The 288,358-nt window shown below is 35.9% G+C and overlaps 1 protein-coding gene across 1 annotated transcript; it reads right to left on the reverse strand.

Moving 5' to 3' along the window:
* Positions 1 to 18,847: 18,847 nt before the first annotated feature.
* Ar (androgen receptor) lies at positions 18,848 to 211,731 on the reverse strand. The gene is made up of 9 exons (XM_063245991.1): positions 211,400 to 211,731; positions 208,956 to 210,695; positions 102,650 to 102,801; positions 57,911 to 58,027; positions 36,159 to 36,446; positions 31,191 to 31,335; positions 27,331 to 27,461; positions 26,339 to 26,496; positions 18,848 to 25,578 (listed from the first exon to the last, which is right to left on the reverse strand). Exons 2-9 carry the CDS (start codon positions 210,572 to 210,574, stop codon positions 25,423 to 25,425), a joined length of 2,766 nt encoding a protein of 921 aa, XP_063102061.1. The 5' UTR covers positions 210,575 to 210,695; positions 211,400 to 211,731; the 3' UTR covers positions 18,848 to 25,422.
* Between the last annotated feature and the right edge of the window lie 76,627 nt (positions 211,732 to 288,358).

Below are 288,358 nucleotides of genomic sequence, written 5' to 3' on the forward strand. Positions count from 1 at the left end.
GCCTTTAACTTAAAATCAGGCACAAGACAAGGATATCCCTTATTACCACTCCTATTCAACATAGTACTGGAGATGCTAGCCAGTACAATTAGACCAGAGAGAGAAATAAAAGGGGTAATGATAGGAAAAGAGGAAGTTAAATTATCATTATTTGCAGATGACACGATACTCTACATAGAAGACCCCAAAACTCCATTGAAAGACCAATAGATTTAATAAGTAGATTCAACAATGTAGCTGGATACAAAGTAAGTACTCAAAAATGAATATCATTTCTATACACTAACAAAAAATTATGGAGAGGAAAATAAGAGAAGTCACACCCTTCACACCAGCTTCCAAAAAAAGAAATACTTAGGAAGTAATCTCATGAAATAACTAAAAGATCTATACAGGGAAAATTATAATACCCTGAGAAAATAAATTGAAGAGGATCTCAGAACATAGAAGGACATTCCTTGTTCATGGATAGGAAGAATAAGCATTGTGAAAGTGACCATTCTCTCAAAACTGTTATAGAGATTCATTGCAATCCCAATGAAAATACCATAAACATACCTCACAGATCTAGAGAAATCACTCCTAAAACTCATCTGGAACCAGCAGAGACCTAGAATAGCAAAGGCAACTCTAAGCAGCAAAGGCAAGCCAGGAGGCATCACAATCCCTCATTTGAAGTTATGCTACAAAGCTTCTGTAATAAAATCAACATGGTATTGAAATAACAACATATCTGAAGATCAATAGAATAGATTAGAAGATACAACCACAACTACCAACACATCCAACCATCTTATCTTTGATAAAGGGGCCAAAAATGTTCACTGGAAGAATGATATTCTCTGTAATAAATCATGTTCAAAAAACTGGCTCTCCATATGAGGAAAACTAAATGTAGACCCACGCTTATCACCATGTACTAAACTAAAATAAAGAAATCTAAGATCTGAATATTAAAACAGAAACACTAAATGTGTTAGAAGACCAATTAAGTAAAAATCTTGAAGACATAGGAGCAGATAGGGAATTCATGAACAGGAATTAAACTGCACAGGAAATACATCCCAGAATGAATAACTGGGATCACATCTGATTAAAAAGTTTGTGAATGTCAAAAGAAATCTCCAGCATAATGAAAATAAAACCCACCACTTGAGAAAAAATCTTAGTGAACTGTCCCTCAGACAAAGGACTTCTATCTAAAACATATAAAGAATTTAAAAAGAGTCATATCCCTGAAATTCAAAGACTCCATCCAAAAATGGGCATCAGAAATGAATACACAGCTCTCAAATGAAGAAATACAAATGGCAAATAAATACATGAAAATATGTTTATTGTCATCGATTGTTAGAGAAATGCAAGTTAAAACAGCACTGAGATTCCATCTCACTCCAGAAAAAATAGGCAGGTTCAAGAGAACTACCAACTACCCTCTGTGGGGAAAAAGGAACTGTCCTGCACTGTTGGTCGGACTGTAGACTGGTGCAACCACTGTGGAGGTCAGTCTGGAGATTCCTCCAAAAACTGGGATTGGAAATTCCATTCAACCCAGCTGTTCCGCTTTTAGGCATATTCCTAGAAGAACTGAAAACATCATACCACAGTGATATATGTGCACCCATGTTTGTAGCAGTACAATTTGTAATAGCCAGATCTTGGAAACAAACTAAGCGTCCATCAACTGAGGAATGGATAAAAAAGTTGTGGTACTTTTATGCAATGGAGTACCACTCATCTATAAAGAATGATCACATTGAGATATTTATATACAAATGGACACAACTTGAGACCATACTCATAAGTGAAATAAATCAAACTCACATGTGTAAATACCATATAGTCTCCCTAGTGTAAGAAGTGGTAATAGTACATAAGAGTTTATGGTAGTCATGATTCCCCATTACATTGCTTTGAAACCTTATAATGTTTTCATTCATTAGTTGGTATGATTTTATCCTGGTTTGTTTGATTTTATTATCTGTGATTATATGAACAGGTATTTTGAAGAAAACAACATATTATAACAGCCAGTGCTGATTTAATATCATCTTACCATGCTTTTGTTCATCTGTTTCCATTGATTCTATCATATTATATCTTATTGGATTTTATTATGTATGATAATATAAACAAATTTTATATGGAAAATGAGATAATACAATAGCCATTGTTCATTCTCTGTTATTTGGTTCTGAATGCCCTGTAACTCTTTCATTCTCTTGAATGGTTTTATAGTATTTTGTTATGTTTGACACTATTATATATGAAGTTATGCTCAACTATTTCAAAGAAAGAGACATTAAGATAGTTACTGTTAATTAAGTGTTGCTGTGGTGAAATACTGTGTTCCTTACATTGTTATATTCTGATCTGCATGGTTATGTCCTCTTTTGCCTTAATCTCTTTAAAATAAAAAAAGTAAAACATTTGCCTTCAAACAGAAGATAGATGGAAATCCCACTTATTTGCTGTATTGCATATGGTCATCCTCCTAGAGATTCTCAGACCTCTGCCACCAGTTCCTGATGATATGGGGAGGGTTGAGATGTTTGATCCTCAGCCCACATTCCAAATAAACTCACAAGAGCCACTGACTGGTTCTGCTCCTGGCTTGTGCCAGGGCACTTACCAAGAGGGCGGGTAAATTTCTTTCTTGGTCAGCCACCTAAGTTCCACCATAGCTGGATCTCAGGAGCCATGGGCACTGCTTTTGCCAATTATCCATGGCAATTGCTGACTTGGAATCTCTGCTTTTGTTTTTTAGATGTCTTAAATGTCTTAAATTAAGACAAAAGACCATATGAAGATTATCCGTGATTACAAATTTTAATGAGATTCATTGTTCCTCTTAAACCAGTGCCAAGATCAAGCCTGGTTGATTTCATTGCTATCTTTTTCTATGGCATGGGTTTAATTCTTTACTATTAGTTTTTTTTTAGAATCAAGCCATAATATGTTATTTTCTCACAATTTCTTTTTGCTATTTTAAAAACAAAAAATCAAATGAAAACATTACTGAATTTCAAAACACAGTAAAAATAAACTAACACTAGTTAAGATACTATGTATTGTTATCTTCACTAGTAATTCAAGAAATGCAAATTGAAACAGGTTTAATTCTTATTTAACCTCATACTGAGACTATGGACAGCTTTATGTGAAAGTCTCCCACAGCCTTCAAATCTTGCACAAGTCATGATCTTATCTCCTGTCCCTCTCATTTCTCACAGTCATCAAAATATAAATTCAGAACTTCCTGGTAAAATTCTCAGGGAAAGATTTGACTTTGACATTTATTTTTCTTTAAAGTTCTTTCTTTCACTTTCTTTTCAGTCTTACTGTAGTCCTTACTATGAGACTAGTTTAGTGATCAATTTTAAAATATTATGTTTACGTTGCAGTAGACATTTTACTTAATTTTTTGGAAGACCTATTTCGGTAACCCACAAGATATATAAAGGAGTGCTACTCTGCCATGAAGAGGGGTTAAGTTTAGTCATATACAGGAAAAGAGATGTACCTTGAGAATACAATGTTAAGTGATGTAAATCAGACACACAAATTTAATATTGCACAGTTTCTTTCGTATTAAAAACTCAATATTTAAAGTATGAAATAAAAGATATTAGGAAACAAGAGACACAAAAAAGCATTGTAATGTATCACAGAGTATCTAAAAGTGTACTTTAGTAAAATTGTCTTATGTGTTTTATATGTCCTTTGACCTGGTTTTCAGGCTGTACATATGAAAATTAACTTTATAAACTCTTACAAATAAATGATGCTGACAAAATAAAAGGGGACAGAGAGAAGAGGGAAAGAGATTTGAAATATGTGCATATTTAAATTCCCTACAGTGAATATAATTGTTATGTACTGCCAACCTGTACTAATAAAAGTTAAAATAAAAGAAAAAAATATATACTGTTAGAAGTCTCCATCTAAATTCCTTAAACAACAGTGGTTTTTCTCTCTTTTTCTCTGTCATTGTATTTAACAGGAATGTTAATTCTAGCCCTGCTTTCCTTACAAGACTGTTGTGAATCTTCAATGACCTTGGGGACAACAAATTGCTACAAGTTATAAAGCATTGTAGAGATGGTAGCACCTTGCTATCATAATGAATAGAAATCCAACAAGTATTGGAGAGAGAGAGAGAGAGAGAGAGAGAGAGAGAGAGAGAGAGATCATTTCCAGTTGCAGAGATTAAAGAAAATACTCTATACCCTGTAGCTGGTTTTGAGATAAGGCTTAATGGACTGGAAGAAGAAGGGATTGCATGGGGAAGAAATGGAGGGGGGCATTTCTTGCAAGAGAACCACATGACAAAGACTGGTGAAGTGTACTGCCACATTCCTAAATGCAAATCATTGATCTGGCTTTGTTTCCTCATTAATATTTATTCAGCAGCATTATCTATATACTACTTCCCGGAGCATCACACCTGCAGCAAGTGTCCAGAGACAGCTACCATTGAACATATTTACTCTAGGTGGAACACTCCTCTGGCAAAATCTTTGGCCCAAATAATTATAACCCAATTAGAGAATGACTCAATGAGCAATGGTAGAAATATAAAACCTATGATGACCCTGTCAGCAGCCAGGAGCCATCATGTGTTGACCAGTTCAACCTGAATGTCTATAAATTGATCCCTACCTAGTTGTGTGGACTTTGCTTAGAACCTGGTAGGGCCTCACCCAGCATATTCAAACAGTTCAGGACCTTTGGGTTATTACTTGGGTCCTGGTAGGGCCTTGTCAAGTGAACCTCAAGTAGCTGGGAGAGACCACATGTTGAGCAGCATGAACTAAAAGCCTTCTGCAGCAAACTGTACCTAACTGTGCAGCATGGAGATCTTTTTCAGAACCTTGTTGGACTCCACCCAGTGACCCCAATAAACCAGGAAGCTTTGGTATGCCAGATGGTGTGAGCTGAAGACCTTCCCAGTTTAGTCCACATACCATTTAGCCTTAGTACACCACTCAAAATCTGGTAGGGCCCATCCCAGTGACCTCAAGCAGCCAAGGATCTTCTGTGAGCCACAAAGTATGTACTGAAGGTCTACCCAACACAACTACCCACATTTGGGGAGTTTTTGAGTGTCACTAAGAAGCCAATAAGGACTGTCTTACATCCCTCACTCTACTGGAGAAACTCCCTGGAGTACAACAGCCATCTTCATTTCAAGGAACAACTGAGGCTTTGCATTCAACTGCCCCAGGAGATTACAGGAAAGTGAAAAAAATTGAAGAAAAAAATGCAATTTCAAACATCCAGCCCATCCCAAACATGCCTTGGAGATGGACATAGAAGAAAATGTAAACCATGCACATTAAAATTTTGAAATGATAACAACTGAAGTAAACAAAAAACTCCATGAAGCTATGAAGGAACTCAGATGAGAAATAATATCCCAGGTAAAAGAAGAAATGATAAACATAATGAAAGAAATGCTGAGCACATCTAAAGAAGACACAGTTTAAAAAAAAGAGGAATATGGCAAAATGATTGAAACTTTGCATGAACAATATAAGAAAATAATAAATGCATGGAACAGATTCAAAGAGACATTCAGGAAATCAAAAATTCCATTGAAAGCTGGAAAACATCCCATTGAAAGCAGAATGTGAAGATAGACTTACAGACCTCAAAGACAAGATTTCAGCTAGTGAAAAGGAAAGGTAAGACCTTTTAAAAATAAGGAATCAGAAAATAACAATCAAGAGTTGCAAAATGGTGCAAAGAAAAACAATATAGGATTAATAGACATAAATTTAAAAGAGTATGACAACACAAATGATATCAAAAGATCATTTACAGAAATAATAGCTAAAAAATTTCCCAACCTGGGAAAGAAAACTGATATACAGATATATGAAGCATATGAATCACCAATTAGCCATAACCAAAAAAACCTATGCACAAACATATTATATATATATATATATATATATATATATATATATGAGCACTTAGCTATGTAAAACAAATAATAATAGAAATGAAAACTCAAATAAGGAACAACATATTTATAATGGGAGACTTTAACAGCCATTTGACAGATCAACTAGACAGAAAGTCAGCAAAGAAATAACTGAACTGAATCAAATGTATGACAATGGACTTAGTAGATATGGACAGAGTATTCCATTCAACAACATCAGAATAGACATTCTTCTCAACTGCATATGAGACAATCTCTAAAATAGAACATATACTAGCTCATAGAACATGCTTAAGTATATGCAAAAGAATTGAAATTATCCCATGCATAATATCTGAAAAGCATTATAAAACTGGAAATTAATGACAAAAGAAACTGCAAAAACTGCATAAACATAAAAATTAAATAATACTCTCCTGAATCATCAATGGGTCATAGAAGAATTTAATAAAAATTAAACAATATCTACAAGTAAATGAATATACCAATATACCTTACATGAATTTTCAGGATACAATAAAAGCAATCATCAGTGGGAAATTTATTGTAGTGAACTCTCAAATCAGGAAAACAGAATGATCACAAATAAACAACCTGATGCTGAACCTCAAACATTTAGAAAAACAAGAGCAAGTCAAGCCCAAAGCTAAGGGAGGAAATTATAAAGATCAGAGTGGAAATCAACATAATAGAGACTAAGAAAACAATACAAATAATTAATGAATCAAAGAGTCTGTTCTTTGAAAGAATAAAATAAAATCCATAAGCCTCTAGCTAAACTTAGTTTAAAAACGAAAGAAAAAAATCTCAAATCCAAACAATAAGTAATGAAAAGGGTGAAATCATTACAAACCACGTGGAAATACAGAAGATCATCATTACCTACTTCACAAACCTTTACTATCATATGTATGATAACACAGAAAAAAAAGACAGGTTCCTAGAAACATATGAATGGCCAAAACATGGCTCAAGAAGATGTACAACAACTGAATAACTCAATTTCAGGTAATTAAAATGAAAATGTAATTAGAACCTTACCAACAAAGAAAAGCCCAGGTCCTGATGGATTCACAGATGAATTCTACAAGAAATTCAAGGAAGGCTTAAATGCCAATAATGAAACTCCCTAACTCATTCCTAGAAGCATGAATTAACCTAATACCAAAACCAGAAAAAGCCTCAACCAAAAAAGAGAACTACAGACGAATCTCTCTAATGAACACTGATGCAAAAATCCTCAGTAAAATACGAGCAAACAGAATGCAGCAAGTCAAGAGAGGACAAGAAGATGGTAGCTTGTTAAGTAGCTGGGTAGAGAACCTCTCTGGGAAAAACAACTCAGACACTGGAATTTGACAACACGGAGAGGGCCAGACGAGTGGAGAGGGATTCTCACAACCCCAGGAGGAAACTGAAGGAAAAAGAAAAATATGAAGATTAAGGAAAAATGCAGGTAGAGGGCTGAAGCTGGACACTCTCACTGAGACCCATACTGTGCTGTGCTGGGAGCACTGTGGAGTCACACCGTCCATGGTGACACTGAAGGTATGGCCACCGATAGTGGGAGTTGGTGAGTCTGAGGCCCTTGATGGGAGGACACAGTGTGGAGTGGAGCCAAGGTGGAGAGCTGCATTAATTCTCGGTGAGTGCTGGAAACTGGGTCCCATTGTGGGTGTGGCTGGCTGGCAGACATCTTGGAGTGGGGCAGGACAAGTGGAGAAGGATTCTCACAACCCCAGGAGGAAACTGAAAGAAAAAGAAAAATAGAAAGAGGAAGGAAAAACATGGGTGGAGGGCAGAAGCCAGACAAGCTTACTGAAACCCATCACACACTTTGCTGGGAGTGTACTGGAGTTGCAAGATCCATGGTCACACTGAAGCTGCTACCTCCAATAACAGGAGGTGGTGACTCCCAGGCCCTTGATGGGAGGACTTGCAGCATGGAGTGGAACCAAGGTGGAGAACTGCATTAATTCTTGGTGAGTGCTGGAAAATGGGTCCTGTGGCTGGCTGGAAGACATCTTGGAGTGGGGCAGAGCCCAGTGCCGTGGTGGCATCAGTCCGCTGCCTGTGGCCCAGAGAGGACTGGTGGGATCAGCTTGGGCTGAGTCATGCCACTGGTTGGGACGCAATAGCCAGGGACAAAACTGTCTTGGCCCTGTGATGTCTGCCACAGCACAGCCTAAGTTGCTGAAAGTATTTGCCAGTTGACTGGATCAGAGGAGAGGGGCCAGCCCACACCATCCCTGCCTGCACCTCAGATAACAGCAAACTGGAGAAGGCAGCAAGCTCCCAGTCAGCACACTTCAGAAAAACTGTAGACAGTATGGAAAGGGCCTGAGACCTCCACAACACACCTGTCTGAAAGAAAGCAGAAACATAACAAGAGAAAAAATTAAGAGAAAAACTCCAACCTCTGATCCTGGGAAAATAAGCACAGGAGAGTTAAATACAGAAGAGGACCAGTGCAGCAAACGTGCAATATTAGCCACAACATCAGCAGACATAAAGAAATACCTTCATGACCTCATAAACAAATTTAAAACTTAAATTCTAATCCAAGTGAGGCAAGATATAAAAACATTAATTAAAGTAATGCTAAGCCCCTCTCAAGAAAACACAGATGGAAGAATGCAGGAACCCATAAAAGGAAGAGAAACCTTTGGTGAACAGTATAAACCAAATCTAAAATACATGAAACAGATCCAAAGAGATTACCAGGAAAATAAAGACTCCATTGAAAGCTGGCAAAATGCCTTAACAGAAACAAAAGTTAGCCTTTCAAAACTTGAAGAGAAATTTACCATGTGTGATCATGAAAGAAAAGACCTATTAAAAATAACAAAGGACCAGGAAGTAACAATTCAAAGGCTAGCAGACAACAAAAGGATCTATAACTTAAGAATAAAAAAAACTGGAGCAAAAAAAACAAGAGTAACCACAAACAAATTACAAAGACTATTCGCAGAAATAATTAAGGAAAACTTCCCAAGCTTAGGAAAAAGAAATGATATCCAGATAAATGAGGCATACAGAACTCCAACCAACAACAACCAAAACAGATCTACACCCAGACTTATATCAACACAAACTATCAAATTGAGAAGTGCCTGGGGGAAAATAGTCCAAGTCCTAAAAGAAAATAACATGAAACCTGGACTGATATACCCTGAAAACCTGTCTCTCAAAATTAATGGAGAAATAAGATATTTTCCAAGACAAGGAGAAACTGTGGGAGTTCATGGCCATCAATCCAACACTACAAAAAATACTACAGGACATTCTAGAGAGAGAGAGAAAAAAAATACAAGGATTCCAGCAACAGTGGCAGAGAGGCCTCAATGAATGGAGCAGACAGTGGAATGAAGGAAAAAAGTGGACAAATAATAGCAGAAAAACAGAAAAGCAGAAATGAGGCAGAGAAAGTAGGCTACAATCCTTAATATAGTTAGCCTTGGTACACTAACAAAAAGAAACACAGGCAGAGTAGATTAGGAGGCAAGATCCATTGAGATGCTCTGAATAGGAAACATACTCAACCTGAAAGAAGGTTAATAAACTGAAAGTCAAAGATGAGAAAACAATGCTCTATGTGACAGGGAACCAGAGAGAAATAGGGACAACTCATCCAGCACCCACAGATAGGTTGAAAAGTTATGACACTTTTGTGCAGTGTAGAACTACACAACTAGAAGGAAAACCTTGTGGCTTTAGTAAGTGATGGATTACAGCTCAATTTCAAGCTCACGGGTAAAAAGGTTCAGTACCACTCAGATAGATAATGGGTTGACCCCCTAATCTAAAAACTAAAGGAACTAGTGGGACCTAAAATATACAAAGCATCCTGAAAAAGGGAAAGGTGAGGAACTGCCTAAAAAAGGAAGGCAGAGGACATTGTTAATAGTGTATCAGGATTTAAAAGCCACAGTAGTCTTATCGCTCTGTTTACTTTGATTTTATTTTGTTCTGGTCTGTTTACTCATACTAGATTCAACAGCACAGACAGCTATCCCCAAAATAGCAGGCTATACCATGGTAACTATCCTTAATTTCCTATTAACTTAAACTGAAGCCCTGTATTACTAACATTGTCTTACTATGACTGATCTTTTTTGAAGCTGGTTTGTTAGACCGTTGTTTTGCCTTGACTGATTTTATAAAGGTTTGGTATGCTTGATAGTATCAAGTCTAAGAGTAGAGGCAACTACTCTGAAGATGACAAGATGTAATGAGATATCCATTCTGGTTTGATTACTAACTGCTTTTGAAGTCCTACAATGTCTCCAAAGTTGTGTTTTTATTAAAATAGCTATTGTAATGCTATGTTCAATTATATTATATCTGATAATGTAGACAATTCTATTGAAAATAACAAGAGAAAGCACAGTAACTACTGTAGATCACCTAATATTGTGGTTTTATATGTCTTTTTCATTTCATGTTTTTCTAGGAATTTGTTTTGTTGTCTTCTTATGATCTGTTTTTCCCTATATTACAGAAAGGATAGATATACATATAGAAATTCACACATGGGGAGAAATTCTAAACAGTTACTGGGAACAGATTATATAATGTATGATGTAATGAACAGATACTCTGAAGAAGAAGAGACACTAAGAAACCCAGTGCTAATTCTGTAGCATTATGATATAAAATCTAGCAATACTATTACTCACTGTTCAGAGTGATATTAGTCTAGTCTCTTACGTCTAATTTCAGCATATGTAAAGATAAGGACAGCTACTTCGAAGAGAATGAGAGACATTATGGCAGTCATTATTGTCTTCCCCAATGTCAGGTCCTGAAGTTCTAAAAAGCCTTCATCATCCTGTTAAGGTCAGATTAGTTCTATACTATTCAGTATGTATTCACTGTGTGTGAAGATGGGGACAACTATTTGGAAGAAAACTAGAGTCAATAAGATAGACAGTGAAGATCTCCAGTGGACTTGCTTTTAAATCCATGTTTCTTAAAATTGTTTCCTTATAATCTGTTCTGTTCTGTTTTATGTTTAATCTTACCCTCTTTAAAATAAAAAAAGAATACAGCAAGTCATCAAGAAGATTATATACCACAACCAAGTGGGATTCATGCCAGGAATGTAGGAATGGTTCAGCATACACAAATCAATAAGCATAATATATCGTATGAATAGACATAATAATCACATGATCATCTCAATAGATGCAGAAACAGCTTTTGATGAAGTCCAACACTCATTCATGATCGAAACCCTACATAAAATTGGAATGGATGATCTTTATCTCAATTTGATAAAAGCCATCTCTGACAAGCCAACAGCCAACATCATATTATATGGTTAAAAACTGAAAGCTTTAACTCTAAAATCACAAACAAGATAAATATATCCATTATCATGACTCCGATTCAATATAGTGCTGGAAATAGTAGCCAGAGCAATTAGACAAGACACAAAGAGAGGGAAATAAAACTAATAAAGACAGCAAAGGTAGAGGTTAAACTATCATTATTTGCAGAAGACATGATACTTTATATAGAAGACCCCCAAAACTCCATTGAAAGACTTCTAGGTGTATTAAGCAAATTCAGCAGTGTAGCTGGATACAAAGTCAACACTCAAAAAATCAATAGCATTCCTCTATACAACAAAAACTCACTGAGAGGGAAATAAGTGAATTCACACCCTTAATAATAGCATCAAAAATTAAATACTTAAGGATCAGTATATAAAAAGAAGTAAAAAACTCTAGTCAGTAAAATTATAGTTCTATGGAAAAAGAAATTGAAGATCTCAGAAAATGGAAAGACATTCCTTGTTTATGGGTAGGAAGAAAAGACATTGTGAAAATGGCCATTCTCCAAAAATTATTATACAGCTTTAATGCAATTTCAATCAAAATACCATTACCATACCTCACAGATCTAGAGAAATCATTCCTAAAATTCATCTGGAAACAGAAGAGACCTAGAACAGCAAAAGCAATTCTGGGCAGTAAAGGCAAAGCAGGAGGCATCACAATCCCTGACTTGAAGTTATACTACAAAACTACTGTGTTAAAATCAGCATGGGTAATGGAATGAAAAGAAGTCTGAAGATTGAGGCAATAGATTAGCAAACACAACCACAACTACAAACATTCTCAGCCACCTTATCTTTGACAAAGGGCCAAACACGTTCACTAGAAGAACTATAGCCTCTTTAATAATATGGTGCTGGAAAATCTGGCTTTCCATACACTGAAAACTAAAACACATGCCTATCACCATGCACTAAAATAAAGTCAAAGTTGGTCAAGTATCTAAACATAAACATAAACATCAAATCTGCTGGAATATAAAGTAGGTAGAAATCTTGAAGACAATAGGTTTGGCAGAGAATTCATGTATAAAAATCAAACTGCACAGAAAACACAGAATCACAAGTGGGATCTTGTCTTATTAAAATATTTTTTGCATCTCAAAGGAAATTTCCAACACAGTGAAAGGAAAACCCAAAATTTGGGAAAAATTTTAGTCAACTGTCCTTCAGACAAAGGACTTTTATCTAGAACATATAAAAAATTAAACAATAATCAAGCCCCCAGCATTCAAAGACCCAATCTAAAAATTGGCATCTGAGATGAAGACACACTGCTCAGAGGAAGAAATTCAAATGGCAAAGAAGTACACGAAAAAAATATTCAGCATCATTAGTTATTAGAGAAATGCAAATTAAAGCCACCTTGAGATTTCACCTCACCCCAGAAAGAATAGCCAGGATCAAGAAGACCACCAATAACAAATGCTGGAGAGGCTGTGGGGAAAAATGAACTCCTCTGCACTGTTGGTAGGAGTGTAGACTGGTTCATCCACTGTGGAAATCAATCTAAAGGTTCCTCCAAAAGTTGGAGTTGGATTTCTCATTTAACTCAGCTCTTCTACTTCTTCCATAAGAACTGGAAACATCATACCATGGTGATATATGTGCACCCATGTTTATAGCAGCACAATTTGTAATAGCTAAATCTTGGAAAGAAGTCAAATGCCCTTTGACTGAAGAATGAATAAAAAAGATGTGATATTTTTTGTTCAGTGGAACACTGCTCACTTGTAAAGAAGGACCAAACTGCTGGTTTTATATGTAAATGGGTACAACTTTGGACCATATTTATAAGTGAAATAAATCAAACTCACAGGTGTAAATATTGCATTGTCTCCCTAGTATAAGAAACTCAAAGAGTAAATAAGATACAAAATCTTCAATAAATGTTGTAAAGGATAAAAAAACTGCTCAAAGGGGCAAAATAACTCAAGAAAAATGAGAAAACAGAAAAGAGAAAAGATATAAATTTGTATATGCACACTTAAAATAGCTAAGATAATTGTGTTACTAATTCTATTAGTTCTTGTAACAAAACAGTTAACATTAGATTTTTAGAATTAGATCAATAATGCATGAATATATCTAGTAATTTGAGTAAGACTTGGAGGATAACTATGCAAACAGCAAAATTAGTTTTTTCCTCCTACTTTGTTTTGAAAAACTACATTGTTGTTTTCAGCTTTTTGTTATACTTATTTGAGCCTTGCCTCTTATTTTTCATATACTTTGTTGTGTTTTGTTTTATTTTTCCCTCTGATACAGAAAGGATAGTTGTATAGTATAGGCTTATATATACCTAGAACTTAACCTAGAGTTTACAAGAATTCATTTATTTGGGATTGCTTTAAATCTGTATAACAGTTTTGGGAGTATGGCTACTTTCACAATATTGGCTCTTCCTAACCAAGAGCAAGGAATATAGCAACACATTTTGTAAAAGCTAAATTTTGGAAACAACCAAAATGCCTATCAACTGCAGAGTAGATGAAGCTGATGTGGTATTTTTATGCAATGGAATATTACTCAGCTACAAAGAGGATAATCTTGAAGCCTTTATAGGTAAATGGAGGCAACTTGAGACTATCCTTATAAATGAAATAAACAAACTTCATGTTTTTAAATATCACAGTCTATCTAGTGTAAAAAATAATAAAAACTAAAAGAATAATTAGATCCAAAATACATAATAGGTATTATAAAAATGAAAGGGATGGCAAGTGCTCTAAAGTATATAACAATATGGATGTTCAAGTGTGTAAGATAGATGACCGTATTACTAAATTTCCATTAGATCACTGAACAGACTGGTTTGCTCTGTCAATGTTTGTGTGTCCACTTTTTATGCTTTGATTTTGTAACTTGAATAACTATTTATAAGAGAACAGTATGTAACTTATCAACTAGTAAAATCTTAGTGTTAATATTTTTCTTTGAAATTCTGTATTCTACCATTTTTCTGTTTTGTTTTGTTTTTCTTTCTTTTTTCTCTAAATAAAAAATTGATTTTAGTACGTGTGATGGTCTGAACACCTATATTGAAGAAAGCAAGACATCATGGTAGCCATTGCTGATTTCCTATAATTTTGTTTGGAAGTCTAATAATGCTTTTCTTCTTGGTTTTGATTGGTTTTAGCTTGCTTTCAATTATTTGATTTCAATATATGTGAAGGTATGGAGAGCTATTTTGAAGTAAACAAAAGACAATACGGTAGGGAGTACTGATTTTCTATTGTCTGGTTTTGAAGACATTCTCATTCTTTTGTTTTGATTGCTTTTATACTATTTTGTTTTGTACTAACTTGTGTGTGAAGGTATGGACAACTATTTTGAAGACAACAAGAGACATTATGCTAGCCACTGTTAACTTCTTGTTTTGTCTTGAAGTTCTCTGTTATTTTTATTGTTTTACTCTGATCTATTTTGCTCTGTTTTGATTTGTTTTATTTTATTTTTTAAATAAAAAAAGAAATATAAACACCTAGACTGATGAGTATGTGTGAGCAGCATGGGGCTGCTTTGGCTGCTTTGTTACAATAAGCAACACACTACTGGCTCACAAAGTGGATGGCTGAACATTTGTAGTAGAGCAATCTGTACCATTAATCTTTTCTAGGATACAATATTTTAAAATTTAGGCATAGATTATAGGTATTTGAATAAGATAAATGAGAAGCTGTCATTTGGCCCTTGGATTTAGCTCAATTGCTCAAGAACTTGCCTCTGAGGCACGAGGTCATGATAAATTTGAGGTGCTGAGTTTGATCCCTGGTACAAAACAAAACAAAAAATACAAGCAAACTAACCCTCCCAAACTCCAACATATTGATAAAATTATGCCCGACAGTTTCACAGAATCTAAGACAGCATGCTAACACTAAAATAACTCTAGTCTTTATCTTCCTTGCTCTACAGATTGAGAGGCTGAGGCTTCAAAATGAGAAGGGACCTACATCAATTTACCTGCTGATTAGTGACAAATGCTGGAAGCCTTTTCCCCGTCCAATGCTTTGTTCTTGCCTGTTTTCATAGATAAATGAAATTATAGATTCTTTGGATACTGAGTCACTTGCTGCACCACAGGTACCTCTAACTAGAAAGGAAGGAGGATCAAGAGTATCAGAAAAAAAGAATCCCTAAAACAAAATCAAACAAACAAACAAAAAACCCCAAACCTTGGAAGACAGTAGGACTTAAAAAAAAAACATTTTTTCCTAGCAAGAGTCATTTGAAGTTTAGAGAAGAGGCTGTGAGAAAATTATGAGCTCTTATTTGATAGATAAAAATATCACTTAAAAAAAAAACTATCAAGGACTAGGGTTCTAGCTCAGCAGCAAAAGGGCTTGCCTGGCAAGAGCGAGGTTGTGAGTTCGATCCTCCATACAAAGAAAAACAAAAACAAAACACAAAAAACCTATTGCTCTTCAAGTGGGTTACTTGTAAAAACAATTCCATTGTCTATAGCCCCTTTTTTGTTCTTGTTTATAACACTATCTGCTTTTGATTTCATTGGGACTATTTGGAAGAACTTTGAGAAAATCAGCCTTTCAAGAAAGATTTAGTGATTAAGATCATATGCATTGTAAATAAATGTAATTGATATTGAGTTCAGATTTTATTACTTGGATGTAATCTTGGGTCTGGGCCAAAAAAATGTTGAGCCATAGCTTCAGTTTCCTTATTTGTATAAATAGAGCAACTGTGCTCAATTTGATCTGAAGCATACATGACATAAAAGGTGTAAAAACTTTAGGATTAGCATTTACTGATATGTAAAGCTATCGATACATTTTTGTTGTCATAATTGTTGATTCTGATCTTGAATAAGTCTCTGTTGTATCTTCTATTACATTCTTACACAATACATTTTGGCATAGCTTCCATCTCTTTCCATGTCCCCAAACTAATTATGCTACAAGTTCATTAAAAAATATTTAGTCATCTTAACTGGTTACTTGTAACCAACTGTGACAGGTGACAAATAATTTTCATAGTATTTTAAATTCTACTATTCATTTATGAGTGTCTTTATAATATGCAAGAGGCTTAAATACATGATAGGAATTCTTTTCATACTGTCAGTCTCATTTGCACTCATTTGTTTTTTGAAGTGGGAAAGAAAGGAGCTGAGTGATAGTTATATATCAGGAATTGTACTTGTTCCTGTGGCTCCCTTGAGAATGTGTCACAAGTATGTGCATTATCTTTCACATGCGGAAGTGAGGATGACTGGCATACAAAAGAATTGTACTTCTTAGCAATACATATGAGCTGTGGATCAGTCTCACTTCCAATTCTTACTACCAGTTTCCATTTGCTTTCATTGTCCCAAAACAGAAGCTATATTCTTTCCTGACTGTCATGCTATTCTCTCTGCTTTGGTTGCCTGCACAACTATGTTCTTGTGTAAAATTTCATCTCACTAAATCAGATCTAGAAAGCTAGCATGCTGTCTTCTCTGACATTTTTCTGATTTTCTGTTTGTTTGGCTAAATGATTGACATCCTTCAACACAACGAATGTTAATTTAACTGGCTTCCCATAGTCTCTTCTATTCCATAAAATGATGTTATTGTTCCTCCCTGAGGTTTTCTTCATGCTGTTTGGGAGTTTCATGCCAATATGTGTCACTCAAGGAAGGATACGGTAGGTGAAAGTAGGGTAGTGGGCACTGTATGTTGTCATCACTGAGACATTTGTATATGCATTCTGAAAACCGCACTTACAGGTCCTGAGGTCTTTTATAGGTTGGTGTACTGTGAGGAGACTGAGGCTAAAAATCAGGAGCCATAGCCCATGAATTGCTCATGAGCAGCCATTGGACAAATCATTCCTTCAGCTAGTTGAACCTCAGTTTCTGTTTCTGCAAAACCACTGATACCCATTTTACATGCTTCCTTGTGGCACTATGAGGTTTAGATGAGACCATGTGTCTGATAGCGTCCTGGAAACTGAAATTCTGGCAAGCATTTGTATGTCTTCCCGGTACCATGTGGAAAAAAGTTGGCTTGTTTGTGCTTCCCTTTTTGCCCTCACCCCTCAATCATATCTCCCTTCAAACTCTTCTCTCACTCTAAACTATTTATGTTTCTCTCACAAAGCTGCTGTCTTTCATCTGAGAAAGAATGTCATTTTCTCCACCTCAAGTCTCACCTTCATTTAACTTGGTTCACAACCTAGTTTTCTGTAAGAAGCTTATCCTTGACTTTCCAAAGAGGGTGAGTAGGCATCATTCTTCTGTTGGACTCAAGTAATCCCGAGTATCTCTTGCTGTAGCACCCATTATACAATATTATAATTTTCTTTAACTTTGTCTACCCCAGTAGACAAAGGAGATCCTAGGAGATCCATCAGGGTAAATAGCATGTCTGTCTTGTTCTTGTACAGGGCATGGAGTTGTTGCATGAAGATATTGTTGAACAAGCAAATGAACAAACGAATGAGGAGAGTACTAGATACTGTTTCCCTGTGAAGTGAGAGGTCTCTACAGTTTGTTGAGACAATAGAATTCTTTTATAGTGATAGTTCAGCACTGACATTAATAAACCTTACCACTTTGTGCATACAGCAAAGACTTGCTTCCTTTGAGGATAAATGTCATTGTCCATGTGGTGGGTGATATGCTTCTCATAGCATCTGCCTGCTCTGTTGTCCTGTTTTCTAGTCTGAGACTCCAGTGGGGGTGTGGGAAGGGCAGCTTGCATAGTCTGACTTAAAGCAACTTGTTCCATATACAGCTTTGCATGCTGGAATCTGCACTAAGCCTCCTAAAAGAAGCTAATGGAAAAGAGAATGTTGTGAGTCAATGTGGGATGTTTCTCAGGGGTTCTGGCATTTTAACAAGGAATGAAGACAAAGCAAATAGCCCACCAGCTGCATTACATATGTTCTCATTGAATTACCAGCTCAGCCCAGGAGGGAAACATTGTAGTAACCCCTTTCAGGTGAGGACACTGAGAATCAGAAAACATTATTTTTTATTCATCATGACACCTCTAACATCTCATTGATGGCCAGTACCTTAGGTCCAGAAATCCAATTTGGGATCTCATAAACATTCACATCAAGAGGCCACAGGAAAGGACATTGTTTGAACTTAAGAACCCAAAAGAAGGCTGGCTTAGATTTTGTCTACATAGTTGAGGATGATATGGCACCTAAAAAACTGAAGATTTGAGTGTGCCCATTTTTTCCCTGGTTCAAACAGGGCAGTGATGCTAACGTATTTTATGATTCTGCAAGTATGATGATATGAGGGTGAGGAGATAAGTTTATGTGGTTTTCCTTGGCTTGATAAGCTTGGAGTTTCTTATGAAAGATTTTGACAAGCTGCTACTATCTATCTGTGTGTTCTAACCTAGGTCCTCGGTTATTTTGGTGTTCCCAAGTTAACCTAATGACAACAAAAGGTAAATGCATTACCTCTGTACCATGATTTTTAAAAATATGTGAGAATAAATGTAACATAGAAGGCCACTGGGCACTGTATTAATAGTTAATTTCAATAAAGACAGAAAATAAAATGGATTAATTAAAAGTACTGATGACATTGATCTGAAATTGCAGATGTTTTATGTGTTAACAAATTAACAATGATAAGAGGACATTAGCAGCTTTTCTTAGGTCTCTGTTAACAATAACTTGAGCCCGCAGCCACAACAGGGGCTGTGGCCAAGTTTTAGTTGGCATATCAGCAAGCCAGTATTTCACACAAAGGATATTTCTGAAAGCAGAGGCAGAGACAAACCCAAATTCACACATGTATTCCAACAAACAAGTTTCTGCCATTTTAATTATATTCAGAGCAACAAAATATTTCAAGATTACAAAAAGAGCACAGAATACTAGTGTTGGGGCTAATCCTGCTGCCCAGTGGAGGCCAAAAGCCACTGTGAGAACTGAAGCCCCATCGAAAGAAGTTTCAAGCAAAATTGTTTCAAAAAGTTTTTGAATAATGGTTTTTCTTTCAACATCAAAATATTTATTCTTATCTCTTTTTACATAATCTTCTCCTGCCCACTGCTAAATTAATCTCAAGGACAGCACAAGAATGTTATATCCAAGGCACTCCCAAATCAATGTCCAGTATAAGGGAAAGCAGAAAGGTGTTATTAAGTGGTGAAGGGACTTTTCGGTACTTATTTTTGGCTGGAATCATCCTAATTGCGACTGCTCTCAGAACCCACCTAAGCACTTCACTGTAGGATAGTTATACTGAGGACTGAGGTTGAGACTGCAAGCCAGTCTTGTTCATTAAGAAGGGTACAGAAACTCAAATTTGTGCGTAAGCAGTCAGACAAGGAGGGTGCCACTGGAGAAGTAGCAATTTCTATCCTTTCGAGTACCCATGTGTGTTCCAGTCTTTGGTAGCCAATGGAAACTGCAGCTACATGATAGTTTTGTTGAATAGCTTATGTGGGAACTTTTGCAGGCCACATGGTTGCCCATTCCACAGATTTTTATTTGATTCCACAAAAGATTAGGAGATAAATGGGGAGAGGGAAGAAAACTGGATCCTTGCTATAATAAATTAGGCCTGGAAAACAAACACATTAGCTACTTTCAGGCCAAATTGAGTGGAATAAAACTAAAGCTGGATCAAAACTTGTTTTATACTGTAAAATTTTACCTGCTAGATTCAAATATTTATCCCTCACTTGAGTGACAGGGGAATTAAGTGATTTGTTATCTTACCATAAGTGTTTGAGGAAAAGTGAGTAGTAATGTGGATTTTTCTGCCTTCACCTAGAAATGGTTGAGATTTGGGAGGCCCTGGGCAATAGACCCCAGTGTCAAACTCTTTACTGAAGAGAAATAATCTCTACCCTTGGGCAGAGGTGGACCTGTACCTACCAAGATACAACTTCTAGTACACTGATAAGTTTTAACAGAGAAAAATACATTTTCAATGTTCAAATCTTTACAAAACATATCCAAAACCAGAAGTAAAGCATATAGACACCCAGTAGCAAGAGCACCTCAATCACAGGGGAAAGAACTGGTGTGAAAGATGGAGCACTTGCTCCAGGTTCCCAAGTGCAGGCAACTACCCTTCTCTCACAAGAATGGTGAAGACCAAAAAATATGCTTTCTTCTCCTAATAGCTCAGGTCCCACTAAAAGGACATTGGCCAATGAGTTGGGTGGGCTTTTGTCCCCAAGTCTGGCTTTTCCTTGTGGTGAATTCCAGCCAGTTAAAGAGTCATCACCCTTTCCACATTCATGTGTCTTAGACTAGTAAAGTGCAATACATCATGTACCCTACCATTTCCCCCCTCCTACCCCTTTGTAAGGCCTTGCATTAGGCCAAAGAGGGTTAGAAATATCTGTTATCTGATCAATCCAGGTGTCTTGTCCATTCTGAGAGAGTTTCCAAAATGTAACTGCAGCCTCTCTTATAAGTACAAGGCATCAGATATGACCTGGAACCAAATATAAAGGTGCAGAGAAAGATAAAGCTTTAGAACACATTATATCTATCTATCTATCATCTATAATTCTGTTTTTAAAACATGGATACAGGTACTCATTTACAATATATTTCAACCTTCTGCCTCAAACTGCAGAGAACTTTCTGTGCTGTCCAAACTGGGCAGAAATAAGAGTTTCTGTCTGTTGTCCTTCTAGTGAAAAATCTAATCCTTTAAATGCCCCTCTTGTCAGCAAAAGTTTCACATCTTTAGATGAGCACTAGGAAACACAGTGGCCAAGACCAGCTCCATTTCCAACCACACAGTGATGGAGCTTCAAAAATTTGTTCAGCAACTACCTAGAGTAAAGAAAATCTAGATCTACTTATAAAATCACTTAGTGAAGGACACATAATCCCATTTTCCAAATTATCTTCAATTCTTTCAAATCTGAATATTGTGAAGTTGGAAAATCCCATAAAACTCTTAAAATTCAGTCACCAGCAAAGTTCTTTAGTCTGCCTTTGGAAAGCTTACCAAACAGGCACTAATGTTTACTCCCTCCCTGCCCTGAAAAATTTTGGTATCTTAGATACAATTTAATCTTTGGTTACATACTGTGATACTTTCATCTCTCTGTCTGTCCTTAAAAAATATTTTCAAAGATTTTCAGAGATCAGTGGTGAGAACAGATCTGCCTACAAAGGCAGTAGCACTAGAAACTTCCTTTTCCAAGAAATTTCACATTGCTAAATGGCTTCTTTTGACTTTAAATCTGGATTTGATCTCCTGCTTTAGCATTCCTGTTTCCTATGACCTCCCACCAAGGGTCAAGCATAAAAATCATGTCCTTGGCCAGCTGCCCTCTCACCTGGGCAGCTAGCATAGGGTAATCAGTAGGCAGCCCCTTGTTTTTCAAGAACTTTGTAGGGGTCATGCAGGGAAGCTATCGAGCTATCTGGAGAGTCTCCTGAATTGCAGTGCTGGTATAGAGCTGGGAAGGGGTAGGGCAGGGTTGCTTGGGCCTTCGTGCCCTCCTTCATATAAAGGCAGAGAAAGGGAAAAGGCCACATATGTGTTTGCCTAATGTAACAAATATTTGGAAGCTATTTGAATCTCAAATGGTGGACAAATTTTAAAATACAAGTCCAATACATTTTCATATATATACCTACATATATTTAGAAATGGAATATGAACAGAGAGGGACTCAGGTATCAGAACATTAATTGTCAACCTGGAAAACTGACCTCTGCAACTACCCAAAGGACAGAGGACGGAGCAAAGCTCTTTTTTTTAATTGCCAGTGAACATACATAAAAATATACATATTATTGATTTTTTCAAAGATATGATAGATTCAAACAATTCCTTTCGCATTTTAAGGTTATTCAAGAAAATGAATTTCCAATAAAAGCAATATTGCCTGTAGCATAGAAAATCTGTAAAACAAAGAATGTAACCCCACCCTAGTTCAGAAGTGAAATGCAGTGAGCTGATCAAGGAATAGAGCTGAAACATATGACTCAACTCTTTGCTTTGACCAGAGTCCATGACTTTTGCAGCTGTCTGCTGCCCAGATAGGATCTTCTTCATGTTGCTCCTTTTTTTCTCTTTCTTACTCTCCATTCCCACTCAGCACTGCAGATCTCTTTGGAGACGGTCCTCTTGACTTGTCCAGTGAGTGATCTTCATCATCCACCTCACCAGGTGAGTCAGTCTGGGTTGTCAGTCTTTCACATCTAAGTATAGTATATTACAAATCAACTCTGTTTGTACAGCAGAGTACAAGCCAAAATGAGACTTCTGTCAAGTGTACTGGCTGAAACATCAATGGCCAAAAGAAAAAAAAAATCACCGTCCTTTCACCTGTGGAAAAAAATCCTTCTTTGCTCAATCAAAATCCTAGGGCAAAAGCAGTAGATCTACAGCCCTATTTAGACTGTTTTTCTCTAGTTCTGCAACTTAGAAATTTGGAGTGATCCAGTTGTTGCTGCTTTTAATTACACTGTTGTTTCACCAATTTTTGGCTTTTGCAAATGAAAAACACACACACACACACACACACACACACACACACATATATATATGTATATATATATATATATATATATATATATATATATATATATAAGGCAAGAATTGCAATTCAGAAATCAATAAAGATAAAAAAAGTTTGATAGCAAAATGAAGAGCCCCTAGTATTTACAAGGAAAGCTATTAGAATGATAATCGAACCCATGTGCCACAAGACGAAAATTGTTTCAAAACAGATATAAACTATTAAAATGCAATTTGTTTAATTGAAATGTGGTGATTTTTTTTCAGTTTAAGGCAGCTAAAGTAATTCTGTAATAAAGCAAGATGATTCCATCACAAAGAAAATCAAACTCTGTCCTGTCCCAGAAAGGAAATAAGAGTTTCCATGAACTTCAGTTTTGTTCAGGAGTCTTGGATTGGCATATCACCCATTTTAGTTTCCCGTCTCCCTTGTTATTTAAAGAAGCTGTTTTGCAAGTTCATTTGGCTATTAATATCAACACAGAAACCAGGGAAGGAAACCCATGTTGATCATATCATGTCACTCAGAAACTATCTTCTCAACAAGCAGAGCAAACCAGCTGAAATGAGCAAGTTGGTGACTGGCTCATGATTTATTGAGTTTAACAAATGGAGTTAAGGACTAAAGGAAGAGGCAGTGCCCAAGATAAGGAAATGCATGAACAGTCTACCTTGCGCCTGGGACTGGGAAACAAAATCCATAGAACATTTGTGTGCGAAAGGATTATATCAAATCAATGACCCAGGGGCATACCCTGAGTTTATGGGTGGTAGCAAATCAGTCACACCAGCCAGTCAGTTCCAAAGGAAGCCATGGTTCTATGGAAAATCCATCACTCCTCTGAGTGACAGGCAGCAACAAGCATGGGAAAGCTATGTGAGAATGGCCAGTGTCAGAGCCCAGAATCAGCAGAAGAGGAGGATGAGTAAATTGGTAACCATCTAGCCAGCTGATGTCCACCTGGCTTTAGGTTTTGCCTCTGATGACTAACAGTTAAACGAGTCTCCTCTTGGTTCTTTCTCTCTTCTCATGACTTCTGCAAGTGGACATGCTGGATGGTAAGGAGAGCATTTCAGGGTTTCTGTTTGTAGGGTCATCATTCTTCCAATCCTGATTACTGAGTTTTCTTTTCCACCCTAATCTGGGTAGCTGCTTTAGCTGCTTTGGAGAAGGGAGTGAGCATTTATCCACTTGATGAGAGGGTTTCATCTTTGAGGGTTAAGGGCCAGATGCCCAGTTTGTCTGATTCCTTTGATGCCCTCTTTCCAGTTTGCCTAAGGGCTCCAGAGATCTGACTATTGAGGAGATACATTTGGAAAGAAAGTTTTGAGACTACTGGAATCTAGAGATAGACGTCAGGACTCCTGGCCTGCTAACCTGCATAGTAGGGGGAATTTTAGCAGAGAGTTTGTGAACATGCCTAAAGAAGTGAACAAGCTTTATCATCATGTCTGAAATGTAGTGTGACCCACAAAACAATGAAGGGAGGGTGGAAGAAGCTGATGGCCAGAGGGAATATATAATTTTTTTAAAAAGATTATAAGAAGGTGGTGGTATTAAGAAATCAATTGTTCATTGTCCTAAGTATGAGAACATCCAAGCCATCATCTCTATCTGTTGAGTATATCTCCAGATCCTCCTGGATTGCATGTGAGAAACTAGACTAGATCTTAATGGAGCCTTCCAAAGTGTCAGATCTCTCTTCTCCTTTGTCTCCCTGATCTGTACCTTCAGTGCAAGTGGCCAAGTTTTGGCTAAAGAGAATATTCAGCTCAGAGGTCTCAGAAAGCTACTGAAAGTAAATTTGAGGATGTAGGCAGAGATTGAGAAAGAACAGGTCTTGAGAGGGGAGGCACTTACATGCAGACAAATTTTCAAACAAGAAACACATTTTCAGCTCAATGAATTGTACTATAGTTGAGCAGTGTAGCTCTCAGGAGCCAAGCCTGTGGGCAAGAACTGGTGATTCATCTGCCATCCTTATCATCTCCTCTTTCAGTCTTCCCATCTCAGCTCTGGGGTTGCCCTGTTATCCAATGGCTATAGTCTTTGCAAAAATAAAGATTCCTAGAAAGTGAGGGGATGAAAAAAAACAGTGACTCCTCATGGGCCTGAAATTTTCATTTTCTTCTAGTCACTGCTGGCTTCTTTGGGGATTTCTATCAGTTATTTGTTTATTTATAAAAAGCCTTAGCAAGCTTTTTACTTTTTTGGTTTTTGTGCCTTTTGTTTGTTTTTGCTTTCCCCAGATACTTTTAGCTCTTTAAACTTCCCATGGCATAAGGTAAGTAAGTAAATGTTAGTGTGGCTGGCACACAGTGGAGTGCTGTAAACAAGCACAACTTGACACTGGGCCACAAGAAGATTATCACAGATTTAAAGAAGTACACCACCGCTCAAAACAGATAGGAGCCACAGCAGAGAGCAGAGTCTGAAGCTGAGTTATGGAGAGAAGTTAGGAAGAGAAGAAGAAAAAGAAAAAAGGAAAAGAGAAAAAAAGTCCAACAAATAGAATTCAGGAACATGTTCATGACAGACTGTACATCAATAGAGGAAATTCCTCAAGGCACTGCAGAGAAGTAGTGCAGAGTTATAATAGGCAGAAGACATCTGAAAAGCAGGAAGGATGGCCTAGGGAAATGAAGACTTCCAAAGCGTTACTGTGTATGGAAATAGATGGGCTTGACTTTCCCAGAAAGGATCTTGGGCACTTGCACAGAGATGATTTCTGCCATCATTTCCGGGAAGTCCACGCTCACCATGTGGGACTTGATTAGCAGGTCAAAAGTGAACTGATGCAGCTCTCTTGCAATCTGTAGGGGACAGTAAAAAAAGAAAGAAAACATAGTTCACAAAGAGATGAATTCTGATAGACTCCTCCCCAGCTCTGATTTCCAGTCCTTTTAGCATTTTGTGCCCATACTTATTCTTAGTTCTGCCTTCTGAGATAAGCACACATGTGTGTGCATGCATATGTGTGTGTACACATATGTGCAGTGGTCTCTAGGAAATCACTGATGTTTCCTAATAGATGTGTTACACCACTGCAAGCTTTCTGACTCCGGACTGGGCGTTTATCTCCACCACTGATGTTCTCTCTCTCTCTCTCTCTCTCTCTCTCTGTCTCTCTCTGTCTCTCTGTCTCTCTCTCTCTGTCTCTTCCCTCTCCTTCCCCCACCACGCAGGCATATACACGCACACACACACAGAGGCAAACTCACACAGGACTCAGAAAATGGAAAACAAAAACACTCAGGTCTGTTTTGTCTGCCTAGAGGACTCATCAGCTTTAAGATTTTCCTGGAGTTCCAATTGCTCTGTTCTCAACTTCTCCACTCCTTTTCACAACAGCCAGCTGGGACACTGTGACCCGTGTTCCTTTCTTTTCCATTGCATTTTCTTTCTGGACTACAGTCAAAGCCAGAAGAGATGGAAACACCTCCCAAAAGGTGGTGTCAGACCATAGAGAATCATTATCATCATTTGGCTCTATCAAGTTGCTCTCCCTGATACAGACAAAGTGAGTGTTTGGTCCTTGTCCCCTAGAGATGAGACTCTCCATCATTTGCTTACAGGTTGCACGGAGTCCAGGAGCTTTGTGAGCTGGTAGAAGCGCCTTGAGCAGGATGTGGGATTTTTTCTTTTGCATGCAATGATACGATCAAGTTCCTTGATGTAGTTCATTCGAAGTTCATCAAAGAATTTTTGATTTTTCAGCCCATCCACTGGAACTGATGTGGGATGAAGACAGAGTGCATAGGGGAAGCATGCCCACAAAGGAGCGTTAGACAAAGCACTACATTTTCTGGCCACAAATTTGATCCCCCACCCCCATAGGGAGGGAAAAATCTACTTGGCTTCCTGACAATTGAAGTCTGTGGACTTGGGCCCTTCAGTTTGCCAGGGAGCTCTCAGGATAAAGCATAGCTGGACCCAGTCTGAAGGACGTGAAATAAAATTTACTGAACCTTTGCTTTATCATGTACTCTTTATCTTAGGAACTAAAGTTTTATGTTATTTGCCATCTAGCTCTGATTTGGACAATTAAAACACACAGATTACAGTATTAAACTCTGCTTTCTTTCTTCCTCACAGAGACTAGGCATTTTGGCTTAGAAGAACATTAAAGAAAGTTAGCTTGGATGCCAAAACAGCTCTAAGAGTTGCTTACATAGAATTCCTCCTCTTGATACAAGAGGAAATGCCTTATACGAGGCAACTCCTCCTGTCTACTACTCTGCATGAAACACAAGTGGTTCATGCCTGTTTCTGGAACAGAGGCTGTGGAAAAATTCAGAGGCTGCCGACAACCAGTCAAAAGGCCTAGTCCCAAAAGAGAGACTTAGAGTTGATGAGAATTTGTTGGAGGCTGAATTCTAGCAATAAGTTGATCTTGGCATGAAATTGGTCTTTGTTAAGAAAAAGCATACAGAGAAAGAGTGGAGGGAGGAAAAAAGAAGGGAAATGTTCAGAGGCTGGCTTCTCTTTGGTAATATTAATAGAAAAAGTATACTCCTCTGAGCCTCTGTGCCCCCGGGGCATTCTCTGTGCCTCTAGGCACTTACTAATGCTGAAGAGTAGCAATGCTTTCATGCACAGGAATTCCTGGGGTGTGATTTGGAGCCATCCAAACTCTTGAGAGAGATGCCTCATTCGGACACACTGGCTGTACATCCGGGACTTGTGCATCCGGTACCTGGGAAAAAGACATGGATGAACAGGAGGAATGAGGGGAAGCTTCTAATAGGCACAGAGGAAATATGTCTTTTTTTCCCTCTTTAAGTTCTTCAAGAAAAGCTCGCTATTTCTCTTGCTGGTGCTTCAGTGGCAAGGAACAAGTTGCTTTTCTCACTCCTATCTCCACTCCAAATTACTGACATCCTGATAACCACTCATCTTCCTTGGTCAGGATATGAGTTAATACACAGATTTTGCAGCTCTCTATGTTCTCTATGTTTCCTAAGACGCAGACAGAAAAGCATTACCAAATAGGTAGGCACATGGTCTCCCTAGCTACAGTTCTGGTATCTTCACTACAGTTAGAGCCAGAATCTGCCCCCAGGGAGACCAGATTGGAGGATATCTAGGAGAGAGGACTCAACAGTCACAACAATCAGTTCAAGACCAAGATTTGTCAGTGACCACAGATGTTTATCCTGTCAACACCCTTGCCCGCCTTTTTGTTTGAAAGCTATTTCTCCCAGCCATGGAGATTCTACATTGTCCTTTCAAAGTAAGTTTCAATGCTTCCAAATGTACTAGGGAGTGTGTTTGAATGTTTGATTTAAATGTCTCCTGTTAAAGGGGAGCCCACTCCCTCAAAGACTAGTTATTCCTTACAACAGATTTGAGAGCTAAAACACATGAGAGTTGCTTTTATTATAGTGACTTGTCAGCAGATAATCACATTACCACAAATAAATTATATGGGGAAGTTGCCAAGGCTTAGGTAACTTTGGTGTAGGAGAGCAGACCCTCTGATCCATGAATGGCCATGGCATCCCTCTAAGAGAAGACACAGATTATTCCCACTAGTTAGACTTCCAGTTTTCATCGCTTCAGAAATCAAGAGTGTGTTTATATAAGACAGTAATTGATTTAGTAATGCATGAAGAAAAGAGAACTAATTTGACACTTGCTCAGAGATGAGAAAAAAGACCTCCCAGATGGAGTCTGAATGTTGTGTTTTGACATTATCTTTCTCAAACCACTAGACTGGTCCACATATTGGTGTGGCACTATCTGGACGGAAGCTCAGCAAGCTACCTCAGGGAGGTCTTGGTTTTTCTGAGGGATGAGAGAAGGAAACAGATGGCATAGAATTTTTCAATTCATGCTGAGTTCCAATAGAAATGGGGAAGTGTTTGTATGGTATCACAAGTCAGTTGATCAGAATAGTGGTACCCTCAGCTCTTTCACTCTATAGAATTTTTGAGTAAGATCTATTGGTTTGCAAAACCTGACCTTACTCTGGTATCCATTGTATTTCCATGCCTCTGATTGTGAAGACACTGCAGTCTTCTTACTACTGAAATCATGATACTGGTATGGAGGATTCCTAGAATATTGTGGCAGATCTCTGAAAGGTAAGGAGTGAAGAGGAGAGGGGAAAATAAGGGTAGGGATTCATAGAATAAGGGACCAAGAAACAAGGAGAAGAGGCAAAACGAATCTTGAAAGAGTTAAAGGAAGAAAAGAGAAAGGAGAATAAAGAGTAAAAAATGAGGAGCAGAAACAATTCAGGAGCAAAACAGAGGTAGATGGAAATGAACTAGAGTGACTAAGAGGAGAAATGAAGATTAGAAAATACTGAGTAAAGTTTCTAGCACATAGTAAGTGCTCAGTAAATGACATGGAGGAAGGTGCTATTATGATATTACTTACTATTATCTATTATTCTAAATGAGAGTTGAGGTTCTGAGAAGTAATTTTCCCAAGGTCACTTAAAATTCAAGCCCATTATCCTCAAAACATGTGTGCTTCACAAAGAGGGCAATAAAAAATACAATTGAGGTGATGTCAGGGTTTGGTGTCAGGAAGAATAGCACATGGGTCAGCCTGGCTTGGACCAGTCTTCCTATTAACACCTTGAAGAGACTATCAACAATTAGTGACTCTTGTTTTGTGAGTACTGCCTCCTCAGTGACTATTAGAAATGTGTGCGTGTGTGTGTGTGTGTGTGTGTGTGTGTGTGTGTGTGTGTGTGGTTTGGGCTGTCAGAGTGACTGGAATTCTACATAGTGGGAAATGCCAGGAATGCTAAACATATTTCAATATGCAAGAATGTCTTATACAATGAAAAAGTCATCTTCCCTAAATGTTGACAGCATTGATAGTTTGAAATACTAGTTTGTATGTTTGCAGGAACTCTGAGAATTCTAATATAGTAGATTCTTGCACGCAGAAAGGTGCTTGTTGTTTAAGGACCCATGAGGCTTGGTGGGACCTGGACACTGTGAGGAATTCTGTGCCACCTTTTGATGAGATCGATAGGACTAATTGAAAAGCTGAGGTAGGGTGCCATATGCTTACTTGGAGCTATAAAAGGAAATAAGGATTTAGAAGATAACAAATTGTCACCTTGCAGAGCTCCAAAGGTCTCAGGTTTCTAGGGAAGATGGAGCAAGTGCTTAGGCAGTTGATCCAATCACTCAAGGTCAGTGAGGGCTTGGAAGGGGGAGATGAAAAGTTAGGGAGGCTTTTCAAGATCTGCCCCAGAAGATGGCATCGTAGGTAAGACTTTGAGGATATGGAAACCATAAAGCAAGCCATGCCACAAGCCCAGCAGCTATTCTTAGCTTTTGGCTATCAAATCTGGCAGGGTTGACAAGGGGCAGCTGGGGACACTGACTCCCTTGCATGGCACAGCCGTAGTTTAAGGAACTACTGACCTGTAGATTTTATTTTAAGGCTCTTCTGGCTTACAGAGCTGAAGGAAAAGGAAGTTTAATTCCTGCCCTGACCAAAAGGATTAACTGTGGTGAAACTAGCTCAAGGTTCTTGAGAAGATTATTTTTGTCAGCTTCACTCATAATTCCATTGAGGGATCTCAGATAGACAATATAGAGAAAATTATCACTATTAGGGAAAACAGGAATCACAAAAGGCTTCTTAAAATTGTTATTTATAGCCTACCATAGACCAGATTCTCCATGTGCACTGATGTCCATTTAGTTACAACCATTTTAGAAACTTCTATTATTATTAACAGATTATATATCATCTTCTCAGTTGATATGGGAAGGAGAACTGGTATTTTAGTACAGAAATGTGTAATTCCAAAGTCTGATCCCTTACACAAACAAATTCATGAAGGATGAATAGGTCTGGTAGCAGTGCAAGTATGAATTAAACCTGTTTAGGAAAGGCAAACAGCAGGGCAAAGATTACTTTATTTTGGTGAGTCTGATTCATAAAAATAAAAAAAATATATATATAAAATGGGAGATTAGATTATTATAAAGACTCCATGAGACAGGATTTAAGAAGTATCTAGCATAGTTCTTGCAAAAAATAATTTCTCAATAAATGTTGACTGATGGCAGCCCTCCATGGCAACAGAGAGACCAAAGGAACTTCAGTCCTCACAACTTGAGTCTTTTTGCTTCTTATATTGTTCAATGAAGAGAAGGGACCTTTATATGACATTTTCAATAAGCTACAAAGCAAGTCAGACATGACCAAAATACTAACATTGACTCGGGTCAGAAAGCAGTAACCTTATCACTACCAACTTCAGACTCCCACCAGTTGGCTTTCCATCCAGGCAAAGCCACCTTAGAATGGACTGATTGGCTAAGGCCTTCAGTGCAAGTATTTCAGTGCAAGGCCAAAAGTACTAATTTCCAAGGTCAATCCCATCACCATCAACCACACTTTCCCCAGCGTCTGTATTTATGTGAGATCTGGTCCCAGGAGCACTTACTCATTGAAAACCAGGTCAGGTGCAAAGTAGAGCATTCTGGAATTGACATTGGTGAAGGACCGCCAACCCATGGCAAACACCATGAGTCCCATCCAGGAGTACTGAATGACTGCCATCTGGTCATCCACATGCAAATTACGGAAGCCTGAAAAAGAGGGGACAGAAGTACCAATCAGTCTGGGCATTGATGGCCTGAGCTAAGACTGGGCCTCTGCTGAGATGAGAATCTGTAGCACTCAGAAGAACCTGAGGAAGCACAAAGACCATTAGTGCTGGTTGCTGAGGGATGGGAAAAAATATCAAATTAGATTGTAGGGTTAATACTCTTTGCCTTCTCTATCTCAATGAGCTGAACAAATGACATACAGGCAAAAAGGTACGCTTAGTTGGATGAAAATGCAAACCAAAGGTAACTGCTTACAATGATAATTTACCTCTTTAAATTTAAACTTATAAGTGGTTTACATATATCATCTAATTTAATCCTCACAACAATAAATAAAACAGGTACTATTTCCATCTCCATTATGTGATCACTAGAAGTGAATTGCAGAGAGTTTGAGAAACACGCTCAAGATCATATGGCTAGTAATTGGCAGACCAAATTCCAAAAACCAATGCAAACTACAGAACTCATGCTCTTTATCACTATACCTCTGAGGATGCAAGATAATAATCAATTCTTCTACACAGACAGCAATTCTTACTACTCCCCTGTAGCCTTAATCTGATCTGACTTTTGTAATAACACATAATTATAAATCAGCATATGGGGAACTGTGCCTTGACAGTTACTGCCTTCTCCACACCACATTCAAGCTCTTTTTTCTCACCTTCTAGTTCTACCCTTCAGCCATCCTCTCCCCTCCCTTCAGACACAAACATGCCCTTTATGCCCTGCCTCCGTACACTAATTTCTTACTGCTTGATTTTTGGTCATTTACATCCCAGACATTTTGAAAAACTTAAAATTTGCTGCACATTTTATGTTTTCCCAAGCCACTTGAGTTTTGCTATCTCTGTACGAACTGTTGCCTTCATCTAGAATGTATTTCCCCTCCCCAGGCTTTCCATCTGATAAACACCTACTTGCCTTTCAAAACTTTACTCAAAGACCACATCCTCTTGTGAAGTCTTTCAAACACAAAGCAGCAGAAGCCTTAATGATTCTTTTACTTTCTCATTACATTATGGAGTCCTAACCAAAAACAGCACTCACTTCACAGCACAAATTTATCTATGTACATGTTTGTCTCCCCCCACAAGACATGGAACTTCTTAAAGACAGAAAACATATTTCCTTATCTTTGCATCCACAGTATATAGCATCATCCAAATACCTGACTGGGCACTTCAGAAATATTAATTAAATGAATGGGATAAGAGCCTTCTTTTTTCCCTCAATTTGTAAAATGGAAATTAGATGATCTCCAAGTGATTTTCCTTTACCTCAGGAAAAAAAAAGCCTCTCAGGCACTACCTCTACAATAACACATGAAGGGAAATATATGGATATATTTTTCTAGAGGTTTCCAAACAGCTGGATGTTTAAAGTTATAAATGTATCACCTCATCACTTCCTCTATCCTTTTCTCAAACTTCAGAATTTTCTGTAACTTTGTCTGCCTATCCTTCATTAAGAATGCATTTAAAAATTTAAGACCCTTATTTTCCTGTTGATGACCTCAATTAACCCTCACAGTAACCTCATAGGGCAAGTGATGTGAAACTTTCTTCATTAACATGGATCCCGAGGGCCATAAAAATTATGTCCAAGATCATATTCTACATGTGGCCACACTGTATCTGGAACCTAGATGCTCTGATTCTCTGCTTCAGTGCTTTTGTTATTTGACTGCTAAAGGTAACAACTCAGGAGCTATCATGACCATCACCTTACTTTAGTGATAGTTTCAGGTCTGAAGTCATCATTATCCAGACAACATTGTCCTTTGATTCTGGCCCATTATGCAGACAACATTGTCCTTTGATTATGGTCTATCCAGTGGTCCTTTTCTTATAGATCTCAAGTCTCCAGCTATCACAGATTCTAGAGTCTTTCATAGCACAGCTTTTGTTTGGGATCTTAGCTCTCAAGCCATTTCCCACAGCCTTCATTGTACTGCCATGCTAACAGACTTGTTGAAGCCTCAGATCCATGCATATCTCCTTCCTGGAACCCTTTACAGTATAAAATGCCTAGGATTGACCCTTCCCAGTAGAAGAAGACAAGAAACATAGAAAACATTCAAGGATCCTTTGGGGGAAATGGCCTGGGAGTTTGAACCTTAAACCTCTTGGATGGGAGACAATGCTCAGCAAAGGAAGAGAAAAGGGGAGAGGGAAAAGGAGAGGGAGAAGAAGAGGGGAGAGAGAGACAGACAGAGAGAGAGGGATAAAGAGAGAAGAGGAGGGCAGAGGAGAGAAGAGGGGAAGAGGAGAGAAGAGAGGAAAGGAGAAGAGAGGAGAGGATGAGAAAGGAGAGGAGAGGAGAGCAGAGGAGAGCAAAGGAGAGAAGAGAGAAGAAAAGAGGGGAAGGAAAGGAGAGGATAGGATAGGAGGGGAGACGAAGAGGAGAGGAGAGGAAGAGGAGGGGGAGAGAGGCGGGCAGACTGGGGAGGTATGTGAATGTCAGGGTGTATGAAGAGGTATGGTATAAGCTGTAAGCTGTAAAGGTATCAAAGAAAGTCAACACCACCTACTATAATTCAGCTGAAGTCTTATGTATCCTTGATATATACATTATATTTTGATAAAAAAACTTTTAAGTTAGCTATTAGTCTACCATCTTCACAAATGAGAAAAGAGGAACACAAAGAAGACATGTGATTTGCTTGAGGTCACACAATCACTGCAAATCTAGGATTCCAAACTAAATAAAACCAATTCTGAATACACTGTGTACAATTTGCTCACCTGCTCTACTTCATGGCAATACATAATTTACTAACATACCAGGTACTCTATTAGACAGTTTCCAGACATTTTCACCATTACAGAAATTTTTACAACAAAATCGTTTGACCGGGTTCTTATTACGGTGTCTCAAACAGGGAAGGAACTCAATCTGTTCAATGAGCAAATTATTTGATCTACTAGGTGACTATTAACAATATGAAAAGAAGTTCTTATGAATGGGGTAATCAGCTTTTTTTAGAAGTTATTCTTCTAAATGCCTGAAAGTCAGAGATCATTTACTTTGGCAAGCTAGATGGTGAACTGATTTTCTCTTGGAGATTTGTTAATTATAAGGAAAGAGTTTCCAACATGAAGATTAGGCTGAGGAAATCCAATGACCTCCAGTTACATAATTTCTGCCACAGTAATTTGCACTAGTTTATTGTCAAGACCACCCAACTGGAAATCAGAAGATCTGAGCTCAAGTTCTGGTTCCACTTTTAAGTGATCAGTCCAACAAATTAGTTAACCTCTTTGAGCTGTGTCATGTGAAATGGAAATAAGTCATTATGATTCATACAATTCTTTTGAGAAATACACACAGACATATATGAAAAGGCTCATATCTTATAAAATCAGATATATGAAGTATTATGATTCATACAACTGTTTTGAGAAACACACACACACACACACACATATATATATATATATGTATGTATATATATATATATATATATATATATATATATATATATATAAAGGCTCTGTATCCTATAAAATCAGACACTTGGAAATTTGAAAGTATTTGGAAATTGCTTGGGAAGAATGAACTTTGAAGCTCTATCAAACATGTGACATCAAGACATCCAGCTGAATAAGTGATAAGAATTAAAGCAGTTTCTCATTTTCTATTTTTTCCCCTCCTTGTATTTTTTCCTCCCCATGTGAACTCTCCGGCTTGGCACAGCGCATAACCAGCCAGAGTCCTTGGACTTTCTTTCCAGTGATCTTATTGGCTAGTCAACTTCAGCTTCTCAAGCTGGAAAAGCGTTAGACAGGGTCTAGTGGCTGCAACTGAGCCATGTGAGTTAGAAATGCAAAAATAGGGGTTTGATGGAGAACATGCAATATCTTCAAGTAGCAGGACGATGATATGACCAAACTGACCTTTGATGAAGCTTTAGTTCTTCACTGTAAAGTCCAGAATTACAGAATGGGTGAGACACCACAGACTACAGGTAGATTACAATGAAGATAAGATTTAGATTAGGGAACCTGGGTCTGCTACTTTCTGGCTGCGTAACTATGTATCTTCTCAGGACCTCTTGTCTTTGCAAAATAAGGGAAATAGCTCCTAATTTATATAATTTTATGAGAATCAATCAGGTAATTAAAAGAAAACTGTCCTTTTCACTAAAAATTTCTATTGACTAGAAATTATTGTTAGAGAAGCAGGTTAATCTTTGACTCCACAGGTTATTGATGTTTCAAAAAAACTTTGAATCACATAATCTCAGGATTATGAGACCCTTTAAAAACTATATGCTTCACTGGTTTTCAAACTGTGCTCCCTAGAGTCACCAAGATTCTGCAAGAATGACCTGGGGTAACACAGGAGAGTCTGAGCTGGTAAAAGGCACAGGTCAAAGACTGACTTTAAATCAACCTGTTAAATTCATATGTGTGGGGACTGGGTATTTAGCTCGGTGGCATAAGTGCCTGCCTTGCAAGCAGGCAGTCGTGAGTTCAATCCCTGGTACCAATAAAAAAAAAAAGATTAAAAAAATGTATATGTGTGTACAATGCTTTTTGAGAAATAATGCATTTGGCTGCTGAAGGAAAGTTTGTGAATCTTTGATAGAGGCTCTATAAATTTCTGTAAGCTGTAATGTTTTCATAATCAGACTGGTTTAAACAATATATTAGAAAGAGAGTAAGTTTCCCACTGACTGACAAAATTTCCCCATAGGGTGATAGAACTGCATGAGTTAATGGGTACCTGTCCCCTAGGAGTGTTCATTAAATATAATCTCCTTTATCCCATGTACTCATTTTCCTTTTCCTTACCAGGCAAGGCTTTGGCCCACTTGACCACATGTACAAGCTGTCTTTCTCCCAGTTCATTGAGGCTCGAGAGCAAGGCTGCAAAGGAGTCAGGTTGATTGTTGTCATGTCCAGCACACACCACACCTGGTTCAATGGCTTCTAGGACATTCAGGAAGATGGGCTGACACTCATAGCCTTCCATGTGAGATACTGTCATTTTCTGGCATGGCTCCTCAGTGGGGCTGCTGGAGCTGGAAGCTTCTCCTTCTTCTTGTAGTTTTAAATTTCCAAGTTTCTTCAGCTTACGGGCTATTGGAAAGGAAGAAAAACTTGAATTTATCATCAGTGGTCAAAATCACATAGCAGAGCTATACTGGTAGGAAAGCTGCCTGATCTAAAAAAAAAAAAATAAAGATTTAGCACCTGGTAATAGGTGCTAAATTCCCTAAGATCAAGTGCTCACTGAGCACTGTTTGAATGAATGATACATCATCCCAAATCTGTTAACTTAGCACACACACATCATTGAATTTAGCTGTGCTTGAATGCAATCTTTAGTATTCAAACCTGGTACCTTCAATTAATTTATATATGAAAATATTCATCATTCATTCGCTCAGTGCATATCCACTGTTAGCCTTGGGTTTCTGAGTGAAAGAAAGGACACAGGTGCTGCCTCTCTGATAGAGCAGAAATAAATTACCACAAAAAATTCTAGAAAATATCAAGATGGTAAATACTGAATTGAGGCATTAAAATTACAAAAACAATAATCTTTCTGAATGGGTAGATTTAGGAAATGCTTTATATCAAAGGTAGCATTTGACCTACAGTTTATAAGACTGATGAGTATTATACCAGGCAGAGATGGGTGGAGAAGGTATAAGCAAAAGTACTGAGGAGTGCTTAGGGGAAAAACTAGAGATCAGTGTTGTTTGCATGTATATTATATATATGGAGGGCTAGCTGTTTATGAGGTTGAAAACAAAATTGGGGCCTAATTTTAAAGGGGCATGTATATCCTATTAAGATGATCAATCTCTGTCTTATGGGTAATATGCAAATATTAAATGTTGTAAATCAAGAAATTAATGTAAACAAGTCTGTGTCTAACATGTGCAGAAGATCACTAGAGGAAAAGACAAAGAGGGTAGGTCCATTAAAGAAGGACTAGAGGACTAGACGATGTATGGATTCTTAGGGGTATCAAAATGAACACTAAATTGGAATTTAATTCTCCCCAGTTCTCTCTCTCTCTCTCTCTCTTTCTCTATCTCTCTCACACACACAGACACACACACACACACACACACACACACACACACACACACACACACATTTTGTTAAAATTTTCTTAACATGGAATGGTTGCCTGGCACTTACATTACTGTGGATGATCAAAGGCTAAATGGCACAATGTTTGACAACGTAAACATCAAATAGAAATGAGGTAAAATTATACATATATCCCTGAAGCTATCAGACCTTCAGGCTACTAAATTCTATCACTATAATTTGGGCACAATGGACAAGAGTTCTCTGGTGTTCTATTTACTACTGAATATTTTAAGAAGTTTTAGGTATCAGAATTATACCGATAGCTGAACACACACCATTACATGCGTATTGATTTTCTCCTTTAGCAAAAGAGAGAGGGGAATGGTAAAGAACTGAAATCCCTAACTGTAGCAAAGAAATGACAAAATGCCTCTGCCTCTATCATCTATCTGTAAAATGAGAATCATGCTAGGAAGTGGCCATTATAAAGGATGTTAGAAATAGAATTATTTACAACCATAATCTTAAACTCAAATCTTAAGAACTATCATTTCCAAATGTGTGCATGCATGCACTAACACATACACACACACACACACATTGTAGAGATCTTTGGCATTCCAAAGTTTATTTTGTTCTATAGTCCCTACAATTTATAGCCACAGAATATAAACAATTTAAAAGGTCATAACTCAGGTATAGTATAAGCACATAATCAGAAGCTGATCACAATCCACTTTTTCTCTAAGTCTTTTGAAATAATGATTAATAATAATAATAAATAGTAAAATAGAGTTTGAGTCTTAATTTAAGTGGATAAATACAATAAAACCTACTGCTCATCTGTTTCTGGCTCCTGTAGAAAGAAATGATGGGGCTGGGGATTTAGTTCAGCGGCATAAGCACATGCCTTGCAAGCAGGCAGTCGTGAGTTCAATCCCCGGTACCGATAAAAATGAAAAAAAAAAAAAAAAAAAAAAAAAAAAAGAAAGAAAAAAAGAAAAAAGAAAGAAAGAAAGAAATGATGCATATCTGGAACTTTCTTTCAGCTCTAATTAAAAAAACAAATCCTTCAGTAGAAACATGAATCAATGTCACTCAATATATGGATGCAAAAATGGGTCACATTTTTTAGCAACAACTAGGGTGGGGAAAGGGAAAATGGTGGGTAGGTGGTACGAGAAGTGAACAGAAAAGAATTGAGGGGGAAAATAACAAAAAAGCCTGGAAAATCAACCCTAAGTGCATGATGACCTTGTCCAAAAATCATTTCTGCACAGATTGGACACAGTCAGTAATAAGAATGTAAAGCTACTTCCAACTCCTACATTCCACCAAGAACACAGACTGTAAGATATGATCTGGGCCAAGCCAATCTTTGTCCAGAGCTAGAAGACTGTCCCCATGATATCTCATCATCTGCTGAGCCCATTATTAACATGGGCTCTTATATACAGCTCTACAGACTGGCAATTCCTACAGGATTTGTTTCCGTGGTGCAGTTCCAATAGGCAAGCTGCTGCCTCTCCATCACTGGCACTTTCTTGCATTGATCTTGAGTTGCCATACCGTGTAGCTGCTGTTCTAGCTTGATGGAAGACAGAAGTATAGTTCAAATTGTACCTGAGGTAACTAAGGGAAATAAGAGTAAGTACTATTTTTTTCAGTGTCTTCTATTATGTCTCAACTCATTAACATCTTATCTCATTAATTTCACAGTGTTCTTAGGGGAATGGATACATTTCTGATTCCTGGTTTGAAAATGAGTAAACTGAATTACCACAGTTATCAAGAAAGATAATAATATAAGCCTACACTGAAACTATAAATTCTGTGTTCAATCCTGTTTCTTTTAAGGAGTCTGAAACCTTAAACTCTATATTTTTAGACTAAAAGCAGAGTTGAGAAATGGGCCTGGGATTGTGCATATACTCCACTTCCTATTTTCAGTCTTGTCTACAAACATCAATAACTAGCATCACAGCCAGGAAGGAAAAGAGTAATACTCCAGTCACCTGTCTAAATGGAAACAAATTTGAGTTAGTATAGGTACTTAAAAACATAAAGAATGACAAACAGGAAGGGTCCTTAGAAATCATCTTATCCAGGATCACAAATTTAAATACGTTTATAGAGTATATACAGAAGTAATATAGTGGGTGGGTATATATAATATGCACATGCATATATAAGAATAGTTGATGCTGTGGTGAAGTAGAATAAATGCACTTACGACTGCCTTCTCACCTCTAGAAAGCACCCATATAACCATGTATTCTAAAGCTGGATTCAGTCCTTAGCCATAATTTGGGACTCCTGATATTAGTCTAACTCAAAGTTAGACTAAAACCAGAGAGGAAAAAGCAACTTAATGGCATAGCTGGAATTAGAATGATGGTTCTTATTCCTATTTTAAAATTTCCTATGCCACAGTGGCTTTCTCTTTGATTAAGTTACTCCTGCCAAGTCTTGATGCGTCTCTTTGAGCTCATTCTAGACCTTCACTGTACAACAAAGTAGCCATGAGTCATGTGCAGCTATTTAAATTAATTAATATTAAAATTAAAATATAGTATTTCACTTTCACTAGACTTTTTGTCAGTGTTCAAAAGTGCTGATAGATACAGAACATTTCCATCATCTCAGAAAATTCTACTGAATAGTGTGAATATAGGCTGCTCTCTGGAGCAGCCATCCCATTTGCCCTCCCCTAATAAAACTATTGCTAAAGCGGAAAATAATCCCAACAAATTATATATAGAAGGCTTTGCCAAAAGGTAGAGAGACATGCAGAATAACTAGTGTTGAGGGAATAAATGAGATATGATTTGTCACTTCTACTGTTCCACCAATGTTTCAGAACTCAGTGGGGTCACGACTGTGGACCTAAGCAAACTCAATACAAGCAAGACCAATATGTGTAGACATTGTGGAGAAGACTCCAACAAGGTTAAATACCCAGCCCCCTTTCTTTGTGCAGTGCCTCTGCTAGATCTATAAGGCATAGCTCGAGGACGGCAGACAGCATTTCCACTTGCTTCCAAGACCCATATAATGTGCTATCCCTGTGGCCACAGTGGCCCAAGCTGCACCAGGTGTTCTAGCCTGTTGATCTAAAAAGGAGGACTGTGCTGAACATAATTGAAATCAGATTCCATTCATTCTACTGAGGGATCCTCTGTTCTTTCTCTGTAGCAAAAGCCAACATGTTTCTTGATGGCTTGGAATGCTGGACAATGACGCTTGCTACTCACAGCTATTATTAAATGCCCAAGGTCTTGTTTTCTTCCATGAAGGCTGCCCCCACACCCCTCCCTTCCCCTGCACCTGAGCCCCAGAGTCAAATCTAACGCTTTTATCTGAAGTACAGACCATCCAGGCAATGTAACAAACCAGAGACTAGCTTAAAGTGAGTGGTGTGAAGTGAGAAGAAAGACCGTTGTAGAAGTTCATAGTTCTAATGGTGTGGAAATTACTTTACATCTCCACCTTGCCTCTTTTAGGTAAGAGCAATGACAAGAAAGGACTGTGGTAAACTTCTTGCTTGACTCTATCTGCTCTTCAGGGGATTGGAGCACCTAGCCTGATATACCTGTATTTCTATGGGAAGATTACTTTTCAACCCTAGCAAACTAAACTCCTGCAGAAGTTATTTCCACAGCACCAGAGAAAGAGTTTTCAAATTCCCTTCTATGACTGAACTTTAAGGGTAGTTATCTTTGATGGGCTTCACCTAATCAGGTGAGATTAAAAGGTATTGGACTTTTCTTAAGACATTCAATGAGCCTTGAGAGGGAATCAACACAAGGAAGACATTCTGTTGCTGGCTTTGAAGGTTTTGGGACTCATTTTATAAAAAAAAAAAAAGGGCATCTTCTGGGAGATAAGAATGGGCCTTAACTAATAATCAGAAAGGCAGCAAAAGAAACCTGCATTACTGCTACTGTAATGAACTGAATTGTGCCATAATTATGCATGTTTGGAAGACTCTGAGTTGCAGCGTTGTGCAGGGAAACTTGCTCAGTACCTTGATTTCATCCTTGTGAGATCCTGAACTGAGAGTCCAGTCATACCATGCTAGACTTCTAACTTGCAGAGCTGTAAACTAAGTAGTGTGTATGGTTTAAAGCTACTAAATTTGTGATTATATTTTATGCAACAGTAGAAAACTAATACATTTTCTTCACAGAAGTGTCTGTACGGCAAAACAGTAATCTTTGGGGTCAAACAGTCTATGATTCAAACCCAAACTCTGTCAATTACTAAGCCTTTTGTTTAGTTTCCAGAGATCCAGTTTCCTCATTTATAAAATGGGGATGCTGTCACCTATGTCTGAGGCCAATTATGAGAACTAAATCAAAGAATGTCTAATATACAGTGAGTTATCCAAAATACTTTCTTCACTCTCCATTTATTCTGAAAGTAAGGACTGAATAGTATGTAGGTGATCTGGCAAGGGGAATACCTACTCCTCAAGGTAATTGCAAACCGCATGTATTACAAACATGTACCAACAAGAATGTTTAGAAAAGAGGAGGAATTGATAGAGGGAACAGATGAACTGATATAATAGGGACAGGAGAGATAATACATTGTGAAGTAAAACAATATGTTTTCTTAGCACATGACTATCTATAAAACTAAATTCAGAACTTAAATGTAATTGTAGGACTGGGACAGTAGCTCAATGTCAGAACACATGCCTGATATGCACAAAACCTTGGGTTTGATTCCCATCACCATAAAAAAATTCCCTAAATATAATTTTAAATGTTGGGTAAACATAAAGGTATGCCTCCGGTAAGATAAGTCCTGACCAAAGTCACAGAGCTATATAAATAGTGGCACAGTAAGAGCTGGAACCAGGTAGGCTGACTTCTCCAGTGGTGCTGTTTATTTTTAATGTAGTCAAATAGCATGTTACTGGAGAGAAGCATCGGTGGTGAGAGCTGGAGTTGAGTAGGGAAGGACTAGAATAAGGACAAAAAGCAGTGAGTGGAGCCAGTCCTTGGCAGGCATAGAGTGAGAGATTAGCAAGGGGTGCAATCAAGAAGGATTAGTAAGCATATGCCAAATTCCCTCAGGCAAGAAGGTTCCTTGGCCCTTCTCCTCACACTCTTATTCTCCATCAGCCTAAATTTTGGGTCAGAGGATTAGCTAGGGCAAAGAATATGAAATTTTATCTTTCAAGGTTTATGTTGGACTATTTAGTCTAATGGTTTTTAGTTCACGGAGGAGTAAATGTAATTAATAATAGAATGATATGCAGTGCTGCACATCCTTGCCAAAGCACAGAATCTGGCAGAAACAGATCCTGTATTTCCAAGTCTCTGTTTTCTGACTACTGAGCCAGAAGAAAGGAGTTGACTATCCAGATGCCATCCTGAGTGAGGGGCACAAGGTCATTACCAAAACCCTACCCATGTGAAATCGCAGAGCTTGGAAGTACTTTTGCATACCAGGTTTTTCCACTGGAAAAAATAACTACATGAGTTTGGAGCATACATGCTTTTACAATTACATTTAAACTGACATTAAAAACAAATGCGAAACAGTCCATGCTGAACAGGTCAGCATGACCTGGAAAGCTAGCGAGAGGAAAAAAGAAAAGGAAAAAAAAAAAAAAAAACAGAACAAAACAAAAAGAAAAGAAAAAATAGGCTCAGCATTAACAGCATTAATTCTGTCAGTTTGTTGTAAATAAGAAAATGCCATTGATATATTAATGGTTTTACTAAAGGAAAATTTCACTAGCAGAAATATGAAACATTCAGATGAATAGAAAGCAGTTAAAAATAAATCATATTATCTTTTCAATCCACATTAGGGAACTTCTTGTTGGCCTGGAGATTAAAATTCTGCCCAAAGGAGGAGGGAGGAAGGTCCCCTCCTGAAGTTTTTCCTTGGCTTTACTCCAGTAAATTGCAAAGTTGGGGTGGAGAAGAGAGAGAGAAGAAGAGAAGAGAAGAGGAGGGGAGGGGAGGGGAGGGGAGAAGAGAGACAGAACAGAGAGTAGAGAAGGAAGAGGGTGAGGAAGGCAGTGTCCAGGCTAAGAAAGACTATTTCTGCCCCTCAGATTTATCTGCCTCTTGCTTCACACACTCCAACTTCACCAAAACCTGGTTTCAGTATGGAAGCTCTGGGGCATAAACAGAGTAAGAAATTAAACTCTAAGTGCCTCTTTTTTTTTACAACAATGCAGTACTGAGGCTGGCTGGGGTGGTGTCATTCCTGATGGGAAGCAAGAATTTGATGTGAGAGTGCTGTGGAAGTGTGGGAGTACTAGGGCTAGAAGTAAGAGGCAGTGTCAGATCCACTTTCCTCCACCATCCCAACTTCAAAAACAAAAAGAAAAAGAGGCACAGCTTCTCTGATTTTCCTTTTTTCTCCTTATAGAAGGTTCAGGGTGTGAGCTCCTGGAAATAAAAGTCAGCTTGACTTTTAGAAAAAGAGAACTGTCTGATTTTAGACTTCTCCTATCTTTTAACAAGTAGACTGCTGGCTTCTCTTCCAGAAGCAGCAATCTAGTCCTTGTTCACTGAATGTCTGTGGATCAACTACTGCTTTCATTTCAGTTATGGGGCCTGGGTTTAAGAGCTAGGTCCTTGGCAAAGGTCTACAAGAGTGAAGGGAAGAAAAAAAAAGCCAACAAATTGCTAATAAACGAGCATAATATGACTGTAGGAGCTTCAGGCACAGTGGTTTCTTGTCCAAAGTAGCATTCTGAGTCCCTTCAGCCAAGTTTCTTCCCAACAGCATGCTGTGCAAAGTAAATGACTGATAAAGAACTTCATGTCATTGTGAATCAGTGCCTGCTGAAGGCTAGAAGTAAGAGGGAATGTCAGATCCACTTTCCTCCACCATCTCCACTTCAGAAGGAAACAAGAAGGTGAGCCAGTGGTGGTCATGAGGCCTGAGAAGAGAATCAAGAAGAAGCCAACCTGTTCCTGTGAGCCAGTATCAGCCATGTGGCCCAGGAATAGAACCAAGAAGCTAACCCTTTCCTGTGAACCGGTGGTGGCCATGCAGCATGGGAACAGAATCTAGAAAACAACCACTTCCTGTGAGCCAGTGGTAGTCATGGCTGGGTTACCCCTTTCCTGTGAGCCAGAAGTGGTCATGGGCCAGGCCAGCCCCTTCCTGCAAGTCAGCCAGCATGTGGGCTGTGATACAAGAAGTGCTGAGCCTCCACTCCCCATAAGCAACTAGCTCATTCAGAGAAACATGGGCTGAGACAATAGCCACTGAAGTAAAAAAAAAAAAAAATAATAATGCCTGTATTGTTTGATTGACTTTGTAGGCCTAAAGCCAATAATCTAAGTATTTATTTAGAGGATAACAATATGCTATATAGGAACTTTGGGGGATTTTCTTCTGAAGGTAGTAGCCATTGTTAATTCCCTATTGTCTTGTTTTAAACTCCTGTATCATTTTCATTGTTTTGTTTTGTTTGATTTTATTGTATCTGCTGGCAAAGGCAGCTACTTTGAAGATAACAAGATATAGTATAGTAGCCATTGTTGATTTCCTATTATCTTGTTTTAAAGTTTCTGCATTGCTCTCACTGTTTTGTTTTGATTGATTTTATTCTGTTCTGTTTTATTTGATTTTATTATGTCTGGTGGTATGGGCAGCTATTTTGAAAATAACAAGAGGCATTATGATAGCCATTGTTGATTTCCTATTACCTTGCTTTGAAGTCCTGTATCACTTTCACTGCTTTGGCTTGATTGATTTTATTCTGTTTTATTTTGCTTGGTTTTATTGTCTTTAAAATAAAACTTAAAAAAGGAAACAAAAATAGGCACTGTTTCTCTGATTTTTCCTTCTTCCTCCTTATGTATGGGAGCTCTTGGAAACAGAGTCAGCCTGACTTTCAGAGAGAACTGTCTGACTTTGGAACTCTATAACTGTCTGATTTGGTCACATATGATCAAATATAATTTAAAAAAAATACCTTTCCAAGGTTAAGCTGGAACGGGTCCTGACCTAGATACCCAATCTCTCAAATGAGTATATGGCAAAAGCTTAAATAAAATGAGACATGTGGTATGATTTTAGGGCTCCAGGAGGGTCAAAACCCTTTAGCTGAGTTCGAGACTCTGAGGGCTAAGACAAAGACTTCTGGGACAACCTATATTTATTAGGTCCAAAACAAAGGGCGGGGAAACTGAGGAAAGCACAGGAAATGAGCAGGACCTTGGGAGTCATGTCAAAGACTTCTCTATGTAGTAATTTATGCCAATTTAGGAGAACTGCCTTATCTCCAAGATGACATTTATGGTAGTAGCGCAACTGCAGGAATGAGATTCCTTCAGCTGCAGTCTCTATTTACTCAATTAGTTTTGGAGCCAAGGTGTATTTGGCTGTGGCCTTATCTTGCCCTTTAAGGTATCTCTGGCCTCATAGGCCACTACAGGACCCAGCCAGGACCAGTGATTCATAGAGGTTCACTTAATATGAATCAGCTTCCATTGCCAGGCAAGGGGCCTAGGCCTAGGACAGACTCATAGAGAAATATAGAAAGTCAATTAGATAATTTTAAATCCTGCTTAGAGCTGCTTCATGGTGGTCTCCAACAAAGCTGCACTATAAGAAGCAACAAGCCTGATATGTGCACAACTATGTAAAATTTAACTATTACAGATTCTAGAACTAGAATCCTCAGAACATCCCCATGAGTTAGGGACACACTATCAGAATCAGCGGGGGAACTTATCATCCAAGAGAAAAGGTGACAGCACCAACAGCAGAGCCTATGTTGTGACACAAAAGCTTAAACTACTAAGCTTCAGACTCAGGCTTTTTTTTTCCAGACCATGCACTAGAACTCTTTAGAGAACCTTCATTTTGAATGAGGCAAGTAAGACTTCCTTCAGGGTCTGGTCATATTGAGATGCTTTCAAATGCCAACCTAGAATTTTTCTAACATGAGAAATCCTCTTGAGTGTAGCAGTGTAGAGATGGGCTTGCACCTATCTGTCTCCATAATCCGAGTCACATCCTGTAATACAGTAGGTAATATGCAAAGTTAGGAATGGGAGTGATTGCCATTTAGAATGGAGGTCTCCATTTCTCTTTCTCATTAAGGCAGAACTGACATAGGAAAATACAAAACTGTTTGCTTGGGAGATTTTTGCTTTCCTGATTTACTGACAAATACACTAAAGAATTTGTGTGTGTGTGTGTGTGTGTGTGTGTGTGTGTGTGTCCGCGTACATGCATGCAGTGGTTAAGTAATTAAGTGGTTAAGTATTTTGCTTTTTCAGGAAAGCAGCATGTGGCAGACAAAGAGGAAGGCAGAATTTCACATTTTTATTACAACCACTCAGAGATTAACAAAGACTCCTTACCGGAGGTGCTCTGAATTTCTTGCAGCAAACAAACAATATCGTAATACTGCCAACATTATTACTTACCCTGGAAATGAAAATGCTTTGAAATTAATTTTGGTGTGCCTAACATTTTACTAGTCAAAGTTTCCATGCTTTATTTTTCATCTTGGGAAACTGTTCTCAGTCTTTGCCAGTTTCATTGTGGCCAGCATGGCACCTCACTGCATAAGACTGGACTGAGGACCTTTTCATCTTGGTTAAGATTCATGTTTTCTTCCACATTCCAGTTCAAGTTTTCTGCAGGTACATCTCAATTATCTGAGAGATAATGTATGTAATATCTCGGATAATGTGATGAGGTAGAATTAAGAGGTGCAATCTGGTATCTACATACACAAGTTCTTTTTGAGCACTACAATTAGAGACTGTGACTGTTAATCATGATTGTCACCTTGACTGCATTCATAAATACTTAGCAGATTAGTAAGGTACACTTTGGGGTATGTTTTGGTGAATCATGGGGGTATGATCTTAAGGACTATATTTGTCTCCTAACCCTTTCCTTTTGGTGCTGTTCCCAATTTTGCTTCTAAGATATCATGAAGTGAGCAATATTCCTCTACCACACCCTTTTATCATGCTATTTATGCTGTAGAGTCAACCAGCCATGGAGTTTAACCTTTAAAACCATGAGGCACCGTAAATTTCTTCTCTTTTAAATTGTGAGTATTGGGTATAATGTACCATTGAAGGAAAAGCTGACTAATACATAAGACTGCTATCAGAGAAGTAAGAGTTGCTGCTGTGACTATTGATCATGTGTTTCAGAAACCTTTGGAACTAGTTTGCAGGAGGAGCTTGGAAATGCTTGGAGACGTATGGTAGAGAAGCCTATAACACCATAAGTAGAGCCTTAGGGGTAGTTCTGGTTGGAGCTCAGAAGACCAGAATGCTGACAGACATGTGAACAGTAAAGACAAGGCTCATGAGGATTCATATAGGAGTAAGGATTATTGAGATTTAGACTAGAGGTCATTCATATTATGGTCCAATAAAGAACTTGTCTGCATTTTGCCCATTTCCTAAGCCTTTTATAAGGTTGTTTTTAAAGGTGTTGAACTAATTAATTTGGCTGAAGAAATATGAAGGCAGCCTAACATTCAAGTTATGGCAAGTATATTCCTGTCTGCTTTTAACTATATTTATAGTAATATTTAGGGCAAAAAGCAGAACACAAAATTTTGAAAACCTTAAATTTTGGCCCCAAAGAAACCATGTGTAAAGTTGGGGCCAAGTCAATGTGACTGGTGAAGAGGTCATCATCATCAAAAAGTACCAATTACTTTGAAATGAGTCATGAAGAAAGATACCTTATAGGCCTTTCAGGAATTGGCAAGATTATATCCATTACTGGCTTAAGAGTACAAAATTGTAAATTTTGATTTGAGAAAAAAACGTCCTTGGACCACCTATATCAAAAGAGCCACTGAGAAAATTGCTTTCCTTGGATTCATTTCCCTGGTTTCAGGATTCAGAAATCCCTATAGCCATGGTCCAAATGTGCTGGGCTACTCTCCATGTTGGCATCATCCATGTGATGATATTTGTTCAAGAATGCAGAATGAAATAGTTGTGAGTTCATGGAGATTTTAATCTAGATTTCAAATAAAGGCCTGGGAAGTTAGATGGTATGCCTACAGGTGGAGATCCCAGGAAGTCAAGATTGCCAGAAGCATGGAAAGTTTGCTGAGAAAAACTACAGGCCATAAGTGCAGCCAGAAAGACAACAGTGAATTGCAACCAGCAAGTCATGGAGGTAGGGCTGCCCAGGCGCTTTGGAATTCACATCTCATCACCACCTGCCTCTGATGCTAAACATAGAGCTACAATACTTAATGTTTGCCCTTCTGGGTTTTGATTTTGGTTTGATCCTATTCTTTTCTAGCCCCCAACCCTCCCTTTAGAATGGGAAATATTTACCTTGCACTATTGTATCTTGGGAATATATACTTTGCTTTTTTAAAAAAAAAATTACTAGGGGTTCACAGCTAAGCGTTTACTTGAATCTTAGAGGAGACTAACTTAGACTTTTCTGTAGTACTGGAACTGTTGAAAATTTGAAGAATGGATTAATGAATGCATTTTCACTTGTACACTGAATAGCTGTATCACATTAGGCAAAATTATTGAATGTGCTATTGTTTTGTCTGTAAATTAAGTGTGGTTTGATGAGATATGCTTGGTTGTTAAAATAACAATGGTCAAATCATGACCATTAATTGTGATTTTCAGCTTGACTAGATTAAGACATGCCCAGTAGATTAGAAAAGCACACTTCTGGGTACATCTGGGTGAGTTATGAGACATGAGCTTGGGGCCCTATATCTGGTTGTTGGCCCTTTCCTCTTAGTGTTCTGCTTCTCAGTTTCCAGGCATAGATTAGGATTCTTCTGCTATGGATTTCTACTATGCCATTTCTGTCTTGGATACAGTCAACAATGGACTAAATCCTCTAAAATCTGAGCCAAGTTAAACCTTTTCTCTTTTACATTATGAGTATTGCATATTATGTACCAGTGATGAGAATGTTGACTAATACTGAAGTATATATATATATATATATATATATATATATTTTTTTTTTTTTCCCTCCAAAGTATCACCAGGTACATATTTGGTGAAATGAAGTGATGGTGCAGGTAAGAGAAAGATTTCAAGGATTTATTCAAAGGTGATTCAGAGAACAAGGAACTAGAGATTAAGAACTACAAGCAATATTGAAACAGTAAAGAAAGAAGAATTCACAGTGGTACTCAGGAACAAAAAGAATGAGTAGTGGGCATGGTGCAATTTATTGTGTGTCTACTATGTACCATTTTAAAGACATCAACAATTCTATAAGACTTTATAGTAAGTATATTATAAAAGTCATCAAGATATGAAAGTGCCACAGTCAGGTCTTCAAAACAAGGTCCATAATTAAGTTCATCACATTATTTTCACTATATCAAAGGCCATTGTGTTTTGAATTTTTTATTTTAAAGAGAATAAAACAAAAGAGAACAGAACAAAGCAAATCAGAACAGAACAGAACAATGCAAGCAACACAGCACTTTGCAACAAGACAACCGGTCATCAACAGTAGCTACCATAATGTTTCTTCGAAATAATTAAGCATACTTTCACACACAATATAAAACATAATAAAATACTATAAAACCATTCAAAAGAATGAAACCATTACAGAACTTCAAAACCAAATAACAGGAAATGAACAATGGTCACTATAATATCTCATTTTCCTCAAAAAATTTCTCTATACATTCACACATGATAAAATCAAACCACAACAGAATAGAACCAATCAAAACAGAAGAACAAAAGCATGGTAGGACTTCAAAGCAAGATGATATTAAATCAGCAATGGCTACCATAATGTCTTATTTTCTTCAAAATAGCTATTCATACCATTAAACATAAAATCAAACAAAACAGAATGAAGCCAATCAAACAATGAATGAAAGCATTATAAGACTTCAAAGTAATATAATAGGAAACCATGATTGCCATAAAAGATCCCACTATAGCTGGGATAGCTGCCCCTACTATCTGACAGCATAGAATCTAAAAAGACAAACCTAACAAAATTGTGTAAACATGCAAGAGTTCAAAATAAGACAATAAGAAACTGACAGTAGTTTGCACCTTTCCCTCCCAGGTATTTCCTCCCCTTTGCTCTTATATTAACTATTTTGTTTTTGGATCCCATTAACTCCTTCTGTTTCTTATGCTAGGGTTCACATGTATGGGTTTGAACTGTTTCAGCCATGAACATGATCTCTATTTGTGTCCATTTACCTACAGGTGGCTTGAGATTATTCTACTTTATAACTGGGTAGCTTTCCACTGCATGAAAATACCATAATTTTCATATCCATTCTGTGGTTGATGGCAAAGTTACTCTTGCTTTTTTTTCTTTTCTTTTCTTTTCTTTTCTTTCTTTCTTTCTTATGGTCTCCTGTCACATGAAACAACTATTTTCTCGCTTTTGATTTTCAATCTATGAATTTCCTTTCCAGTTAAATGTGTTTCTTGTGTACAGTGTATTGATGCATTGATGAATTTCCTTTCCAGTTAAATGTGTTTCTTAATCCACCCTTCCTGTGTTTCTTTTTATTGCTGACCTGAGACCATCTACATTAATGGTTACAACCAGCATACATTGGCTTGTCTCTGTCCTGCTATTCTCCTGTTGTCAGCCCTCCTCTTTCCCCCCTCACTCAATTGCCTGTCTTGTTTGGTGACATTCTGGAACCATGGTCTCTCTAGAATATCCTTTAGCACTCTCTGTAGGGTTGGTTCAGTAGTCATGAATTCCTTCAGTTGTTCTTTATTATGGAAACATCTTATTTTTCCATCAATTTTGAAAGAGTTTTGCAGGGTAGATCAATCTGGGTTGGAAGTTGTTTTTTTTTTTCAGGATTTGAAACACTTCACTCCAAACTCTTCTTGACTTGATGGTTTGTGTTGATAAGTCTGCTTGATTATGATTGGTTTCCCTTTATAAGTGATCTGTCTCTTTTCTCTAACAGCTTTTAATATTTTATTCTTGTGCTGAATTTCTGGGATCTTGATTATTATATGTCTGGGTGTAGATTTACTTTGGTTATGGCAAGTTGGAGTCCTATATACCTCACTTATCTGCATGCCAGATCCATTTCCCATGTCTGGGAAGTTTTCATCTATTACTTCTTTGAATATCCTTTTAATTTCATTTGTGCTGAGCCCTGCTTCGTCACATACACCTGTCACTCTTAAGTTATGCTTCTTTGCATCATCTTGTAGTGGTTGTGTTGTTACTTCCTAATTGTGTTTTATTTTAAAGAGAACTTTCCTTTCATGATCACTAGCTGCAACCCTGTCTTAAAGATTTGAAAGTCTATCTTCAGTCTCTTTCAAACAGTTTTGCCAACTTTTGATTGAATTTTTAATCTCATGCATCTCTCTTTGAATCTATTTCATGAATTATAATTCCTTTCTACATTTATTCAATGTTTTCATCATTTTCCTATGCTCTTCTTTATTGTCTCTGTCTTCTTTAGACCTGTTGAAAAATTCTTTCAGTATGTTTGTGATTTCTTCCTTTACCTGCCATATTATTTCTGATTTGACTGCTTTTATAATCTCATGGAGCTGTTTCCTTCCTTCAGTTGCTCTCAGAGATTTCAAGTGTATAACTTTCATTTTCTTCCATGACTGTATCTTCCCAGACTTATTCTGTGTGGGCTAGACATCTGACTTTGCCTTTTGCTACTTCTTGACATTCTCCTGGGTTCCTCCCAACAAGCTGGTTGTGGGGTCTCAGGCACTTCCCGTTCTGGCTGTCCCTAAGCAGTGTAGGGGGATGGGACAGACATCTGGGTTCCTCTAATTCCAGATTTACAGGGAGGTAGTAAAGTATTGAGTGGGCTTTTCCAGATCTATGTAGCTACACTGGGGGTTTACTGATCATCAGGGGTGGATGGTGGATGTACGTCAGGCTGCTTCTCTCAGCCAGTGTGTCTACACTGGGTGTTTGTTTGATTCTGCTAGTGAATGATGGCTGTCTGAGGGGACCACCAGCTTCAAATGGTGGCTTATGAATGCACAGGGCTTATCTGGCTGTGTGCCCCTGCTCCTGCTGGCTGCCTGCAGGAAGAAGTCTTCCAGTGGCAGCTCCCTGAAGATGAAGGTAAATCTGCTAGTTCTCTTTGCCCTCACTGGCTGTCTGTAAGATGTGGCCTTTGGGTGGCAGCGCACAGTGGGCAGAGGTGGATCTGTCTGTGTCCTTTGGCCTATTCTGGGCATGCAGAGGAAAGGGCCTTCTAGGGGCGGCATCCCGTGGGCAGAGGCGGGCCTTCTCCTGGTTCTCTCTGCGCGCTCTGGGCGTGTGGGGGAAAGGGCTTTCTGGTTGCAGTACCTGGAGGGCAGATGTGGGCCTTCCCCTTGTGTTAAAAACATAAAGAACCTCAGGGATTCTGAGTGCTCAGTCATATATTGTGACATCAAAATTCATATGATAATCTTGCTCTTCTGTGCATGCCTTCATTATGCACATCTGTTAGATACACAATATAGATTGTAAATTTTACCAAGAATGACAATAATATTCAGGTTTCTTTTACTTACTTTACCATAGAAATAATTTTTCAAAGATCGTGTCATGCAAAGAGTTTTCTCAGAACTAACACTGGTAAAATGCTGGTCTAGATCCCTTGCTTTTGACATACAGAGAGGTCTGAGACAATTAATTCCATGGACCAAGCCTAAGAATTTAGCAAATTTGATGATAGGACTTTCTCTTTACATGGCTTATTGTCTCACAAAATTTAAACCTGCAGTAGTACAATATTCATGGTTCTATAAATTCTCTTTTACAAACCAAACATGCAAATAATATGAGACGTGGTTATATCTGTTTTGTGGTCACAAGTCTTCTAATTATTGAAATCCAAGCTTGTGAGCACAATCAGCAAGTCATTCTTAGTGTAGTTATAATTTGCTTTTTCATTTTCCCCACCCCTGGCTACATTAAACTACTTGCTGTTCCTCAAAACTTCAATGAATTTTTTCTTGTTTCTGTGCCTTTATTCAAACTGTTCTCTTTCCTTGAATGCCCTTTCTCTTTCAACGTACTAAACTTCTCAATAATTGCCTGTTTATCCTTTAAGGTAATATGCATATTCATGGTCATTGTTTCCCCTTGTTTAAATTTATAAACAAATATTATGTATTATTTTGCTGTGCTTGCCCCAAAATATTAACATACTGTCTGGCACACAGTTAGCACTCACTAAATATTTGCTAAAATACATCAGTGAATGGATAGAAGGGTTAAAACACTAGTTTTGTGGCTGGCTGCAAGGATGAATGGATAAAAGGAATAAATGTTGCAAATTTCAACATTGGAATTACTCTTTTTCATCCAGGATATGTAATTGAGAAGCAGTAACCTGAGCTTCTATTCAACATGCAGAATGACAAAATAACTAGGATCAGGACTCTCTTCAATACTAGAATCTGTGTGGATGTTCACACCATGCCTGAAAACATCAGACCATGGTCAGAGAGTTCCTCAGACATCTTGAATAGAGTATTCATATAGGTTGTTAAAACCTGCAGATGTGTTAAGTTTTTAGTCTCAGATAGAGAGTCTAGTCTCTTAGTATGAAAGAGAATTCTCAAATAACCTTTGAAGGAAATGTTACACACCTCAGACTCTCATATGCACTGAGGCTCCATATTCCTTCTCTTCTTCTGCAGTTTGGCTACCACCTGCAATTCCTGAAAGGCCTATAAACTTCCATGGTCCATGAGAAGGATTTAAATAGGGACTAATGTTATTTATTAAAAGCTGGGAACTAATAAATAACTAATGTTATTTATAAAAAGCTGTGTTTCAAAACATGAATAGAAATAATGTTTTTTCAGGAATAGGAGAAAAATGGAAAGGAGCAAGGAATTAGTAGAGATGTCATGAAAGGCAATTCTTTCTTATTTTATCTTAGAAATTGGGAGTGTATCCTTCAGAAGTGCAAAAGAAAGTGAGAGATGGTTTTGCATTCATTTAAATTATGGGCTGTCAAAAAGTCACAGCTAATTCACTAAAGGAAGGCCATTACCTGGACAATTATGTTTATAAGTGCTTGGGAATTAAATTTTTGAGCTAGTTAGCAATATGTAGTTTTTAAAACTAATCAGAAATTAATTATATAAAATGAAAGACGTGTCTTTTTCTGAATGGGCAATTGAGAACCTGCACATTTTTAAGAGAAGCATTCTGAGAATCCAACTACCTATATAATCCTTTCAGAAACAATAGTTGCTAAGCAAAGAATCAAGGAACACAGGTAGATAGTACTACAGCAGAAAGAAGTTGCCAAATATATTAAGCATCTTTGAGATGAGTAGCTCCCATCACCCATGAATGGAACACTGTAGAGAAATCCAGATTATGAATCTTGATACCCTGAGACCAAGCAGTCACCAGCTACATAGTGCCGGGTTTTCTAAAATACCAGGACATACATTCTGCCATCCACTTCTCTGATAATCTAGCAATTCAGTCTACTTTTAGATACATAATACACCTTGTGTCAGTGTGAATGTATGTAGTTAAAATATTATGTCAATGAAAACACACATACCTTGAGTATCTATACTTCTGGAAATAAGCAGTTCATGAAAGGACAGATAAACTTAGGATCTTTTATGTGTGGCTTTTCTGTGTAAAGCCATATAAAATCACAAAATGTTAGCAACAGAAAGGTCCTTGGTGAAGTTCACTCTCCCAATTTTATGACAAGAAAATGGAGGTTCAAAATGAGAGAAGGGATTTGCCTAAGGTCACATTCTTATAGTCACCACTTTGGGAGATATATATAATTTGAATGATGAGAAGAAAGTTAAATTCTATGAATTCTCTTTTAAGCTGATCAAAATGTCCAGGCTAAATCCAAATCTTATGAAGATGGAAGTCTATTATTAAAGTATCAAAGGGCATCATATATTAATGCTTTCTTTTCTCCATTGTTTGAGTAAAGGTGGGATATATGCTGAATCATCAAGTTAGCAATAAATTTGAGATGGGACTGCGCAAGAAGGTAGAGAATGTACAGATAGATACTTTGGCAATATACAGCAGTTTGATTTTTAAGCAATGGTTTAAGAGGGCAAACACTGGGCTTTCCTCAACATAGTACTTAAGTATAACAGATACTTTTCTAATTTTTAAAATCATTTTCCAAACAGGATCATGGTGGCAATTTTCAATTAGAGTTGATGAAGAGAAATTTCTGGAAATCCTCTGCTTGGGAGAACTGTTACATATTAGAAAGCATGACAAGTTACTCAGGTTAAAAGGCATTGGAAAGTGGTAAGAATAGCTTTTCCAGTTAAATCATTAGTGATCTCATTGTCATAACATGCTCTTCCCACATTTATCTAACACTTTGTCATTTACCAAATATGTTCATATTAATCATGTCATCTGATCCTCACTGTAACTCTGTAAGGATTATATTTATAAATTGCAGGCAAAGAAACTGAGGCTCAGAGAAGAATACAGTAAATAAAGGAGCTAGCAGAACTTAGGTCTGTCTGACTCCAAAGGCAAGGCCATTTACATCATATCGAGAGTTCTTGTATCTTGTATTTCTTGGAATTTGTCAGCCTAAGCTCTAATTCCTAGCATTGTGTCTTGTACACAGCAAACATTTAATCAATAAACTAATATGAAAGTCAGTCACAGCATTTATCAGCTTGTCTTCACTGTGTTGTTCAAATTCATGCATATCTGACCACTCTACACAATACATTGATTTAAAAACTTACTATACCACTTTTTCCAATAAATTAATTTACAACCTTAAGTCTAAATGCTAGATAATGTAGTGACATCTTCTGTTTTACAGAAGCCTGTCCTTCTGAAAAGGAGTTCATTATAATCATGCCACAAGACTGGTTTATAATAAAAGATACTGAAATAATATTCAGAATCAAATGTTATGAAGACTTTTCTTATCATTAAATTTTACTTACATCAAAATAGGCTTTTAATTCATACCAGAGATGGCAAGGAAAGGAGTTCTCTACCTGGGAGTCCTCATCTCTTACACATAATTCACTGAAAGCTGACATTGAAGAGTCAATTATGTCAGAACCTTGACTTGGATTGTAACATTTTTACAGAGAAAACTCATTTTTGATACTTTTGCTACCTTTCCTGACATTGCTTCTGCGATCCCCACTTTAGAACTGGCCTTCACTACAATTCAGAGAAATTGTAGAATTTCCCTGAAGTATAATAAGAAGCAAATATCAGGCTTAATTTTTTTCAAATATTTGAGTCTCATTTGAGGTAGCTATCTGAAAAGCCATTCATAGGGGATCTTTGAGTATTAGACATTATTTGTGGTCTTTCTGTTAATTTCAACTCAAGCCTTGGTCAATTTGTTTGAAGTACATGAGTCTGCTTATATAGTACTACTGGTCTGTGAAGAGGGGATGATATACTTGTCTGTATGAGACACACATACGGCCTTGCTCCAGAATTATACAATAAGTGGATGTTTTCACATGTGCATATAAGTACACAAGGTATTGAGTATCTCACAAAAAGCCAGAAATGGACAAGTTCTAAATTTGTCTTAAGAGAAGAGAGATAGGGCTAGATTACTTGGATGTTTTAAGCTGTTAATGAATAATCAAGTCAGAAGCTATAGTTTTGGACATGCAAATAGTCTTGTCTGTTTTTCTTTTTCAGTTCCAAATCAAAGTAGACTAATGAGGTTGCTTTTCTTATATAAAATTAATCTGTTTGGAAGCATCAGGCAAAACAGAGGACTCTGGTATTGGAAAGATATAAACATGTAGGGATGACGGAATTTAGAAAGGTAAAGAATAAATGTACATCAACTAGTGGCAAATCATTCTGGAATGGTGACAGTGCTCATGGTAGCCACAGGCTTAAGGAACAAACAGTCTTATAATAGAGGATTACCCTTGATTGTGCTACTTACTACTTAAAAATGATTTCCGGAAGTGACTGATAGATTTGTAAAACAAATAAAAAAAGAAATGATTAAAATGGCTGCTCATCCTTGGGATATGTAGGACAGGTAATTGGCTCTGTTTGGCAGCTTAGTCGTATGCTTCAAACAGAAGCAGCTTCTCATTCCAGGTTCCTGGCTCTACAATATAGGAAGCAGTTTGCTGAGAGATATTCCTAGGTGTTCAGAGCCAGCCTGTGCCTGGGTCATCCTGCACCTGTGACTATTCCAGATTTCTTAGTTTACTTCTCCTAGTTACCACCAAATCGCATCAATACAAGTATGCTCCTGGGGTAACCCTGCCCAGTAAAATCAAACATCAATCACCCTCTGTTGGTTCCTGATCCTTACTTCATATCTCCTACTCCTGTGTTGAACCCCAGGGTCATGGGTGGCATGATTAAGGATGTAATGACAGCTACATTGGACATGAAAAATTCAGCCTGCACTTAGAATATGGCCGGTCTCCTTGTAAGTCTCAAGGAGAAAAATCTTTTTCAAAGAAATTATTGAAGAATAGAGGGAGATAGTAGGAGCAGAACAAGTAGAAAGTCAAAGAAATGTATCATACCTCCCAGAGTCATCCCTGCTTCATAGCATTTCCGGAGACGACAAGATGGACAATTTTTCCTTCGGAATTTATCAATGGTGCAATCATTTCTACTGGCACACAGGTACTTCTGTTTTCCTGGGTAAATAATTGCAAGAAGAGATGACATATTAACAAAACATATTGAGTATTCCTAGGCAAATGAAGGTATGATGATATATATCAGCTGAAGAGAAAAGTAGATAGACAACGGTCCCAAACACTTGACCACATAGACTTTAACTACTAAAGCAAGATGATTTTTGATCAATTTTCCATGCCCATATCTGTAATCTGAGCAACAATTTTGGGAATAACAATATTCAATGTAATAACCATTGTCAATATCCTATCTTGTTTTGCATTCTTATATTGTTCATGTTGCTATTATTTGTTTGCTTTTTATTCTTTCTCTCTCTTTTTTTTTAAACAAGAGGTTTAACTCAGTGTTATACTGTTTGGTTTTTATAGGTATTTTTCAAGGGTAAAAAATTCAGGTCCAACTCCATTATGAGTGATAATTCCATTATTAGGATTACTCACAGGTTTTTAAAACAAGAATGCCCATGAGAAAATGATCACTTACGGAAATTGACCCTCCTTTAGCATGGCACAGCAGAGACCTGGGCTCAGCCAATGTATCCTCCTATTGACACTTGCAATCAGGCATGGAAACATACTTAATAATATGTCTTTTCCAGAACACTAGTGTCTTAGCTACTTTTCTTGTTGCTGAGACAAAATACCCAACACCCAAAGTTAATGGAAGAATAGTTTAATTGGCTCACAGTTTTTAGAGGTTTCAGTCCATAGTTGGCTGGCTCCAAGGCAGGACGGCATGACAGAGAGATTTCACAGAGGAGACAGTTTTATGGAAAAGGAGGGCAGGCAGATGGGAAGTAGCAAGCAAGTTACAAATGGCAATAGTAGTTTCTTCTGCCTTTTTTATATTCTATCTAGGCCATCTAGCTTAGGGTTACTAATTTAGTAATCACAAGCACTTAATGCCAGAATCACACACTCTAGATTCAGCTACCTCTGAAAAAGTTCTACATATGACTACAAGAGGTTTTGAGAGGGCACCTAAACACAACCTGTAATAACCAGTAGTGGTAAAACTTCCATGAAAGAGAAGTTCATGGAATTCTCAACCTTGTTTTAAATTGCTAGCAATCATGTTCCCAAACCTGCATTTTATAAAAATCAAATAAAGATAAGGTCTATTTTGTATAGTCACTCATAGCAAACAAAAGGAAGTCCTTTGCAGCTAGCATAGTAACAAAGATCATTATTGTGCATACCTGAAGTCACCACGGATACACAGAATAACATATATGCAGACACATGAAAAGTGGGCACAAATTATTGAAATCTGTCCATCCACAGCAAGCTTGTAGAGCCAGCACAAAATATGAAAATTGCTTTCAAGAAAGACATGGCATAGATGGTTGGAGCCTGAAGACAAAGCATACTAAGCGAGTCAAAGTTCTCTGTTCTTTGTCTATAAAGTATATGGCCCTGTGAGTACCTTCTATACATTTAGTTGACAGAAAAGTAAGAAGGAAATGGACTGGTTCCAAGGTGATTCTAGAAACATCCTATGCTGTACAGCAGATGACTGAATGATTAACTCAGAAAACACAAACTGTTATCCTAATCCCTTTCATCTCAGAATATAATCATTAAACTCTGCTCTTTGGCACTGTTGACTTTCAACAGCAAAATTTAATCAACAACCAATAATCGAGGTCTCACAAAACTTTATTGTGAAATGACTGATGAAATAGAAAATTCTTCTCATACTGAAGCAGATAAAACTATGTCATAGAGATGCAAACAGATCACTTATTTAAATGTTTTATAGCTGTCTTATAACGAATACAAGCCCTTGACTAGTATGAATGGTCACATAATCGCTGACATGAAATACTCTGCAGGTCAGCTGGTTCTGAAATTCTTGACTGTCTGATAGTATTCTGCATCTTTCTTTATGATCTTATTATTTCAACATAAATTAAGTATGATTCAAAGCTCCAACGGAAACTAATGCTATGACACACTTCATAATTTTTCTCTATTTCTGTTATCTTGTGTCATAGTCATAGTACTCCCATGCAGTATGAGTTTAAGGTCTGATTAAAATTCTTTCAAATTTTTCATTTGAAAACATAGCAATTGGAGTAGAAGCAGTAAGGTAAAGGAGTTACCAATTATTAGTATCATCACATTATACAAATAAAGAAATGACTGAGACCTTGTCTTAGTTATTAACTACAAAGAAGGCTGAAGAATGTATAATTTCTCACACTTTACAGAGTAAGTATTAATGTAAGACTTACATAAAAATATTTTTTAAAAAACTTCATTGGAGTATGCCAGAGCATACTTGAATTAAATGTTAAGGTGCATCATGTTCCCAGATGAGTAGATTAAATATTGCAAGGATTTCAGTTCTCCCCAAATGACAACTGTACATTTGAAACAACATAAAAAATCTACACAAAATAATCCAAAAGCAAATTTGAAGGAATAAAATATATGATAATGCCATGATATTTGTGGAAAAGAAGGGCAATAAAATTTTCTCTACCAAGAATTTAAAGTATTATTAAGCTATAACAATTATATTGGTGTCATAGTGGCTCCAATATAGGTCAACTGGTGGAAGATACCAGAAAAGCCAAAAACAGACACAGTATATGCAATACATCATTCCAATTCAGTGAATAAAGAATGAATTATTCACTAACTGGTGTCAGAACCACTGGTTAAACATTTGGTAATCTGTAGTTAAATTACTAGCTAAAAATCTAAATTGCAGATGGATTATGATAATGAAAAGAAAAACAAGAAGAAATGGAGGTACTGTTAGAAAATATACAATCAAATTATAACTATGAAAGTAGATAAAGGGTTTTTAAGGCATGATAATGAAGAAGACATACATGAACATTTTGACAGAGTACACTAGAAAACATTTCAAATTTATTATGATAAATAAAAATTATTAAAAAATTTGAAGAAAATACACAAACTAAGAAAATTTACTGGCATCAAATATTTAAAATCTATAGTCAGTATTCTTGATATATGAAGATACCATGATAGAAAAATGGGTAACAGATAGGAGCAGCCAACTAAAACAGAAATAGAAATGACAAATATAAAAACTCTTCAATTCCCCTAGAAATCATACAAATATAAATTATATGTTTTTATTTGTGAGACTGGTAAAGATGAAATGCTAAATGTTGGTAAATAGGTTTTGCTGATGGGAGTATAAATTTTTGAGAGAGTAATTTAGGTATATATTTCAAGAGAATTAAAAATATATATAATCTTTTATTGGAAATTTAATTTATAGGGATGTTTATGATAAACACAAAAGTAACTCAATAGAAAATTATTTAAACAAGGAAAATTAGAGCTATTTGAATGCTTAACATTAAGAAATAATTAAATAATTTATTCCATATTCAAGTAAAGGAACATGGCAGTTATTGATGATGAATGAACTCAATCTTTTTTTTAATTTAGAAATATGTTCACAGTACACTTACTTGTTACAATAAAAACAAATTTACCAAATAGTAAATTTGACTGAATTCCATTTTAATGTCTAAGGTCTTATAACTCATCTAGCCCAGTTCTTAAAAATATTTAATTTAGAAATAACTGTACATATTTGTGAAGTATGATGTAATGTTTCAATATACTGTAGAAAGATTAAATCAACCAAATTAGTATATCTATCACTTTACTCAATTATTTTTGTGATGAGAATATTCAAAATCTACTTTTTTGGCAACTTTGAAATATATAATGCATTAATTTTAATTACGTTGCATAATAGATTATTAAAATTTATTCCTCTGTCTATCTAGAATGTTATATTGGTTGACAAACATACCACACCTTACTCCACCAACTGTCCCCTAGTATCTGGTAACTATCATACTACTCTCTATTTCTATGAATGTGAGCTATTTTCAGCATTATTTGCAACAGATATGATATGGAAGGTGCCTAAGTGTTCATCACTGGGTGAATGCAATATTGTACAACCTTCAAAAGGAGGTTTTATCATTTGGGATATTGCAGATGACCACTATGCTAAGTAAAATAATACTGTATGATCTCACTTATGAATGAATTCTAAAAACAACTAATTAGGTTTTTTTCTGTCTCAGTAAACTTTCTTTACAAATAAAACACTACATATAAGCTTTATAGGTAAAAAAAAAAAGTTAAAATTAAACCTGATTTGCTGAAGCAAGTACAGGAAACTTAAATGCTCCCACCAAAAGCCACTCTTTCCCCTTCTCTGTGGGCATAGCACTATGATATGTCTTACAGAAACTCTGTCGGAGATCTGAGATTCATGGGATAGATTAGAGACTTACTGATTCAGTCTATTTTCATACCATCTGTTTCACAAATTCAGAAACTAAGACTCAAAAATATAGATACATGCTTAAGGTTGTACCATGTGTGCACATCAACGCAGGGACAAGAGCCTCCATGTCCTCATTTCCAGTCCAGAAGGCTAGTGCTATTCTCATGTAAGATTATGAATGAGCAAACACCATACAAAGCATAAAGCATTATACAAATTTTATTAAATTATTATTATTAAATAATAATATTATTTATTAACAATATTAAATAATAAACTCTTGCACACCAGAACAGGCAAGAATCTCTACAGAGATAACATACTCCAACTTAGTCATTTTACCGACAGGGAGACTGATATCAAGAAAGCAGAATAGATGTAAGACTGTACAAAGCATGCAACCCACTTTGAATCTACACTGCCAAATGCATTCTGCTTAACCATTATAACTTAGTAGATATTTTAAATGCCTCTCTCTCTTGTATATCCTCAGTCTACCTGCTGCCTCTTCCAAGTGATAGGAGGAGTAATACTTGCTTGAGAAGAAAAATGGAAAGAGGGGAAATTGCTATGTTTTTATTGGTACACTTCAAGTTTCTCTTCAACTACAAATATGTTTGGTTAATTATTGCCTGAACACTTTTAGGTAGCTACTAAATGTATTTTAGAGATGAGACAAATAAGACTCAGAGATGTTGAGTGACTCACCTACAGTCACCAGCTAATAAGTGGTAGATGCAGGATTGGAACCTAAGTCTGTATGACCTATGTGTAAGGTTGATGTCAGTATGATGTCTCCTGTAAAATGGGTCCTGATCTCATGCTTCAAATCCGGAGGCAAAACATAGTAGTATAAAGAGCACAGAACAAGAAGTTGGAGGATCTGAGGACTACCCTTCCTGCATCAATGAATCATTATTTGACCTTACATATCTTTACTTCTCTTTTAACCTTAGTTCCTCTCATCTGTAACAAGGAAAAAAAAAAAACGTTAAGTACACTAAGAGAACAGTGATGGCCCAAAGAAGGTGGGTTGGAGGCTATTATTCATTAGAGAATTGTTTTTTCTGGAAGTCTCAGAGTATATCCAAGTCACTACAGAAGGACAGAAGTCAGTTTGCATTCTTATCCTGCTTTTCCAGTTTCATCCCTCTTGACTCTAAGAGTTTCGCTTCAAAAACTAAGACACAATCCTATGGAAAGGAGTAATGAAGTGCTCCTTCTTTGTTTGATCTTCACCGACAAGAATCAGCCTAGGATCTGTTTAGGATCATGCAACTTAGGGACATAACATTCTTTGGAATAGAGACAGCCTGGATCCTCTGGCCTCATCACTCAAGGGTACTCTTCTTTGAAAAGTTCTCTCATGTGGCCATACCACCCTGAATGCACCCGATTTCATCTGAAAAGCTCTCTCAAGAATTATTAAGTTGTAATTACTTTCCCTCTCCCAGATTACTTCTCTTGGGTTCATGGCAAAATTCTCATCTTCTATGCCTGAGGTGTCAGGGTCTTTGCAACTCCAAGTACTTTTTTTGACTTTCCTGCTTCTCTTATTCATTTAAAAAATAGTTGCCAGTTAATCCATTACCATAGATGGATCCTCAGCTAAGCTTCTCAGTTGATTCTCTACAGAGAGGCTTTTTGGGAGTGGTCATGAAGCCATTACCATTCTTGTTTATTTTGACTTTATGGTTAGCTTAGTAAAAAGGGACAAGAGTAAAATTCAGATTCTTAAGCTTACAGTATATTTGACAATGTGGCCCAAGCACCATACAATGGAACTGTAAAGAGTACTGAACTGGCAGTCAGAAGAGCAGGAGTCAAATCCCAGCTCCACTATATTGCATTTAATTGGAAATCTGGAGCCTGTTTTTTTTATCTAAAAAATATGGATAAAATAATAACATTATCTACTGCATACAGTTGTTCAAAAATAAGTAATACAGAATGAATATTAAAGTGTTATGGAAAAGGAAATCAGAGATATTAGAAGGGTTATGTGTAAAGTTATTGGGTCTATCTTGTACTCTGTCTACCAGCATCCCTCTTGTAACTATATTGTTCCTTTCATTGGCTTACTCTGGTGATGTATTCTGTCCTCTGTTCGCTATCCTCAGCACACATGTACACACACACACACTTTTGCTAAAGCCAATCCTGTGCTATTCACCTCTAAATCACCTTGCCTAGCTACTGTGATTCACACAGATCTTCTTCAAGAAGACAGGAAGTAATAATACATCTGATAAGATAGTCACTAGAACATGAGTACTCTTAAATGCCATGCTCTGCAGTTTAAACCCAACCATTCTGAAGTATTTACATCTGTCAGTAGTAACTAAATCATAGAACATGCTCAATCATTTCCTTTAATGGCTAAATAATTTTTGTGTGTGTATCTACTACACTCTGAGAGAAGTATGGAGGAACCAACAGTTATTATTATAGTTAAAGGCCTTGTCCTCCAGTTAGGTGGTTTTTAGTAGATGAAGACAAACAATAAATGAATGGTAAATAACAAATTAGACCTTTGAAAATGCTGATATATGCAATGAAAGGAACTAAAAACAGGGTGATATATCTGAATAGGGAGCTAATACAGATAAAGTGTTAGGAGGAGATACCCTCAAAATGTAGTAACTGAGATGACACAAGCATGGTATGAGGAGCCAGACATACAAAGTAAGGCAGGAAAAGAACATTCACAATAGAATAAGCAGCAATTGTAGAGGTCAAAATTAAGGAATAAATTTAGTGTGCTTTAGAAATAGCAAGGTGTCCAGTGCTTAGCATATGATGAAGGAGGAGGGGAAGTGGGATTAAAAAATGGTTGGAGAGGGAGTCTCAATATGGCAAACTAGAGGCATGTAGGCACTCTCGAGCCACTCCAGGATATTCATCCAAAGCAACAAATGGCACGGGAGAACAGAAAATCTCCTAATTTTTTTTATATCTTCAGGACACAACAACTCCTTTTTACCAGAGAGGCAGTGGGTCCTTAGGATGCAGGGTCCTAAGAGAATGGAACTGTGACAAAGAGAAACTAAAATCATAAGGTTGGTGGGATATTCCCTAGCACTTGTCTCACAGGAGACTGGGACTCCACACTGGGAAAATCTTGGGGGAACAGCTAGATGTTGTAAAACCCTGCCAGAAGGAAGCTCATTTATCTAGATGGAGAGAAATTCCAAAAAAGAGACAAGAAAAAAAAAAAAAAACAGTAGTTTGAACATTGTTAGCCCCATGAGGAGTTCAGCCAAATGAAGCTCTCCAGTGGGATGGAGTCTGAGTCTGGGAACCCCACTGCAAACAGACCAGCAGAAGGATTGGTGCCTGAGGCTTCTTATCTCAGTGTAGATCTTGTGTGCCTAATTCTTCTGTTCTACTTAGAAGCTTTCAGAGTAATTGTATTAATATTCAGACACTGGTCAGCATGCCTCCAGGAGCAGTTTAGTGAATTCCAGAATTTTGGTCCATAATCTGGACCTGCTCGTGGAATATACCAGTGAGAATTTTAGTGTACAACCAAAAATTTTCTGACACCTTCATTCCTAGGTATAGAAAATAAAGGTGATATTGAACACATTCCAGCGTATTCCTGCCACTGAAAAACTGAGCCTTACTACTCATTTATTAACCGCAGAGAGGTGGAGCTCAACCTACAAACTGCCCTAATTGGTTTCTCCTACTTGGACAGAAGCTGAAAAGGAGAACTATGGACTAAAAATGATTTTCGTATCACTTCTTTTAGCAGGTGTTGTTTGACAGTAAAAATCTGGAGACAGCAATTGTTCCTAGTATAAATACCACCACAAAGAAGTGTGTGTTTACGTGAGTATTGTTGCTTCTGCTTCTTCAGTGTTTACACTGTTTTTTCATGGTCACCAATACCAAACATCATTTCATAAGATTTCCTGTATTTCTGCTAGTTAATTAATTTCTAATCAATCTCCCTAAATGTTTTCTTATTTTTAACTTAGATTCCTTTCTCTCTTCTTTATTCTGTCTCTTCTCGTATCCTCCCAAATGTCTTCTTTACCTTTCTTGTCTTATATACAAATATTATCATTAAAATCTACTTTTCTTGACTCATCTGTGTCTTTTTTTTCTAGCCAATTCTGCATTATCCTCTTCCTTTCATTTCCAGGGTTAGTGAAATAGTAAAAAATTTTAAAAATGAATTTTAAAATATAGTGGCTAGTTGTCCAAATGTTGATATTAGAGTAGTTCTTTTGTATGTGTGGCACTGGAGATTGAGCCCAAGTCCTTTGTACTGAGCTATAAGTTAAGCCCTTTTTTAATTTTGAGACAGGGTCTCATTATGTGACTAAGTTGCTCTGGGTTGAAACTTGCAATCTTCCTGGCTCATATTCCCACAGTGCTGAGATACAAGCATAATCCTCATGTTAGCATATATTAATAGTAGTTACTGTCTCAACCCAAGGCAGCCTTAGGGATTAAACCTAGCACTTTGAGTAGTTTGAGTGGATTACTTAATGCTGAAAGACAGTAGGGCACATCACAATTGATCTGCAAACTTCAACATAATAACACAAGACTCAAGAAAAGAAAGCAGCAAGATGCCTCCCCAAATCCATAACTTCCCAAAACTGAACACACAGATACTGAAGTAGATGAAATACTAAAGAATTTTTAAAACCATTAAAATGATCAATGAGGTTAAAGTAGGTACAAATAAGAAGCTGAATGAATCAATTATTAAAATGATCAATCAGCTCAAAGAATATAAAAGTAAACCCTGAATGTATTAAACAAATTGATACAGGTTCTGAAAGACAATTTCAGTAAAGAGATACAGGTTGTAATATTTCCAGATAGAAATATCAGGGTTTGAAAACAAGGTGCACGCACTAAAATATTCAGACATTAATAAAGAAAAATAATAAGAATTAACCAAAAAGTTATTTATGAATGCTTGAATTTGTGCTAAAAAAAAAAAAAAAAAACAAATTTAAGACTCATTGACCTTAAAGAAGTTGAGGAAGTTCAGGCTAATGGTATAGAAAACTTATTGTGAATGAAATTCAAATATGAAATTATGGCACAAAATTTCCAAAGCTGGGGAATGATATGGACACCAAGGTAAAGGAAACATTTAGAATTCCACAAGAAGATTCATAGATCTTTTTAAAATATGCAAAGTGGAAAGTTATAAAATCAACACCCAAAAATCAATAGTTTTCCAGAACACCAATAATGAACACATAAAGAAATCAGTAAAACAATTCCATTCCCAAACGTCTCAAAAAATATAGGAATAAACCTAACCAAGTAAACGTAGCACCTGCACTTTGAAAATTACAGAACACTGGAGCATGAAACTGAAGAAGGTATTAGAAGATTAAAAGTTCTCCTTTGTTTTTAGATCACAACTGATATTTCTTAAATGGCCATAATACCAAAAATGATCTACATATTCAATGGAATCCCTGTTAAATTACCAAGAACACACTTTGCATAACTAAAACAAACAATCTTAAAATCCGTATGATGCACAAATCTCAGAACAGCCACAGCAGTCTTGAGCAAAAAACAATGCTGGAAGCATCACGATATCCAATGTCAAAATAGTCTACAAAGCCATAGTAACAAAAACAATGGTACTGGCACAAACAGACGTACAGATCAGTGGAATAGAAAGGAAGACACAGAAGTAAACGTACACACCTACAACCATCTAATTTTTGAGAAAAGGGGCCTATGGTGGATTGAAAACTGGTGGGAAACTTGTAACACCCACCCGAATTGAATCAACGTGATGTTGGGTGTGGAAACCCCACCTGAGGATCGTTGCCAACAATATAAAAAGGAGAACTGAAGAGGAAGAGGTGGTGGCGCTGATTCTCCTGGAGAAGGTGACACACTGGTTTTCCTGATGTGAACTCTGCTTTCTCATCATTGGAGGAGCTTGGGTCCTCACTGTTGCTGAGGAAGGCTGTGGTTCACTTTGCGGGAGCTTTGGTCCTCACTTTGAGCATTGCTTCCTCGCTCCAGTGCAGATCCCTTAGTCTGCAGGTACAGATCTTTCATCCCACTGGCACAGACTTTCTAGCTTCCACCACTGACCTCTGGGCCTTCAAAGTGTAAATTATTGACATAGACTTGCACATTTTCCTGGGCTCTACGTCTTCAGCTGGACTCATGCAGGACATTGCCATGGGACCAAGGCCTTCAGCTGGATTCTTTGGATCTATAGTGTGTGGATAGATTTTCTGCATGCTTTTTCATTTGACACTTGCAATGAGTGTTATAAAATAATCCCACAAATTATGTGTCCTTTATTAAATCCTTTCCCTTGCAAACCCTGATTACAACAGGGCCAAAATATATGCTGGAGAAAAGACAGCTTAACAAACGGTTTTGGGCACACTAAACATCCAAAGTGCAGACATTTGAAGCTAGATTTTAATCTCTTCTCTTTGTATTAAAATCAAATTCAAAAATCAATTCAAAATGAACCACAAACTTAGATGTAAGATTGGAAACTTATAAATTGAAGAAAATATAAGCAAAACACTTGAAGCCATAAACAGAAGCAAAGACTTCCTGACTAGGAACCCACAGCATAGGAAATAATAGCGAGGATTAACAAATGGCACTACATCAATTAAAAAGTTTTTGCACTGAAAAGCAAACAGTCAACAAAGAGACAGCCTGCACAATGGATGAAAATCTTTGCCAGCTATTCTTATGATTGAAGATTAATATCTAGAATAAAGAACTCAAAAAGCTTAACACCATGAAAACAAATGGTCCAGACAATATATGAGCAAATGAACTGAACAGATGCTTTTCAAAAGAAGTACAAATGATCAATAAGTATATAAAAAATGCTCAATATCTTTAGCCATTAGGGAAATGTGAATCAAAAATACTTTGAAACTTCATCTTAACCCATTTATAACGGTCAGCATCAAGAATATAAAATGCAATGAATACTGGTGAGGATGCATAAAAAAAGGAACTCTCTTACATTATTGGTGGGAGGGTAAATGAGTGTGTCCACTATGAAGATTGCTATGGAGATTCTTCAGGAAGAATAAAAACAGAAATATCATTTGATTCAACTATTCCATGTTTTTTTTTTTGTATATTCCTGAGAGAATTAAGGGCAGCATACTATAGTGATACATACATGCATACTCATGTTTATCATGTCATAATTCACAACAGCTAAGCTGTAAAAGCATCCTACATGCATGTTAACAGATGAATGGACAAACAACATGTGATTATATATACACAGTGGAGTATTGTTCAGCCATAAAGAAGAATGAAATCATGTCATTTGCAGGAAAATGGATGGAACTGGAGACTGTCATGTTAAGGAAAGTAAGTCAGTCTCAAAATTAAATATCAAAGGTTTTCTATGAGTAATTCAAAAATAAAGAAAAACAAAGGAGAAATGAGAGAAAAGCAGAAAGACTTTTAGAGATGGAGAAAGTGATCAAAGGGAAGGAAGAGTAAAGGGTGAGGGGGATAACAGGGATGAAATTAATCAAACTATGTTACTTGCCTGTATAAGTATATCAAAATAAATGTCATTATTCTGTATTACCAATGTGCACTTTTTAAAAAAGTTGATTAGATGTCAGAATCATGTTGCGTATAGTAGAAGCTCTCAAAGTTGGCTGTAAATAAGTATCATTAGGGGAGTATTTACACCATACTGATGCCTTGTCTCATTCTCAGGGGTTCTGGTTTAACTAATTATAGGGTAAAAAGTAAGCAATGTGATTTAAAAAAAATTTCATAGCTCGGTCTCATGTTGCAATGCCTATAATTCTATTATGTGGGAAGCTGCGGCAGGAGAATCGTGAGTTTGAGGCGAGTCTGGGCTACAGAATGAGTTCAACACCAGCCTGAATTACATAGTGAGACCCTGTTTCAAAAATCCAGGAAAAAACCTTCTTCCTTTATTGTTTCTCATGTTCAACTAGGGTCAAGAGTTTCTGGTGTTGGATATTGCATGTGAATCAACTACTTATTCAGCTTTGCTGCTGACACTAGATTAATAACAGGATCAATATTTGACACTGGATGTACAGCCGACAGTTTACAATCCACCCTGCCCTTTTCTACTCTGGGGACCAGTGATGTTCTGTCTTATTAAGTAAAGAGTATGGGGACCACAAAAGTGATGATGTTCGTTGGTTGAGATTTGGATAGGCAAACCTGGGAGAATTAGATGATCCAACTTTACCAAGGAAAACAATATCGGAACAGGCTACCACACATCTGCCAAGATCATCTGACATTAGGTCAAGCCCAAATTTCATATTCTCAAACTGCCTTCCCTTAGATTCTGCCCAGTGTTGTGCTGCAGCTGGCTTGTATTAAGTTGTAAATACATGTTCTGAACATCTCTTCTCAAATGTATTTGAACTTTTGTCATAAGAATACCTACAACTATTCAGTAAATACCAGCTACAAACCAGCAGCCTCTCTCTGGAAGAAAGCAAGTTTATGAATATGTTGCTAATTCTGCCCATGTAACTTTCCTGCATCTAGCTGGATATGATTCCCTTGTTCATTTTTTCTTACACGTTCATCAAACAACACCTTTGTGGTTTGGTTAATATAATTGGAGTCACGGCCTTTGTTGACTCAATTGCATTTAAACGATATATTGTCTTCTTCTTATGTCTTACCCAATACATGTATTCCTGAAGAGCAGTGTACAAATCAGACTCTTTAAATTGAATTCTCATTTAAATGTAGTGAGGAGTGTTCATTTAAAGATACTGTACTGAACACTTGTGCAAGGCCAAAATAACAATCCTTTTGTAAAATGAACAACAACTATTTTATTTATTGATTTCATCAAATATAAACTTTGCATAACTGGGTATAATCTTGAAAAATTAAAACATGGATATATATCTGTAATGTGCTTTGATATTCAATGCAACAATGTTTATACTAGAAACTGGAAACAAACCCACATATCAACCAATACAGGATTAGCTAAATAAAATTATAACCTAGTCATACAACGCAGCCATTAAAGGAAGTAGTTCTATGTATACCAATGTGGAACAATCACCAAGAGCTGCTAAAAATAAAACAAAACAAAATATAAACCAATATAGAACACCAGTTGTATGAGGAATATTGATATATCTTTATAGTATTTGTAAAGGTATAACTATATCTTCAGGAGTACACAGAAAATAATAAATAATGTTTGCCAGTGAAAAAGAGAACTGTGTGTCTGTGACATGGAGAATCACTCTTTCATAATTTAAGAACCAGGTACCATATACATGTATTGTCTACTTTAAGTTTAAATAGTCCCAGCTCTGTTATAAATATCCCTGACCTTGGAATAACACTCCCTGTGCTTCAGTATTTCCATCAACACAACAAAAGCTTGGATTTTATAATAGTTCATAGAAAAAATAGGATGTGATGTTCCTAGCAAAACCTAGTTCCAATTTATAATCAAGACAATGTGTAAGTATAAAAAACGCTCTTGTAACAGGATCAGAAAAGGTTGTTTCTGATAGTAACAAAATGCTGTTAGTTAATTAACAAATGTCTACTAAAAGTCCAGTGGTCGAGCTTTCAACAAAAATCTGTAGGGGAGAAACAAATAGTAGCTCCCGCCTTTTAAGAGCTTGCAATCTAGTGGGAGATAAAATAAACACACATAAGGCTGTGATAATACAAAAGAGTACTAGAATTCTAGAATGAGGTGAAAACGTACATAGAGGTCATGTCTTATCTCCACTGGCTCATTGTGAGACTTTGGCAAATGCACTGCTTTCCTTGGGTACCAACTTCTTTATGTAAAATGATAAGGTGAATGTGATGAGATGATGTCAATAATCTTTCAATAAATTAATATTCATCCCAGAGATTAAGAAAACAGCACATATATGGTAAATTCTAGTAGTCATCCTACATATCTGTCAATTGGAAAAACAGTGTGGTGTGGTAGGAGAAGCATGGACTTAGGAGTCAGAGGAAATTGCTTATGATTCACAGCATGTCACTTACTAGTGACAAATAACGTAATCTTGAGAAAACAGCATATATTCTCTGATTCTGTTTTTTCCTTTATGAAATGAGGACTATGGTATGCACCTCTGCAGAACTATGACAATTAAAACAATGCATATGAAACAGCTGGTAAATTTTAAGTATCTGACAAATAGCGCTATTAGAATGGTGAACAGTCTCCTGGAATCATGTAGAACTAAGGGGAAGCCGGTCATATTTTAAGGGCCTGCTGAAGAATTTATTAGGCAGCATTCAAGGACCATACTTGTGGTTTATTTATCAAGTGCTTCGCAACAAAGAGCTTTAATAAAATTAGTCATATTTTGCCTCCATATAGTTCTAAACCATCTTAGATCAAATCTGAAAACTGAAATTTAATCTTCAACTCAGACATACAACTGCATTGTGCGCTGCATCTAGGTATGGATGTGATTTTATAGGAAATTTATGGGAAACAAATTAAGAAGCTACTCATCAAGATAATCACAGTGTACCCCTTACTAAAACTTACATGGTACTTAAAATTGAAAGTGTGCATGTGAGACAGAAACAGAGGAAAAAGGAAGTAGAACAGAAAGAGTGGAAGAAAGAGGAACAGAAGAGAGGGTACACAGGAAAAGAAGCCAGAGAGGTGGAAAAGAAGCACAGTATTTAGAAAAACTCCCAAGCTTAAAATAATTGTGCTGTGTGGCAGCTTCAAGAGAAGCTAGACAAGTTATTACTTGCTTCCTAAATGCTGCCTCTTAGGGCTGAGCATGGTCTTTCGTGTCACTGCCCTCTCCACTGAGGGTGGAAGCACTGCTGACTGGGAGAGGGGAGTGAGTCTGCATCCCAATTATTTCATATTTATCTTCTCCATGTCCCTTTCAATGACTGTTTTCAGTCATTGGAAGTCAGCCTTAGGAAGTCACAGTGTGACAGACGCAGAGCTTTAAGAAGATAAGATTCAGTTCTGATTCTAGGAAAACCCCACAAAGGTGCCCAATGATTAATATGTGACTCATAGAGGAATCAGGGTAAGCTACAGAAAGAGAGAGGAGTGTATTACCCTGGTAATACAGTCAGAAACAAATGGGCCATAGTAGTTTGGTAATTTGTATCCAAATCCTTGTTTTGGTGACAGTTGCTTGACTCTGAACCTTGATTTAGTCTGCTATAAAATGGAGATAATAACACAAAGATCTGTTGTAACATTTAAAAGAAATAATATATTACAAAGAAATTAACACAATGTCTGGTACACAGTACCAGAGTATTCACTAAATATTGAGTGAGAAACAGGAATGGATTAGTTGAGTGCTTAAAGATAAGAACTAATAGAAGAAGTGCAAAGAATTGGTCAAAAGTAGTTAGCAATTGTTACAAAATGCCATCAGAAAGCAAATAACAATATGATATTCATCTGTGTAGAAAAATGCTAATAGCTAATAAATAAAAAGAACACGTGAAATGAATTAGAATTAGAATTTGCATTTCACAGGAGCAAAGTAAACAAAACACTAATAAAGCATTCCAGGCAGAGAGGTTGATATATTTCAAAAGGCATGGAGGTTGGAAAGACCCGATTTACACATAAAACAGGTTGTGAAATTCATGATTTATCATCATAACCTCCAAAATATTCAATCAGCCTTGACCAAGCACACTGACTTTATTTCCTTTCTGCTAAAAGCAAACACTTTACTTTTTACAACCACCTTAACACAGCCAAACTGGTTTGACAGTTCCTTTCCCTTACCCATTTTAGCCTACTCTTTAGTAGTTTACTGCTTGTCAGACCAATTACAGGAAGTGACCAAATCAACCAAAAAAAGCCATCTGGAAACCGGTGGAACACTGCTGGTATGTTGAGTGGTGAGTGACAGCACTTCTAACTTCTTATTTTCTAACCAATGGAGGCTAAGGAAAAAGGGGTACTGTAGCTATGGAGAAAAGTCCACTAATTATCCATTTGGCCATGAAGATAATATATTTTCTTGCCATATATTTAAACTTTCTAAAATAATCCCATAAGAGGAATGAGATCTAATTTCTATAGTACAGTAAGCTAACCACTATCTATAACAATCTATGATATATTTCAAAATAAGTAGAAGGGTATGAAAGTTTCCAACACGTTATAATTATTGTGTTTGATTTATTAATGTTTGAGGATATGGAAGAGCTCATTTCCCTGATTTGATCATAACATGTTGCTTACACATATCAAATTATTACACTGCACCCCCAAATATGCAAATGCCTCAATAGAAAAATAAATTAACATGGTAATAACTCCCAAATGTTGGCATCAACTGAATTATGAACAAAAACCATAATGGTTACTGACAAAATGAAAAGTGATCTAGGACTAGTAAATTAAAATTCCTCTATACTCTATAGTGAATAAATTATTCTTTCCCATTTTTTAATTTAGACACTCAGGATAACACAATGATTCATTCTTCTAGGGCCAGTGTATTCTGAATAACACTTTAAGCATGAAGGCACCAGAGATTTTCCTAGAAAACAGAAGAGACTATTTTGTATCCAAAACAAACAATTATTAACAACCTAGAGCAAGCAGACTTGTGATGTTCCAATTGTGATGTTCCTCAAGCATCAGGAATGGAAAATTACATACAACTAACGCATTATATCATTAGCAATGTTACTTAGGTTTAGCCACTGATGCTGAATGTGCCCCTTCTCTGTTACCTAAACACACACACACAGGAAAATTTTCATATATTTTGAGCAGTTTCCCAAGTCATAAACACTAATATTGTTTGCATTTACAAGGAGCTTTACAATCTGATAGTGTTCCTATGAATTACTTTTTTAAACCTCACATTAGTCTGTGAGCTATTCAGAGCAGTTATAGTTATCATTTTCCCTATGATGAAACTATGACCCAAGATGGTTAACAAAATTGCCCATGCTCTTACAGCTAAATAAGAAATGAAGTAATTACTCTTATTCCCCTTTACAGTAACTTCTTAAATATCAACAAAAAATGTTAAATTGCAGTTATTCTGCTATGCTCTGGAAAGCATGCAAAAACAATTTACCTTTCCATTAAGGATGTATAAAATAATTAAAAGCTGGACACTCTAGAGATCAGTTATCTGAAAAAGCTCACTTAGGTAGCACACTTGCTTTTTCTGAGAATACTAGAAAAATAAAGTGTTGAAATGGAGAACAGTGTTCATTCTGTCATTTTTTTCAAAAACCAATAAACATCTAGTAAGAATCTAGAATCTATGTTAGACACTGATATTCATGTGCATAAAACAAAAGATATTAACCAATATCTAGGTGGAGTGAGGAAATTAATTCATGCATGCATGCATTTACTCATTAAATAAATTCCTTAGAACAGCTACTCTGTGCCAGACAATTTTCTATCTATTCTACCTACCTATCTACCTACCTACCTACCTACCTACCTACCTACCTACCTATCTGTCTGTCTGGTTGTCTGTCTATTTGTCTGTCTATCTATCCATCCAACTATCTATGGACAGTATCAATAATATCTATTTTTGAAGCCTATCCATTTAATATATATGTAGAGGAGGAGAGGGTGTGAGGTAAGGAAGCAAGCAACATACTTAAAAAACCTAATAAAAATTTTAAGCTTAAAAGCAACATATGTTATATATAAAAACATGGAAAAAAAGGATAGGGAGTGCTAGGGGAGAGTAATTCTAAATTGAGTGGCAAGAGCAGGTTTCATCAGGGTAGTATCTCGGTAAAGATGTTAATCAATTGGGAGAGTGATTTACATGGATATCTCCAGATATCTAACATCACTCTAGACAGGGGAAGCAGCAGATATAAAGGTTCTGATGAAAGGGTGTGCCTACCATGTTCAAGTAATAGCAAAGAAGCCCTTGCAGCTATAACAAGGAGCAAAGTGACAGAAATGAGATCTGAGAATTAAGAGCCATAGAGATAATCTGTGCTCTCATAGGTCATCAATTTACAGATCAAAATCTTTAATTCTGAATGAGATGGGGAGATGACTGTCTCTTCATTTGTCCTGAACACATATCAGTTCATCTGTCTTGGACATTTTCAGGCCCTTTTAAAATCTGAGAGTGGTTAAATAAAAAATCTTAGACTTTATGGCATAATAAATAATATCAGTAATCAACAAATGAGATCATAGCAAATTAAAAATCTTCACAGCAAAGGAAACAAACAGAGTGAAGAGACAACCCACAGAATAGGAATATATTTTTAGATATTCCTCAAACTAGAAGACTCATATCTAGAATATATAAAGAACATATATCTAGAATATATAAAGAACACAAAACATTAGATCATCCAATAAAAGATCCTATTAAAAGTGGACAACTGAAATTAATAGGCACTTCTCAGAAATACAAATGGATAATAAATACATGACAATATGTTCAACATCTCTGGCCACTAAAGAAATGCAAACTAGGCCAGGGATTTGGCTCAGAGGCAGAAGCAACTGCCTGGCAAAAGCAAGGTCATGAGTTCAACCCCTGGTACAAAAACCAAAAAAAGAATGCAAACTAAAACAACGCAAACATCCCACCTTACTCCAGGAAGAATGGTTATCATTATGAAATCAAATAATAACATATGCCGGCAAGGCCACAGTGAAAAATAAACCTCTCTACATTATTAATTAGTACAATCATTATGGAAGCAAAATCAGTATGGAGAATCCTGAAAAAAATTAGAATTTCCATTTAACCCAGGCAATCTCCTTCTGGTATTTTCCTGAAAGACTTAGAGTCATCATATTATATGAGACACACATCCACCTTTATAGCAGCACAACTTATAAATGTTAAATCTTGCTGGTAGCCTGTATGACCATCAACAAATAAATGAATAAAGAAAATGTGGTAATTATGCACAATAAAGTACTACTCTGCTGTAAATAAGGATAAGCTTGATTGATTTCTAGGAAAATTGATATAACTAGAGACTATAATCTTAAGTGAAATAAATCAGATATACGGTCTTAAATATCACATACATTCTCCTATACAAGAAATCCAAATCCAAGGGGCTGGGGATTTAGCTCAGTGGCATAAACGCCTGCCTTGTAAGCAGGCAGTCGTGAGTTCGATCCCTGGTACTGATAAAGACAAAAAAAAAAAAAAGAAATCCAAATCCTACATTATTAAAACACAAAGTACTGAAAATAGGAAATGAAGAGATACATATTTTACAAAAGGAAAGGGGAGAGAGAGGTTGGGGGAGGGAGGGAGAGAAGGGCAGAGAGAGAGGGGGAGAGAGAGAGAGAGAGAGAGAGAGAGAGAGAGAGAGAGAGAGAGAGAGAGAGAGAGAAAGAGAGAGAGAGAGAGAAGGGAAAGGGGAGAAAGGGAAAGAGATTTTAAAAAATGAATAAAAATGTGTGATGTGCGTGTACTAACTCCCCACAAGAAATGTAAATATTGCATACTCTAAGTATTTATCAATAAAAATGAGAATTTAAAACTTAGTTTGGAGTCATATCAGTAAATATGGTAGAGTTAGGAACTCAGAAATAAATATATATAATACTTGCTATAAGCCATGTACAAGCATCAAAACAGAAAATGAACGAAAGTAAAATAGAAAATCATGAAAGCAAGATGCAACCTCAGACCTTCAGCTCACCCAAGGAAAACAGAGAGAAACGAGATGGAAGAAATCAAAAACCAGCATCCTGCACTCTCTGAAATGGTAACAGTGGAATTAACAAACCAGATAAATGAGGCTATAGAAAAAAATCAAATCAGAAGTAATTTCTCTAGATTAAAAAAAGAGATGAAGACCATAATTAAGGATATGGTTAGTGAATATAGAGTAGATAAAGAATTAAGCAAACCAGAGGAGTTTAGGAAAATGATGAAAACCATTAATTCCCAGCACAGGAAAAAGTGCAATTCATAAAACACATTCAAACTGATATTCAGGAGATTGAAAATCATATTGAAAATGTGCACAGCAGTATCAACCAATGTGAGAACAGAATACCAGGAGACACATTTGTGATTAGTGACCATGAAAAGAAAGAGCTCTTAAAAATAACAAGGATCACATAAAACCAATCCAACAATTGCTAGATGATGCAAAAAATAATTAGATAAAACTGATTTGAGTTGCACTCAGAGACTGGTTGGGCCTCGCTCAGTGACCCTGAGTGGTCGGGGAATCCCCTGAGCTTGGTGGCATGAGGCAAGAGCATGCACAGCAAACCCCTTCCAGTTGTGGAAGCCCAGCACCTCTTGTAGAACTTGGTAGCCCCCCCCCCCAGCATATCCAAACAGCTAAAGACATAAGGATAGGTCTCTCGAGGCCTGGTTGGGCCCAATCCAGGGTCCAGGGAATCAACTGACTCAGTGGCATGAACTGAAGACAGATAGAATTAACCCAGCCAGGGCTACAACCTTGCACATTGCTCAGAACATGATAGGTCCCCATCCAGCATTCCCAATCAGCCTCAGACCTTTGGGAAGGTCCTTCGCAGCCTGATTGGGCCCTGACCAGTGACTCTGATTGGCCAGGGAGTCACCTGAACTCAGGGGTGCAAGCCAAAGGCACATACAATGAACCCCTGTCAAAGGCTCACACAGTGAACCCCATCCAGCTGTGTAACCTGGGCACATTGCTTGGGACCTGGTAAGGCCCCACCTAGAACGTCAGTTAGCCACTGATCTTTAGATAGGTCCCTCAGGGCCTGGATGGGCCCCACCTTGAGACTCCAAATGGTGGGGGAATTGCCTGAGCTTGGTAGTGTGAGCTGAAGGCTCACACAATGAACCCCACTAAGTGGTGCAACCTGAGTAACTAGCTTGGAACCTGGTAAGGCTCCACCAGTGACCCCAAGCAGCTGCAGAGCTTTGGTGTGCTATGTGGCACTAGCTGAAGGTATGCACAACATACTCCATAGAGCTGTTCAGACTTGGTACACATTTCAGAACATGGTAGAGTCTCACTGAGCAACCTTAAACAGCTGGGAAGCTTTACAGGAATCACATCCAGTATGCTGAAGGCCTACCCAGTGTACTTGCCACATTTGAGCAGACTTTGAGTGCCACTAGGGGCCTTCAGTCAACAGGGGAAACTCCCTGCAGTATGGACAGATATCCTGAACCCAGGAAGCAACTGAGACCTTTCAATCAGCATCTCCAGGGGACAGATGAAAATGACAAAACAAAATAGCAAAATGCTATCTCAAAACTCCAGCCATCCCAAACAAGCCTAGGAGACATGAACATAGAAGAAACTGTAAGCCACACACACATGAAATTTCTCAAATAATAGCAAATGAAGTAAACAAACAACTCCATGAAGCTGTAAAGGAACTCAGATCAAAAATATTCTACCAGGTAAAAGAAGAAATTATAAATGTAATAAAAGAAATGATGAACAAATCTAAAGTAGATATAGTTGAAAAACTGAGGAGTGAGCTGAGGATTTAGCTCAGGGGTGTAAGTGCCTGCGTGGCAAATGCAAGGTCATGAATTTGATCCCAGTACAAAAAAAAAAAAAAAAATTAAAGAGTACTGCAAAAAGGTGGAAACTTTGAAAAAACAATATAATAAAGAACTAGAATGCATGAAACAGATTCAAAGTGATATACAGGAAATCAAAAGTTCCATCAAAAGCTGGCAATGCTGCCTCAATGAAACTGGAGACAGACTTTCAGACTTCGAAGACAAGATTACAGCTAGTGAAAAGGAAACGAAAGATCATTTAAAAATAACAAGGAATCAGAAAATAATAGCTCAACAGTTGCAAGATGATGCAAAGAAAAACAATATAAAATTGATAGGTGTGAACGGAAAAGAAAATGACAACACAGGTAATTTCAAAAGATTATTTACAGAAGTAATAGCTGAAAATTTCCCAAACACGGAAAAGGAAACTGACACTCAGGTAAGTGAGCAAACTGCACTGTGTTTAGCCATAGCCAAAATAAATCTACACTTCCGACATATATAATCAACGCCCTACAAATTCAACGTAAGAACAGAATATTAAAAGCTTCGAGAAAGAAGAGACAGATCACCTATAAAGAAAAGCCCATCAGAATTACAACAGACTTTTCAACAAAAACAATAAGGTCAAGAAGACCATGGAGTGAAGTATTTCAAATCTTAAAATGATAAGGACTTCCAACCCATATTGATATATCCTGCAAAACTGTCCATGAAAATTCCTGGAGAAATAAGATACTTCCACAATGAAGAACAGATGAAGAACTTCATAACCACCAAACCAACCCTGCAAAGAATACTAAAAGATATTCTAGATACACATAAAAATATGACTTCAAGAGCAGCAACAGCAAAAAAAAAACAACTAACAAAGGTGAACAATTAAACAGAGGGGAAAAGTAAAGAACCAACAGCAAGCAGAACGATGACAAGAATAAGCCAATATATATCACTTATAATCATTAATGTAAATGGCCTCAGTACACCAATTAAGGGAAACAGACTGGCAGACTGGATCAAGAAACAACATCCAAACATATGCTGTCTTATAAGAAGCCCATCTAACCCAAAAAGAAATTCTTAGACCAAAAGTCAAAGGATGGAAAACAATACTTCATGCAACAAAATCCCACCCCCAACAGGGGTAGCTATTCAGTTTGCACACAATGTGAACTTCAAACCAAGAATCATCTAAAGGAATAAAGAAGATCACTACATACTAGTTAGGGGAAAACGTCAAGAGGAAGAGATCACAATCTTAAATATATAAGCACCAAATACGGGAGCATCCAGCTGTATAAAATGAACATTACTAGAAATGTAAAATTATATGAGAAATAACACAGCTATAATGGGAAATCTTAAACCACCATTGATACAAGCAGACAGACCAACTATCCAAAAAAATCATCAAAGAAATAATGGAACCTGATCAAACGTGTGAGCAAATATACTTAGTAGGCATGCACAGTTTTCCACCCAACAACATCAGCATATACACTCTTCTTAGCTGTACACAGGACATCCTCTAAATAGACCACATACTAGCCCATAGAGACTACCTTTCTTCTAGTGAACGTGTTTGGCCCCTTTGTCAAGGAGAAGGTGGCTGGGTATGTTTGTAGTTGTAGTTGTATCTTCTAATCTATTCTATTGATCTTCAGATGTTTTTATTCCAGGACCAGGCTGATTTTATTACAGTAGCTTGGGAGTATAAACTGGTGCAACCACTGTGAAGGTGGATTGTAAGCCCCATTTGGTACAGATAGTCCACTTCTGGGTATATTCTAAGAAGAATTGAAAGCACCATATCACAGTGATGTATGTGCACGATTTGTAATAGCCAGATCTTGGAAATAACCTACATGCCCATCAACTGAGGAATGGATAAAAAACATGTGGCAATTTGATGCAATAGAGTATTACTCAGCTATAAAGAATGATCACATTGAGATTTTTATAAGTAAATGGCTACAACTTGAGACCATATCATAAGTGAAATAAATCAAATTCACATGTGTAAATATTGTATTGTCTCCCTAGTGCAAGAAATGGTAAGAGTACATAAGACACAAAATCCACAATAAATACTGTGAAAGAGTAAGAATCTGCTCAAAGGGGAAAAAAGTTCTACACGCCTAGAACTTCTAAACAGTTTATGAGAATCAATGGCACTATGTGTGGTGAAGTGAACAGCTACTTTGAAGAAAAAAGAGTCATTATGGTATCCACTGCTGATTCTGTATTATCGTGCTGTGAAATCAAGTAATGATTTTATTCTTTGTTTAGAATGGTTTTAATCTGTTTTGTATTATTTAATTTCAGCATACATTAAGGTATGGACAGCTATTTTGAAGAGAACAAGAGACATTATGGTAGCCATTGTTGATTTTCCTATTGTTTGGTTTTGAATGCCTGTAATGCATTCTTTATTCTGTTTTGGTCAGTTTCATACTATTTTGTTTTGTATGAATTCATTGTGTGTGAAGATATAGACAACTATTTAGAAGAAAACAAGAGACATTATCGCAGCCACTGTTGATCTCCTATTGTCTTGCTTTGAAATCTATGTCACTTACATTGTTTTCTTCTGATCTGCTTTGTTCTTTTTTGTTTTGTTTTACCCTCTTTAAAATAAATAAAAAGAGTGCATATCATGACTTGTAAATAAATTTTAAATGATTCTAGAGTGTTTTTGCCAGTAATTCTCTCAAAGAAAAGCCAGAGAAAGAAATCAAGAGAGTCTCTTAAATTGTAACTGACCTAATTTAAAACCATTGGAATGTCTTTAAGGACATTCCAATCATTAATGAAGTCAAATCTTCCTTTATAAAGTCTTTTTGCATTTTCATACATTTTAAAATGCGTTGTCATTGACAAATCCTTCAACATACATCATCTCACAATATACACGTAAAGTAGAAAGGAAAGATACCATTAATAGCTTTGCAAATGCAGGAGCACAAGTCCAAAAGTACTCAGTGGCTTGCCTGGAGTTATGCAGACAGCCTCTTTTTGTCTAATAGTGACTTTACTCTGCCATGGTTTATAAAGTGGACTCTTTGCTAAAAGAAAATGAACTCTAAGACTTCTCAGTTTTTCATCTCATTCATTTTATTCTATTACCCACTCTGCCATCTATAGTGACAGCAAAATTATATTATCTGCAGTGCTGTGGGGTGGGATTTCAAAATAACCTTTTGAAGTTATAATCCCAGTTTTTCAAAATGGAGCTTTGAGAGTAGCTATACCCACATTCAATCTTACTTTGCCTGGCCTATGTCAACCTTTTAGTAGCTCCTTTGTATCAGTAGCATGTGAAGATGTTCAGGTAGCACATGAAATGTTATTTAGGTCATTGTAAATTGAAAGAATGGCTCTTTCATTAGATTGTGAAGGAGACAAGTGCAAAGAGAATTTCGTTTTGTCATTTTACTTTCTACATACTGAAAATTCTCAGTATGTATTATTGAATCTGTCATTGATTGATGTTTTAGATATTGCTGGTCAAAAGATCTCTCTATAATATGCTTCTTAATAAGTTTTTAGTATTTTTCTAAAATAGCAATATCTTTCTGGAGAGAGAAATAAAACCAACAGAGTACCCTTGTTTTGTAAAATGTAAGTTTCATTCCTTCTTATGGCTACTGGAAATAACTGTCCTTTAGTTTTAATTTTAGCGATGCTTTAAAATCCATTGGATGATAAATAGAACACGTCAAGGAGAGCCAGAAGATAAATCTCACCTTGCTACGACTTCACTGTCATCTCACCATAGCTAATACTGCCCAAAGCAGCCCGAGTATCATAAAACATTAAAAGAACCTTGGCAACAATTTCATGTCAATGCATCAGCCAGGCAGAGATGTTCACACATGAGCTCAAAACAGTCACATCAAAGGCAGACAAGATATACTCACTGGGAAATACAGATAATAGTTTGAGGGTGATGTGTCTGAAAAAGTCCATATATTTCTACTTCATAACAAATAAAGTATATGCTTCCTCAATTTGTATATAGCAACTTAGAAAAGTGCCTTGCCGGAAAGTGCCAGGCAATATTAGACAATGAAATAGTCTTGCTTTTGTAATAATTTTTGCTTCTTCCATAAATGCTGCAACTAATCAGCAAAGGATTCTAGTAATTTGGCAATTGAGATCGAAAACTGGGCTGTAGTGGAAAGGCATTCTCAATGGTCTCTTGGTCATTTCCTACTCACTTGCTAGGAGACAATAATAGTCTCTAATGAAATTACACATATATCTATTCCTTCATCATGCAAAAGTGCAATTTGTATAGTACTTCCACAAGTGTATCATGTTTGATCTTTTTAGCTATTGTACTAATTTTATTTTACACATGAAAAAATCCAACATTTAAGAACATCAAATTGAGTTTCTAAAAGGTCAAAAACTAATAGATGGATTTCTTTAAGTAACCTATCCTTCTACCATATGCTTACTGCATTAAAAATTTTTGAACTTTTTCAAAGGATGGTTTCTTCGTCAGAACCACTATATACATTCCTTAGTGTGAGTTGGTGAACACTGGAGTTAGGAAATGAACGCCTCTTTGAGGAAATATCATCAATCATATTCTGCTGAAAGGAAAGGTCATGTTGATAACTGTTGTTACCAGCAATATTGGTATTAAGTGCTCATGCCATTATACTAGAACTTGCAGTTAGAAAGTGACCTTTTTTATTGAGTATATGAATATATTATTGACATTTCCCTGGGATCTCTTAGAAACATTGAGAATAGACTTTAAAAACAAGGAAAAAGGGTTATCAAATGAATATTGGGTCATATTGGCATGCTGTGAAGCCTCCAAAATGGTAATCTAAATAAACTTTTCCTTCCCTCATTTTGGGTGTTGAGTATCTTTTTCCAACAATAAGAGAAATGTAACTAAGAGAGAATTTGGTAACAGAGGAGGACATCATTGCTGTGACTGTACCTGACCATGTGGTTCAAGAGCCTTTGGGAATGGCTTGTGGGAAGAGTTTGGAAAGATTCAGAGATGTCACTTGAAAGCTTAGCGCTCAGGCTGTTCTGCATGGCAGATTCTGGTCAGAGATCAGAAGACCAGGATTGGCAGGTTACTGCTGGGAGGAAGGACTGCATTGGGTGGTGGATGCCAGATGATGTGTGTTATAGCTTGGTGGAAAGTTTGTCTGCATTTTCTTGTGTCCAGAGATCTTGCCTGAGACTAAGATTAAGATAAACAGACTAATTAATCTGCTGGAAGAAATTTCAAGGAAGTCAAATGTTCAGATTTTGGCATGGCTATTGTCAGGGGCTTTTAGCCAGATTTATGTTGCAAATCAAGAACATATAGCCCAGCAGGATGATTTAAAACATTGTAAGTTTGGACAAAAAGAAAGCTCCAGTAAAGCTTTGGACTGCCAAGACAGAGCTGAGACCTTGTTAGCTTAGAAGGAATAGAAACAGACAAGATGACCTGGGGGCATCCCAGAAAATGACAGGCCTCCACCCTTTGTAGCCTCATAACTGAAAAAGTGAAAGACTTTGCTTTAAGGAGATAGCCTCAGAGCACTACATTCCAGAAGGCAGCAGATACCTCATGAGGTTCTAGAATGGCAGCAGGATAGATAATTTGTTTCTTACTATCAAGTTCAGAATGCTCAGTGGTCCAGGTGCTCAACCTCTACAGCCAAGAGAGAGGAAAGCTTGGCAACTGCTCCAACTAGCAGCAGACCTCAGTATCATTCACATGGTACTGGCTTTAGGTGCATAGAGAATGTAAGGGTTCTGAAGTTATAAAGGTTTCCATCCCAATTTCAGAAGGCCTGACAGGCCAGGCAGTGTGCAACTGAAAGGGCAGTGTGTGAAGCTGTGAGTGTGAAGCCAAAGATCCAGTGGAGACACCAGCAGTTTGGAAAAGCCAGGAATATGGATCATCTAAAGAAAGCTGCAAGGACAGAGCAAAATCAGTCTAAAGGAAAATCTGTGTGATCTGTAATCACCAGAAGTTCCATAGGGGTGGAACCATGCAAGTCCTCTAGAGTTCACAATTTGCCACAGATTGCATCAGATGCTGGATGTACAACTACAGGACTTAACATTTGCCCTGATGGATCTTGGACCTCCTTTCTTCCAAATTGATTATATTCCCATTTGTGTCTTTTGGAATGGGAATGTTTATCTTGTGCCATGGCATGTTGCAAGTGTTTCATTTTGTTTTCATCTGTATAGTGGCTTGCAGTTAAGAGTTTGCCTTACATCTCAGAGAAGACTTGGGCTTTTCAGCAATGCTGAAACTGTTAGGACTTTGACAACTCTTATTCATGGACTAAATGTTTTTTGCATAAAGGGATGTGCACGAGTCTTTGGTGGGGGGCAGCAAGGACAAAATGTTATGGTTCTATTGCAATATAATGTTGATAGACTTAATGCTGGTTCTTAAGGATTGCTAAATCTGTGTTACAACAAGTTGTGAAATGTTAAGAATAAGGACCTCTTGTGTCTGGAAACTGGTTTAAAGAAATGTGTCTGGTTGCCAAGTTGACACGGGGTGGATTGTTATGGCTGATACATTTTGTCAACTAGAGAAATTAGGAAGATTAACTAAAAGACTCAGCAGGGAGCCCAAGTTCTTACTTTGTAAACATCTTGAGCCTGTGCAAGAGGAGGGCAAGGAGATTTGGTGAGTGCTCCAACTGCCCTGGGTGGAAGTAGCCTGCTTACAATATAAGAGAGGAGCAGAGGCTTGTTCTCTCCTCCAATTTTGGTCCAGCTGCTTTTTCTGGCTGCTACCTTTAAGTGTTGCCCCTGTGCATCTCACTCTGCCTTGGAACCAGCTGATTATGGAGTAAAGCCTCCACAAACAGTGAGCTAAAGAATCCTTTCCTTTCTTCATTTTGGGTGTTGAGTATTTTACCCCAGCAATGAGAGAAAAGTAAGCAAGACATAGACCTAGCAGAGATTTACCTTATAGAAGGTGTTCAGTGGCCAACAAGAGCTCTTTATTGTCCTATTTGAGATTCCAAAGAATAAAATACTGGCTTTGCTTTTTATATGACATTTCCATTTGTTTTTCCTCATTATCTAATGGGAATTTTGATGGATGAAGACTTATTTCTATTGTGTTTTCAAAACCCAAGAATTATACTTGTCCCTAAAATAGGGATAAGAACAGTCGGTGGTAGCACCAGAAACCAAAGAGAAACTGAGCATTAGTGGGGACAAGGAATCTGGAAAACTCTATCCAAATTCTTATACAGCCCCTCCGGGATCAACTAGGTTCTATTCTCTATTCTAATATAGGAGGCCTTTTATTTTCCATATGGAATTTTTAGTTTTGTAATAGATACTCCTGTGTCTACTCAAAGAAGAAAACTTGCATATCTAAAATCACAGTCATGAAACTATGTTAGTGATGTCAATCAATTAGTAAAATAGACACTTGTCTCACTTGTACCTATTACTCCTATAGTTTAGCCTATTACACAGCACAGACAACTAGTATTTACCCTTCATAGACAGTTGTAATCCATAACTGGTATGAACTTATTTGTAGATGCTGAATTTAACATGTTGCCTTCACTTCTTTTGCATTTGCTACTTTTCCAATATCCAAACCTTTCATGGTTTTCTGATATCCAAAGAACCTAACTTGGACCAGGATGTCCCTTCAGACCTTGACCATTACAAATTTACCTAAAGCCTACTATTGGTTGTTCAGAGCACACATATTTCATTTAAAGTGATCTCTCTGGTTCTGTTGTGCCCATATGCTAAACACAATTCCAAGTGAAACGAGTGAAAAGTGTCCATTTTCCTTCATAATCTCCTTCTCTGTTTCTTTTTCCTTTCTCTTCCTTCATCTTACCAAGTGCTTGATACTTACATTTACCCATGGCTCCTCAGGGGTTGCTTTTGATGCTCTATGTCTTCCTATTCCAGATAAGGATCTTCTGTTGAAAACTTTTCCTAAAACTCTGTGCTTTTTAAAATAAGAGACTGATGCCCCATTCTTCCAGAGTCCTGATAGAAGACATTTTGACAATCTAATTCACAATATTATTTTCTAACTATGGCTGAGAGTCCCAGGAGGCAGTCTTCCAAATAATTTCACAAACAATGTGAGTTCACAAAGCTGTGACAGAACCTGGGTATCAAGATACTTCCAAGCAAAGGAAACTTTAATAAATTCTTAGATCATAACATAATATTACATGCTCCCACCAAGAGCAAAGGTTTGTTTTTTTTTTTTTTTTTTTTTTTTTTTTTTGTGCCAGGTGCTTATGACACTGAGCCATATCCCTGGCCTGTAAAAGTAAGTTTTTAAAAACCACTATATCAATAGAACTCTTGGCAAAAAGCTGTTTCTTTGTGATTCCTAAATTGGATCCCATGGTATTTACAATGAGCCACATCTCTAGCCTTTTTTATTTTCTTTTTTAAAACAGAGAGCCCCAACTTGTGATCTTCCTGCCTCAGCTTCCCAGAATGCTAGGATTACGGATGTGTACCATACATCTGGCTTAAAGGGCATTTTAACATCTTTGTAAGGTACACCAGGTAAGTGAAATCATTCTACATCTCCACACCTCTTTCTTTCATTTCTTACATTTACCTGTGCTCATGTAAAACCATAATCTGTACTTAAACTTGATGGCTAGGGGTTTATAAAATTTCTAAAGAGAAAAACAAAACATTTTTCAAATTATGTGGGATACAGATGAGTCTCTGGGAAGTTAAGGAGGCTACACAAAGACAGCGGAGCAAAAAAGTTATACAGGAGAGGAGGAAGTCAGTGGCTGTTAGTTATAGTTAACACAAATGTGGATCAACTCTATTCTGAAGTTGAAAGTTAACAGATGTCAAGGAGTGGATATCATCTTACTGATGAGCCCACAGGGTCCTTATCAGGGTGCTAATCTTCATTCTTTATGGCGTTTTGGACAACATCTGAAGGTGAGTAACAAGAAACACAGATAAACACATAAGCATGTATCTATCAGTACTGGTAATATTTTTTATTTTATAAAAAATAAAATTTCATAAAAAATAAAATAACAACACTGTGTATAATCTTCAAAGTAGTTAATTTTTAAAACATCAAGATTGGAAAGTGAGGGGAGATGGATGGATACAAATCAATATATAGGAAGTGGAATAAATTAGAGTATATTGCTTGAATTTCATTTTAACCATAGTAGAATCATAGACCATACCAAAGCATTATCCTGCTTGTGAAAGAAATGTCCCCCAAAATGTTAAAAGAAAAAAAAAATCACTACAATCAAAACACATTTTTCAAAAAAGTCCAAAGCACTAGGCATGTAAGAGATGGCACTCTAGGTAAAAGATAATCTGGCTTGGATTTAAAAAAAATATCCTTCCAGTTTCAAGGGAAAAGAAGCCTTAAAAATTATTTACACAGGTGCTGGATCAGGTTTCCATTGAAACTGGCCTCAGAATACTTTAAGATACTTCTGGCTGGATAAGAGAAACCAATGGCTAAAGAATCTGGGGGATAATTTACAACGTTTGTTAGTTTTTCTCCTGGCCTGTAGCTTGAAACTTGAATTTGCTAGAACAAACATATCTTACTGTGGTCAAAGGTGCACAGAGATCTGTGACATCTTCAAGTCCAATGTTCAGGAGTCAGGAAACATGTACCGGGTGGGCTGGCTGGGCAATGCTATTCACAGAGGTTAAGAAGAAAAACGAAAAGCTTGACCTTTGCTACATTCTCATACAAATTCTAGTACCCGTTTCTGGTCAATAATTAAGTAACACTAAAAAGAAGTGGGTGGTTGGAAACCTTACTTCAATCCACAGTCTCCTTTACCCAGGGAATCATCATATATGCCATCTCTCAACTTTTCTTCCTGCCTACCCAGGGAATACCATTAGGTATATGTGTGCCAGTGACTGAGACTTTGCTCCAGGAGAAAGAGTCGAAATTTACTGGATACCAGGAATTGAATTACAAAATATTTTGCTCTAACAATAGCTCTGTGAACTATTATTCTCCTCCCAGAGGCACAAAGAAGTGTGCCTCTTTTTTCAAGGTCTCATCTATTTAGTCTTAGATCTAATGATTGAACTCCATTCTGTCTATTTCTCAAAGATGGCATATACAAAGTAAATCACTGTCTAAATGACATTTCAAAGTCAGAGACTGTGGCAGAACCATATTCCATATACTGTTCCTGAACTATATCTTCTTCTACTACCTGGGTATGATCCTACTTCCAAACAGCCCAAGGAATAGATGAGAGGCGCCATAGACAACTCAGTATGAGGAAGCAGCCAGGAACAAAAGGTCAACAACTGATGGCCGGTCAAGGAGCTTGCTGCATCAAATGAGATTCCTTAATGACCTCCAGACACAAGGTTCCCCAGACAAGTCCGATGATTTCATATCACCCTGTCTTTTGCTTAGTCTTTCCTCTCTTCCTGAAAGTTCTATTCTTGCCTTTTTGAACACAGAAAACTCTTGCACATTCCTCAAGACCTAATTTAATTCTTTGTTCTTTTGTAATGCTTTCTAAAAATTTCCAGGTAAAGTAACTCAGTATGGGTTAGGAGAATTTTGTATCTACTTCTAGTAAAACACTGATCTTACTTTATTATGTTAGTAACTGTGTCATATCTACTTCACAGACATTACTTGTATCTCTTTGGGAAAGTCATTTAATACTTCTATGCCTCAGTTCCCTCATTTGTAAAATGAGCAATAAAAACTGTTTGGAGAATTGAATGGAAAAATGTCTAGAAAGCATCTAATGTACCTCAAGTACTCAATAAATAGTTTTTGTTGTCTTGTATGTCTTATATCAGTGGCTAATATATGTCCAGTCTGCACAATAAGCACTGACTACTGGATAAATACATGCTGTGTGAGGAAAGTGCCAGTCATCACAGCCATATTGGATAGGACTCTAATCAGACTGCTCCTTTATGAATCTATAAAATCCTTAACAAAAATTAGACCAATGTTGCATAAACTCCCATGGGCTAAAAGTCCTCTGAGTATCACATGAAATATATAAAAATTCACCTTTAAAAATTCACACATGCATGTATACATGTACATACAAAAGGCTTGTCATCATTCTCACACCAAGAAATATTTTACAGAGCCCTCCCACGATATTCTATCATTTTCACTCATTCCCTTGTTCGGTGGATAGATACACAGTGATATAAGATGATCTTATACAATGGTGGAAGCAGAGAAGAACTGGATTTAAGCACTTTCTGGGAGCCAGAGGGCTGTGCTAAATGCTTACTATGCTACCTCAGATAATTCTTAGGAGTTGTAAGGTGAGAATCTCCATGCCTTTGCTGACTGCCTGTGAGGTTTGTACATGATCCATAGAAATGTACCTTTTGGGAAGGCACCAGGAATCAAACTCATGACCTCACGCTTGCCAGGCAGGTGCTTGTGCCACTAACCTAATTCCACAGCACCAGAAATGTACTTGTTTAAGGAACTATGAGAAGTCCACATCCATATAACAAAATGAAAACAGGGTCATCTATAAAATGAAACATCCAAAGAGAGGAAAGAAAAACAGAATTTTAAAACTATTTGTGGCCAGGTATGGTAGCAGGTACCTGTAATCCCAGTACTTTGGAGGCTGAGGCAAGAGGATCACTGCAAGTTTGAGGCCAGTCTGGACTATAAAGTGAGTTCAAGGCAGCCTGAACTGCACAGTGAAACCTTGTATCAAAGGATAAAAACAAAAACTTGGTTAGATGAAACAGAGCTTTATTCATAAAGTTAAGCTCCATTCTCAAAGATAACATTATCTTATTTTCTGACATAAAAAGGGAGTGTTTTGGATTGAAAACTGATGGTCTGTCAACTTAAACACCAGCTGAACTGAATTGGAGTGGTGCTGAGTGTAGATGGCTCACCTGAGGAAAGTTGCCAGCATAAAAAGGAGACCTATAGAGGAAGAGTAAGTTCTCTTAAGTGTTGTTGTTTGGAGCCATTGGTTCTCCTGGAGGAACTTGTCATGCTGGTTTCCCTGATATGAACTCAACTGTTATCATCAGAGGAACTCAGAACCTTGTTGCTGCAGATGGCTGCAGTTCATTTTGGGGGAGCATTGGTCCTTACTTTGAGCATCACTTCCTGGCTCCAGACAGGAAGATGTGTGCTGTTTAATCTCCAGGAGAAGCTTGTGACATTGGCTTCCTGATATGTGCTAAGCCGTTCTCATCACCAGAGGAGCTTGGGACCTCACTGTCACTGAGGATGCCTGTGGTACTTTTTGGGGGAGCCCTGGTCCTTATTTAGTATAATTTCTTTGCTCTGGTGCAAAACCCTCAGCCTGCTGGCAGAGATCCTTCATCCCACTGGCACAGACTTTTTAACTTCTGCTGCTGACACTGGAGACTTCCCAGCACAGATCCATAAAACAGACTTGTATGAGTCATTGTTATGGGCTCTAGGCCTTCATTTGGTCTCATGTGACTCTCGGTCTTCAACTGGACTCATGTAGGACATTGCTGTGTGATCCAGGCATTCAGCTGATTCTCTAGATCTTTAGAGTGTGGACAGATTTCCTGTACTTTTTTTGCATTAGACTCCTTGGGTGACCATTACAAATAATAATAAAATCATGTGTCCTGTATATAATTGTTATGTAATTGTTCTCCTTGTAACCCCTAACTACAACAGGGAGGGACATGGATTTTTCTTGCTACTAGTCCCATGTGAAGCACTATTCAATGTATTCCTTTGAGAAGGCTCAGAGCAAAAGGATCAGGAACATATATCTAGTGCTCATATGCATACAATGTGTTTCTTAACTGTTCCCTTAGCTTGATAATAAGGAATAAAATTCTTAAGAACTCAGGTATTAAACTGTGCTTCCTCTTTTGGGTTGTGTCATGACAATCCATTATGAGCTACTAAACTGAAATAATAATCCATTAAGAGCTACTAAACTGATGAAAGATCTAAATGTTAAAACAGAAATCCCTAATCTGTTGGAAGATAAAATAGATAAAACTCTTGAAGATGTAGGTGTAGGAAGTACTTTCTGAACAGAACCTAACTACATGAGAAATAACATCAAAAGTCAAGAAATGGGATCAAATCAAATTAAAATTTTCTGTAAAGTGAAGAAAATGAGACATCCTATAGAATGGAAAAAAATCTGCTAGTGATCACTCAGACACAGGATTAATATCTAGAATATATAAAGAAATCAGGAAAATACATGCCCCAAAATAAAAGATTCAATAGAAAATGGGCAACTGAAATGACTTCTTCTCAGAAGCAATATAAATGGCCAATAAATATATTCAGTGTCTCTGAACATTAGAGAAATGCAAATTAAAAGAACACTGACATTCCACCTTACTCCAGAAAGAATGACTACCTTTTAAGACATTAAATAATAGCAAATACAGGTGAAATCATATTAAATAAGGAAAAACTAAAAGCTTTCTCTCTAAAATCAGGAATAGGATAAGGATGCCCACAATCACCATTCTTGTTCAGCACAGTACTAGTAGTAATAACCAAAGCAATCAGGCAAGAGAAGGAAATAAATGGGATATGTATAAAAACAAAGTGAAATTATTATTATTCACAAATGACATGATATTCCACATAGATGTCCCAAAGTACTCCACCAAAACTCTTAAAATTAATAAGCAATTTCAACAATGTAGCAGGATGCTAAATCAACATACAAAAATTAATAAGATTTATGTATATTAATAATGAGCTCACCAAAATACAAACTGGAAAAATAATACCAATTATAATAAATTCATGAAAAACTAAATGCCTAGGAAGTAACTTAGTCAAGGAAGTAAAAGACTTCTACTATGAAACCTGAAATACTCTTAAAAAGGAGATCAAAGACATCAGTAAACACAAAGGTGTTCCCTATTCCTAGACAGGTAGAATCAGTATTATCAAAAATGGTCACACTCCCAAAACTGATATAAAGATTTAATGCAATCACAGTCAAAATACCAATAATATTCCTCACAGAACTGTGGCAAACGATCCTAAAAGTCATGTAGCTCTAGAGGAGTCCCAGAAGAGCAAAACCAATCTTGAGCAATATGAGCAAATCAGGAGGCATCATACTACTTGATTTCAACTTACATTGTAAAGATACAGTGATAAAAATGACATGGTTTTTGTGCAAAAATGGATCAATGGAACAGAACAGAGGAAGAAGAAACAACCCCAAGTACATTCAGCCATCTGATCTTTGCAAAGTGGACTTTTGTCCCCATGCATTGATGGAAAGACAGCCTCTAATAAACAGTTTTAGGAAAACTGGCTATTTATATGCAGAATATTGAAGCTAGACCTATATCTCTCACCATGTACTAAAATAAAATCAAAATGGATCAAATATCTAAACATTAAAACAGAAACACTTAATCTACTGGAAAATAAAATAGATAAAACTCTTGGAGTCACAGAACTCCAACTGCACAAGAAATAGCAGCAAGAGTCAAAATATGGGACTACGTCAAACCAAAAAAAAATCTTTTACACAACAAAGAAAATAATTGACAGTGAAGAGACAATCTGCATAATGGGAAAAATTGTATTCTTCAGATTAATATCTAGAATATAGAAAGAACTCAAAAAATTTCAACAATCTAAAATATAAGACCTAATTTAAAAATGGGCACATGAAATGAATAGATACTTCTTAAAAGAAGAAACACAAATGACCAAAAATGTACAAAAAAAAAAAAAAAGTTCAACAGCTTGGGCCTTTAAATAAATGCAAATTCAAACAACACTGTGAATTCATCTTATAGCATAAAGAATGGCAATAAATAAAAACAAATGCTGGTGTGGTTACAGTGGAAAAGGAATCTTTGTACACTGTTGACAGGAATGGAAACTATTACAACCATTATGGAAATCACTATGGAGATTTCCCAAAGAACTAAAAATAGAAATTCCATTCACCCAGTAATTCCCATTCTAGATATTTTCTAAAAAAGTTAGTGACATCATACTATAGCAATACGTTTATACCAATGTTTATGGCAACACAATTCATAATAGCGCAATCCTGGAAGCAGCCTATATGTCCATCAACAGATGAATGGATAAATAAAATATGGTATCTATACATAATACAATACTATTCAGATACAAAGAAGGATAAATTTGAGGTACTTGTATGAAAATGAATACACATTTGGAAAATATGAATGAAATAAGCCAGACAGACAAGTTTAACTACCATATAGTTTCTCTAATTTGAGCAATACAACATAGAAATAAAAAGCAAAATAATAAACTGACAAAAAGCAAATGAGAGAGATCTTTTGCAAATAGGAGGAAGTTCAAGAGACTGAAAGGAAGCTGCAGAGGTAAGATTTAAAATGTGTTATGTACATGTACCTAATACTGACAGTGAATGTAAACATTATATGTTGTAAACATGAACTAAAATAATAATAACAGTAATAGTGAAATTGAGAAAAGGAGATCTAGAGACAGGTGGGTAAAAGGAAATAAAAGTGAATAAAGATATTTTATGTAATATATCTACTCTCTAACTTTATATTCTGTATACATGTACCAATAAGATAAAATTTAAATTTATAAAAATGCTGATGAGGCTGTGGGGAAAAAGGACCCCTTCTACACTGTTGGTGGGAATGTAAACTAGTACAGCCACTATGGAAACTAGTTTGATTATCCAAAAAACTAAAAATAGAAATTCCATTCAACTTCACTATTTTCCTTCTATGCAGCTTCCTGAAAGAGTTAAAAATATCATATTACAGTGATACATGCATAGTCATGTTTATAGCAGTACAATTACAGTAGCTAAGTTCTGGAAGCAACCTATATGTGCATCATTGAATGAATGGATATGGAAAATATGGTATTTATACAAAAAGAAGTACTTTCCACCATAAGCAAGGATAAAATTCAGTCATCTGTAGGAAAATAGGTATTCCCTGAGATGATAATATTAAGTAAAATAAATCAGGCATATATCACATGATTTCTGTTCTATAAAAAACAAATATTAATACAAAGCAAAATAAAAGACAGATAATAGGAAACAGGTAAATGTAAAGGGGAAGGGCACTAATAGAGGGAGGGAGAGGGATTGTAGCATAAGGAATGAGAAAAGTTTTAAGATGTGTTATACACACGTACCAACTCCCCACAATGGATAAAATTTATGTACTAAAAACACGTACTAATAAACATTTTTAAAAACAAGCTTCCAGGCCAGGTTGTATCAGAATCCAAATTTTTCATTCTGATGTATGTGAGTTGTCAGGATGATGATGACCCATAGATCTCTGAACCTACCTAATGAAGACACTTGCTAGTGAATGACAAGCTACTTTTACTTGGGGACACTTTCTTAGGAAGATAAACTCCCTTATATCAGCACAACTTGCTGGCTCCTTAAGCTTCCTCCCATAGTAGTCAAGTCCTTTTAAAATTCTTTCTTTCATATTCCGATTCTTTTGTTCCGTTTCATCATTGTCCTACTTGTATGCCTAGGCATTTAGTATATTTATGCATTTGAGGGGCAGCTGTGTGGTGGCAGAGTAAATGCTGTGTTCAGCCCTGAAAGACACGGGTTTGAATGTCAACTGTGTCACTTATTACCTAATTGTTGATTAATTGACAAGGTTTTAGTTTCTTCTAAGAGAGCAGAATACTAAAAGTGAATGTACATTGCTGTACAATGTCCCAGGGAATGGAAGTTCAAATGCAGAAGAGATATGGTAGCCTTTCATCACTAAAGACCTTTAAAGACAGCTGGCGTTAAAGCCAGTGGACTATAAACTCCTCGAAACAAGCTCTCTATCTTGAGTATGAGCGCCCATTTCCCTGTGTGTAGTATGCACGTAGTACATGTTTATTGACTGAAAACACGAGAAGTTTTACTACCAGCTCTGTTCTTATGAACTGTTTAGAGTAAGAGGCACTAATGCAGTCAGGAGGTATAGTATAGACTGGAAGCAAAGGAATTGAAAATTCTAATTATTTTTGTTTGTTTCTTTCCTTATGAAGGCATGCATTTCCAAATCCCAGTTCTTTTTTATAGGTTTGCAGTTACCAAGCACACCTGTGTCTTTGGAAGCCTGAAGCTATGAAGGGGGAGGAGGCATGAATACTTGAATAACAGGTTTCCAAACTACTCAAACACGGCTATTATAATGAAGAGACTATTTTGAAAATAATAACTTCTTGCAGATTTCAGTTATCTGGAGAGACAATATGTTTCTTACTGTAGAACTAGAGCCCAAACATTCTCTTTAGGGATAGAAGCAGCTTCTGCCTACAGAATATGCAGAGGCACAAAAAAGATAAGGGAAATCAGTGAAATGTGATAGGAGGAGGTAAAAGACTCAAGAGATCTTCCAGGTGACAAAAGTTATGTAAACATTACAGATATTTACACAATGGTACGGGGTACTATGGCAACTTCTTGTTAATCACTGTTTAATGAAATGCATGTTCTATAAATAAACAGGCACAGGGCACCACAGAGTATCAATGGAAAATTCTTGGTATGATTCCCAAATTGGGCACTGATAGAGATTTGGATGGACAGTTGCTATAACGAGTTACAGAGTTAATTATTTCTTCTGTAAGCCTGTGGCATAGCCTGGTTATGGGGAAGCCCAGAATCAAGTTGCTTAATGTGTGAGAATCATGGGGTAATATATGATAGATCCACAACTCAAAGGGCCACCTGAGCTCTACTATCTATGAGAAAAGAGTTTTTCCATAACATTTGGTACTGGATAATCCCCAAAGCCCTCCCTCCTTGTCATGTGGCGTATATTTGGCATCCAGCAAAGCTGACTCATACATGCTTCATAGTCATCCAAAAGCTTATTGTACAAAAGTTTATAAAAAATGTCAAATATTTTCAGTTCCTTCTTTGTGTATTGTAAGGGGAACTGCTCTACTAGCTCACAAAGAAACAGTATACTTTTCTAGCATTCTTAGATCTATGTTTTCTCTTGCTTAGTTAAAAACAGTAAAGGACTAAGAGACTATTACGCTAGGCATTCTATGCAAACCTTGCGAGCTGTGAAAGATTTTAAAAATCAGATAATCAATAATCTATGAGGAAGATGGAGAAATAAAAATTCATAATGTAGACTTGTTAGCATAAGAGAGACCATCAGAAGCAGAGGTAAACAACCTGCACTTACCAATCAAATGTAGTCTACCATCTGTTTTTGAAAGGTATAAACTCTTTTTGATGCCTATGAAATTAATTTTTATCTTTTTTATATACTGGGGATTGAATTCAGAGCATTCGTACAGAGTTGTATCTCCAGCCTTTCTTTTTCCTTGAGGCATGATCTTGATAAATTCCTAAGTTGCCCAGGCTGGCCTTGACTTTGTGATTCTTCTGCCTCAGTCTCCCAGAGGGCTAAGATTCCAAACATGCACCACTACTCTTAGCTTACAATTTTTAATGGTTGAAAAAATTTTAAAGAATAGTAGTATTTAATAAATGTGAAAAATAATGAAATTCAAATTTTAGTGCCTATAAAGTTTTATTGGAACACAGCTAAACCCATTAATTTGTGTATTACTTATGGCTACTTACACAGTATAAAGGCACAGCTGAGTAGTTGAGACAGAGATCATATGACTTGCAAAGCCTAAAATATGTATTTTCTGAGCCTTTATAAAAATTGTTTATTAACTTTTGCTCTAAATTTGGCTGTGACATTTGAAGAAATAAGATATAGGAAGAACAGAAGAGTTCTGGGAAAAGATTTCTGGGACTTATGAAGTGAGGATCAATTGCTTGAGCAAAGATAACTTGAACAAGCTTTTGGTGAAGCTATAAGCAGATCCTCCTGGAGGAGTTAATTAGCTTCTGGAAAATGTTACTCAACAAGTCAGAGAGTGGAAACGATACTGAAATGCATCAAAAACTCTCCAAGATTCCAACTAAAGAGCAGCATTCAATTCTACATGAGCCAAGGTGGGAAAGCACAAATTTAGAAGACAGAAAAGGTTCGATATGGGTTAACTTACAATTCTTCCCTCACAAAAACCTTGGGCAACAGACAGAATCAAAGTCATACTTACATAAAATGTACCAGGGAAACTAAATTGGGACCTATTATAAACATCAGGGAGGATAGTGTAATTCTTTGAGTTCAGAATGTAAACTACAGTCTCAGTTTTATGATGTGTACCAAACAGTGCTCCATGTGTACAAAACAAATGGATATATACTCTCCAAAGTTTTACTAGAAAACATTTGAAATATAGTAAATTCTTGAGCACATAATGCACATGATGAATTAATTAACCCTCTTTGAAACATGATGAGGGAGAATGGCGATTCACATCCTGATTTTCCAGATGAGAAAATGGAAAAGAAAGGAGTTACCCAGCAGTGGCCACAGGGAATTGAATCTCAGAGCACTGGGTTTTAATCCAGCCCATTAGGAGTGCACTTGGTCAGCTGGCTCTGACTCCATTTGAAGACTGACTTTTTACTGATTAGATTCTGGGACTTACCATTAGCTAGGAAGACAAAAGCAGAACGGCACTCAGGGATAAACGCATCTGTTGCTAAAATAATGGTGATGATGCTTGTAATTTATACAAAAAGACCAAACTGGGAGGCTATTTTAAGAACATCTAATTCAATTCCCCTATTTTTCAAACTGGGATTCAAATGGGAAAATTTCATATCTAAGACTACACATACTTCTTTGAGCCGCTGCATAGGTGAATGTATCACCTTCCGTTGATTTCTTGGCCTCTTAGTATGTAACATGCCCTCCCATTCATCTCACCACTTATACTACCCACTCCTCCACAAAGCAGTTTTTCTAGTCATGCCAGTTTTTGACCCACAAGCCATATCCACACACAGCCTGACACACTGACTTTTCCTCAACTAAATTTTTATGATTTTACCCAATGTCTAACACCATTATTTCTTCCATCAAAAATATGTAGCTCTTTCTCTGCCTAGCCACAGTCTTGCTTCAATCTCTAGTATTACTAACAATGAGAAAATGCAGAGCTGTCTCCCCCTGTACTGCCCCTGCAAGACCTGGTCAGATTACAAATGATTGTGTAGAATCTTCCACTAGTGACAGCATTTGAGCTTCATACTTTATGAACCACCAAAGTTAGAAATGAATTTCTGTCTGACATGACAGACTTTTAACTCTTGTACTTTGTGTCCAGTCCAGAAATTTATGAAAACTGTGACTAAAGTGATAATCAGCACTCCAAATACTCAGTCTGAGTTAACTGACAAAAAGAAACAATGGAAGAAGAGAAAGATTTGTGCTTCTACTCTTTCCAAAGCAGGTAGAATTCCAAGTTTAAACAAGGCACTGCTTTAGAAAGGACATCTGAGCAATAAAGATGCATTGTAGAAATGGGAAAAAAATCAATAAATGTTATTTTTGAGTAATAAGACAGACATTGCCTACAAAAGGGAAAATGATGGTAGTAAACTCAGGCCACTGACTTGTACAGATGGGAAGAGAAAGAAAAATAATTTTTTTGTGAATGCATGCATGCGTGTTTGTGTGTGTGTGTGTGTGTGTGTGTGTGTGTGTGTGTGTGTTATGACCTGCCTTCTCATATTCTTCAAAGGGCTCAGAACTGGAATCTAAATTCCATACTCCAGTGCAACCAAAGAGCTCAGAAAATTTCCCCTCCATGACTTTTCAAGGAATCAATTGGTAACTTTAGTCTCATGAGCTCACAGGTGGTCATTTTATCAAAGAAAATACTACAGAGTTTCCCTAATACAAGTGACTCATGGGTTTGAAATATTTTGAGACCTCACTGGATTTCAAAGTGCTCTCTAAATTGTGTGACCCCCACCCCTGTACTTCATCTTTCCTTTCCTGCTATCATAGAGCCCAGAATCTATGTCATAGCACAGCTCTTGCCAGGTAGCACTTCAAAGTCCCTCCTGCGTACCTCTTTCCTTCAGTCCTAACATCCGCAGAAAGCTCCCATGTGCAAAATATAAAATGACAGTAAAACCTCCTTCATGATATGGTTGGCTATTTCTCCTATTTTCTGAAACAATCTGATGAACCAAATCTGTAAAACCCAGAGGCTACGTCAAATATAATTTGATCTCACTACTGAATTTGCCTGTTCCCTTGCTAACCTGAACTTACTCCCTATCCAATACAACTACTACCATGGTGCCAGGCTTGCTGAAACACCAGCTCTAGATAACTGCTCTGGTTCATTCCCTGCTCTAGAGACAGGCCATGTGGGATGATGGCATGAGGGTATATGAAGTATTAGGGTCTCTACTGGGGAAGTTGGAGTGCTCTGAAGTCCATGGAGTTTCTCCTTAGTACCTTTTATGAGACATACTTTCACAAATACTATTAAGACATATACTGTCCTCAGGCTTTTCTAAACAGCACAGGCCTAGATCCTGGGGCCCTGAACCTCATACTAGCCTGGTATGAACAGCAGCAATGGGGAATGTATTGATATAGTGGAATATGCAGCATGTGTTTAGTGTACAAAATACGAGTTGCATCATTATGGTTTTGGTAACTGGAGAAAATCCCAAAATGACCTTTCTGTTTTATATGTATTCCTACTATCTAACTGAATTGATGATTGGCTTTATGATTGGCTATCAACAAAGAAACCAGTTAAGGGGCACTCACTTTCTACTTTTTTCTCTCAATGCCAACAAGTCCCTGAGACTTCTGCTATCCTCTCCTGGTTATCAGCATGGTCGTGGTGAAAGGTATAGCTTACGTATATGTCTTTTAAAACTCTGCTTATGGTTTGTAGCTACTACACAAGGAAAGGCTCTCTGTTTTGCTTCTGACTAGTACTGGATTAGTCAAGGGAGAAAGAAGGAAAAAGGATTTATTAGAAAGTATCTCTTTTGTGGGAGGTGAAAGCAGGGGTGCCTATTGGTGTGTAACTACTGGTGTGGTTCCAAAGTACAGTTTCTCGCTCTATGGGGTGATCATTAGTATCCTTTTGAGAAGAAAGTCCTTAGTACATGGAGTGGAGTGGAATGGATTAATATGAGGCTTACGCCCAAAGTGGTTAGGAAGTAAGGAGTCACTAGCATATATAACAAGTCTAGAAATAGGTGGGATCCTGCTATACGATATAAAGTGACTACTTTTAGGTGCTAGGCAAACATGAGTTGTTGTAAGCTAAATACAACTAAGGAGGCAGGCCTCTGCCCACATAGTTACATATAAAATGTTACTTAGTTGGGATTCTGGACCAATCTAGAGTCAGACCTCAGGTGAGGAAGATATAAGTGCCCCTTTGCTCTGGACTCTTATTTATCTAGGAGCTATTAATGCAAAGAAAGGTCCCAAGGAGACAGCAGCAGGAGGGAGCAGGTGCAGAAACTGATGGTCTGAGAACACTTTCTTTATGAGCCTGAGGCCAGGAAATCTTTGCTGAGGAACAATCTTCTATTCACCACAGAGAACAAGCTAGGGACTCAGTTGGAATTTCTCCACTTCTAACCTTTTTAATAAGAACAAGTTTTCCCTCAATAGGCAGAAGAGTGGAAAACAAGCAGGAAGAAAATTATTTTTTCGAATCATTAATTTGTCTTTCATTCCTAGGACTCACCAAGAACCAAGCACCAGATGGGACCACCTTTATTACCTGCATTGCCTGTACAACTAAGGAAGCCCAAACCAAGTGACTAGCAAGTATGAAAATTTGTTTCTTTAGCTCATAGGTTCTATGAGAGCGCTCTGCCAAAGACCATGTTCCTGACATGATCGTGGGTGCTGGAAGGTATGTATGTCTCTCTGAGATAAAATGAGGAAAGAGAAATAGAAATGAATGTACAAGACACTTACCTTCAGCAGCTCTTTTGAAGAAGACCTTGCAGCTGCCACAAGTGAGGGCTCCATAGTGACACCCAGATGCTTCATCCCCACAGATCAGGCAGGTCTTCTGGGGTGGAAAGTAATAGTCAATGGGCAAAACATGGTCCCTGGCATTTTCCAAACTGGAAAGACACACAGAAAACAAAGCAACACATGTTAATGGGTGACAAAAATAGGAGAGTAAAATCCTAAGGTTTTTAGCAGTAAACCATATGGATAAGTTATAATTCATTGCTCAAGTGAGTCAAGCTGAATTTTCATGGGATTTCTGAGGATGAATTTTGCAGGATTTCCTCTAGTGTGGAGCCTGATGAAGGATAAGAGAAATTCTGTGGGATTAACAAGTCGCAAAGGCTTTATCCATGTGAGGGAAAAAAATGAAAGCAAGAAGTGTATGGTTAAGCTACCTAATTTTAAGGTGGTATTCAGGCAAAATTTTCAAAGTAATGAAATATCACCTTATGAGCTTACCTCACCCATAAGAAGACTTATGACCAAACCAACCAATATCAAAATGATTTTATGTCCTTTCTTTTGTTTCTTGAGTCTAAAATCTCATCTGTAAAATTGGGATAATACATCCACCCTCTGAGTTCCTACAGTAAGTGACAATACAAATAAGACAGTAGTACTTATGATGAATATACACAGGAAGTGTCATAATTATTACATAAATATTATTGTACCATTCTTCATTGCTTTTTTTCATTCCTTCCCTTTCCTTAGAAATCTTTCTAGATCATATTGGCATCCTCTTGTCCACACTTTAAAAGTAGCAGAATCTCTATCTGATGTTTTTGTTCAGAAATTATATACAATGACATGAAAAATCTTTTGGGCTGCTATCAAAATATTTGGTTGTTATAAGACTCAGGAATTCCTTGTGCAAATGTGAACACTCAGCAGGCCATCCATGTAGGGTCACTGCCTATCTCTAAGAATGTCTGTGCCTGAATTCTTCAAGTTGGTTGCAAAGGGAAGGGGCTAGAAAGGCAATCTTAAAACCTTCAGAGAACAGTGATTCTTAATTTCCCACAGTGCTTAAATCAAGTTCAAAGAGATGGCAAATGGGTCTTACTAATCAAGGGTCAGCTTTTGTCTTTCCAATGTCTTATGTCTAGCGATAACCAAAACTCAAGTGAATTTATGGGTTAATTTGTTTCATATAGATGAAAAATGTCTACAATCTCATCCACAGGAATGCAACTTTTATATTTCATGAGTACATCTTTCTTACAAACAGAAGGAAGGAAAATAATCCCTAATAGGATCCTATTTACTATCTACATGATTTCAACACTTCACAACAACTTGGTGAGACAAGCTTATTTTCTCATTAGTGTATCCATTGTATAGATGAAACAGTAAAACTCAGAGGAGACAAGCCCAGGTGATTTGATACCAAGCCCAGGATTATTTGACTCCAAATCCAACACAACCTCTTTTACTGTATTGTCTTCCCATTGCTCAATTTTTTTATCTACCAGTGATTCTCTGGTTATCATGCTCAACATAGACATCAGAATCTAGCAAAAGCATCAAAGTTTATCCTCCTCTTAACTGCAAGTGAGCAAATCTGACAGAACCATAGCAAAGAAAGCTTTCCTGAGGCTATATTTTACAAGGACTTCATCTCCAACACCCAAATATCAGCCTTTATTTAAGCCCCAAGTACAACAGAAAACACTCAAAATGTTATGTAGATATGCAAACCTAGCCACTTATTATAGTGGCCTAGCTTCTCTCTTCTCATGCCTTCTTTTTCCTAATGTAGTAAGAAAGCTAGCAGGAGTTGGCCCACTCTACTAAGGTTAGCAAGGCCATATATTCTAAAGGAACTCATTTCCAACATGCAATTCAGTCAACTGCAAAGAAAGTCATTCTCTTAGCTAAAATGTCATTTACTAGGGTAACGATTGGGTCCCTATCCTCAATCATAAAACAAGAAGTAGTACAATTTATTTGACCAGTATCTTTCTCTCCCCACTTTCTTAACTTCTGTAACTAATGCAAACAGTTCAAATAAAATCAGGAAGACATGTATTCAGGCAATTCACATGCCAAGCCATTTATTAAAACATATCATCTCATTTAATTTCCCAACAGTCACCCCTATAGTTCTGTATTATCCATATATTGCCAAAGAAAAACTACTGTTCCAGGAACTGAGAAAATTTGCCTAAAATCATGTCTGGTAAATGGCAATCCAAGGATTTCATATTAATAGTTCGACTCCGAAGTGTAGATTGCTAACCATTGACAAGCTATGTTATGAGACTAAAGGTTGACATTTAGGTAGATTGGTTCAACTCAACTTTTATCTCCTAGCTTTGTTGATGAGGCACAGACTAGATTCTATTGACATAGCTCATGATGTTTCTTTCCTTCCCCTCCACAAGTCATCATCTAATAAAGAAAGACAGGAAGCAAAGAACAAAGTAACATAGTAAGTGATATTCTAAAGCAGAGTGCAGACTGCTAAAATAAAAAGGCACCTCAAAGACAAGACTGTTTTTTGAAAGATATAAGGCATCAAAATGGGTAAATTAGAGGATGACAACAATAGTGATTATGAAATAAATATCAGATAAGCAAATTGGAAACACACTGAGAACAAATAAGATGTCTTTTTGGTAAAAATTCTTTAAGAAATAGAACTTAGAAATTGCTGTTCAGTAGGTATACAGTTTCATTTAAGGAAGATGAGTGAGTTGTAGAGCTCTGCTGTGTAATTTCACAACATAAAATTTCCAATTAAATTTTCTTACGAGGGTAAGCTACATAATGTTATTATTAAAACATCATATATATATACTGAAATTTAAAATACAGTTAAACAGCAAGGCATGATAGTGCACACGTATAATCCCAGCATTTGGGAGACTGAGGCAGGAGGTTCATTTCGAGTTCAAGACTAGCCTGGGCTACAAAATGAGCTCAAGGCCAGCCCAAACTGTATAATAAGACCCTGCCTCAAATAGACAAAAAAATACAGTTAAAAGTGGTTAAAATATTAAACAGGTTTATAATCAAGACTAAAATAATCAACATTTTTATTAAATTTGAGTTTAATAAAGTATGCTTTGCACAAAAATAACTATTAAGAATGAATAAATGGAGAAATAATAAAAGGCATTTCATAATATGGACTTTTATGAACTACAGTTCACATTAACTAGAGACCTGAGGTAACTTCTTACCAATTTCTCTCTCTCTCTCTCTCTCTCTCTCTCTCTCTCTGTGCTCCCCCTTTCAAAATATTTTAAACAGTACCCACCTCACCCTGGTTTAGTGTGGCCAAAGGTCACACTGCAGTTCTGACTTATGAGCTAAACTTTGGGAGTTGGAAATGAAAATTACAGCTGCGGTTATTCTCCTGGTTTGTATCTCAGAGAAACTCATGTGCATATGTATCAGGAGGCACATGCAAGAATGCTCATAGTAGTTTTATTATAAAAGCATAAATGGTAAACATCCACTGATAGAAGAAAGGATAAAAAAGCACATTTATTCAATAAAAAAATTCAATAATGACAAGAAACAGGATAATGCCATACATAGGTTTATCTCTCATGTTAATATTATATAACATACCTAACTCACAAAAGCATGCATATAATTATATTACATGAATTTCAATAAGAATCAGAAAGAATATGTTACTTAGAAACATACATATGAAAAATATCAAAATCCTACTGAATCATAAGCAGAAGTGTAGAATAATATAGTTCTGAGGGGAGATTCATTCTGACAAAGGATGATGCAAATAGATTTAGGCATTCATTTAAAAAATATTAAACCAATACTGCATACTAGGTACCATTCTAGGTACTGAGGGATGAAACAGTGAACAAAACAGACAAAATTCCATGCCTTTACTGAGCTTGCATTCTATTAGACCTGATACAATGTTGGGTCTGACAATGGTGGTTCTTTAAGGTTCATGAATATTCACTTGTTATGCTGTATAACTTACATGCTTCATGTATTCTTTGTATGACTATAGCAACATGTTATAAAAGAAAAAATAAAAATCTCAGAAGCTTTGAATATCTCCAAAAAAATGTCAACTGTATACATAGAAGCAGAGGTTTGTTTTGAGAACAAGTGCATTAATATCATGCAACAGTGTATTTCTTTATATTTCTCTGAGTTTCATGGTTGCTTACCATCCAGAAGCAGGCTATTTGGTTTTGTGAGCCTGAAGCAATTACTGCACCACCTAACTGAAGAATTCTGAACTGAGACACAACTTGCTATTCTCCAAAAGTTGCACAACTAATTAAATAAAAGAAGACCAAGGTTATCAGCCTGAAAATGCAAGATCAGCCATAGCGAGGTTGGGATTGGGAACCCTCAGCACTCAGTTGAGTTCCTCAGTCTCTCTGCTCTTCTCTTGGTTTCTCTTCTGCCTTCTTTCCCTACTCCCCACTCTTTCTCCCAAGGAGAACTTGGTAGTATTTTTAAAAGAATGACTCATTTGAGCAAGTTCTAGAATAATTTGGAACCAGGATGAAATAGAAAAGTCACAGAGCAATTTCTTTTAATTGAGAGAGGAATGTCAACTCAGCAGGGTTTTACATCCAACCAGACTTGGGTTGGAATCTGGCTTCCACCAGTGAACGTTGGGCAAAATCATTAAGGCTCTCTGAGCTCCACTTACCCCATTTGGAGAACTGGGGATACTTTGACCTTTTAAGGGGTCTGTGAGAATTACATTAACCAATACAAATGAAGGACTTTACTCTGTGCCTTCCATATGGTTAGGTGCAATGTAAAGCTTGTCTGCATTCAGCTTTGTTGCATTGTAAAAAAAGAAATTGCCCAATATTCTAAAAACTAAAAATGAGCCTTCTTCTTGGTTATACAGATATTGCAGAGAAAGGAAAATACATAGAGAAAGGGGAAGATTGATTTTAACCACCCTAGAAAGGAATCAAAATGTCCTTAAGAGGCCATTCCCCACTATTCCCTACACTTAGACCCCGGAAATGTTACTTTATTTTTGATCTCTACAGAATTTATTTGTATGGACAGTTAATTTGAATCGAATCATGCAGTATATGTTCTTTTGTGACTCACTTATTTAATTTACCATAATGTTTTTAAAGATCATCTTCACTGTAGCATGCATCAGTATGTCATTTCATTATTGTCATTATGGATAGTTAGTATGAATGGAATCATGAGGTATATATGACTTGTGTGTTTCATTTACTATAATGTTGTCAAGAATCATCCACACTATAGCATGCATCAGTACTTCATTTCTTGTTATTGTCATATAATAGTATAGTGCATGGATATATATATATATATATATATATATATATATATATATATGCTACATTTTGTATGTACATTCATCAGTTGGTGGGTGTTTGAGTTTTCTCTACTCTTTGGCTATTCTGAATAATGCTGCAATGAACATTTGTGTCAAATTTGCATGTATGTGTGTTTAGGAGTGTGTGTGAATGTGTGTGTGTGTGTGTGTGTGTGTGTGTGTGTGTGTGTACTTACTTTCCCTACTTTTGAGTAGATATCTTGGAATGAAACTGCTACATCAAACTAATATTTGAAGAAACTTTCAAGCTATTTCCTAAAGATACTCAGCCACCTTATATTGGACAAAGGGAATAAACATGTTCACTGGAATAAAGCTTTTTTAATAAATGGTGTTATAAAAATTGGCTTTCCACATGCTGAAGACTGAAAATAGAACCATGCCTATCAACACACATTAAACTAAAGTCAAAATGGGTCAAAGATCTAAATATTAAAAGAGAAACACTAAATCTACTGGAAGACAAGGTAAGTAGAAATCTTGAAGACATAGGGGTAGGCAGAGAATTCATGAATAAAATGCAAACGGCATGAGAAATACTTCAAAGAATCAACAACTGGCATCTCATATTACTAAAAAGTTTTGCACTTCCAAAGAAATCACCCACAAAGTGAAAAGAAAACCCACAGAATGGGAAAGAATTTTAGCCAACAATTCTTCAGACAAAGGAATTCTATCCAGAACATATAAAGAATTGAAAAACATCAAGCTCCCCAAATTCAAAGACCTTCTCCAAAAATGGGCATTGGAGATGAACACATCATAATCAGATGAAAATATACAAATGGCAAATAAACATATGAAGAAATGTTCACCATCACTGGTCATTTGAGAAATACAAATTAAAGCAGCATTGAGATTTCATCTCACTCTGGCAAGAATGGCCGCCATCAAAAAATCAACTGATAACAAATGTTGGCGAGGATGCGGGGGAAAAAGAAACACTTCTTCGCTGTTGGTGGGAGTGAAGACTGGTGCAACCACTGTGGAAATCAGTATGGAGATTCCTCAAAAAACTAGGATTGGAAGTTCCATTCAATCCAGATATTCCCCTCCTGTGTATTTTCCCAGAAAAAATGAAAAGGTCATGTCGCAGTGATACATATACACCCATGTTCATAGCAGCACAATTTGTGATAGCTAAATCTTGGAAACAACCAAAATGCCTATCAACTGCAGAGTAGATGAAAGAGATGTGGTATTTTTATACAATGGAATACTACTCAGCTGTAAAAAAGATGATTTTTTAATTTATTTAAAGAGAAAAACAAAACTAAACAAAGCAAAACAGTAAAAGGCTAGAAGTAATACTAGAAGTAATACAGAATTTCAAAAGAAAAAATATACAGTAAGAATTCACCAGTTTACAGATCACATATTGTCATCTCGGAAAACAGTTGTCCAGAATACAAAATTAAAGCATACAAAGTGTACATTAATACAGTGAGATTGCAGACAGTTCTGTTCAATGATCCAACAAAAACTCAGCAATATGGTTCTCTATCCTACACTTTTAAATATACTTGCAGTTATATCCTTTAGATACCTTTCTTATGATCTTGAGGCCTTTATTGGTAAATGGAGGCAATTAGTGAAATAACACTCACATTAGCAAATATCACATTGTCTGTCTGGTGTAAAAAAATGATAAAAACTAGCATAATAATGTGATCCAAAAAGTATAATAGGTATTGTAAAAGTGAAAGGGAAGGAAAGTGCTCTAAAGCATGTAACAGTATGTATAGTGTGCAAGATAGATGACTATATTATTAAATTTCTGTTAGATCATTGAAAAGAAGGGTGTGCATTGTCATTGTTTGAGTGGTAGCCACTATTTATGTTTTGATTTTGTAACTTTAACAACTATTTTTAGGATGACAATATGTAATGTTCAACTAGCAATGTTATGATGTTAATTTTTAATTCTGTATTATTCTACTTCTTTCTTGGTTTTTCTATTTTGTTTTTTTAATTTTCTTTTCTTTCTTTAAGTAAAAATATTTTGAAAAAATAAATAAAATTTTATTTGTAAAGAGGATAAAACTAAGGAAAGTAGAATAAAATCAACCTAAACAAACTAGTATAAGTGATTCAGGACTTCAAAACCTTACAAAATCAGCAACAGTTGCCATAATGCCTTTTGTTGTCTTCAAAATAGCTGCAGATACCTTCAGACATGGTAAAAATCAAGCAGAGCCGAATAGAGTAGAAACAATAAAAACAAAACAATGAATGCAATAAAGGGTTTCAAAATAAGCTAACAGTAAATCCAAAGTGGCTACCATTATATGTCTTGCTGTCTTTTAAATAGCTGCTCATGCCATTAGATTTAGCATAATCAAACAAGAGAATAAAACGCAACTCAAGAAAACAATGAAAATGATATGGTATCCAGGTGAGGATCACCTCTTTGTGACAACTGGTTTTCTACCCCTGCAATACATGAATGGTGCTGACTCAGAAAGAGATACTTGGGTATGGCTGTCCCCACTCCAGCAGTGGCCTACACAGGATGCTGGTTTCCAGATGGGGATCACTTCCTTATGAGGCCTTGTTCTTTCCCCTGTATTCCTTGTTACTTTACATTTTTTACCAGCAATTTACAAGGGTTCTAATATGCCTATATCAAAGCTAACACTTACTGGTTTTCTGTTTTCATTAAAGTCATCCTAGTGAGGGTTAGGTGGTATCTCTATTTGGTCATGATTTTCATTTCCCAAGTACCTAATGGTTTGGAGCATTTTCCTTTGTGTATCTGATAAGTGGAAATATCAAAGCAAATCTTTAGGTTACCTGTATTTTGTTATTGAGTTGTAAGAATTGCTTAAATATTCTGCATTCAAAACTTTTGTCAGGTATATGATATACAAGTACTTAATCTGTGTTGAATTTTTACTTTTTTATCGATGTTATTTGCAAAACAAACTATCAAATTGGATGAATCCCAATTTACATTTTTTCTTGTGTTGTTTGTGCTTTGGAGATTACATTCAGAAACCACTGACTGTCATGAAGATCCATTCCTATATATCCTTTTTCCCTATCTTAAGTGTGACTTGAGGAGATTTATTGTAATGCAATGTAACTGTTCTAAAGACCTACTTCACTTTTGATGCAAATAAAGTTCAGAGTTAAATACCTTTTTATTAAGTTATAGCATCATAAGAGGGAAAAGCAAAGGCTCTTAAGGATACAAAGCACCAGTTTGAATCCAACCATTACCGATCATTAACCATTGAATACTGGACTCAGTATAAATTTAACTTTCCTGCTCATCAGTTTCCTTTACCATCAAAAGAGGAGCACACCAATCTAGGCTCAAAAGGTTATTGTGGCAAGACATTCAGACAATATATGAGAAAGGGCCTGGAACACTTAAAAGTTAATTCTTCCATGCCATTCCAACATCTCCTTGAAGTCAGAGTCCAAGATATCTGACTTCCAGTCCAGTAAGCTCTGCAATCATAATGCTGTCTCCTATATCAGACACTTATGGGTAAAACAGAAAAGCAGCAGCCATGATAACCTCCCTTATCCCAAACTTAGGAATACATGGAAAACATACTGCATCTTTGAAGTACTTTTGCAACTTTGCATAGGAAAAACACAGATGGTATAGTTTATGAAATATGAAAAATGTTCATCCAAGTGTTTGAGAATTTGAGAAACCTAAAGAAGGAGATAGCACCACGTGACTAGACACAAGTTGGGTAATGAAATGCTAATGAGATTCCACACTGAGTCCACAACTAAAAAGTCAAGGTTAGACATTTCATATTGGACCAGAGAATTTACAGAAGATACAAAAACAGCAACAGAACTCATGCTGATTTCTTAAATGATGTACAGTGATGCTGAACCTAAGGCAATCTAGGCTAGGTATTAACTTGACACTTGGAAAAAATACTATGCTCCCCAAATTAAGAGACTGATTTTGATTGTGGAGAGGGAGCTCCTTGATGGAGATTAAAAATCCTTATTCCCATGTTAATCCAGTATGTATTACAACATACAGCAAAATACTTAGAGCTGGGATTTACAAATATCCCACCTAAAATACTGCACTCTATAGAGTTTAATCTTATTTAGCTTTTACAACAAATGAAGTATGTATCATTATTCTCATTTCATAGGATCGCACGGAGGTGGAAAAAACTAAAACATTCTGCTAGAGATCAATAGAGAGTAAATAATGGCCTCAAGATTTGAAATCAAATCTCTGACTTGAAGTTTAACTATTAGAATATTAGATTAATTATCTGCTTAACTACGAGACCATCAGTTACTTACAGAGGATGGCAATACCCAATGACTCAACCCAGAAAACCTGAATCATTCTGAACTCAATGTAATAATCTTTTTCAAGGCACCCATCTACCAACACAGTCCAATCAGTCAATCCACAACTAGTATCTCTTAATTTTGCCTTCAAATTACAATAACTGCTTTGTTCAATCTCTTTAGTTTCCTCTCTGATTCTCACATAGAAGTCGCAAGAGCCCTACCAAAAACATACGCTTCTGAAACTACTTTCTCTTTAGAATTCTCTGAAGCTTATCACTGTAGCCCTAATCCATGAATATACTGTATTAGAGTGACAAGAGGATAAATGAGCAATGCAGAGCTCTAATTTCACTTCTGCTCTTCTAAGTCTGAAGTTACATTTCAGGTCCAACCTGAGTGTGTACAGTTTTACTAAATGAGCAAGTGAAAAGCACCTGGCATGTAGGATCTAAATTAAAAGTATCATCATGGCATTCAAGGCTTATTTCTAGATCCTTGTCTCACCCTCTTCAACCTTTTCAATGTTTCTTTCAGGTATACCATCATTTTACAGTTCCTCAGCGTAGCCCTGCTATTTCAGGCGTTATTTTAAGGGAAAAAAAATCCAAATAAGATAATAGGAGAGTAACAATGGTTAATACAATGCATATCATTATTTTTAAATTAAAGTACAAGATGTAGACAATTTTTGAACAATATTAGCCCAAAACTTTCTTTCCAATGAAATAAGATAAATTAGTGCTATAACTATCTTAACTATGATATATATATATATATATATATATATGTGTGTGTGTGTGTGTACATATTTGTGTGTGCCTGTATAATTTTTTGCTTTTCCCTTCCTTTTCCCCATTCTTCCATCCCAGTTTCTCTCTCTTTTTGAATATTATTTATTCTTTTAACTTCTCACACTAGCAAACAATATGGTGTATACATATGTGCATCTGGTTAATTTCACTTAGGAGTCTGGTCTCAAGTTACATTCATTGACTTGTAAGTCTCCAGTTTATCCTTATTTATCACTGAGTAGTACACCACTATATAAAAAGACCACACCTTTTTTTATCTATTCCTCAGTTGATGGGCATTTAGAGTCTTTCCAAGATCTAGCTATTATGAATTGTGTTGCTATAAACATGAGTGCACATATATCGCTGTAGTATGTTTCCAATTCTTCTGGGAAGATATGCAGAAGGAGAATAGCTGGGTCAAATGGGACCTCCAATCCCAGCTTTTTGAAAAACCTCCACACTGATTTCCACAGTGGTTGTACTAGTCTACACATCCACCAACACTGAAGAAGTGTCCTTTTCCTCTCTGTTACCTTCAGTATTTGTCATTGGTTGATTTTTTGATGATAGCCACACTTTCTGGAGTAAGATAGAATCTCAGTGTTGTTTTAATTTGCATCTTTTCAAAGGTCCAGTGCTGAACAATTTTATATATTTATTTGCTACTTGTACTTCTTCATCTCAGAAGTATATATTCATCTCAGATACCCATTTTGGATTGGCCCTTTAAATTGGAACGGTCTGATTTTTTTTTTTTTGAGTTCTTTATATGTTCTTGACAGTAATCCTTTGTCTGAGGAACAGCTAGTAAATATTTTCTCCGACACAGTGGGTTTTTCTCTTCACTCTGTTGGTGGCTACACTTACTGTACAATGTTTCTTAGTAAAATGAGTTCCCGGTTGTTTATTCTTTGTGATAGTTTCTGTGCAATTGGGGTTTTATTCATAAAGCCTTTGCTCACACCAATGTCTTCAAGACTTTTACCTATTTTATCTTCCAGAAGATTTAATGATTCTATTTAAATATTTAGGTCTTTGATCCATCTAGAATTTAGTTAAGTGTATTGATTAAAGATATGGGTCCAATTTTAATCTTCAGCATGTGCAGAAACAGTTTTTGCAGTACCATTTATTAAAGAGGCTTTCTTCCACTGAATGTGCTTGACACCTTTGTCAAAGATAAGATGAATTAGTATGTCTGGAGATCTTTCTGCATCTTCTAATCAGTTCCACTGAGCTTCATGTCTGTTGTGTCCCATACCAGACTGCTTTTATCACAGTAGCTTCATAGTATAACTTAAAGTTTGGGATTGTGATGCTCCCTGTCTTGCCTTTGTTACCCAGAATTGCTTTTGCCATTCTAGGTCTTTTTTGGTTTCACATGAATTTTTGGATTGTTTTCTCTAATTCTGTGAGATATGCTCTTCAAATTTTGACAAGAATTGCATTAAATTTGTAAAAGCAATTTTAGATATATAACCATTTTCACTATATTTGTTCTCCTTACAAATATTAAGGATATCTTCATATTCCTAGGTATTTTATTTTTTTGGATGATATTGTTAAAGGTGTTGTTGCCCTAATTTCTCTCTTAGGGAGTTTTTTTTTTTTATTCTTGTACATGAAACCAGTGGATCTCTGTATATAGGTGTGCTACTGACTTTGCTTATTAAATTTTGCAGAATTTTAGTGGAGTTTTTGGGATCTTCTCTGTAGAGTATCATATCCTCTGAAAGTGATGATAATTTAATTTCTTACTTTCCTATCATAATTTCTCATTTCTTTCTCTTGTCTAATTACTCTGTCTAAAGTTTCTAGGACTATGTAGAATAAGAATGGAAACAGTGGACACTCGTATCTGGTTCCTGATTTAGAGAGAAAGCTTTCAGTTTTTGTTCATACTGACTGTTGGTTTGTCATAGATGGCTTTTATCAGATTGAGGAAAAGTCTATCTACTCTAACTTTCTGTAAGGTTTGTTTTCCAACCATGGATGGGTGCTGGACTCTGTAAAAAAATTTTCTGCACCTATCAAGATGATGACATGATTTTTGTCCTTGGCTCAGTTAATATGGTATGTTACGTTTATTAATTTATGTATGTCAGACCATCCCTACATCCCTGGGAAGAATGTCACTTGCTAATGTTGTACAATCTTCTCAATGACTTTCTACATTCTGTTAGCTAGCATCTTATTGAGGATTTTTGCGTCTATGTTCATTAGCAAGATTGGTCTGCAATTCTCTTTTTCAGTCGGGTCTTTCTCCAGTTGTATCAAGGTAATGCATGCTTGCAGGAATGAATTTGAGAGTATTACTTCCCTCTCAATTTTGTTAGAAGTTGAGAATAGAGGTGTTAAGTCTTCTCCTAATTTCTTGTAAAATTCAACAGTGAATACATCAAGACCTGGGCTTTTCTTTGTTGATTGATGCTGGCTTATTTAGGATTTTTATATCTTCTTGATTGAGCTATGGCAATTCATATATGTCTAGGGATCTGTCTATTACTTGAGCATTTTCCACTTTATTTTAGTATACAACATTTCAAAGTAGGTATAGATGATCTCCTGGACTTCTGCAGGTGTGATTTCATATTTTTCATTTGCAATTGTATAGACTTCAGTCTTTTCTTTCCTTTTTTGATACAGTTGGATAAGAGTTTGCCAATTTTATTTTGAATTATTATTAAAAAAACAAATGCTTCGATTCACTGATTCTTTGTTTTGTTTTGTTTTTTTAGTCTCCAGTGCATTAATTTTTGCTCTGATCTTTACAATTTTATCCCTCATATGAGATGTTGGCTTATCCTATTTTTCTTTTTCTATAAGTTCTTTATTTGAACTTGTTGTCTTCCTGAAATAGTCATTAACTGCTATAAATTCTCCTTTTATGACTGCTTCCACTGTGTCTCATAAGTTCCAGTATTTTGTATGGTCATTATCATTTAATGTTAACAACTGTCTAATTTCTTCTCTAATTTCATCCTAATGGTTGTTTAAGAAGGTGCTATGTAATTTCTATGTGTTCATGAAATTCTTGTGGTTTCCTCTGCCACTGACTTTCAATTTCATTATACTATGGTATGATAATATGTATGGAATAATTTCAATTCCTTTGCTATTACTTAAGCAAGTTGTATGAGTTAGTATGTGGTCTGTTTTGGAGAACATCTCGTGCAGCTGAGAAGAATGTGTATTCTGATGTTGTGGAATGGAACACTGTAGACATCTACTAAGTCCATTATTTTAAAAGATTAGTGCATTTCTAATATTTCATGGCTGATTTTTTGGTCTAGTTGATCTTTTTGTGATAGTTAGGTATTGAGATCTCCCACTACAATTGTATTAGTGCTTATTAGATTTCTCATGTCCATTAATACTTGTTTTATATAATTGGATGCACTGGTACTTGTTACATATATATTTATAATTTGTTTTTTCTTCTTAGATTTTTCCCTTTACAAAGATGTAGTTTCCTTCTTTATCTCTCCTAATCAGTTTTGGCTTGAACTCCACTTTGTCTGCAAATAGAATAGCTACTAGCAACACTTGCTTTTTTTTGGGTTCCTGTAGCATGGAGAATTATTTTCCTATCTTTGATTTTCAGTCAATGATTTTCACTTCAAATTATATTTGTTTGTTTGTTATTTCTTTCTTTCTTCTTTGATTTTTTTGTTTTGTTTTGAGACAGGGTCTTGTTATGTAGTTCTCCCTGGCCTTCAAATCACAGTGTAGTTCTGCCTGGACTTCAAATCACAGTGAATATCACCAGGCTGGCCTCAAACTCATGGCAATTCTCCTGCCTCAACCTCCTGAGTGCTGGGATAACAGGCTTGCATTATCATGCCTAGCTTATATGTGTTTCTTCTGTACAGAATGTTGTTGGATCTTGCTTGTTCCTCTATTCTGCCAGTCTGTGTCTTTTGATTGCTGAATCAAGACCATTAGAATTCATGGTAATAACATATGTTTTGACATCACTTATATGTTACCTTTCTGTTATTGACTCTGCCTCTTTTTCCCTCCCTCTTTTAATTTTTTGGCTTTCCTGGTGGATTGCTTCTGTTGGTGTTCATCGAGTTGTATTCCTTGTTACCTCTTTTGAGAATGCCCTTTATAGCATCTTGGAGTGATGGTTTCATGGTCATAGTTTCCTCAGATATTCTTTGTAATGGAAGTATCTTATTTCTCCATCAGTTTTGAAAGATAGTTTTTTAGAGTATATCAGTCTTGGGGGAAGTTGTTTTTGTTAGAAGTACTTCAAGTCAGCTGTGATTCTGATAGGCTTTCCTTTAGGTTGTTTCTTTTTCCTAATAGCTTTTAAGATTATACTCCTGTGTTAAATTTCTGGAATCTTAATTATGATGTGTCTTGCTGTTGATTTTTTTGATAGTGGCTAATTGGAGTTCTAGATGTCTTATCTATATGTCAAATTGTTTTTCTTGATGAAGGAAGTTTTTTGCCATGAAATATTTAAACAGGTTTTCATTCATATTGTTTGTGCTATCTCCTGTTTTTTCATTGACTCCAATCAATATTTAATTATTCCTCTTTGCCTCATCTAGCAGCTGCTGGATTGATTTCTCATGGTACCTTGCTATTTTTGAGAAATCTTTCTTTTTATAATAGCTAACTGCTAGCCTGTCTTCTATATCTGAGATCCTCACACTGACGTACTCTGTGGGGCATACTTTCAATGGAATTTTTATTCTCCTGGATATCTTCTTGAACCTGCCTTATGGATTCTATTTCTTTCCTATTCTGAGAATTCATAGTTTCCATAATTTTTCTAAGCTTCTCTATTTTTTGCATATAAATGTTGTTGTCACTATGTATAGTTTTCATTGTGGATACCATTTCTGAGAAATTATTTCTGATTTGAGTTTTTCTAATGTCTCATTCAATTGATTTGTTGTTACTAATTCAGTGAGGTAAGGTGGGTGGCTTTTGAACTGTCCAACCTCATTGCCCCCTTGTTTTGCCTTTGGTGAACTGGATTCTGGGATTGCATCTTGTTTAAGTGTCTTCCCATTTTCTTTTTTTTTTCTTTTTTTTTTTTTTTAGTTTAATTCTTGGGTAATGTTTGTAGATTACATATGGTGAGTAACGACTACTTCTCCCAAAAGTATCTTCCAGGTGTAGCTGGTTTTTGGATTTTAATTCTGTTTCAAGATCCTTACTCTTACATTTGTGGCAATAAGTAGTTACTTCCAATTTGGCCCAGACCCTGCTTCTTCGGCACTGTCCAACAGTATTTTCTGTAATCCTTAATTAATCTCAATCTTGGAATACCAGCAAGAGCAACTGTTTAGAAAAATTATGTCACTTTTGTCTATAGTGGTATCATTATTAATAATAATAGCATCAAACAGTCTAGAAAATGACAAATTGAGGTAACTCTTAATTTGCTACCTTTAACCATATGAACTAGATTTGTAGTTATATAACAAAGCCTAAAACAAACTAGCAAATTATATGCATATATAGGTCCTTAATAAGTCAACTTTGCCCTCAGGGGTTAAAATTTAAGATGGGTTAGGAAGAAACTAGTAAAGTGGAAAAAGAGGAAGAGGTTAGAAAAGGAAGAGATTAGAAATAAGGCTTAAGTACAAAGGGAGGTTGCCACAACTTTGTGAAAGTGATACAGAAGACTGCAGGGAAAGAGATGGAAACAATAAAAATGAGAACAGAAGAGATCCACAACCACAAAGAAGCTAGAAACCACATTCACACTCATATAAAATCAAGATTAAATAATGAAAGAGAAAAAACAAAACAAAACAAAACAAAAATGCAAGCACACATGCACACACACAAAAAGAAAAAAAGAGAGAGGAAAAAAAATTCCTTTCTAGGTTTGTTTCTCTTGCCACTGGCAGATAACGGGTGGAGACAGAGTTCCAGTCCATGTAGATTATTCCAGAACACCAACATTAGCTTTTTGGTGAAATAGTGGATAATCTCAGTGAGCCTCCATCTTATGACTGACATTAGACTCATTTGACATGCAGCCCTTAGCACACTTTCTGAAGGCCTAAGCCCATCTAGGATCCCCTAGATGGAACCAGCAGCTGATCTGAGTTCTGAGCTCAGCCAGCCCCTCTTCAGGATTGCTCCAGGCCAATCGTTTTCTGTCTCACATGGGACAACTGAGCTCTCACTCTCACTGCAGCTACAGCAATCCTTCATGTCCACTGCTCCCCTTCACTGTTGCATCTCTGCATGGATGCCTCTTGGGTCACCAACAATCACTGCATTTCTACAGATTTAAACTGCTCCTCTTGCACAGGGAGTCCCAGCTCAGGGAGAAGGCACTGCCAGCTAACTCTTCCTTTTTCATTGAAGTTTCACTCTTCACCTTCTTTGTGGATTTCAATTCATGCTTTAGATGTTTTCTGGGTCCAGGGGACCCGCTTCCCTGCTCCTTGACTTCTACATGTTGCTATATTTCAGCTTCTGGACTGCAACTCACTCTGACATCTTGGTGCTCAAGACTTTCTCCAATATGTCACTTTCTCCAACATGAATGACATTTCCCTACCCTCTACCATCTGCCTCCTTTGTTAATTCATCTCATAATTTAGATCTCAATTCATGATGCCACCACCTATTCCATGAAACTTTCCCTTACATACAGTTTATAAAGTATATATACTGTACAAATTATGATCATTCCCCAACTTGTACAATCCTCTTTAAAAGTACCTGTAATCTTTTATATCACAAATAATCCATGTATGTGTCTGTTTCCCATTCACCATGCAGGCTTTACTAATGGAATATCTGGTGTCCAGTTCTTCCTGTTCAACTCTTCCTTCTCTTTTTTGCTCCTTTCCACATTCTCAATTGACAAAACAGTTTGAAAACAGACATGCTGCCTCTCTTTTTTCTCAAAAAATTTACACTATTCATTTCATCTTAATTTTTTATTTTATTTTACAGAGAATAAAACCAATTAAAATAAAACAGAATAAAGCCAATAAAAACAAGTCAGTGTAAGTGACACAGGATTTCAAAATGATAGGAAATCAACAACGGTTACCATAATACTTCCTCCTGTCCTCAAAATAGCTGCCCATGCCTTCAGACACAGTAAAATCAAACAAAACATAAAGAGAATAGAATGAATTATACCTAAACAACAAATGCAATAAAGGACTTCAAAACAAGGTAACAGTAATTCCAAAATAGCTACCATAATGTATTTTGTTATCTTTGAAATAGCTGCCCATGCCATCAGATAATAAAATCAAACAAGATAAAGCAGAATAAAACCCCATGATACAAAACAATGAGAATGATACACGATTTTGGAACAAGGTAATAGAGAATTAACAATGGCCACTACTTTCAGAAGGAGATCCGCCATATATGCTACATGTATATTGTTACCCTCTGAATAGATGATCAGCCTACAGGCTTTAGGCCTGAAAAGTCAGTGAAACACTAAACATTATGAGCATTAAGCTGTATTTCACCTCTTTAGCTAGCATCACAGCCTACATTTCTCCAGATCAGCTGGTTGCTTATGGGGGTGGGGGAGAGAGTGCTGGAAAAGTTGGCTCTTCTTGTCTCTCTGCCCATAAGCTGGAAGGGGCTGTTGTCTGGCTCTTTCTCAGTCAGCCTATGCATGGCTCCGACTGACAGGAGGTCTTATCTTCTTGTTGACTTATTGTTCTCTGCCCCTGAAGTCCTTGAATGGCGCTCACAGGAGAAGATTGGCTTATGCTCTCCCTCCATCAGCCCACACGTGGCAGGAACTCACAAGAGATCTTAGTTTCTTGTTTTTCTCTAACTTTGCCTTTTTAATGCATCTATCCATTTGATCTTGATACTTCCCTAGTCTTTCCAATGAAGTTCTTCCTCACACCTGAGCTGAATCTTTCAGATTATTTTCTCTGTCCTTGATAAAAGTGGAGAATAAGACTTGCCATACACCCATCTTACCTTTCTTTCAATATTACAAACACAGAGGTGAACAAAATGTAATATATAATAAAAGCTGAAAAGGAAGATATGTCTTACCTGGCATCTTTTTTGACCAGCTAAAAGTGAAATGGTATGGAGCTAGTATAACTGCCAATGTTAATGTGCAGAGATAAACTGTTCAGCTTGATGGACAAGTTTTTTCCAATCTGCCTTACCATTTTCTCTTTGTCAGTATGATGAAAAGACAAAGTACAGCCAAAGAAAGACTGATTTCTCTTATTGCTGATCATTACTTAGTATTCTATTCTGTTTTGCTCTGGAATCTGCCTTAGTACACTAGAAAAGGAGGTGGAAGCCTGGGATTCCACTTTATATGTGACACTAATGCACTGTATAACCAACCTTGAGTCAGTTGCCTTACTTCCTATGAGTTTTCTCAACTTATAAAACACATCAAGCACATAAAATACATTCATATATACCAGTCCTGTGGGATCTGCATAACCATTCTGTGAAGCAAACTGATGACTTAAAAGAAGTTCAAGGAGGTTAAATAATGTCTCTAGAGTGAAGCAGCTAGAAAGAAGCAGGGCTGAAATTTGAATATTTTCTAATATGCCAAACGGTTGATGTCTATAAGACAAAGGGAATGAATTAGAGGCTCTTCAGTCTAATAAGTTTAATTTCACAATAACACATCCAACATTTTATAAATTTAAACATATCTTCATATTCATTATCATCCCTTTTGTCAATAAAAATATATTTGCTATCATGAGCCATGTACCATTAGACTAGCAATATAGTGACAAGTCAGTTAAAATTCCTGTTTTAATATACTTTCTATTTAATGGAATGGTGCATGAAACAAGCATAGAAGTGTTTTAAAATAAGTTCAGATACTACTAAATGTAGTAGTCCCAAGGAATACAGAGTGACTGAGAGGTATCTTATTTAATAATCTCAACAGCCCTGCTATGTAAAGATTTTCGTTATCCCATTTCCAGACAAGCAAAAGAAACCACAGGGAAGTATCTTAACTGAACAATGATCAACAAAGTTGGACGTAGATACCACAATTTCTGACTGTATATTCCATGATAATTCCATTCTGCTGTCATTCTGGCACTGGTTTTCTCTAGGATCCCATTATTTTGACTCCAGTGACTGCTCTTGAGTACTTGGTTCAAATGCCTTACCTCTTAAGAAGGATGAGATTAGAGTGAAATGCTATGTGATCACAGGAGCACTGGGCACTTAGCCTTGAAAACAGGCTGAGTGTATTTGCTGGTCTACTAGCCTGTGCTATTATTTGAAAGCAACCATGATTTGTTTTATTCACTGTCATATACAAAATACCTAACATGTGGCTTGGTCTTTAATTATAGTGCTTTAAAATTAATTGTTACATATATGAATGAATGAATGAATGAATGAATGAATTCTAAGACAAATACAGTTTGCAGAAAAGTTGGTTGGTGTGTTTCTGGTAAAGGGAACTAAGATACTTCAGCTTCCCCCATTTGCTCAGTTCCCTAAATCTTCAAATGTTTCTCCTGGGAAAAAAGCAGTCATCGCAAATAAATAGGTGGGAGCTGGCAGCAGAATGGGAGTGGGGAACACAGGATGGGTTGGAACATTATCATACAAGAAGTAAAACTAGGATAGCTTAAAATACACTACCACACTCCAAGACAGCTAGCAAAGGGCTGTGAGATACATTGCTTAAATTGTTTTAGCCATAGAAAGTGGTATTTATACCCTGTATTCCTCAGACAATGAAGAAATAATGGATATGAAATGTGGTGGTTCTTGCCTGATGCCTGATGTGGAAGGTAAAAAGGGTAGAGTAGTATGGAGATCTTTCTTAGTGCTAAGTAATGTGACACTGCTTGTGGCCTTCTGTTCCATCTTCATTAAATGTCCTGTAACACTTTGAGCAGTGCTTCTTTTCTACATGTATTTAAAACAGAGCAATTTCTGAACAACTACAACTAACTTGGATGATGACAGAAAAATATTCATGGAAAAGAAGAAACCTATCATTTATTTACTCCCCTTTATCACACAGCATTAGTGTAATTTTCTATTTTCACATTAACTGAGCAATTATTTTATCTTATGTAGTGTGAATATTCACAATATCTAACCATCAGATTGTTGTGTAGGATAAAGTCAGCTAATTCATGTCAGGTGTGCAGCACAGTGTCTGGCATGTAATACGTAGGCATTGCCTAACAACATAGCTCCTGCCACCACCACTACTACTGTTGTTACTATAATCTATGTGCAGTTGTATTTAGGCACTTTTGTATCAATTATCATATATATCCTCCCCACAATACTGTTTGGTCCAGATTATTATCTCCATTTGATAAAAGAAACTGAGGCACTAGGAAGTACGGTACATTCCTTGAGGTTCTGCAGCAAGGAAGAAACATACTTGAAGAATTAAAATCTAGGTCTACTTGACTAGTCCTTCACTGTATCATAATGGGGCAAAATAGAATCTCACAACTAACAACCAGCTATAGATGCTCAGAAATCATGACTGACGTACACTACTAATTCTATCTACGTAACACTGTTGAAGGTAAATGTAATTATTGTGAAACTCCTTCTTGTTAAGCTAAAGTTGATGACAAAAGCTGAAAAAAAAAAAAAGATGTTGTTTGGTCCCAGGCATGGTGGAGTGGATCTGTAATGTCAGCACTCTGAAAGGCTGAGGCAAGAGAATCATGAATTTGAGGCCAGTTTAAGTAACATAGTGTGACCTTGTCTCAAAAATTAAAACAAGTGGGCCAGGGATATAGCTAAGAGACACAGTACCAGCCTGGTAAGTGCCAGGTCATGAGTTTGATCCCTGGTACAAAAAATAGAAAAAAAAAAATACAAAGAAAGAAAAGGGCTAGATGTGGTTTGGTGTGAAAGCCCTGGATTGAATCTTTACTATCATTACCAAAAAAATATTGTTTGATATTTTGAAAGCCAAAAGCATGCTTTTATAAAGATATAAATCAAAACTGAGAGCTTTAGGATAAGCTATGCTAAAAGTCATTTATACTAATCAAAGAAGTACACTTTCTACAATGAATCTTTCTATCCCATGGAACTAGTCATTTTATATATTTGCATAGACAAAATTGTCAAATTTTCTGTTAATGGTTCATTGTCTTTATAAAAGTTTTCATACGCACTCCAAAAGTGGCAGATGGATCCCTTTAAGGCATGCTACAAACGTTTCTTGAGGCAATGGAAGACAACATAGTTATTAAAAATGTAATTTGGAAGAAATTCATAAGTGAAAATGATACAGAGTGATATAGGAATATGGATAAGGTGAAGACAGTCCTTTAAACAGTTTTCTTGAAGTAAAACTTATATAAGGTAAAATCCATCTATTTAAATTATAGAATTTGAAATCTTTTAGGATGGGGGGTGACAATAGTGGTAACCAGGAAAATATACCCTCTCCAGGCCCTAGAATCCAGATTTTCCAGGATTCCAGAGAGGGAAATCTTGACTCTGCAAAACAAGAATTTTAAGCCCCCATGGTTGTGAGCTCCAGGGAGAAACAATGAAATGGGCTAGCAGCACAAGCCTCAAGAAAAGCTGATGGTTATATAAACTACAAAAATAGTGTGGGATTATATTCCAAAAGTGACCCTTTTCCCCACAGCAAGCTAGAATAAAAGAGAAACCCAGTGCAGTGCTCACTATATTGCCAGAGAATGTTTAATCATGAGCTATTTTAAGGAGCTGAATAAGACTGAGCCACAGAACTACTACAAAGCACTTCACTACAGAATTTCCATTATTACACTCATTGTCACCGGGGGAGCGACAGCCACAAGGACATTTCAGAGAGGGTATGGGCTAGACATAGGACCCCTTCCCATTGACTGTTAAGGCTTAACTGGAAAGGACACGTGGCCTACCTTTTATGGTAAGAAGTAAGGCCCATATGTGGCCTTCAGAAGTTGCTAGGACTGAAAATTCTGGTATTCAGTCCAGTGGCCTACTTGAGACCCCAGCAAGCTACCTATACCCAGAACAGGCCAGAAACCTGATTGCTTTCCACATCTACCAACATGAGCAAACGTGCATCTCGGCTTAAACAGTTGTTACAGCCATGGGTACAAGGACAGAGGAGCCTCCGGAAGGAGAGAAGCACCTTGCAAATCCACAGGCTGTAAAGATAGGTGGAAAAAACCATGATTTGCTCAATTCTCAAACTACAAATCCTGGAAAGAAACTACCCATTAAAAATACAGAGAATATTTTTTGTTTCATTTCCTTTTATCTCTCTCTCTCCCCTTCATTAGATTTTCAGGGTTTGGAGGGGGTTTTTTTCTTTCTTTTTCCTATTTGCCATTTTTCTAACTTTTTTCTTTTTCATTTTTTTATCGTATTTTCTTTTTGGTTACTTTTATCTGATTCTGCTAATTTTCTGATACTCATAAAGATCCTTTATCTTACATTTTTTCATCCTTCTCATCTTCCATTGCTTGATTTTTAAAAGGTTTCTTCATTCATTCTTCTGTTCTCCATGCCTTCTATTTTTACTAATGGAACTATTAATATTTCTTAAACACTTACCACTCCAATAATTAAAATGCAAGCAAATCAAAATTGCATTTTTGTTAAGTCTTATAAGATAATATAGCCAAAAATATAAAAATAACAGATTTGACTTCCGGGAGAACATGGCGGACAGATAACAGCAACTACCGGAGGCTCTCTGAAAGACTCGGCTCAGAAGCCAGGAATGGTGCGGACTAAGGAGACATAAGCAGGTGGAGTTATGCTCTGCTGACTCAGGAACGAACTGGGCTGAGAGAAACCAACTTGGAATGCAGTCCTGGTGCTAAAACAGGAACAGAAAAGTCTCGCTGCTGAGGCTGGACCCCGCGCCATTGTAAGCCGCGATTTGGGTTTCCCGCCGCGCGGCGGATGGCTGCCTCTATAGTGGCTCGGCAAGGAGAGAGACGCGCAGAAGCTCTGAGAACCGCAATCTGCGAACGGCAGGGAGGCGTGCACTGACTTGTGGTGAGGTGAGTGAGAGAAGCTGACACTCTACCACAGTTTGACTCCAGCGGAGGACTTTCTGGGCCCGAGCAGTCCTGCGGGAGCAGGGCGCAGTGGCGACTCCAGCCACACATCCCCCTCTCGGGCGGGATTGGTGAAAAGTGCCTGGCCTGCGTGACGCTGCTGGTGGACCTGGTAGGCTGTCCCAACCCAGATCCCAGAGCCTGACGGTGGCCGGGAGGGGAGACGCGTAGGCTGCCTGGTCCGTAACTCCCTGGTGCACAGCGGTGAGCGGGAACACCTAACTGGCGCAATTCGATCAGGCTGTGGCTGACTGGGAGAGAAGCTGGGCCTCTTATATAAGCTTGCATATATAAGGAACAGAGAAGAAGAGGCAGCATGGGAAGAGGCAGCAACAAGAAAGGCTCCTCGGCCCCCAATTCTGAGAAACAGGCAATAGCAGACACCGCACCAATATACATAAGGCACCATATAGAGAGCCTCATAGACCAATTCAGGAACGAAGTTATCAACGACCTGAAGCTAGAAGTATGCAGAATAGTTACAGAAATGCTAAGTACCACCCAAGAAAAAACAGGCGGTGGAATGGAAGAACAGAAAAAAAGGGGAGAATTGTTTGATGGAGAAAACAGAGAAAGCATAGAATACGTGAAGCAGGTTCAAAGGGACTACCAAGATACTAAGAAGTCTATAGAAGACTGGCATAACAGCTTGAAAGAAACTAAGGACAGACTATCTGAACTGGAGGGCAGACTTGTAATATGGGAGAATGAAATGAAAAACTTCTTAAAAATAACAAAGAAACAAACAGCAATAATACAAAGACAAGAAGATGATAAGAGGATCCACAACTTAAGGATTAAGAACATAAAAGAAGAAGTAGGGACACAAACAAGTGAACTACAAAAGCTACTCACAGAAATAATCCAGGAGAATTTTCCTAATTTAGCAAAAGGTAAAGATACTCAGATGTATGAGGCATACAGGACCCCAGCTACCTACAACCCAAACAGAGCAACACCCAGGCATATAATAATAAAAATTCCAGAAATTCAATACAAGAACAGAATATTAAAAGCTGTAAGAGACAAGAAACAGACCACTTACAAGGGAACACCCATCAGAATTACAGCAGATTTCTCGGCACAAACCATCAAATCACGAAGAGCATGGGGGGAAATAATTCAAGCTTTGAAAGATAATAATCTCCAGCCAAGATTGAGATATCCTGCACAACTATCCCTGGAAATTGATGGAAAAACAAGGTGCTTCCAGGATAAAGAGGAACTGGGGGAATTTGCAACCACCAATTCAACTCTACAGAGAGTATTGCAGGATATTCTAAAAAAAGAAAAATACAAAGAATCCAGAAATAATGGCAGAGAGGCCACAACGAATGGAGCAGAGAACAAAATGAAGAAGACAAACTGACAGCTACTGACAGAAAAAGAGCTCAACAGAAATGAGGCAGAGAAGATTGGATGATAGGAACAGCTATTTTGGAGAAAATGACATCTTAATAGGTAATACTGATTTAGTATCATCTTGTTTTGAAGTCTCATCTAGCTTTTGTCCTTCTGTCTCCAATGGTCTAAATAGGTTGTATCTTACTGGATTTTATTATGTACAATAGTATAAGCAAAAACCTTGTAAAGACAAGGAGATTATACAGAAACCATTATTCATTTTCTGTTAGTCGATTCTAAATACTCTGTAATGCTGTCATTCTCTTGAATGGTTTTACATTGTTTTGATATACTTAATGCTACAGTATACAAAGTTGTACTCAAGGATTTCAAGGAAAGAGACAATATGGTAACTACCTTTAGGTTAGGATTATGTGGTGGTGAAACACTATTCTGCTTTAATGGTTATGTTTTGATCTGCGCTGTTTTGTTGTTATGCCCTCTTTTATCTCAATCTCCACTCCATTATTCACTTTTTTATCTTTATCCTTTTAATTAAAGGAAAAAAATAGCAGGATATATTATAGTAACCCACTTTGACTTTTCATTACCTTGATTTAAAGCCCTGTATTACTCTCACCATCTGGTTTTTAACTGATGTTCCCCTATTCTGTTTTGCTGGATAGTATCAGGTTCGAAAGTTTAGGCATCAGCTGTGAAGATAATGAGATTCATTATGACGCCCATTCTTGTAGACTTTTATCTACTTTTGAAGAACTACAATGTCTCCAATGTTTTGGTTTTGTCGGTTTTATTCTTTACTGTTTTGTTCAATTGTATTATAACTAACAATATAGGCAATTCTATTAGAGATAGCGGGAGGCATTATAGTAACCATTGTTGATCACCTTGTATTATGTTTTTACATTATCTATTATGTCCACCCTTTTGACTTGACCGATTCTGTTCTGTTATGTCACATTTGGTTTTACTCTCTTCCAAAAAAGTAATAAGAACCGTGGGAGCAATGAAACCCAAAATGTGTAATAGTCATGGTACAAAAGAGAGGAAAAGAAAGTGCTCCAAACTATATAACTGCATGTATATTTAAGTGTATAAGATAGAAAATGATATCACAGAGTTTTATTGGATCAATGAACAGAACTGTTTGCAGTATCATTGATGGAATGTCCACTTTACAAGCTTTAATTTTGTGACTTGAACAATTATTTCTAAGATGACAATATGTAATCCATTAACTAGTGATTTCCTACTGTTCATTTTTTTTTCTGTAAATCTGTATAACTTGTACCCTTTCCCTGCTTTTTTTTCTTTTCTCCTTAAATAAAATTAAAAAAAAATAACAGATTTATCAAATTTATTCATTATGACAATTAACTAGTTGAAATGCCACCTGCCTGAGCCATACTCAGAATAGTCAGTATGCAAGCAAATGTGCCTCCTGAGTGCCACTCAGGGTAAAATTTTAAGTTGTGAATCTATAGATAGCTAACTTCATGCTATTACTGTCCAATTATTTTCTATTTTCGGTGGAGATACAATTATTGCTCATAGTAGATACTGTAGATTAATATTTGATTTATCTTAGTACTTAACCTATAATTACAGAACTCTTCTTTGTGTCCAAAGGTAGTATATTATTGATTCTTATGTAATGTTTATATCCAAGTTGTTATTCATTGTTGCAGATTTAGTTGCTATTGCCAGTGTGGCATGGTTGTTGCTATTAATTGGTTACCTCTATATGCCAATATTGGATTGCCTTTATGTCATTAAGAATACTGCATCTCTTTACTAGAGTATTGAGTATTGGGCCAATTGCATTTTTTTCTCTTCTCCCAAATTAATGGGGAGGGTCAGACCTTGGGACAGAAGCAAAGCCCAGGGCTTACTATGCCTGCAGTACATTGCTGAAAAGAAGTATACCACTAATTTAAGAAATTTCCATACTACTAGTAAAGTCTCCCACTATAATCTACCCTCATACGTCAGTGTTACACACAAACCATCAGTTGAGACGATAAGGCAGCAAAATGCCTCCCAAAACTCACATCTCCCCCAAAAGTCTTCTTCAGGGGAACAAATAAAATACAGTGGAAATATTCAAAATGATAAAAGAGGAGACTTACAAACAGATCAATAAAGTGTTCAATAAGCTCAAAGAATATATAGCTAAGGAGATAAAAGCTTAATAAACAAAATGATCAGGGATTATACAGAAGACCCTAATAAAAACTAGATGGGAAAAAAAAAAGGTTCCAAGCATGAATAACCAGCATAGAAAAGAATTAAGAGTCCATGAAAAGATAACAAAGAGAAATTCTGGAGATTAAAAACTTTAAAGAAATTTGGGGCAATAGAAGTGACCAATATGAGGACAGTGTCTGAACAATAAGATAGGGCTGTCATTGAAAAGTTAGTCAGAGATGCCTTTAAACCAACAAGAGAGTATGAAAATTGGATCAATCAACTAACAGACAACATGAGGAAGATTAATCTAAGACTAATGGAAATTAGTGAAATTGCAAAAAATGATAGAAATAGCATTAGAAAACCTGAACTATAGAAATAATAGCAGAAAAAGTTCCAAATATAGACAAGAACTTAACATACAGTGCAGTAAGGAATATAAAACCATAAATAACAGCTATTAGAAACAAGCTATTCTAGTGTACATCATAGTCAAAACTTCAGAAATCTAACGCAAATACAAAATATTACAAGCTATTATAGAAAAGTAACAAATTACTAATAAAAGTAAACCCATCAGAATTACAGCAAACTTCTCATCACAAACTGTAAAAGGCAGAACGTCTTGGAGATAATCATTGTAACCCCTAAAAAAAACCAAAACCAACTTTCAGCACAGAATGATGTAACTTACAAAATTATCTTTAAAAATAGATGCAGAAATAAAGTATTTTGATGCCAAAGAACAACTTATGAAAATCATGACCAAATCAACACCCAAAAGACCCTCAAGGATATCCCTAAAAGAAATAATGGAATTAACAATAAAAAAGTCTAATAGAATGAATACATCAGTTAGGGTGAGCAGTTAAGCAGGAGGGGAACAGGGGACCAACAACAGGAAAATAATGCAATGACAGGAATAAATCAGTAACTTGCAGTAATAACAGTCATTATGGATAGTCTCAATTCCTCATTTAAAAGACACAATTTGGACAAAATGGACCAAAATAATATTGATTGATATGCTGTGCATAAGAGCCATTTAATCTAAAAAGAATTCATAGAGTAAAATTCAAAGAATAACAAATGATATGGCTTGATAAATCTTCCCACTATTTTGGCACATAGATGAGTTTACTCTGTTAGGTGTTTGGAAGCAGTTCATTAGCTATCAATGTCAACAAGCCACAGAAGAAATCAAGGAAAAAATTATGTAGTTTCTGGAATCAAATGAAAATACCAGTAGAACATACCAGAACTTAAGGGACACAATAAAAGCAGGACTAAAAGAGAAGTTTGTATCTGGGAAGGCCCACATCAGAACCTGAAAACAAGCATGCATAGCTATTGTATTTTAAGACAAAGTATACTTCAAGCAAAAATTGATCAGAAAAAGAAAATAGGGTTACTACATAGTGGCCAAGAGAACAATTCAACAGGAAGAGAAAACAATTATAAACATATATGCACCAAACACCAATACACACAACCTCATAAAACAAACTCTACTGGACATAAATGGTCAGATAACCATCAATACAACTATGGTTAGGGAACTCAATATCCTACTGTCACAAATAGAAAGATCACTTGGAAAAAAAAAAGAAATATCAGTGTTGAACCAAACGTTCAAACACATAGACTTAATACACACCTACAGTGTTCCATCCAACAACAGGTTACTCATTCCTCTGTGGCACATAGAATTTTCTTCAAAATAGATGACTTGCTAGCCCATGGAACAAATGCAAAATAATCAAAATTATCCTATGCTGATTATCAGAACACAGTCTGATGAAACCAAAATTAATGACAAAAAACTCACAAAAATAATGCAAACACATTGAAATTAGGCAGTATACTCTTGACTAGCCAACAAGCCAAAGAAGAAATCAAGGAAAAAATTATGCAGTTTCTGGAATCAAATGAAAATACCAGGAGAACATACCAGAACTTAAGGCACACAATAAAAGCAGGACTAAAAAGAGAAGTTTGTATCTGGTAATGCCCACATGAGAAAAACAGGAGTGAGCCCAAATAACACATTGATGCATGGCCTGGACCTCAAAAACCAAGAACAATCCAAATCCAAAGCAAATCCAAGGAATGAAATTATAAAGACCATAATAGAAATTCATGAAATTGAGACTAAAAAGTAAACCAAAGAAACAGTGAATCAAGCTCTTTGCCAACTTTACCTAAAAAAGGAAGGAAAATACCCAAATCAATCAATGTAATTAAAAATGAGAAAGGTGAAATCATAGTGGACACATCTGAAATTCAGAAGATCTTTAATAACTACTTTAAAAATATATATTTCAAAAAAATAGACTTCACAAGACAGAAACATTCCTAGGAGTTACAACAACTGAACTAAGAAAATAAAAAATTTTGCATAACCCAATAACATATAATGAAATTGAACTAATAATTTTTTTTAAAAACTACTAAATAAGAAAAAGACAAGTATCTGATGAATTTACTGCTGAATTCTAGAAGAATTTCAGGGAAGAACCAATAATCCTCAAACTATTTTCAAGAAACTGAAAGGTAACTAAACTTATTTCTGGATGGTACCATTATCCTCAGTCCAAAACCTGACAAGGACACAAATAAAAAAAGAAAACTATAGACCAATCTATTTAACACATTCATAACAGAGCCATAATTCATATGCCTTGCTGTCAGGTGGCTCTAATTTGCATTCCTGTGTCTAATGTTAAATAGCTAACCATAAATGGTTCAAGCTGCCCAATAGGACAGTCATGCATGTACAGCAGTAGTTCAAGCTGGCAAGAAAATGTGAATGATCATAGATACACAAATCCTCAACAAGATACTGGCACGCAGAATACAATGAATTGTCAAATATGTTATACACTATGACTAAGCAGGCTTTATCAAAGAGGTACAAGAATGCTTCAATATGCATAAATCAATAAACAAAATTCAAGGACAAAAATCACAGGATCATCTCAACAGATATAGAACAAGCCTTTGACAAAAATCAGCATCCATTCATTATAAAAAAAATGCTTACTTGCTACAGAAGAACCATATCTCAATCTGATAAAAGTCACTTATGACAAACCTAGTGCCAAAATCATTTCTAACGGGGAAAAGCTGAAAGCTTCCTTCTAGAAGAAAAACAAGAAAATGATGTCTGCTATCAATACTCATGTTCCAGTGTTGTTCTTTAAACGTTAGCCTGAGCAATCAGGCAAGAGATAAAAATAAAAGTGATATGTATCAGAAAGGAAGATGTCAGATTATCATTATTTGCATGAGACATTATTTTCTACATAGAAGACTAAAAAATTCAACTAAAAGATTTCTAGAATTAGTAAATTCTGTAACATAGCCAGGTACAAAGTCAACACAAAAAAATTGGTGGCATTGCTGTACATTAATAATAAACTTAAAGCAATTAGGACAACAATATAATTCACAATATCATTCACAACATCATTAAAAATTAAATATGCAGAAACTAACTTAACAAAAGAAGTGTAAAAACCTTTACAACAAGATTTACAATACAGTGAAAAAAGATTGTAGAGGATGTCATAAAATAGAAAGCTATTCCATTTTTCAATATTGTCAATATTATCATTAGTCATACTTATAAAACTGATATACAGATTTAACACAATCCCAATCAAAATATGAATATATTTCTTATAGAACTAGAAAAATGAATAGTAAAACTCATATGAAACAGAATAGATAATAAAAAAAAAGCATCACAATCCCTGACTTCAAATTATACTAAAAAGACTCTGTGGTAAACACAACATGGTACTGTGGGGATGGAGCAAAGTTAGTGGGAAGATAACAGCTGGCTACAGAGGCTCCCTGAGATAGTCAGCTTAGAAATCAACATAATACAGAATGGGGAGCCCTGAACAGTGGGAGATGAATTATCTCATCCCAAGAAGAAACTAAAGTGAGAAGAACCAATCAAACATCCAGTCCTGGTGCTACTATTGGAACAGCTAAAGGTTCAGTGCTCTGGCCACAGCAGGCGACTTGCCAAGCCATCTGAAGTCCTGCTGGAGGTTCAATCACACTGAGGTTGGGGGTTGGCCAGTGGAACAGAGAGCTGAGCCACCAGGGAGCCTGCATCAACCTGTGGTGAGTGACGAGAGTGGAGCCATTCCACAGAAAAGGGGGCTCCTCCGGTGGATGACATTTTGGGACCGGGCAGGACTGGCAAGTACAAGGTGCAGCAGTGATTTCAGTCAGTTGCTCCCTTCACGATCAGGATTGGTGCAGTGAGCTAGGCCTAGGTCACGCAACCTGGCTGAAACACAATAGGTTATTCAAAAATCAATTCCCTATGGCAGTGGTGCACACTAACCACACTAACGCAGTGAAGCTTCAGAAGTTTGACTGATCCAGATGAGAGGCGGTGCATAATAATACAGTGCAGGCCTCAGCAGCTTGACAGATCCAAAGGGGAGAGACCAGTGTATGCTGCCCCTGTCTGCAACTCACTAGCACACTGCAGTGGGGTCACATAGCCAGCTTGCTTCAGAAGAATTGTAACCAACAAAGAAAGAAACTGGAGCCTCCTGGAAGAAACAAAAAAGATGGGAAAAGGAAGCAACAACAAAAAGTCCCCAGGTTCCAACCCTGAGAACACTGACAAGGACAGGTAAATACAAAGGAGAATGAGGACAGCAAACATGCAATATCAGACATGGCACCAGTGGACATAAAGAGGTATCTTCGGGACCTCATAGATGAGTTCAAAAATGAAATATTTAGCCAAGTAAAGCATGATATAAGAAGATTAATAAAAGAGATGCTAAGCACCCCTCAAGCAGACACAGATGGAAGAAGGGAGGAACTCAAACAAAGGAGAGAACCATTTGATGAAGAATATAAAGAAAATATAAAATACATGAAGCAGATTCAAAGAGATTATCAGGAAATTAAAAACTCTATCAAAAGATGGCAAATCTGCTTGAGAGAAACTAAGGATAGATTATCCAAACTGGAGGACAGTTTTGTAATGTGGGATTATGAAAGGAGAAATTAAACTTTTTAAAAATAACAAGGAAATAAGAAGCAACAATAGAAAGGCTAGAAGATGACAAGAGGATCTACAACTTGAGAATAAAGAATGTGAATGAAGAAATAGGGGTACAAACAAAGGAACTACAAAGGCTATTCACAGAAATAATTAAGGAAAACTTCCCAAACACAGGAAAAGGAAGTTATATTCTGATGTATGAGGCATAGAGAACTCCAGCCACCTATATCCAAAACAGAGCTACACCCAGGCATATAATAATCAAGATCCCAGAAATTCAATATAAGAACAGAATATTAAAAGTTGTTAGAGACAAGAACAGACCACCTACAAAGGAAGGCCCATCAGAATAATGGCATACTTGGACTGGGGATTTAGCTCAGTGGTGTAAGTACCTGCCTGGCAAGTGTGAGGTTGTGAGTTCGATCCCAAGTACAAAAAAAAAAAAAAACAAAAAACATAAGAATAATGGCAGACTTCTCAACACAAACCATCAAGTCAAAAAGAGCCTGGAGCAAAATATGCCAAGCCCTGAAAGAAAATAACCTCCATCCCAGATTGATATACCCTACTAAACTGTCTCTAGAAATTAATGGAGAAGCAAGATGCTTCCAAGACAAAGAGGAACTTGGGAAATTTGCAACCACCAATACAACTCTACAGAGAATACTGAAGGGCATTCTAGAGAGAGAGAAAAGTACTAGGATTCCAGAAACAGTGGCAGAGAGGCCTCAATGAATGAAGCAGAAAACAGAATGAAGAAGATAAGCAGACAACTGATGGCAAAAAAAGAGCGTAACAAAAATGAGGCAGAAAAGAAAGGTTGGTTATAATCTCTAATATAGAGGGTCTTGATACACTAAATTTAAAAAAAAGAACCACACATGGAGTAGATCAGGAGGCAGGGTCCACTGAGTTTCTATTTATTGGAAATATAACTAACATGAAAAAGAGTACATGGACTGAAAATCAAATATGAGAAAACAATGCTCTATGTGACAGAGAACCAGAGAGTAATAACTAGACCAATATTTGTGGATAGGTTGGAAAGATAGGCTTTAATAGGTAAAGGAATACAATTAAAGATCAAGTCCAGGAGAGAGAAGGTTTGGAACCACTTAGGTAAATAGCAGTTGCCCCTCCCCCCAATTTAAAACCAAGGGTCTTGGTCAGACTCAAAAATGCACAGTGTACCCTGGGGAAGTGAAAGGAGAGGGAGAGTCTTAAAAAAGATGGCAGAATATATTGTTAATAGTGTATCAGGATTTAAAACCCACATTACTTGCGCCACTCTGCTTAGATAGATTTTATTCTTTTTTGATAGATTTTATTTTGTCTTAGTTGTCTACTTGTAACATCAGGATATAGCGCAGTAATCATCTTTAATTTCCTATTACCTTAATGTAGAGCCCTGTATGACTTAATACTGTTTTGTCATGACTGATCTTAGTTAAATCTAGTTTGTTTGATTGCTGTTTGGTATCAACAGATTTTATTCAAAACTGATATGATTGATAGTAACATGTCTGAGAATATAGGCAACTACACTGAAGATGACAAGACTCTATGATACACATTCTGGTTTGATAACTGCCTGCTTTTGAAGTTCTATACTATATATAAAGTTGTGTTTTTATTAATAATGTTATATACTGATATATTTAATTATACTATGTCTGATGATATAGCCAGTTCTATTGAAGATAACAAGAGACAACACAGGAACTATGGTAGAACTCCTTGTACAATGGTCTTATATGTCTTTTTCGTTTCACGTGTTTATATGTTTTGTTTTGCCTTGCTTTGTTTTATTTCTCCCTCTAATATAGAAGGGTAGAAATACATGTTAAGACTTATGCCTGTGTAGAATGTATACACATTTTATGAGAACTGATCTTATTACACATGATGAACAGATGCTTTGAAGAAAAAGAGACACTAAAGTACCCAGGGTGATACTGAAGGGTCATAATGTGAAACCTAGCAGTAGTACTATTCTTTGTTCAGAGTGCTATTAGATTGCTTGGGTTTGTTCAATCTCAATATAATTGAAGATATGGATAACTGCATGTATGTTTAAGTGTATAAGATTGATAACCATATTTCTAAGCTTTTGTTGGATAGTTGAACAGAACTGGTTGCAGTCTCACTGTTTGAATCCCCACTTTATATGCTCCACTTTAGTATCTTGAATAACTATTTGTAAGAGGACAACCTGTAATCAGCAACTAGTGATTTCTTACTGTTTATTTTTTTCTTTGAAAGTATGTGTTGTTTCTACCCATTTTCTGTTTTGTTTATTCTTTAAATAAAATCTAAAAAAACCCAACAATATAATACTGTCATAAAAATAGCCATATGGATCAATGGAAAAGAATCTAGAAACACCTCCAGGAACACAGTTTTCTGACCTTTGACAAAGTGACCAAAAATTTACACTAGACAGAAAATACTCCTTTTAACAAATGATGCTGGGTAAGCTGGTTATCAACGTACAAAAATTGAATCTATTTCCATCCTCACCACTTGCTAACCTAAAATTAAAATAAATAAAATGCATAAATGTTAAAACAGAATCAAAGAATCTGCTGCAAAATAAAAAGAAAATGTAAAACTCTTGAACATAATAGGCAAAGGCATTGACTTTCATAACAAAACCCCAGTTGCACAAGAAATGGCACCAAGTATTAACAAATGAGACCATGTCAAATTAAAAGGTATTTTGCACAGCAAAGGAAACAATGAATAGACTAAAGATACAACTTACAGAGTTGCAAAAAGGGTTTTGTCCAATTTGTCCACGATGGAGAACTAATATCTAGAATATATGAAGAATGAAACCCAAAATAAAAGCTCAATAAAAATGAACATCTGAAATGCATAGATACTACTCAGAAAAAGTACAAATGGCCACAAATACATGAAAAAATGTTCAAAATCTCTGGCCATTAGAGAAATGAAATTTAAAACAACACCAAGATTACATCTTATTCCAGAAACAATGGCTATCATCAAAAAACCAAACAATGACATGTTGGTTAAGCTGTAGAGGGAAAAGAAACCATTCTATGCTGTTATTGGAAATGGAAACTAGTATGATCACTATGAAAATCAGTATAGAAATTTCTCAGAAAAACTAAAAATACAAATTCCACTCAACTCAATTATTCCACTTCTATAGAACATGTATTACCTTGTTTATACCAGCAGAACTCATTATACCTAAAATTTGGAAATGGCCTGCATGCCCATTCCCGGATGAATGGGTAAAGAAAATATGGCATTTATGCACAACAGAGTACTACTCTGTCATAAAAAAGGATAATCTTAAATCATATTTAGGAAAACACATGCACTTTGAAACCATAATACTTTATTAAGTTAAATAACTGAGATATACAAATGTAAATATAATGTGGTTTCTCTTATATGAGAAACTCAAAATATAAATAAAATGCAAAATAAACAAGATAATAGAAAACAGGGAGATAGCATTTTGCAAAATAGAAGGGGAATAAGAGATGGATGGAGGGGAATAGAAGGGTAGGGCAAGGGGATAAAAAGCAATTAAGATTTGTTATGTACATATACCAAATCCTCATGAGGAATATAATTGTATGTAGTGCAAAACTGTACCAAAAATTTAAAAGCATGAAATTCAATGGTTTTAGTGTATTTATTTACAGATTTTTACAACTGAAACCAGTATTGAATATGCTTATCCTATTAAAATAAATTTTATAACCAGAGTACCCCTCCCCATCCTTCCTTCCTTAAAGACCGTGTAAATCTAATCTACTTTCTGCCTCTATAGTTTGGTTCATTCTGCATATTTCACATAAATATAGTGATACAATATGTGAACATTCACAGTTCTGGGACTTTATTATCTTGTTCCACATTCAGCAAGAGATAAGTGGTGCAAAAGTTCTTCCTCTAGTTGCTTTTCAGAAGGCACATTCTTCTATTCCACTAGAGACAATTGTGATTTTATTGTTAAGCTTGGCAAGGTAGAAGTTGCCCTTACTTTATAGTAGCATGTTATTAAAAGAAAAATTCATCAAAATTTAAACTTTTTCAGCTTTAAACCTTTTTTATTTTACTAATAGATCCATAGGTGGCCTAAGGAAAGCTTAGAGACTGTCCCACAGCTGTTCAAATTTCCCCTCAGTGGATAATATCTAGCATATATGCATAACCTTCTACATGTATAGCAATGAATTTGATTTCATGAGGGCTCACTTAACTATCTTTCTCAGTTTTTTAGTAACCTAGTTCATGTGCTTCTTTGCTTGTTACTATTATTATCAGAAAGTTAAACAGTTTGAATTGCTCACTATCAAGATTTCCACTGTTTTCAATAATGCTTTTAGCATAAACTTTTTAATGCTCTGTTCCAAATAAAGTGAGTCAAGTCTTGGAATCTTTGCCTACCAAACATGAGGCCCTGAGTTTGAGACCTACAAATGGGAAAGTAAAGGTAAATAAGGTCAGTCATCTCAGGAAAATTTTTGATGTTCTCCTTCTTAATGATCCCCCCACAACATATGCACATCAGAACCTCTGTGTCACTGTAATGAAACTTAGGCCAGGGACAGTGACCTCCTAGTATGTTTTTCCCCTCCTAGTATGTTTTTGCAAGTATATTTGAGGGTAATGTGATCATTTAGTCTTGTTGGTTTCCCTTTCCCAAAATGAAGGCTTCAGCTTATGTGAGCTAGGTCACATACAATGAGAAATTCAGCAATCTTGGCTTGCCATTGCTGAGACAAGGCCCTCATGAGTGGCAAGTGTGTGAAGGAAAGGATCTCTAGTCCAATTCTCTCAGCTAATACTGCTAAAATGCATGCTAAAACTGTTTCTGGAAACCAAGGTTAGGAGCATAACAGATGCTGATGACCTGCCTCTCTGGGGGGTGAAAATTACAGCTCCAAAGTAGGAACTGGGAAAACAGACAAACTTCGTTTTCTTTGTTACATCTGCATAAAGAATGGCTTCTATTACATGGGGTGGGGATAAGACTAACTCATGATTTAAATTTCATTGAGTCTTATTGCTTACTGAGGTTAAATGGATTTTCTAGAATTAATATGTCACTCTTTGCTGGATGATCCTTAGGACGTTTTCTAGAGCTTTGACATTGCTATCCTTTATCATAGTCACTAGTAAAATAGCACAGTCACCAATTAGCAAAGAGTCTACAAGATCCTTGATGTGTCTTTCTAGAACTTTTATCTGTAGGAATACCTTTGCCTTAGGATGGAATGATTAAAAAAACTTCACAGAATTTACAAAAATAATGTTTATTTAAGTTGAATTTGTTTGGCAGGCAGATAGGAAAAAAATTGCCTCACACATTGAAAAAGTATGTGCAAAAGGAAGCATAAATAAAGCCGAAAGATTCTGGGTGAATGTTAGAGATCAAGTGGTTACTGTAAGATAGGAAAAGGAACTTGGACCTCACCCTACAGGGACTGAGGAGTCATGAGAGGACTTTAGAATGGGAAATCAACTGTGTACATCTACATTCAAGACAGATCCTGCTCACTAAGATCTTGAACAATTTAAAAGGAATTAGATTTAATACCACACTTCACTAAAGCAGGAAAAAGAGAATAAGAATCAATTTAAAAACAAACCTAGTGCTTTTCAGCTCTCAAATCTTTCAGATCGAAAATCTACTGAACTGTTATTCAGATAAATACACAATTCCCACTCCTATCTAAAATCATTAAGATGGCAAAAATTGAATATGATCTTTGGGTAACAGTATTTGTACAATTGTTCAACTAAGTACTGAAATAAAAGTTATTTATATTGAAAACTACATATGCTGATGTTTCTTAAAGTGAGAATTAAACAGAAAAACAAAAATAAATCTTGATTTTGAAGTATGTTTTTTGAGCTGAGGGTGTGGTTCAGTAGTAAAATGCTTACTTAGCACACAGAAGGCCTTAAATTCCATCCAAAAAATAAAGAGCATCAAATGTACTATGTGTGTACTTTTCTTTAAAATAATCTTGCCTGGTGTGGTGGCTCATGCCTGTAATCCCATCACTCAGCAGGCAGAACCAGGAGGATTGCTGTAAGTTCCAGACCAGCCTGTGAGCTCAAGGCCAGTCTGAACTTCATAGGAGACCCTGTTTCAAGAGGACAAAATAATAATAATAATAATAATAATAATAATAATAATAACAATAGTATCTCTGTCTCTTTTTCTATCTGTCTGTCTCTTTCTCTCTAAGTTGCTTAAGTATATATTTGTCAAGTAAGAAAGTTCTTTTTTTGTTAAACAGAATGAACAATGGAGTGGGCATCAGTAACTGTGAATTCCAGCTAACACCTGTATTATTGGTTTATTGTAGAATCTTTAAAGTTCATTTCTTTTTTGAGACTAAATTTATTTTCCTCTGTAAAGAAAAAGTTAAAATATATGAGGAAAAAAAGATTGGAATTAGATGATCTTCTAGCTGTTCTAGAGACATTAATGAGACATTTTGGCAAAAATTATTCCAGGACATGATTTAAATCATGCTCACCTAGAAACACTTTTGAAGTATGACTCCAAACTCTGAAGCCATAAAGAAAGAGTATGATGAGTTTAACTGTGATATATGATTTGAAACTGATAGCTAAAAGATGAATAGGGAAAATATTTATAACACTTGTGACAAAGAGCCAAATTCCTTTATATACAAAGATCTCTCTAAGTCAATAAGAAACAGATGAGGAGCCAAAGAACAACAGCAAATTGGCTAAGCACAAGAACAGGCAGTTCACATGAAAATAAACATAAATGACCAATAAAAGTTACTCATTTTCACTCAATAACTGGAGATGAAACTTAAAATGATTACAAGCTATTGTGTTTATCTATCAGATTTACAAAGATTAGAAATCTTACTAATGTGCAATTGTAGTTTTTGGCAGGGAAAAAGGTATTATCATTTAGCACTTAAAATGTATTCAACTTTTTAACGTCTAAGAATTTATCTGATGTGCAAAGAATGCTAATAAAAATGTACAATTATGCTGACAACTGCATATAGTTTTCCATAGTATTTAAAGTATAAATGCTAAGTTCTTAATGTACATTATTAACTCATTAAAACCTCATGCCAAAGAAATGAAATAAAACCTCATGCCAACTCTATGGGATACAGCCATTATTATCGCTATTTTTCTTGAAGATACTGAGGCAAGGAGAAATTAATTATTTTGCCCAAGGTCACATAGTAAGGAAGCAGGGGGACCAAGATATGAGCCAAACTGGTCTGGCTTCAGATCCATTCCTCTTAAGGAGCACCTGAATGTTAATGACGATAGTACTTTTAAATACCAATAAAGTTAAGATAAAACTATTACATATCCATTAATAGAAGGCATGGCAAAATAACTTACAATTCACTCATACAATTGAAAATTGTATAATCTTGAAGAAAATTAACAGCGTTATCAAGAGAAGAAGTCAAATTTTAAAACAGCAATCGTATTCTGATTACAATTATGAAAAAATACATATATTAACAATACAAACATGTTGCTACATGCACAGAAAATCCCTTAAATATCATACACAAGGAATCTGTTCACCATAGTTACTTCTAAAGAATGCAGAGAATGAGTGAATTAAGGGCTAAGACTGATAATTTCATCAGCTTCTATTTAGGTTTATTCTTTTAAAATGAGCATGTACTATATTTTTTGTTAAAAAGAAACAAATAAAAATAAAAACATCAAGTCAGCTTTAAGCATGCTACCAAAAATTCTTTGTTGCCTTCCCTCCCATCAGGAAAGAGACCTTTAAGACACTAATTAATTAATGGAATATGTGAAACACTCTAATGCTAAGCTGCAATTTCACTGACTTCTTTGGGTCTCCCATGTCCAGAAACACAGGATTCTGATGCTCTCAGGCTTGTCCCTAACACAAGCATGTTCTCTTGGGTGGTTGCCTCAGGGGTTTCAGATGTGCTTCAAGTAGAAGAAGCAGTTAACTAAGCTTAAAAATATTTAAAGGCTTAAAGTAATAAGTTTCATTACAGGTTAGGAAATTGGGAGCACTTAGAAAATCATGAATCCTTTCCTCTGTAGTCTGTAGACATCAACGTCTCCTCCTTTTTCTCAAGGGTTAAACAGTTATGCTCTTTGCTGAAAAAGATTTAATTTTTACTTTTCTTACGACTCGTAAGTGAACACTGAAAGCTGGTATAAAAGTAACCTTTTAATGAAAGTCTTCAAAACTGTTGGTGCTTATTTAAAATTTTCTAATATTTTGGAATACTAGGATTACAGTATTCCAGTATATACCATAATATATATGCATATATATAATATTACTTTTAGAAATTATATTAATGCAAAACTGATATATAAAGACAGACTTCATTGGAATTGCTAGTGAAGACATTCTGAAATTGAAAATAAATTGACAAAATATAAAGGATGCAATTCCATTGCAAAAAATGAAACAAATGAACCACATCACCACAAAAAATAAAATAAAATGCAATGTAAATCAAGCATAATTTATCATTTTGGGCAAGATGTCATGCCTATATTTTGTACTCTGACAAACTACTATGAAGACAACAATATATAATATATTAATTATTGTAACTCTGCTACTAACCTGTTTTGAAACTGTTGTTTTTATTTTTTCTCTTTAAAATAAAAAAATTATTTAATGAAAACAAATGAAAATAAAACTTAAAATTGATAGTGTACAATATTGTGAGATTACACTGAAAATAGCACAATCCTATGTTGCTGAAGGTACTTTTACATGATATAAACTTTTGAAATGAACCATGGTCGTATACTTCAATTTACAAAGAATCTGTTCATAATTTTTGACATAATAATTTCACTTTTGAAAGTGATCATAAGAAATTCTGCTAAAGCAAATATCTCTATGTATAAGTTTATATACTGTCAAGCTATCCATAAAACCTAAAAATTATAATAATTTAATATCTCAAAGTAGAAAATAGTATAGTACAGTGTGATATATTCACTCTATGTACTTTCCACTAGATCTTTCAGTATTGATGGAAGTGTTCAATATCTGCACTGTTCAAAACAATAGCTAATAGACACATGTCTTTTGAGCACTTGTGGTTTAAGAAGATTGAGGAAAAGCTTTTTAATTTCACTTAATTTTAAGTAGTTTAAACTTAAAGAAAAAATAATCAAATTAACCAATTGAACAGAGTAGTTTTCTCGCATACCAAGAAGTAATTAAAATTTAAAAAGTATGTCAACAGAAAAAAAAATGTAAAAGAAATAAGCCATGTTATAAAACCATATTTTTGTATTTATTTATTTATTTAGTTAGTTAGTTTTGAGATGGGGGTCTCAGTATGTAGCCCAGGCTGGCTTGGATTCATGGCAATCCTGCCTCAACCTCCCAAGTGCTGTGATTACAGATGTACACCACCATGCCTAGCAAAACTGTGCTTTTATAAAGTAGATATGGAGATGCAAGTGCATGGATGGATATAGAAAATAAAAATGGCTAAACCTGAAAACAGGAAAATGAATTCTGACAGAATGATTAGACAAGTAGTAATATATATTACATATCTTTATTTTTACATTATTTTTCAGTGGTAAATTTCTTTTAAAGGTTAAATTGTGTGCCTGAATTTCAGCTCTTGTGGTACAGAATTCTAAAATATACATTAGATTCACTAGTATTGGTTCAACAATTCAGCCAACCAATTCTGTTTTAGATAATTTTAAATTTAATTTCTTTGTCAAGAACAATCAGATGAGGAAACAGACTCTTTCCAACCTTCCTATCCTTAATAGTTTCCAAAATGCCATGGTCCATGAAATCTAAAAAACAGTGCATCTTAAACTGGCTCCACTAACATTAAAATAAGAGAATGGGCACAGGATAACTATGCACCTAGTAACATAATTCTATTAATTTAACAATGAGATAGAAGAGTATTCAAGTCCTCTTTATCTAGGATGTAAAGGGTAATATTGGAAACTGGTCTGGTTTCTCACCTTTGGCATTCATCTCCTGGTTATCAAAGGCAAAAGTTCCATGTGGTTATTAACTCCCCTTTCAATAGCAAATTGTGGTGGGGTTTTGCCACTTAATGTGTTTACATTGACCACAAGCAGTATGAAACAGGTTTTATAGATCATGTTTCACCCTGATGGTTAGTATGCAAAAAAATCTATGACTTTACTAACTTTAAAAACCAATATGTCCAGCTAATTTGAAGGAAACTTGGGATTCCTGCTTGAACTGTAGGACTAGGTCCACATTCATCATGCACCCTGACAACAGAACTGGATGTGAATGCAAGGCCCTGTCATCCTCAAAGCCAAAGCCTGACATGAAATCTTTTAGTCCCATTTACTCTACTTCATGTGGAACTGTAGCCTGTGAAAATAAAGTGGAGTTTCATTTGCACAGCTCTGAATGAGTGTATGAGTCACAGTGGAGACAGAACATCTGGATTGAGAATGAATTGTTCTCTTTTATTATTTTTGTTAATTCCTAACATTTGGATCACACTTTAAAGTTAGCAAAATGCTTTCAAATCCATTATGAAGCGCACGAGAACCTCATGTGGTAGCCACAATACTCAGTGTATTAAACAGCTACCTCAAGAGCCAGTATTTGTATAGCACATTGCTTTCACATATATTAACTCACTTGTCCTTTGTAACTCAAGAATATAGCTAGAGGTTTCAATTTCTCATCTTATAACTAAGGAAATTGAGGTTAGGAAAAAAAAGAAGATTCCTACAGAGTCAAGCTGCAGTGCCACTGGTTGAAGCTTAGCGTTCACAAGTCAATTTTTCAGCCACATGGCAAACTCACTGTTTTTTCAAATTACCATGGTGACTCTTCATAGTTACATATATTGATGATGTGCACAGTAAACCAATAGAAGGCTTAGATCCTTTCATTAAAGTTTCATATATTTGAAATCCCCAGAATTACCTAACACACATAGTATTGACTCTTTTCTGATCAATTACTGCTCAGTTTGTAAAATAACCTACTGAGTGGTCTCATTATTTCCTTGTTTCTCCACTATGCATATCACTCTAAATGTCAACATTCCAAACTTCAAATTCTATAAGGCTGTAATAGAGGACTGGACTATGGCTGAAAGAGGACTGGACTATGGCAATTTCCTCAAACTCATCATGTACTAGAATCTTTCTCCCCTTAACTTGACTTTCTTTCAGAACCTTCTTTTATCATTCTTTTCCTTCAGAATTAATCACATAATTCAGCACCTTATACTCTCATATACTATCACATTTATTTCTCTCTCCTGCAAGACTTCAAACTCTTAAAAAAGATTAGCACAGTGCTCAGGCACTTAATACATATTTACTGCATTAATTCACTTCAGTGAAGCAGCCAATGATCTATGCATTGTGTTTCCAAACAAACAATCTTAAGTGTCCAATTTGGGGAAAATACAAACTAGTAAATTTCAGATTTGATGAATGGTCAGTCTAATCCTTCATCAGTCTCTGAATATACAGATGTAGAAATATTACATAGCTTTACTAAGTTACTCTTTCTGCTACTTGGCAGTCATGAAGATAAGAAAGGGAAAACTGCTTTTCTCAGACAAACTAAGAGGACAGATGACTATTTCATAGCCTGCAGAGTGGCTGTAAAAACAAAATGGCAAACCACTCAATAAATGTTTTCTCATAAAGAATGCTCCAGGGTGGAATGAACATCCATGTGCATGCCAAACTGGCCCTTTGAAAAGTCTGTCCACAATGAAAGTAGAACCATCCAAGCAAAAAGAGTGAGTCATCCCATAACCATGTACACAGCTCCTCTCAAAACTAAAAGGCAGTTCCAATTGTGCCCTTTGTTTCATAGGGCATTGAAAGAATCCTTTGGGAATTCTGAAGCTGAGACTTAGTTTTCTCAAATGCATCAAGGTTCCTACAAAAATCATTCCCAGGGAAGAAAATACCTCCCTAAATATTTTTGGACTTCACTTAACTAGCTCAAGACCATAAAAATCCCCCTTTTCATCTTAGTCTCTAAAGAAATAAAGTGAAGGAGAATACTCCAAAGTTATGGCAGTTTTCTTGGGAAGAAGTTTTGAAAGACATTCTCCAGTTATCATGACCACAGTAAGTCTCTTCTTCTAGAGGCAGCAAAGGAAGTCACAATGAAAACTGTTTTACAAGCACAAACAACTTGGAAGGGAAATATAAAGAAAAATTTGTCCAATTCCTTACATTTCTTCTGCCAGTAACTCAATATGCTAATACTAGTGTTTGTGTGGAGTGATCTTGTTTTTGTACCACACAAATTGTTGAGAGGAAAGAGAAAGAATCATTCTACTCTTACTGTTCAGAGAACTGGTTTACATATATTGGCAATTATCACACCGAGTTCAGGACAATATTTGTGAGAATTTATAGAAGAAGGTGTCATTAAAAGAAACATTGTCAGTATCATAGTTTTAATATTCTGGCACCATGACTAATTTATATGGAGGTCCAAAAGTTAAAAGATGGCATGAGGTTTTCACATTTATTTAAAGATCTTTGCTTTTATAGATACCTATAAATTTTTCTGAGCCTTAATAAAGCTGAAATGGGGCAATGGAATTGGCATTTGTAACAAGTGTCCCCTCCCCACATGCAGAGGACTCACAAAAAGGCAGTCATGGAATCAAAGGTTACAAATCTTGTCATCCTATAAATGTTAGACAGGGTCAGGGACAAGACTGACAGGGAGACACCCCACTCAGCTGGTGAGACACCCTCCAAAACAGACAGCCATCACCAACTGAGAAAACAACTGGGACTTTGCATTCGGCTGCCACAGGGGAGCACAGGAAAAAGACAAAATAAAAGAGAAAAATGCTGTCTCAAACATCCAGACAATTCCAAACAAGTCCAGGAGACATGTACATAGAAGAAAATGTAAGTCACACCAGAAGTGCCAGGTCAAGAATTCGATCCTTGGTACTAAAAAAATTGTTGCACAAATAAGATAACTTCCACAAAAAATAAAAACTGAAGAACTTCATGACTACGAAACCAACCCTACAAAGAGTACTGAAAGATATTGTAGACATAAAAAAGTTTACAATTTTAAGAACAACAAGAGAAAAACAACCAAGCAGGGTAAAAAAATTAAATAGAGAAGAAAGGTAAAGAACCAACAGAAGAACGAAAACATGGTAATGATAAGCCAATACATGTCAGTTATTACCATTAACATGAATGGCCCCAACTCACCAATCAAATAAAATAGACTGACAGAATGGATCAAGAAACAAAATCCAACAATATGCAGTACACAAGAAAGACATTTAACTCAAAAAGAAATTCACAGACCAAAAGTCAAAGGATGGAAAACAGTACTTCATGCCGGAGGCACTCAGAAAAGAGCAGGGGTATATATTCTGTTTGCAGACAATGTGAATTTCAAAACAAGAATGGTTAACAGAGATATAGAAGGTCGTTCACTACATACTGGTTATGGGAAAGCATCAACAGGAAGAGTAAAAATCTTAAATATATATGCACCAAATGTAAGAGCACATAGCTATGTAAGACAAATATTAGTAGACCTGAACAAACAAATAGGCAATAACACAGTTATAACAGGAGAACTTAACACCTCACTGACATAAAGAGGAAGATCAACTAGACAAAAAATGTGCAAAGAAATAACAGAACTGAATCAAACATATGAAAAAATGGACAAAGTAGATGTGTACATGGTGTTCCACCCAGCAACATGAGAATACACTTTCTTCTCAGCTGCACATGGGATATTATCTAAAATGGATAATATACTACCCCATTGAACATGCTTAAGAAAATGCAAAAGAATTGAACTTACTCCATGCATATTATCTGACTACAGTGCCATGAAATTAAAAATTAATGATAAAAGAAATCACAAATCCATAAACACATGGAAATTTTAAAAAATCCTCTTAAATAACAAATAAGTCACAGAGGAAATTACAGAAATTAAACAATATCTGCAAGTAAATAAAAGTACAAATACATCTTACTGGAACCTGTGGGATGCAATGAAAGCAGTCCTCAGAGGGAAATTTAATGCGGTGAACTCTCACATCAAGAAAACAGAATGAACACAAACAACCTCAAATATCTAGAAAAAGAAGAGCAAGTCAAGCCCAAAGCAAAAAGAAGGAAAGAAATTATAAAGATCAGAGCAGAAATCACCAGAATAGAGACAAAAAAAAATATAAAAAATTAACGAATCAAAGAGTTGATTCTTTGAAAGAATAAATAAAACCGATAAGCCCCTAGTCAAACTTATCAAAAAAAAAAATGAAAGAAAAAAACTCAGATTCATGCAATAAGGTAAGAAAAGGGTGAAGTCACTACAGAATCTATGGAAATACAGAAAATCACCAATACCTACTCATGAAAACCTATACTCTGATAGGTTTGATAGTGCAGAAGAAATGGACAGATTCTTCGAATCATATGAATTACCAAAGCTGAATCACAAAGATGTAAAACTGCTGAATAGCCTAATTTCAGTTAATGAAATTGAAAATGTAATTACAATGTTACCAACTAAGCCCAAATCCTGATGAATTCATTGCTGAATTCTACAAGTAATTTAAGGAAACCTTAATGCCAACACTCTTCAAATTCTTCAACGAAATTGAAAGGATGCAATTCTCCCTAACTCATTCCTGGAAGCAAGTATTATACTAGTATTAAAACAAAGGAAAGATCCCCTCAAAAAAGAAAACTACAGGCCAATTTACCTAATGAATATAGATGCAAAAATACTCACTAAATAAAATGCAGTCAATCATCAAGAAGATTATACACCACAACCAAGTGAGACTCATCTCAGGAATACAGGGATGGCTCAACATATGCAAATGAAAAAAGGTAGTACGCTATATAAATAAAGCCAAAGTCAAGAATCTTGTGATCATCTCAACAGATGCAGAAAGGATTTTGAGTCAGTCCAATACTCACCTGATGATAAAAATCCTGGAGAAAATCAGAATACATGGTCATTAACTCAAACTGATAAAAGCCATATACATTAAACTGACAACCAACAATTTACTGAATGGACAAAAATTGAAAGCTTTCAACCTCAAATCAGGAACAAGAGTGTTCATTATCACCACTCCTATTCAATATAGTTCTGGAAGTCTTAACAAGAACAATTAGACAAGAGAGATAAATAAAAGGAATAAGGATAGGAAACAGAGAAACTAAATCGGTATTATCTGCAGATGACATGATACTCTACATAGACGACTCCCAAAACTCCACTACAAGGCTTCTAGATCTAATGAACAAATTGAGTAATGTAGCTGGGTAGAAAAACAACACTCAAAAATCGAATAGCATTCTTGTACACAAGCAACAAACTCACTGAGAGAGAAATAAAGGAAACCACATGCTTCACCGAAGTATCCCCAAAAATGAAATATTTAGGAATCAATCTAATACAAGAAGTAAAATATCTACATATTGAAAATTACAGTTATCTGATGAAAGAAATCAAAGAGGATTTCAGAAAATGGAAAGATGTTCCTTGTCCGTGGATAGGAAGAACAAACATTATGAAAGTGATCATACTCTCAAAATTGTTATTCAAAGTTAATGCAGTTCCAATCAAGATACTAAGAGCATACCTCATAGATCTAGAGAACTCATTCCTAAAATCTGTCTGAAACAGGAACAATAAAGTCAAGGCAGGAGGCATCATAATCCCTGACTTGAAATTATACCAAAAAAGTACTGAGATAAAATCAGCATGGTACCAACATAAAAACAGACCTGAAGATCAATGGGACAGATTAGAAGATACAGCCACAGGTACAACCACAGTCACTTTATCTTCCATAAAGGGTCATACTACTTCACTGGAAGAAAGACAGTCTTTTTAATAAGTGGTGCTGGAAAAACTAGCTTTCCATATGCCAAAAACTAAAACTAGAGCTATGTCTATCACCATGCACTAAAGTCAAGTCACAGTCAATCAAAGATCTAAACATTAAAACAGAAACACTAAAGCCGCTACAAGACAAAGTAGGTGTAAATCTTGAAGACATAGGGGTAAGCAGAAAGTTCATGAACAAAAATCAAACTGCACAGGAAATACTTCCAGAATGAACAACCAGAATCTCATCTTATTAAAAAGTTTTTGCATGTCAAAAGAAATCTCCAACAGAGCAAAAAGAAAATCCATGAATTGAGGAAAAAACCTTAGGCCACTATCCTTCAGACCAACGACTTCTATCTAGAACATATAAAGAATTTTTAAAAATCAGCCTCCAAAATGAAAAGCTCCAATCCTAAAATGGGCATCGAGATGAATACACACTTCTCAGATGAAGAAATACAGATGGCAAATTAATGAAATTCCATCTCATTCCCCAAAAATGGCCAAGATCAAGAAATCAATCAATAACAAAAGCTGGAGATCTGGGGAAAAAGAAATCCTCCTGCACTGTTGGTGGGAAAGTAAACTAGTGCAACCACTGTTGAAATCAGTCCGGATGTTCCTCAAAAAGCTAGGACTAGATGTCCCGTTCAACCCAGCTATCCCTCTTCTGGGCATTTCCCAGAAGAACTGAAAACATCATACTACAGTGATATATGTATGCCCATGTCTCTAGCAGCACAATTTGTAATAGACAAATCTTGGAAACAACTCAAATGCCCATCAATTGATAAATGGATAAAAAAAAAGATGTGGTATTTTAATACAGTGGAGTACTACTCGGCCATAAAGATGGATTGCACTGAAGCTTTATAGGTAAATGGATGAAACGAGATCATATTCATAAGTGAGATAAATCAAACTCACATGTCCAAATAATGTATTGTTTCCATGTTTAAAAATGCATAAAATGAACTGAGTTGAAATAGCTCTTATTCTATAACAAACCACTATTCCATTCAGGAACAAACAACTGTTCATAAATGAAAGGGAAGTATGCATGGTAAATTATCCTTTATAATTATGTGCTATTTATGGTCATGTAAACTTTCTTGAAAAAATTAACAAAGAGGCCATGTTCCTGCCTCCAACTTATTTTACTTCCATATTTTTCATGATATATCATATGTCCAAACCATAACTGCTAAAGAGGATTTGAAATTAGCTGGCTATCATCACAGGAATCTCACTAAAATTGGAAGGCTGATCATCCAATTTGATTAACTTCTGCTTGCTGTGTTTGAGCAACTGCTTTCTGCTCTGTGGGTCTCAGTTTCTATATCTGTAAATGAAGGGACTGGATTTAGTTATATACAAGCTTCCACTTATTTGAATGTATGTGCTTCTACTTTATATCTTTCTATATTATTCTTCTGAGTTAATGGTGAATCTTGGAAGAATTTGTCTTTCCTGATAGGAGGTAAAACAATAAAACCAATAAAGTGGTCAAATGTATAAATCTTGAATCCAAGAAAAATATTTTTTACAGTTTCCTGCAGATCTATAAAGAATAAAATAATAAATCTAAAGCTTGTATATAGTAGGCACATAAAGCTCCTTCTGAATAATTCAATTACCACACTGCTGAATGCCCACTTTGCATCTAGCTTTCCTACTGCAAAAAAATTTCAAGCATCAGAAGACAGGCCGTACTGTGATGAAATTTATTGTTTCTTTCAACCCTAAAATTCTAAGTTATCTTATAAGATATATAGCATTTATATCAATCAAGCTACAATTATATTGGAACAGTGAAAATATTTGGGAAGTCAATGGGCCAAAATTGTGTTTTTCTTCTTTTATTTAAGAATAAACAACAATAAAAGTAGAGACTATTAGCGGCTATATAACCCATTATCTTACATGTTTTCTTGATGATCTGGTTAAAGTCATCCACTTAATATACTCTAAAACACACATAAATCACAATTGAAACTTACCTTAAGATATAAAAATATATTTTTTTAGCAAAAAGGAAAAAAATGTGCTGCCAGAATTTACAAAAATAAGCAGTTTGCTGAAAAACTTTTTTATATTGACTAATTGAACCAATAACACAAAATGTCCCCCAAAATCAATTTAACCAGATGATTTTCTTTCAAATTACTTTTGTTTTGCTTAAGATTTGTAGTGAATTGTTCTATAGTTTGTACTAGAATTTTTAATTTTTATTACTGACTTTAAAATTGAATTCACTTGTGAAATAGCAAACACTGTAGGCTGCTATTATTTGTACTGTAAAATCACATCTATTTGGGGCTGGGCACAGAAGAAAAGAGAGATAAATTCAGAAATTGATAAAAATTTCCTCTGTCTCTCCTTCCCTCCTTCTCTCCCTCTCTTCTCCCTCTTAATATATTTTACCTCCTGGTGACTACAAGACAAATCTGGGCTTGAACATTCAAAACACAGTACTGCTAGTTTAATAACTGCTCCCATAGGCCAAAAACATACACTGGAATAAAGATAGCCACTTTAATAAATTGTACTGAGAAAACCATCTGCCACATGCAGAATGTTGAATCTAGACCTATATCTCACCATGTACTAAATTAAAATCAAAATGTATCAAAGATGTAAACAACACAGAAACACTGAATCTGCTAAAAGATAAAATAGGTAAAACACTTAAAGATATAGGTAAAACTCTTAAAGATATAGGTAATGGCAAGGACAGAACACCAATTGCATAAGAAATAACATCAAGAATCAACAAATTGGATTATAGTAAATTAAAAATGCTTCTGCACAGTAAAAGAAACAACCGAGTAAAGAAACAACTTACAGAGTGGGGAAAAATTTTCCCAACTGTTCCTGTCAGAAGACTAGTATCGAACATATATAAAGAATGAAAAAATTACCCCCCACACCAATAAAAGATCTAATCAAAACATATACAACTCAAGTGAATAGACTCCTCTCAGAAAAACTTCAAATGACCCATAAATGCCTCAAAAAGTGTTCAATATCTCTGGTCAATAAAGAAATACAAATTGAAACAATGTTGAGATTCCATGTTACTCCAGAAAAAATGGCTATCATCAAATAATAAATACTGTCAAGACTATGAGGAACAAGAGCCCTTCTATATTTTTAATGTAAATGTAAACTAGTACAACCACTAAGGAAATCAGTGTGAAGATTTCTCAAAAACTTAAAATTAGAAATGCCACTCAATCCACCTATTTCCTTCTAGGTATCTTCCCAAAAGAGTTAAAGACATCATATTACAGTGATACACGCATACCCATGCTTATAGCAGCACAGTTCTTAATACCTAGAGCTGAGACTTGGGAGAGGCCTTTATGTCTATCAGCAGATGAATGAATAAAGAACATGTGGTATTTATACAAAATGAGGTACCATTCTACCATAAAGAAAGATAAACATGAGTTGTTTGCAGGAGAATTGATCAGTAGGAAAATGAATGGCACTATATTGTTAATTGATATAAATTAGACATCCAAGCTTTAAGTTCATGTGATTTCTCCTATATTAGAAATTCAAATTATAAATAAATTTGTAGAACAAAATGAAAGAGGGAACTATATCTTTTGCAAAAGGGAAAGGGACCAAGAACTGGAAGATAAGATGAGGGAGGGAAAGGGAATGGGATGGAAAAAAATAATTGAAATGTGCTATGTATACACACCAACTCCCCATGAGGAATATAATCACTACATGTACTAAGAAAATAAAGGTTTAAAAATTGTCCTAATGGCCTTTTTATACTAATTGACTCATATCTTGTCTTTTAATCTAGACACTAAAATCAAACTTATTCTCAGGGTCTTATTTCACTGTTGAACTGACTGCACCATGATTCTATCTACTAAGTAGATTGCATTTTCCATGCAACATAAAGGACCAAATTGTCTTCCAATGAACAAGTAGCTCTTTGACCTATACTGCTAAAACACAATGCATATCAACATAACCTACCTAACTTAGAATTGAGACTATACTCAGCAAAACCACAGCCAGTTAAAATGTAGAGTATGTAAGAGAAAATAATGCTACATATGCCACCTCCACTTTTTAAATCATAAGAATGCCCCTTCTCTATTACATAGCTATTTCTGATTTAACTGGATATCTTACCTTTGAATAGTTCCCTCTACCTTCATCATTTCCACTACTTTCTTACCTTTCTATTTGGTCACATCTTCGGTGAACTACTGCCACACAGAGCTACTGATTGGCTGTATATTGAAGAACATAGATCTAGAGAGTAAATTCTCTGAGGATTAGGATTCTACTCCATCATCACACAGTTAGACTCTGAAGAATTGCTTGGTGAATAAATTACCATCAATCTGTGTCAGTATCACAAGAAGCTGGGCGCGGTGGCACAAACCTCTAATTCCAGCACTCGGGAGGCTGAGGTACAAGCTCTAGGCCAGCCTGGGCTACATAGTGAGCTCAAGGCCAGCCTGAACTACATAATTAGATCCTGTCTCAACCTCCCCCACCCCAAAAAAAGAAATCAGAGGAAGACTTAAACTTTACTCCAAGTGGAAAAAAATTTTAAAAATAGGATGGTGGTAGAATAGGGTCAGCTAAGAAAAGAGTTGTTGCTCTGGTTAGATCCAAATAATTTTATATTAATAAATACTATTTGAATTCATGCCTCAAGGATGCACAAATACCCATTGTTGTGCAACCTTAGCAAAAAGCCAAACAAAATCAAAAAATTATTGTTTTAATGAGAATAAATCTAAATGCTAACAGGTATTACAAAACAAGTAAAAGGTACATATTTAGGCAATAGACTTTCAGTACTTTTCATATACTCATTTCAATACCTTTCTTCATCTTCATATGGAGCAGTGCTGGCCACTAACATACTTTACATCCACTATTTTCTTCAGTACTTTGGAGAACTCAATGAGGTAATTACGATAACTAACACTCATTTCAAAGACAAGTAACCTGAGGCTCACAGGTGAAGCTATTTGTCCAAAGCCAACTGTGCTTACATTGGCAGCAAAAAGCTGTATGCCTGAAAAAGGCTGTTTTTCATCAATATTATATGTGGTCTACAAAAATGATTTTTAGCCAAGATGAATCTATGTCCAATTATAAAGTGGTACACGGACAATTCTATTTTTACTTTTCCAGCTATCTTTGTTGAAATAAAAAAAAATATATATATATATATAACCTACAAGCAGTGATGGTAAACCTATAGCATGTGTACTATTTGTTTTTCTTTTAAGGCAAAAGATCTTAATGTATGAGTTGTTTTTTTCTAAATTAAAACCCCAGTATTTGGGTTTAATTGCCACATTGGCATTTTGCCATAAATACACGGGTTTGGGTTGCAGTTTCGGCTATTGTCTCTGAAAGGTTTATGATCACTGCCTAAAAGCAAAGGTTATCCACAATTTCTAGGCTATGTCTAGTGAAAAATTCCTCTGGAGGAAAGATGGAGTGTCTATTTCCCTGCAAAATATTTACTAGGACAGTGATCAGATAGTCTACAGGCCAGTATGAGCCAACTGCAGGAATACAACTTCTGGAAAGCCTGCATGTCTGCTTATCAAGGAGCTTAAAGGTGCAGCAAGAAGGGAGCAAATAAGAAGAGAGCCCAGACTAATGAAAAAGTTCAAGAAGTTGATGTCTGATTACCTGAAAATCCCAGGATTATAATTGCTCTTTCTCCAAGTACTTAATGAAATTTTGAACTTAGCTTTCTCTTCTGAAAAAGGAGGGAGAGCAAATTGAGATATCAAATTTCTTTGCAGTTGTAACAGAACACAACTATAACTGTTCATTTCAATACAGTCTACAGCTGCAACTGTACTTCAACAATAAAGTAGAATAGTTGTGACACAGACCACATGGCTCACAAAGTCAGCAATATTTACTATTTGGGCCACTACAAAGAAAACTTTGTTGACTCTTGCTCAGGAAAAACACCAGAAGCTCTTCCTACACTTCAGTGAAATGGCTTTCTGAACAAGTTTCAACAAGGAGAAAACCACTTCCTAGCTATGTAATTTGCAACAAGTAATTTATCTCTCTATTGCTATCACTGTCAAATGGATGTGACACACAGTCTTTAAAACACAATATAAAACCTAGTTATTGTTTCAGTGCATAGCACAATGTTTGGCACATAGTACCAAGAGACAGGGAGAGTTAGAACTGTTCCCCCTATAAGAATTTCTACTTTTTATTGCAAATCAGAATCCACTTTATATCATAAACCACCTGAGAAAACATCACCACATATGGTTTTTCAAGTGAAAGTATTATATCAGGGAACCAATCAGTTTCTCTAGAGAAATGCCCTGTAACCTGTGGTGCTCACTAATCCATGTATGTTTAAAGTGAGTACACTGAAATCATGTGGCATGATAATAATCTAAGTATTCATTTGATAAGCTTCTTACAGTTTGGCAGAATGAGTACACAGTCTGAATACACTAAGAAAGGCAAAATCCTTAAAGTATACCATATCCTTAAAGTATGTTTTCTACTGAATGTTTTATGGAAGCCACGGTGGATATATAAAACCATTTCAAAAATCAGACATTCATAACTAGGCTTAGAGGTGCCAATTTGACCCAGCTATTCCCTTCTGTGTATTTTCCCAGAAGAATTAAAAACATGATAGTACAGTGATATATATGCACCCATGTTTATAGCAACATAATTTGTAATAGCTAAATATTGGAAATAACCCAAAATCCCATCAACTGAGAAATTGATAAAAAAAAGTTTGGTATTTTTACACAATAGAATACCACTCAGCTATAAAGAATGATAAACTAGAGACTTTTACAGGTAAATGAATGCAACTTCAGATAATACTGATAAATGAAATAAACCAGATGCACATGTGTAAATATCATATTGTCTCCCTTGTGTGAAAATTTGAAAGAGTAAATTAGATCCAAAGTGTACAATAGATATTGTGAGATGCGAAGAAACTACTCAAAAAGAAACAGAAACTGGGATGGGAGAAAGGAGAAAAGAAAGAAAAAATGTGTATATATATATTTTACATATATATAAAATAGTGAAGATAGTTATATTACTAATTTCTATTAGTTCACTGAAACGAATGTTTGTCTCTAAATTATTTAATCAATATTTCATGCCTATATCTTGTAAAATGAGTAAGTACTTTGAAGATAATAATATGCAATGTATTAATCATTGTTATTTTCCTACTATCCTGTTTTGAAATTCTGTATCATTGTGTTTATTGTTTTTTTCTCTTTAAAATAAAAAAAACAGATATTCAAAATAAACACAAATAAGATTTTTAATCTCAACTGCTTTGTGGAAAATAGGTTTTTCATATGCTTTTTACCTATGCAGTAGCTTAATTTAAAAATAAAAATAAATTACAAAGTATATAAATACATTATCGCATAGGATACACCAACAAAATAGGTAGGATCACTAAAGAAATCCTCTTCCTGAAAGAAAACAGATTTTCACGCTGTTTCATAGGTTTATTAGCTTTTCATGCTTGAAAATTCTTTACAATCCTGTAATTCAATCTATTATTTTCCAAATGAAGATACTAAGGCCCATAGGCATGTTAAATGATTTGATGGTTAGTGGTAGACTTGGGACTTTATTCTAGATTTCCAGAATTTTGTTATATCTAGGTTTCTCAGTCTCCACATTGTTGACTTTTTGAGTCAGACAGTGCTTTGAGAGGGGCCTGTCTTGTACATTGTAGGAGTTTACCAGCAGTCTTGCCCTGTACCCTCTAGTGGCCAGAAGCACTGTTTCTACTCCATGCTTCAAGTCTTGACAAAAATGTGTCTTCCTACAACTAGGGAGGCAAAATTTAATGCAGTTAAGAACCACTGAGCTAGAATATTCTAGTAGTAACTTTCAAGTGTGTTTTAGCTCTTTGAAATGTTAGAAAAATAAGACATCTAAAAAACAGAAACAAAAAGAAACAAACAAACAAAAAAGAGTACCAAAAGCAAAACAAGGATACTGAAGGCTCTCTGATCCTTAGCATTAATATAACACAAGGTAAGGTTAAGATTTTGTCAATAGTAATTAGAATAAATATAGGATTTTGCTGCTTGAACTAACCAAACAAATAAAACAGTCATTTCTCTGCCACTGCCAAATCAGAAATTTTGCCACTCACAAAAGCATGTAAAATCTTTCCAATAAATTTTGTGAACTCCTTGAGTAACATAAAAAATAATAAAGAAAAAAATCATTTGGATTTAAAAAATTGTCACTAAACATTCGAAGTGTAAACACAGTTTTGTAAAACTAAGGTATATCTTCTTTTGTACAGTATATACAGCAAATAAGAGTTCTGCCCATTAGGAGAGACCTAAAGCAACCAGTCAACACAGCTCAGAAATTGAAGTAGGAAATAGAATCTAGAGAAGAAATTATAAATGAAGGTCTATAACAGAAAGATCATTTGGGGCTTCTATGAAAATGTAAAAAAAATTAAGAGAAATCAAATATGAAGGGCACAAAGGAGTCAGTGCCTTTTAATAACTAAATTAAAAACAAAAACAATGAGGTTAACAGGAATGAAACACTGAAACTTTGATTCCTAAATCAGCTGGGTAGGAATGGACTGGGCAGACAGGATTAGAATAGCATTATCAAACTAAAACAGTTACACTACAGAATTTTTTTTTTTGAACTGCGAATCGAACTCAGGCCGGTGCTATAGCATCACTGTAGATTTTTTGGGTAGCTTCATTATGTTATTCTTTGACACTATTATATTTGTTTCTTAAAAATCAAACATTAGAGTGGCAAAACTTTACAGTGGCATTTTCTTGCTTTTCTTAGTTATACTCCTCTGAAACTGACTTGTAGTGCTAGCAAAAGGAAGCATCAAAAATCAGTTGCCAATGATAGATACAGTGAGTCACTAACAGAGTTTGAGGGATAGCTAACGATTCTCTATAGGATAGGCCCAAAACTATAAAATGATACAATTATCACAAAAACTTCCTATAAGTAGTTGATAAAGGCTTTACTTAGTTGAATCCTCAGTCTCACCTACTGTACCTAGTGGGTTAATAGTAGTAATTTTCCAGAGGAATATTGTTTAAAACAAGAACAGAAATCAATGACAAAAAAAATGGTATCAAGTGCAATCAATTCATTTTGCAGTCTCTCAAGAATGAAAAATATACCAAGGGAATCAATCATATTTTCCTCTACAAGTTTGAGAAGTACGTATTTCTTATCCAACAGAAATACTCCTACAAAGCTACAACTATCTTAAACATATATAAATCAAACCATACTTAAATTTTATTCAAAGGTCACCCAAAATAAAAGGGCTCTTTTTCAAAACAAATTTCAGGAAGTAAAAATAAGGATAATGGCTCCCAAATTACTCCTTTTATAAAAATGAGTTGTTCCACATGATGTTTGTATAGTATGTGAAATATTTATGGAGTTTATATTCTTATCTATCAATTAACCCTGGTCTTTGCCAGCTTTAACTTACAGCACAGGCAGCAGTTGGTGGTCACAGATCCTCACATACCCACATAAAACTAAATTAGTTCAACTGAATGTGAAGTCAAACCATAAGTTTTTTTTAAATTAATAAGCCTACTGTCAGTTAAACAGAACAGTACAGTATCTTGTTGACTATTCATAAGAAAAACATCATCTTGATCAGCTTAGTTTCCTATTTGAAATTTTTAAGTTCAGCATGCATCCCCTAGCTTGATTATTTATGTCTCTTTACACATCCTCTCTATAAATAAACATCCCTTGCGTGAAGAATTTACTCTCACCAAGTTTTCATCAACATCTCTCTTCTTTGGTCACTTAAATAAGTATATGCATTGATTAATAAACAAGTAAATTATTTTACAAGCTGTCCTAGCTGTGGTATCAAAGGAAATAGCAATGACAAGTCGGAGAAAAACCACAGAATGGAACACCAATACTGCTCTTTCAGCCTACAGTTTTAATCTTTTGGTTCTTCCCTAGGAATGCTATTAAGTCCCTTGGAGAACTTTATGTTTGGTTAATCAATTCTAAACAATGTTTTCCTTGGCCAGTTTCACTTAATAGAAATATAACCTCCAAGGACTTGTCTCCAGGGAGAACTTTGTTGGGCTTTCCTGGGGGTGCAGAGGGACAAGATACTCATGAACTGGTGCAACCAATCCTATTTCAATGGATTCAGCTTTTATTTGCCTTGGGAGTGTGATAGCACAACTAAGCTTGTTGCATTTGGAGGTCAAAAACATATTTTATTTAAAAAACATTAAGAAGTCAAAATCTCCAGTTTGTTTCCCTCTCTCTCTAAACTTAGCTTATATTTTTATGCTTCCTTTCACTTTCTTTTTTATTCAACTTTGCAAGAAAGATACTCTCGCCCCATTCTACCTCGTTCACTCAGCAAAATCTCTTACCAATCCATTTTGTACTGACTGATGTCCACTGTAATAAGATGAAAGGTCACTTTTCCAGCCCAAATTCTGATGCTAGTGGCATGTTTGCTTTTTGCCCACAGCTTTGATATTTTCTTTCTCAGGCTAATTTCTTTCAAGCCTCATGTATGTACAGATGGCTGACTTAAAAGTTTAATCTGATACCTGGAAGAAAAGTCACTATGAGATGTAAAAGCAGGAGGAAAATCCAGAGGTAAGTGTGAGGTTGTAGAAACAAAAAAATCAAAGGTCACATTGACCATTACAAGTTTATTGTTACCCTAAGTAAAAACAGGATTCAGAATGAGCCAATTTCCTGTCATTTATATTTTACTATTCATTTGAACAATGGTTAGATACTAGCACTTAATGGAGAAGTACTATCTTTGATTATACTTTAAGAAACATTATCAAGGCTGATGAGATCCAGAGCTCTGCTGTCTTGTAAGATGATTTTTTTAACTTGGAACAATCTGAAAAACGGAGAGGGGTACAATTTACAAACTCTTGAACTGGAAAACTACCTTAAGAAGTCACCCAGTACATCCTTCTGTCCAGAGTCAAATCTAAATCATTGATGATATACAAAAGGCAAGAAAATGAAAGTGTTGGAAGAATAGAAAATTGAAAGAAAAGAGTAATAGCTTTTAAGATAATAATTTATCATCTTAAAAATGCTTCCCCATCCCTTATCTAACTCAATTCTTTCTCTAATGAGATAATTATTTTTATAAACCACAGAGAGGTAGTAATAATTGTCAATTATTTCTGCATTACAAATGAAGAAAAGCAAAGTTTTAAAAGGTTAAATCACATGTTTTGAGATCATTAAATGGTATAGCCAGACCTTGATTGCAAACCTTCAAATGAAAGAGCCTGGACAATGCTATTACAGCAAATAACAAGTCTTTGCAGTGATCTATGTGACAATTCAAGGTTTTACTCTGACATCTTAGTTTTTCTTTCTGCTTAACCCTGAGAAAAATGCATTCACCTCCCCCAGCTCAACCTAGTTTTCAAGGTCTCAAAATTTTTTGTAACCTAAAATAAACCCTTGGCTCTGTAACTGGTCTGGGTTGACCAATGATGAGGCTCTTGTTGATCATTTTGCACCTAAAAAGATGAAGAAAATAAACCAGAAGGAAAGTTAATAGGAAATAATTTGAATAGTTTAGACTCTGCAGCTTTAGAAAAAAAAAAACTCACGAACTTCAGAGGAGAAAAAAAGTCTTCAAATTTTAAGCTTCTCTTTCAAAAATACTAAACTTTGCTGGCATGGTAGCACTTGCCTATAATCTCAGCACTTAAGAAGCTGAGGCAGGAGGATTGTTGTGAGTCACCCTAAGCTATACAGTGAGGTTGATGTCAGTTGGAACTATACATACTGAAACCCTGTCTCAAGAAACAAAAAACAAATACATACATAAATAAAAATACCAAACTTCAAATGAGAGCGACAATCAGAAATGTTCTCAGTTTCTCTGCTGAAATATCAGTAACTCAGCAAGGGGAGACATGCCTGAAAATACGTACAGATCCTCATCCTCCAGAGACTCAGCTCCACCTTCCACAGTTTAAAGAAGGAAAGAAAAAGAAAAAAGAAAAAAGAAACAAAAATGCGCTGGTGGTATCCCAACCACCTGCATAGCATACCCGGAGCCTATGTCTAGTTTTAAGCCTCTTTGTCTTGAGCACTCTTTTAACTCATTTTTAGCAGAATGCAAGCAGTAATCTAGGAGGCGAGTGGGGAAGAATTAATCTGTTCTACTGTTCTCAAGTTGAGTCTGCTCTCAAAATGTGTACCAATGACAAGTTTGCCTCTGTGGGACAGTGAGTGCAACAGGAAAGGAAGACTTATAGCAATAAGGACAAAGATCGATGCAAGTCTAGTCTCAAATTAATGCCAATTATAAGATCCAAGTAAGGGAGTTAAATTTCATTTAGACACCTTAGACTAAAGGTATCTTTGAGACACCATAGACTAAAGTTTTTTGTCAGAGACACAAAAATGAAGATAAGGTTACCTACAGATAGAATGGGTCAGATGATCATAAGCAACAAAGGAGATAACATATTAGCAATGAAGTTATTAAATGCTTAGGAATTTATAAATTAATATTTTAATTTAATAAATGTTTTTAGAGAACTTGTTATCTGTGTCTTCTGAGAAAGTGAGTAAGACAGAAGTGACCCTTGCCTTCATGAATCTAAGCAGAATCGTAAAGATAAGTTTGGGCACATAGTTACATATACGTGCTGAGTTCTTCTGGTAGATACTATTTTAGTTTCATGTTCAAAAGTTTCCTTGATAGAAAAGCAATAGTATGATGGTAATGAGTGACAAAAGATCATCCAAAAATGACACAATGTCTACTCCTTGACTTATCTATCTCTACCTGAAAACACACTCGGGGTGTAGAAGGCAAAAGAAGAAGAAAATAAACTAGAAAGGGAACTAAAAAGAAGTGAAAAGTAAAAACCAATCATGATATCACATTCTGCTTTTTAATAGCAGAAATTTGCCTGAGCGGGTTATTCAGGCAAAATTTCAAAACCTCAAATGACGTTTTTATAAAGAGTATGTGGGGAAATTGCCAACTAACATTCCCTGCCTCTCTTGCTCTTCCAACAAAAACAGGCTTGATAATTCCAGGCTGGATATGACTAATTGTGAAGTGTTCAGTGGCAGCTGCTGTACTGGCTTGTGTGGTCTCAGCACTTGTTACACGAACTTGCAAAGTGCTTTGGGATACCTGGAGGATAGAAAGCACTACCAACCATTAATTCTAGTCTTTATAAAGTCCAATGAGTTTAAAGTACTTCCTTCTAATCAGTGTGGGAACAAAAGCTGCTTGGGAAATCTTCTCCCTGGACAAGTTTGAGCCCTATCTTTTTAGTTTTGAGATGGATTTGGGTACAGGAAGCAGCAAAAAACATGACACATGTGTACGCTACAAAATTTGGAGTGTACTTTCATGCTCAGCATGTGCAAAGAGCAATTGAGCCAGCCAAAAGATTAATCAACAGCCTCTGATGCAACACATAACGTACTGTACCTGTGTATTTTAGAAGCCCCCAGATTTGGGAAGGTGAAGTAGAACTGAGGGGTCCTCAAAAAAATAACTGATCCTTGCAAGAGCTGTGCACCTCAAACATAGAACAGAGGCAGACTTCTACTATTGTCTTGGGAGGACGTGATTAAGGTGGGAGGAAAGAGAGAAGTAATATTTGCTGAGAGGCTTCTGTGTGTCTGGTGCTGGAATTCATTTTCATTCTCACAACAAGCAGGAAAATCGCATTTTAAAATTCTACTTCAGAAGACAAAACAAGTTCATAAAAGTTAAAGTATTTGTCAAGGGTCACACTGTGAGTGACTATAGCTCAAATCTAACCAATTTCAGAGTCATTTCTCCCCACACCCACTTATTTAACAGAGGCAGCTTTTTCCATAAGTATTCTAGTAGAATTTGCTAATATGCAAAATGTGGTGATGACTTTCAAGGGATGTGTCTCAATCAGAAAATATTTTGAGACTCAGCTCTTTTCAGTGATTATTTGGAAACTGGCCATCCAAATGCAGTAATTAATAAAACCCATACTAGATTCATTTATCAACAAGAACTGTGTTTTTCAAACAGGCAGTCCAGCTTTGAAGGAAAGCATTCAAACTTTATGGCTGTTAGTCTAAACTTGCCCTAGCATGCCTTTCCCCTGGAAGGCATACGCATAGTCAAATAAATGAAAAGAGCATTACAGAACGCTTGTCCAGCATAAACCACACCAGCTTTTCGCCAAGGATGCACATATTTAGGCAAAGATCACATATGGTACCCAACCCTCACCTGGTTTTACTGCCTATTCACTGATGCAGTATGCTCCAGCAAACATGACAAACAGTTGTTAAGATGATTTGAGTTCATCTCTTACCTCTTCTACTTCCTAACTCATATGTTGTCTTAAATAAGTATGGTGGATCCTCGAGTTATAATCAGCCTCACATGTAAACAATTTGGGTTACAACTGGAATTTTAGTTTTCCCTTACGACCAAAATCTTAAGTTAAGACTTGGATGTTGGCCACTTGTGCTGTTGTAAACAAAGACTCACTAATGCCAGAAAAGAGTATATAAGCCTCAGTCTGGGCCCAGATGCATGTATTTGTGGATGTGGTTTTGATCAGTGCTTTGCATAATTGCTGTAATTACTGCTATCAAAATGGCCCCCAAAAAACCTAGGAAAAAAGCTAAGGAAGAAAGCTAAGCTTATTTATTTTATAGAGGCATATAAAGATAATTATCGCACATACAGAGTGAAAACCAGACTAATATGCCAAAGAACATATAAAGCATGTAAGACAATTGTAGTAAACCAAGGTATGCATTTAAAATTGAGTTCATAAGTCAAGAGTTCACTGTAACATTACCTGTTTAATTCTTAGTACCTTCATATGCAAAATCAAAATGTCTATTTTGTAGACATTTTTGAATATTAAATGTAACACAGAAAGGAAAAGTAATGTAAGTGACAGAACTGTAGAAAAAATGCAAGAGTTTTAATATTCTCATTAGGCAGGGCAGAAAAACAAATGAATTTAAATTGATAGTGACAAATCTTTGCTCCTCTAATAAAACAAACAAACAAAAAAAAAGGCCTTGCCCTGGTCATAAAAATAACTAATAGCAGGGAAAAACTTTTTAACAACTAGGTTTGGAGTGGGCATTAAGTATGTTAGAGACCACTCAATGCCAAACTTAACAGATAAGAATTACATAGGTTCATATTGCTTCAACAACTATTGGTTTCTATATATATATATATATATATATATCAACCATCTAATCTCCTCCTCTAGAATTAAGATTTAACTCTGGGCTTTTTGTTGCAATGAAAAAACTGGGAACCTAAAACACTGAAAGTCACTCATTAAATCATTCACCCAAACTTCAAATATTTAGATACCGATTATACATCAAGGACATTAGAGCTAGAGCTGGAGAAAGCATTTTCCCCTCACAGAAATGTAACAGCAGACAAATAAATAGATTCACAGTAAAAAGTGGTGTGGTAAATGAAGGAGATATGAGCAAAATATAGAAATGACAGGTGACATGTACATTGGGATGTGGGTTAAAAAAGGAAAAGAGCATTCTGGTGACAGAACATGCAGAGTCATAGAGAAAGGAAACAGAAGTTCTGTTTGGTTGAAGCACAGAATATTTGTGCCCACATTTCTCTCTCTCTCTCTCTCTCTCTCTCTCTCTCTCTCTCTCTCTCTCTCTCTCTCCCCCTCTGTGTGTGTGTGTGTATGTGTGTGTGTCTGTATTTGGGGAGCAGGAAGACAGTGGAAGGAAACTAAATGCTCTTAAATGGAAGTAGAGGAGGCTATCATTCCCAGCCATGAGTTAAGGAAGATACGAGAGATTATCTTTCTCCAAACTATTTAGTCTGATACATTTTCTAATTGTTTAATTTCCATTGTTAGTAGTTTCTTCTTTTAGATTTCAAAAACTTTTCCTTTCCTTCAGGAGTCTTCAACAGTCATACACTGGATAACACCATGCAGTCAATGGTAGTTCTATAAGACTGTGTCTTCTAGTGACATCGTACATATCTTAGTTTATAGTAGTGCACTTTTACATGATATTTGCACAATGACAAAACTGCTTAGAACCATATTTTTCAGAACATACTCTCATGATTAAGCAACATGGATATATTGTAATGTAAGTACCCTTGGCAAAGGCCATGGTTTGAACAGTGAATAGTCACCTGAGAGCAAAGGCAAAGATCTGGAGATATGGGAACATATGCAGATACTAATATTGTCTTTCACTAGCTTTTCTGGTTCTTCATAAAGCACAAGGACTGATGCTGAATTACAGACTATATGTCATCTACAATGTAGTACAGGTGGTAATTCACATGCTATGGGCTCTGCAGGGCCCACATGGTAATCTGTGAGCTAATCACTGCCCACAGATAATCTTCATATACTCACACATACTCCTTCATCTCCAAATGCTTGGAACCAATATTATACTAGTATGTGAATTTTATACCTACTTAACTTGTGGCATGGGTAGTCCATGGTCAAGGAGCAAAAAGGGAAGGACGTGCCTCAGACACAACTTGAATTCTTGAAATCTCTGACTTCATTAACTCGTATAGTACAACTTTAGTGCTAATTAAATTTAGACTTTTTGCTCTAGGGATATGTCTTAGTTCGGAATATCCAGACCAGACTACCAATTTGAGTTACATTAATATTTACTATTGATTGCCAAGTAATTTATAGAGATGAAGTAATTGATAATGTTTATAGTGGAAGCCAAATGATGAGTCATATCACTCTATGATATACATCATTTTTCCATCCTTTAAAAAAATCCAGAGCTAGAGATGTAGTACTGTCTTGTGGTACTTACTTAGCACATGTGAGCCCTGATTTCAATTTCTGGTGTCAAAAAAGAAAAAAATAATAATCGGTCTGTATATTGTTTATTGATGTTGTTAATGAGGCTGATGCCTAATGATAAAGAATTTTGAAGCCCATGATACATTATTCAGCTATCAACTCTTACACTTTCACACATGGGACACAATCTCACCACTGAAATGAGTCCACTGAGGTTACAGTGGGTAAAATTGGCTGAGAAAGTAGAAAATATTCATGTCACTCACAGGGTAATCTGCTAAAGAGGTGCAACCAAACAAAAGACCTTCTCTACAAAAAAAAAAAAAAAAAAAAAAAAAAAAAAAAAAAAAAAAAAAACTGATAAACCAGCTCTGCAAACAGAAAAATTCTGAGAAACTTGAAACAAACAGAAATACACTCTTTTGTTTCTTATATTTCCAATTTGTATCCTGAGGGGCTGAATCTTGAGAAAAAGTTATCAGTGGTTCCCAGGTTATCCAGTGAATGGGGACCACTGGACAACAGAAAAGCAGCACAGTTCATTTACTTGGATTCAGGTATTTATTAAGCACATAGCTCCATCAACCACTTCACTTTAAAACAATACTTTATTCACGTTCTTATAAATGAAAAATTCAGAAGTCACAAGTAGATGTATTTGAATCCAAATCAAAACTCTTTCAATAGAGTCAACCCATTTAGGAGCTGCCTCTGAATCAGGATTCAAAACTATTTTCTTTGACCTTATCTCCACAAACACCTAGTCAATAGCTCAAAAGCGTATCCAGTTTACTTAGCTCTGCAAAGCCCATGAGCAATCTTGCCTCTGGACCTTTCCTTATAGCTCTTGCCTTGAAATTGAACTTCAACATTTAAGAAATACCTCAAATCCTTCCTTTTCCTTGAACTATCTCCAGGGTCCGTGAATATGAAGCTCTATGGAGATGAAGAATTTGTAAGTAGGATGGAAGCCTCCACAAACAGTGGACATACATACAATGTATTATTTTCAACTATTCCTAGTAAACAGTAGCATATGCTAGAGAACCAATGAACTTTAATCAAATATTCATAGCTATTGAAGGAGCAAATAAGACCCCTTTCACATTTGTTTTATATCTGTAAACTCATTTATCTTTGACCATGAAGCCAATAATTTCTGTGCCTTACTTTTTGTATAAAAATAGGTATAATCTAGCAGTACCATTCAGGTCTTTCCTAAAAATTCTAACATTCCTAAACATTAAGACAAAGCTGACATCAGAAAAACTTTACGAGGATTTCCCAGGGCTCAGCAATTCCTCAAAATTTACAGGTTACATCTATTTTTCTAAATGTTATCTGCCAGATGTAATAAGCAGGTATTAAATGATATACTCCTCTCCAATCTTTTTGATAGTGGGAAATTATATAGTATCAATGACTACTCTCTGTCACACTGCTTGAGTTCTAATTGTTTACTTTGTGGATATATAATACATCTGCTGTGTAACATGTTTATGCCTGAGTACAGAAAGACTCAAATATGAGTAGGCATCTGTCTTAGTCATGTTACTCATTCCTGGGATAAAATATCAAACACCCCAAAACTAGAGGGAGAATTCTTTATTTTGGCTCATAGTTCTATGGTAAATGGACTTCAAAGAAGAAACAGTGTGGTAGAAGGGCATGGTGGAGGAAAAGCTACTTTATATCTTGGTGGCCAGGAAGCAGAGAGAGGAGAAAGGAGGAGCAGGAGAGGGAGATATACCTTTCCAGACCACCACTTGGGTGACCCACCCTTTCCAACTAGGCCCCACCTCCTAACATCACATTTAGCTATTCCATCCCCATGATTCAGTCACCTTTTAAAAACCCCACCTATGAGTACATGAAGTTTTTTTTTTTAATTTTAAGAGATTAAGACAAAACAGGACATAACAGAGCAGATCAGAACAGAACAATGTAAGCAAAACAGTATTTCACCAGAAGACAACCCATAATTAACAGCAACTACCACGATATCTCTTTCTTCGAAATAGTTGAGTATAACTTCATATACAATAGTATCAAACATAACAAAGTAGTATAAAAACATTCAAGAGAATGAGAGTATTACAGGTATTTCAGAACCAAATAATCGAAAACAAACAATGGCTACTATATTATCTCATTTTCCATAAGAAATTTGTTTATACTTTCACATGTAATACAATCCAATAAGGTACAACATGGTAGAACCAATGGAAACAGAAGAGTAAGAGCATGGTAGGACTTCAGAGTAAGATGATATTACATCAGTACTGGCTATTATAATGACTTCTTTCCCTCAAATTAGCTGTTCATACCATCACAGATAATAAAATTAAAAAAATGGGACAAACACATTACAGCTGCGATCATTATAAGGCTTCAAAACAATGCAATGGGGAGTCATGATTACCCTAAATTCTTATGTACTCTTCCTATTTCTTACAGTAGGGAGACTATACGGTATCTATACATGTGAGTTTGATTTATTTTGCTTACGAGTATGGTCTCAAGTTGCCCCCATTTACTAGTAAATATCTCAATGTGATCATTCTTTATAGTACATGAAGTTTTGAGCAGGCATCTAGATATAAACCACGGCATTACCTATCTAAAGGAGAACCAGAGTAATTATTAAAATGATCAGTAGCAACTAACATTGCAAACAATCCTCTTGATTCACAAGGGTCACTTACCTCCCAAATCATCCCATCAGCACAAGCATAGTCTCATTTACCAACAAGCAAAATATCACAGTCTTCAGAGCTGTGGCTACTGGCTAGAACCCAGTCAGAATCTAATACTGGCTCCTCCTCCCACCATTGTTCCAGAGCTGCTGTGACTGGCTGGAATCCAGTTTAGTTCCATCTCCTACTATTGACTTGACATGACAGGACTATTTAGAAATGGGAATCCTGCAGGAATACCAGTGACATAGTAAGTGCCTGGCTAGAGTGCACACCATGGACAGGCCTTGTTTTGGGGGACAAAGACACGTGGTCTAGAGGCCAGTGGACAATGTTGCACTCTTTCCTTTTCTCTTTTCTTTTCTTCTTCTTTCTCTTCTTTCCTTTATTTTCACAATTTTTAATTTTTTTTCATCTGTTACTTTTTTCTTCTTTTTTAAATAGCTGGGGATACCTCCAGCTACATAAAACTAACCCCATTCCCCAAGTTCAGAATCAAAGGTCATACTTAAACACAGCAAAAATCCACCTGCAACCTTTGCTAGAGTACAAATTCTGGGTTCAGATTTGGATCTAACACAGACCTGTAATTTGAGGGTTTTTTTTTTGTTTTGTTTTGTTTTTTTTTTTTTTTTTTTTTGGTACCAGGAATCAAACTTAGGGCCTTACACTTGTCAGACAGGCACTGTGCCACAGAGCTATATCTCCAACTCCACAACTGTAGACACTAGAGAAATCTAATTACTTTTATTTTTCTCTATCTGATAGGTTTTCTTCTTGTTAGTTGACTGAGTTAGTTATCTTTCTGTTTGTTTGTTTGTTTTTGGTTTTTGTTTGTTTGTTTTGTGGTTTTTTATTTTTATTTTTGTTCTTTCACAAACATATGAACACCAATAGAAAGAAGCCACCAAGCAGCGAGAGCAATTTATCAGAGGAAAAACGAAGGGAACAACAGGAAAATAACATGAAAAAGATAAGCCAATGCATATTAATTATAACCATCAATGTAAATGGTCTCAACTTGCCAGTCAAAAGAAACAGATTGGCAGGGCTGAGGATATAGCTCAGTGACACAGGCACCTGCCTGGCAAGCACAAGGTCCTGAGTTTAAAAAAAAAGCTCCTGGTACAAAAAATAAATAAATAAATAAAAGAAAACAAAAAAAGAAACAGACTAGCAGAATGGATCAAGAAACAAGATTCAAACCTATGCTACACTCAAGAAACATATTAAACCCCAAATGAAATTCATAAACTAAAAGTCAAAAGATGGAAAACAATCCTACATGCCCAGGAACCCAGAAAAAAAGCAAGGGAAGTTATTCTATTTGCAGACAATGTGAACTTTAAGCCAAAATGACCAAAAGACACAAGGAGTTTCAATACATACCTGGTAAGGGAAAACTCCAAGAAGATATAACAATCATAAATATATATGCAACAAACACCAGTTCACACAACTACATATAAACAAATACTAAGAGACACAATAAATGAAATAAACACTAACACAATTGTAGTGGGAGACATAATTATTCCACTTTCACAAAGGAGAGATTAACTGGACAAAAAAAGTCAACAAAGAAATACCAGAATTAAACTAAGTCTGTGAACAAATGAACTTGATAAATGTCTACAGAATGCTCCACCCCAAAACATCTGAATACACATCTTCTCAGCTACACATGGAACATTCTCCAAAAGAGACCACATATTAGCCTTGAAAGCACATTTAATAAATGTAGAGGAATTGAAGTAATCCCATACTTACTATTTCACCAGCACAATGAAATTGGAAATCAATGACAAAGAAATCACAGAAGGGACTGGGGATTTAGCTCAGCAGTATAAGTGCCTGCCTTGCAAGTGCATGTTCATGAGTTCGATCCCCGGTACTGATAAAAAAGAAAGTCTCTTAAGTTTTCTAATGAAAGAATAATGAATCTGAAAACAAAACTTTCTTCCTTTTCTAAAAAAAAAAGAAAAGAAATCACAGAAAATACACAAATACATGGGTCACAGAAGAAAGCAAAGAAGAAATTAAAGAGTATATACAATTAAATGATAGTGACAATACAACACACTGAAACTTATGGAACATAATGAAAGCAATCCTACGAGAGAAATTTATAGCAACAAACTCCCACATCAGGAAAACAGAACAAGCTCAAATGTATAATCTAATGTTGAACCTCAAACTTTTAGAAAAAGAAGAACAAATCAAATCCAAAGCTCATACATGGGAGGAAATTATAAAAATAAGAGCAGAAAGTAATGTAATTCAGGCTAAGGAAACAATACAAAGAAACAATGAATTGAAAAGTTGATTCTTTAAAGGAATAAAATTGATACATCATCAGTCAACTTCATCAAAAAACAAAACAAAACAAAACAAAACAAACAAGCAAACAAACAAACAAACAAAAACAAACAAACAAACAAAAAAAAAACGAAAGAGCCAGGTGTGGTGGCATACAACTGTAATTCCAGTACTTGGAAGGCTAAGGTTGCAGGATTGCTGTGAGTTTGAGGCCAGCCTGGGCTACATAATGAGTTAAAGCTCCTCCTGCACTACAAAGCAGAACTCTGTGTTAAAAAGAAAAAAGAAATAAAAAACACAAATTCAAGCAATTACGGAGGAAAATTAGGTAATCACAACAGATGTTACAGCAATTCAGACGATCATCAATACCTACTACAAGAAGACTCTAATAGGATGCAAAACTGAATAGAAAGATTCCTAGACACAATCAAATTGTCAAGCTTAACTCATGAAAATGTAAAAATTCTAAATAACCTGATATTCGCCAATGAAACTGAAAATGTAATTAACAATTTACCAACAAAGAAAAGCCCAGGCCTTCATGGATTCACTGTCAAATTTTGTGAGAATCTTAGAGAAGAACTACTGCCACTTATGCTGAAACTGTTTAAGAAAATTCAAAAGGAAGTAGTACTTCCAAAAAATAATTTCTGGAAGCAAGAATTACCTTGATTCCTAAACCAGAGAAGAACCCAACCAATAAAGAAAACTACAGAGCAATCTCCCTAATGAATATACATGTAAAATCCTCAGTAAGACACTGGCAAACAGAATGCAACAAATGATCTAGAAGAATATGTACATGACCAAGTAGTATTCATCCCAGGGATGCAGAGTTGCATCAACATATGCAAATCAATAAATGTAATACAACATATTAAAAGAACCAAAGATAAAAATCAGAAATTCAGAAAAAGCACTTGTCAAAGTCCATCACCATTTCATTATAAAAACCCTGTAAAAAACTGGAATAGTGTCTTTATCTTAATCTGATAAAAATTTTCCATGATAAACCAACAGCTAACATCATACTGAATGGTCAAAAACTAAAAACGTTCACTCTAAAGTCAGGAGCAAGACAAGGATATCCACTATCACCACTTCTATTCAATATAGCTCTGGCAACATTAGCCAGAGCAATAAGACAAGAGAAAGAAATAAAAGGAATAAGGATGAAAAATGAAGAAGTTAAATTTTGCAAATGACATGATACTCTACATAGAAGACTTCAAAAGCTCCAACAAAAGACTTGTAGGCTGAATAGTGTACCTGAATACAAAGTCAACACTAAAAAATCAATAGCACTCTTATACACAAGCAACAAACTCACAATGAGAAAAGTAGGGAAATACTTGCTTTACAATAGCATCCAAAAAAATAAAATACTTAAAACTCAGTCTAACAAAGAAGTAAAAAATCTATACAATGAAAACTACAATAGTCTGAAAAAGATTGAAGATATCAGAAAATGGAAAGATATCCCTTGCTCATGGATAGGAAGAACCAACATAGTGAAAATGGTCATGCTCTCCAAACTGTTATGCAGACTTAATGCAATCCTAATCAAAATACCGCTAGCATGCCTCACAGAACTAAAGAAAACATTGCTAAAATTCATAGACAATCACAAGAGACCTAGAATAGCAAAAGCAATTCTGGACAACAAAGGAAGTCAGAGGCCATCACAATCCCTAACTTGAAATTATACTATAAAGTTACTTTGATAACAATCAACATGCTATTGGCCAAAACACCAACCTGAGGATCAGTGGAACATAAAGAGGAAAACACAATTCTAAACACACTCAGTCACTGGAAGAAAGATAGTCTCTTTAATAAATGGTGCTGAAAAAATTGGCTTTCCACATGCCAAAGACAAAAACTAGACCCCTGTATACTGCAGCACACTACAATGAAGTCCAAATAGATCAAAGATCTAAATATTAAAATAGAACACTAAATTTGTTGGAAGATATTATTGGGTAGAAATCTTGAAAATGTAAGTGTAGGCCCAGACCACACAGCAAATAGTGCAAAGAATCAACAAATGGGATCTCACCTTATTAAAAAGGTATCGCACTACAAAAGAAATCAGCAACAAAGTGAAAAGACAACCCACAGAGTAGAAAAATTTGTATTAGTTGTCTCTCAGACAAAGGATTTATATCTAAAACATATATAGAACTGAAAAATATCAGGTACCTAAAACTCAAAATGGGCATCTGAGATGAATGTACATTTCTCAGATAAAACAATATAAATGGCAAATAAATATATGAAAAAATAATCAACATCATTGGTCATTTGAGAAATGAAAATTAAAATAACACTGAGATTCCATCTCACTCCAGAAAAAATGGCTAACATAAAAAAAATCAACCAATAAATGCTGTCAGGTCTGTGAGGGTGAAGGAAAACTTCTCCACTACTGATGGAAGTGTAGTCTGCTGCAACCACTGTGGAAACCACTGTGGAGATTGCTCAAAAAACTAGAATCAGAGGTCCCTATCCACCCAGCTATTCCCCTTCTGGGTATCTTCCCAGGAGAATTAAAAACATCATACCACAGTGACATATGTACCTCCATGTTTATAGCAGCACAATTTGTAAGTTAAATCTTGAAAACAGCCCAAATAGCCATCAACTGAGGTATGCATAAAAATTTGTGTTTTTTTTATATATGTGAATATTAATCAGTCACAAAGAAGGATAAACTTGAGACTTCTATAAGTAAATGGATGCAACTTGTGACTATACTCATAAGTGAAATAAATCAGATTCACATGTGTAAATATCCTAATGTTTCACTACTGAGAAACTGAACAAGTAAATAAGAATGAAAATGTTTGGAATGAGGAGGAACTTTTCCAAAAGAAAAAAAAGGAACTCTGATGGGAGAATGAGGAAAGGAACAAAGGGAAAATTATATATATATATATATATATATATATATATATATATAATATATATATATAAAATTATATATATGTATATATACATATATATAATATATAAATATATACATATATAATTATATATATTATATATAGACACACATACACACACATATATATACACATATATGTATATATACAAGATAGTTAAAATAGTTACAAGGCTAATATATCTTAGTTCTTTGAAAAGAAAGCTTTATGCAAATATTGCTTGGACATTTCATGCCTATATCTTGTACTCTGAATAACTACAACTATTATGAATATAACAATATGCAATGTATTAATTATTACTTTTCTATTAGCCTGTTTTGAAACTCTGTTGTATTGTTATTTTTAGTTTTCTTTTTTTCCTTAACATTAAAAAAGGTAAAAATATAACATAGTCTTTCAGCCAGGGCTGGGGATTTAGCTCAGCGGCATAAGCACCTGCCTTGCAAGCAGGCAGTTGTGCGTTCGATCCCCGGTACCGATAAAAAAAAAAAAAATAGTCTTTCAGCCCCAATGTCAATGTAATGGCAGTGTAAATAAACAATTTTTAGAGTTAGCATCATGTTACTTCTATAATTCCAAGATACGAGCAACAGAATTTAGGGATCATTGCCTTATAAAAGAGCAACACGTAAGAAGCTCATAAGATTGCTTAATCAAAATGAAATGGAGAAGAATGTGATTCTCTTCCATAGGAAACTACAATAGAAAAAAAAAAAAAAACTGATGAGCCTACTCATAGGATAGAGATTTTAGAGTGCCTTATTGCTCATAAGGAAATTCCCTTAATGATTAAAACGTTATTTCTAGGCAGGTAACTGTATTGAGGGTTCTGTACAAAGATATTCAAAGCATCGTCTCTTTTTCTTTTACCCATTTGTGGGCACTGGTATTTGCAATGACCAAAGATGAAACTGTCACTTATCTCTCTGGAAAAAAAAAATCTAAATTTCAGCTACTGTTGTATTTTTGCAACTTTTCTTCCAATTTTCCGGCATGTGTAAAGCTTTTATTTTCCACTCACTGTTCCACTCAAATGGTGTGTGGGTTTGAACCCAGGGCCTTGTGCATGATGAACAAGCACTGCCCTACTAAGCTATATGGCTTTCTGATCATGTTTTATTATCCAAATCTTATCTGTCTTTCCCATACAATGGAAATGTCACCTTTGAGTGATCTTGCTGTTTTGAAAAAGTAGGTAAATTCAATAAGATTTTCAATTTTAGCTATGTGTCAAAATCACTTGAGGAAATTTTTAAAATACAAATTCCTGGTCTCTAGGTTAAATTAATAATAATTTCCAGGAATAAGAACTGGTATAATAATAATTATTATTATACAATATTATTACTATTATTAGTATTATGGTGCTGGAGATGGAATGCAGGGGTTTTTACATGCTAGGCAAGTGCTGTAAAACTGAGCTACACCCTAGTCCCAGTAAAATTTATCTTGTAGGAAATTTTGAAGCAAATTCATGGCTGAGAATCAGCATAATCAGTTCATGTGTCTATGATTTGCTTTGCTTCTTTTAACATATCACAAAGTGAATGGAAAGACTTAATGTCAGTCTCTTAAGAAAGACTGAGGCATGAATAATGATTTAAGGAAGAGTAAATGCTGGTCCATCTACTTATACTTGAGTTCGAAATCTTCCTTTTGTCAAGGCCAGAACATATTAAGCATCCTCTTTCTATGGAGAAAATCTCTCCTCACCTTTGCTTGTACCAACAGAAAAGTACCTATTCCAATTCTCTGGACATAAGTTTTGTTGTTAGTTTTGTTATAGCTCTTCCCTGTAACTGCAAAAGGCAAAAGGAATGAAGGAGTTACTTGGTGTTATTTGGGAACAAATCTACTCAGGTCTATGAGGTCATAAACTTACCCTGGAGCTGTTTTATCTTTGATTATCTTTAGAAAAAAGACAGACGTCTTTAGGAAAAAGACAGCCATCTGCTTAAGATAAATTAATAACTTATGGAGTATGCCAAACATGTGTAAAAAATCAATGAATAGTGCCTGAGGAAAAGCCAATATAAAACAAAAATGGCCACAGCATTAACGACTGTTTATCAGGCTAAACTACACATTGGGAGGAAGAACAAACTGACAACCCATAGCACCACTCACAGAAAAAAAACTAGTCCCTTTTAACCTCTGGGTGCTGCTATTTTTGCTTTGCAAGAGGCTGAATTAACACATGAAAAATTACAAATATTTGTAATGATGATTACTAAAAGGCAACAACAAGCTTACTTGATGCTTTTAACAAAATAAAGAAGCTTAGGAGGGAGGGAGGAAATGAAGTAGGAAGGAATGCAGGAAAGCGGGGAGAGAGGTGTAGAGAAAGCGAAAGTAATGGAGAAAGGGAAGGAGAGAAAGGGCAAACAAATGAAAGCAAACTCAATCAGATTAAAGATGCTTTAATAACTGCATAGAAACCTGAAGCTCATAAATTTTCCTTCATGTCCCTAGGATGACAGGGAATTGCAGATTTATGAGCTTCAGGTTAGAAATCTGTAAAAGTATTTTCAACATTATACAATGCTTACTGAAATAGTATTTTAAGGACTACTTGCTTGACATTAATGAAAATAATGTAAGACAATCATCTACCACATTTTCCACTCATGTTTACAGTCCTTACCTGATTCAAAGTACCTGTTTTGAGCTCATAACACTCTTCTGAAGTGCTTTTAGGTAATACAAAGCAGCTTTCTCAATAGCCTCAATAAAAAGTCAACAAGCCCTGAAAGTGACTGGTGTCTGGCTACCTAATCCTCTGCTGTTTCTTCCACACTTTTTAGGGTGCTTTTGAAGGCAAAACTATTTACAGGTGCACTGAAATACTCAGTTACAATGGTGTAGACATACAAGCAAGAAAATATGGAAAACCTTACCACAGTTAAACCCCTGAAAGGAGCTTCAAAATTAAAAAAAGAGCTGGTAAAAAGTATGTATTTCCACTATACTTGGAATAATGAGGAAGAAGAGAGAGCTTCCTTGGAAATAAAGGCTAGGCTTTAGCTCAGATTTTGTCATCCAGGGCTGGGGATTTAGCTCAGACGCATAAGTGCCTGCCTGGCAAGCATGAGGTTGTGAATTTGATCCCCAGTACCAAAATAAATAAATAAATAAATAAATAAACAAATAAATAAATAAATAAAGATTCTGACATCTAACTACTGAGTGAATTTAGACAAGTTACTAAACGTCTTTGGACCTCAGCTTTCTCCTTTGAAAAGCAGAATTGATGCTATGTATCTCCTTTAGAGGACACATAATGAATTAAAAGATACTAAGTTATTCAAAAGACACAAAATTGTACACAAGAGATTGTTGTTATAAGAAAAATTTTCCTGGGTAATAGTCTCTTCAAATAATTAGACAATCGAGATAAGAAACTATAAATAATTACCAAGCACTGATGACTATATAAAGCAGTAAATAAGTGTTCAAAGTCCTTTTTCCCAGCCTACACTGGGTGTGAATTCTCTAATACAAACTCAGATATAATTGCACCATTAATGTACAGTTTCATAAGCCCACTTGCCCTATCTTCAAATACAAAATAATAATTAGCTTGTATACCAATCATTTTGTATTCATTATTTCATTTTGTCCTTAAACAATTTAAACAAAATGGGTCTTTATATATCTCACAAACAATATTAACGGCGAATAAAGGTGTTTTAGAGGAGCAAAACAACATGCACAGGAACACAGCTAACAAATAGCAAAACCAGGCTTTGAAACTCAGATCTATGAAATTTTAAACATTATTCTTGTTTTTCTCGCGTTGGGTTGTATAACTCGTTACTTTATCTTTTAATTACCAACATGAAGTACTTGAAACAAAAATAGGGGAGCTAGAGAGGACTACTATTCTTGCCCACTGTTTCATCTACCAAGTACACAGAGGCTATAAAGTAAATACCCATTGGGCAAGTCTTGTAAGTACTTTGAAGCATCTTCAGTCAACTGGTCCACCACACAGATCAACACAATTATGCTGATTTACATAAATGTACTCAGTTTTCTGTCTCATTCATATCCTTTTCCTGCCATAACTGCATACAACTGGATAAAACAAAACTAATACAGAAGGTCTCAATCTCACCCAAATGAAAGTAAAAATCAAAACAACAACAGAAATACAGACATTAGAATGCTGATTCTCTTTGTTCCAGATAAGGGTGGGGAGTGGAATGGTAAATTTCTGATACATTTCTGATAAATTTTTGTGCCTGGGCTGCATTCTCAGCAGGGAAGCCAAGGTCACTCAGATTCTGCTGGCATTCATATCCAGTTAAGTGGCTAAGGCAGCTCAAATATGTAACACAATTGTTTGCTAGAAAACAGCAGAAAGCATCATTTTTAAAAAGACAAATGCATCAAAAACAAATTTTTCAATTCAATAATAAAAGGAAAATTCAATTTTGAAATTGCCAAGGGAAAGATCAAAGAAAATATTCAAACAGCCAATAAGTACATGAAAAGATGTTCAACATCATTAGTCATTGGGGAAATACAAATCAAAAGCACAATAAGATACAACTTAACACTCAGTAGGATGGCTATTATAACAAACCAAAAGGGACAGTGAAGTGTTGAGGATGTGGAGAAACTGAAATTTTCATATAATGTTAGTGAACATATAAATAAAGTTCAGCTGCTTTGGAAAAAAATGTCAGTTCCTTAAAAGTAAAACATTAAGTTGTCACTAATCAAACATTTCTCTCCTAGATATATATTCAAGAGAAAACAAATATTCAAACAGAAACTTAAAATGTAATGTTCATAGTAGCATTACGTATACTAGCAAAAGCATGAAGATAACTCAAATATCCATCAATTGATAATGGAAAGATAACTGTGGTACATTCATAGAATGAAATATTATTTAGTCACCAAAAAGAATGAAGTGTCTATACATGCTCTGTTGTGGATGAGCTTTGAAAAAATATGCTAAATAAGAAGTGAGATGCACATGCCCACATATTGCATTATTTCAATTATGTGAGGCATTCAGAATAGATAGAACTGCAGAGACAGTAAACAGATTGATGATGGTTTAGGGCTAGAGGGAAAGACAAAATAGAAATATTTGTGAATGGGCATAAGGTTTGCATAATGAAAATATTCTAAAATTAATTTGGGTTATGGTTGCAAAACTACATAAAACACTGAATTGTGCACCTTAAATGAATAAGATTTATAGTATTTATTTTATATCAATAAAGCTATAAAATATACTTCATATGAAGATCTATCACCAATGTTTTCCCAGAGAGAGAAAATAAATATAAAACACAAGGATTATGCAGTTAGGATATTTGAGGACACTAGAACTACAGAAGGAGCATCTCTACCATCATCCTACTCTTTTTGGCACATGTGCTTGAATACAACCCTTTCTATCAGCTTTCATTACAGCAGTTCCAGAAAATAGATTCTGCATAACAAAATCTCTATTTCTGGTGATCATTTTGCTGCAAACAACCTCTGAGACCAAGGTGCCCAGGCATGGATAAATATATCAGGAGGAAAGAATTACTAGCATGTCTTTTTTCCTTTTCAATGGTTTTATTCCCAAATAACTTTTTTCTTATGCAAAATAAACAGCCAATGTTTAAATTGTAGCTCCAAAGCAGTAGATCATGATTAACTTTAGGAGCACAATTCCCTGGCCTTGTTACCTAGGTACACATTCCACATGGCAGCTGCTCCACAGGCACAGGTACAGTGCCAAAGAAGTTAGGCCCTATTTAACAACAAATAGTGTTTGTCAATAACACAGTGGAACCACACAACATATTGTTGTCCTCACCATGCTCAGTACTCATACTCTACAGGGAAAAATTTTTAGAAGATAATATTGAGGACCTGAAGTAAAAGCTTCATTTAACTGGAGTCCAAAATACTTATATTATGGCTCTCTATGAGAGCTTCATGGTCTGTAGTTATATTGCTGATGGGATTACACTCCATTTATCTTTCTGAATAACAAATTCTTCCTGGTATATGTAGTATATCTTTCAGGCTCTATGGTTTGGCAACCAGATTACAAAAAATTCTATACACATAATATACATAAAAGTCAATGGGTTTCCTGGGCATTTCAAATATATTTATTTCATTTTTGTTATCACTCTAACGAAGTATTTTGTATTGTTTTATCATATCATGTGGAACTAAAATGAATAAATCTTTAGAGCAAAAATAAGGATTTTAACTTCAATATACTGCAACTTCTTGTGCAGATAAAAGTATGCCAGATAAGCATGATGGTTAGTAATACAGGCCACACCAGAGATACCCCAATGTAAGAAGTAAAAGAAATAGCATCTAAAGTTTTAGCAAACTAAGATGTTACCAGTTATAACTCAGAAACGGTACCTCCATATTTTTTTTCAATCTAACAGCAGTGAGAAATGTGTTTGCTCTTCCATAAGGTTAATCCTGAAGCATCAGTCTTTCTCAGCATCTCTCAGTTTTTCACATATGAGTTTCTCAAAGTCTTTATTTGGCCCTCCCCACTTTAGGTAATCTGTCACAGCATTTTTAAATTTTAAAGCACTATTGGGGAACTGGAGGTGTAGCTCAGTAGTGTAGCTACTATCTAGTATGAGTAGATCCCTGTACCACTTCTTATTTTAATGTTATTCCATTTTGAAAACCCACAAAGTCTTTAGCTTATCTTTATATCAGATAATTCCATATAGACTAAAGACATAGTGCAAAACTTCTAATAGCCACAACTAAATAACCTATAATTATTTCTACACCCTCTCAATGCTTTGCAATAAAAAGGAAACTCTCTGACCTTCCTGACTTCTACAACTCTCAGGGAAAAAGCAAACAAACACATCATTTTTAAGAAGTCAAGGATGTCTAATGATACTGGGACCTCTTTCAAGGTTTCTTTAATGGATGGATAATCCAGCTTTGCCTTTTCTCTTTCTTTATCCTCTAAAAAATAAAGTGCAAATTATGTTTTCACTATCCCCACTTTGTTCCTCTCCACTGCCCAGAAAGTTTCTTTATAGGTCTTTGAAGATGTGCTCATTTATGGCTTAATTCTCACACTCTCAGCAGACCTAACTTTTTCCTCTACATACATCTAAGAAGGCTTAGATCTCAGAAGGACCTTAATGATGAAATTAGCAGAGATCCTGTGTGCTACTCATATTTTTTAAATAAAAAAAATTAACGTCATCAGACAGAAGTTGTGCTATTTATATGACAAGAATAAGCCTTATTTACATCTCTTACTTTGCTTGGACTAATTGTGGCACTTTTCTAGACTCTGTCCTCCAAAATCTAAAGAGCAGTTGGAAGACTCTATGAAACACTACAATGGATTCAAGTACTATATAACTCAACACTCTTGCCAAGGTTCTTAGGATAGAGACTAGTTTTCTTCTATAAAGCTAGTCAATGAAAGCTGAAAAACAATAGAGAAAGATATAATGGTAGCAATTGCCTTAAGTTCCATAGCTGGATGACACGACAGTTTTTAACAAATTAAAAAATGGGACTAAGCCAAAACTGAGAGCACACACATGCATACCTTCATACTAGGCCAATAGGTCACTGGGCCATGAGTTTATTTCCATTTGACTAGGGGTGTTTTCAGTAGTCTTATGGGAAAGTATACACACTAAATGGATGCTGCTCTGTTGTTTGATAGGGTAGGTGAGGAAGAATGACAGTCAAATCCAACTCTGATTATAGAAGATAAGTCATGAAGGAATCAGTCACTAGTAATTTTTTTCAAATTAGCCTCTATAAGTAGTGTCTCCTAGACTCTCCACTGTTGAACTGAAGTTACTACTCAAAAAAATGACATTTCCTAACATGTTGGCAAGGACCTCAGGGATCAGATTCCTTTTTTCCGTATACTTCTATTATGTCTCACAGATGAGAAAAACAGAACCTAAAGAGTAGATAAGGATTTTTTTTTCTTCTTCAATAGTTGTAAGATCCAGAGCAATGTTAAATCAATTGTGAAATATAGAGTACTGGGGGATGAGTATGCATTTGTGTTAATTAACAGAAGTTGTAGTTCTAATTAACTATTTCCAAAACTTTCACAACAAACTAAAAGGTTAGTGGTAAAGCTTACAAATTCAAACTTGATATCTACTCTGACAATAACCAGTTATGTGACTCTAGGAAAAATCTCCCACCCATTCTGGGCCTCAGTAACCCTATGACAACTTAAGAATGTTATTATCATCCTTAAATTACAGGTCAAAGGGTGGTGGGTCATCAAACCTTCTCCACATAATCAATCTGTACTCATCTGCTTTTAATGAAAAAATGAAGGAAAAATGGTATCACAAATGAAGGCTTGGGGTCAGAAAATCCTGAAAAAATGTGACAGATTCCAAGCGTTGTAATGATCCTTAGAAGTCAGTTAGTGCAGCCCTCTACATAACAACTCAAGAAAACCAATCCATTGTGTCAAATCTACTTTCCCAAAATAGAGAAACATTGCCAGGCTATTCAGAACAAATAGAACTGTTGGCCCAGATATCAGAAGAGCAAGATAAATAAACACCAACCCAGGAAGAACTGGTTCTTCCATTTTACTCCACCTTTCTAACTCAAAGCCAAATTATCTAAAGTTAAATGTTCACAAGTACTTTCTGAAGTACTTTAATTGAACTATTTTAGTTATTGCTATTTGCTTTTCTTTGATTTGAGCATTGTTAATGGCCCTTTGAAAGTGTAGACATTTCATCTGAATGACACTCCAGTTTCTGCTTTGTAGAATGATCAGACTGCAGAGACTAAGGTTGGTCAGCAGACTTTCATATAATCATAAAATTAATACTTATAGAGAAATAACTACGCGCTACATTCATCTCCTTACTCTATCATTCTAGTGTAGGATCCTTGCCAAGATAATATAAATCTCAATTTTATGTTTTATAAAAAGAGGCTAAATATTGCTGCCCAACTTATTGGACTTTTACCAGGAGTAAAATGTCAGATTATTTTGTGCGCATACAATACCTTCTCAATAAAGAAGATGGGTAGTAATAGAAAACACTTTAAACACAATGAAACAATTTGTAGAAAGCTGTTGTGGGTATTCAATTAGTTTTGACTAGTAATATTAGGTAGCTAAATACGCAGCAAAATTTCCTATCTGAAAAGTGATAAATCTGATAGACTGGCTGGATTACGTTTATTCCTCAAGGCTCAAAGTGCATCTTACAATCTAATGATCTACTAACAACTCAAAATTCAGCTTTCAACACACCAGTAAAACAAAAAAAACTGAATTGATTTTTCATAGAAAATCGCACCAAAGCTCCAACTATTTTCTTTCATACACTAAAATTTTAAAATCTTATTAGATTTAATTTATCAATTAATCTATCTTACTGATTAATCTATCAATAAATGGCCCAACATCTAGTACATCCATTCCTTTAGAGAATATAAAGAAGTATATTTACAGTTCATTGTAACAAGATTTCATCAGACATACTGATTTAGATTTCTTTTTCACAATTCATTTAAAACAAAATAAGGAAGTCACTATATATACAAGGTCATAATAGATGCCACCAAAATATCTGTTGACTTATAATAGTGGACACTTTATACCACATGCACAATTAATTTTTACCATGGTTATATCATCTCAGGAAAACAGTGACTCCTACTCAACCTAGTACTCACCTCACTCCCCCAAGAAAAGGCAAATTTCAGACTTGGTAACTATCTTCCTAAAAAAAAGTAAATGGCTAGGATTTAAGAGATAATCTTAAGATATTATTTTAACTAATTTTGCTTTATGAAAAATTACTCTAGTGTCCCATTTTTCTTATATTTTTTTCTTAAATAAGTGATCATATGCAATCATTTGGTAGTTACTGAGACAGGCTTTACTATTATCATTATATGAAAATGAGGACATTAAAGTGAAATTATCCAGGTTAGTCAGAATGCAACTACAACATACAAACCTCCATTTCTTGACTGGACCCTAGTGTCGCAGACTCTTGTATTTACATCACTTCAACACAATAAGAAACTCTATTTAATTATTTGAATTATAAAATAAGGCCAGGCTGACACAAACTTGCAGTGATCCTCCTGCTTCAGCCTCTCAAGTGCTGGGACACAGGCATGTGCCACCTGTAATTACCTTCAATAATTCAAACTAAGCTAGGATAGCCTGCTACTGTAAAATACATATGATGATTTAATTATCATGTTGCTTGTATGTAAGTAGTATAGGCTACTTGCTAAGTTTAAAATTTTTGAGTAACCTTGACTAACTTGTCCTATAACTATATAGCAGGATCAGATTAAAATACTCATGGAACATCTATAATCTCTTTATTGAACATAAAGTAGCTGACTTCTAGATAGATGTTCTCATATCTTAGTGACAAATTAATTTCCTACACCTAGATAAATACATGTTTCTAAGCCTAGTCTTTTATTAGTGGCCAACTCTTTCTCAGAGACTGCCATAGATGAGAAGGAACTGTACTCAAGAACTCTGCCTATACACTAAACAACTGAAAATAAGCTTTCATCAACAAAATCATAGCTCCTTTTAGTAAGGAGCACAGATATCCTCTGAGGGATGCAGAAACGTCATGAAGATCATCTTGTTCATATTAGTGAATCATCCTGCATGATAGTTTCAGTGACATTTAGCATTCCTTCTTTAATATTTTATAAAGAAGTAAGTATAATAAGTAGGTAAGCCACTTTTGGGGATTTCCTTCTTTCCATGGCATAACAAGGACAGAAATAGTACCAAAAACTTTAAATAAAGGAGATAACTTTTCACTAGAAAGGAAAGAAAAAGGATAAAAAAGCAGGGCTGGCTATCTTCCCTGTCCTTACTTTTGTGCTACAGTCTTGCTGGAATTGACACGATAGCTCAGAACAAGAAAAATGGAGCCCAGACAAACCTCTCTTCATAACTCTCATTTCTCCTTTCTTGTGAATCTCATTTTGATCCCGTTAGAGTCTATACAAGTAAGAAATAATACGCTCATCATCTCTCTGTTATGTTTTAACTGGTATCTTTACTCTGTGCTCTAAATCAGTCTCAAAGCTCCATATCCTTATAAGCCATCTGTGATAAATCTTCAAAACAATAACCAAACCAAAGTAGAAAAGTAATACACCTTTGAACTTGAGAATAAACCACACAAATAAGACTTGGAAGTACAAAGAAAAAATGCTTTCTCTACCATCAATATACTGAGCAGCATATAGCTTATCTGGTGTCTAATTTTCAAATTTAATTCACCAATATATTTAAAGTAATGTGAAAAGATTTACAGTCTCCACAGCACTAATCTCCCAACAGTTCTCTACAAATATCATGTTACTAATATGTACAATTTTAACTCTTTGGGCATCTTACATAATTACTTATGCACATCTGGATACCAATATACACCGAAGTACCAAGAAGGTCACCAAGCTGTAAGATAAGCTTGAAAGTAAAAATAGGACATGTAAACTATCTCACAAAACAATCTAGTAGATTTTTCAGAAAACAAGAGATTTCTTATGAGAAAATGGCCATATGTGCATAGACTGACAGCCAAGAGCACAAAAAGAGACAAGCTGACACACAGACAGCTACATGAAAGCATCTGGTCACAGAAAAAAAAAAAGATACATAAATGAATACAAATACACTCAAATGTACACATAAGAACACAGAGAGAGCCACCATAAGTGATTGCAAACATAGATAGTTTCCAAATCAAGAAAGCAGATGCCTCAAAATCTATACTCATACAGACACATAGAGACAGGACTTTAAGGATGAAAAAAAACATACAGAAGCAGACACACAAAGAAGGGCTAATTCAACCTACAAAATAATCACTCCAAACAGATAAAAACCATACATGAACAAAGATAAAATGACTGCACATACAGATACAGTGATATGTTAATCTAGAGTGAAAGATGTCCACAAAGACAAATACATTTCCTAGAGAAAAAATTACATGTGCATAGTTATAAGGTTTGAAGAACTGGCAAAAGGACAAGGACACCTTGACTTTGCAAGTCATATGATTATGCAGAGACATAGGTCCAAAAGAAGAAACATGGCCCCATGAGCAAAGCATATAGAAAGACATTTTTTCTTGATCTCTGTATCATCACTGTTTAAAAATAGATTCACAATAACAGACACACATGTTGTGGTACACAGTCACATACAAGCATTAAGCCAAACAACATGTGTGTGAAGGCCAGAGCTATCTGTACAAAATCTGCAAACTGGAGGATATAAGCTAAGTTGGTTTCTCTAGAGGTCCTGTAGGCAGAACAATATGCATGACAAAGGTAGCCTTGGCAAAGGTAATTAAATATTTTTCCACGCTAATATTAATGTTACTTAAACCTCCCAACTCATGTAATTTTGCCCCAAATTATTATATGTTAAAGCAGTTTACCAAGCAAGCTAGTCTAGATGCTTAATAGATAATGTCATGTTGCATTCTACAGGTCCGAGTCCAAACTGTACAACACTCACTACCCAAGAAAATGAACTGTCAGTTTTCATCTGAAAAACCTCCCACCTGTGAAGCTATTGTATCATGGAGAAAAGTGACAGGGAATATTGGGAGCATTTTGTATTCATTTCCCTGATGCCCTGTACAGTTCTGTACAAACCAGCCTCCAGCTGCTTTGGGGCAGGCTTTGGCATATGCAGGAAGATGTAACAGATAACTTTGGAGGAACTACTCTGCTCTCAGGACCTATAGGAAAAAGAGTAGCATAGCAAATCAGATCTGAGAAAACTTTCTGTTGTGATCAGTGGGTTACAAGCAGGGAGAGGATAGATAAGCAAACACACCCTTCCCATACTAATTACTGCTTCGGTAATTGGCAGAATTCAAAATGTGTATTTAATGAGGACAGTGCTGTGAAATACTCTATGTAAAGATCACAAAGCTTCTAACTGCCAGGCCCTTGAACAAAAACAAAGAAGTGAGGGCATACATTCCCACTTTAGTCAGAGCTCAGTCCTCTGGTTCCACTGTCTCAAGCAAATTGTACAAAAAGTCAAAACCACTGAGATCAAAGAACATCTATTTGAGCTAGAAAGAGCATCTACTACTGACCTGGGAGTAGAAACCCTAGATTTCCAATCCAAATGTGCCAGTAACGTCCTTCATAAACTTAGTTTAATTCCTGTCCCTGTCTAGGGTTTACTTGCCCAATCCATACAAGAGACTGAACTTTAGGGTGCCCTAAATTCTGACCATCTCTGATTCTTTGGTTTAACCTAACCACTTTAATAACCCCCTTTTCTAAACTCATGTCTGGAGAAGAGACACAATTTAATCCTCAGAAATGGAAAGAACGAATGCCCATTATATACAAAAAAGGGGGAGGGGAAGCCCAGATACAGATTCCCAATTGAAACAGGCTTCAAATGTCGTTTGAATAAATACAGTGGGATTTAAGGGGATTATTCCATGTGATATCTGCTTACTTCTTATAAACCTAATTTCATACTTGTTTAATGCATAAGCAATCAACTGCCTTCAGGTCATAGTTTCAATGACTGTTACAAGGCAAGATCCACCCCTGAAAATTGGGCTTTTAGGCTTTTAGGCTTTTAGGAAAATTGGGCAAGATTTCATCATTGATTTACAGCACTAGGTTTTGATAATAAAAACAGCTAAACTGTCAATCTACAAGTGTTTTTCCAGTTTACCCTTTGACTTAATGTTGCACCTAGAAAAGTATGGTTCATATAGTAAACTATAGATGAAGATAACTCACAAAGTCTAGACACGAATCTTGGCATTTTAAGCATAGATCTACTGGTGTTTTCAAAGAACCAAGTCTTCTCATTAATCCTAGGCCCTTTGGTAGTTATTTAACTTCTCCTCCTACTTCAGTCCAGCCAGAGAAGGAAAGACAGTCCTAATATGAACTTAGGGCTAAAAGCACTTCAGGCCTAGCTCCCACTTCCCTTTATGCAAAGAGAGTGAAGTAGCAGGAGGAGGCTGTGACATTTGGCTAACAGACCTCTTAGAAAGAAAAGGAAGCATTTCTCCATTATCCCCATTACTCCTAGTCCTCAGGGAACATTGTGGGTAAATTTATGAAGGTAAGGACATAAAAAAGAGATGACAAGTTGCCCAGAAAATTCACATCCTAAACTTATTTTTCCTGAATTAGCTGTGACTTTGATTTTCCATTTTACAGTTAACCAAGGCACTTAAGAGCCTGAATTAAGACTCTGGACCACAGTATCCAGGAAGGCTGTAAAACATTTTCAGATGATTATTAAGCACATGCTGAGGAAGAGTTATGTTGAAGAGAGGCAAGTGGCTTTGGCTAATGGAGGGGAGATTTAATGACCTGTATGAAAAATATAGCTAAAGTGGTTTGGAATTGTGAAAATAGCATCAAGGTTGGATGACAAAAAATTGAAAAATCAAAATTCAAATCCCATATCAACAAAGGTACTCACTGTATGATTCTGAATAAGTCATTGACTTCTGTAAAATTCAGTTCCTCACTCATAAAGTGGAATGAGAACCAATTAGAATCAGGATTAAACAAAAAATAGTAAACACCTAACAATACCTACTACTGAGAGGTAAATGCTAAAACGAAAGAGTAATATTTGACCAGAAACAAATTATAACTGGTAGAAAAAGAGCCTTGAGTGTCAGATTTTCAAGGCAAGTGTAATGATAATTGTTCAAGTTTTCTAACCACTTACATGGAAAAAAACTGTAAAATCTGTGCCACTCTCTCCCTTTATATATAATGTTTCAACTTAACAGACAACCTAAGTGACCCAAAGATCTTATACAGCAATTTCCCACAGAAGCTGAATCATTTCACTTATGCTCTTTAGAAGACAAGATTAGATTAAAATGTTTTCTAAGATTAAAATGCTTCATAAGGTTTCATCTTCATGCACTCAAACTAAAAGATGCTCTCATTTTTAGAATGGTCATACTCACTATTTCTATGAGATATACCTTGACATTTTGCTAGTGACATTTCACACGCAGCTGCTCAGCTGGAGAAATGGTTAAGGCCTGAAATGATTTCTTATTTTTCTTTTTATTCTCAGAATTCAGCATAGGGTATGATACAAAGTAGGCATTCAAGAAATGTGCCAGTAAATAAGAGAATTACTTCTTAATCAATGAAAGGTTCATCATTTAAACAGACTGACACTGATGAGAATTCAAAAGATTTTCCACAAAATATGGGACAAACCCACAATCAAAAGTTGGGAAGAATGTTCTTAAGTCCCATATGTACTTGTTCATCATTTATTTAACAGCAAATCAATAGCTTAGTGGTGAAGTGCTTGCCTGGCATGTATAAGGTCTTGGGTTGGATCCCTAGCACACTAACAAAAAAGAAAAAAAGAGCAAATTCTTGCAATCACCTTGAAAAAAACTGGATTTAAATTTTTAAAAATCAGGCTGCAAATATAAATTCTGGCATTTATTTTCTGATTTATCTTAAAATGTCCCTTAAGTCAGCCTTCTATCTCAGTTCTTTGTCTGTGATCTGAAAATGTTTATTTTTGTCATATCTACCTTTAAGTTACTTTTTAGAAATAGAAAAAAGTAAGATGCCTGAAAGTACTTCGTGGACTCTCGGAACATTATACATCCCAGGGATTGTAACAATTGTCTCAAATGTGTCTAATGGTTTCTTCCCAATTTTTAGCCCTCTACCATTTCTCTTATCAACTGGCTATAATAAAACTACCTACTACTAAGTCTTCTGAAAACCATGTAAAAACTGAATGCAAATGGAAAATGGAAGCATAGAACTAACTCTCTTGCCAGTTTCAAGCATCTTTTAGCTTGCTCATTTCGTCAAGGTCCTGGGGATGGCAACCTGATATGCTAGTGTTAACAATAATAAAAAGATCTTAATACCAAACTTTTAAAGTCACCTCAAAATTATCTGTTTGAATCCATTCTGATTCCTCTTTCTAGTGGTGATTTCAGTAAAAGCAGAGGTGGGGAGAAAGGTTTAGGTGACAGGGAGATAAATGAGATAGAGATGGGAAAAACAGGTGAAGCAGCAGGGTGTGAGTACACAAAGAGAAGGCAGATATGCCTCAAAATTGAAGTTTTAAGACTGTGGAGTGGGTTTCACAGAGGCCAGCACCAAAGAGAAGTTCCAGGTTTTACAAACTTTCAGGATTGCAAGTTTCATGGTGAAGAGCAGAGGGACAAATGGCTTTAAGACCATTCTAATGTGTATCTACAAAGGACACTTGCTAGCTATTTATTTCTATACTAATTAAACCACAAGTACAATGGAGAATCAATATATCTCTTTCCAGGAACTGCAATGTCCCATGGTAACAATGTAGTTGAACAAGAAACTGAAAAGGAAAAGAGGGAAATTAATACATGAAACTGACACTCTCATGATATTCTCAGCTATCAACAGCAGGGGCATTTAAAATTCCAGACAGGACACCAACTAAAACAAGTGCTTCTTTTCTCACTCTTCTGTAAACTGGTGAGTCCAAATCTGATATAATAAGATGTTGTAATAGATGCTGTCTAGAGTTATGAAGGCGAGAGTAGGTCATGATGTTTGTTCCCATGGGAGAAGGCCAAACAAATTTCACCTCTCAATTTACGCCCCAATGTACTAAGGTATATCTCTTGCCTCTTGTGATCCTCAGGCTGCTCTTAAATGACTCAGCAAATCTTTAAATATATCCACAAGGAGCTGCTCTGAGACACAACTTGTCATTAAGAAAAAGTTAATCAACTTAGGTGTTGAGAGGTGGTCAGGAAGGTCCAAGTGATTCCTAAGCATTTTTAATACTGCCGCAAAGATTGGTCTCTCTGCCAAAAGGCTTTTTTCTTTATTTTTTTTTCATGCTGTCTGCTATTTGATGCCTTTTGCCAACTGTATAGATCACAAGGATAAGATGGGGGATGCCTCCATGCCATGGAAGGAGTTAAGGAAATTCCTACGCAGCGATTATCTGGGGGAAAGGGACCAATGTGTGCAATGGAGACTGTTTGAAAAGTAGGAGCCCGGAACTCACCAAAGGCAAAGGCTTAGAACTGGGTCATTTTGTTCCCTGTGGAGGACCATGACCCCTGGCTGAAAAGAAGGATCTCATCACTATCGTTTTCCTCAGAACAGCTCAGTCTTCCACTGTGAAGCAAGCATCAACTAGTAAAAAAATTTAAGCTAGGAAGAGGGAAGTAACATAATAACTTGCATTACCAAAGCAAATCAGGATCTCCATTATCTGCAGTGACCTCACACTTAACATTCCAGCCAAAGCATTTTGGAAACCGAGCTGTGTGGAAGGGAGGATCAGACAGCAGTGACCTAGGGAAAAGTCCATGTACTTCAGCTGGAGTTTTTCCAAAGCTCTGTTTAACTAATATGATAATAATGACAACAATAATGGTTGTCATGATGATACTATGGCACAATTTATCAGTCCTTTACTATGGCCCATACATTGGGCCAGATGTTTTACGTTCATTATTTCAATTATCATCACAAAAAATAACTGATAAAGTATTAGTTTCTTCATTTTAGAAATATGTAAATAAACTCAGAAAGCTGAAGTGGCCTGGAACCCACAGCTAGTAAGTCAGAGCTGGGCATTAAACCAAAAGCTGTTGAAAACTAAAGTCTAGTCCTGAATGTCAACCAACACATTTACTTTAGCCCCGATCCCTGCTTCTTTACCAAGGGCCTTTCAACTTCTTTGCTACTTATTAAAATTCCCCAACAACATAAGATATGCCTACAATCATCCAGATAGGCATTCTGAAGTCATTTGTAGGTTTCTAAATTGTTAGAAAGTACTCTGAGGAATCATCTACTTTCAGTCTAACCTCTGTGGTTCCAACAGGTACAGTGTCTTTGAATGCTTTTAATGAGAGCAAATTTATTATTTATGCCACTGAACCAGTAGATAGCATGTGATGAATAAGAAGAAACTAATATTTCAGCAATTACTAAAGAACCATGTCCTTTATTAAGATCCTTTATTTAGTCTTCAAAATAATGCTGCAAGGAAAGCACTCTATAGATAAAGAGAAACTTGAAGATCAGAGGGATTGAATTGCTCACATGAAATTATACAATTGGTAAATGACTATGCCAGAAAAGAACATGAGATTTGGTCTGATCATGGGTCTGCTAATACTCTCATTTAGTCCCTTTTATGTGAGGAGAAAAATCTCTTGGAATAATGAAATCTCTCAAGATTTGCCGGGTTTCAAATCTGACAGACATGGCAAATTCAAATACCTATAAGGGTCAAGTAGGTAACAAGTAAATTAAGAAGGTTGATAGTGCCTGGGAAAACTGGAAAAAAGCACATGCTCCATCCAGAGGAGCAGCTGCCTTTCATCTTCTGCTGGTCAGTACCTGGTCAGAATACAGATTCAATACTGAGATATTCCTTCTCAAAGGTGGAAGTCTGCAAAGCTGGAAGTCTGGAGTTTCATGTGAAATGTTAGTAAGTAATCCAATAAATACACAAACATGCACAGGCACTCTCCCTCTCTCCTTCTCCTCTCTCTTCCTCTCTCTTCTTTTTTCTTTGTTTCTTCTCTCTTCTTCTCTCCTCTCTCCTTTATTTTCTCTCACTCTCTCTTCCTCTCTCCTTCCTTTTTTCCCTCACATGTAGATTGTATAGGTTAAACCAGACTCATTTCATCCAAGTTGATAATTTTTTAATATGGTTGAAACCACTTTGAGGAAAAATTTTTTTTCATTAAACTGTAATCTTTCCTCACTGATTTGGCTCTTTGTGGTACTACAGAAAAATGTCTAACATCTTGGTTACAAGAGAATCCTTCATATATATTGAAACAATAGTTATGTTCATTGCTTCCAGCCTCATTCAGTATCTTAGTTACTTCATGCTTTGCAAGAGGCAATTACCCAGGAATGGTGGGCTTGAATACCACATTGCAAATATTAAAATTTAACAGAACAAAAACAATCACCTTTTTTATCTTGAATCTCATGTTTTTAAAAATAAAACTTGTGATCCATCAATTTTCAGTTACTTACTGCTATTGTTCCAGAATGACTTAATAAAGAAATGCTTATAGAATATCTGCTATGTAACATGCCATATGTCTATTATATGCCATATGCCATTTAATGTGTCTATTAAATGGAGATAAATATGGAGATAGCCAAGATAAAACATTTTCCCTGAAGGAGAATGATGTTATCGTGGATATATTAGGCATGTATACAAATAATTATAATTGTTTAAAATAATCATAATTTAAGAATAAGTACCATGTCATTGAAGAAGGAAGCGAAAAACCTAAAAAAGGTGATTCTTGACTTGTGCGTAACATCTGTCATCTTACCTGACCTTTTCCCTTTGAATTATTAAAATTTAGAGATTTCAAGCCCTGCTTTACAGATGAGGAGACTGAAGCCAACGTTCTTTCAACCACATCATGTCATAGAGATCACTTCTCCTTGGGTTAGAGTATGAAAAATTTGATCTTGTAAAAAGATTTTAACTAGGCAGAGAAAAACATACAGTAGTGAAGTGAGATAGCATTGAAGGCCAAAAGGATGACAGGTAAAATGAAAAGTTCAAAGAGCAAAGTGGCAACAATGGTTGAAAGTGACAGTGACCAGATTCATTTGTCTACAAAGTAAACAATTTTGTAGAGGAATTTGAGAGATTTGTGCTACAAAAATAAGCCAGATCACAAAAAGACTTCAATACCCCAAACTTAAAAGAATTTGGACTTCAACCTATTAGCAAATAGGAGAGTAGCTGAAATTTTGTGTGTGTGTGTTTGTGTGCGTGTATGCATTTGCACGTGTGTGCATGAGAAAGAGAGAGCAAGAGAGACAGAGACAAACTGACAGAAGGGGGGAGAGAAAGAGAGGGAGAGGGGGAGAGAAAGAGAGAGGGGAGAGAGAGAGAGAGAGAGAGAGAGAGAGAGAGAGAGAGAGAGAGAGTTGCTAGGAATCAAATTCAGGCCTCCTGCATCTGAGGCAAGTGCTCTACCATTGGGCTACCCCCAGTCTAAGGAGCTAAAAATTTAATGAGACATTATATATAACTGTTCTGCAAGGCCTCTTCTATGCCAAACACTGACAAAAGGAGATAAATCAGACAGAGTTTCAACTGCCACAGAGCTTATGGACTAAGGGATGTTTAATGCAGGATAGTGATATGACTGGAGCTAAACTTCATGAAAGTCTGGTGACATGAATACAATATGAATTAAAAGACTAGCAGAGAAAAGTGGCAAGAGGAGCAAAGAGGTCCCCATGGTAAGCTGGGTAAAGAGGTAACAAGGATCTGAACTCAGGTTTAAGGAATCACTGAGAATGCCTTAGGAAACACATCACTTCATCACTTTAACTCCCAATTTTTCCAATTTGGCTTTTCCCAGATAGTGTGAGGTCATTTTGGATGGAGAATGCTGAATCTAGTGATGTCATCAAAGAAAAGTCCACCCTGCTTTAGCACACATCTTACCTTCTTATTTTGAATAAATCCACTACCTCAGCAAGGCTTAGGAAGTATGCAAAGTAAAGAACATACTATTTAAAAATATGAATATGGTTAAGATTTTTGGTCTATTATTAAGATAATTGAAATGTCTCAGCCTAACTTGTTTTTATTTAAAAGGTTAATGAAATTTCAGATGAACAACTGGAAATTCCCAAATATTACACATTTACTAACCCTGCTTTAAAAAAAAAGATTAAAGGGAACAAGAGCTGGGCAGGGTAAACAGATACAAAGCATGTTTTTTAATCATTTTTGCACCCAAACATAAAACATCAACAGTTTCCATCGTCACTCCCAACTCTCTGTTTATGGAATCTTCTTATCTAATTAGAGATTAGACAATGTTTCATAGAGGTGGTCCCATAAGTCAAGTTTGTAAAGGTACTGTCAAGAACTAGCAATTTTGAAAAAAATGGTCATTTACATGAGCATGATTCCACCTTCTTTAAAAGCAAACCTAAAGATGAAGATATTTGCAATTGCTTGAATCTATTTTCACAGTAACAAAAATGTTATCTGATATCTGCATTCATAATTTCCTAGGGAATTCTGCCCAACCCATTTGGGTCTAGAAAGAAGGAGGTAGCATCTTGTTTGTACTAAAAAGTTTCCTTTCTTACTTAGTATACATTCCTTATATTAACCTTTTCTCCTCACATTTATCTACTTTTGTTCACTCTGGAAAGATATGGACTGTGCTACTTCTCCTAATTGTTTGTTCAATATTGTCGGTGAAGTCAGTTAATTTAAAAAACAAAAGAAAAAAAGCAAGTAATAGAACAATGCAGAAGGAAAAAAATTATTGCAAGAATGAAGCCAAAATCATAAAGTGGAAAGAGGTATGGCAGTCCGGAGTTGAAAGTTAAAGCTTTGGTTCTGCTAATTATTCACCATGTGATCCTGGCTATCTTGCTTTCAAAGAGTCCTTAAAAGAACCTGGTACATATTAAATATGATTAGAGTTGCTCAATGTTTGAAGTTCAGGCCCAGTGTTTTTGCATTTTAAAAACTCTCTAGAGAGGTTAAGTAACTTGCCCAAATGTCAAAACAACTAGAAAGTAGCAGAATTTGTGTGCACCCCCAGGAAGTCTGGCTTCTACCCACAAGTATGAGTAGCATGCCTTTTCCTAAATGTAGTAGGGAAATTAAGTTGTGGAGCTAGATTACAAGCTCTTTTACTTACTTGTTCTATAACCTTGAGCATGTTATTTATTGCACTCTGCCTGTTTGTTCATCTGCAACATGTGAATGATATTAATAGCTACATCATGGACTTATTTTGATAACCAGAAGAATTAATATATATAAAGCAAATGAAACAGTTACTGATTTTTAATGGTCATTTTTTCTTTCTTTCATTTTATCTTCATAATTGTCTTATTTAAGCAGGCACTGAATAGCCCATACTCGTAGTAGGCCTTTTTCTATAATCCCTATAATCTTGTTTTCTAATGTCTAGCATAAGATATATACTTATCACCTACAATCCCCATGAGCTCCAGGTCACATAGTTATTTGTTGAGGAGTACTAGAGTTATAACAGGGGAAGTAAAAAATGAAATCACTTCAATCACCAGTCTCTTGGGATGGTAAGAGTGAATGGCTGGGTAATCCATAAAACTGCTCATATAGGGTAGTGTTTATCACTTCAGAGTTAGAAGTCAGATGTCTTATGGGTGCACACAAGTTCTGCTGCTTCCTAGATGGGCGATACTTTGGCAAGGAACTTAACATTTCTGGGACTACTTTTCAAGGCTGATATGAGAATTAAATGATAGTTCATGCAAGGTGGCAAAGTTTAGCACAACACTTAGTACTATCAGTATTATTGCTATTGAATTCTATATTCTGAGTATGGAGTCACTTTCTTAATATAGATTTTCCTAGGAAGTAACATCCAGCCAACTTTCAGAACAGACTCTGACTAGCCTGCTGGGTAACTGTGGCTAAACTGCCTTCTATCTATTTGCCTCAGGCACCTCACTCATAAAATGACCTAACTGTACAAAATGATCTCCCAGGTTCCATGAACTCTATTATTCTACAATTTCCAGCCATTTCCATGTAGATTCCCTTTAGGTTTCAAGCTTGATCAAAGTTCAATATTTTATAGGGTTAAATTATTTTGATATGTGGTTCAGTAAACACAAAATAGTAATATTTTTACTTGATTGTGGGTAGCAGCCAATATGTATGGTTTTTCAGTTTTTGATTCATTACTTAGTTTAATTACCTGACTTAAGGTTTGGACATGAAGAAAAAGTTTACTACTTCCCTCAAATGAGGCCTCAAAACAATACTAAGCAAAGAACCACTCAGTTGGAATCCAAGAAAACTGAGTTTGTACCCTTTCTACTATTGCTAGCTTTTTGCATTGCCTACTTGGATAAGTCCCTACTCTTTTCTAAGCCTCCAGGAAACACTAAAATGAAAGGGGGAGGGACCAGACTAGGTGATCTTTTCAGAGCCCTTTCCATTTCCTTGAAGAACTGGAAAGTTGAGGGCACTGAATGAAACCTGAGAAGCCATCAGGTTTTTCATCAGATAATTTAAACTTAATATATGTCTCAAATCTAACTCTTGAGGCTTACCCCACCCCTTGTACTTTCTTTATAGTCTTCACTATTTCATAAATGGCGATCCCATGTTCCCAGTTGGTCACATCAAAAATTTGGCATTTATGTTTGTCTCTTTTCATTTTTTTTTTATAATGAATATCCAATCTGTAAGAAAATGCTATTGGTCCTATTGCTAAACATTTCCCAAATCGAGCCCTTTGTTACCTCTTCTAACACCTTTGCCTAAGGCACCATTATCTACCAATTGGATCTCTGCAGTAGGCTCCTCTCCATGCTTCACCCTTGCTCTTGCAGTCATCTCCACACAGACAGTAAGCAACCATATAAATGTATATCAGAGAGTAATAGATGATATGAAGGATTGTTAAACTTTAAATTAGATCAAGTTACTCTGCTCAAAACCTGAATAAAATTCACAGTCCAAAACAGTGCTTGTGATGCTACCTTTATTTTGACGCCATGCTCTACCACCCTTCACTTATGTAACCCAGCCATATGGTCCTTCTCACTGTGTTCTATCACACCAAATGTACTTCTGCCTCAGGCCATTTGTGTTCTTCAACACTCTATCTCTAGATATCCCATGAGTCACTTCCTCATTTCCTTTAGATGTCTTCTCACATAGCACCATGCATAGTAAGACCTCCTCTGTCCAACAAATATAAAATGCACCCTACCAGGCTCTCTGTATTGCATTCTGCTAAATTATACTTTGACTTATCACCCTCAGATATAGACTATATGTCTACCCTCAATAAACTGTCAGCTCTCTGGAGGAGTGGTTTTTTTTTTTACCTTTTTATTGCTATATTATCAATGTCTATTACAGAAGTTGGCAATAGAAGGCACTCAATAACTATTTGCTGAATAAATGTAATCTTTAGAACAGCAAGTTCATTGGCACCCAGAAGTCCCACATAAGCCAGTCAAGTGGTTGGATAAGAGACCTAGAAGTCTTAAGAACAGTGTCACCCTCAAACCATTGTATACCTTTTCTTCTCTCATTTTCATCATCCTATAGATAAAGTAAAATAACTGTGAAATAAAAGCAGGAAATCATGATTTGAGAAAAAAAAGATACTGAACTCTCAGATGTGCCACTGTGAAGCTGTTTGACTGCAGGTATGTTACCTAATCTTTCTAAACATGTTCACAATAGGAATAACAGTACCGTACCAGTATTAGTAGTATGATACCATAAAACCTAGATGCTTATACAGAATAAATATGAGAGAGAAATGCAGCAATGGAATATGAAACTGCTCTGTAAAATGCAAAGTACTACAAGAATATATCCAATATCACTGGCTGTTTCTTGATACATATGCATAGAAAGGTATCAAGAAGCCAGTGTTATCAAGAATGTTTGACACTTTGGTAAAGAACATCCCAAATGAAATATTAAGTACCACAGTAGCTTAAAAATATGTTGTTTGGTGGCAGACAGTTCTGGTTCAAATTATCCCATGACAGCCATTGAAGGAGGCTAACCACTCCCAGGATACTTGCAGTCCACCTAGCGGCCAGATAGTGGGAGTACACTCCCACAAGCAACTCATACCTATAGAAAATACTGTAGAACCCCTAACTGTTGGTGTGGGGGGGGGGGTTGCTGGAGGTGGTGGAGCATGCTTATAATCAGCACTCACAAGGCCAAGGCAGGAGGATCACTGCAAGTTCGAAGCCAGCCTGGGCTACATAGTGAGTTCAAGGCCAGTCTGTACTATACAACTCTGTCTTAAAAAACGATTTAAAAAGCTACATCATCTAATTTAGCAAAACTCTTTAGAGATTGTCACATACTTCTTACTCCTCAAATTGCTTTATCTATGCTTCTTGCATCCCTCCCTGAACCAATGTTCTGAAAGTCCACTTATTTATAATCTGAAATCAAGCCATCAAGACTAATGAAAACTTTTAACAGAATAGTGCTTGATCTGATCACCATAGTAGGTATCTCCATTCACTCTCACTCTGAAGTTATACTTATTAAACCATTGATCACCTACAACTTTAAAATAATTACAATATTATGCAGACTTTTCTAGTCAAGGGCATCATAAAATGTTCCCAACAAGTACAATGACATACCCAAAGAAAGTAAGAAAGAAACTAGTAATTAACTTGAATAGACTGGTGCCATTGACTAAGCAGAGATTTCAACATCTTGCTCTAGTTCCCTTTGTTTCTCCAGAGGTATCACTTCCTGTTGCTTGATATATTCCTTACGACCTATGATCTATTGCTTGAGTTGAGTCACACCCTCACTATTTCCATAAAAAGTAGAAGCAGTCACAAATAACAAATACTGGCAGTCCCTTCATCCTGTATCAATCCATTTCTCTGCCTACATTTAAAAGCTCAATACCATACATATAACATCTCATCACAGTAGCATCATGATGTGGCCTTTCCTCTGTCCTTTCTTTTCCTTCTTTCTCATTTTTCCCTTTCCTCCCTCCCTTCTCTTTTTTTCTTTCTTTTTCTCCTGCCTTTTCTTCTTTCTTTTTTTCTTTCTTTTACTAAAATCTCCCTGAAAACAGTGATCTCAAGATTCTCTCTCAATAGCATTCTATTTCCTTTCACTATGTTACTTCTATGGGGCATATGACTGATTCTTAACGAAAAGTGGTTGATTGTTTTTCTTTTTTTGCACAGAGAATCAAACTCAGGACCTTGTACTTGTCAAGCAGATGTTGTGCTGCTGAGCTATATCCCTGGCCCCTTTTCATTTTTTTTTTAAATATAATTTTAGTAGGGTAGTTGTTAAAGCTATTAGGTCAAATACTACCTTTTGCTGTTCATGTACCATTATCAGGGCCCTATAGCTATAGATATGACCGTTACCTGGAGTATTAATGAGATCAAAATTCAGTTCTTATATAGATGAATTTTATCTTTGCTTCATGGCTATGTGGTATATCCTTGAAGAGAAGCTTAAATTACATGAGAGTAAATAAACAAGTTCCCCATCTAGAAATAAATATCTGGAGTAATATCATTTACTTTATCTACAGGACAGCATGGAAACATAAAATTATGACTTCCATTGTTTGTGCAAGCCTAAACATAAGCCTAATATAACCAGTCACTTTGATGATCTATTTTACCTTTGTTACCTCTTCATGTTAGTTTTCTATATAGAGATCAAAATTATTCCTTGCTTCCTTGCTAAAATATCTCATATCTAAATTCTTTAAAAAGGGACTATTAACTGCATAAACTTAATGAGGCTTCTTTCATGCAGTTTTCCAAAGAGCTGCATATTCAGAAATACTCTTATTTTCACCCAGGAAAAGGACGGCTTTACCAGCTCTAATTCACAGTTGAGTAAAAATGCAAACAGTCTTTATAAAAAATGAAGTACCTTCTAACTTTCGGGGGAGCAGTAGCGAACCTCTTGCCCCTTAAGTCCCAGAGATGTTTACAACTCAAGTACTTTAAACAAGGTTACAGAACACGAGATCAGTATTGAGACATCAACTGTATTTCTGATGGCAATGGAAAATCAGAAAACAAAATCAAGAACACAATTCTATTCACAGTAGTATAAAAATACTGTACTTAGGAATAAATTTAACAAAAGAAGTATGAAACTTATGTTTGAAAAACTATAAAACATTGCTGGAAAAAGTATGAAGAAAACTTACATAAACGGAAAAACATCTTCTATTCAACTATCAGAAGACAACATTTAAGATGGTCAATAACCAAAAACTGTTCCACAGAGTCAATATAATCCCTATCAGTATCCCAACTGGCTTCCTTGCAGAAATTGAAAAACTAACCACCATTAATATGAAAATTTGAGGGATCCACAACAGCCCAAACAATTTTGAGAAAGAAAAATTTGGAGGACTCACTTTCTCATTTCAATGCTTACTATAAACCTACAAAAATAAAGAAACGGTGGTACCAACATAAAGACAGTCTGATAGATCAGTAGGATATGACTGAACCCAGAAATAAACTCCCATTTATGGTCAACTAATTTTACAAGGAAGATGATAAGACAGTTAAATGGGGGAAAATTTCAGCAAATGATGCCACCATGAAGTGCATGCAAAAGAATGATGCAGAATTTATGTTTCATATCACAATAAATACTAAGTCAGAACTGGGCCAATGCTTAATTGTAAACAGCTAAAATTATAAGCTTACTCTCAGAAAAAACAGTTACATCTTTGAGACTTTGTATGGTGTAAAGTCTTCTTAAATATGACACCAAAATTGTAAGCCAAAGCAGAAGAAAAAAATAGGTAAACTGAAATTCATCAAGCTTAAATCCTTTGTGTTTAAATGGATCACATGAAGAAAGTGAAAAGACAACTCACATGTAGGAAAATATTCACAAATTATAATTTGTTAAAAGATCTGTGTCTAGAATACGGAAAAAGTTCTTACAATTCATTAATAATTCAACTTCAAATGATGAAAAGATAAAAAGGACATTTATCCAATAAATATATGAAAAGGTGATGAATATTATTAGTAATTAAGGAGATGCAAGTCAAAAACTCAAAGAGATACTATTTCATACCGCTAAGACAGCTATAATAAAGAGATGATAACAAGTGTAAGTAAAGATGTAGAGAAAAAGTAATCTTAATATATTGCTGGTGTGTTTGTAAGATGGTGAAGGCATTTTGCAAAATAGTTTGGTAGATCTTCAAAAAGTTATACACAGAGGTGTCATATGACACAAAATTTCACTCTTAGATATATACCCTATGGAGTTAAAAATACATGCCATAGAAAACCTGTACATGAATACACCACTTACATTAAAAGGTCAAATAATGGAAATAACCCTGTATCCATCAATTAATACATACATAAAATGCAGTAGATCTGTACAATGGAACACTATTCAGCTATAAAAATAATGAAGTTATTGACACATGATTTAGTATGAATGAAGGTTGAAAACATTTTCTACAAAAGAATCCAGTCACAAAATACCCCATAATATATTATTTCATTTATATGAAATGTTAGAATAAGCAAATCCATAGATATAGAGACTAGATTAAGGGAAGGTCATAGCTGAGAGCAAGCAGGAAGGCAATTGCTAAGATGAACAGTTTCTTTTTTTTTGGGTGATTAAAATGTTCTAAAACTAAACATGGTAATGGTTTCATAACATTGAATATACTAAAACAATTGAATTATACACTTTAAATGAGTAAATTATATGGATTATGACTTACACCTCAATAAAGCTATTATTAACAAAATAAAACTCATATACTGCATTATCTAAATTGACAGTACTCTCCAGTGACCAGAACTTTAATGCCATAAATTTTTCTAAGTGAGTCACCTTTAACCCTGATGTAGACTGCAGATTACAAGCAGCAATCAATATGAAAGTGAAGTGATGGTATCACTCATGAGTGTGCAAGCAATAATTCACAAACTATCATCTCCGAAAAAAATCACTAAGTGTGGCCCTTACCAAGCAATAACTTAAATTATTAGAGTCAAGTGGGAAGATTCCAAAAGAAAAAGCTGCAAGTTCTGCTCCAGAGAAGTTTCACGCTTAGTAAACGAACATCATGGAAAATACAAATGTTGTTCCCTCAACTGCAGCCCACCCTAGTCTACTCAAACTTGCAATAATACTAGTGAATAAACTGGAAAATGCTGGGACTTTTTTTTTGGAAAACATGCTATATAACTTTACAATTTCAAAATTTTCTTCCCTATAGTGAAGGACAGCCAGAGTTGGTTACTGTACAGAACTTTATAATTAAAAGGAAAGTCAGCTCTGTGTAGGATAAAGATAACTTAACCTGAATCGACATCCCAAAACTTGGTGGAATGTTGTTAAGAAAACACTGAAGTAGAATCATTCATGATTCTCTTAGCTTTCAAATGATTAAGTTACATGTAGCCTGAGCAGATCATTACAGCTGAACACATCAGTGAGCACTCTCACATGCATATTAGGTGCTGTTAGTGCAACCTCATTTCTGACATAGACAGACAGAGTAGTTGTGGAGAGAAAGAGTGCTATTATTCACAGGGCCCGAGAGAAGGTTATCAATAGGCACAGTAGAGAGAAAGGGACAAAAATCAAAAGAAGGAAAGGCAGTAGCCTAAAAAATACTTCATTAAATTTCTAAGTCCTCAAGCCATCCAGTTTAGCTCCTTCTGCCACTGTTGAATCAGCCTCTAACCGCAAGGTGAAAAAGTTCTGCTGTTCCCATTGCAATACCCTCAAGTCTTCCCAAAAAGGTGTTATAGTTGGTCCTATCTAAGTTTTTTTAAAGAAAAATATTTAGGAATATGCCACAAGTCTAATGAGAAAAATATTTTGAGGGGTAGAAACAAGAGTATTTCAATGTTATAATCTTGGAAGGAATGGAATAAGGGAAAATTTGGGATAAGCAGCCCTTAAGGAAGTTGCAGACTAAGAGAAAATGGCGACGGTTGGGGGTGGGGAAAGATTTCCTTTTTTAGCTCTCAGACCAACCTCACAAAACTTGATTTTTCTGTTTGCTTTATATGTTTTCAGAATCATGATTTCAGATTTGGCTATAAAATAAGGCCCTTGTATTGTGACACGTAGCTCATATTCTGCTCTCTGCCTGAGCAGGGTTCAGAATGAAACTGGTTTTCTTGATAGCACCATTAGTAATAATAATAAAATTATCCACACGCAACTCACATGATTGTATCAAGAGCAGTCACTGTACATGTATGAGTCAAAAGACTAAAGTTTCTTGTCTGTTTTAAGTGCATAGATGTTCACCAGATGAGTAAATTACTACAGCAAGCAAAAGCAGTTAACAAAGAAAATTAAATGTGCCAGAAAATTCAATATATTATTTCAAAATTTACAGCTCAAAGAATGAAAGTCTGATGAGGAAAAATTAGTGCTGGTAAGGAAGCACTTCAAGGTGATCCTGGGATTGGAAGGCTGTAAACTTCTTTCAAAACATCTCCCACAGATATTTACCTGTGCTGAGCTGAAAGATAGTTTGTAAAAAAGCAAGGGGACTTTTCCATGGTTACACCCTATGGATACTTAGTAATGGGTAGGGGGCAACTCAGTGTGGTTATTTGGTCTTCAGTTTTTGATTACTGAGATCGAGACATAGCTCACCAACCATTTGCTAACCATAGAAAAATGATGCTTCTTCCTAACACAGTGACCTCAAAGCCTACCCCAGAAAACATTAGTCTGCCTTCATCCGAAATAAAATTCTGCTTTACAAAACAGACAAACCGCTCTTTGTAATGTACTCATTAAAAAAAAAAAAGCTGCTTGATAACTGGGAAATGGAGTGGAGATAAAAAGAGAAATTCATAAAATGACTTATCTTGAAAAAGGTAGGTAAAAGCAGGATTTACCAATCTCAAAGCACTAATAAAATATAACTTATTTAGGGAGACTACAACACACTACTAAAAGAAAATATGCTTTTCACATTGGAAAGTTTCTCTAAACCCCAACTCTTATTCCTACATGGATTATCTTAGGCCCCAACTTTCAAGAATAAACTTTTGCAATATTGTTTGTGCTGCTCACTGAGATATAAGCGGTTCTATTTCTGTCAAGGGGGCCAGCAGTCAATTAGCTCAGTCTTTGATCTCTGCAAGAAGACAGCTCCATAAAATACCATCAGGGTTGCAAACAAGTCCCATCATTTTTTATTATTTTTTTCTGTTCAAAACACACTCTAAATAAAGTAAAACTAGAACCAACTTGGGCTTCTGTCCTGCTCTCTACAGAAACTTTATTGACATCTAATAACACAGAGTTATTGGGGAAATTATTAATGTTTCAAAAAATCTCTCCACCAATTAACTAATGTCCATAAGCATAGTTATGCAGTTGGAAAATAAAGGAACCCAACAGGTTTTTGAAAGCCTCTAGAGTTTTGAGACATACAGTTAGCACATAATGCATGCAATAGAGAAGAAGGAAGTTATGGTGGATTTAAAAAATCTACTGCTTTTCATCAAATTGTGTTCCTAAAATGTTAAGGGAACAAAAAGCAAGAAAATATTTCAACTTTTAGTGTGGAACTGATTGCATCCTGATTAAATTGAATAATTTTTAAGAAGCTTACTTATTCAAAGATTTTCTGTATCCTAGCAATAGAAATTGTGAACTCAAATAGCATAAATATCAGTTTTACCTTTTACTGGACCTTTCATACCCAGTTCTACAATCACAAACTAGGAAAAATGAAATCTTGTGCTTTTTTGGGTACTGTTACATTCTCAGTAATTGCACAGTGTGAAGGAGGAATCAAGCAATGATGATCTCCCTAATAGAGAAATATTTTCCATTAAGACTTAGAATAAAATCAGCAAGCTTGTTATAAATCTGATTGAAAGAACTTTTTGCTCTCTATAGCTGCTTGGTCCAAATTTAGGTTGTGTTTTTGAAGACACATGTTCCTAAGCAAACAAGAGTTTCCTCTCTGCAAATTAAGTGGTAGGACATGCAGAAGATGTAAGTTTCCAATGATTGAGTGTAGCATCATTGTCAGTCAAGAAACACCTTAAACATTTCCCCCCAGATTAGAAGAGGGATTTCACTCTACTGACCACCATATGGAAAAAAAGTTAACTTTACCAAGTAAATCTGTGCTCATAAAATGAACACCTTTTATACCCCAGTATAACCCACTGCAAAATAAACACTCTAAATTCACTGGAAAATACTTTGATGATATTACAAGAACCCTTTGAAAATCCTGTAAGCTAAACCATAAAAGCCTCATAGAAGGTGAAGCCTAAGAAGAAGCTCTATCTCTGATATCAGGAAAATACTTGTTTATGAAATCATATCCTCCTCTGTCTTTTCTAACACTTTTACTGTCCTCCAAGAACAGAAGCACAGATTAAAGGAGGAAAACTGTTACATTTTAAGTCACTAAACAAGTATGTGAAGGCACACAAATTTTGAAAAGTCACAAATGAAAGAAAATAATTATGCAAACACAGAACAAGTCCATACAGTCCTCAGCTCAGCACCTGATCGGCGACCTGAGTAATTCTCCAGTAAATACTCTCTCTCTCACCAGATAAAGGAATCTCTTAACTTGCTGAGAAAAAAATCTTCAACATGGTCTCTGAGAAACTCAAAAACCGCAAGAAGGAAGAATTTTTAATAAGCAAGATGAAATTGCTGGCCACTCGTTACATACTCTAATTAAAACTCTCAGGCAAGATTATGGCTCATAGGTCACATGCAATTCTTGCTCGATTTGTTACCATCACCAACTGATGTTTTTAAAATGCAAGCATGTCCTCAAAATAAAGGAATATAATCAAGTGCCTTACTATTCCCTCCCCAGTTCAGATTTCTGAGCACACTAGAATAGCTAGAAATGCAATTTTTTTTCTCCCAACACTTTCATAAATTAGATTCAAATCTGATCAAATATTCATTAAAAGAATATTCTCCATCGTGTGGAACTGAAGCAAAGCTGAAGTAGCGGCTGTGGATTTGTTATAATACACAGCTAGAATAAACATTTTGCAAGAGAAAACAGACCCAAGCAATAGTTTCCAACTTAATCAAGCAATGATGAGAAAGTAGTAGTGGTAAAGCTTAACCAGGCTTTACCAAGAAATTTACTCCTGTACCTGCTCTAAATGTGCCTAGTTGGATTCTACTCACTGACCTCCAGCCCTGGATAAAAAATGTCCTCAGTTACTTCCAGGGAAAAAATATCACTCCCTCACACAGGGCCCCTGGGAACCCAGAAAATACCTTCTTTGGCTAACCCGGAATTCCATTCTCTCTTTGAAAGACACGGAGCTCAAAACGAAGCTTTGAACTCTTGGGTCGGTCTTTTCCAGAGACTGGATATGGACTGAAAGGTGAACTATAACAGACCCAAAGAGGAGCAACTGCCCATATTTCTTCTGATCGAAGTCCTAGCGCTTTGAGGTGGGAAAGGGAAAAAAGCAGTGGAGGAATTATAGGCTTCTTCTCTGAAAGTGATCTGTGCAATCAAGTTTCAAGTTTTGAGCCCGCGGGACCCAGAGTGCCAAGAGGTAGAAAGGATTTTAGGCTGCTGAGGGAGCTATATTTTGGAAGGGCATTAACCAGTGCCTACGGTGAAAAGCAAGGACTTGGAACCCTCTGCTTAAAACTTTGACAGGCCAAGAATAACACGAAAGGCTTCAGATTTAGTGCATCCTTTTCCTTTCCTACATAACTGGGCTGAGATCTCTGAGTCAGTCTAAAGATTCACTGGGGGAAGAGTGGCTAAATAGGAGATTCCCAAGAAAGCCAAGTGACTCTGTGCCTTGGGCCTAAAGGTTATATTTCTGAAAAGAGAAACTTACCGCACGTCTCCATAAGGTCCGGAGTAGCTCTCCATCCAGGGTCCTATTTCGCTTTTGACACAACTGGGACTAGGATAGGGCACTCTACCGGCCATGCCACCGGGGTACCACATATCGGGTGCAGGGAAATCACCTTCCTGTCCCGCCAGCCCCTGAGGTGGTCGAGAGTAACCATAGGGGGCTACAGCCCCTGTCTCGCTTGTACTGCCGCCGCCACCCCCTCCACAAGGTCCGTACAACTGGCCTTCTTCGGTTGTGAAAAGAGTGTGCCATGAAGATGAGGCAGTGGCTGAGGGTGACCCGGAGCTGGGTCCTGCGGCACCCCCACCATGCAGGCTTGCCAGGTCTCCATAGCGGCACTGCGCAGCTGCAGCTGACCAGGCGCTGCTGTAGTCCAGCGGGTTCTCCAGTTTGATGCGGGCGTTCGGATGGGGAGGTGGTGGAGGGGGTAGCGGAAAGTTGTAGTAGTCGCGATTCTGGTACGATGCTGCCTCGTCCAGGGCTCCAGACTTGTAGAGAGACAAGGTGGGTGGCAGTTCAAGTGTCCCAGAGCTCCCTGCATCACCGCTGCCAGAGCAGCCCAGGGTTTCACCTTCTAGACTTTTGGAGTAACCTCCCTTGAAAGAGGAATATTCAACAGTCTCTTCAGTGCCCTTGTCTGGACTGTCATTCAGTAGAGAGCCTTTGCATTCCACCAAGGAAGCACAGTGAGTGGGTCGCACAGGAGGTGGACCTCCCAAAAGTGGTGCATACATACAGTCTCCCCGAAGCTGTTCCCCAGGACTCAGATGGTCCAATGCCTCCACACCCAAGCCCATGGACACAGATACTGCCTTACACAACTCCTTGGCACTGTCAGATATGGTCGAATTGACCCCTAGGTAACTGTCCTTGGAAGAGGTGGCAGCCCCAACTGCCTCTCTGGCTCTCCCGCTGCTGCCGGTTTCAGATACCACTTCCAGCTGCTGCTGTTGCTGCTGCTGCTGCTGCTGCTGCTGCTGTTGCTGCTGCTGCTGCTGCTGCTGTTTCTGCTGCTGCTGCTGCTGCTGCTGCTGCTGCTGCTGCTGCTGAGGCTGAGGCTGAGTCTGAGACTGCTGCTGCTGATGATGATGAAGGAGCTGCATGGTGCCGGCTTCGCTCAGGATGTCTTTAAGGTCGGCGGAACAGCTGCTTAAACTGGGGAAAGTGGGGCCCAGCAGAGACAAAGTGGATGGGGCAGCTGAGTCATCCTCGTCCGGAGGTACTGGAGGCTGCTGCGGCAACCCTTTGCTGGCAGGCACAGAGGTTCCAGGCTCTGAGATGCAGCCCCTCTCAGGGTGGCCCTCAGGGGTCGACTGCTGTGGTGCAGGCTGCCGTTCCTCCTCCAGGGCCAGGTAGCCTGTGGGGCCTCTGATGTGAGCTTGGGGAGAGCCATTCTCACTCTGCTGCGGCTGCTGAGGGCTGGTCTGCTGCTGCTGCAAATGGGCGCTCGGAGGTATTGCGTTATCGGCCTCAGGGTGCCGGGGCCCTGGGGTCTGGATCACTTCGCGCACGCTCTGGAACAAATTCTGGAAAGCTCCTCGAAAGGTCTTGGACGGTGGCCGGGGATAGACCCTCCCCAGCCCTAACTGCACCTCCATCCTGGAGGTTGGCTGAATCTTTGATCTAATTTCGCTTCCCTATCTCCCCTTTTTTGATCAGAAGAGTTCAACAGGCTGTGATGATGCAGTCGCCAGCAGCTAGCTGCCCACCTGCAGAAAGCTTCGGAGGAAAAAATAACTTGCAAGAGAAAAACAAAAACAAAATAAAACAAAACAACCCAAAAGCAAAAACAAAAGAAGCAAAATGCACTCGGCCTCAAAGATTCATGCAGAAGAAGACACAAACTGGGCAGTATCAACCCTGCTTAGGCTCTCAGTCTGTCCCTGTATACTTACAGGGTAGACTCACAGGACGCTCAAAAATTTGGGGACAAGGTCCTCTGCCTTCCAAATTCAATGTACAGTGAGCAGGTGCAAATAATAATTGGATTATTTTCTTTGGGTTTGTTTTGCGTAAAACTACTGAAGCCCTGAGAATCTTTTCATCTTTTGATTTTTGACTCCGCACTCTTGAGTGGGGGTTGGGGAAGGCAGGAGGTGGGGAGGGAATGTAAGGAAGAAGGGGCACTCCCTGCGTGCTACTTAATGAGCCAGGACCTGACTGCAGCGCTGACCCAAGCCGCTCCCCTATCTCCAGGTTCCCAAGAGCCTTCTTTGCAACGTGCTGCTAGTTCACCAACTCTCAGCCTAAGGGAGTTAGCTCTCTGCAAACCGGAGGACAGCTCTGTGCAGACTGGGGTTGGGGGGGGGGGGTTAAAGGGGAGAGGTGCGGGCAGACCGAGAGTAGCAGGCAGAGGCAGTTGTGGGAGTGGAGACAGGGGTGGGGGTGGAGGAGAGGAGGACAAAGGAAGCGGTCAGTCCTACCCGGCACTTTCCTGGCTTCCTTCTAGTCTCTAGTAGCTTTTAGAAACTTCACCGAAAAGGAAAGGGCAGCTCCAGGGCGGCGGCTTCGAAGCCGCCGCGCTGCAACAGGCGTCGGCAGCAGTCAGAGCCGATCAAGGGCTGGCGCGGTGTGTTCCTTTGGCTCCTGTTCGACACCCGAGCGGCTAATTTGATCTTTTTCTCTCACTCGCCTCCTCCGTCTCCAGGTTTGCTCCAGAACCCTCCAGCTCTCCCAGCAGTCTGGCTCCCTGGGATCTCCGAGGAGGCGCAGGGAGGTGGAGAGCAAATGCAACAGTTTGCGAGTCGGTCCCGCCCCCGCCAGGCGGGCCTCCTTGCCTTCCCACCTCCTTTCTCCTTCCCCTCCCCTTTCCGTTTCTCCCCTCCCCTCACCACAAGCTAGCTCTGTGTGGCTTTGGATAGACAAGTGCTGGCTCACGGTAAGTAAAGGCCAGAGAAGCACGCCCAAGCCCTAAGAGATCTCTGCTCCTGTATAACCCTACTTTCTTGTAGTACACTTTAGGCACCAGAGCTGAAGGCTTAACCCGGAGCTTCATTTTAAGGATAGGGCAACCAGATGTTCCAATGACCAGCGTTCACCAGATTTGATCTAAAGGCCATTCCAAAACAGAGGCTTGTTGAGGAAGTGGGTTGGAGTGCTTACTAATGTCTGCCAGGGGTTCTTTTCAGGGCGTATAGGGTCCTATACAAGGGAAGGTCTCCACAAAATTTTTTAAGGGGCAAACTACAGTCATGCTAGTAGATACCTAGTAAAACCTTTGCGATTCTTCCAAAGGGGAGAATTGGATTTGTTGGCAAGGTACCATTTGCTCTAGGAACCCTCAGACCCGGGAACCAGAGTTCAATTATTTCTACTCTGTTCTCTGACCTTTTTTCTTGTCTGGAATTGCCTCTAAACAGCATTTCTCACCTATCCAAACTTGCAAAGGACAAACTCATCCAGACAAACATGCAAACACACAAACAACAGAAATATGTGCCCTGTACACATGCTTGCTTGTTTTTTCTCAGACTTTTGCAAACATTTACTTTCATACAAGCTAGTGGATGTCTAGGCTGCTTTTGCATATTTTAAGTTTTTTAAGGGTCCAATCCAAGAAATGCAACCAATATATGGCTGACTTATGGAGGAGTTCCCGCAGCTCCTGTGTAAAGATGAAGAGACAACAGGGAAAGGAAAGAAAGAGAAGAGGGAGAAGGAAGATGTCATAGTAGAAAAGCCCTGGGGCTTTGTACATTTTAAATTCCTTAGATCTCTGCATCTGAACAGCGTCACTGTGTTGCAAATGGCACATGGAGATATTTGTTTGAGATCCCTCCACATTTTACAGACTTTTACAGAAGAAAAAAATATAGCTTTATTCAGTGTAGCACAGCAAAACATCAAGGATATTTACTAAATTTGACCAGAGGAGGTAACTCAAACCTAGAAGCAAAAAAGAGTGAGAATGATCAGCTTTGTTTTGCAGATGAATAAGCAAAAGCAAGGATATAATTTGTTCCTGTGATCCGTATTAGAAAAACTTAAACAGTCTTCCACCTCACTGCTGTATTAACTAGACTCATCAATCTCATGGGTACCTGGGAAATGGCTATAAATGAATCTGCTAGAATATAAAAGGCCTGAAGACCTTTTCACTTAAAAGGAGTTGAAATTTTCTCTGTGAGATTTTAATGGTTGCGGCCCTACCTGGGCATATTCAATCATACCTTTTTTTGTGTGAGGTATCTCACAGATGACTCAATATGCTAAAGAAATAATCTTATAAAACTTATATTTTAAAAATAAGTCTTAGCCAGGCATGGAGGCACACAGTTGTAACACTCTGGGAGGCTGAGGCAAGAGGCTCACAATATAAGCCCAGCCTGAGCAACTTAATGACTTAGTAAGAACCTGTCTCAAAAAGGGCTAGGAATGTAGTTCAGTCATAAGCTCGGTCAAAAGTCATGAGTCAACCTCCAATATCACAAAATAAATAAATAAAATAAAGACGGTAAATAATTGTCTAAGGTTACCCTTTGAATTAATGGCAGTCCAAGAAACATTCAAATCCAGGTTAGAAGGATTCTAAAGTTTATGTTGCCTTCACAGCACCAAAATTGTCTTCATAGTTTTCTCATCAGAAAATTATAACTAATTGGTTTTTCCCCCAGAAAGATGTTATAAAAATTAAAAGATATATGTCCAGAACAATTTTTAAATAGGAAAGCATTCTGAAAATCAGAGAAATCACTCTTTTTATCGTGGAACAAACTATCAACAATTGCATCAGAATCAAGAAAGCAAATTACGTAAGCATTACTAGGGGCATATATATGATTGATTGATTGACTGACTGATTGTAGTACTAGGATTTTTGCATTGAGCTATATCCCCAGACTTTTTTTTTTTTTTTAAGTTTTCGAACAGGGTCTCACTAAATCACTAAGTTGGCCAGGTTGGGTTCTAACTTGTAGTCCTCTTGCCTCAGCCTTTAAGAGTGCTGGGATTATAGATGTGTGTCAGCAAACCCAGCCATTATTTGAATTTTAAACTCTGATCTCCCCTTCTCAAATCTTAGTTTCCTCATATTATTGTTAAGATAAAAAGAATGCTAAAAAAGGATCTTACATAAATTTAGTATGCGTACCACTTTAATTTTCTTTCTCCACTTCGTTTTTTTGCAATTTTTAAAGCAGTATTAGTGGTATCCTCTCAGGTCAGTCCAGTTGTGACTAAATTTCTACTATAGGTTTTCTCTACAACTTCAAGCAGATTTTGTGAATGTAATATTCCCTTTTTGTCCTCTGGAAAACCAGAATAAACTGATCTTTGTAAAATGTTGGATAGTTGTCAAGTTCTATGAAATTTATTTTCCAAATTTGTCGCAAATCTGGTTACTTCTTTTCATGTCTCCTATTTCTAAACTGATTCAAGGGTTTTCTTTTCATGCAAAACCACTATAAAAGATCTCCCTGCATCTACTCTTACTTTATTATAGTGGGTTCTAAATTCGGCATTCAGAAGTATGTTTTAAACAACTTTATTAAGGTATAATTAACATGCAATAAATTCCATATATTTAAAGTACAAATGGCTAGATATTTGGAAAGTATTAATAGCATACATGCATCCATGAAGTGATCACCCAATCAAGAAAGTGAATGAAGGCATCCATCATTTTTAAAGTTTATTCTGTTTTTTTCCCTCTACCTCACTCACTCAGGCAAACTATAATTGATATGCTATCAATATAGATGATTTTTTATTTTCTAGAAATTTATAGCAATGAAATCATATAATATGTGCTCTTTTTCTGTCTTTATCTTTCATTAAGTATATTGCCTATGAAATCCATTCAAGCTGTTACATACAGCACTACATGATTCTTTTTTCTATATTGCTAAGCTGTATTCTCCTGTGTTGCTGATGTTCAAATTTGTTTATTCACTCACTTTTTGAAAGACATTTGGATTTGCTATAGTTTGAGATTACTTAAGTGAATATGCAATGAACAGTCATAGCAAAGTTTTCTTATGGACATAGGCTTTTCATTTCTCTCAAGTAAATAAGTACTTAATCGTGGAGTGGATGAGCCACAGGGTAGGTATACATGTACTATTATAGGAAACTGCCAAACTGTGCTCAAGTGGTTATACCAGTTTACATTTTCACCTACATATGAGAATTCCTGTTCTAGATCTTCACCAATGTTTGGAATGGTTAATATTTTTAACTTTAGCATTTTAGTTAGATGAAAATATTTCTCATTTAATTTGCATTTATCCAATGAGTAACATTATAGGATATTTTAGGTATCTGTTTTTCATTCATATGTTCTCTTAGGTCATCATTTTTCTAAAAATTTTTTACCTGTTTTTAAAAATTAGTCAACTTCTATTTTATTATGAAAACTTTTAGAGTAATTTATTTGCTCTGAAAAACGCTATGGGGCCAAGGATATAGCTCAGCACCTGCCTGGCAAGCACAAAGTCCTGAGTTCAATCCCCAGTATCAAAATAAATAAATAAATAAAATTTTAAAAACAACCTATAACAGAAATAAGACCTAAGAATATTGTTCTTGTCCTTTTATTTATTGTCTCACCAATGTCTTTAAAGAGCAGACATTTTTAATTCTGATCAAATCCAGTTTATCAGTTTATTCACTTATGGATTATACTTTTGATATTTGAGCTAAGAAATATTTTGTTAACTCCAGATCGTAAATATTCCTGTCTTTTTTTCTCCTAGAATTTGTATAATTTTCATTATTATAATTAGGTCTACAATACATTTGTAGTTGCTTTTTATATACAGAGATTGTTTTCTACATAAAATACTTTTAGCACCTTGTATCTAGATTATTCTTTCTCCACATATTTCCTTATGGACCTTTGTCAATTATCAGTTTTCAGTGTGTATATGTATTTAGAGTTCCTTTAGAAAATAGAATGTGTCCATATCATTTCCAAACTTCAATTGTTACGGTTTTCCATTACCGTTAGTACAAAAGTCCAAAATTTTAACCACACCCTACATTATTTGCGTTTTCTCCACCTCTTTGACTTCCTCTCTTACTACTTTTCTTCCTGTTTTTTGTTTGTTTGTTTTGTTTTCTTTGTTTTGGCAATACCAGGGATCAAACACAAGATCTCACAGCAGGCACTTAAACCACTGAGCTAAATCCCCAGCACACTTCCTGCTTTCTGAGCTTTACTCACACTGGCTTTTATTCCTCAAATGCTTCCAGTCTTTTCTATCTCTGTATATGTTATTCCTGTTACCTGAAATGATACTTCATCCTTCTCTCCATTCATCTTTTAATGTCTACATCTTTGGACAGTTCCAGGAAGACTTCTTGCACTTCTTAAACTAGCTCAAGTCCCTTCCCCTTACTTTTTAATGTATTTTAACACCCAGTGTTTCTCCTTCAGAAGATTTACAACAATGTTTTCTTTTCAGTGAACTGTAAATTTCTTGTTATTTATTTATTTACTTATTTATCTATCACATGCTTGCAATACAGAATAGTGATATCTATTTGGAAGGGTTGGTACATGCATATAATCATATCATGATCACAGCAAGGACTGGATTTTTTTGTTCATTATTGAATTATTGAGAATTATCTTGCAATGGTACAGTTTTAGTGAGCGATAAATATCTGTGTAATAAATAACTAGATTTTGTTCCACAGAATTAGATTTGTATTTCCAAACTAAAAGTTTAGTTTTGGGGGTTTGCAAATACCCTTATTGTTTTGATATGCTAAGTATTATAATAAACTGGTTTTTCAATTTACAAACAAAGAAGAGAATTCCTATAATTCATGCTTTGAATGAATATGTAAACTTTTATTATTTGCTGAGCATTTGTGATTCACTGATAAATAAGACCTTGTGGATTTTTTCTTTGAGGAACTCATTCATTATCAGGAAAGGGAGTACCTTTAAGTATTGCGCAGACACTTAGACATAGAGAAAGGGATTAAAATGAGGACTGAAGTAAGGGAGAAGGAATAAAGGCACAGAATGGGACCAAGATATGATTATATGCATGTACCAACCCATACAAATAGATAACACTATTCTGTACTGCAAGCATGTGATAGATAGATAAATAAATAAATAAATAAATGCTGGTCTGGAGGAGATCAGGGCTTATGAATACACATTCAGGGTTCTGCCCTCTTAATAGTTTCTTCTCATATTTTCTTCGTGTCCCCCAGTGTTGAAGGTCCACTTTATCTTATCCTTTCTCAGAGCTCCATCCCTAATTTCTTTCCTGGCTGCCCCTTGCCAGGTTATTATCAGCAGAATTAGAATCAGAGAGTTCTTTCCAAAATGACGACTTTGATAGCATCATTCCATTGCTGTAAACTCTTCAGTTATCTACATCATGATTTGCAAACTCAAATGCCTCTGAAGTAACAAATTCTGAGTGAAGAGTCTGGTATTAGAGTCACAGAAGGGTGTAGTAGAGACTGTGGCCAGCTAACGAGCAGATACCATCTAAAGAAACTTTGCCCCATTGAGTTCTAAGTGTTTATTGTGACGCAGGAATATAGCCTCAGTGTTCCATATACTCATTATTTTCAAGAATAATACTGTTTTCAGATTTTAATGTGAAATCACCTCATTTTTAAAAAAAAATGTTGTTTACTAATTCAGACGTTTTAAAAACATCAAATAGGGGGCTGGAGATTTAGCTCAGCGGCATAAGCGCCTGCCTTGCAAGCAGGCAGTCATGAGTTCGATCCCCGGTACCGATAAAAAGACAAAAAAAAAAAAAAATCGTGTAAGCTAGCCTTCAGCAAAGCCAAAAACAAAAACAAAAAAACCTGTCTGTGCAACAATCAGTTTGTGGACTGCCACCCTGCAAACTTTTAGCCTTCAGATTCAAGTCCAGTTTCTGTAGTTGCACCTTTAAATCTGTCAGCAAGGTCCCGATCTCACTCTGCAGAATCTTTTTCTACCTGTTTCTCCTCCCAACCATTCACATCTTCAGCTACATTAACACTTCTTGGACTCCCTCTAAATATAACTGTTATGATTGCTTCATTGATTCAATTTGAGAAGTTTAGAAATTTAACTAAGTGATTCAGCAAGTGGCAAGGGTCCTCACTTTGTAAGCATTCTGAGACTGTGCAAAAGTTGGGTACAGGGATGATGTGAGTACCTTACACACCTGAGAAGGGAGTAGCCTGCATACAGTATAAAGGAAGAAAAGAGGATGGTTCTTTCCCTTTTGCTCTTGCTGCTTTATCCATCTTCCACTATCTTGAACTGTTGCCCCTCTGCCATACCACCATGCTTTAGAACCAACTGATTATGGACTGAAACCTCCAAAAACTGTGTACAATGTAAATCTTTTTTCCTTAATTTTGGGCATTGGGTATTTTGTCTCAACAGTGAGAAACGAGTAACCAAGACACTCTGAGACCTGATTACCTTTGGAACTATTCTTCTCTTTTATTAAAGTATTACTTTTTTCTTCATAGCCAAATCCAGTTTATCTTTCAAAACACAGCTCAAATGTTGAATTCTATAGGCAGTTTTTTCTGTCTTTATTCATAGTAGTTAATTTACAAAGCATTTTATTTTATTTTTAAAATACCATAATTCAGTGTGTATTCTAATTCTATATGTATAGATATTCCTCCTCTGCTAGACAATATCTTCTTCTATGTAATGCCATTCATTCATTTTTGTTTGTGTTTAGCAAATGTCTGGAACTCCTGATAGGCACTGGGACTAAGAGTTCTTAATGTCCCATTTAATCAAAGTATACTACAAAATGTGAAATGTAAAGTATATAAAAAAGAGAGGTTTGCTGAATAAAAAGAGATATTTGTTGAGACCTCTGCAATTTGGTTGCTAATGATAATTTTCTAGGACTTCACTGTGTGTGACACACTGGATTTGGAAGCCATTGATAATTAATTGCTTCTGCATATGAAACCAGGTGAGTTGGAATTATCCTTTTTAATCAAGGGGGAATTGAGCCACAGAAATATTAAGCATTTTGTCTAAGAATAAGCCAGTTAACTGCTTGTTGTCAGGCAGGAACATGGCCTCAATGTCCCAGGTACTCATTATTTTAAAGAATGATACTATTTTCAGATTTTAGAGGCAAGGTTGGTACCGTGAATCTAGATGTTCTATCAAAAAGCAAGCGATCTCATCAGTGTACTTCAACTGCCACTCTGAAGCCATGGAAAGTTGCCTGGTCCATCCATAATAAATAGGCCAGATATTAAATGAGCATTATTGAATCTTTGCTATAGTAAGGCATTCTATAATATATAGTTTTCATTACATTTGATGAAAAATAGAAATACTTCCCATTTGTTTTAATATGCTATGTGACTTCGAGTTGGATCTCTTAATTACTTGTACATTTTTGGTAAAACGTTGATAAAAATATCTTTATTGATAATTTTCTGTGAAATGAATCAGAGTAATGAATATAAAGGAAATGTGAATGTGTAATAAAGATTATTATTTTTGTTCATATTAAAATATGTTTGTTAGTCTTAAAACAGCTTTCTAAAGGAAATATTAATGTTTGTTATTTATCCCACTTTAAAGATGAAAATATTAAAGTAGATAGATCTAGAGCTCTGGCCCTTATTTGGTTGGCCTGAAATAAATTCCATGAAATAGAACTTCAAAGTCTTTCAAACATTAGGCACTGTTATCAACTTGAGGTAGGATAAAAGGAATAAAGATATGCAGAAAAGATGCAAAGAAAATCAGTTTTTTTCTCTTTCATTATTTTAATACTTTGAGATAGATCCTTGTTCAGTTCTGCATGTAGGAATGTTGATCATCCAGAAAAAGTTGACAAAACAAGACATATTAGCCCCAAATTTATGTGGCTTATCTCATTTCAAAAATGAGCACACCAAGATAAGGAGTAATTAAAGTAATTTTCAGGGTTTTCACAGACACTCAACAGTCACCTTTCACAACACCCAGTTTTAGACCTCAGTTATGCAACACTAGATGTCTCTAAATCTACAATCACTGTGAGTTCCAAGGAAAGCAGAACCTCGCAGTGGGCCCAATAATGAACTCGACTTTCCCCCAAAGTGAGAGCAATTAATCTGTTGTAGGAACCAAAGTAGCCAGCCTCACAAGCAGGAACAACTGTCTCATGGAAGCTAAATTGCCCCTCAAGTCATTAATATTCTTCCAGAGTGGTGGAAACCAAAACTAAGAAAATGACCACTTGATGCTGGCCCACCTTAGATAATCCTTAAAAGCTAACCTAATATGTTTATGAGTAGATCAGTCTGAACGCTACATCAGAGTGTGCCTCTGCCAGTTATTCAAACTGAAGTACTTTTCTATTCTGTATTACTTTCTAATTCTGCCTGATAAGTTTGCACTATATTTCACACTTATGAGCCTTTGGATTCTTTTTCCATGAAATCAAGAATCTGATCAGCAGCCCGAGCTAATCTCCTCTTTGGAGGACCTCTTTGAACTCAACCTGGTGACATCCTGTATAGTGATGTTTACTTTTTAAAATGCTGAAGTATATTGAATTACAATTTTAGATGTCAGAGAGATGAGATGCAAACTTTATTTTGTTTTGTTTTGTTTTGTTTTTTGTTACTGGGGACTGAACTCATGACCTTAGGCTTGCCAGGGTCATGAGTTGGGTCATGAGTTCAATCCCCAGTAACAAAAAACAAAACAACACAAAACAAAATAAAGTTTGCATCTCATATCTCTGACATCTAAAATTGTGATTCAATATACAAACCACTGAGCTAAAATCTGGCCCCAAGATTCAAATTTTGAACTCTACCATTTAAAATATTTCAAATCATGACGCACAGGTCAACAGTTAGAAACAGTTTACAAAACTTATCTTTCCCTTTTCACCCTTTCCCCAAGCATAAAAGCCTTATCCCATTCTACTCTAGAAATGTCTTTGGCAGAATTCTTTGCTGCAAAACACATGTTTGTAGATGGCAGCACATAGGGAATCTCAGTTCATATTCAATTTGGCCTTAGCAGGTATTGAGGAAAGAATCAATAGCTGCTCCCTTTTCCCCCCAGAAAAGGATCATTAAACAGAAAGCATGTGGTACTTATAGACCTTTAAGAATGGAGTGTTATGAGGAAATCAGAGTGGAAGTGAAAGATGCAATTAAGACCACTACTATCTTTCACACCAGCATAACATCCCTGTAGCGTTCAAAGTTATAAAAGATGATTTCTTTCACATGTATATTATTTCTCTGAATTAATAAGAAATGTGTTCTCAACCTATCTCTGTATCTTCATTTTCTGCAAATATTAGCATCTAAACTTTGCATAGGATAATGTGGTTTATAAAGAACATTTCCATATAGTGCCTCAGTTTATTACACTTCTCTGCCTTTTGGCTAAGATCACATGAAATGCCTCAGTCAGAACATGAATTATTTCTTTTGCACAGAAATGGAACCTGTGCCTCTGAAAGCCTACATGAGTTTCTTAAGTTTGTCTAGCTATCCAGATATAAAGAAAAAAGGAACCAATAGTCTTCTTGATGAGAGTTCTGTCCTTTATCACAAGCTTTTCAGTGATTAGTTGCTCAGAAACAGTGAATAGCTGCCCTTGATGCTCAGAAACAATTATTTACAACTACTTGAAAAGTTTGGTTAGGGTTGGACTAATTCTTTCTTGAAATTTGGACAAATTCTCTGTGGCCTAGTTTCCTCACAAATGTTTCTGTGGAAGGTGACAGTGAAGCCACAAAGGGGAGTATTGTGAATGTATTATAGGTGGAGTTCTGCACTTCTTGCTACTACCATCTTCTGTATACCTCTCCTTTAGAAAGGTATGACACGTTTCACAACCTTCTGAGAGAATATCCCTATTGCCTTAGTTTCACCTCATTTCAGAGCAGCTTGCTACCTAAAATGAATCAAGGTGTGACCATCAAGCTTTAATTTCTGAGTTTGAATGTAAATCAGTGAAAGGAAGGTGCATAAATTTCCAGTCCCTTGGAACGCAGAGAGTTATTAGTTGGCATTCTTACACTTTACTTAATGAATCACAAATAGTGCTCTGATATTTGTCCATTGAAAATCTGTTATTTGATTTAGATAGATGATTCAAGCTTGTATACACTGGAATTATGAATTATTATGATCAAAGTCACAGAGAAAAGCAAATACTATTTTCTGACAGACTGAAACAGATTGTCTTCTCATGGACTTGCATAAAATATAAATAATGACTTTAGGTTTTCCTAAATATACTAAACTTTGGAACTAAAAGCAGGTTAAAATGCAATAGTCAAGTACCTTGTCAGCAATAACACCTTTATTTCTCAATCAACATTATCAATCTTTCGTCACTGCTTACTAAGACTAGCCAAAATGCAATTGTAGGTGTCATGACAGTACTCCCAAATTTATCTGTTTAATTGTTAAAAGCAGCCACTGTAACAGATAACAAACTAAGACAACAATACAGACACAAATGTGATATAGTATTGGAAAAGCCATTGAATTATGTGATCAAATTGAAATGAGAGTACTTAATAAAGTTCAGGTTGTGTAGTTCTACTTTCTAGGATCTATGGGACAGATTACAATCATACCTAGTATTTGTTACTATATGCTAGCTATCCTTATAAGAGCTTCACATGAACTGATTTGTTTACTAGAAACAGCACTTACTTGGTGGTCACCCATTCTTGTAACTACTTTATGTGATTTAACTGATTTAATACAACAATCATTTGAAAAGAGCACTATTATTACTCCTATTTTATATATAAGGAAAGATAAATTCACAGAATAGAGGCTTATTCAAGGTTATACATATAGTAAGTGAGAGAGTCAGGATTGGAATTCTTAAATGCTGTCTCTAAAGCTTATGTTATTCTTACTACTAAACAATATTTTTATATCATCTGTATGGGCCTTTTCTCATTATCAAATAGAGAGAGACTCTCAATGAATAATTATCTTTGTCTTAGCACTATGTGCTAGTCATTTTCTCAAAAATTTGCAAAAATGGATAAATCTCATAATTTCCAGAATTAGTATAATGGATTTTAATTTTGTTGAAAAATTAGTACAGTTGGGACCTATTCAACAATGCAGTTTTCAAAGTCCTTTTTAAAAAATCTCATTCTAATACTATATAGGTTTGATCAGGAAGATTTTATTCCACAAACTTTTGTTTTTCTTTCTTTATTTAACTTCTTTTATTCTCTCTTCTAATACATATCTGTTAAGGAGGGAAATATTATGGTATTTCTCTAGCTTATCCCCTATAGATATGTCCAGGGCATGTCATTAAAATTACTATAAATCCTAAAATGGGAACTGTTCTAGTTGGTGGTCCCAGCACAGTAATGTGTTTATGGGATCACCTTTATTTGTCTTCCTCTAATAGAGACTTATCTAAGGCCAGAGAAATTCACATTGACTCTTTGTCTATCTAATGCAGATCCCTGGAGAAAATCACAATTTGTCATAGAGTATGGTAACATAAATGTGTGAACCACTGAAAGTGTGCTTCCTATTCTTTTAATGTTACATGATAGTCCACTTTCCAACATAGATGGATCCCATATCCACGTTTATTTTTTCCTCAATAGTTTTAATCACTGGGTTAGCATTGCCTGGAGCTAAACATACATTTTTTTTTTGTTTCTCTGCCTCATTCTGAAGTTCCTTTAGCTGTTCAACTATTTTCTCCCTCTCTCTGACTCAAGTACTTTCAGCTCTGAGTCGTTAATAGCTCGGCCTTCCTGATCAAACTCATCAGTTCCTTCTCTGATATCCTCCTCCTATTTCTGGCTGCCAGGGAGCTCTTATGTGTTGATGTAAAATAATGAGTCTGCTTTAAAAGAATTAAGAAAATAATTTATTCTGAGTCAAATATGATTGACCATTACCAGGGAACACAGATTCAAGTTACACTGAGCGGCATATCCACGTTGAAAGAGGTTTTGTAAACACAAAATAAAGCAGGTCATAAATCAATAAACTGCCCAAATGCTTTGGTGGGGGTCTTAGGTAAAGAGGCTATAGTAAAGCAGGAAAACCATTTCTATAGGGTTTAGATGCAATGTTATATATAGTATCCTTAAATTTTTGTTTGGTACATGTGTTCTAGGAGGTTTATCTGAAAGGATGACATTAGATCACATATAAAAGTTGAAAATAAAGGACTATCAAAGTCACTAAGATAGCCTGAGATAATTTTGGCTGTAAATATACAAAAGTCCATTTCTCCATATTCATTACAGTATAGTCAGTTAAGGTGAAATAGCCTATAAGATTATTAATACAGATGTAGCTTCTTCAGAACTTTAGTTCACATAGACCAGACATAGAGCCTGAGATTAGTAACAAGGCATGGGATCAGAGTGTATCTCTTCCTCCTTAGTCTCCTGGAATATAGCAGCATCTTCTTAGGCTCATTTGCCTCAGATTCCAAGTAGTTTCCATAGTACCCTACACACCATAGGGCTACTTTTGGATTTTGCTCATGAATTAGAGGAAATATTTTGACTTTTAACTTGTCATGTCTATCAAGGTGAATTACTAATATCAAATAAAGTTTCCACCTTGGGCTGGGATAACAAAACTCACAAGTGACCCAAAATCGTAATACCTTGATATGTGTTCTAGCTCTGATATTGACCTTCAATATGTATTTTCATTGCCATATGTTTCAATTTCTATAGATCTCTTAACCATGGGAACAGTACCTGGCCCATAAGTTCAGTCATTGAAAATCACACTTAAGTAAAAATATAAACAAAAACAAAAATGCTTGTACAATATTAATATTTTATGAACACAGAAACTCAACAGGACTTAGTTTGATTTTGGTACGGACCTTAAGGGATATTAGTGTGTGCTTCTTCATTTCTTTCCAAAGACCACTTTCTCCATTCTACACTGGCATAAGGAGAAAATAGTCATTATGTACATCTCCATAGTCCATGTTAAGCACCAAACTAAACTGAAATACCTTGGTCTAAAAGTCCAAGTAAGGGTTCTAATTTTGCAAGCTTGGATCACATATCTGTTCTTTAACTAGTTAATTGTCATGAGAATGTTGGACATCATTGTAGGATGATCCCAGCCCTTACTGACCATGTGAACGAGGGAGGTACTTTCTGGAGAAAGTGTGTGACAATGATTTCTTTAAAGGTGATCAAATAAATAGGTTTCTTCTACAGAGGCAGATAGTATATATATTTTTTTACCATGTAGTACAGCTTGAGGATCTCACTAGTGAGATTTGGGGATGGATTCTTCTGCATGTGGTAATAGATCTGTATCCCAATTGAACCTATTTTGAGCCTATTAAAGAGAATTCCCATAGATACTAAACCATTGAAGAATAGATAAATTACAAGTGGTATAGAGAACATAATTTGTGAAATCTTTTAGCTGTGGCATTTTATGGTTCTTTTATTCACCCACCTCTTACAGCTTTAGAGGAACCTAAATTTTATTGATAGTCCCCAGAATTTTGTTATTCATTTTGCTTGTTTTAAAGTTAACTCCCCTTTCTTTGTGAGTGCTTGTTCATGAAACATTATCCATCATTGACACATCAATATAAATGAGCTAACCAGACCATTTCTTTGACTAGTTTCCTTTAGAGGAGGCAGAAGGGAGAAAATTGGTAAAAGCAATAGAAATCTGAGCTTCCTGGCATGTACACTTTTTCCAATTTTTATTTTTATTAGTACATGTTTGCAGTATATAATAGTTAGACTTTTTAAGGACATCAGCACATACAACAAAACACTATAATTCTTCTTTTATCCCCCTTCATCTCTCCTACCCCTTTCTTCCACTTACACCTTAAAAACAATAAGCCAACATTTGCTTTGTTTACTGCTCTACCTCTGGTTCCTTGCACTGAGGCAAATGAGAAACTTAATTGTAGTCTGTTAAGTACGTTAATAGAGTCCCACTACTTAGGCCCACACCTTTTGTGACACAAATCTGTGCTTTGTAAGGTCAGAGAAGCAAATAAGAACCGATCTTTGAGAAACACTTCAGTTCATATATACCGTATTATTTAATCCTCATAAAATTCTGCAAATTAGAATAATTATTCTTTCTGAGATCAGAAGAGGAATTAAATTCTCACAGAAGAAAATTGCAGAACTAGTACTTGATCCTACAGCGTTGGTGACTTTCTCCATCTACAATTATAACATTAGTTCTTCTCATTATTCAGAGTCAGAGTGAGAGGAAAATGAGTCCATGCAAGCTACCAAAGTAAATGCTGTTTTATGTCAGAGATGATTATTAATATTGGTGGCTCATTTTGTCAAACATTATTTTTCTTTAATAAAAATTCATCTTCGCCAATATCATATCCTCTAAGAAGCCCTTTGACTAACTGTGAAGAACTGAGTGCCTAAAGTACCTGACATGTTGATTCAGGCTTTTCTGAAATTAACCCCCCATGCAATAATGCAACTATATTGCACAGTGTAGCCTTTTGGATATGGTTCAAACATGAAGGATCAGATTTCATGAAGGGATTACATCTCATATTAGAAGGCTTACAAGAAGGACTCCATCTTCTTTTGTGTCTTTTTGCTTCCATTTGTTGACACAGGGCTGTTCCTTCCAGACATTAGAGCATATAAGGTATCATCCTAGAAGCAGAGATTAGATAGATTTTTACCTAGTGACAAACATTCTGGAGCTTTGATCTTGAACTTGTCACCAACCATAACTGATATAAATAAATTTTCCATTCTTATAAATTGTCTAGGTTTTAGTATTTTGCTATAGTAGCACAAAACAGGCTAACACAGTGGATGTGACTATTAAATAGAACCTTGTACTGAGATGTGCTTTGTAAACTATTTCCAGAAAGAAAATAATCAGTGATAACAGTTATAAAGTGAAGAAGGCTTTGTTTGGGGATGTGCCAATCAACCAGCTGACAAACTCTTTCAGAGAAATGAAGCGAAAGTGAGCAAGCCAAAACAAAACCAATATAAAAATATTGCATGGGTCACAGGAGCATAAACAAACTTTATGGAGCTGTGTGATTGAGTAGAGTAGGAAGCAAGCTTCAATAAAAGAAAGTTTACGGGATGTTGCAAATGGTGTTAAGATGATACAGAGATGCAGAGGACACCTTGTTTAAGGAAAAGGGTGTGTAAAGGAAGATTGGCAGATTGATTGAATAGGACAGGGACAGATTGTGGAAGGTCTTATAGTTCTTGTAGAAAGTTAACATGGAAATGCTAAGAGGAAGAACAAAAAGCTGTTTTATATATGTGAACTGTGGAGGGATATGATATGATTTAGGTGATCTTTAAAAAGATATGTTAGAACAGTGAAGCGTGCAGAAAAATTTAAGTCAACTACCAGTTATACAGATCTTGATTTAGTCCAGAGTTAAATTTTCCTACCTCTATTATGTTATACTACATTCTAATTGTTGATTTCTTTTCTTTTCTTTTGGTCTTTTTCATTTTTATCGGTACCAGGGATTGAACTCACGACTGCCTGCTTGCAAGGCAGGCGCTTATGCCGCTGAGCTAAATCCCCAGCCCATAATTGTTGATTTCTTGACCTCACACAAAATGATCTTAGTTTGCCAATCATATAAGATATTGGGCTTGCTCCTAAACAAGTAATCTGATAAGGAGCATTAGTATCTACAACCATAACTACCTCCCAACACCAGCCTTAAGATTTTAAATTTACCATGAGTTAGGTGCTAATGGCTATAGCATTAGTTGCCAGAAGGTCAAGCCCATCATACATAACTAATTGTGATCTATAAGAGACATTAAAGTAAGCCTCTGTGTTTTTGGAATCCTGTTGTTTCCTTATCTGCAAAATGGAGCATTACAGTCATTCTTATCAAGATGACATCAAAAGAAAAGGAAGCTCATGTCCCTACCAAATCCAAGGCTAAATCAAAGAAAGCCAATAAAGTGGTGATAAAAGGCAACTGCAGCTACACAAAGTATTCTGCCTGTCACCCATCTTCTGGCAGCCTGAGACACTGGGACTCCAAAGACAATTTGAGTGTCCTACGTAAAGCTCTGCTGGAAGAGACAAGCTTGAGCACATGTCAATTTCAGATTCTCCATGATCACTGAGCATGCCACATAAACAATAGAAGACAACAACAAGCTTGTGTTCACTGTGAATGTAAAGTCCAAAAAGCACTAGATTAAACAGGGTATCAGAAGAAACTCTATGACATTTATGTGATTAAAATCAATAACCTAATTAGGCCTGATGGAGTCAAGGTATGTACAATTGGCTTGTCATTGTGCTTTAGATGTTGTCAATGAAATTGGAACGACTTAAGTAGGCCTGCCTGGCTAATTCTAAACACATTTTTCAAAATAAAAGGGAATACCACATTATAGTGGAAGAATATATCCATTGTGTAACCCAAGTGACCCAGGCTCAAATTCAGACTGTTTCTTTCTAGGCTGTATAACCTTGAATGATTTGTTCAATCTCTTTAAACTTCATCCATAAAGAAGAGGATAGTGCCTTTCTTAATAAACAGTTATGTGCTTGCTATCTCTAGGTGCTAGAGATACAATGGGGAGTATATTATGGTTATGTGGCTGGTATAAAAAGAAATCCCCTAATGTCTGTGGTTTAACATAAATTTATTTCTGGTTCATGTAAAAAGCCCATACAGATATTTCTGTTGGATACACACTGTTTCTTCATATAGTGTTCCAGGAATTCAGAGTCACCCTCAGGTAGAGGTTCTCAATTTTAGCTACTCATTCAAATCTCTTAAGAAGTTAAAAACACTGAGCCTTACTTTCAAAGATTTAATTGGTGTGGGATACAGCAGATACACCAGAATATTTTAAAGTTCTGGGGTTATCCTAATAGTCAGGTTTGGGAACCACTGTTTCTATGCCTAGGCAGGAAAAGTACAAAGAATATTGCATGTATGTATACTCTTCTCTTCTTTGTTCTACTCGTCTTGTCTCATTTCATTTTGCCTCTCCTGTCCTCCCCCCTTTCTCCTCCCCTCTCCTCTTTTCATTTCATATCATTTCATTTCTTTTCTTTTGAGACAGTTTCTTGCTATGTTCCTTAGGTTGGTCTTGAACTCCTGGACTCAAGTGATCATCCTGCTGCAACCTCATGAGTCACTGACACTATGAACACAATAATGCTGGGCTATATCTGCTTTGTAATTGTAGAACAGAAGTGATACACATCTCTTCTGTTGCAATGCATTGGTTAGAGCTAATCAAATGCTAGTGCCCCTTGTGCTTAGATAATAGGAGGACTAAGAAATATAGTGTATATCTTGGTAGCTACACCAACAATTTTATATAATAGAGTTATAATTATTAAATAGCTATGCCTACTTATATGAAATTACAATTGTGATAAAGGAAACAAAGAAAGGTACCTGTATGAAGATATTATGGGATATATCACATAAGCAGGGAAGTTAATTATGGTTTCCTTAATAAAATGATGATTCAGTTGAGATCTGAACTCAACTGTGTGTAGAACTGTGTAGAACTGTGCAAACATAAGTGAGAAGAATGATCCAGATAAAAATACTAACATGTGAAAAGGCCCTGAAACTTTCTAGAACTCAGAATCAACTAAGATGATTTATGCCAAATAAGATGATAGGAAAACATTATACAAATGCTATTATTTTAAATTGTCATTATTATTTATTTTTATATTCTGTTCTAAAATTCTTCAACTCATTTCTCATAATTTTTTAAGTTTTATTTAAAGAAAAAAAACCAAAACAGTAAAAGGGTACAAGTAATATAGAATTAAAAAAAAACAGTAAGAAATCACTAGTTAATAGATTACATATTGTCATCTTAGAAATAAGAGCTGTTCACGTTACAAAAAGCATACAATGTGACATACAAACAGTGAGACTGCAAACGGTTGTGTTCAAATTTTTTACAGATGTTTTTAAGTTAACAGTCAGCTAAGAAAGATCCTGGTAATTTACTATTTTTTTTCTATTTTTATTTTTTTTAATTTTATTTAAGGAGAAAAAAAAACAGAGAAAGGGTACAAGTTATACAGATTTACAGAAAAAACTGAACAGTAGGAAATCACTAGTTAATGGATTACATATTGTCATCTTAGAAATAATTGTTCAAGTCACAAAATTAAAGCATGTAAAGTGGACATTCCAACAGTGAGACTGCAAACAGTTCTGTTCAATGATCCAATAAAACTCAGTGATATCATTTTCTATCTTATACACTTAAATATACATGCAGTTATATCATTTAGAGCACTTTCTTTTCCTCTCTTTTGTACAATGAAAATTACAAATTTTCGTTTTGTTGCTCCCACAGTTCTTACTACTTTTTTGGAAGGGAGTAGAACCAAATGTGACATAACAGAATAGAGTCAATCAAATCAAAAGGGTGGACATAATAGATAATGTAAAAGCATAATACAAGGTGATCAATAATGGTTACCATAATGCCTCCTGCTATTTCTAATAGAATTGCCTATATCATCAGTTATAATAAAATTGAACAAAACAGTAAAGAACAAAACCGACAAAACCAAAACTTTGGAGACATTATAGGTCTTCAAAAGTAGATAAAAGTCATCGATAATGGGCGTCATAATGAATCTCACTATCTTCACAGCTGTTGCCTAAACTTTCAAACCTGGTACTATCAAGCAAAACAGAATAGGGGGACATCAGTCAAAAACAAGATGGTGAGAGCTATAAGGGCTTTAAATCAAGATAATGGAAAGTCAAAGTGGGTTACTATAATATATCCTGCTATTTTTATTTATTTTTCCCTTAATTAAAAGGATAAAAATAAAAAAGTAAATAATGGAGTGGAGATTGAGATAAAAGAGGGCATAACAGCAAAACAGTACGGATCAAAACATAACCATTTAAGCAGAATAGTGTTTCACCACAAGATAATCCTGACATAAAAGTAGTTACCATATTGTCTCTTTCCTTGAAATCCTTGAGTACAATTTCCTATACTGTAGCATCAAATTTATCAAAACAATGTAAAACCATTTAAGAGAATGACAGCATTACAGGGTATTTAGAATCAAAACAGAAAATGAACAATGGTTTCTGTATAATCTCCTTGTCTTTAAAAGTTTTTGCTTATACTATCGTACATAATAAAATCCAATAAGATACAACCTGTTTAGACCAATGGAGACAGAAGAACAAAAGCTTGATGAGACTTCAAAACAAGATGATACTAAATCAGCATTACCTATTATGATGTCTTTTTCTCCAAAATAGCTGTTCCTATCATCCAATCTTCTCTGCCTCATTTCTGTTGAGCTATTTTTCTGTCATTAGTTGTCAGTTTGTCTTCTTCATTTTGTTCTCTGCTCCATTCATTGTGGCCTCCCCGCCACTATTTCTGGATTCTTTGTATTTTTCTTTTTTAGAATATCCTGCAATACTCTCTGTAGAGTTGAATTGGTGGTTGCAAATTCCCCCAGTACCTCTTTATCCTGGAAGCACCTTGTTTTTCCATCAACTTCCAGGGACAGTTGTGCAGGATACAGCAATCTTGGCTGGAGATTATTATCTTTCAAAGCTTGAATTATTTCCCCTCATGCTCTTTGTGATTTGATGGTTTGTGCAGAGAAATCTGCTGTAATTCTGATGGGTGTTTCCTTGTAAGTGGTCTGTTTCTTGTCTCTGACAGCTTTTAATATTCTGTTCTTGTATTGAATTTCTGGAATTTTTATTATTATATAATAAAAAAATGGGTGTTGCTCTGTTTGGGTTGTAGGTGGCTGGGGTCCTGTATGCCTCATACATCTGAGTATCTTTACCTTTTGCTAAATTAGGAAAATTCTCCTGGATTATTTCTGTGAGTAGCTTTTGTAGTTCATTTGTTTGTGCCCCTACTTCTTCTTTTATGTTCTTAATTCTTAAGTTATCGATCCTCTTATCATCTTCTAGTCTTTGTATTATTGCTGTTTGTTTCTTTGTTACTTTTAAGAAGTTTTTCATTTCATTCTCCCATATTACAAATCTGCCCTCCAGTTCAGATAGTCTGTCCTTAGTTTCTTTCAAGCTGCTATGCCAGTTTTTGATAGAGTTTTTAGTTTCCTGGTAGTCCCTTTGAACTGCTTCACTATTTTCTCCATCTAACAGTTCTCCCCTCTTTTTCTGTTCTTCCATTCCAGCATCTGTTTTTTCTTGGGTGGTGCTTAGCATTTCTCTAACTATTCTGCTTACTTCTAGCTTCAGGTCATTAATAACTTCATTCCTGAACTGATCTATGAGGCTCTCTAGGTGGCGCTTTATGTCTATTGGTGTGGTGTCCGCTATTGCCTGTTTCTCAGGATTGGGGGCTGAGGAGCATTTCTTGTTTCTGCCTTTTCCCATATTCTTTGTTCCCTATATATGCAAGCTTATATAGGAGGCCCAGCTTCCCTCCCTGTCAGCCACAGCCTGATCAAATTGCGCCGGCTAGGTGTTCCTGCCCACCGCAGCACACCAGGAAATTGTAGACCAGGCAGCCTATGTGGGGCCCGCCCCTCCAGGCCACCCTCAGGCTCTGGGATCTGGGTTGTGCTAGCCCACTGGGTCTCAGCCAGCAGCGTCACATAGGCTTCTCACTTCTCACATAGGCTAGGCACTTCTCACCCCAATCCTGCTTGAGAGGGGGATATGTGGCTGAAGTCGCTGCAGCACCCCACTCCCGCAAGTCTGCCCAGTCCCAGAATATCCTCCTCTGGAGTCAAACTGTGGAAGAGTGTCAGTTTCTCTCACTCACCTCACCGCAAGTCAATGCACGGCTCCCCGCCCGTCCTGTTTTCAACTCCGTTTGCCGATTCCCATTCTCAGAGCTTCCTCGCGTCTCTCTCCCTGCTGAGCCGATGTAGACGCAGTCGCCGTGCGGCGGGAAACCCAAATCGTGGCTTCCAATGGTGCGGGCTCCAGCCTCCACACTGAGGCCCCTCTGTTCCTGTTATAGCACCAGGACTGCATTCCAAGTTGGTTTCTCTCAGCCCAGTTCGTTCCTGGGTCAGCAGACCATATCTCCACCTGCTTATGGCTCCTTACTCTGCACCATTCCTGATTACTAAACCGAGTCTTTCAGAGAGCCTCCGTAGCTGCTGCTATCTGTCCACCATGTTCTCCCGGAAGTCCTGGTAATTTACTAAATGTGTGTGTGTGTGTGTGTGTGTGTGTGTGTAATTATTTTTTTTTACCAGGCTTGTATTATTGTCACTTTGGTTTCACAGAAAAATCCAAGAAAATACCTACTTTTGGGGGGCCAAAGAATATCAATACAGCTCTCTTTGAGTATTAAAAGCTACAAACAAGTGAATATGTACTCTATAATATATACGTGGTACTAAATTCAGTTGAGGGAAATCTTTTATATCATTTTTTGGTGGGAGGCTAAGGAAGCTAGGTAAAGTCAGATCAATGCTACTAAATATGCTCTGGTAGTCCTCTACTGATTTGTTCTTTGGATACTCATATTAGGCAGAAAAAATATATATAGCCCAGAGAATGGCAGACAAAGGCAAAGATATAAAGATTAAGGAGATACATAATGTCTCAAGGACATTTTGTAGCAGTCATCAATGACAAGAACTTGATATTTGTTCTTGTGGAGATAAGTGCTTTATACATTCATTTTGTCATAATTTTTGTTTGCCTCTAGAGGCTAGGGATGTGAATTATACGGCAGATAAATTCCTAGACAATTATATCTGAGGTGAGAGACTTACAATATTTCAGATCAGTTGGATCCATATATAGCTTGACACACTGAGTCCCAGACATGGAAAAGAATGACTATGGTAAGTCAACAACAAGACTTGATTTAGAATCCCAAATCCTATGTTGCTTTGTACTCTCCACTCATGATTGGTGCTGTTTTTGTTATACTCTAATTGATGATAATTAAATTTTTCCAGTGCTCAAATAACTAGAGTGCTCTATTTTCAACTTTCTATTTCAATAACTTGATATTTAGATTCTTTCAAACAAGTGAGTGTTTACTGTGTTAAGTACTGGGAATGTAGCAATAAATAAGGTACTATTTTGTTTCCCAGCAAGTGGGAATAGTCAAGTAAAAATTGACATTATAAAAAGTGTGAAATAAAGGTCATAAGGCATGAACAGGGTGACATTGGAAGACAGGGGAAAAAGGAAATAACTGAAGGTCAGGAAAAGCTTATCAGTAAACATGATAATTGATCTCTTACTCAAAGAATGATTGAGATCACCAGAGAAGGGACAAAGTAAAAGAAAAAATGAGTGTTATGGTTTATATCTAAATGTCCCTCCAAAGCCTCATGTACTCATAATTGGGTTTTTGAGAGATAATTGGATCGTGAGGGTGATGTTATGAGGTGAAGTCTGTTCAGAGGAGATGGGTGCAGCTTGGAAGGGTATCTCTCTTTCTCCCTAGATCTTGCACTCTGCTTCTGGCTGCCATATTATAGGATATTGCTCCTTTGCTGTGCCCATCTGTTGAGCCACCTTGCATTGAAGTCAGCAAACTATGGACTGAACTCTTTACTAACTGTGAGCCTAAATAAACTTCTCTTCTTTTTGTGGATGTCAAGTAGTTAATCTGAATGATGAGAAAGACAGGAACTGTGAAATATGTTAACTTGAAAAAAGTGAACAGGCAGGCATGGTGGTGCATGCCTGTAACTACAGTATTTGGAGCCTGAGGTAGGAGAATTACCAAGAGTTCATGGCCACCATCGGCTACATAGTGAGTTCAAAGCCAACCTAAACTAAATAGTGAGACAGTCTCTCAAAAAACAAATAAATAAAGTATTAATGAATTTTGTGTGATTAGATTACAAAGTGAGGTGAAAATAAAAGTTTTCATTAGAGCAGCTTATCGAGAACCAAACCAATAAATTTTAATTTTTATTCAATAGACTTCTTGAAAATAATCACTACATTTTAAAGTAAAGTTGTGGTCTAGATTTATTTATTAATTTATGTATTCATTGAACTCCAAAGGATTTTTATTTCTCAATTAAAATATTTTAATTGCCATGTAATGATTATACATACTCATGGGGTACAACGTTTTAGTTTGATACCTGTGTGTATCATTCAATGATCAAATCAGGGTGATTAACATATTTATCATCTCAAACATTTGTGATTTCTTTGTGATGAGACCATTCAAAATCCTGTATTCTAATATTTTTAAATATGCATTAAGTTATTGTTAATTATGGTCACCCTATATGATAGATCATAAAAATTTGTTCAACTTACCAGTTACTTTGTAACTGTTGACTAACCTCTCCTCAGTCCTTTCTTCTCCTTACCTTCTCCAGTCTGTGCTAACCACCACTCTTTATTTCTATGAGAACATCAAATATGAGTGATAATTTATCTTTCTGTGCCTGGTTTATTACACTTAATATAGTGATTTCTAGTTCTATCCATGTTGTTGTGTGTGACAGAATGCCATTCTTTTCTTTATGGCTAAATAGTATCCCTCTCTTTGTATGTATCACATTTTTTATGCATCCATTCATTGATGGGCATATTTCCATTTCTTGACCACTATAAATAGTACTACAATGAACATGCTAATGCAAATATCTCTTCAATATGCTGATTTCATTTCCTTTAGATATATATCCACTAGTAGGATGACTGAATACTATGGTAGTTCTAAGTGTAAATTTTTGTGCAACTTTCATACTATCCTTCATAATGATTATACCACTTTACAGTTTCAGTAACAGTGTACAAATTTGCTTTTTCCCTGCATCCTCACCAGTACGTTTGTATTTTTTGATCATAGTCAATCTAACAGATGTGAGGCGATGTTTCATTGTGATTTATATTTGTAATTCTCTGGTGCTTGGTGATGTTGAGCAGTTTTTTATATATTCATGAGCAATACGATTGTCTTTTTTTGAAAGATCTATCGAGGTAATTCTCTCATTTTTAAATATGATTTTTTTTTGTTTTCTGTTGAGTTGTTTGAGTCCTTTATATGTTCTGGATGTGAAAACCTTGTTATATGTATAGTTTGCAAACATTTTTTTTTCTCATTTTGTTAGCTGTCTCTCAGTTCTGTTCATAATTTCCTTTGCTGTTTAGGAATTGTCTTTTTAATTTTATTCTGTGGTTAACTCTGCTAACTGGATTCCTATTCATTTTAATGGGTAAGCTAAGCTCATGAATGAAGTATCTGAGATTCCTGTGATTAAGTCTCCATATATCTCACTCTTCAACCTCATTTCTCCCTACTGTAAACCTTGAACTTTGACTTTTAGATATCTTGACTCATAGTTACCTAAGCATAGAGTGCTTTTAGATATTCCTTTTTTAGCTCTTGATGTTCCTTCTTTGGCTTTTATTTCTCACCATTTCCCCCTAATTCTTTTGAACTACCCAGTGATCTCTCCTATGGGAAATCTTCTCTGATGCCCTCAGGCTGGGGTAAGTGCTCTTCTTCAATGTTTTTGAGGCATGGAGTTCCCTTCTGTAACCTATCATTAATCATATCGTCTTGAAATAATCTGTTTATGCCTCTGGCTTTGTAAACAGGCTATGAACTCCTGAAGCACAGGGATGAACCCTCATGGCACCTATATACCAGTTCTTAGTATTAGCCTGGAACAGATTGTTTAGTTTAGTAGGTAAATCTTGAATTGAACTGAGAGTTGGCCAATTTTCAGTCTTCAATAGCTTATGCAGGTTCTTATGGGTCTTTTAATTCAGTTAAGGTCTCCAATGTCCCAGAACCATGGCCTAAATTCAGTTTAGGGTTTCAGGTCAAGGCATGTCTGAGGAGCTTTGTAATCTGATCATTTTAAGAGAGTAAACTAGAAATCATTAAAGTGAGGCTGGCAGCTGAGTTTTAACAGTATACAGCCAAGCAGCTGGGTATAACTAAAATCCAAGACCTAAAGAACCACTTTTTCCCCATATCTTTTCCCTCTCATATAAATGCTATGGTTTTGTGCTTTGTGCAGGCCTATAACCTTCATAGGAGGCAGGTCCAGAAGGCAGGACTAGACATGGTGTCAAACAACATGTTCCTAGTCCTTGAGATGGGCTGTGGCTGGAGTCCCAGTAAAGGCCAAGTTGGCTTGCACTATTGAATCTCTCTGCTCTCAAGATGCTGTAGCAAAAAGAGAATACATTTTATGCAGCATTTAGTTATATTTGAAGTGGAATTAGAAATATAGAGTCCTCTAACTCCCTTCCAAGAGATAAGGACTTCTCTCCAAAGTCCAGAAGAAAAGAAGCACAGAACCTTAGCTTCTTCCTTTCCCCACATCTCAAACTTCTAGTGCGGGAGTCCCAACACCAGAAAAACAAGATAAAAATAGTAACAAAATCAATTAGCTGGCCCTAAAAACACACACATTTGTAAAAAACTAATATGATATTTTCTTTTGTTTTTTTTTAAATACCTGTGCCTTTTTTCTATATTTGAAATAGATTTTTGCTTATGGACAAAGTTATCACCAGATAAGGTATTACTGAACATGTTTCTTTAATCGTATAAAGTACTTCCCCACTAAATACTATCTCCATAGTATGGTGTGGATATGTGGAGTTGAAGAAACTGGGGGAGGACACTGAATGCCAGAGAGATGAAAGAGCTCCCGGCTTTCTTATAAGGCAATCCAAGCATTCAGTATTAGAACTGGGTAAAATCCCATCAGATAGTAGATTCTTTTACTTTTGCATTTCTGTTTTACCAAAAGAAAGTCTGTCAAATATCACATTATATAGTAGTTCTGCAAGGAGGCCTAGGCCTAACAATTCCCACCAGTTCTACAGCCAGTGTGTTTTTTATATATAAAAGGTTTTGTCTTCCAAGTATTTTTATAAATATTATTAACCATTAAGACTCTGACTTAACCATGAGGATTTAAAGTAGCAATCATGCACTAATCTGATGAATAAATGTGAGTTACAAGAATCCAAAAGTAATATGTTAATTTTAGTCAAAAGAGACCTTGGACTGTACCAAGGAAGGTCAGTGAGGAGCACATAAATAGTATCCTTTCAAAAGACAGATAAAATATCAAAGGTCATTTATCTGTCCCCATGAAGTAATCATCTAAAATACTTTAATGGTTCTTTAGCATCATTGGCTGTCTTATTTTTTCTGCAGCACTCCGTAAAGTAATCATCACAGATGAGATTATAATGCAATACGTACTGGCAGTCAGGTAAGGGACAGTTTAAATTTGAGAATTACCAATGTTTTCTGGTCTTTGTTTAAGCAGGCAGGGATGTTACAGGGAGAGCATCCATGTAGTTGTAAGGAATCCAATAATTAGAAAAAATAGATTTGATTTCATGATCTGCTATTGTGATAAAAATATAATAATTATAAACTGGGAATCCCACATTTTTGTTTTTAAATGCCCTCCAACCAAATTACATAGCCAGTTATGACAGATGTGTATTTTCCCTAGCTCTTTACATCTTTGCATTTCTAAAATCATACACTGTCAATTCTCAGCCCATCTGGTATGGGAAAAGAAGACATATCATGAAACTGAAGAAATATTTAATGCACTCACCCTACAGAAAATTGAAATAGATGGCCTTTACCTCAATCTGATGAAAGCAATCTATAACAAACCAAAAGCCAACATCATATTATATGGGCAAAACCTCAAAGCTCTCATTCTGAAATCAGGAACAAGACAAGAATGTCTGCTATAACCACTCTTATTTAACATGGTTCTCGCAACATTAGCCAGAACAATTAGTCAAGAGAAAGCAATAAAAGGAGTAAGGTTAGGAAAAGAAGAAGTTAAATTATCATTATTTGTGAATTGCATGATAATCTACATAAAAGATCCCAAAAACTCCACCAAAAGATTCCCAGATTTAATAAGCAAATTCAGTAATATAGCTGGATACAAAGTCAACACTCAAAAATCAATAGTATTCTTGTACACAAACAACAAACTCACTGAGAGGTAAATTAGGGAAACAACATCTTCCACAATTGCAACAACAAAAAGTAAATCTTAGGAATCAATATTAAAAAGATAGAAAAAGATCTAAACATTGAACATTACATTACACTGTAAACGGAGATAAAAGAAGGTATCAGAAAATGGAAAGATATCCCTTGCTCTTGAATAGGAAGTATCAATATTGTGGAAATGGCCATATTCCCAAAACTGTTACACAGATTTAATGCAATCCCAAACAAAATATCATTAGCATACCTCATAGATCAAGAGAAAATGTTTGTGAAAATATTTGGAATGGGAAAAGACATAGAATAGGAAAAGCAATACTGGACAAAAAAGGCAAGGCAGGAGGCACAATCCCTGTCTTGAAATTATATGACAAAGCTACTGTGAAGCAGTGTGGTACTGGCAATAAAACGAACCTGAGGATCAATGGAACAGATTAGAAGATGCAAGAAACATCTCTAAACACATTCAGCCACCTTATTTTTAACAAAGGGGCCAAACACTTTACTGGAAGAAAGATAGCCTCTGTTATAAATGGTGCTGGAAAAACTGATTTTGCACATGCTGAAGACTAAAAGTAGTTCCATGTCTATTACCATGAGCTAAACTGAGGCCAAAATGGATTGAATATCTAAATATTGAAACAGAAACAGGAAATCTACATATATACACACACACACACACACACACACTCACACACTTTTCCCTTCTTTTATTCATTTCCTCTATCCCAATTGTTCTTTATTTTTGAGCAGTTTCTCCCCTCTTTCACCTTCCCAGTACTTATTATACATTTGCATCTTATTTACTCTTTCAGTTTCTTTTACAATAGGGAGACAAAATGATGCTTACACATGCAAGTCTCATTTATTTTACTTATGAGTACTGTTTCAAGTTGCAAACATTTACCTATAAATAATTTACCTCGAGTATATCCATTTTTATAGCTGACTAGTATTCTATTGTACAAAAATATTACATCTTTTTTATCCACTATTCAGTTGGTGAGCATTTGGGTTGCTTCCAAGTTTTAGCTATTACATATTGTGTTGCTATAAATATCTGTTCACATATATCGCTGTGGTATGATGTTTTGAATTCTTCTGGAAAATATTCAGAGGATAATAGCTGGATCAAATGGAACCTTCAATCTTAGTTTTTGAGGAATCTACACAATGATTTTCACAATGGGTATACCAGTCTACACTCCAAACAACAGTGAAAAAAAGATTCCTTTTTCCCCATAGCCCCTCTGACATTTGTTATTGGTTAATTACTTCACCAGAGCCATTCTTTCTAGAGTGAGATAGGATCTCAAATTTGTTTTAATTTGCATTTCTCAAATGACCAATGATGTTGAACACCCGCCCAAACACACACATGCTTGTCATTTATGTTTCTTCATCTGAGAAGTGCATATTCATCTCTGATGCCTATTTTTGCATTGGGTCTTTGGATTGGGCCTGATTTTTTTTTCAATTCTTTATATGTTTTAGATAGAAGTCCTTTGTCTGAGAGCGAAAATAGATAATTATACTGGTAATCTGTATTAATTCATCAAAAAGAATGGTTTCTGATTTCATTATTTGATCGTTTTTTCATTCCTATACCTTGTAATCTGAGCAATTACTTTGAAGATAACAATATGCAATATATTAACCATTGTTAACGTCCTATTACATTGTTTTAAAATTCTGTATTATCATTTTTATTCTTTTTTTATTTTTAAATAAAATTTAGAAAAAGAACATATTATAGCCAGGAGTGGTGGCCACACCTATAATCCCGGTAACTTAGAAGGCTGAGGCAGGTGGATGGCCAAGAATTTGAGGCCAACATGAACTATATAGCAAGACCCTGTCTAAAAAGAAAAAAAAAAACAGACTATATTGAAAAGTTAATTGCATTTTGAGTACTACTTTTTCTACTGTAAATTCATATAAGAGCTTATTCTGTTAAAATAGGAAAGTACCCAGATGTGCACCTTTTCTCAGTTCATCTACTACATTTGTCATTTTCCATATCCACAAAGTGGAACGTTTGCAATATTTATGGATTTCAGTGAAAATGTAGTAATGTATATAAAGCAAGTAACCTGGTTGGTGCAGTGTGGTAGATCCTGGGAAATTAGTGATTGTTTTGCTTAGTGGTTGTCATTACTGGACACTTAATTTGGGGTTCTAGGGCATTATTTCTTGGAATACAGTGAACTGATTATGAATTCTACTCCTTATATTGTATTTGTAATTTTCTTAGGCTGATTAGCTGTTATGAAGGATAAAGCCTATTTGTGGGTTGGGGTGGGAGAGAACTCACTGACTTTTGTATGCATGTCCCTTCAGGATTACTGGATGTGTAGGAGGAGACTTTGTGGCATGTTCTATATGGTCATCTATAGTGACCAAATTGATTTGGAATGTTGTTTTGTTACAAACTTTGAAAAGTGTTACTTTCTGTACTGAGAATTTTGATCCCAATAAATTGCTTATTACCCTGTGAAAAAGGACAAAGTTGGTAGACATCTTGAAGATATAGGGGTAAGCAGAGACTTTATGAACAAAACCCAGACCACATGGGAAATACTACAAAGAGTCAACAAACGGTATCTCACCTTTACAAAAAAGTTTTTCACAGCAAAATAAATCACCAAAAAAGTTGAAAAGACAACTTATAGAGTGGGAAAAATTGTACCAGCTGTCTCTCAGACAAAGGGACATATAAAGAACTGAAAAAATCAGACACCCAAAATTCAGAGACTCAATCCAAAAATGTGCATCTGAAGTGAATACGTACTTCTCAGATGAAGAAATGCAAATGGAAAATAAATATATGAAAAATGTTAAACATCATTGGTAATTTGATAAATGCAAAGTAAAACATCTCTGAGAATCCATGTCACTCCAGAAAGAATAAATATCATGAAATAATCAACCAATAACAAGTGCTGGAGGAGCTGTGGGGAAAAAGAAATCCTTCTCCACTTTTGGTGAAAAATTAGACTGGTACAGTCACTGTGGAAAGCAGTGTGGAGATTCCTCACAAGACTAGGATTGGAGGTCCCATTTGACCCAGTTATTCCCCTTCGGTTATTTTCCCAGAAGAATTAAAAACATTATACCACAGTGATATATGTGTACCCATGTTTACAGCAGCACAATTTGTAATAGCTATATCTTGGGAACAACCCAAATGCCCATCAACTGAGGGATGGATAAAAAAGATGTGATTTTTTTTTATACAATGGAGTACTACCCAGCTATAAAGAAAGATAATCTCAAGATTTTTACTGGTAAACAGATGCAACTTGAGACCATACTCATAAGTGAAACAAACCAGTTTCGCGTTTGTAAATATAATATTGTCTCCCTAGTGTAAAAAAGCTGAAAGAGTAAATAAAAATCCAAAATGTACAATAAATGCTGTGAAAGGGGAAGAAACTGTTCAAAAGGAATGAACAACTGGGATGGTGCAAAGGAGGACAAAAAGGAAGAAAATATACATAAATGCATATACACACAAGATAGCTACAATAATTATACTACTAATTTGTGTTCGTTGAAAAGAACAGTTTGTGCTTATATTGTTTTATCAATTTTAATGCCTATATCTTATAATCTGAACAATTGCTTTGAAGATAACCATAAGCAATGTATTAACCATTATTAATCTCTTATCTTGTTTTGACATTTTCTATCATTGGTATTGTATTTTCTCTTTAAAATTAAAAAGAAAGAGATATCTGAAGCCATTTCAAAACTGAAATTCTATTCTCAGATAAGACACTGCAGAAAGAACAGGTGCTGCTGATTTTAATTTAGGCCTGTTTAGGGAAGTTATGGTCAGATAGGAGGATTTATAAAAAAAACCAAACCCCTGTGCCTCGCATTTAACCTTTAGCCATTTCCATTTCAGTTTACTCAGGGTACATAGTGAAAGTAGGAAAAGTAACTAGGTGCAAAGTTTCCAGGACCCTCCACACCTGTGAAAAACATACATAAGCACTCTTTCTCCTTTCTACTTTCATCGATGGGAAAGTTTCTAAAAACTGGTGCTGGCAGAACTTTGGAGTCGTGCAGGAGTCAGAACCCAGTCCAACTCACTCTGTTCACAGCTGTCCTGACTCCTGACAGCTGCAAAAATTTGTTTTTGTGAAGTACAAAGCTCTGATTCCAAATAGGCCTTAGAAGAAACAGAGCTTTGGAACAACAATTGCACAGTATTTATTTAGCTGCTAACCACAAACCTTCATGAGAGCTCATAGTTCTTCATCAGACAATGTTCAATCTAAACTTTACTACTAAACTAGTGTTGCTTAGTTTGCTATTTAGGATAACAAATACACAACAGGAGGGGATACAGGCAAGTTGTGATTAATCACTATAAAAATTTGTAGGCATTCTTTTAGAGTAGATTATACAGGTTTTAAATTTTGCAGAGTAGAGTCAGCAAATGAGTTCACAGCTTTCATATTGTATAAGCCTGAATTTACAGCTTTTACATTTATAAATCTGTGCTAGATAACCTGAAGAGGCTTTTATGGCTATGCAACCCTGATACTAGCTACAAAAAATGATAAACTTGAGGAAATATAAACTGGTTTGAGAAGTTCCTGTATACATATCCGAGACTTTCGGTTTCGATTTCAAGCCATGCTTTTATCATTTTACGAGGTACATTGTAAGTTCAGGTCCCTGGGATAACCTTGAATAAAGGTACGTTGAAGAAATAACCCTTGCATCAATTAAAGGGATAAACAGAAGACTGAGACTGTGTTTGGTCTTGCAGTGGTGGTGAATCTATGGCACACGTGCCACAGTGGGCTGTTATCACTGAAATCTCTAAAAGATTCACCATCACTGCTAGTAACCAGGCAACTATTACTTCTCGGATCCTCAACATTATTTTCTGTGAAATAGGAATGATGACTTTTCTTTCTACCTTCAATATCAATTGCTGTGAATATTAAATACAATCATTAATTTTTCAATAAATATTTATGCCTGGCATATAAGACACTAATTTTGAAACACAGAGGCTAAGGTTGAAGAATTAAATAAGAGGTGTGAGTCTTCTTAGAAGGTAAAGCTAGCCTCCAGTTGAAAGGATCCTGGAAGATGTCATATGAATCAGAGCATTTAACCTATAAGATATGAGGATGAGTGGAGATTAAGGGAAGAAGAGTAGGCCTAAGTATAACAAAGACAGAAATTTTTAGAAAGGACAGATGGTGTGTGTGTGTGTGTGTGAGAGAGAGAGAGAGAGAGAGAGAGAGAGAGAGAGAGAGAGAGAGAAGGTCAGATCTTCTAAGGTATAAAAAAAGTTGTCAGAGAGTATGCATAGCCAGGTAGCCAGGTTTCTTTTCTTCCATCTTTCCAGGCCTCTTGACTTTAGGGAAAATATGAAGCATTAACTTTATACCACCCCATAGTTCCTATGCTGTTAGACATTATCAGTTTCACTTAGGCCTGCAAAAAGAACAAGGCAACAAGAAGTCAGTTTAGTGTTACGGTTTGAATCTAAACTCTCTTCCCAAAAGCCTCATTTTGCTGAGGGCTTGGTCTCCAGTGCAGCAGTGTTAAGAGGTGGTACTTATGAGAAGTGATTGGGTTATATAGGCTTTTTCCACATTTTCTGTTTCCTAACTACCATGAATGGAGCAACTTTCCTCTGCTATACCCTGATATAATGCTGTTTATGTATCATCACAGTATTAGAAGCAAATGGAGCTGGCTTACCACAGACTGCAACCTCTGAAAGTGTGAATCAGAATAAGCTTTTCTTCTATCAAGTTATTCTAATCAAATGTTTTGTCACAACTGCAGAAAGCTAAATAACACAGTTGAATAATAAGGACTGTAGTTTCTTAACAAGTAAAATATGAACATTGATTTGGGAATTTGGTGTGTCCCAGACAGCCACTGATTTTTTCTAATCAGCCATGGAACAAATACCACACTTTGGCATTCCCTGCAAACATGCTATACTTAGTGTTAATTCTGTCTCTACTTTATTCTGAGATATTGGGAAAGATACTTTTCCTTGGTTCTTTATTTGTCATCTGGAAACCTCTTGTTAAAGTAAGACAATAGTTGTGGTAAGAATTTTATTAGCAATTAAATACTAAATATCTGTCAACATATGGGAATATATATATACAAAACAGTTTAGGTAATAGTAGTGAAAATATGAAATACAAGAAGGTAGATTTATTTATTTATTATTTTAAATAACCTAGGGCCTTTGCTCTGATCAACATCCTCAGGCATTTATTTTTTTAAAAATTCCTTTTTCAGTTTGATACCTAGTCTCATTAAATTGCTAAATTGCTCAGACGTGGTTTGATCTTGCAATGATTCTCGTGTTTTAATCTCTTACAGCACTGAAATTATAGGAGTATGACACCGAATCAGGGCATTTTAATCTCGTTAATGACTGGCTAAGTTGGGTCTTATGTAAGTCTTTTTCTCTCTCCAAGCCGCATTGATCTTATTTAACATTGGAGTGGGTGAAGTTCACGTTAAAATACTAGAATCTCTATCTCACTCATATAGGAACCCCATGATTTTGTACAATGGTGTTATTGAAGAAAGTAGATCATAAAATTCATGTAAATAATTATGTGAAGCTATATGTGTAAGCACTAATTAGAATCAGAAGAAAATCCAAATTGATTAAAGTATCTGTTAAAAATGGGTAGGACTTTTTTCCTATGATGCATATAGTAATATTTAAAAATAAAAAAATTATCTATGGATATATTTGTAAATGTTTACTTAGTTAGATATCCTGGTATTTAAATGTCTGTTAATTTTCTTTAGTGAAAGACTTATCTGTCTACCTATGTATCCATCCATCATCTTTCTATTATTTCCATATCCTGATAAGGTTTTAACATTTGTAATAGCTCTTGAACTCACTTTACTGGTGGATTCATAATAAAACAATTAATAAAATAGTTTATGGATTAACAAATAATTTCTCTAAATTGCTAAGTAATAAATAGTTTAGGCTTTGTGGTCATTGTAGCCTGTTTCAACTACTCAATATTGGCAGCTAGAGACAATACATAAAGAAATGAGTATGACTGTGTTCATTGAAACTTCATGTATGAAAACAGGCAGTGGCTGTAGATTGCCAACAGTAGTTACTAATAAAATACAAAACTATGAAATAATTAAAATGTTTAATGTTTATAAATGCTTGCAGAAGCCTGAATTTTAAACTTTTAAAAAAGAAAATACCATAAATGTATAGTTTTGTGCATAATTCCATATAGCAAACAAGTTCTCATCTAAAAAATCTCAACATAACAATTTATGTTAAGGTTTAACATTCACACCCAGGCTTGGCTAGTGTGTCATGATCCTTCTATTAATGTAGGTTCTAGAACAAATCAGTAACACAGATTTCCAAGTAGATGTTGAAGAAAAACAAAACATTTCATTGAAGGCTTTGGCATGTCCTGGTGCCTATTCAAGCAATATAGCAATATTCCAATTCAGATTTCCTTATTAATGATTCACTTGGGTCAACCCAAGAAAAGATTTGTGAATTTACCTTGAATTTAGTTAAAATGAGATTGTTACTGTATTTGAATATATATGTATCATCAAAATTTTGTGCTAGTTTGGATATGAGAGAGTTGATTCATGGCCTAGGAGTTGAGGTTTGCACAAAAAATACTCACATTCCTGGAAATGTAGGGGTTTACAGACATATTAAGATTGACTCTAGCAGTCAGGATTATTCTGAATCCCTGTAACAATGCTGTGTCTTTTAATGTTGTTTTATATGTGTTAGTTTTTTCTAATAAGTCGTAGAACTTTTGATGGGAAGTATAGTGTATAATGCTTTTACTTTTTATTTTAAAAGATTTGCAGCATTTAATACTTTTTGTACATTTTTATTTGTTGGTACAATTCAGGTGTATATAATGGACACATTCATTATAGGGAATCTGTATCTGTAAATGATATATCTTGTTTATTCTTTTTTCCCACTCCCAACCCCTTTTCAGACCCCCTTCTCTCTGTTCACAAAGTTTGGTCTTCATTTTATCCTTCTTTTCCCTTTTTAAAAATTTCCCTTCCTTTCTTTCCCCTTCCCCTCCATATTTCCATTTTCCTTTTGAACAGTTGCTTCATATTTCACAATATATATTGTACATTTATGTTCTTGTTTACATTTTGAGTTCCTCACATCAGAGAGATAGTGTAATATTTATACATGTGAGTCCGATTTGTTTCACTTCCAAGTATGGTTTCAAGGTCTATCTATTTAGCTATAAATGTCTCAATTTGTCTTTCTTTATAGCTGAATATTACTTCATCTGTTTTATTTCAGTTCCAAGTATGGTTTCAGGGTCCATCTATTTAGTTATAAATGTCTCAATTTTATTTTTCTTTATAGCTGAATAATACCTCATCATATAAAGAAACATCTTCTTTATCCATTTATTTCTTTAACCATTCATTGGTTGACAGGCATTTGCATTGCTTCCAAATTTAGCTATTAGAAACAGTGTCACTATAAATATGAGTGTACATATATCACTGTGGTACGATGCTTTTAATTCTTCTGGGAGAATACCCAAAAGGGAAACAGCTGGGACAAAGGGAACCACTAATCCTAATATTTTGTGAAATCTTCTCACTGATTTCCACTGTGGTTACACTAGTCTAAATGCCCATCAACAGTAGGGAATTATTCCTTTTCCTCCAGCAATTGTTATTAGTTTTTTTTTTTATAATAGCCATTCTTTCTGGAGTGAGATGGAATCTCAGCATAGTTTCAATTTGCATTTCTTGAATGACCAATGATTTTGAACACTTTTTCAAATGTTTGTTTGCTATGTGCACTTCTTTTTCTAAGAAATAGCTATTCACCTCAGATGCCCATTTTTGTACCCTTTGAATTTGGAGGGCATGAGTATTTTCAGTTCTTTATATATTCTAGATATTAGTTCTTTATCTTAAGAACAGATGACATAAATTATTTTCCACCTTGTGGGTTGTATTCTCACTCTGTTCGCGATTTATTTTGTTGTGCAAAAGCTTTTTAATAACATGAGATTTCAGTTGTTGATTCTTTTTTTATTTAAAGAGAAAAAGGAAAGAACATGAAAAAACAAAGCAGTAAAAGAGTACAAGTAACAGAGAATTTCAAGAAAACAAATATACAGTAAGAAATCTCCAGTTAATAGGTTACATATTATCTTCCCAGAAACAGTTGTTCAAATTACAAAATTAAAGCATATAAAGTGGACATTCATACAGTGACATTGTAGACAGTTCCATTCAATGATCCAACAAAAACTTAGTAATATGGTTTTCCATCCTACACACTCAAACATATCTGGGGTTATATCCCTTAGTCCACCTTCCTTTTCTCTCATTTTTAAAATAACAATTAGACTTTTTGGATTTTATTACTCCCACGGTTCTTATTACTTTTTTTTTTTTTGAAGAGAATAAAACCAAACGTGACTAAGCACAACAGAGTCAGTTAGAACAAAAGGATGGACATAGTACATGATGCAAAAATAGAATACCAGGTGATCATAAGTGGTTACCGTTGTGCCTCTTGCTATTTTGAAATTGAGTTGTTGATTCTTTATGATAGTTCCTGTGGTATTGGGGGATTGTTCATAAAGTCTTTGCCTACACCTATGTCTTCCAGAGTTCTACTTACTCCATCTTCTTTAGTGCTTCTGATTCATTCCAGAAATGAAAGGATGGCTCAAAATATGCAAATCATATGTGTAATACACCCTATCAACAGAGCAAAAGACAAAAATGGCACGATTGTCTCAATAGACACAGAAAAATCATTTGAAAATATCTAACACACATTTATGGAAAAGAACTTACAGAAAATTGAAATAGATTGTCTTTATCTCAATCTGATAGAATCCATTTATGACAAACCAACAGCCAACATTATACTAAATGGCCAAAAACTGAAAGTTTTACTTTAAAATCAGGAATAAGACAAGGATGTCGACTATCACTACTCCTATCCAATATAGTTCTAGAAATATTTGCCAGAACAATTAGATAAGAAAAATAACAAAAGGAATAATGATAGGAAAGAAAGAAACTATTTCTCATTATTTAGCATGATTCTCTACAAAGATAATGCCAAAAACTTCACCAAAAGCTTTCTAGACTTAATGAGCAAATTCAGTGATGTAGCTAGAGATGAACTCAACACTCAAAAATAAATAGCATTGCTTTACACAAATAACAAACTCACTAAGAGTAATTAGAGTAATAACACCCTTCACAATTACAACCAAAAATGAAATACTTAGGAATCAATCCTACAAAGGAAGTAAAAGATCTATACATTGAAAATTACAATACACTGACAAAGGAGATTGAAGAAGATATCAGAAAATGAAAACTTACCCCTTGTTCTTGGGCAGAAAGAACCAACATAGTGAAAATTATTCTACAAATTTAATGCAATCCAAACCAAAGTATCATTGGCATACCTCATAGATCTAGAGAAAAGAATACTAACATTTATTTGAAACCAAAATGGACAAAGAATAGCAAAAGCAATTGTAGGCAAAAAAGGGTTGGGGGCAAGTCAGGAGGCATCATAGTCCATGATTTAAAAGTAAGCTACATAACTTCTTTGCCAAAATCAGCATGGTGTTGGCAATGAAACAGACCTGAGGATCAATGGTACAAACTAGAAGATGCAGAAACTGCTCTAAACACACTCATCCACCTTATCTTTGACAAAGGGGCCAAGCAATTTCACTGGAACAAAAATAGCCTCTTTAATAAATGGTGCTGCAAAAACTGGCTTTCTGTATGCCAAAGACTAAAACTAGAACCATGTCTAACATCATTGCACTAATCTAAAATCAAAATGGATCAGAGGTCTTTTTTTTTTTTTAGTATAGTGCCTAAGCTAAGCACAGGATGAGTGCTCAGTCATCATTTTGCTTTTATTGAATACTGAAAGTAGCCCATTGCCTGCAACATGGTTGAGGCAGTTTTAAAAGTTAATAGGCTATCTTTGAAGCAAGACCATCTGTGCCCTAATTGTATCATTTCCTGCTTATGTAGATTTAAACAAGTTATACTGTATAACCTCTCTTATACTTACATTTTCTTATTTTTAAAAGATAAATAATCATATTACTTGTTTCACTGTAATGTTTTAAGAGGAAACTTTATGTGTGTGTGTTCATACACATGCATGTATGTTTATATGACTGTTGGAACAAAGACTCGGGACACTTCAGCTGTTGAAAGTGTATGCTTTGTATACTTGTGTTAGTAGACTGAAACACAGTCTTCTCATATACTTAGAAGACAAAAGACTTCAACAGTTGCTTAGCAGACATTTTTTTCACTTATGAAAAGCAATGATTCTTGAAAGCACTGCAATTTTTAAAGGATTAAGGATAGGTACATATCTTTTCTCTCTCCTTTTTCTTAATATATTTTATAAATGACTATTTTTATACTTTTTAGTGGAATCTCTTGGTTTCATGAAAAGTCATGGGTTCTGGAACTGATTTTGAATTCCAGAACTGTCACAGTGTCATCACCTGAGATCCCTTGTTCTTTCTTGTCCTTATTTTTTAATTTATAAAATGATAATAATAAGACCTTCTAGGTGTACTGTGACAAGTGAATGTGATATGACCATTAAATATGTGTGTCCATATTATACATAGTGCAGATTATTTACTTGAGAAGAAATAGCTGCTAGTTTTCTCAGCCTGTATACTCATTTCTGTTGCTGGCACTCACTTTATATTTGTTTGCTACACAACATTGCTGATCAACAAGGAAGGAACTTACCACTCAATTAAAACCACTAAGTCTTTTAATATGTTTTGCTATAAAGCATCATCTTCCTGCCTTCTCAGGTAATTCATTATTTAGAATCTTGCACAACCCAAAACAGTTATTCTAATTAAATTTCATCCAATCATATTTAAACCCAATTGAATTAATTTGTCATCACATAGTTTAGTGAATACACTTTGGGTCCAAGCATATGCCTTTTATTTTAATAAATTAAATTCATTATTTGAACCTTATTTCCCTTGAAATTAAGAAATTCTTTTGTGGTTTGTCAAATATACTCTTTTCATCATTCAGATAATGTTTACTGATTTTAACTGTCTTCAGTTTTCCAACTTTCCTGCCAAGTACCTAGTAGTTTGAGTTTACGTAAAATTTATTTATATTTGAATTTTCTGTTCTAGTATTCTTGAATTCATTTGAAGCAATTATGTGATCTCTTGAACTCTCTTTATGGAATTTGTATTTCAAGTAATTCTAACCAATGTTTACTTCACTGTGTTTAAACTCGAAGATTGTTCTCCTTGTCACTGTTTTAACATTGGTTGTAGAAATTGTTTCAGATTAGTTAGTCCTTCCCAAGAAAACAACTTTGCCTCAAGTGATGTCCCAAGTAAGTTTGTAAAAGATCTGAGAATTATCTGATATGGTCTCATGCCGCTTCTTTGCTTGCATTTAAAAAAGTCATTCTCAGTCATTCTCACTCCCTATCTCCCTATATTCTTACCCCCATCACACAGCTCAAGCCGCTCCATCTCTGCCAGTGAATGTTTTGATGATAAGACTATGCCTTTTTGCAAATTACCAACATGTACTTCTCATTTAGAGATATGCAGATTGAAATCAGGACACATATGAGGAGTACAATGTAGCCTGAATTTTAGTCCTCATTTATTCTGTCTGCTAGGCATGTTTGTACTGTGAGTAATCTGCAGATTGCACATGATGAGTGCTGTCATGATGGTAGGGTGAAAACACCAATAGAGAGGGAAAAGGTGGTGAATCTATGACACATGTGCTACAGCAGGTGCACAGAGCCCACTCTGTCAACACCTAAGCCAAGTCACTCTATCAGCTGAGTATTAGATAACAGTTGCTTATTTTCCTAAACTAAAATCTCAGTATTCAGGATTAATTGAAGTGTTGGCACTATGTGATAAATATGTGGGTTTTGGGTTGCAATTTGGGCACTCAGGTTCTAACAGGTTTACCATAACTTGAGATAGGGCAAAACCATTGTCACAATTTCCCTACACCAGTGCTGCTAATGGTGGGCTTGAAGCAAAATTTCAAGTTCTCATATTAGTTTCCTGGAATTATATCTGTGCTTTTAGAGAAGCTTCTCTGTGAATGATTTGTCTTATATCAATTTATAGGCACTAATTCCAAGCAAAATGTACGAAAACATATTTATTTCCAAACCAATCCAGAGAATGTCCAACAAACATTTTTAAAAAGAGATTACTTAATAGATTAGATTGTCCTGTATGATCAAGATATCACTTGTTACTTTAATGATGAATACAATTTAAGTGACCCTTTGTGGTGATTTCAGGGTTGAGAGTGAAGCCACTCGGGAAACAACACCTATTCTTGTCACCTTCTACACATGTATATTTGTGCAAGGCATTTAATTTCCATATCTCAGTCTGCTAATGAGACTGATGACAATAATAATAGCATATATTTCATAGATGTTTTGCAAGAATCAAATGAGTTGATACATATAAAACATTGAATATGTAGCCTGGCTCATGATGAGCCTATAATAACTATTAATTGTTGGTAGTATGCTACATCGATGTTGGTTGTTTATGTTATTTCCAAGGATATAACTGTCTTCAAATGGAATGAAGCTGATCTGCTTTTGCTTCTCCAATTATATAAACATCCTTCTTTTCCTTAGCTTGGTGAGGAGGTGTTTGATTTTGTACATTGGCTGTTGCATTTTGGCCTATGTCTATCACGGAAAATGTAAAGGATAGTAGAAGTCTACATGCTTCTTTCATTCTCTTTGTCAACAATTTGGTTTCTGGAACTCTAGGATCTAATTGTGTTACAAATAAATAAATGAAGAGACAACTCAGTCCTCCAAATCCATTCCCTATATATAATAAGTTAACTGCTTAAAATATGTCTCCCAGATCTCTTTTCATTCAAATAAATATTAATATGTATGTGTTTATATATTTCCATAAATAACATTTTAGTTTTAAAGAAGATTATAGCTTTATAAGATTTTGTCATTTTCTTTACCTATTTAATGAAACAAATACAGTTTCAATGGAGAACATATAGTTTGGTTTCAATTTCTTTTAGCATTGGTATACTATTCCTTTGATTTAGTACCATATTGATTGATATTTATGATACCTCCAAATACTTATAAAACTAGATAGCTCTGCAGCCGAACAATGGTATTGTGGAAAAGGTATCCTTTGTGCTACTCTTTTATAGTCACACTCAGCTCTTCCATCATTCTTAGTCCAGGGTAACCACCAAGCTGTTCTATATTCCTGTAATTTTATGATTTCAAAAATATTATATATATTAATAATACATTATATAACACTTTGAAACTGGCTTCTTTTATGCAGCATAATGAATGACACTTTGCTGTTATCTCCGATTTTGTATTGAGTGCTTTCAGTGAATGTTTTATTTCAGTTGTTACATTTTTCATGTCTTAAGTATCCATTTCATTTTTATAAATATATCTATTTCTCTTCTATGTGTCTGTATACTTACATTTTTTTCTGAATGTTCTTTTCTATTTTATGATTTTCTGATAATTGTAAATTCCAGGTTATATTGGGATTGGTGCAATTGAATTATTTTTTTTTCAATTACAAATAGTTGAAATTTTTCTACTTTTATATTGAGCCATTTTATTGTAAACTATGTGCTATGAAATTCTAGTTCTTGTTTTAAATCCATTAAGAATGATAATGTTTTTGTTTGTTTTGCAGGCTGTAGTCCTCAGGTTTCATCCAGTTCATTTGTGGCCTGTGGTTCAAATGTCACCTTAATTTTCAAAGCTGTTGTTCAGATATTCTCATGTATGTACCACTCAGGGGCCATTGTGAAATCCAAGAAGTATTCTGATTTGTAATATAGTATTCAATGAGTTTTATAAATTCTTTATAATCAGTTCAACACATGTATAGCTTAAAGGGAATACTGCAGTTTTATAAACAAATTTATAGCATATATTCTTTATTTTTGCACTTAATCAAAAGCCATTTAGTTTTCATATATACCAAGTCATATTACATAAAAAACTACATATATAAATAACTCAAACATAACATTTAAACTTAGATATGAAGCAACTAGTGTTGCTTTTACAATACTTTCCACACAAAGTGTAAAAAAAGCATTTTGGTTCCATGTCTCAGAGGAATAAGACACTGATACAACTATTAGAAAATGAATAAATAGAGCTTTTATGGCAACATTTAATCCATTTTTACTTCTAAGTCTTTGAGTCTAAAGGAACTAGACTGATGAAAATGTCACTTGAACTATTGGAAATTTCTTCTTTTAATACTATCAGTAGCTTGTAAGTAAACAGAAAAATCTTGTGTTTTAAGATAAAAGTATGTCCTTGGGGTTTAAAGATAAGAAACACATAAAGAGATTTGAACTATAGCTAGCTAAGAACATAGGAGAGAGTAATTAGTAACTGAACAGTATTTTTGGCATCTATGCATATGAGCTTGTCTTTTTCTAGTTATTTGTAAGTCTATCTTTCATCTATTTCTTCCTTCTTTCTCTGTCAGCTTCCAGGTGAAACTTACTTCTCTGGGGCTAAGGATGTAGCTTCACAGTAGAACACAGAGGCAACAAACACCAAGCTCCAAAACAAAAACAAAGTCTAGATCTTTCACAGTGTACCCATTGGCTGCACCTAAACCACCTTTTTCTCTCTGGTGATTTTAGCATGCTTCAGATTACAGAACCTCGCCTCCATTCCTACCCCATCTTTATTTCTGGTGCTTTAGGTAAAACAAAACAAACCAACCAACAAACAAAAAACTATATCTTTTTAAGGTTCCCCTTTGTGCTATGCTCTTCTTGGAATTGATTCTACCTCCAATCAAAGCCAAGGGAAGGAAAATGGAGTAAGAGGTATATTTTTTAACAGGTTTTTTATTAGTACATGTTTGCAATACCCAATGGGTAAGTTCATTGTGGATAGTTGGTACATGTATTTATTGCAGCTTTTCCACTTTTACATCACCTTTCCCTCTTTTCACGCCCCTCAACATCTGTCCTTAGGTCTGCTTCATATGTGCACAAGACCCTACCTTCCTGTTGCTTGTTACCTATCTTTTAGGTTGCTCTTTAAATTACTATTATTTGGGTTTGTCATACAAGAAAAGTTATGATGTGATGTTTAATCCTCTATCTTATTTATTTCACTTAGCATTACAGTCTCAAGAAACATCAATATTTTGAGTGGGACATAGTGGTGCACACGTGTCATCCTAGCACTTGGGAGACTGAAGGAAGAGGATTATTGCAAGTGCCAGACCAGCCTGGGCTACAAAGTGAGCTCAAAGTGAGCTTAACTACATAATGAGACCCTATCTTAAAAAGACAAAGGAAAAGAAAGAGAGAGAGAGAGAGAGAGAGAGAGAGAGAGAGAGAGAGAGAGAGAGAGAGAGATTTTTCTACAAAAACTGAAACTTATCCTTCTTTATGATATATATGTATATATATATATATGCACATATATATTATTTAATTGTTCATCTGTTGATATCATAGCAGGCATTTCCAAAATTTAGCAATAGTGAATTGTGTGATGATAAACATGAGGATGCATGTATCCTGGTAACAGGATGTTTTTAAATTTGTTGGGAAGATACCCAGAGGAGGTATGGCTAGGTCAAACAAAATTTCTACTTTTAGTTTTTGGAAGAATTTCTATGCTGATTTTCATAATGGTTGTACTAGTTTACATTTTCACCAACAATATAGAGGGGTTCCTTTTTCCCCCTAATGTCACCAGTACTCCTTTTAATTTTTTGAGACAATCTCACTATGTAATTCAAACTGGCCTCAAACTACTGTGTAGCCCAGGCTTGCCTCAAAATTGCTGTCATCTTTCTGCCTCATCCTTCATTTTTAAAATTTTATTTTAAAAAAAGATTAAGATAAGAGGACATAACAACACAGGTCAGAACAGTTCAATTTAAGCAATATAGTGTTTCACCATAAGACAACCCAACATAACAGTAGCTACTTTGGTGTTTCTTTCCTTGAAATATTTGAGTATACCTTCATACATTGTAGTATCAAACATAACAAGACAGTATAAAACTATTCAAGAGAATGAAAGTATTACAGGGTATTCAGAAGCAGCTAGCGGAAAATGAACAGTGGTTACAGTATTATCTCCTTATCCATAAATATTTTATTTATATTATCACACATAATAAAATACAATAAGATACAACATGATAAAACTGATGGAGACAGAAGAACAAAAGCTTGGAAAAACTTCAAAACAAGGTGATATTAAAACAGCACTAGCTATTACAATATCTTGTTTTCTTCAAAATAGCTGTTCATATCATCACAGTCAATAAAATAAAATAACCCAGAGTAAAACCATTCTAACTAATGAATGAAAACATTATAAGGTTCCAAGGCAGTATAGTAGGGAATCATGATTACCACATACTTTTTATGTATTCTTACCATTTCTTACACTAGGGAAACTATTCGGTATTTATATATGAGTTTGATTTACTTCACTTATGAGTATGGTCTCAAGATGAACTCATTTATTTATAAATATTTCAATGATATCCTTATTTATAGCTGAGTAGTACTCCATCATATGAAAATACCAGAACTTTTTATCCATTCCTCAGTTAATGGACATTTAGGTTGTTTCCAAGATCTGGCTATTAAAAATTGTGCTGCTATAAACATAGGTGCTCATATATCCTTGTGGTATGATGTCTTCAATTCTTCTTGGAATATGTCTAGAAGTGGAATAGCTGGGTTAAATAGGACTTCCAATCCCAGCTTTTTGAGAAATCTCCAGACTGACCTCCACAATGGTTGCACCAGTATACACTCCCACCAACAGTGCAGGAGAGTACCTTTTTCCTCACAGCCTCTCCAGCATTTGTTGTTGGTAGTTTTCTTGATCCTGGCCATTCTTTCAGGAGTGAGATGTTTTTAATTTGTGTTACTCTAATGATTAATAATGATGAACATTTTTTCATGTATTTACTTGTCACTTGTATTTCTTTGTCTGAGAACTGTGCATTCATCTCCGATGTCCATTTTTTGATTACTTCGTTGAATTTTGGGGTTCTGATTTTTAAAAAAATTCTTTGCATGTTTTAGGCAGAAGTCCTTTGTCTGAGAGACAGTTCACTAAGATTTTTTCCCACTTTGTGGTTTTTTTTTTCACTATGCTGGAGATTTCTTTTGACATACAGAAACTTCTTAATAAGATGTGGTCCCAGTTACTGATTCTGTGAAGTATTTCCCATGCGGTTTGATTCCTGTACATGAATTCTCTACCTACCACTATGCCCTCAAGGTTATTACCCAGTTTGTTTTCCACATATTTAGTTTTTCTGTTTTAATATTCAGATCTTTTATACATTTAGATTTTAACTCAGTGCATGGTGATAGGCATTGGTCAAGTTTTAGTTTTCAGCATATGTGAACCAGTTTTTCCAGCACCATTTATTAAAGAGACTGTCATTCTTCCAGTAAACATGTTTGGCCCCTTTATCAAAGATAAGGTGGTTGAGTGTGTTTGTAGTTGTGGTTGTATCTTCTAATCCACTCCATTGTTCTTTGGCTCTGTTTTTACACCAGTACCACATTGATTTTACTATAGTAGCTTTGTAGTGTGACTTCAAGTCAGGGATTGTGATGCCTCCTGCCTTGCCTTTGCTGCTTAGAATTGTCTTTGCTATTCCAGGTTTCTTCTTGTTCCGGATGAATTTTTGGAGTGATTTTTTTAGATCTATGAGGTATGTCGATGGTATTTTTAATGAGATTGCACTGAATCTTTATAACAGTTTTCTGAGAATGGCCATTTTCACAATATTTATTTTTTTATTCATAAACAAGGGATGCCTTTCAATTTTCTGAGATCCTCTTCTATTTCTTTTTACAGAGTATTATAATTTTCCCTGTATAGATTTTTGACTTCTTTCATGAGATTAATTACTAAATATTTCATGTTTTTGGATGCTAGTGTGAAGGGTGTGGCTTCTCTTATTTCTCTCTGTGATTTTGTTGTTAGTGTATAGGAATGCTATTGATATTTGAGTATTGATTTTGTATCCAGCTACATTGCTGAAATTATTTATTATATCTAGGAGTCTTTCAATGGAGTTTTGGTGGTCTTCTATGTAGAGTATCATATCATCTGCAAATAATGATAATTTAACTTTCTCTTTTCCTATCTTTTTTTTTTTTTTTGTCTTTTTATTGGTACCAGGGATCGAACTCACAACTGCCTGCTTGCAAGGCAGGCGCTTATGCCGCTGAGCTAAATCCACAGCCCCCTCTTTTCCTATCTTGACAGCTTCTATTTCTCTCTCTTTGCTAATTGCTCTGGCTAGTATTTCCAGTACTGTATTGAATAGAAGCTGTGATAAGGGACATCCTTGTATTGTGCCTGATTTTAAGGTTGAAGTCTTCATATTTTGGCCATTTACTGTGATGCTGGCTCTTGCTTTGTCATAGATGGCCTTTATCATGTTAAGGTAAAAACCATCTATTCCAAATTTCTGTAAGGTTCTTATCATGAATGAATGTGGAACCTTATCAAAAGCTTTTTCTGCATCTATAGAAATGAGCATGTGATTCTTATTTTTGTTTTTATTGTTATAGTGGTTTATATTTATTGGTTTACATGTGTTGACCATCCCTGCATGCCTGGAATGAATCCCACTTGGTCATCATGTATAATATTCCTGATGATTTTTTGCATCCTGTTTGCCAGTGTTTTTTTTTTTTTTTTTTTTTTTTTTTTTTTTTTTTTTGAGGATTTTGCATCTGTGTTCATTAGGGAAACTGACCTATACTTCTCTTTTTTAGTTGGGTCTTTCTCAGGTTTTGGTACTAGAGTAATATTTGCTTTCACGAATGACTTAGGAAGGATTGCTTCCCTTTGGATTTCATTGAAGAGTTTGAGGAGTGTCGGCATTAGGTCTTCTTTGTATTTTGTGGAGAATTCTGTAGTGAATCTGTCTGGATCTGGGGTCTTCTTTGTAAGTAAAGACTTAATTACATTTTCAATTTTATTGATAGATTTGAGTTATTCAGCAGTTTTACATCTTCTTGTCAGCTTCAGTACTTCGTATGTTTCTAAAAATCTGTTCATTTCTTCTGTGTTTTCAAACCTACTAGAGTAGAGGTTTTTGAAATAGATGTTAATTATCTTCTGTATTTCTGCAGAGTCTGTAGTGATTTTGCGTTTTTTATTCCTTAATGCATGACTCTGAGCTTTTTCTTCCCTTTTTAAAAAAAGGTTGGCTAGGGGCTTATCAATGTTATTTGTTCTTTGAAAGAACCAACTCTTTGATCCATTGGATTGTTTTCTTAGTCTCTACTGCATTAATTTCTGCTCTGTTCTTTATATTTTCCTCCCTTCTTTTGAATTTAGGCTTGAATTGCTCTTTTTCTAGGTTTTTGAGGTGTGGCATCAGGTTATTTATTTGTATTCATTCTCTTTTCCTGACATGAGAACTCAGCGCAATAAATTTTCCTTTGAGGACAGCTTTCATTGCATCCCAAAGATTCCGGTAAGTTGTGTTTGTCCTTATTTTTTGCTTGTAGGTATTGTTTAATTTCTATTTTAATTTCCCCTGTGACCCACTGATTGATCAAGAGTGTTATTCAATTTCCATGTATTTGTGTGATTTTTGCAGTTTCTTTTATCATTAATTCCTAGTTTCATGGTGCTATGAACTGATAAAATGCATGGGACAAATTCAACACTTCTGCATTATTTAAATATGTTCTGTGGGCTAATATATTATCTATTTTAGAGAATGTCTGATGTACTGCTGAGAAGAATGTATATTCTGATGTTGTTGGATGGAAAACTCTGTATATGTCTATCAAGTCCATTTGTTCCCAGGTGTGATTCAGTTCTGTTATTTCTTTCCTGATTTTCTGTCTGGTTGATTTGTTCCTTGGTGCCAATGTTGTGTTAAGGTCTCTTGTTATAATTGTGTTAATGCCGATTTGATTTTTCATTTTTATTAATACTTGCTTTGTATAACTCAGTGCTCTGGAATTTGGTGCATATGTACTTAAGATTGGTATCTCTTTCCTTGAAGTTTTCCCCTAACCAGTATGTCATTATCTTCTTTATCTCTTCTGATCATTCGTGGTTTGAAGTTCACATTGTCTGCAAATAGCATAGCTACCATTGTGCTTTTTTTTGGAAGGGGGTTCCTGTTGCATGAAGCATTGTTTTCCATCCTTTGACTTTCAGTCTGTGAGTTTCCTTTGTGTTTAGATGGGTTTCTTGGAGACAGCATATGGTTGGATGTTGTTTCTCAATCCATTCTTCCAGTCTGTTTCTCTTAATTGTTGAATTGAGACCATTTACATTAATGGTTATAACTGTTATATACTGGCTTATTGTTGACACGTTATTGTTCTGCTGTTGCATCTTTATCTTTCCATTGTTTAATGTCTGCTTTGCTTAGTCATTTTTTTCCTAAGTGTATCTAAACTTTCAGTATTCTTTGCAGGGTTGGCTTGGTGATCATGAGGTTCTTCAGTTGGTCTTTGTCATGAAAGTATCTTATTTCTCCATCCATTTTGAAGGACAGTTTTGCAGGTTACATCAGTCTAGGTTGGAAATCATTTTCCTTTAGAATCTGAAATACTTCACTCCATATTCTTCTTGATTTCATTGTTTGTACTGAGAAGTCTGCTGTAATTTGATCAGTTTTCCTTTATGGGTGATCTGTCTTTTCTCTAACAGCTTGTAATTTTCTATTCTTATGTTGGATTTATGAGATGGTGATTATCATATGTCTGGGTGTAGTTTTATTTTGGTTATGGCTATATGGAGTTCTAAATGCTTTACTGATGCTAATGTCAGTTTTCATTTTCATATTTGGGAAATTTTCAGCTTTTACTTCTCTAAATATCTTCTTGATATCATTTGTGTTGTTCCCTTCTTTTCCATTTATCCCTATCAATTTTGTGCTGTTTTTTTTGCATCATCTTGCAGCTGTTGAATTGTTGTTTCCTGATTCCTTATTTTTAAAAGATCTTTCCTTTCTCGTTCACTAGCTACAATCTTGTCTTCAAGGTCTGAAATTCTATCTTCACTTTCTTTGTGGCAGTTTTGACAATTTTCAATGGAATGTTTGATTTCCTGTATATCTCTTTGAATCTGCTTCATGTATTGGTTTGTTTCTTATATTGTTCATCCAGGAAGTCTATCTTTTTGTTTTGTTCCTCTAATTTTTAAACTGTTTTCTTGAGATGTGTTCATCATCTCTTTCAATTCTTTTATCATTTCTTCTTTTACTTGGGAGATTATTTCTAGTTTTAATTCCTTTAAAGCTTCCCAGAGTTGCTTCTTTATTTCAGTTGCTATTATTTCAGATATTTTAGGTATGTAGCATATATTTTCTTCTATGTATATGGCTCCTAGGCTTTCTTGGGAAGGGCTGGAATTTTGAGATTGCATTTTGCTGTTTTGTTTTGTCATTTTCCTTTATTTCCCTGTTCTAAGTGCTGCTACAAGGCTTCCTCTGAGCCTGTTGGAAATCATCTTCTATGCCCTTGGCTCCTGGAAGTCCGGCCATCCAGTTCCTTGAATTGAGAGAAGGTCACTGGGGGTGGCCTGGGCAGGATGCAAACTTATGGAGCTGGAGCTGGTTGAGTGTGTTGGGAACCTGGGAGGTTCCTTGATGACTGGGAGTGATGATCTTAATCTCCTGGGGTTTAGGATGGTGCATACTCACCTCCAGCTGTCCAGTTCCTCAGATTGAAAGAGGGTTACTGGGGTTGTCTCAGGCAGGCCCAAGACCTGCAGAGCCCACTGAGTGTGATGGGAAGCTGGGAAGTTCCTCCTTGACCACTGGGATCAATCATCTTAAACTCCCAGGGCTTGGGATGGTGTGCGGACACTCACCTCTGGCCACCCAGTTTTCCAGGTTGAGAGACAGTCACTGAGGGTGGCCCAGGCAGGCTGAAAACTTATGGCAACAGAGCTGGTCCAGTTTGATGAGTAGCTGGGAGGGTTCTTGACCACTGAGAGTGATGATCTTAAACTCTCATGGCTTGTGATGTTGCACAGACACTCACCTGTGACACAGTTCCCCCAATTCAGAGAGGGTCACTGGGGGTGGCAAAGGCAAGCCCAAGACCTGTGGAGCCTGCTGAGTGTGGCAGGAAGCTGGGAGGTTCCTTGACCACTGGGAGTGATGATCTTAAACTCCCAGGGCTCAGGATGGTGCATGGACACTCACCTCCAACCACCCAGTTCCCTGGATTGAGAGAGGGTCACTGGGGGTGGCCCAGGCAGGCTGAAAACCTATGGAGCTGGAGCCAAACTAGTGTGGCAGGAAACTAGGTCTAATAGTGTTTTCAAGAAGATATAATATTTTTATTTTATTTGTAAATTTATTTTATTTTAAAGAGAGAAAATAAAACCAAATTTCAAAAACAACTAAGAAGTAATGACATATATTGCATACTGTTATATTCAAATCAGTGATTCAGAGTATAACACATCTGCATTTAAATGTTAGAACAATACTAGCACAAACCTTTCTCAGTGAGCTAAGAGAAATCAGTAGTACAACTATCTTAATATCTTAGTGATCATATATATATATATATATATATATATATAGTTTCTTTCAGCTTCTTACTCTAGTGAGACAATATAATGTTTACACATACATGTCTGATTTATTTGACTTGTGAATATGGTCTCAAGTTGCATTCATTTACGTATAAGAGTATCAAGGTATGCTTATTTATGGCTGAGTAGTACTCTACTGTGTAAAAATACTGCAATTATCCATTCATCATTTGAGGAGGATTAGGTTGTTTCCAAGATCTAGCTATTACAAATTGTGCTACTACAAACATGGGTGCACATATATCACTGTGGTATAATGTTCTTAATTCTTCTGGGAAGATACCAAATAGGGGAATAGCTGGAAGGAATGGAACCTCTAATCCTAGCATTTTGAGAAATCTCCACGTTGCTTTCCACGGTGATTGTACCATTGTACACTTCCACCAACAGTGGAAAAGTATTCCTTTTTCCCACAGCCCCTTCAGCATTTGTTTGTTGATTTTTTAATAATAGCCATTCCTTCCAGGTTAAGGTAGAATCTTAGTGCTTTTTTAAAAATTTGTGTCACTTAAAAGACCAGTGATTCTTAACATTTTTTGCTATTTGTATTTCTTCATCTGAAAAATGTTTATTCATCTTAGCTGTCCATTTTCAGACTAACTCTTTAAATTTGAGAGGACTGATTTTTTTTGAGTTCTTTATATGTTCTCGATAGTAACCCTTTGTCTGAGGAACAATTGGCATACATTTTCTCCCACACTGTTGGTTGCATCTTCACTCTTTTGTTGGCTTCTCTTGCTGTGTAAAAGCTTTTCAATAGGATGAGATCCCAGTTGTTGATTTTTTGTAATAGTTCCTGTGCAAACAGGATTTTTTCATAAAGACTTTGCCTACACCTATATCTTTAAGATATCTACTGTATCTTCCAGTACATGTATTGCTTCTGTTTTAATGTTTTGAATTATGATCCATTCAGAATTTAGTTTAGTGCATGGTCAAAGATATAATTCCAGCTTTAATCTTCAACACATGTAGAACCTGTTTTTGCAGGATCATTTATTAAAGAGGTTATGTTTTTTCCAGTAAATGTGTTTAGCATCTTTTCCAAAGATAAGGTGGCTTAGTGTGTCTTCAGTTGTTTCTGCATCTTCTAATCTGTTCCATTTGTCTTCAAATCTGCTTTTTTTGCCAGTAGCAAGCTATTTATATCACTGTAGCTTTATAGTACAGTTTCAATTCAGGGATTGTGATACTTCCTGTCTTGATTTTTGTTGCCCAGGACTGGCTTTGCTATAGTAGAAATACTGAAGTTCCAAATGGATTTTAGGATTGTTTTCTCTAATTTTGTAAAGATAATTTATTGAAATTTTGATTGGGCTTGCACTTAATCTGTGTAATAGTTTCGGAAGTATGGCCATTTTCACTATATTGGTTTTTCCTACCAAAACCTCTCAGATATTTCTCTATTTTCTAATTGTTTCAATATTCTTTTTTAGAGTACTGTAGTTTTCAATATAAAGGTCTTTTACATTCTTCGTTAAATTGATTACTAGGTATTTCATTTTTGGTGTGTGCGATTGTGAAAGATGTTGTTTCTTTGATTTCTCTCAGTGAGTTTGTTACTCTTGTACAGGAAGGCTTTTGAGTTTTGACTTTGTATCCAGCTACATTACTAAATTTGCTTATTAAATCTATCAGCTTCTTAGTGGGTTTTTTCATTCCTTCTATATAGACTATCATGTCATCTGCAAAGAATCATAGATTAACTTCTTACTTTCCTACTCATTCATTTTATTTCTTTCTCTTGTATAACTGCTCTGGATAAAGTTTTCAGGAGTATTTTGAATAAGAGTGGAGACAGTGGACATCCTTAACTTGCTCCTAATTTTAGAATGAGAGCTTTCATTTTTGTCTATTTAGTGTGGTAGATGTTGGTTTGTCATAGATAGCTTTTACCAGGTTAGTATAAAGACCATCTATTTATTTTAATTTTCTGTAAAATTTTATCATGAATGGGTGCTGAACTTTATCAAAGTCTTTTTATTCATCTATTGAGATTGATTTTTGACGTTGGCTCTGTTAATATAGTGTATTACATTTATCGATTTATGTGTGTTGAAACAACCTTGCATCCCTGGGATGAAACCCTCTTGACTATGGTGTATAATCCTCTTGAAGATTTGCTCTATTCTATTTACCAGTCTCTTATTGAAAATTTTCAAATCTATGCACAGTAAGAATTTTGGCCTTTAATTTTCTTTCTTAGTTGGGTCCTTTTCTGGTTTTGGTATTAGGCTAATGATTGTTTCCACAAATGAACTTAGGAACTGCTTCCTTTTCAGTTTCATTAAAGATTTTGAAAGGTAGTGCTGTTATGTCTTCCCTAAATTTCTTGTAGAATTCATTGGTCAATCCATCAGTGCCAGTGCTTTTCTTTGTAGATAGGTTTTCAATTACATCTTTGATTTCATTGGTTGATATTGGTTTAGTTAAGTGTATATCTTATTGATTCAGCTTTGGTAATTCATGTGTATCTCAAACCTGTCCATTTCTCCTGTATTTTACTTCTTGCTGGAATGTACATTTTCTTTTTTTTAAATTTTTTTTACTTAAAAAATAAAACAGAAAAAAGAGTAGAAGTAATACAGAATTTTGAAAGAAATTAATGCTTAGAAATCACTAGTTGATAAATTACATATTGTCATCTTAGAAATAGTTGTTCAAATCTCAAAATTAAAGCATAGAAAGTGGACAATCCAACAATGAGAGTGCAAACTATTCTGTTCAATGATCCGCCAAACTCTTAGTAATGTGTTTGTCTATCTTACACACTTAAACATACATGCAGTTATATACTTTAAAGAACTTTCCTTTTTTTTTTTTTACAATAGCTATTATGCTTTTCAGGACTTATCACTACTAAAGTTTTTATTATTTTTTACACCAGAGACACAATGTTATATTAATAAATATGATGCTAATTTATTTCACTTATGAGGATAGTCTCTAGTTGCATCCATGTACCTATAAAGGCCTCATATTATTAAAATGATCATCCTTTTTATAACTAAGTAATATTCCATTGTAGAAAATTGGCGCTTCTTTTTCTTATACTCTGTGGGTGAGGGGCATCTTGGTTGTTTCCAAGATTTAGCTGTTACAATTTGTGTTGCTATGAACATGGGCGCACACATATCACTGTGACATGATATTTTCAATTTTTCTGAGAAAATACCCAGAAGGGCAATAGCTGGATTGAATGGAAATTCAAATCCTAGACTTCTCAGGAATCTCCATACTGATTTCCGTAGTGGCTTCACCAGTGTACATTCCTACCAACAGTGGAGAAGTGTTCCTTTTTCCTGCAGCCTCATCAACATTTGTTATTAGTCTTTTTCTTGATGGCAGCTATTCTGTCCGGAGAAATCTCAATGCTGTTTTAATTTGCATTTCTCAAATGACCAGTGATGGTGATCATTTCTTCATGTATTTATTTTCAATTTGTATATCTTCATCTGAGAACTGTGTGTCCAACTCAGATGCCCATTTTTGGAGAGGGTCTTTGAATTTGGGGGGCCTGATGTTTTTTTAAAATTCTCTCTATGTTTGGATATAAGTCCTTTATCTAAAGGTTTGCTGGTAAAAATTTTTTTTCCCATCCTGTGGGTTTTTCTTTTCAATCTTTTGATGATTTCTTTTGAATTGCAAAAATATTTTAATAATATGAGATCCCAGTTGTTGATTCTTTGAAGTGTTTCCCAAGCAGCTTGCATTTTGTTCATGAATTCTTTGCCTACCCCTATGTCTCCAAGAATTCTACCTTCCTTATCTTCCAGTAAATTTAGTGGTGCTATTTTAATATGTAGATATTTGATCCATGTTTTTTTTAGTTTTGTGCATGGTGATAGGCATAGGTATAGTTTCAATCTTTGGCATGTGCAGAGCCATGTTTAACACCATTTATTTATTAAAGAAGCTATCATTCTTTCAGTGAACATGTTTAGCCCCTTTGTCAAATATCAGGTGGCTGAGCGTCTTTGTAATTGTGTTTGCATTTTCTAATCTGTTCCATTGATTCCCAGATTTATGCCTTTGCCAGTACCATGCTAATTTTATCACAGTAGCTTTGTAGTATAGTTTCAAATCAGGAATTGAGATGCCTTCTGTCTTGCATTTGCTGCCCAGAATCATCTTTGCTATTCTAGATTTCATCTGTTTCCAAATGAATTGAAGGGGTGCTTTCTCTAGATCTGGTAGATATTTTAAAGGCAATTTGATTGGGATTGAATTAAAATGGCATAACAGTTTTGGGAGTAGGTCCACTGTCATAATGTTGGTTCTTCCTAGCCAAGAGAAAGGAATATCGTCCCATTTTCTAATATTCCCTTAAATCTCCTTTTTTAGTGTAGTATAATTTTCAGCATATAGGTCTTTTACATTCTTGGTTAGGTTGATTCCTGAGTATCTCATTTCTTTAGATGCTATTGTGAAAGGTAATATTTCCCTAATTTCTTTCTCAGTGAGTGTTTTGTTTGTGTGCAGGAATGACATTGACTTTGAATGTTGACTTTGTATCCAGTTACACTGCTGAACTTGTTGATTACCTCCAGTAGTCTTTTACTGGAGTTTTAGGGGTCTTCTATACAGAGTCTTCTATATCATCTGAAAATAGTGATAATTTAAATTCTTTCTTTCCTATTTTCTTCATTTATATTTCTCTCTGTCTGATTGCCCTGGATAGTGTTTCCAGAATGATACTGAATAGGAGTGGTGATAGTGGACATCTGTGTCTTGCTTCTGATTTTAGAGTGAAAGCTTTCACTGTTTGTCCATTTAGTATAAGGTTGGCTGTTGATTTGTCATAGATGGTCTTTATGAGATTGACGTTGATACTGAAGGTTTTAATCATGAACAAGTGTTGGACTTTATTTTTTCTGTTATCTATTGAGATGACCATATAGGTTTTGTTTTTGGCTCTGTTGATGTGGTATATTACATTTATTGATTTGCATATGTTAAACCATCCCAACATTTCTGGAAAGAATCTCAGTTGGTCGTGATGTATGAGCTTCTTGATGGTTTGTTGGATATATTTGCCAGTGTTTCATTGACAATCTTTTCATCAATGTTCATTAGTGATATTGGCCTAGAGTTCTCCTTTTTGGTTGGGACTTTTTTTGATTTTGGTGTGAGAGTAATACTTGACTCCAGGAATGATTCAGGGAGGATGGCTTCCCTTTCAATTTCATTGAAGATTTTAAGGAGCATTGGCATCAAATCTCTAAATTTCTTATAGAATTCAGCTATGAATCCATGAGGACCGGGCTTTTTTTGTCTGTAAGTTTTTTTTTTTAATCGCATTTTCAATTTTAATAGCTGATACTGAGTTGTTCAAAACTGCTATATCTTCTTGATTGAGGTTTGCTAGTTCATATGTTTCTAGAATTCTGTCCATTTCTTCTGTATTTTTCTTCCTATGTGGGTAGAGATTTTCAAAGTAGGTATTGACGATCTTTTGAATTTCCTTGGGACCTGTGGTATTTTCTTTCTTTTTAGTCCTTAATGCATGAATGTGGGGCTTTTCTTTCTTTTTATTTATAAGTGTAGCCAGAGGTTTATCAATTTTTTTATTCTCTCAAAAAAAACAGCTTTTTATTCATTAATTCTTTGTTTTTTTAAATTTATTTTTCTTTTCTTTTCTTCTTTCTTTCTTTCTTTCTTTTTTTTTTTTTTTTTTTTTTTTTTTTTTTTTTTTTTGTCTTTTTCCCTTTTATCGGTACTGGGGATCGAACTCACTACTGCCTGCTTGCAAGGCAGGCGCTTATGCCCCTGAACTAAATCCCCAGCCCCTAAAATTTCAATTGCATTAATTTCTGCTCTGATCTTTAAAATTTCCTCTCTTCTATGAGCTTTGGTTTAACTTGCTTTTCTTTTTCTAGAAGCTTGAGATGTAGCATTAGGTTGTTTGCTTGTGCTCATTCTGTTTTCTTGATATGACAATTTATTGCTGGATATTTGCATCTTAAGAACCACTTTCATTGCATCCCACAGATTATGGTGTTTTGTTTCTACATTTTCATTGAATTGTAAGCATTGTTTATTTCTTCTATAATTTCATCTGTGACTCCCTGGTTGCTCAGAAGGTTGTTATTTAATTTTCATATACTTATGCTGATTTTGAAATTCATTTTGCCATTAATTCACAATTACAGTGCACTATGGTCAGATAATATGCATGGAATAATTTCAATCCCTTTACATTTACTTAAGAATGCTTTATGGGTTATTATATGGTCTATTTTGGAGAATGTCCCATGCACATCTGAGAAGAACATAGATTCTGATGTGGCTGGATAGAATACTCTATAAACATCTACTAAGTCCATTTTCTCACAGGTATGATTCAATTCTATTATTACTTTTCTGACTTTTTATCTAATTTATCTGTTTTTTTGTGACAATAGGGTATTAAGGTCCCCTGTTATAATTGTGTTCTTGTGCATTTGGTTTCTCATGTCCTTTAGTATATGTCTTACATAGTTAGGTGCTCCTGCATTTGGTGCACATACATATTTATAATTGTTAGTTCTTCCTCTTGAATTTTTCAACCAACAAGTATGCAGTGACCTTCTTTATCTCTTTTAATCATTTTAGGCTTGGAGTTTATGTTGCCTATGAATAGAATATTTACCCCTGATTTTTTCTGGGATCCTGTTGCATGGAACACTGTTTTCCATCCTTTGATTTTTAATCTATGAGTTTCCTTTTGAGTCAGATGTGTTTCTTTATACAGCATATTGTAGGATGCTGTTTCTTGACCCATTCTGTCAATCTATTTTTTTTTGATAGGTGAATTGGGGCCAGTTACATTTATAGATATAATTGATATGTATTGGCTAACTTTGCCATGTTATGATCCATTTGTTAGCTTTATGCTTTTCCTCCTTGTTTAATTGCTTGTCCTGCTTGGTGGTTCCATTCTGTTGCTGTTCTGGAGATTGAGGCCATTTTTATCTCTATCTAGTACATCTTTCAATACTCTCTGTAGTGCTGATTTGGTGGACAAAAATTTCTTCAGTTGTTCTGTATCATGGAAGTATCTTGTTTCTCCATTACATTTGGAATATCACTTTTCTGGGTACATCAATATAGGTTGATAGTTGTTTTGTTTCAAGGCTTGAAACACCTCACTCCAAGCTCATCTTGATTTGAGGGTTTGTGCTGAAAAGTTTGCAGTGATCCTAATGGGTTTTTCATTATAGGTGCATTATGTCTTTTTTCTAACAGCTTTTAGTGTTCTGTTTGTATTTTGTATGTCTGGGATCTTAATTATTGTATGTCTGGGTGTAGATTTATGTTGATTGTGACTGTTTGGCTTTCTATATGCTTCACTTATTTGTATTATCAGAATTTTCCCCATGTTTTGAAATTTTCTGCTATTACTTCTGTTAATAGTTTACCTAGTTCATTTGTGTTGACTCCTGCATCTTCACTGATGCCTATTAGTTTTGTATTGTTTCTCTTGGCATCATCTTGAAGCTGCTGGACTGTCATTTCCTCCTGCTGTGTTATTTTTAAAAGTTCCAGCATTTCATGATCACTAATTACCATCCTGTCCTGAAGGTCCAAAATTCTATCCTCAGCTTCATTTAAACAGTTTTGCCTCCTTTCAATATAATTTTTTGTTTGTTAGATATCTCTTTGAGTTTGTTTCCTGGAGTCTGCTTGTTTTATATATAATCCATCCCAGGTTTCCTTTTTTAAAATTTTATTTAAAGAAAGACAATACAAGACAGAAAATGGGTAGAAATAGCACATACTTTCAAAGAAAAAAAATAAGCAGTGATAAATCACTAGTTGATGTTTACATGTTGTCCTCTTACCAATAGTTGTTCAAGATACAAAAGTGGAACATATATATGGGAATTCAAACAGGGAGACTACAAATAGTTCTATTCAACTATCTAATAAAATCTTAGTAATATGGTTATCAATTCTATACACTTGAACATACACAGATTTATCCATACCTTCATTAATGTTAAGGTTAAATGAATCAAAGCAGACTAAAATCACTCTGAGCAAAGAATAATAGCATTACTGGATTTCACATCGTGACACTCCGGAATCAGCTTTGGGTCCTGTAGTGCCTTTTTTTCCTTCAAAGTATTTGTTCATTTCATCATGTATCATAAGATATGTTCTCATAAACTGTTTATAGTTACACAAGTGTGAGTCTTAACATGCATTTCTATCCTTTCCATATTAGAGGGAGGAACAGAACAAAGCAGAACAGAACAAAATATATTCCTATAGACACACAAAACTAAAAAGACATATAAGACTACTATACAAGGAATTCTACCATGGTTACTGAGTTATCTCTTGTTATCATATCATCAGATAAAGTGTAACTGCACATACCAGAACACAACAGTATGAATAGAAATACAACTTTTTAGGTAGTGTAGAACTACAAAAACAGGTAATAATCAAACCAGAATGGGTATTGTAGTGAATCATCATCACTTTCAGTATAGTTGTCTATACTCTTTGACTTGATACTATCAACCTTAATAATTTTGAATAAAATCTGTCAATAAAAACAGCAATCAAGTAAATCAGATTTAACTAAGATTAGTCATGCTATAACAGTATAAGTTATACAAGGATCCAAATTAAGTTAATAGGAAATTAAATATGATTGCTGTTCTATATCCTGATATTTTTGGGATAGCTCTATATGCCCTCAGATCTAGTGCTTGCATACAACCTGGGATGGAATAAGTTCTATCTAAGCAGAGTGGTGTGAGTAATATGGGTTTTAATTCCTGATACACCATTAGCAATATCTTCTGCTGTCTTATTTAAAGACTATTCTTCCCCTTTCACCACCCCAGGTTGTACTGTGAATATTTGGGTCTCCCCAACACCCTTGGTTTTGTATTTTTTTTATTTAGAGAAAGATAAAACAGAATAGAAAATGAGCAGAAATAGTACATATTTTTAAAGAAAAGAAATAAACAGTAATAAGTCACTAGTTGATGTATACATATTGTCCTCCCACAAATAATTGTTCAAGATACAAAAGTGGAACATATAAATGGGAGTTCAACCAGGGAGACTGAAAACCATTCTGTTCAACTATGCAACAAAAACTAAGTGATATGAGTATCAATCCTATACACTTAGACATGTATGCATTTATCCATATCTTCATTTATGTTGAGAGCTGACAAAACTTATTAGATTAAAATCCTTCTGAACAAAGATTAATAATATTGCTGGATTTCACATCATAACACTCTGGAATCAGCACTGGGTACTGCAGTGCCCCTTTCTTTCCTTCAAAGTATTTGTTCATTTCATCATGTGTTACAAGATCAGTTCTCATAAACTGTTTATAAGTTTTACACAAGCATGAGTCTTAACATGTGCTTCTATCCTTTCTATATTAGAGGGAGAAACAGAACTAAACATATTCCTATAGACACATAAAACTAAAAAGACATATAAAACTACTGTACAAGGAGTTCTACCATGGTTACTGTGTTGTCTCTTGTTATCTTCAATAGAATTGGCTATATCATCAGATAAAGTATAATTGAAAATATCAGTACATAACAGAATTAACAGAAATACAACTTTGTAGATAGTGTAGAGCTACAAAAACAGGTAATAAATCAGAATGGATATCATGGTGAATCATTGTCATTTTCAGTATAGTTGTTTATACTCCTCAACTTGATACCAGCAACCTAACAGTTTTGATTAAAATCTTTCAATAATAAGCAGTATTCAAACAAGTCAGATTTAACTAAGATCAGTCATGATACAACAGTTTAAGTCATACAGGGATCCTGATTGAGTTAATAGGAAATTAAAGATGCTCACTGTGCTATGTCCTGATATCTTCGGGTCAGCTGTCTGTGCACTCAGATCCAGTGCTTGTATACAAACTAGAATGGAACAATTTCCAACCAAGCAGAATGGTGCAAGTAATAAGGGTTTTAATTCCTGATACACTATTAGCTATACATTCTGATGGTTTTTTTGAAGACTATTCTTCCCCTTTACTCCCCCAGAATGAACTGTGTATTTTTGGGTCTCCCCATCACTCACAGTTTTATATTGGTGGGCAACCTGCTATTTACCTAATTATTTCTGTACTTTCTCATTCGTGGGTTGGATTTCTAGTTATATTTCTTCATTTATTAAAGCCTGTCTCTTCAACCTATCCATAAATACTGGCCCAGTTACCCCTATTACTTTCTGGTTCCTTATCACGTTGAGTTTCATTTTCTCATATTTGATTTTGGTCTATATAACCTTCTTCAGGCTGATTATATTTCCTATAAAGGGTCTCTGGGTGGACCCTACCTCTTGATCCACACTGCCTGCAGTTCTCTCTTTTTTCTCTTCAGTTAGTGTATTTAGGTGATCTATATTAGAAATTATATCCAACCTTATTTGCCTCATTTCTGTTGTGCTCTTTTTCTGTCATTAGTTGTGTTTGTCTTTTTTGTTTCACTTTCTGCTTCATTCATTGTGGCCTCTCTGCCATTGTTTTTGGTTATCCTGATATTTTCTCTCTCTTTAGAATGTCCTGCAGTATTTTCTGTAGAGTTGGATTAGTGATCATGAATTCCCCCAGTTCCTCTTTATCTTGGAAGCACCTTGTTTCTCCATTAATTTCTAGGGACAATTGTGCAGGATATATCAATCTTGGCTGGAGGTTGTTGTCTTTCAAGGCTTGTATTATTTTGCCCCATGCTCTTCGAGATTTCATGGTTTGTGCTGAGAAGGCTGCTGTAATTCTGATGGGTGTTCTTTTGTAAGTGATCTGTTTCTTGTCTCTGACAGCCTTTAATATTTTGTTCTTATATTGATTTTCTGGGATCTTGATTATTATATGCCTGGGTGTAGCTCTGTTTTGGTTGTAGGTGGCTGGAGTTCTGTATGCCTCATACATCTGAAAATCTTCTTCTTTTCCTATGCTTGGGAAGATTTACTTGATTATTTCTGTGAATAGCCTTTGTAGTTCCTTTGTTTGTACCCCTGCTTCTTCATTCACGTTCTTTATTCTTAAGTTATAGATTCTCTTGTCATCTTCTCGCCTTTGTATTTTTACTGGTTGTATCTTTGTTATTTTTAAGAAATTTTTCCTTTCATGATCACACATTGCAAACCTGTCCTCCAGTTTGGGTAATCTATCCTTAGTTTCTTTTAAACAGTTTTGCCAGTTTTCAATGGAGGTTTTAATTTCCTGGTAATCTCTTTGAACCTGCTACATGTATTCTATGCTTTCTCTATTTTCTTCATCAAACAATTCTCCCCCTTTTTTGTGTTCCTTCATTCTTCCATCTGTTTTTTTATCTTGAGAGATGCTTAGCATTTCCTTTATTATTCTATGTATATTTAGCTTTACTTGGTTAAATAACTCACTTTTGAACTCATCTATGAGGTCCTGAAGATATCACTTTATGTCCACTGGTGCCACGTATGATATTGCATGTTTGCTGTCCTCAATCTCCTTTGCATTTACCTTTCCTGGATCAATATTCTCCGTGTTTGGGGCTAGGGACCCTTTTTTATTACTTCCTCTTCTCATATTTTTTGTTCCTTCAATACAGGTGTATATAGGAGGCCCCAGTTTCTTTCTTTGTTGGTTACAGTTCATCTGAAACATGCTGACTAGGTGCTCCTGCCCACTGCAGTGTACTACAAAGGTTCTGAATGGGGCAGCATATGCTGGGCCCTCCCCTCCAGGTCAGTCAATCTGCTGATGGCTTCACTGAATTAGGGTGCACCACCAGGCATAGGGATTTGGTTTGGGCTAGCTTATTGGGTCTCAGTCTGTGGTGTCACCCAGGTCAAGCACTCCCCATCAATCCCGCTTGAGAAGGGAGCAGCTGACTGAAGTCACTGCAGCTCCTTGTTCTCACCATTCTGCCCGATCTCAGAATGTTATCTGTTGGATCCTCTTTTTTCCTATGGAAAGATTTTATTCCCGTCACTTAGCACAGGTTGATGTAGGTTCTCTGCCAGCTTAGTTCTCCATTTGGTTCGCTGTCCTCAGTGCAAATGTGTTTACAGTGAGTTGAAGTGGCAGAATTTCAGTGGCTCAGTAAATTGCCACCATGTAAGTTTGGGTGCTGCAGTGGGAGCCCCAAGCCTTTAGATGTTCCAGTCATAGCATGGGGACTGTATGTTTGATTGGTTCTTCTCACCTTGGGTCTAGAGGATTCATCCCCCTCTGTTCAGGACTCCTCATGCTGTATTATGTTGAATTCTAAGTTGACTATCTCAGGAAGCCTCTGTAGCCTGCTGTTATCTATCCAACATCTTTACAGGGACTCTCCATTCCAGGTTTCAATCAGATTCCCATGCTCTTGTACTTTTTTTTTTTTTTTTTTTGTCTTTTTCCTTTTTATCGGTACCGGGGATCGAACTCACGACTGCCCGCTTTCAAGGCAGGCGCTTATGCCGCTGAGCTAAACCTCCAGCCCCGCTCTTGTACTTTTAAAAATCTATTTCTTTTCTAGCTGCGCTTAGGAATTTCTTTTCTAAGGTTGTTATTTCTGTCTTTACATGGGAGATTACTTCTAATTTGATTTCCTATATAGTCTCATGTATTTGTCTTTTAACTTCACTTGCTATCTTTTCAGAGATGTCCTGTGTGTTACTTTTGAAGTCCTCTATTTCAATATCTCCTGTACTTGCTCCTGATGGACTAGATGTTTGAGACTAGATTTTGCTTTTCCCATTTTGACATTTCACCTTTTGGGCTAATATTTGGTCTTTCAATCCCACAAGTCTCCCCTCTCAATAGTGTGTATCCTGCTGTGTGATTGATGTTTGTTCAGCTGCTGGGTGCCACAATTAAGAGGTGGGTCATTCACTTGAATTCCTTCTGCCAGGCCTGTTGCTTGACTCTTATATTCTTTCTAGGTTGACAAACCTAGGATTATTGATGTAAATCAACCCTTAGTTCTTGCTGTTACTGTATCTTCAGGTTGTTTCAAGTCACCAGATCTCCTTGTCTATAGTTTTTGCCTCAGTTGCGGCACTATTGTGTTACTGGTGTGTCATAAGCCCTTCTAATTTCCTCCATATTGGGGGAAGCCTTATTGGTACCCTCTTCACCTACCTGATGTTCTCTGTGTGGAGGAAGGGCTCACCCTCACTCTTTCCAAGCTCACCAAGGTTCTACTTCTGGAGGGGGCTTGGCTATTGCTCCTGTTTATCCACTGAAGGTGGAAAACCATATTTCTATTTTAGGGCCAAATTCACCACATTGATGGAAGTCTCCTGAGGTCTTCTCTTGGATGAGCAGTTACTGAGTCTCACATTGATACAGCACAGTTAATGCCCTGCAGTCCAATGTTCTGGGGAAAGGGGAGAGAGCTGAAGATCAATAGCAATACTATTGCTGTTGAGAAGGTGGAGAGTCCCAGAGGGTAGCTGTGGGATGGCAGGGTTGGGGAAGAGGCTGGCTTGGCCTGACCCTGCAAGCCATTGAACGTCCTGTGTCCCCCTGGAGGTCCTGTGTCCAGCAGTGGACAGCGGGACAGTGGGTGCACACAAGGGGAGGGTTTGAGTGGCCTGGGTTTGCACATCACTGTTGGTTCTGGGTCCAGTGGCAGACAGCGGGATGGTGGGGGCACAGAAGGTGGGCTCAGCAGGCCTGGCCTTGCAAATTGCTGCTTGTCCTGGGTCCTGCAATGGACCCCAGGACCCACAGGATGGTCAAAATTCATGTTTTCAAAGTAAGTATAGCCGATCTGGATTTCTTCAAGGTCTATTGTGATTTCACCCTTTTACTTCTAATTGTATGGATTTGAGTCTTTCTTTTTTTGATAAGGTTGGCTAAGGGTTTGTTGATTTTATTTAATATTCCAAAGAGATATTTCTTCAATTCTCTAATTCTTTTTATATTTTAGTCTCTTCTGAAATAATTTCTGCTTTGATTTTTATAATTTCCTCCATTTTGTGAACCTTTGGCTTAGCCTGCTCTTATCTTTCTAGAAGTTTGACGTTCACCATTAAGTTGTTTATACATGCTTGCTGTTTTTCATTATATGAGTATTTATTGATATATATTTCCATCTTAGGACTGCTTTCATTGTGTCCCATAGGTTTTGGCATGTTATATTGTCATTATCATTTATTTGTTAAAAAACTGTCTAATTTTGTGTTCAATTTCATCTTTGATTCATTGGTTGTTTAGGATGGTACTATTTTAGTTTCATGTGTTTATAAATTTCTTGTGGTTTCTTTTGCCATAAATTTCCAATTTCAATGCACTGTACCCTGATAGTATACATGGGATAATTTCAATCCCTTAGAATTTACTTAAGCATGTTCTATGAGTCAGTATGTACTTTATTTTGGAGAATATTCTACGTGAAGCTGAGAAGAATGTGTATTCTAATGTTTTGGGGGTGGAACACTCTATACATATTCATTGAGTCCATTTATTCATTTGATCTGTTTTTTGTGACAGTTGGGATATTGAGATCTTTCAATACAATTTTATTAGGGCTTATTTGATTTTTCATGTCCTTAGCATTTATTTTATATAGCTAGAAGCATTGTTATTTGCTGTGTGTTTATTTATGATTATCTCTTCCTCTTTGATTGTTCACTTTATGAGTATATAATGATTTTATTTATCTCTCTTAATCAGTCCTGGCTTGAAATCCCCTTTGTCTGCAAATAGCTACATCTGCTTTTTTCTGGGTTTCTGTATGATAGAGTATTGTTTTACATCCTCTGACTTTTAGTCAATGAATTATTTTTGAATTAAATATGTTTCTTATATGCAGCATATTATTAACTCTTGCTTCTTGACCCATTCTGCTAGTCTGTGTCTTTTGATTAGTGAATTGAGACCATTAACATTGATGGTTAAAATTGGTATATATTGAGTTATCCTTGCCATGAATTTTCCCATTGTTGTCTCCTCACTTTTTTTTTTCCTTCCTGATAATTGTTTTCTTTGCCTAGTGGATTTCTTCTGTTGGGACTCATGGAGCTGTTGTCATTATTGCCTCTGTCTAGAATGACCTTAAGAAATTTTGGAGAGCAAGTTTTGTAGTTACAAATTACCAGAGCTATTCTCTGTCATGGAAGTGTCTTCCATTAGTTTTGAAATATTGTTTTGCAGGATACATCAATCTGTGCTTTCCTTAGAGCTTGGAATATCGTATTCCAAACTCTTCTTTACTTCCGAGTTTGTGCTGAGAAGTCATCGTGATTCTGATGGACTTTTATTTATTGGTGATTTATTTCTTTTCCCTAACAGCTCTTAAGATTCTATTTTTTAATTTATTGAATCTTGACCATGATATACTTGGATGTAGATTTTTTTTATCATGACTAATTGGTATTCTATATGACTCAGTTATCTGTATTTCAAATTCTTTTTCTCTACTAAGGAAGTTTTCAGTCATGATGTCTTTGAACATTTTTTATGTCATTTTTCATATCTCCTGATTTTTCATTGACTCCAATCAATCTTAAGTTATTCTTCTTTGTCTCATCTAGTAGCTGCTTGTTTTCTCATGGTCCCTTGATATTTTTGAGAAATATTTCTTTACTTGGTCACTAACTACAAGTCTCAAAATCTGAGATCCTATTCTCACATTGGCCTAATTTACTTCAAATACTTTCAATGAAATTTTTATTCTCCTGGATATCTGCTTGAATCTGCTTTATGAATTCCATTTCTTTCCTATCTTGAGCTTCCATAACTTTGTTAAGCTTGTCTATATTTTTGTCTGTATTTTCTCTAACATCATTGAACATAATCCTTAGTTTGGATGTTGTCTCTGCCCTTATCAAAGAGAATATTTTTTTTCAGTTTTTTTAGAGCCTCACTCAATTGCTTTGCTGTGACTACTTCAGAGAGGCCTGATGGGAGGCTTCCTGATTGTTTCATTTCATTACACCACTGAATTTGTCTTTGGCAAACTTGACGGGGTTGGATTTTATTTAAGTGTCTTCTCATTTTCTTTTGTTCTTTTTAAAATTTAATTCTTGGAATGATGTTTGTAAATTGCCTATGGTGACTGATTTATTGCTACTACTTAGGACCTTAGGTGATGACTACTTTTCTGAGATGTATTCCAAGTGTAGTTGGGTTTTGGGTTTTCAGTCCATTAGAAGATCTTGCCTCTTCAGTTCACTGGAGATGGAAAATTGTTTGTTTTGTCAAGTTCCTGTTTTTTTGGCACTGTGTCACAATATTTTCTGTAATCCTTAGACAATATTGGTCATGGAACACCAAGAATACCATGGAATACAATGGAATACAAAAACAGTTTAGAACTATTATGTCAGTTTTGGCTACAGTGGTACCATAGCATCAAACCCATCCTAGAAGAGAACATATTGAGGGGCTGTGGGTTTAGCTTAGCAGTGTAAGTGCCTGCTTGGCAAACATGAGGTCATGAGTTCAATCCCCAGTACCAAGAAAAAAGAATGAAGAGAAAGACAAAGAAAAAAAAGGAAAGTGACAGATTGAGCTAACCCTTAACTTTCCACTTTTAACCTTATAAACTAGGTTGTGGTTATATAACAAAACCTAAAACAAACCAGAAAACTATATTCAGTGTACAATGATATGCCAATTGATATTTCAATTTATTTGCTCTCATGGGATAAAATTTAATGTAGTTTAAGGAGAAAATACAGAATTGGAAAAAGAGGAAGATATTAGATCTATTAGATGGCCAAGAGGAATCATGCTAACTTTGGGAAATCAGTGTAAAATACTGGAAGGGAAGAGTGAAGGAAGAGATATAAAGAACAGAACAGAGTCACAGAAAGGCTACAAACCATGTTTACACTGATATAAAAGGAAGATCAAACAATGAATTCAAAAGAAAAGACAAGAAAACTAAAGCTTAAAGACAAATTTGAATGAGAGGAGGGAGATGACAGAAAACAAAGTCTACTTTCAGGTTTGTCCAGATTTGTCTCACTTTCACTGGCAGACAACCTATGGAGACAGAGCCTTGATTGATGTTGATCTATTCCAGCAATCCAGCAGTAGCTTTTTTGGTGGGTTAGTGTGTACTCTCAGTAAGCTTGAACCTTTTGGTGGGGACTAGCCATTCACTTTAGGCTCACCATTTCCAAGCACCTTCCTCTGGTCTGAGCCTTGCTGCTAGCCATGAGAGGGAACCAGCCATAGTTCTGAGTACAGGCTGCTTATCTCTAAGGTGGCTCCAGGTCAATTGTTTTCAGCCATGGCAAGAGCAAGACTCTGGCACCCACTGCCAGTAAGTGCAGTCTTTCAGGTTTGTGGCTCCTCTGCACATTCATGGTTCCCCTCCACTACCACATCTCTCTGCAGAGGCCTCTAGGGTCACAGCCAGGATGACTGTACATCTGTAGGTTCAAACATCTCCTCTGATGCAGTGAAACCCTAATGGAGAAAGCACCACTGGTTACCACCTTTTTTGTTGAAGATTTTCTTTTCATTCTTTCTAGGGGATTTGATTTATGCTTCACATTCTTCCTGATTCCAGGGCACACGTTTTCCTCCTTGTTTTCCTCAAATTTCCATATGCCAGCATCTGGATGGTGACTCTCAGAGAGACACTTTCTTTGCTTCTTATTGCTCTGCCATCTCACTCCTTTAGGTCACTCACTTACTCAGATATAAACTCGGTACACAGTTTCTGCAGTGGTTAAAGACCTATTAATCCAGTGGCTCATCAAGTCTCTATGTACCTCCAGTTATTTAATATCTTTTTAGAACATCTTGCATGGTGTTTTTTTTCTTTTTTAGGGTATCACTGAATCTACAATCTGTTACTTCCATCTTGTCTTCAGTTTCTGACACTTTGTCCTCCCATTGCCAAATCTGATAGCAATGCTTTTTATTGAATTTTATAAGTAGTATTTCTGCTTATTTTGGTTTCTAAACCTTTCCAAACTGAACATTCATGCCTTGTATTGTAAAACTCATTTAGTTTAATGTTCATCTCTTCCTTCAGCTTGGCAAATATTTTGTTAGTAAAATTATCTACTAAATAAAATCCTTTGTTAATTGACTAAATATCTTACATGTGCCTTCTTTGAGCTCTCCAAACATTTAAATTATTTTATTTTTGGTTCTTTGCCTGTAGTTTTCTCTACTTCATTGCCATGAAATCAGCTTTTGAGGATTTAAGGAGTTTTTGAAACCATTTGGTTACCTCTTCATTTGTTTTTTTTTTTGTTTTTGTACTGAAGTTTTAAAATCAGTTAAGGTAGAAAAACTGTCTCTACCATGTAGATCCCTTTAAATAGCATCTGTCTTCCTATGATGTGCCCTTGTATTTGATTATGTATTGGTGTTTATACTGATTTTCTACCTACTCAGTGCAATACATGAAAGTCTTTTAGTGTCTCACTTTTTTTGGAGACTTTATCCTCAGTACTATTCAGGGAGGAGGAAATGTACCATGCTAATATTTATGATGTAAACATAGACCATATTAACAAGTCAAAAAAACAATCAGCAGCAACAACTATGTCTCCATTTGTAATAGCAAAGAAATTGGAAATAATAAGTCAAAGACCAATTGAATGTTAACATACCATAAGAACCAATAACAATTGCAACTATACTACTCATCAATTGAAGACATTTACAATAATAATAAGCCACTAATATAAACCAAATTGTTGACATACACTAAATGTCTGCTAAAGGCAGTGGTTACACCACTGTTAGCACCAACAAATTCAGGAATAATAGCATTTGGCAAAGCAAATACCTTAAAAATTATTAAAGCTTAAATATATTATTATTATTATTATTAATAATAATAATGGAGGATGCAGGGTAAGGAAACAAGGAAAGAAGTAAAATTTTTCTCATGTCCTGAATGGCTATTTTTATTGTTTTTGGGTTAATATCCTTCAAGTCTTTCACTCATTTTTAATTATTACTGGCCTAATTATTTATATGCAGGATGATCAAAAATTGTGTATTGTTTAAGTAATTTTATAAAATAAAATAAGAGAAAATATAAGAATGAAGATTTTATCAAAATTATTCAGTAAACAAATCAATTGATTGAAACAATGTCTGCCCCAGCAATGATCCAAACAGTTATTACATAAACAAATGTGATGACTGAGTAATGTCTGGGGTACACTGTTAAATGATCAACTTCAGTTTATTATGTTTTTGCTTTTGAATTGTAAGATTTATTTTTATGAATTATATACCAGATGCTTATCACATATGTCATTTGCAACTGTTCTTCTATTATAAATTACTTTATATATTTTAATAGTGTCCTTTGCTGTAAAAAGATATTAATTTTGATGAAATCTAACTTGTCTCTTTTCTTTTGTTGCTTGTTCATTTTTATCATATCATATCATATCATATCATATCATATCATTGGTAACAGTTACCAATTACTATATCATAAAGATTTATGCTTATAAAATTTTCCCAAATAATTTTATGGTATTATCTTTTATGTTTAGATTTTGATCCCCTTTTAGTTAATTATTTTATATGGTGTCATATAATAGTTCAACATAATTTTTTGTCTGTGGTTATCTGTTTTTATAGGTGAATTATGAGTTTAGTTAGGTAAGTTTTTTCACTTTGTGCCAACTCTTCTACATGGCACAAAATAAAGATTCACAATCACTTTTTGCACGGGTCCAATACCACTTTTTAAAGAGACTGTTCCTACCCTACTGAATGGTTTTTGATCCCTTGTTATCATGCTATTGACCACAAAGGTATAGCTTTATGGTTTTAAAACTATTTCATTGATCTACACATCTATTAAATGAAAACATTAAAATTTTGTGGGTTATATGAATCTTACCAATTTGTTGTGTTTCTTTTCAATATTGTTTTGATTTGTAGTAGTCAAATTACTCATAAATAGTAAGATCAACTTTCGTCTTTTTGTAGAGTATTTGTTCTGATTTTGACAGAGATTACTTTGAATCTATAGGGAATAAAACTGATAGTATTCCAAGTAGTTTCTTCTTGTCCACTGGATGAAATAAAACAAAGTTGGTAGAATTATAGAGACCATATTGATTAATAACTTGCCCTGGAAATGTAAACCATGCAAGAGGCAGTGAAGATTTACCACCCTACCCTGCACTATCTAGCTTCAGATTAGCAAATTGGATGAATGAATTTCTGAGATTCTGGTCTCTCCCACAAAAAAAGAAAAAAATGTGACATGATAAATATATCCCGATTGAAGTGACAGAGGAAGTATCAGTGAGAGAATTATGGAGGTTACAAGATTCCTTTAGAATGTGAAAACCCAAGATATCTCAGAGAGAGTAAATTGAAGCATATTGCCTCATAAATTCTCTTTCCTTCCTGGATATGCTTGAAGTCAAGACATATTTATTCTTGCAGAAGAAAAGGTGAGTTAGAGACCCTCAGTGTTTGCTTCTTCATGGCATATGACCAGAGAGGTGTTTACTGTAGTTCCCAAAGAACTGAACATAAGTTGGATAATTATTTGAAGTTCACATGTTTTTTCTGCCCCAGAGTAGGAACTTCTATCTTGTATCCTTTGACCCCCATGACATAAGCTGCTAATCACTACATTAAAATCTGACCCATTATTAATTTCTGTCCCACCCTGAGTAGTGTTAGACACAGAGTATCTCCATTCTGGGAATAACTCAATGGGATGGCCTCAATATAATTATTATGTCTTCTCATAGCCGGGGACAACAAAACCAGTGAGATATACCTTCCTAACTCACATGGGAACTGTAGTGATTCTGCAAGCAGAGGTAAAATAAAGGAACACACACACTGTGGGTCAACAAAATGGCTGCTACCTGACCAGCATAAAGAAACAACTTTTATTGAGATAAAGAACAAAGAAACTCATAATTCATATTCTTAGATTTTATAATTTGCTTGCTTCTTTTACTTATGACCTCAAGTTTTTATTCTGAGGGGATGTTTTAAGGTCTGCATGTTTTACCAAGACACTGTCAAACAGATGTGTCAAGGACATAATGGAGTCAGTGTAGCCTCTCTACATCTCCCCCTTTCTTCTTTGGTTTAGGTTTTCTTACCATCTTAGAAGCTGGTACGAACATTTTATATACGGATGAGATGCATTGTACAAGGTATTCCATACTGATTGAACAGATAGGGACAATGCCATCATAAAGAAAATTTGTTTTAGCCAACTGGTATCTGATAACTGTCTCATAAGGAAATTTCATGATTTAGCAGTGATGTTTTGGGATACATGTATCTGCTTTGTAAGTTCTCATAAATCATGAAGTTTTTCATTAATGGATTTACTTTCATCAGACAAATTAAAGTAACACATTTGAACAATATCATTGCATCCATGATGATGTAATACAAGTAGATAGTCTATTGCAATGTGATTATCTGAAATTGCTTTTCATTGCTCAGTTTGTTCTTTGCCAAAGTTGTGGAAGTATGATTAATTTGTTTTGCCATGAGACAGGCTTGCACATTAACTTTGCAACTAGCCCTGGCTGCTAGACCAGGCACACTGACCAAAGAAAGAGCTAAAGCGTAAATGTCTGTTTTGCTAACAGGGTAACAGAAAAGTCCTATTGACATAGGTCAGTAATGACCAGTTGCAGACCATTTGGTACAAGGCAATGTAGATTCAGGAGAAGGCAACAATATAGTAAGATAACTAAGGCACATTTTGTGTTATCAGATAAGTTTTCAGGAATGTAATTGAAGGCACACACTTCACATGAAAAAAAGAAAACATCAAGCAGGGAGAGGAACATGTCCATTTCCATACAATATTAGTTTATAACTAGTACAATTCTAAGTAGTATTAGGAAGGTAAAAACATCAAATAATACTATTTTCAATAAAGCACATGAGGCATTTGAAGTTGTCACATATGGAATGAACATATTAACAGCATTATCAGGTTTTTTAAAAGTGGGAGTGTCTCAATTTAGAAAGTCAGCATATGTTATAATTTTGTTTGGAATAGTGGAGAAAGTGATATAATTTCTTAGAGATGCAAGATCCTTGCATATCAGAACCAGACAGGACCTGAGAATGTTTCATTTCTCTCTTTTGAGCAAGACAGAAATGAGAGACATTGGCTATTTTTTGCCAATTCAATCCAAATATTGTATTCCAATCTTTCCTTGGGATTGTGGGACGCTAAGGTTCCTGTAGTGAGCTATCAGCCATGTAGTAAAAGTACAAATAAGGATTAAAGATTTCATTGTCAATTTGGTAAATATCACCACAAGGAGCTTTTCAGGAATTTGTTCCTCTTCACTCTTGTGCAGACTGGATCAGCACATTTATATCACCCCAGGTCACTGGCCTAGAAGTCACAATCCTGGGTCTCTTGCAACACAGCTGGGATTGATTCAGAGAGAGGCAAAACTGTGGAGTTGGGTTGTGAATCTCATGGTGTCAACTCATTCCATGCAGGGTGAATGCAACAATAAAGAATCCACATAAGGCCTATAGGGGATAAAACAGAAGCATATCCTCTTTCACAGTTCAGCAAGGGTGCCAGATCTTGCTAATCTGGGTCTGGGGGCATTTTGAAAGAAATGGAACCAACATAGCTAGACAAAGCAACTTGAAGAGAAACAGTAGGGGACAGTAAAAAGGATAAGCCAGTCTTGGTAAATGGTAAAACAATATCAGTTAGATCAATTCCAAGGAGTGTAAGTGCTCGAGTACATCCTTGAGAGATAAGAGAGGAAATAGCTTTGATGATGGGAAATAAAGTACTGCATATGAGTGGTGTAAATGTAACAATTCAACAATAAATGCCTTGTTTCTTTGGATGGCAACAAAAGCTCTTGTGGGCAAAAGGGCAAACAAGGAGAGAGGGCAATCCTTCAGGACTCAATCCACCATAACAGTGGTGAGTGTGTGAGCAATGCTCTGAAGGGCCTGCTGTAGAGAAGGAGTGTCAGAGATCACATAAGCAGGATCTGTTTAACCCCATAAATCATCAAATAGAGTAGCTAATTGTTGATTGGTCAAAGGAAAATAGGATCTTGACCAATGTAGGGGGAGACAGCAGAAGCAGCACATCCAGGAGGACCTGGAAGCCTGCCATGTGCTGTTTCATCTGTTTGCCTGCCAAATAGCAACCTGGTATACATGCCAGGTGTGCAGGATAGAGATAGGCGCTCGAGGATCCACACACGGCAGTTTGCCTATCTTTTCCCAATGCTCCATAATGAGAGTTTTTCCCTCAGGATACCAAGGACAATAATCATTTCTAACAAAGTTGTAGTGTATTATTCATGCAACATGGCATGTCTTCTTAAAGAGTAGCTCTGCCTTATGTTTCTGCTGAGTTCCAGGACAGGGAATTCCCCATAATTTACCCAGGGATTTTCTGAAGAAAATGAAGTAGAAGGACCAAGAGCATGTTCCACCTCAGAAAAACACTGAAGGCAAATCCTTAGGCAGATGCTGAAGGGTCCCATCAGGTGCCAGATGTAGGGGTTTTCAAGCAAAGGGAAAATAAAGGAATATGCACACCAGAAGTCAGCAAAATGGCTGCCATCTGACCAGCATAAGCAAGAAGCTTTTATTGAGATAAAGAACAAAGAAACTCATATTGTGCATGCTTAGATTATATAACTTGTTTGCTTCTTGTTCTTTATGGAATCTCATGCTTTATTTTGAAAGGCTGTTTCAAGTACTGTACTTTCAACCAAGATGCTGGCAACTGGATGTGTCTGGGACAAAATGGAATTGGTGTGTCCTCTCTATAGGAGATATATCACAGGGACAGTCAAGCTTGTCTTAAGAGAATCAAGTAAATCAGTGGTTTCCTCACACATTATGTATGCTTATTCCTGGCTTAACAGGCATACAGGTTACAGGCCTACCATCTATACTCCTGTTAAGATGATTGCACACACAATTGGCTCCCAGTCACTGTGATTTTCACAAGCCCACTTACAGCCATTAAAATGGTGGCCCTGCAATTTTACTGAGCGTGATGAATAGTTGGCAAGCCTACAGTGCCAGCATGAGTCTAAGGCCAACTCAAAATCCAGCCAGATGACAATATTTGCCAATGGAGATCCTGCAACACAACCAAAAGCATGTTAATCAAGCTTGACAGCCAGACAGACAGCTGCATCTCTAGATAAACTATCAAGATCAGTGTGATCGCAAACACCCAAAGCCTATGCAATTGATATAATCACAGGTATTGCTGACAAGTATTGTGGCAAAAATTTCCACAAAACCACATTATTTTGTTGAGATAGACAAAACTAACACATTATGTCTAAATTTTACCTTGACAATCATCCATAAGAAAAGTAAGATTTCCTATGAAGGAAAATGCAATTCTAAAGTTGAAAAAGGCTACTATATACTCTAAGCCCAGCTATCAATATAGGAACATGAGAAATATGAAAAAAAAAACATAAAAACATGACTCTCCCAAAGATATACTGTTCTAACAGCCCAAAAGAGTAGTGAACTTACAAAATGACTAAAAAGGAATTCAAAATAATGATCTCAAGGAGTCTGAGAGAAACACAAGAAGGATGAGAAAATGATTCAATGAAATAGGGCATGGATGAAAAATTCAACAAAGATAATAATTAAACAGAACAAAGAAATTTTGTAGCAAATAAGGAAGTAAAAAATGAATAGTTTCAAAAGCAAATTAGATGAAGCAGAAGAAAGCGTTTATGAATTTTAATACACGTCTTTTGAATTAACATAAAATTAAAAAAATAAATAAGTTAAGAAAGCTTATATAATCTATGGAAGATATATTTTATAATTCACATAATGTGAGTTCAAGAAGGGGAACAGACACAGAAATGCACAGGAGGAATATTTCATAGAATACTACCTGAAAGCCTCTCATGTCTTGAGAGATGTATAGACATCAAGATTCACAAAGAATACAAATCAGGTTCAATTCAAAATATAATTCTGAGGCACATTTTCAAGCTGCCAAAAATGAAAGCAAAAAAAAAAAAAAAAAAGAATACAGTAACAGCAGGGGACAAACACATATAAAGGAAATGTTGTTAGGGAAATAGTAGATTTCTTAGCAGGGAACAAAATGACATATGCAGAATATTTAAAGAAAAAATTCCAACCAAATAAAGCATATCCAGAAAATCTATCTTCAAAATTAAAGAATACATGAAGGCTTTCTTAACCAAGTAAAACCAGGGAAGACTCATAACTAGAGAGACCTTACAAAAAATGCTTAAGGAAAATCTACCCCAAGAAATGATTACAGACAAAAACATGGAAAGTCCCAAATGTATGTAACTAATTGATAGAGTAAATATACGAAGGACATAGTTATTACACATTATAACTGTAATCAAACACCAAATCTAAAAATCTAATCATAAGAGAGGAATAAAGGAACAAACAACATACAAAATAACTAGAAAATAATCATTGAAATAACAGTAGTATATTATAATCAATCAATAATACACTTGAAAATAAATAGAACAAATTTCCTGGTTAAAGCGTTAGAATGGGTCTGGGCCCAGCATTCTGAGGTCATTGGAGAACCCTCAGTGAAGGCTACGGAGTTTGGGTGTCTGTACCAAATTTGGCCAAATTTGAGAACAAAGAAAAATGCTAAGAAAAGAAGAAAATGCAATCACAAACTTCGAGCCAATCCAGATCAAATACAGGAAACAGAGACATGTGTGAAATTAGAAATCACACATCTAAAACTTCTGAATGATAGCAATGGATAAAGAAACAACTTTAGGAAGATGTAAAGTAAATCATATCAGAAATAATCTCTCAGGGGAAAACAGAAATGATAAACATATTGAAA

The sequence above is a fragment of the Cavia porcellus genome, unplaced genomic scaffold, assembly GCF_034190915.1.
Source record: "Cavia porcellus strain 051 isolate PalLab524CR breed Dunkin Hartley unplaced genomic scaffold, mCavPor4.1 scaffold_3, whole genome shotgun sequence".
NCBI classification, from domain to species: domain Eukaryota; kingdom Metazoa; phylum Chordata; class Mammalia; order Rodentia; family Caviidae; genus Cavia; species Cavia porcellus.

Excerpts from the sequence above, each read along its gene's own strand:
- Ar (XM_063245991.1), bottom strand. The coding sequence starts at position 210,574 with ATGGAGGTGCAGTTAGGGCTGGGGAGGGTCTATCCCCGGCCACCGTCC. Across the intron at positions 26,497-27,330 it reads ATTGCTACTCTTCAGCATTA|TTCCAGTGGATGGGCTGAAA; the intron begins GTAAGTGCCTAG and ends ATCCCACATCAG. Across the intron at positions 25,579-26,338 it reads TCCTGGACTCCGTGCAACCT|ATTGCAAGAGAGCTGCATCA; the intron begins GTAAGCAAATGA and ends TGTCCCCTACAG.